The following is a 288,358-nucleotide window of genomic DNA, read 5'->3' on the forward strand; positions in this document are numbered from 1 at the left end:
TGGACCATTGATAAAGGAAGGGAAAAGAGTTTTTTTTTATCCAGACATAAGTTACGATCTTCTGAAGAGGCGGAAGGAATTTAATCCAGTGAAAAAATCTTTATGGGAAAAGGGCTATAAATTTTTATTGAGCTACCCAGCAAAATTGAAAATTTTCCTGGATAACGGAGAAAGAAGATTTTTCGTTGACTACCGGAAAGCGGAGAAATTTATACAAGAATTACCTGATGTCCACGAAGAGAAGTAAAGAATTACAGAAATGAAATGGACTAATGATGAAGATTGAAACAAGGTTGGACTTGACGGACATTTATAAGAAAAAAAATAGTCGAGGAGTATTAATTGGGAGTAGAGACATTAATTATTTGCTTTTTTTTCTTCACTAATATATTTTCTTTTTTTTTGTGGGGGGAGCTGGAGGAGCTCCTGATCGATGGCTGCGAGTTTCACGTGTACAATCATGGCGATTGCCATGACCCGTAAAATGGGGGGGGGGGGTAATGTTGTGTTCTTTTTATTCGCAACATTAGTGGGGGGTATTTTTTTTCTTATATATTAGTTATCTTTCTTCTATTTTTCTTCTTTTTTGCCTGGATGGTTGGGGAGAGACTCATAGCAACATGGAGAATTTTAAAGAGTTCCCAAGGTATTATAAATGATTAATTTACTTAATTTTTTAAGTTTTAATGTTAATGGAATTAATGGACCTGTGAAAAGAAAAAGAGTTTTAACATATATTAAGAAAATGAAAGGAGATATAGCTTTTTTTTACAAGAAACACATTTAACAGAAACAGAACATAAGAAATTAAAGAGAGATTGGATTGGAAATGTCATTGCAGCTTCATTTAATTCAAAATCGAGAGGAGTTGCAATTTTGGTTAATAAATCTTTACCAATTAAAATACAAAATGTAATAATTGATTCTGTGGGAAGATATGTGATTATACATTGTCAAATTTTTTCAGAATTATGGACTTTTATGAACATTTATGCACCAAATGAAAATGATGCAAAATTCATACAAGAAGTTTTTTTGAACTTGGCTGATGCACATGATAAAATATTAATAGGTGGAGATTTTAATTTTTGTTTAGATCCAATTTTGGATAGGTCAACTAAAGTTGCTACAAAATCAAAAGTAATAAAACTAACTTTATCATGAATGAAAGATTTAAACCTGATTGATATATGGAGAAAAATTAATCCAAGAGAAAGAGTTTATTCATTTTATTCAAATAGACATAAAACTTACTCAAGGATTGATATTTTTTTATTATCAAAAAATATTCAAGATAGAGTGAAAAGTGTGGGATATAAAGCAAGAATACTGTCAGATCATTCCCCCTTGATAATGACAATGATAATGATGGATAAGGAGGAATCGATCTATAGATGGAGATTTAATTCAATTTAATTAAAACGTCAAGATTTTTGTGATTTTATGAAAAAACAAATTCAATTTTTTTTGGATACAACTTTACATTCAGTTGAGGATAAAATTGTATTATGGGAAGTGATGAAAGCATATTTAAAGGGTCAGCTTATAAGTTATACATCTAAAATTAAGAAGGAATATACAGCAGAAATAGATCAATTGGAAAAAGATATAAAGTTAGAAAAAGAATTTCAAAGATATATGACAGAAGAAAAACAAAGACAACTTGTTAATAAAAAACTACAATATAATACACTCCAGACATATCGTACAGAAAAAGTAATTATGAGAACTAAACAGAAATATTACGAATTAGGTGAAAGATCACATAAAATTCTTGCTTGGCAGTTGAAAACAGAACAGGCTTCTAAAACAATAAATGCAATTAGAACAAGTGTAAATAAGGTTACTTATAAACCTTTAGAAATTAATGAAACTTTAAAATTTTTTTATACTGAACTATATCAATCAGAATCACAAAATAAGATTGCTGAGATAGATAAATTTTTATCACAAATAACCCTTCCAAAATTAAATTTGGAAGAACAGAAATGATTAGATATGCCCTTTACATTAAAAGAGGTTGAAGAAGCTTTAGGATCACTTCAGAGTAATAAATCCCCAGGAGAAGATGGTTTTCCTCCTGAATTTTATAAAAAATTTGAAGATTTATTAATTCCTCCTTTTATGGAATTAATATACCAAGTGGAAAAAATGCATAAACTCCCACAATCTTTTTTAACAGCGATCATAACTGTATTGCCAAAAAAAGATAGAGATCCTTTAAAACCAACATCATATAGGCCTATTTCTTTGTTGAATACAGATTATAAAATACTAGCAAAAATTTTATCTAATAGAATATCTAAATATTTACCAACATTAATACATATGGATCAAACAGGTTTTATTAAAAACAATCAATGGATAATATAACCCGGTTACTTAGTATAATTCGTTTGGCACAAAAAAGAGAGGAAATGAGTGTGGCAGTTGCTTTGGATGCAGAAAAAGCATTTGATAGATTGGAATGGGATTTTTTATTTAAGGTGTTGGAAAAATATGAGTTAGGAAAATCTTTTATTCAATGGATTAAAACTTTAAATACTAATCCTCAAGCTAAAGTAGTTACAAATGGTCAGATTTCAACACCATTTTGTTTAACGAGGTCAACTAGACAAGGCTGCCCATTATCACCTGCTTTATTTGTATTGGCAATAGAACCATTAGCTGAATTAATTAGAACAGATCCAGACATTGGGAGCTTTAGAGTTAATCAAGAAGAATATAAGATTAATTTATTTGCTGATGATGTTTTGATTTATTTAACAAACCCATTGCAATCTTTGCAAAGATTATCTTTTAGATTGGAAGAATATGGGAAAGTATCAGGGTATAAAGTAAATTGGGATAAAAGTGAAATTTTACCCCTTACCAAAGGAAATTATAATCAATGTCGATTAGAAACTCAATTTCAATGGTCAATAAATGGGATAAAATATTTAGGTATTAGAGTTGATAATGATGTAAAAAATTTATATAAACAAAATTATTTGCTATTATTAAAAAAAATAAAAGAGGATCTTGATAAATGGATGATGTTACCAATAACATTAATAGGTAGAGTTAATGTTGTAAAAATGAATATATTTCCTAGATTGCAATATTTATTCCAAACTTTACCAATACAATTGCCTCAGAAGTTTTTTCAAGAACTGAATAAATATGTAAGGAAATTTCTTTGGAAAGGAAAGATGTCAAGAATATCATTGGAAAAATTGACATGTAAATTTGATTTAGGAGGGTTACAACTTCCAAATTTTAAGAATTATTATAAAGCAAATCAGCTTAGATTTATTGTGTCTTTTTTTGATGAAGAAAAACCGGCATGGATTAGAATAGAATTAGATAAGATAGGAGAAAACATACCAGAAGATTTTATATATAAATGGGAATACAAATGGATAAGGGAAAAAAAAGAATCTCCTATATTAAGACACTTGATTAATTTATGGAATAAGGTAAATATGGACGATGAGATAAAGAAATCTTTATTAGCAAAAAGAACTTTAATTCAAAATAGGCTTATTTCTTTTATAATGGATAATAAACTTTTACATAATTGGTTCCAAAAGGGGATTAAATATATAGGTGATTGTTTTGAAGGAGGTATATTGATGTCGTTTGATCAATTAAAAAATAAATATAAAATATCAAATAACACTCTTTTCTGTTATTTTCAATTAAAAGCTTATTTACGAGAAAGGCTGGGTCAAACAATGTTGATGCCAAAACCTAGTGAAATAGAAATATTAATTCAGAAAGGAAAAGTTAAAAAATTTACATCTTGTATGTATAATTTGATTCAAAAACAGACAATTAAATCAGGAATTCATAAATCAAGACAAAAATGGGAATCTGATTTGAATGTTAAAATTGATGGAAAAAACTGGTCAAGATTATGTTCTGATAGTATGAGAAATACAATAAATGTTCGACTTAGATTAACACAATATAATTTTTTACATCAATTATATATAACACCACAGAAAATAAATAGATTAAATTCAAATATGTTTGACCAATGTTTCTGATGTAATCAAGAAATTGGTACTTTTTTACATTCTACTTGGTCTTGTTTTAAAATTCAACCATTTTGGATAAATCTAAGACTTTTATTGGAACAAATTACTGGAGTACAACTCCCACATAGTCCAGTATTATTTTTATTAGGAGATATTGAAGGGACCATACCGAAACTTAAATTGAATAAGTATCAGAAAAAAATTATAAAAATTGCATTGGCAGTAGCCAAAAAAGTTATTGCAGTTACTTGGAAATCTGATTTATATTTAACTATGGATCGTTGGAATAATGAAATACATAGTTGTATTCCACTTGAAAGAATTACATACAATCTAAGAAATGAATATGATATATATTTGAAAATTTGGTTCCCATACTTACAAAAGATAGGATTAAATACATAGGTCCTTTGAAGATAAAATTATAAAGTAATTGGGGAAAGTAAAAATAAATATTAAAATTATTTTGAACTCCATGGAGCATGTGGGGATCCTCCGATATCCAGGCAATCTTTCTCTTCTTTCCTTTTTTTCTTTCTTTAGACAAGGGTTAAGGGGGGGGGAGGGTTAAGGGGAAGGGGGAGGGTTAAGGGGAAGGGGGAGGGTTAATATTATTTTTCTTACTATTTTATTATCACATTTATTCTTTGTAATTTTCTAAAATTTAATAAATAAATAATTTTTTTAAAAAAAGAAAGAAAGAAAAACAGAGGGCTATGGGTAAGCCTAGGTAGTTCTAAGGTAAGGACATGTTCGGCACAGCTTTGTGGGTCAAAGGGCCTGTATTGTGCTGTAGGTTTTCTATGTTTCTAAATCTGTTTCAACATTCTATCATATTATCCCTCTCAACCCCATTCTCTTGCCTTCTCTCTAACCTTTGATGCCCTGACTAATCAAGAACTTACCAACCTCCACTTTAAATATACCCAATTGACTTAGTTTCCACATCCATCTGTGGCAATGAATTCCACAGATTCACCACCCTATTCTGAGGCTGTGCCCTCTGGCTCCAAATTTCCCCTCTATAGGACACATCCTCTCCTCATCCACTCTATCTAGGCCTTTCAGTATTTGTTAGGTTTCAATGAGATTCCCCCTCATTTTTCCTAAACTCCACCAAGCACAGGCCCAGAGCCATCAAACACTCCTCATACATTAACCCTTTCATTCCCAGGATCATTCTCCTGAACTTCCACTAGACCTTTGCCAATGCCAGCACATTTTCTAAGATAAAGGGACCCAAAATTGATCAGAGTACCGACAGTGTGGTCTGGCCAATGCCTTATAAAGCCACAACATTATATTGTTATTAATTATCGTTAATATTTTCTGTGGAAAAATAGCGGACTGTTCTTGTAAGAATGCCCTGATTCAGGCATTTTGTAGGCATTAATAAACTCAGGGGTACCAGGGACTGACTTTGTTAATGAATGGGGTTATTGCAGGAAATAGGTGCTAAAGTAGAAATTCAGTCATGAATAGTGGAGAGAGTACAAGAGCCAAAATGGCTTTCTCCAGTTTTGTAGTTCTTATGTTCATCTTGAATCCACAGAAGCTCAAGGTAAGTTGTTCTGGTAAGATTACCAGAATCAGATTTATTATCACTAAGATACCCTCAGTGGTCACTTTATTAGGAATCTTGAATACTAATAAAGTGGCTATTCAGTGTATGTCCGTGGTCTTCTGTTGCTGTAGCTTCAAGGTTCAACATGTTGTGCATTCAGAGATGCTCTTCTGCACACCACTGTTGGTTAGTTGAGATACTGTCACCTTTCTGTCAGCTTGAATCAATCCAGTCATTCTCCTCTGAGCTCTCTGATTAACAGGCTGTTTACACCCTCAGAACTATCACTCACTGGATATTTTTTGTTTCTCACATCATTCTCTGTAAACTTCCAACCTTTTATGTCCCATTGACCCCTACCGTGGACCCCATGTTGGGAACCCCTGCCAGAGAGACCATGTACGTGAAAACCCCAGGAGATCAGCTGTTCTGAGATCCTCAAATCAGCTCATCTGGAATCAACAATCATTCCACAATCAAAGTCACTTAAATCGCAAACAAGAGAAAATCTGCAGATGCTGGAAATCCAAGCAACACACACAAAATGCTGGAGGAACTCAGCAGGCCAGGCAGCATCTACAGAAAAGAGTACAGTCGATGTTTTGGGCCGAGACCCTTCAGCAAGACTGGAGATAAAAGGATGAGGAGTCAGAGTTAGAAGGACACTTCTATCTTATGTGTGCTATGTGTGCCTTGTGCTGTGTGTGACTGTTGGTACTGTGTGTTTTGCATCTTGGCCCCAGAGTAACGCTGTTTTGTTTGGTTGTATTCGTGGGTATTCATGTATAGATGAATTAAACTTGAACTTGAACTCCATGGCCTGATTGTTGCAGGACAATAATTAATAAATAAGCAAATGATACTGAGAAAATAAGCCCTTTAACGTCAGTCTTCAGGTTGTAGAATCAGTTGAGTGTTAAGACAAGTGAAGTTATCCACACTGGTTCAGGAGCCTGATTATTGAAGGGCAATAACTATTGCAGAACTTGGACTTGAACCTGAACTAGACCAGAGTGCTAATCTGTGCCAACACAAGCACAGCATTTAGAGTGCACTGGTGTTCTTAAAGCTGAGATTTCAATCTGGTACAAGTGTTATGACTGACTAACCAGAAGCTGTGACTGGGAATATTGAGGTCTTCTGTAGATCTGCTTGTCGGCGTGCTCAGTGGTGTAGAGAGCTTCTCCTGTGACGGACTGGGCTGTATCTACCACTCATTGTCGGCTTTTCCAAAATAGTTTTAATTTCTTTTATATATTTTTTTCTGTTTAGATGAATTAAGATCTAACATTACTAATGGTTAATAGTTCTTGTATGTCAGAGATACAATAAATATGGTCATTAATACACTTGACAATTAAGGCAACCGAAGATTCAGATTTTAGCCAGATTTATTTATCACATGTAAATCGAAGACTACAGTGAAAAGCGTCATTTGTGTGAACAACCAACACAACCTGAGGATGTGCTGGGGGCGGTCACACATTCTGGAGCCAACGTAACATGAACACAATGTTTGGCAGTGTGGTGAACTACATATACCTGTCTGGACATGCCCCCTGCTGACTGCTCCTGTGGCTCCTCCCACAGACCCCGGTATAAAGGCGATTGAGGCCTGAGCCCGGCTCTCATTCTCCAGGATGTAGTATGGTGGTCAACTACTGCTTGTTCTTTCTTCCAGTCAATAAAAGCCGATATCTCGACTTCATGTCTCGGAGAGAGTTATTGATGGTGCATCAGGCAGAACAACACAGAACACAACAGACAACAAAACTACAAAAGCAAAACAAACCCCATTCCTCCTACACACACACACACACACACACACACACACACCCCCCCCCCCCACCACCCTTCCCTTCAAATCCTGGACAGGCCTCTTGCCTCCAGATATGGAGATAAAGGCTCTATTGACTGTTGGGGTTTATTTTGGTCTCACACATGTAAAAGGGTTTGCTGCCTTGTTAAACCTCTGCAAGATTACATCATTGTTTGCATATGGGTTAAGGTAGAAGCTTTCATGCACCTCACCGTGCGTGAATGGTGATCTACTCTCCACAAGCTTCAAGCCAAGACTTCTGCTTTTATTTGGGTTGAGAGGAGGTAGAAACTGGAATTAGAAAGCATTACATAATGGTATTTATAAAAGCAAGCATTTGCTGTTGAAATTACACCAGATGCATTGTCTGTGCCTAGCACTATTTGGGCTTCTGGCAGCAAGTGACACACCATCCTGACCTCACCTTGGACAAGAGTTTTGCAAGTGGAACTCCCAAATGAGAGTTAGCAACAGAGTTGTGCACTTCATGGAGTAGCTCTTCCATTACAGTGGCTTCAATAACAGTTGGACTCAAGTGTGGCCTATTGTGTTTTGCCTCGTTCCATGTTGTCACACACAATGTCAGACCCAATTTCCCCTCGAGATCGATAAAGTATGCCTGTCTGTCTGTATTAGCCAATCTACAGTTTGCCAGTGCTACAGCAGGGGCTAATGCTGCCTGCTCATGTTTGTAGACAATTAGATTCACCAAGAACCTGTGGCTGCAATATGTTGAGTTAACTGTTTATGGATGAGCCAGACTGACGACAGTACAGATGTCCAAATTATCCGAGATGCAAGAATTACATCTCAAGAGACCCAGCTCGTCCCAGACCTAGATCTGTCTTTTGCCTAAAGAAACAAACAAGAAAATCCCTAATCCAAAATGTGGAGGAGTCAACCAAGTTGAAGTAAAAGGTGAGCTTTCCCTTGAATGACACTCGGTAGTCATCCTCTACCTATTAAAGTGGTCACTGACTATATGCTTGTGGTCTTCTGCTGCTGTGGCCCATACCCATGGTCAAGAGGTTCAGTTGTTGTTCAGACCAAACAACAACTGAACCTCTTGACCATGTCTGCATGCTTTTGTGCATTGAGTTGTTGCCATGTGATTGACTGATTAGGTATCGCATTAATAGGCGTACAGGTGTACCCAATAAAATGGCCGCTGAGTGTGTCTTTCCAGCCAATGAGAACCATGCCAGATGATTCCACTATTGAGTCTGATTCTTCATTCACCCAAAAACTGCCTACATCTGAATCGCCACATGTCCAACAAAGGTTTATACAGAACTGAAACACCATTGCTTCTATATATTAAACATCATCCCAAGGAAAACCTTTTGGACACAGCTAAAACAACATGAAAAATAAATTGTTCAATTTCACGTGATCGGTGAATGTACTTTGAGTGTGGTTTCCCCCAGAGCATTGCCATGCTAATGAAAATGTCAAATATTCCCCTTGCGAGTTTGGTGATTCCAGCAAATTATTCCCACAATTTCTTTCAGTCACAACTTATGTCCAGAGGTTTACATTATGACATTAAAACATTCAGATTGACAATTTGTTTCAGGTATGCCAGGAACTTTACAAGAGTTCTGTTGTTTTTGGTCACTGGCTGTATTCCCCGGTTTAACCTTGTTATTCCTTGTCCTAGGACTTCCCTTCTCCTGTCCGTTCAGCCAGTTACACGGTACCTCCAGAGGAACTTCAACGCTCAAGCTTTTGGCAGGCGGTTCCTGAGGAATTCCGTGATTACACATTTGAAGGACTGCTTCGGAATCGCTTGCTACTTGAGAACTTCCAGGAGTACCTCAAAGAGAACCTAGCGGGGTAAGTGGCCAGGGCTCTTTCCATGATGAAGAGACACCCACAAAGGAAGGCTGCACAATGTAATATTTTCTATGTGGGTTTCAGAATTTTGTGCTAACCACCCTTTCACATAGAGGAAACATAACTTTAGCTAATCTGGAACATCGTTGTACAAGATCAAGACATCTTCCTGCTCATCCTGATGCAAATCCCATCTGCCCAGTGAATCACATGCAAACTACTTGAGAAGTTGCATAGAACAGTATAGCACCGTATAAGCCCTGTAGACCACAATTCTGTGCCAACCTTTTAACCTGCTCTCAGATCACCACTTGGGAAAAGCCATGGCATATAAGCGTGCCGAGTAAAGCTGATCAATTGTACGTCAAAGAGCAGGGCAGTCAGTGCCTGTAGGTGCAAGTGAGGGGATGTCACGTCAGAGCACCGGTCAGCTGGGATGGGGAGGAATCAGAACCTTCAAGGTTAAGCGAAGGCCTCAGGTCATCGACAAGTTGTGACCAGGACAGAGTTGGTGGAAGTGATTGAGGACATCTACAAGAGGCAGTGGCTCAGGGAGGCAATATCCATCATCACGGACAACTACTATCCACACCATACCCTCTTCTCGATGCTGCCATCAAGCAGGTAATACAGGATCCTGAAGACCTCATTTTTCAACAACAGCTTCTTTGCCACTCACTCCAGGTTCTCGAATTGACTAACCCTAACACTACCTCAGACTATATTTCTTTTCTCTCTAAACTTGCACTAGTGCCATTCTCTGTATTTGTCATGCAAGCTATGTATAATTTATGTTAATATTAACTTCTGTTTGCCATGCTTGTAATGGACTAAACTATTGCTGCAAAAAGCTAATGGTCTTGGAATGTGTACTTGCTGTATTTATCTGTATGGCAATGGCAAACTTGAGGTCTGATGAGGGAGGAGGCTGTAGGATTTGGGACCAGTGAGGGAACTGTTGTGAGGGTACATGAGGCAGCTGTGACATCGAAATCTGTGGCCAGAGTTTGACCCAAACATCAGCTCCTGTTGCTGACTGTTCATTTACTACCCCCTGACATCTAACTGTCCCTTAACCCTAACCAGAACACTAAATCTCCACTTTGTCTCCAAAACCATCGCTACACATTTCCGAGTGTTTCAATGTGCACGTGATAAGTAGACGTGAATCTTGACACTATGATTATAACTGAAATGCTACTCTGTTATAAATACATTAGTAGCACTTTTTAATTTATTTTGATGTATTTACTGTATAATATCTATTATTAATTCTGATATAGTTTGTATTAACACAGTGCCGCTGACAAAAGTTAGAACATTTAAAAAAGGTGGCACAGTAGTGTAGAGGTTAGCGCAATCACTTTACAACGCCAGTGGTCACTGATCGGGCTCAAATTCCTGCCACTATCTGTAAGGATAGCACGTTCTACCTGTGACCATGTGGATTTCCTCCAGGTTCTCCAGTTTCCTCCCACATTCCAAAGATGCACAGGTTATGGTTGGCGAGGGGCAATCTATGTGGGCGACACTTGCAGGCTGCCCCCAGCACCATCCTCATTGATTTCATTTGATGCAAACTATACATTTCGATGTACGTGTGACAAACACAGCTAATCTTTAATCTTTCCTTTCCCACAGCATAGATCTCAATTGCTGGTTGGACATTGAGAAATATAGAAAGATACCCAAAGATGAGAAGGAAAATAAAGCTAACAAGTCCAAAGAGATTATCAAAAAATATCTGAATCATAAGTATTTCTTTGGACCGAGCAGTCCAGCAACAAAATCACAACAGGAGGAGGTAATGGTCTGAATATTTAATGCAAAGTTGAGTCTTCGTTTTGTGGTTTAGCATAGCTGAAAAGGGCAGCCTTCCCTCGTTGCCAAAGTTAGGATTTAAATTTAAGATTTTCTAACTTCCTCGACAGGTTCAAGGTAAATTTGTTATTAGTAAATACCAGTAAAAACCTGAATCAAGATATACCTCTCCCTTTCTCCCTCCCCACTTCTGAAAATCAAAGGTGGTGAAGCAATCAAAAATTAACATTTGAATGGTAGACACAAAGAAATTATTTCCTTTAAAATAATCTGGGCTAAACGTCAAATGACCTTTTTGGGACCTACATTAACAGTTTTCTGATAGAAAAGGTGTCAAAGGATGAAAAAAAATTGAAGATAAAATCAGCAATGAATGATAGAATTGGCTTGAATCATTAAATACAAGACCATAAGATATACGGTACTGTGCAAAAGTCTTAGGCACCATAGATTTTTTTTATATATGGAATGTCCTCCATAGAGTCCTGATCTCAACATCATTGAGGCTGTCTGGGATTACCTGGAGAGACAGAAGCAAGTGAGACAGCCAGAGTCTGCAGAACTGTGGCAAGTTCTCCAAGATGCTTGCAACAACCTACCAGCCAATTTTGTTCTAAAACAGCACGATATGTACCTAAGAGAATTGATGCAGTTTTAAAGGCACAGGCTGGTCACAACAGATATTGATTTGATTTAGGTTATTTTTCCTGTTCACTGCTCTTTACACCATTTTTTTTATTTCGAAGTTTTTCATTTAATTATTTTTGAAAGCATCTTCGCTTTACAGAATATTTTTATATGTGCTGAAGACCTCTACAAATTTCATTACACATGTGGTAATAATAAACCTGAATCAAGAACATAGCAGTTTCTACTTTAAGTATACCCAGTGTCTTGGCTGTCACAGATGTCTGTGGCAATGAATTCCACAGGTTCAGCACCCTCTGGCTAAAGAATCTTGTTTACATAAAATTATTTGCTTACTTAGTAGCAGTTTGAAGGATACACTTGCACATTTTCCTGCTTTAGAACAGAATCTTACCAAATGAATACACTATGATATATAACGATGAGTTAATTAAAATTATTCATTTATGGAAGCATTAAGAGGCAACTCATCTTTACTAAACAACTTTGAATAATTTATTGTATTTAAAGTGTTAGGGATGTAAATGGAGGGATAAATACACAGTTGACTCTTTCAATTTTAACATAAGAAATTCAAACACCAAACTGCCATAAATTCTGCCCCTTCCTTTCGATTCCCGATGAGGTGTCTCGGCTCAAAATGTCAACTGTTTATTCCTCTCCATAGATGCTGTTGAGTTGCTCCAGAATTCTGAGTGTGTTGCTCTGGATTTCCAGCATCTACAGAATCTCTGGTGCTTATAAATTTGTTTTTGTTTTCTAGGTGGTGATGCTGGCCGGAGGACGAGACAAGTTGCTACATGATCAGTTGTCTTTACTGGTTGGGACTGAGCTACAAAATTATGCAAAGGCACGCTTGGAAAGAAAGTGGCTGCCCAAATTCTTGGCTTCACCGGAGTTCCTTGAGAAGAACCACAAACAGGTACAGTAATCCTGGCTTGACCTTCTTCTTAAAGCAGGCTGTATCGAATGTAGAGCATTTGTAAACCTTTGCCAAACATGCAAATTAAACCTTTGTCATATTTGGCATGCATCACTTGCAACGATAAAGCATTATTGGAAGAACATTGTTGGAAGAAAAATTAATTATATAGGTGATCAGTTAACCAAAAAAAGTCGCGTGAACTATATGTGAGTTTGTAAAGTAAATTATTTATCTATCATGTGTACATCAAAACGTACAGTGAAAAGCATTGTTTGTATCAGCAACGAACAAAGTTCAGGGATATGCTGCAGGTAGCCATTAAGTTTCGCTGTGCTTCTGGTGCCACTTAGCATGCCAACAACTTCCTAACCCGTACCTCTTCGGAATGTGGGTGAAAACTGGAGCACGCGGAGGAAACCCACATGTTGATGGAGAGAATATACAAACTCCTTACAGGCTGCAGTGAAATTGACTCCAGGTCAGATTCAGATTCACTTATTTATCACATGTACATCGAAACATACAGTGAAATGCATCATCTGTGTTAACAACCAACACAACCTTCAAAGTCAAAGTAACATCCTTAGTAAAATCCTAAGGATATGCTGGGGGCAGCCCGGAAACATTACCACATATCCTATCGCCAACATAGCATCTTCTAAGATGGCGGTGTGTCCGTTTCAACAGGATCCTACCACTAAATGCATCTTTACTTTCCCACCCGCTTTCTGCAGAGATCACTCCTTCCATGATTTCCTCGTCCCTCCTGGCTGTCAGGTCAGCAAGAGCTGTTCTTTCCCGCACCATCAGGAAGGCAGAATGGGATTATTCACGACCATTTCTGTGACACCAGCGACACGAGATGCATGTAGCAAGGCATTCAGACAATGACAGAGTACAAATCCACCAGCGTGTCAACAATCATGACGCTTCTCTTCCTGATATGCTGAATGTCTTTTAGCTCAGTTTGACGCACAGAACGATGTGCTGGCAAGAAAGCTCACCCCCCCCCCTTCCCCCAAGGAGAAGGCATTCTGTCTCTCCACAGCTGATGTGAGAAAGACTCTAACCAGTGTCAACCCATGTAAAGCCACGGGACCTGATAGCATACCTGGTCAGTTAACTATGTATCCCAGTTATGAGGTTCTGATTGACATCTTCAACGTCTCTCTGAAACAGTCCACTATCATCCCAGATAGAAGAGAGCGACATTAACCTTTGTTAATGACAACCGTCCAGTGACACTGACCTCAACCATAATGAACTGCTTTGAGTGGCTGATTATAGATTGCATTAAATCCCATCTTCCTGCTAGATTGGACCCTTTCCAGTTTGCTTATCACTCAAATCGGTCCACTGATGATGCCATAACCTCTACACTCCACTCCATCCTGTCCCACCTGGAAAATGGCGTCTTATGTGCCAAGATATTGTTTATCAACTTTACCTCAGTGTTTAGTACAATCATCCCTCAGAAGCTGATTAAATTGAATTTCGGTTTGTTGTCATTTAGAAACCACAACTGCAATGCAGTTAAAAAATGAAGCAACGTTCCTCCAGAATGATATCACAAAAGCACACGACAAAACAGACTACACCAGAAGAAAATCCACATAACGTTTGGCAATCCCCAAATCCAGAGTTCAGAGAGGCTGCTGCATATTATTATCATGCTACCATTTTAGTGTGTTCCCCGGAAAGGAGCTCCAAAGCCACCAGACAAAACAAGACTACCCAGACACATCAAGTCAGGAGACCAACTCTACCACCCAACAAACCAAAAACTAAAGCTACAAGACCTACACAAAACCACATAGTTACAACAGTGCAAACAATACCATAATTGATTTAAAAAAAACAGATCATGGGCACAATAAAAATAGTCCAAAGATGTTAAACGATTGTAAGTTTGAGAGAAACCACCACACAGATTCCACAAGTCCTCAGGGTCCCGATAGACTCTTCATCCCACGCTGGTGACAGAAGGGAATACCCCAGCTATGGACTTCCATGGCGCCGCCGGACTCAGCCTCGCAGATGCAGCACACAATGAAAGCTCTGTCAAACTCAGCCTCACAGACGCAGCACACAGTGAAAGCATCCCGACCGCAGCGGACTCTGAGTCCATCGAACCTCCAAGCCTCCGACCATCCCCTCCGGCACAGCTTCTCTGAGCACCATCCTCTGCCAAGTGCACTACGATGCCCCCGCCAACGGCCATCGGCAATGCAACCCCGAGGACTGGGGGGCCTGTTCTTCCCAGCAGAGACCCAGACCTCACAACAGCAGCAGCAACAACAAAGAAGGCCTTCTTGGAGATTTCCAGATGTTCCTCCATGCTCCCAAGTCCATTTTTCATCAGATTAGGATTGCGCACGGCACCCCGCTTGACAAATAACAGATATCAACTCCGGAGAGGCCGCTGCAAACTGCATCGAGCTACCACCTTGAAGGAACAGCTGGTCACTCCTCACTGTACAGAAACAACTCCTCTGTGGAGAGGACAAGCTGTTGGGTAAACTGTCCTTGTTGGGTCTCAACACTTCTTTCTGTAACTGGATCGTAAACTTCTTGGCAGAATGGCCACAGTCAGTCCATGTTGGCAGAAACATTTGTAACTCCATTACAATGAGCAGCTGTGCCCTCAGGGCTGGGTGCTCAGCCCATTGCTGTTCACGATGCTGACACATGACTGTACTGCTAGATCCAGCACAAACTGAATCATCGAGTTCGCAAATGACGCAACAGTGTTTGGCCTCATCAACAACGATGAGGAGACAGCATCCAGAGAAGAGCTAGGGTAGCTGGTACAATGGTGTGAAGCACACCAACTTGAGTCTCACTGTGGACAAGACTAAAGAGATAATTGCAGACTTCAGGAAGGTGCAGGCTGGTCACTCCTCACTGTACAGAAACGGCTCCTCTGTGGAGAGAGTTAGGAGCTACGAGTTTATGGCAGTGTACATAATGGATAATCTTAACTGATCCCTCAACACCACCTCTTTAGTCAAGAAAGCACTGCAACGTTTCCACTTCCCGTGGAGATTGAGGCAAGCGAGGCTCCCTGCTCCACCATTCTAACCAATTTGTACAGGAGCACTATTGAGAGTGTCCTGACTGGCTGCATCACTGGTACCGGGATTGCAAAGCATCAAACCACAAGACCCTACAAAGGATTGTGAGGACTGCTGAGGGGGATTAACAGAGTCCCTATTCCACTCATCTAAGATACTTACCAGGAATGCTGCATATGCATTGCAAATGATCTCTCTCATCTGCTCAACAGTGTCTTTGACCCCCTACCATCTGACAGGAGGTACCATAGCATTAGGACAAGCACTGTTAGGATGCAAAACAGCTTCTTCCCCTAGGCTGTGAGATGACTGAACTCCCTGCCACCACATAGGTCTCACCACAAATGAAGCACCAGTAGTGTTATACTGTTTACTTCTTTACACGTGACGCAAATGTACTTTATTATTTGTGGCAATGTTATTTTATGTGTTGTGTGTGAGTTATACATACTGTGTTGTGCACCTTGGTTTGGAAGAAAGTTGTTTTGTTTGGCAATATCCATGTATGGTGCCTATAAGAAGTATTCAACCCCCTTGGAATTTCTCATGTTTTATTGTTTTACAACATTGAATCACAGGGGATTTAATTCAGATTTTTTTGACACTGATCAACAGACAAGACTCTTTTGCTTCAAAGTGAAAACAAATCTCTAAAAACTGGTCTAAATTTATTACAATTATTAAACACAAAATAATTGATCGCATAATTACTCACCCCCTTCAAATCAGTATTTAATAGATGCACCTTTGGTACCGATTACAGCCTTGAGTCTGTGTGGATAGATCTCTATCAGCTTTGCACATCAGGACACTGAAATTTTTCCCCATTCTTCTCTACAAAACTGCTCAAGTTCTGTCAGATTGCATGGGGATCATGAGTGAACAGCCCTTTTCAAGTCCAGTCACAAATTCTCAATCAAGTTGAGGTCTGGACTGTGACATGGCCACTCCAGGACATTAACTGTTGTTGTTTTTATGCTATTCCTGTGTAGCTTTGGCTTTATGCTTGGGGTCATTGTCTTGCTGGAAAACAAATCTTCTCCAAAGTCTCTTGCAGACTGTATCAGGTTTCCTTCCAGGATTTCCCTGTATTTTGCTGCATTCATTTTACCCTGTACCTTCCCAAGCCTTCCAGGGCCTGCTGCAGTGAAGCATCCCCACAGCATGATGCAGCCACCGTCATGCTTCATGGTAGGGATGGGTGTTTTCATGATTTGTGGTGTTATGCCAAGCATAGGGTTCAGTCAGATGGCTGAAAAGCTCACTTTTGGTCTCATCAGACCATAGAACCTTCTTTCAGTTGATGTCAGAGTCTCCCACTTGCCTTTTGCAAACTCTAGCCAAGATTTCATGAGAGTTTTTTTCAACAATGTCTTTCTCTTTGCCTCTCTGACTGTTATAGCACCTGGCTAACAGTTGTCTGCACAGCCTTTCCCATCTCAAATTTCTACAGAGCTTGTAACGCCCCCAGAGTTGACATGGGTCTCTTAGTGGCCTCCCTTGCCAGTCCCCTTCTAGCACAGTCACTCAGGTTTTGAGGACGGCCTGCTCTAGGCAGATTTACAGTTGTGCCATCTTCTTTCCATTTCTTGATGATTGACTTAACTGTATTCCAAAGGACATTCAGTGACTTGGACTTGTTCTTGTACCTATCTCCTGACTTCTGCTTTTCAATAATCTTTTTGTGGAATTGCTTGGAGTGTTCTTTTGTCTTCATGGTATAGTTTTTGCCAGGATACTGACTCACCAGCAGTTGGACTCTCCAGATACAGGTGTCTTTTTACTACAATCAATTTAAACACCTTGACTGCACACAGGTGATCTCCATTTAACTAATTATGTGATTTCTGAAACCAGTTGGCTGCACTAGTGATGAATAAGTGTGTCATATTAAAGGGGGTGAATACTTATGCAATCAATTATTTTGTGTTTTATATTTGTAATTAATTTAGATCACTTTGTAGAGATCTGCTTTCACTTTAACACGAAAGAGTCTTTTTTTTGGTAATCAGTGCCAAAAAAGCCAAATTAAATCCACTGTGATTCAATGTTGTAAAACAATAAAACATGGGATGAATGTTTTTTATAGGCACTATAATTACAATAGACTTAACATGAACTTGAACTTGATAGCATGCCCGCCATGCTTGGCAGAACAACACAGAACACAACAAAGCACAACATCCCAAGCAACAAAACAACAAGTACAAAGCAAGCCGCTTTCCTCCCTCCCACCCACCCACACACACATGGACAGCCCTCCAACCCTGGGCCTCTAGTCTCCAGTCTCCAACCTTTGGCCATCAAGCATTGCCTTCTGGACTTCCAATTGACTTTTGAGCTCCGACCTTCACTATCGTCTCCTCCCCACGGGACTAGCCGATGCTGGGGCACTGAACTCCAGTACAGCTGACTTACCAGCCCTCACATCTTCTGCTCACATGGACATCCGATGGAGGTATCGAACATAGACATGAAACTTTCAAATGTAAACAGCAAGTGCTGAAAATACTAAGCAGATCAGGCATTTCCCTATGGAGAAAGCAGAATTAACATTCATGTTAATTACTTTTCATTAGAATTCATACGCTAGAAAGACACTGACCTGAAATGTTAACTCACCTGCTTTCCCCACAGATGCTGGTTAAACATCACAATTTTTATTTCAGATATGTAGCATCACGATTTAATTTTTAAAATAACTGTTAAATTTACAATTGAGTAAGGAAAATCATATGTCTACTGTAGAAACTGTGCTTAGCAGTTAGCACAACGCTTTACAGCACCAGCAATCACTGACCACAGTTGAATTCTGCCACCGTCTGTCAGAAGTTTGTACATTCTCCCCGTGACCACGTGGGGTTGCTCCAGGTGCTTCTGTTTTCTCCTATATTCCAAAGACTTACAAGTTAGGGTTAGTAAATTGTGGTGATTCTATGTTGGTGCCAGTAGATTAGCAACACTTGCAGGCTGCCCCAGCACAATCCTTGCTGATTTAATTTGATTCAAACAATGCATTTCATTGTATGTTTCCATGCACAGGTGACAAATAAAGATAATCCTCCTTTAATATTTAAGTGGGATTGCACTGAAAAATAAAAGAGAAAATGGGTTTACATACAGAGGCATTTGGGTAAAACATTCAGCAAAGCATTCAGTAAGGAAAATACCTAGCTCTTATACCTGTGGCCAAAGTTGATTTTCCTCCCATAATGAATAAAGAAGAAGGTAAGTGATGTAAATACTTCATTGGGCCGGGCTGTACTAGGTGTATCAAATGTCGTATAGAGCTTCTGATTTACATTGTGGAATTCTAGCTGGATATTGGGGATAGGAACCTTGCTGATATTCATTGGGGCTAAGATTTTAATGCATATGTTATAATTTTATATGGAGAGTGAATTGTGATTGGTTCATTGATACAGTGGAGGTTAGTACTTCAAGTCAAGTCACTTTATTGTCATTTCGACCATAACTGCTGGTACAGTGCATAGTAAAAATGAGACAACGTTTTTCAGGACCATGGTGTTACATGACACAGTACAAAAACCAGACTGAACTACATAAAAAACAACACAGAGAAAAAAAAACCACACAACTACACTAGTCTACAGACCTACTCAGGACTGCATAAAGTGCACAAAACAGTGCAGGCATTACAATAAATAATAAACAGGACAATAGGGCAAGGTGTCAGTCCAGGCTCTGGGTATTAAGGAGTCTGATAGCTTGGGGGAAGAAACTGTTACATGGTCTGGCCGTGAGAGCCCAAATGCTTTGGTGCCTTTTCCCAGATGGCAGGAGGGAGAAGAGATTGTGTGAGGAGTGTGTGGGGTCCTTCATAATACTGTTTGCTTTGCGGATGCAGCGTGTAGTGTAAATGTCCGTGATAGCGGGAAGAGAATGATGATCTTCTCAGCTGACCTCACTATCCACTGCAGGGTCTTACGATCCAAGATGGTGCAATTTCCGAACCAGGCAGTGATGCAGCTGCTCAGGATGCTCTCAATACAACCCCTGTAGAATGTGATGAGGATGGGGGTGGGAGATGGACTTTCCTCCGCCTTTGCAGAAAGTAGAGACGCTGCTGGGCTTTCTTTGCTATGGAGCTGGTGTTGAGGGACCAAGTGAGATTCTCCGCCAGGTGAACACCAAGAAATTTGGTGCTCTTAACGATCTCTACCGAGGAGCCGTCGATGTTCAGCGGGGAGTGGTCGCTTGAATTGTAAGTGAGAAATTTGGAGGATTATCTTTCATGGCACATGTGATTGGATTAAGAAATGCACTTTGAGTCATGGAATTATAGAGCATGGAATGAGGCTTTTTGGCTTTACGTGCTGCCTTTCTAAGCTAGTCATTTTCTTTCTGTGAAGCAAGGGCAACAGCCACTTACGTAACTCTTTCAAAGAGCTGGTATAGACACTCTGGGCTGTATGTCCTCCTACTGTGACTACTCCAAGTGAAGTTCAAGTTTATTGTCATTTCAACCATATACATGTATACCGCCAAACAAAGCAACTTTCCTCCAGACCAAGGTGCACAACACAGTACACATTCCTCACACACAACACGTAGAGTAACATTAACACAAATAAATTAACAAATACTAGGTGTATTTATGAACTCTCTTCTCTCTGCTGCCATCAGGTAGAAGGGACAAGTGCCTCATACCTCACGCCACCGGGTTCAAGAGCAGTTACTACCCCTCAACCATCAGGCTCTTGAATAGAAGGGGGTAACTATGCTCACTTGCCCATCATTGAAATGTTCCCACAACCAATGATCTCACAATGATCTCATGTTCTCATTATTTTTTCCACAGTTTGTTCTCTTCTACACTCTGGTTGATCTTTCATTGATCCTGTATTGATTTGTTGAGTATGTCCACAGGAAAATGAATCCCAGGGTTGTACATGGTGAAACAGATGTACTTTGATACTGTAATAGAATTTACTTTGAACTTTGACACGAGTCAAAAAGTAAACAATAAAATGCTACGAGCGCTTCATACATGATGAGACCTGGGTGGTGCAGGGAGTTCAGTTGTCTCACGGCCGAAGGGAAGAAGCTGTTTCCCATTCTAACAGTCCTTGTCCTAATGCTATGGTACCTGCTGCCTGATGGTAGAGGGCAAAGAGATAGCTGGATGGGAGGGATTATTGACAATGCAAAGGGCCCTGTGTATGGTCATGCACTTTGGTAGAAGGAATAAAGTCATAGACTATTTTCTAAACGGGGAGAGAATTTGGAAATTAGAGGTGCAAAGGGACTTGAGAGTTCTAATGTAAGGTGTCCTTGTAGGTTGAGTTAGTAGTAAAGAAGGCAAATGCAATGTTAGCATTCATTTCAAGAGGACTAGAATACAAAAGCAAGGCTGTAATGCTGCAGTGTTAGTCAGATTGTGTTTGGAATATTGTGAACCGTTTTGGGCCCCATATCTGAGGAAGGATGAGCTGGTGATGGAGAGAGTCCAGAGAAGGCTTACAAGAATTGATCCTGAGGTGGAAAGGGTTAACGTATGAGGAATTTTTGATGGTTCTCACTAAGTTTGAGGGGAAAATCTCACTGCAACTTATTGAATATTGAAAGGCCTAGAATAAGTGGACGTGGAGGGGATGTTTCCAGGAGTGGGAGAGTAGAGGGCCAGAGGACACAGCATCAGAAGGATGTCCCTTCAGAACAGAGATGAGGAAAAACTTCTTCAGCCAGAGGGTGGTGAATCTGTGGAATCCATTGCCACAGACAAATGTGGAGGTCAAGTTATTGGGTAAATTTAAAAGCAAAGGTTGATAGGTTCTTGATTAGTTACAACATCAAAGTTTATGGGGAAAAGGCAGGAGAATGGGGTTGAAAGGGAATAAAAAATCCACCATGACCAGATGGGCTGAATGGCCTAACTCTGATCCTGTCTTATGTGCTAAAAACAGTGTAAATAGGGTTTAGAAAAAAATGCATCTAATCTTTTTTAAGATTGTGTTGTAAATACATACCCTGAAGTTTTATTTTTGGTGTCTAAACTATAGATACAGATGGAAGATGTCGTAGAGGACCAGATGTTAATCAAAAGTAAGAAGAAACGGGAATTAATGAAGGTGAGCTCTTGTACCTGAAATGCAATATGTGGTACATCATGTGAGTCATCGTTATACCTGCATCATCAAAGTGCAATCTTTGGAAATGGAGAGAATTGGAGACATGGAAAGAAGTCATTGAGGAGAATAGAATGCTGGAGGAACTCTGCAGGTCAGATAGCAAATAATGGAGAGGAATAAACAGACAATGCTTTGGGCTGAAATGGTCTCAACAATCGTTGACTGCTTATTTCTCCCCATTTTGTGTGTGTTGCTTCTGGAATTCCAGCATCTGCAGAATCTCTTGTGTTTATGAGAGGAATAGAAGTTTTTTGTTTGCAAAATGATCTAACTTTTTTCATGAATGTTGACACTAGAAGTGCTTTTTGAGAATTAGCTGACATAATTGTGAGCAGTTGTGGGCACCTCATCTAAGAAAAGATGTGCTGGCATTGAAGAGGGTCTAGAGAAAGTTTGCAAGAGTGATTCTGGGAATGAAAGAGTTAATGTTTGAGGAGTGTTTGATGGCTCTGCACCTGTACTAACTGGAATTTAGAAGGCTGGTGGGGGGGGGGGGGGAATCTCATTGAAACCTATAGAATATTATAAGGCCTGGGTAGTGTGGATGTGGAGAGTATGTTTCCTATAGTGTCTAGGACCAGAGGGCACACCTCAGAATACAAGCACTTCCCATTAGAACAGAGGTAAGAAGGATTTCTTTAGCAAGAAAGTGGTGAAGCTGTGAAAACCAAGCTAATATGTATATTTAAAGTGGAGGTTGATCGGTTCTTGATTAGTCAGAGTGTCAAAGATTACAGGGTGAAGGCAGGAGAATGGAGTTGTGAGGTAATAATGGCAGATCAGACTCGATGGGGTGAATGGCCTAATTCTACTCCTACGTCTTATTGTCTTATAAACAATGACCACTTGATTCCCACAGCGCATAACCAGCAAATGGACCACCTCATCAAGAGAAATCATTGCATTCCGTAAAGCATTGTTAAACCCAGTGACGGCTCTACAATTTCAGAAGTTCGTGTCAACAAAAGGAGAGCTGATGGAGAATAATGTGGTGTTTTGGCTTGAGGTTCAAAAGTACAAGGTAAATTAAACAGAAGATCATGAAGTCAGATTGAAATGGTTAAGTAAGAATAACTACTTTCAAATGAGTCAGATATTAATTTTGAACCACAGTGAGAACATTGTTATTTAACTCATTTGGGATGTAGTGTTATGACTGTGATCTAAATCACCAGAGAGATAATGAAATTGGTGATGAAAGGTTTTTATTCACCACAACAAGCAGGTATTTTTCCTGGAGATCTGTCAGTTGCGCCTTGCAAACTCAAACTACATCACATGTTTATACCTTTAAGGTCAAAGGAAACAACAGGTGATTCAGTACATTTTCAGTTGTTACAATGACATCGTTTACTTCCATGTTATTGCGTTGTTATTGCGTAATTCTTTCAATTACCTATCTACAATGGGAAATACCTCTGAATGTTCAAACAGCTTTGCTGGGACAAAGTAATTCAGACAGATGGTCTAAAAGCTTCTGGGGACAGAAATCCCAGAGACCCAAAATTAATGTCAGGTCTGACCGAGCACACAACTATCCCAGCTATTGGACTTCCGGTGTGGCGCAGTTACAACCAGCAGCATAATCAGTAAGGGCTCCCAGATGGTCTTATTTCCCCCTAAATAAGAAACGGTTATTTAATTAGAAAAGTGGGTCTTGTAGCATGAAAGGGGGAAACGAGAAAGACAAGAGGAAAACCGCAACAAAACCGGAAGACAAATGATAAAATACCGACCGACGGTGAGGACAATAACGTCGGCGCTAGCAACTAAGCTGAACATGAGGATATGGAGGCTGTTCATGTGAACATTGAGGCTGAAATACAGGTGCTTCGCCCGGACATGAAAAAAGAACTGAGTGATTCCGTGGGTTTTCTAAAGAAGGAACTGGAGGATTTCAGAGAAGAAATTAACCAGAAGTTGAATGCTATTGTTGGTGATTTAAAAGAAATAATGGGCAGAGTTGAAGAGATGAAGCAAAGGGTGACAGAAGTGGAGGAATGGAAGGCCGAGGCCGGGGAGGTTCTTTCCCGTGAACTATCCCACCTATTGATTGATATATGTGACCACGTGATGAGCCAAGTAACAATATTAATCTTGACTGCCAACCTCCTTAACTCAGTCACAATGGTGCAAAATAACTCAGGCCATGATGCCTGATTTGATGCAGAACAATTAACATAACCCCACTGATTTACATTTGGATGATGTATAAGAGAATGTCTCATGGTCACTTCACTTTGCAAACCGTATCTCTTGAGCAGCCAACATCCAGATTTGGGCCAGCAGCCTGTGCTTTGTAGACAATACTGTTTGCAAAGGTCTTCTTGAAACTTCGAACTGATGATTGGTTACGATTTACATTAAGATTGGTTCTTGCTTGATTTAATTTAAGTTTTAAGTTCAAGTTTATTGTCATTCACCCATATATCTGTATACTGCCAAAAGAAGCAACATTCCTCTGGACCAAGGTGCATAACACAGTACATATAACTCATACACTTAACATATTACCACCAATAAATTAACAAATAATAAAGTGAATTTATGAATCAAGTAAAAAAGTAAACTGCATAATGCTACTGGCACCATGCATGATGAGATCTGAGTGGCAGCAGGGAGTTCAGTAGTCTTACAGCCTGGGGGTGGAAACTATTTCCCATCCTATTAGTTCTTGTCTTAATACTATGGTCTCTCCTGTCTAATGGTAGATGGTCAAAGAGATTTTTAGAAGGATGGTAGGGATCATTGACAATGCTAAGGGCCCTGTGTATGCAGCACTCCTGATAAATACCTTGGGTGGGTGGATGATTATCTCTACAGTCCTCACCATCATCTGGAGGGATGTCCGGTCAGGTGACTGGTAATTCCCATACCAGACGGTGATGCAACTGATCAGATGCAGAGCTCTCGATGGTGCTCCTGTAAAAATTGGTTTGAATTGGGAGGGGGGTGGAGGGAAGAGCCTCATTCATCTCAATCTCCTCAGGAAGTGGAGATGCCGCTGTGCTTTCTTGATCAAAGAGGAGGTGTTGAGGGGACCAGGTGAGATTGTTGGTTATGAGCACGCCCAGGAGCTTGATGCTCCTAACTCTCTCCACGGAAGATCTGTGTACATGCAGTGAGAGTGGTCAGCCTGCACCTTCCTAAAGTCTACAATCATCTCTTTGGTCTTGTCCACGTGGAGACTCAAGTTGTAGTGCTTGCCGCTCTGCCTCCTCTGTACGCCATCTCATCCTCGCTGTTGCATCATCAGTGAACTTGATTCGGTTTGTACTGGATCCAGCAGGGCAGTCGTGCATCGGCAGTGTGAACAGCAGTGGGCTGAGCACGCAGCCCTACAGCGCTCAGCGTGATGGAGCTAGAGGTGTTTCTGCAACACAGAGTGACTGTGGTCTTTCTGTCAAGGAGTCCAGGATTCAGTTCCAGAGAGAAGTGTTGAGACCCAAACAGGGCAGCTTATCCACCAGCTTCTGCGGTAAGATCATATTAAACGCTGAACTGAAGCCGATAAACTGCATCCTGGCATATGAGGCACTGTTTTTGAGGTGGACCAGATGGAGTGAAGTGCAGAGGCTAGGTCATCAACAGTGGACTGATTTGAATGATAAGCAAACCGGAAAGGGTCCAATCCTGCAGGAAGATGGGATTTAATGTGATCCATAACCAGCCGCTCAAAGCACTTCATTACAGTTGAGTCAGTGCCACTGGGCGATAGTCATTGACGCAGGTTACTGGTGCCCTCTTGGGCACTGGGATGACGGTGGCCACTTTCAGGCCTGAGAGGTCAGTAGACTGTGCCAGAGAGATGTTGAAGTTGTCTGTTAGAACCTCTGTTAACTGGGCTCAATCCCTCAGCTCCCGACCAAGTACACTATCAGGCCCCGCAGCTGTACATAGGTTGACCCTGGCTAGGGTCTCCCTGATGTCAGCTGTGGCCAGACAGACTGCCTACTCCAGGGGGGGAAAGGGGGGCCTCCCTCACCAGTACAGCATTCAGTGCATCAAACCGAGCATAAAGCACATTCAGCCTATCAGGAAGAAAAGTGACACTCTCGTTGACTCACAGGATGGACCTACAGTCTGTTATAGTCTGAATTCCCTGCCATATGTGCCTCATGTGTCTGGTGTCACAGGAACAGCTGTATATTTTCTGTGAACCCTTTTGCCTTCCCGATCGTGCGGGAAAGCGCCGCTCTTGATCTGAGAGCTGTCTTGTCCTCTGATCCGAAGGCAGCATCCCGTTCTCTCGACCGTGGCCGGACCTCTGCTGTCAGCCATGGCTTCTGATTTGCCCTCACAGAGATGTGCTTGATAATGGTGATGTCGTCAATGAATTTATCTGCTATATTCACATCATTCCATAAGTCTGGAATAATCCCTGACACTGGGAATTCATCCTTTATGCCCATCCATGGGTTTTCCTTGAGAAGGTTTTGCTGAGCTATCTTGCTGAGTCTGTGCAACACATGTGCAAAAGATAGTCCTACATTTTGGGTTGAACATTTTGGTATTGTGACCAACAACAAAAAAAAAGGACGAGTGACACCATCGAGGACATTTTCAAAAAGCAATGCCTCAAAAAGGTGACTTCCACCGTTAAGAATTCCCGCCACCCAGAACACACCCTCTTCTCTTTACCACTATCAGGGAGTGGGTACAGGAGCCTGAAGACAAGCACTCAATATTTTAGAAATTGCTTCTGCCCCTCCGCCATCAGATTTCCGAATGGACAATAAACCCATGAACATTACCTCACTAAATATCTCTGATGGGCAAAAGAGAAAACCACAAACATACACTAATTTAGGTATTGCACTGTAGGGCTGTCACAAAACAACAAACTTACGACATGTCAGTAATAATAAACCTGATTCTGAGGTAAATGCTTGGACTCTTGTTCCAAAGGTCAAAGTCTGGCACCTCGGGGCGGGGGTGGGGGCAGGGGTGGTGTGTGTGTGTGTGTGTGTGTGTGTGTGTGTGTGTGTGTGTGTGTGTGTGTGTGTGTGTGTGTGTGTGTGTGTGTGTGTGTGTGTGTGTGTGTGTGTGTGTGTGTGTTTTTGGAGACTTCTGCTTCTTAAACAGGACAAAGAGAACTCGAGCCTTTACTCTGCTTATTTTCTCAGGACCTGTGTCATTCTCACGCTAGCGAGGAAATGATTCAGAATAAGATCTGGGTCATCATTAATTGCTTCATCAGCTCCAGCATTCCACCGGCTGTGCAGATTGACATCCCGTTAGAGTACGCACAGAAGATTATTAGCCACAGGCAAGAGCAGGGTCCGTACATCTTCAGAGAAGCACAGGTACGTAAGGTGAGGGAGGCCAGTGCATTTTGTGTGCATTATCAATAGTTTCCCTGGGACAAGATGATGGGAAAGCTGGACAATTAGTAAACTGCATAATTTTTGGTCAGTCTCCTCAACTACTAATCACTAATGCAGTAATACACTACATTTTTTGTGTGGAGGGTCAAATTTATAACCCAAGACAGCTTATACTATCTCGAGCTTCATTTTCTTGCAGGCAATTACAAGAAATATAAAAAATACAGTAGAATGTATAATTTTCAAAAGTTTCACTGAATTTTTTAAATTTCCTTTTTATACCTGGAAGAAAATGAATTCAGGGTGGTAGATGGTGACATATATGCACTTTCATAATAAATTTACTTTCACTTTGACTCCATGAGATTCTTAGGAATAAAATGTTCTAATTCAGCAGTAAGTAACCAGGTACTAGTAGAAAAATAGAAAATACTGGGAAGGCTCAGCAGGTCGGGCAGCATCTGTGGAAGGAGAAACATTCAATATTTTGATTCTGTGACCTTCCGTCAGAACCAAGAAAGAGAGGGTGTAGGTTAATTCAGCTTGCCGGGCAGATCCCATCACCTTACCAATAACAAATTGTTATACATACCAAGAATTTTAATGTGCTGGTGATGTCACTATTTTGATTCATCCTGTGTCAAACATTCTCTTTTGTTCTGCATATCCCTCTCCTACTGAAAACTAACTCACTTTGATGGACACTTGTGGGGTGGTTCCCTGAGCAGTCTGTCCATACCAGTTGGCAGAATGCCTCATCACCAGGCACCAAGACCTTGCTTGGCTGCAGAATCAGAATCAGGTTTATTATCACCGGCACGTGTCGTGAAATTTGTTAACTTAGTGAGAGGCAGTGAGAGGGACCCTCCCACTAAGTTACTTCCTGCATGCCAGGAGTATCATTCCCATCATGCTATAGGACTATAGTGGGGATGAGAATTTAGCTCACCTCTTTGAGGACTGTGAGTTTGCAAAAGAGGGTGTGGAAAAGGATGAGAGGACCTGATTCACGTTTCATCCCGAGCAGCGGCATGACAGAGGACTCTCTGATCTATGGGCTTGTCCCAGGGACGCACGGAAAAGTCAAAGACACCCTTAGATCTGCCGGCGCATCAAGATGTCCATGGAGGAATGCTGCCAACTGGCACATCCCAGGAATACGTGAAGAGGGACTCACTGGAGTTCAGTGGGGAATACCACATTATAGGGTTCTTCCACTACTGGACGTGGAGGGGCCGGGTTGAGTGAGGAAGCCCCTCAATTACTGTAATAGTATACCACCCCTGGGGCCACATGAATGGCAACAGTCCTATCCATTTTAACAAATGTAATAGAACACGACATAACACATTGTCTATGAATGCAAGAATGAAAGGTATTGTACGGTTTATTCCTGTAATTTAAAAAATAATGAATAAAGTTTTAAAAAGCCTTAACTCGCTTTCCCACCTCTGACAAAGCTCAGACTGAAAACGTTGACTGTTTCCCTGATGCTGCCTGAGTTTTCCAGCACTTCCGGTTTTTATTTTAGCTTCCCAGCATCTGCAGTTTCTTTGATTTTCACTTTACTGATCAGCAGATACAGAGAACCGCAACATGTTCAGATACACATCTTACAATCTCACTGCTCCACTCCCTGATTCAGATTCAGATTGATTTATCACAGGTACATGGAAACATAGAGTGAAATGTGTCATTCGTGTGAACAACCAACACAATCTGAGGATGTGCTGGGGGCAGCCCACAAGTGGCACCAACAAAGCAGGGCCATGATGTTCGGCAGAACACATAAAGCAACGTAACAACAGCAAAACAATCTCCACTCCTCCCTCCCAATGCACATACATAGTCTTCTAATCTCAGGGTAGGCTGCCTTCGGCCTCCAGTCCCCAGCAGGCTCATGATTCATGGACACTGGGCCTTCAGCTTCCCCAGCGGACTCACAGAGATTCACAGACTCGTGATTCTGGCCTTGGGCCTCAATTTCTAGACTTTCGATCAACCTTTGGGCTTCAGTCATCGATATTGACCCAGGACTTTCAGATTTTGGATGTTGTATTTTAGATGTATTGCTTTTTTTCTCTGTGACATTCTGTTCACTGGAAAGTTTCACTGGTTTCAAGGTGTTCAGTTGATAATATAGTATTTTAAAGTGTGCATTTAAGTCATTTGTCTGGGAGTACGAACAGCACAAAACTAATGAGGTTTTATTCCATAGATGGCAGTTTTTAATGTTCTATTCCAACTGTGGCCAGCGTTCTCTGAGTTCAGAAAGAGACTTAATATTGATGCCACCCTGTCTGTTATGAAGAGAAAAGAACTGAGTGAACAGGATAAACAGAAAGGACTTCCAATGGACGAGAGCTCAGCTGAGAAGATGGAGGTAATTTTAAGTACAGGAAGTGGGTTCATTCTGGGTCCGATGCCAAGATCTTTAGTCTCGGACTGACTCTAAACCTCTCCTGTCACATCTGAGTAGTGACAGGAGAGGAGGTGGGCAGCCAACCCACACCCAGAGTATTCAAAGTTCATTTAATAAGCCAATTCCAACACTGTTTTTCCTGATGAAACAGAATTCCTATTTTGCTCCAGTAAATACTAGCAAGCTTATTGAATTGTTATGAAGATTAGATAGTTGTCTCTGAGGTCCTGGGCAACACCACCCCTCAAATTATTAAAAAGAAATGTCTTTGTCAAATGTTGCTATGCACAAGCTGTCATATTTCCTAATATACAAACCAACTAGCCCCCTCTTGTCACAAACTGTAAAATCACTACAAGTGCACTATATGAATATGAGGCTTACTTATTTCAAGAAGAAAATGAGTTTATGCAGTATCATTATAAGCAAATGGCACTAAGGGTGTTCTATTTCACCCTAGCTACCAGGTTCCTGAGTCTCGTGGAACCTAGCGTCTACGGCAGTTTAACGGGGGCACGACTGCGCAAGCGCGTGTAAGTCAGACCGTGAGGCAGCGGGAGTATTTAAAGAGAACAGTAGATGGAGTGGGTGACGTTGTAGCGGGCGATGGAGTAGAAGGGGACAGAGTAGGAAGGCTTTGTCTCAAGAGGCTGAGGACGAGCTTCACTCCAAATGAGGTAAGGCTGGGCAAGTTCCTTTCAAAGGAGAAAGTTTCAAAAGTTGAGGCAAGTATTGGGTAGGTCATGGCAGCTGAGATCGGCCCCATGGTTTGTTCATCCTGCAGCATGTGGGAAATCAGGGATACTTCCAGTGTCCCTGACGACTATGTGTGCAGGAAGTGTGTCCAACTGCAGCTTCTGGCAGACCGCATTGAGCTTCTGGAGCTGTGATTGGATTCATACTGGAGCATCCGCGATGCTGGGAAAGTCGTGAATAGCACATTCAGTGAGTTGGCCACACCGCAGGTAAAGGCTACATTGGCAGAAAGGGAAGGGGTGGCCACTAGACAGCGTAGCAGTAGGCAGGTAGTGCAGGAGTCCTCTGAGGTCATCTCCCGCCTAAACAGATATACCGCTTTGGATACTGTTGGGGGAGATGTCTCATCAGGGGAAGGCAGCAGCAGCCGATTTCATGACACCATGGGTGGCTCTGTGGCACAGGAGGGAAGGAAAAGGAGTGGGAGAGCTATAGTGATAGGGGATTCGATTGTAAGGGGAATAGATAGGCGTTTCTGTGTCCGCAAACGAGACTCCAGGATGGTATGTTGCTTCCCTGGTGCAAGGGTCAATGATGTCTCTGAGCGGCTGCAGGACATTCTGGAATGGGAGGGTGAACAGCCAGTAGTCGTGGTGCACATTGGTACCGACGATATAGGTAAAAAATGGGATGAAGTCCTACAAGGTGAATTTAGGGAGTTAGGAGATAAACTAAAAAGTAGGACCACAAAGGTAATAATCACTGGATTACTACCAGTGCCACGTGCTAGTCAGAGTAGAAATAGGAGTATATTTCAGATGAATACGTGGCTTGAAAAATGGTGCAAGGGGGAGGGATTCAAATTTCTGGGGCATTGGAACCAGTTCTGGGGGAGGTGGGACCGGTATAAACAGGACGGTCTGCACCTGGGCTGGACTGGAACCAATGTCCTAGGGGAAGCGTTTGCTACTGCTGTTCAGGAGGCTTTAAACTAATGTGGCAGGGGGATGGGAACAAGTGCAGAGAGACAGAGGGGTGTAAAATGAGGGTAGAAGCAAAAAGTAGTAAGGTGAAAAGTAAAAGTGGCAGGCAGGCAAATCCAGGGCAAAAAGCAAAAAGGGCCACTTTTCAACATAATTGTATAAGGGCTAAGAGTGTTGTAAAGACAAGCCTGAAGTCTTTGTGTGTCAATGCGAGGAGCATTCGTAACAAGGTGGATGAATTGAATGTGCAGATAGTTATTAACGAATATGACATAGTTGGGATCACAGAGACATGGCTCCAGGGTGACCAAGGATGAGAGCTCAACATCCAGGGATATTCAATATTCAGGAGGGATAGACAGGAAAGAAAAGGAGGTGGGGTAGCATTGCTGGTTAGAGAGGAGATTAACGCAATAGAAAGGAAGGACATTAGCCTGGAGGATGTGGAATCGATATGCGTAGAGCTGCATAACACTAAGGGGCAGAAAACACTGGTGGGAGTTGTGTACAGGCCACCTAACAGTAGTAGTGAGGTTGGGGATGGCAATTGTTACGATCCCCGTAACTGGGTCACTTACCAGCAAAGATAGAGAGGTCCGCTGAAGTCTGATGGTACTATTTTTAAACGTTTTTATTTATAAAGGGGCACAAAAGTAAGGTTAATACAAACATTCAGATAATATACGTCGTCAAAACTCAATCTAAAGCGTGGATATAGTAATAATCAACAATAAGAAGTGGCTCTATCATTTTGTCTAGGGGTAAAAATATTGTCCGATGGAAATATAAAAGTCTCGCCAGTTCATACAGGCTTTTAGCCGTTTGGGAACCGCTGGGTTTTCACTGGTTGGAGAGAGAGAATTTTGGTGAGAAAATAAACTTGCCAGCCTTTTGGACTCAAATCGTTGAATTGGAAACGTGGGTTCCCCGTTGTCAGTTCGAAGTCCCTTTCGGGGTTATCAGCCACTCGGTTCCCAAACTAGGGGAACCGAATCACACGTGGCTCCCGAACAGCTTCCCGTCATCACGGGAGTGATGAGCAATGGTGTCTCCTTCTGGTGCGTCGCTGGGGTACTGCCTCCTGCAGTCCCCTTTTTATCTTGACTTGCAGAGTTGTAGATGTCAATCAAGGTAGGGTGATACAATCCCCACCCCACATTGCCCGAGGGTGTCCATGTAGCCATGATAGCTGGCACGTAGTATAGAGTCGCTATCCACACAGGTGTCTCTAAGAACAATGGTCAAAACCCGTTGCATTGTCTCTCATTTCCTGAGTCCAAGGCCCGAATTAATAGCGATCTGGTGATTCTCAGGAAGGAGGGGGCTGGTATCATAACACCTCCCCTCTAAAAAAAATGTTTTTTTACCAGCGGTTAAAAACAGATTCGTACAGAGTCTTACAGGATTTTTGAATCTAACACAATACACAAGCTTTTCTTTTCACTACAGAGCTATACAGTTATACATTTAATTCAGCATCTAAATAGGTAACGATTACAGTGGCACTTCCTTTAATATTTTTCCCCTCTTGTACCTGACTAAAGGCTGGTAGCATCAGATTTCAACTTAACAGGCAGGTTCCAAGGGGGTTGTCTTTGTTATTCACATGCTTTGTCAAAATCGCGTACAGCCAGTTTTCCTATTTAAAAATGGCGCCCCCATTAACCGTCACCTTTTTTCCGGTGAGTTTCTACGGGAGGAACTCGAGTAGTTTGGCGGGGCAAACTCCCGTCCGCCTCATTCATAGGAGTTATCTTATCAACACCGGGTCCCAAACCTAGTTCATTTCCACCCAATTCTTTAGTTTTAAGCAAGTTGCTATTTTTCTCTTCAGGACCCTTCATGCTATTAGTTTCCAATTTAAGATCTGCAAGCGATCCCGCTTTGTTCAGACAGCATGTCAAATGCTGCCTTTTCACACCACACCCTTGAATAACAATAGCGTGTGGGGCCCCGGCAGCTCCCGGCTTACTCTGTAAGCGAGTTGCAGGGTTTTAAATTTTTTCATTCGATTTGGGAACTACAAACTTTCCATTCCCTTCAATAATAATATTTATCCCCCCATGGTCGAGTTCCACTTTAAAGTTCACCACCCCTTCGTGTACAAACACCTGGGAACCCTCACTTCCCCCAATTACCAGGGTTAACCCTGTCTTCACTGAACCCAGTCTATCTGACCCAAAAGGATGGCCGTCTCGTTCAGCTGAATCAGATACCTCAGACCTTTTCTGAGCTCCGTGACTAGGTTCGGGACCACGTGCATCCCCGTCTTGGACACTTTCAAACGGGACATTGACCTCTTCCAGGCTTTCAATACCCGTACCTTTTTCAAATTCCAAATTCCCTTGTTCCTCCCAGCTACTCTCTGGGCAACTCCCTTCCGGAGTAAACTCAACCCCATGGGCTGAAACAACCTCATCTGCCAACCCAGCAGACCTTTCCAAGGTAGTGGCATCCTTTTCATCTTGGACTGTCCTCATCTCATTATCGGGAACACCTTTATAACTCTCAACTTCTTCAAACAGGGCTGCCACCCCAGACAGATCATCCATGTCCAACTCTGGACCTTTTAACAGCTTTATCTGTTTCTCATCTTTATTTCCTACCTCTAGGATCTTTCTCTTCGCTAAGGGATGATCTATCTCCTCTCCCTTACCCCCTTTCACTTTACTATTCTTCGTCTTTCCACCCTCTAAACCCTCGTGGCACAGGGTCGGTAAAGACGTCTTGGCCAAATCAAAACTGGCCAATTTTAAACTGCTCCCGTTCTCAGCTGCCGCTCTCGACAGGCTGCGAGTGACCGTGCATGGGGTATAGCTCGGGGACGCTAGGGGCGGGGCCTCAACACGCACCAGTCGGCGGGTCATAGTCATGGCTGACCAAACCTTACCCCCTGCTAAATCATTCCCAAGAAGGACGTCCACGTTGGTTCTCAGGAATTCTGATGGCACCCCTATTTCAACTGATCTATACACCAGCTCACAATCCAAAATGACCCTACGTAAGGACACCATTTCTGTCCATTTTCCTATTCCTCTCAGGGCTACCTCTCCCGTCTGAGGTCCGAATTTTAACACGTTACCGCTAATCCGCCCCCGTGTCTCTCCAAATCCGTACGGGAATTGGTGGGTCCCCTTCCCTCAAAGACACGGTTCCGTGTAACAGATAAATCTCAGACCCCTCGCGCACTCTGCCTACCCGGCACCCTCTTGCCGATTTTCTGATTACCACTGCACACCCGATAGGGACCGCTGCTTTCCCTTTTTCTGGCTCCTTTCTCGGAGCAAAGCACCTGGATGCAATATGTCCCCCCCCTTCCACAATTAAAACAGGTCAAGCCCGGAAATCTCGGGCCGCCTGGCCTTTCCCCCTCAACCTTACCACTAGCTCCCGGCGGGACCTCTGCCTCAGCCAGCGGACTTTCTCGATCGTTCCCACGGTCTCTCGGGGTACTTTTATTTGAGGGAAACTTTGTCTTGTGGGTTAGGGCATATTCATCTGCGAACCTAGCAATTTCTGAGATGGACTTATTCGGCTTCTCATTCAAATACATCCGGATCTCCTCCGGAACACACCCTTTAAATTCCTCAATCAAAAATAACTCCCTGATACGCCCATAATCCTCATCCACCTGTTCCGCGGTGCACCAACGGTCCAAGAGCACACCCTTCTCATGGGCTAGCTCGGTATACGTTTGATTCCACCCTTTCCGTAAATTTCTGAACCTTTGTCTATGGGCTTCAGGTACTAGCTCGTAACTCCGGGGAATGGCCTCCTTTACTTTGGCATAATTCTCCGCTTCCCCCTCCTCCATGGACAACGCCGCAGATGCTCGTTGTGCCTTCCCTTTTAACACACACTTTGTAACAACGCCACCCACTGCTCTTTGGGCCACTTCTGATTCATTGCCACCTTTTCAAAAATCAAGAAATAACTATCAACATCCGTCTCCTCGAACGGAGGTACTAACATCAACTCCCGACTAACATTAAACCGTTCCTCTCGGTCTGACCCTTGATCTCTTCGCTCTTGCCTTAACTTCTCCATCTCCAAGTCATGTTTCCTCTGTTTCTCTGCCTCCTCATACTCTCTCTCCCTCTCTTTTTCAGCTGCCTCCAGCTGTTTTAACTGAATTTCATGCTCTCTTTGCCTCTCGGTTCGGTCCTGCTCTTTTTTCACCTCTAACCCCTTTAGTTGGAGCTCATGCTCCCGTTTCACCTCTAATTCCTTTAGCTGGAACGCCTGCTCCCTTTCTCTCTCAGCCCTTTCTTTCTCCTTCTCAGCTGCTTCCAGCTGCTTTACTTTAAATTCATGTTCCAACCTTAATTTCTCCAACTCTAACTGATCCGTCCCACTCGCTAGTACCTTTTCAGGGATATTTTCCAAATCCTCAGCTGCAAACACCTTCTTCCCAATGTAATACTGAGTTATGACCCTTCGCACTTCCTGCTTTTTCATTGATGACCTCACCTCTGTGAGGCTTAACCCCTTCGCCAAATTTACCAAGTCTGATTTGGTGGCCGTCTCTAGTGCCCCCAGAGTTGGGTCTTTCATAAATTCCTCCACGTCCATCTTTGCTGGTTTCCCGTCTGGCTACCCGCGTACCAGATCCAAATTTTGACTTACAATCCCGATTCACTGGCCTCCCAATTTGGTGTCAAATCCTGAGACGAGAACCCCAAGTTGTTACGATCCCCGTAACTGGGTCACTTACCAGCAAAGATAGAGAGGTCTGCTGAAGTCTGATGGTACTATTTTTAAACGTTTTTATTTATAAAGGGGCACAAAAATTAAGGTTAATACAAACATTCAGATAATATACGTCGTCAATACTCAATCTAAAGTGCGGGTATAGTAATAATCAACAATAAGAAGTGGCTCTATCATTTTGTCTAGGGGTAAAAATATTGTCCGATGGAAATATAAAAGTCTCGCCAGTTCATACAGGCTTTTTGCCATTTGGGAACCGCTGGGTTTTCACTGGTTGGAGAGAGAAAGAATTTTGGTGAGAAAATAAACTTGCCAGCCTTTTGGACTCAAATCGTTGAATTGGAAACGTGGGTTCCCCGTTGTCAGTTCGAAGTCCCTTTCGGGGTTATCAGCCACTCGTTCCCCAAACTAGGGGAACCGAATCACACGTGGCTCCCGAACAGCTTCCCGTCATCACGGGAGCGATGAGCGATGGTGTCTCCTTCTGGTGCGTCGCTGGGGTACTGCCTCCTGCAGTCCCCTTTTTATCTTGACTTGCAGAGTTGTAGATGTCAATCAAGGTAGGGTGATACAATCCCCACCCCACAGTGCCCGAGGGTGTCCATGTAGCCATGATAGCTGGCACGTAGTATAGAGTCGCTATCCACACAGGTGTCTCTAAGAACAATGGTCAAAACCCGTTGCATTGTCTCTCATTTCCTGAGTCCAAGGCCCGAATTAATAGCGATCTGGCGATTCTCAGGAAGGAGGGGGCTGGTATCATAACACAATAAAGTAACAGTAGTTATAATGGGTGGCTTCAATCTACATATAGATTGGGTGAACCAAATTGGTAAGGGTGCTGAGGAAGAGGATTTCTTGGAATGTATGCGGGATGGTTTTCTGAACCAACATGTCGAGGAACCAACTAGAGAGCAGGTCATTCTAGATTGGGTATTGAGCAATGAGGAAGGGTTAGTTAGCAATCTTGTCGTGCGAGGCCCCTTGGGTAAGAGTGACCATAATATGGTGGAATTCTTCATTAAGATGGAGAGTGACATAGATAATTCAGAAACAAAGCTTCTGAACTTAAAGAAGGGTAACTTTGAAGGTATGAGATGTGAATTAGCTAAGATAGACTGGCAAATGATACTTAAAGGGTTGATGGTGGATATGCAATGGCAAGCATTTAAAGATCGCATAGATGAACTACAACAATTGTTCATCCCAGTTTGGCAAAAGAATAAACCAGGGAAGGTAGTGCACCCGTGGCTGACAAGGGAAATTAGGGATAGTATCAAGTCCAAAGAAGAAACATAGATTAGCAAAAAAAAGCGGCACACCTGAGGACTGGGAGAAATTCAGAGACCAGTAGAGGAGGACAAAGGGCTTAATTAGGAAAGGGAAAAAAGATTATGAGAGAAAGCTGGCAGGGAACATAAAAACTGACTGTAAAAGCTTTTATAGATATGTGAAAAGAAAAAGATTGGTTAAGACAAATGTAGGTCCTTTACAGTCAGAAACAGGTGAATTGATCATAGGGAACAAAGACATGGCAGACCAATTGAATAACTACTTTGGTTCTGTCTTCACTAAGGAGGACATAAATAATCTTCCGGAAATAGTAAGGGACCAAGGGTCTAGTGAGATAGAGGAACTGAGGGAAATACATGTTAGTAAGGAAGTGGTGTTAGGTAAATTGAAGGGATTAAAGGCAGATAAATCCCCAGGGCCAGATGGTCTGCATCCCAGAGTGCTTAAGGAAGTAGCCCATGAAATAGTGGATGCATTAGTGATAATTTTTCAAAACTCCTTAGATTCCGGATTAGTTCCTGAGGATTGGAGGGTGGCTAATGTAACCCCACTTTTTAAAAAAGGAGGGAGAGAAAAACCGGGGAATTATAGACCGGTGAGTCTGACATCAGTGGTGGGGAAAATGCTAGAGTCGGTTATCAAAGATGTGATAACAGCACATTTGGAAAGAGGTGAAATCATCGAACAAAGTCAGCATGGATTTGTGAAAGGAAAATCATGTCTGACGAATCTTATAGAATTTTTTGAAGATGTAACTAGTAGAGTGGATAGGAGAGAGCCAGTGGATGTGGTATATTTAGATTTTCAAAAGGCTTTTGACAAGGTCCCACACAGGAGATTAGTGTGCAAACTTAAAGCACATGGTATTGGGGGTATGGTATTGATGTGGATAGAGAATTGGTTGGCAGACAGGAAGCAAAGAGTGGGAGTAAACGGGACCTTTTCAGAATGGCAGGCAGTGACTAGTGGGGTACCGCAAGGCTCAGTGCTGGGACCCCAGTTGTTTACAATATATATTAATGATTTAGACGAGGGAATTAAATGCAGCATTTCCAAGTTTGCGGATGACACGAAGCTGGGCGGCGGTGTTAGCTGTGAGGAGGATGCTAAGAGGATGCAGGGTGACTTGGATAGGTTAGGTGAGTGGGCAAATTCATGGCAGATGCAGTTTAATGTGGATAAATGTGAGGTTATCCACTTTGGTTGCAAGAACAGGAAAACAGATTATTATCTGAATGGTGGCCGATTAGGAAAAGGAGAGGTGCAACGAGACCTGGGTGTCACTGTACACCAGTCATTGAAGGTGGGCATGCAGGTACAGCAGGCGGTGAAAAAGGCAAATGGTATGTTGGCATTCATAGCAAAAGGATTTGAGTACAGGAGCAGGGAGGTTCTACTGCAGTTGTACAAGGCCTTGGTGAGACCGCACCTAGAATATTGTGTGCAGTTTTGGTCCCCTAATCTGAGGAAAGACATTCTTGCCATAGAGGGAGTACAAAGAAGGTTCACCAGATTGATTTCTGGGATGGCAGGACTTTCATATGAAGAAAGACTGGATTGACTAGGCTTATACTCACTAGAATTTAGAAGATTGAGGGGGGATCTTATTGAAACGTATAAAATTCTAAAGGGATTGGACAGGCTAGATGCAGGAAGATTGTTTCCGATGTTGGGGAAGTCCAGAACGAGGGGTCACAGTTTAAGGATAAAGGGGAAGCCTTTTAGGACCGAGTAGAGGAAAAACTTCTTCACACAGAGAGTGGTGAATCTGTGGAATTCTCTGCCACAGGAAACAGTTGAGGCCGGTTCATTGGCTATATTTAAGAGGAAGTTAGATATGGCCCTTGTGGCTAAAGGGATCGGGGGTATGGAGAGAAAGCAGGTACAGGGTTCTGAGTTGGATGATCAGCCATGATCATACTGAATGGCGGTGCAGGCTCAAAGGGCTGAATGGCCTACTCCTGCACCTAGTTTCTATGTTTCTATGTTAAAGGAAGGTGAGGGATATTGAATGGAAGAGTTATGCCCTCTTCCAGCACTTTGGGTCAAGAAAAGCTGTAATGTTTTCTCCCAGACCACCAAATCTTCAACCATCAAGCTCTCGAACCAAAGGGGATAACTTCACACAACTTCACTTGCCCCATTATTGAAATGTTCCCTCGACCAATGGACTTGCTTTCAAGCACTATTCATCTCGCATTCTTGATATTTCTTGCTTATTTATTTATTATTATTTCTTCTTTTGTATTTACACAGTTTGTTGTCTTCTGCACTCTGAATGCCCTCGTTGGGCTATCTTTCCTTTATTCTGTTATGGTTATTATTCTATAGATTTATTAAGTATATCCACAAGAAAAAGAATCTCAGGGTTGTATATGGTGACATATATGTACTTTGATAATAAATTTACTTTGAATTTTGAACATTGAAGTTCCTTCACTGCCCATCCTTGGACATCTTCCTCTCCTACCCCATTCACTCAATCTAAAACTTCCAATGCAGAATAGACTTTCTGGGATCTAAACCCAAATCCCAGTCCTGGGGTTGGGAAACAGATAATCCCCTGGGATACCACCACCTTTTGCCACTATGGAGACCAGGAGTTCCCAGCCTGGGGTTCACGAACTATATTTCTAACAGCACAAGTCCACAATTTGTGAAGGTTGCTTCCTCACCTCCCAACAAAGTAAGGATTGATGACCTCAGGATTTCTAAGAAATTGACCAACTTAATAGACCTACTACAATCCCTATTCCTCTGTTACTTCCCACACCCTTGCTAACCCAGCCACAGGCTCCCTATCAAGCCACCTTATAACATAATGGAATAATTTTCCAGGACAAAGCTGACAATTGGAACATACAGTCATGCCAACCCTTCCTTCCTACATAACGCTTCAGTTTTGTATTCATCCATATGGCTATCCAAGAGTTTCTTAAATATCCCTAATGTACCTGCCTTTTCCACCAAACCTGGCATGTACTGACCACTCTCCGTGTAAAAAACTTACCTCTGACATCCTCCATGATTTCCTTTAATTACTTTAAAATGATGCCCCCCTCACGTTAGCCATTTCTCCCCTGAGAAAAAAAGTCTCTGGCTGGCTACTTGATCTATGCCTCTTTTCATTTTGTATAGTACTGAGTAAAAGTCTTAGGCTCATATTTATAGCTAGGGTGCCTAAGAATTTTGCACACAGCAATATAGTAATTTCATGCATTGCACTCTACTGCTGCTGTTATTAAAAGGCAAATTTCATGGCATATGTGAGTGAAGATAGATCTGATTCTGATATGGGTCTCTATTGTGGACTGAGAGTGGGAAGGGGGCAGGGAGAGGGGAACCATGGTTGGGAAAAGGGGAAGGGAGAGGGGAGGGAGGGGAAGTACCGGAGGGACTTTCTACAATGATCTATAACCCAATTGTTTGGAACCAAATGACGTTGTGTGATGTCTCAAGGCTGGGTGTGTCCGCACCAGCACGACCCACTGGCCCCTGGCACTCCTCTGCCAACTGTCCCACACCCCTCCTACGGTGCTCCAACCTCATCATTCCCACCAGATTTACAAACTCACTCTCCACTTCACGTTAACAATTACAGTACTGTGCAAAAGTCTTAGGCACCCTAGCTACAGTATGTACCTAAGAATTTGCAGAGTGCAGTATATCTCTATCAGGTCACTACTCACCCTCCTTCACCCCAAGGAGAAAAGTCCTAGCCTGATCAACCTATAGTGTTGTTATTTCTCACTGGTTTCTGTAAAAATTGCCTCATTGGTGATGACACTGGTATTTCATTTTGCAGTCTGGCCGGGATGTGAGAAGTGCGGACATCGGTCACCCACGTTACCTGGGGATCAGCAGCCGGTCCAGTGGAAGCCAGCACTCTGTAAAAACTGGAAGTGGAAAATTTAAAAGGGACCACAGGATCATAAAGTCCGAGAGTGAAATAGAAAATGAACAGGTCAGACATCTTTGTACAGAGCAACAAAATTAACATGCTTACTGGGAAGTGGGAATAGGGCATCATTTGTGGAAAAACCCAGTTATGTAATGGCGTCATTATAAGATTTCAGGTTTGCATTCAGTGGCCACTTTATCAAGTTCACCTGCACACCTGCTCATTAATGCAAATATCTAATCAGCCAATCATGTGGCAGCAATTCAATGCATAAAAGCATGCAGACATGGTCAAGAGGTTCAGTTGTTGTTCAGACCAAATCTCAGAATGGGGAAGAAATGTGATCTAAGTGACTTCGACCGTGGAAAGAGTTTTGGTACCAGTTGGGGTGGTTTGAGTATCTGAGAAACGGCTGATCCGGCGGTTTTCATGAACTCCAGTCTCTGGAGTTTACAGAGGACAGTGCAAAAAATGAAAAACGTCCAGTGAGCAGCAGTTCTGTGAGCAAACATCTTGTAAATGAGAAAGGTCAATGGAGAATAGCCGGACTGGTTAAGGCTGACAAGAAGGACATGGTGCCCAGATATCCTCAGTGATGTCACATACCTAGACTTCAGAGCTCGGGTTATATAATGATATAATTTCATTGGCTTGAAACTTACCGAGTGATAGAAAGCTTCAGCAAGCAATCCGAATACATGTCCTGGCAATGCATGGAGGGAGGAGGTGGGTTTGGATGAGATTAGAGGCTGCAGATTGCAACAGGGAGAAGAGGGAGGGAAGGGAGCTCTTCTGTTCGATCCAGACCACAAGTGATCCTGCGAGAGAGCCTGGTCTAGAATTTGGAGTTTGCTGCTACAGGTACACCATGCACTCATGTGGAAGGGTTCCAGCAATCTTTCCATTGTGGGTCTGCCTCTACAACATTCAGCCATGTCTGCAGTTGAGATTTTTCACTCTACCAAGAATGAAAATGTTACGCCTGGGACAGGAGCTGCATCAGCTGGGGAAGAGAAAGGGTCAATGGCCCTAGCCTGAGAGGGGTCTGGTTTTTGAGGGTGTTGACAGGTTGTTGGTGGGCAGGGGCAAAAGGAGATTAGGGTCTTCTCTGGAACTCTCAGGCGATCATAAGTTCAGAAAATAGGAATGATATGGCCTCAGGAGGGATGGATAGGTCAAGGGTCTTGGGAGTAAGGATAGCAGCTAAGTATCTGATCATAAGACATAAGACATCGGAGCAGAATTAGCCATTCAATCATGGCTAACTTATTTTCCCTCTCAATCCCATTCTCCAGCCATCTGTCCATTATTTTTGACACCTTTACTAATCAAGAACCAATCAACCTCTGCTTTAAATATATCCAATGACTTGACCTCCACAGCAGGCTGGACAATAAATTGCATAGATTCACCACCCTCTGGCTGAAGAAATGGCTCCTCATGTCTGTTCTAAATGGACATCCCTCTGAATTGAGCCTGTGCCCTCCAGTCTGAGACTCCCCCACTGTAGGAAGCAATCCTCTGCACATTCACTCTATCTAGGCCTTTCAATATTCAATAGGTTTCAATGAGATCCTCTCTCATTCCGGGATAAGCACAGCACTATCAAACCTCACTGACCATTGTCACTTCCGGGATAACCATACCTGGATAGTGCAGTCTGATATAGAAACTGCACCAGGCACATGTGTGACTACAACAAAAATTGAAAAAGGTAAACAGAACTTGGATCCACAGCACCCACTACATCATCATGTGCCTGTTTCCAACCGCCTAAAATCGAAGAAAAGCTTTGCTACAGTGGAGGAACTACCGCACGGAACATCCCCCCAAGCATACAGGATTGACTTCTGGCAACAAACAGAAGCCAGAACCCCACCAAACAATACAGTGCAAGACCCCACAGAAATGTTGCCAGACGGGGCACTGCTCGACAGACGGAAATGGTGCACTCTCAACAGAGCGAGAGTGGGAGTTTGTAGGACGGGAGACAATATGGTGAAGTGGGGTTTAAAGACCAGCGAATCCTGTGAGTGTGGTGAAAGGGTGCAGAACATTGAACACGTTCTGCTCGACTGCCCACTCTCACCTGATTTAGCTGACACTGACCTGCTCAACGTCAACCAAACAACACTAGAGTGGCTGGCTGGCTGGTGTGACAAGCTGTGATGATGACTACTTGAACCTCAATGACAAACAAAACAACCTGGAAATGTTTGTAATTGCACCTCACTTTGTCTAAGGTTTAATTTTGAACAAAGAGCATTGAAATAATCAGTACCATAAATTCTTACTTCCTGCCTCCTAATCTCCCAGAGAAGGCTGCTTTCAGTTCAGTTACTTAAACCTTGGGAATACTGGCCAGCAATCTTTACATCTGCCTACCTCTTGGCCCACTCTGAGAGTCTGATTTACTTATGTTACTAACTTTTTCCACCTGTCCAAGATGTTTTAACATTGAACATAGAATAGTACGGTACAGTACAGGCCCTTCAGCCCACAATGTTGTGCTGACCCTTAAACCCTGCCTCCCATCTAACCCCCCACCTTAATTTCCTCCATATACCTGTCTTGTAGTCTCTTAAATTTCACTTAGTGTATCTGCCTCCACTACTGACTCAGGCAGTGCATTCCACTCACCAACCACTCTCTGAGTAAAAATCTTTCCTCTAATATCCCCTTGAACTTCCCACCCCTTACCTTTAAGCCATGTCCTCTTGTATTGAACAGTGGTGCTCTGGGGAAGAGGTGCTGGCTGTCCACTCTATCTATTCCTCTTAATATCTTGCATTCCTCTATCATGTCTCCTCTCATACTCCTTCTGTCCAAAGAGTAAAGCCCTAGCTCCCTTAATCTCTGATTATAATGCATACTCTCTAAACCAGGCATCATCTCTTCTGTACCCTTTCCAATGCTTACACATCCTTCCTATAGTGAGGCGACCAGAACTGGACACAGTACTCCAAGTGTGGCCTATCCAGAGTTTTATAGAGCTGCATCCCTTGACTTATGAAAGTGAACACCCCATAAGCTTTCTTAACTACCTTATTTAACTGTGAGGCAACTTTCAGGGATCTGTGGACATGTACCCCGAGATCCCTCTGCTCCGCCACACTACCAAGTATCCTGCCATTTACTTTGTACCCTGCCTTGGAGTTTGTCCTTCCAAAGTGTACCACCTCACACTTCTCCAGGTTGAACTCCATCTGCCACGTCTCAGCCCACTTCTGCATCCTATTCGTGTCTCTCTGCAATCTTCGACAATCCTCTACACTATCTACAACACCACCAACCTTTGTGTCATCTGCAAACTTGCCAACCCACCCTTCTGCCCCCACATCCACGTCGTTAATAAAAATCACGAAAAGTAGAGGTCTCAGAACAGATCCCTGTGGGACTCCACTAGTCACAACCCTCCAATCCGAATGTACTCCCTCCATCACAACCCTCTGCTTTCTGCAGGCAAGCCAATTCTGAATCCACCTGGCCAAACTTCCCAGGATCCCATGCCTTCTGACTTTCTGAATAAGCCTACTGTGTGGAACCTTAACAAATGCCTTACTAAAATCCATGTAGATCACATCCACTGCACTACCCTCATCTATATACCTGGTCACTTCCTCAAAGAACTTTATCAGGCTTGTTAGACACGATCTACCCTTCACAAAGCCATGCTGACTGTCCCTGATCAGACCATGATTCTCTAAATGCCCATAGATCCTATTCTAAGAATCTTTTCCAACAGCTTTCCCACCACAGACGTAAGGCTCACTGGTCTATAATTACCTGGACTATCCCTACTACCTTTTTTGAACAAGGGGACAATATTTGCCTCCCTCCAATCCTCCACGCAGACCATCATGATAATGGCAGGAGGTGCGTAAATGGAGGGATGGAAACAGTCTATCCCTATTTGAAGGTTCTTAAGACCCCACTATGACCCCATCCAGCTCTCCAGCCTGAGGAGAGTTAATATTGAAACCAGTGTGTCAGTTTGAGGACATTTCATCCGAGGTTAGAAACCTAAGAGATTTTTTAAAATAAGGAAACAGTAGATTGAGGATGAGGTTGGTGACAAGATGGATGACAAGAATCAGAATCTTAGAGTGTAAGGGTCATATAACAGTACAACAGTACAACAGTACAACCCTAATCTGCCTAGTCCCTTTGACCTGCACCTGGACCATAGCCCACCATAACCCTCCCATCCATATATACACATACAAATTTCTCTTAACTATTTAATTTGAACCCAGATCCACTACTTCCACAGGCCACTTGATCCACACTCACACCACCCTCTGAGGGAATAAGTTCCCCCTCATGTTCCCATTTCACCGTTAACCCATGACCTCTATTTCCAGTTTCACTCAACCTAACATAAGTGGAAAAAACCTGCTTACATTTATCCTATCTACACTCCTGATAATTTTGTATACCCCTATTAAATCTCCTCTCATTCTCCTATGCTCTAGGGAATAAAGTCCTAACCTGTTCGACTTTTCCCGATAACTCAGGTCCTCAAGTCCTGGCAACATCCTTGTAAAATTCCTCTGCACTCTTTCAATCTTATTGACATCTTTCCTGTTGGTAGTTGACCAATTAGGCCTGCAATACTACAAACAATACTCCAAATTAGGCCTCATCAATGTCTTATACAACTTCAATGTAACATCCCAACTCCTGTATTCAGTACTTTTATTTATGAAGGCCAATGTGCCAAAATGTTTCTTTAAGGTGCTACCTAGCTGTGATGACACTTTCAAGGAATTATGCATCTGTATTCCCAGATCCCTCAGTTCTACCACACTGTTCAGTGTCCTACTGCTGACACTGTTAAGTCCTACCCTGGTTTGTCCTCCCAAAGTGCAACACTTCACACTTGTCTTCATTACATTCAATCTGCCATTTTTCAGCCCATTTTTTCAGCTGGTTCAGATCCCACTGCAAGCCATGATTGTCTTCCTGGCTGTTCACTACACCCTCAGTCACCCTATAAGGCACTGACTGCTAAGACCTCACTTGAAGTACTGTGTGCAGTTTTGGGCTCTTTATTTAAGAAAGGATGTGCTGACATTGGAGAGGGTTCAGAGAAGATTCACCAGAATGATTCCGGGAATGAGAGGGTTAACATATGAGGAACATTTGACCACTCTTGGACTGTACTCCTTGGAGTTTAGAAGAATGAGGGGGGGGGGGGGAGAACCTCATAGAAACATTTTGAATATTGAAGGGCATGGACAGAATGGATGTGGCAAAGTTGTTTCCCATGGTGGGGGAGTCTAGTACAAGAGGGCATGACTTAAGGATTGAAGGGCGCCCTTTCAGAACAGAGATGCGAAGAAATTTTTTTAGCCAGAGGGTGGTGAATCTGTGGAATTTGTTGCCACGGGTGGCAGTGGAGGCCAAGTCATTGGGTGTATTTAAGGTGGAGATTGATAGGTATCTGAGTAGCCAGGGCATCAAAGGTTATGGTGAGAAGGTGGGGGAGTGGGACTAAATGGGAGAATGGATCAGCTCATGATAAAATGGCAGAGCAGACTCGATGGGCCAAATGGCAGACTTCTGCTCCTTTGTCTTATGGTCAATCTTGATGTCAGTCGCAAATTTGCTGATCCAGTTTACTACAATATCATTTAGATCATTGATATAGATGACAACCAACAACAGACCCAGCACCGATCCCTGCGGCACACCACTAGTCACAGGCCTCCAGTCAGAGAGGCAACCACTCTTTGACTTGTCCCACAAAGCCAATGTCTAATCCAATTTGCTACCACATCCTGAACGCCAAGTGACTGAACTTTCTTGACCAACCCTCCATGCGGGACCTTATCAAAGATCTTGATGAAGTGCCTGCAAACAACATCCATTGGCTAGCCTTCAACTTTCCTGGTAATTTCCCCTAAAAGCTCTATAAGATTGGTTAGCTATGACCTAACAAACACAAAACCATGCTGACTATCCTTAATCAGTCCATGTCTATCCAAATATTCATATATCTGGTCCCTTAGAATATCTTCCAGTTACGGCACTTACATCAAGCTCTCCAGCCTACAATTTCCCAGCTTATTCTTAGAGCCTTTCTTAAATAATGGAACAACATTAGCTATCCTCCGGTCCTCTGGCATCTGACCCATGACTAAGAATGTATTAAATATTTCTGCTAGGCCCTACAATTTCTGTACTAGGTTCCCACAGGGTCCAAGGAAACACCTTGTCAGGCTCTGGGGATTTCTGACTCCTCTGAAATTTGTACATGGTCTATGACATCACTGCGGTTTTGCCTCATTTCTATAGATACAGATGCAAAAAAATCCATTTAAGATCTTCCCCATCTCTTTTGGCTCCATGCATAGATGACCACTCTGATCTTCCAGAGGACCAGTTTTGTCCCTTACTATCCTTTTGCTTTTAATATCTGTGGCAGCCCTTGGGATTCTCCTTCACTTTATCTGCTAAAGCAACCTGATGTCTTCTTTTCGCTCTCTTTATTTCCTTCTTAAGTGTTCTCTTGCATTTCTTATACTCATTGAGTACCTCATTTGCTCCTTCTGAGATATGCACCTTATGAGGCTTAACCAGGGCCTCAATATCTCTTGAAAGCCAAGGTTCCATATTCTTCCCTTTTATTGTGACAGGCACACACAAGCTTTGTACTTTCAACATTTCATTTTTGAAGGCTTCCCACTTAGCAAGTACACCTTTGCCGGAAAGCAGCCTGTCCCAATCCACACTTCTCAGATCCTTTCTGAGACCATCAAAATTGGCCTGTCTCTAATTTATAATCTCAACCTGACAGCCAAACCTATCCTTCTCCATAAGTATCTTGAAACTAATGGCATTATGATGCAAAGTTTTCCTCTTACACAAACTTCTATCATCTGCCTTGTCTCATTGCCTAATAGAATATCTAGTATCACTCTCTCTCTTGTTGGAATCTCTGTAAATTGATGACAGAAACCTTCATGAACACATTTGATGAATTCAATCCCCTCCAGCCCTGTTACAGTATGGGAATCTCAGTTAATATGTGGAAAGTTAAAATCACCTGCAATCACAACCTTATGTCTCTTGCAACAGGCTGTGATCTCTCTATAAATTTGCTCCTCTGAATCCCACTGACTGTTGGGTGGTCTAGAAAACAATCATATTAACGTGATCATCCCTTTCTTCTTCCTCAGTTCCACCCATATGGCCTCAGTAGACAAGCTCTTCAGCCTGTCTTGTCTGAGCATTGCTGTGTCATTTTCCCTGACTAGTAATGCCACCCCTCCCCTATAATCACTCCCACTCTAAAACAATGGAACCCTGGAACATTGAGCTGCCAGTCCTGCCCCTCCTGTAACTAATTCTCACTCATGGCTACAATGTCATAACTCCACATGCTGATCCATGCCCTAAACTCATCCACCTTTCCTACAATACACCCTGCATTGAAATATACGCAACTCAAAGTATTAGTTCCACCTATCAACCTCTGCTTTAAATGTACCCAATGACTTGGCCTCCACAGCTATCTGTGGCAATGAATTAGACAGATTCACCACCCTCTGGCTAAAGTAATTTCTCTCATCTAAAGGGGATATCCTTGTATTCTGAGGCTATGCCCTCTGGTCCTAGACTCCCTCATTATAGGAAACATCCTCTCCATGTCAATGCAATGAGAATTGTACAATATATAAAAATAAATTGTGCAAAAAGAGAGCAAAAATAGTGAGGTAATATTCATGGCTTCATTGTCCATTCAGAAATCTGATAGTGGAGGGGAAAAAGCTCATTCTAAAACATTGAGTGTGCGCCTTCAGGCTCCTGTACCTCCTCCCTGATGGTAGTAATGAGAAGAGGGCATGTGGATTTAAATGACAAGAGGGAGCATTACGGGACATGAAATAAAAGATGTGATTGGAGAATATGATGTAGGAGAAGCATTTCGTACATGTTGATAGAAAAGAATGCTTATTCTAAGCAATTGGTGTTGAACTGAGACTAAAAGTGTCTAAATGAAAATGAGTGATGTAATGTTTACTTGTGGCCTGCAATAATTTTCATGGAGAATCTTTTGTGAAGCCTGATTTGGGACTCAATGGGAGTGTATGATGCCTGAAGTTTTACTTCTAGGTCCTCACTAAGGCATTGACTCATATTGACATGCACACTTGGTGTCCAGTGGATGCAGCACTGGCCTGGATACCATCGTTTTTATGCATGTCATTACGTAGGATGGGGGAGTGAGCTGGAACCTGGCTGCACTGAGCTTTAAGAGGCACAACTATAAGTGTGAGTTAGAGTCAGGCCAGATTTGAAGGAAATTACATCCTCAGATTTGAGCCAAGCTATGCCTGGTTGTCCCTTCCATATACAAATGTTTAAAATCATCACTCTTTGACTTCATCCTTGTTGGATCAAATCTGCAGTGCACTAAGCCTTCTACACATCTGAAATTAGCAGAGGCAAAGTCTCCAACTAAAATCAGAATTAATTTGTTGTCTACCAGCTTGATGTGTTGTGTGATGAATTTCCAGGCCAAGGTTTAATTCCATAAGATGGCACTGAATTTGACTGTAGAATCATTACAGTGTGAGAGGAGGCAATACTACCCATTGAGTCCAAAATCAACTGACCACATTAATATTGCATTTTACAACTATCAGTTTGAAATGTACTAGTAGTTATATTGTTAAACACAGATTCCATTTTATTTATCACAAGTTATTTCTTTTTAACAAGGTGATGATGTCAGATGGAGAAGCATTGAACAGCAAAGGTGCTAGATTCTCTGGACAGGTGCAGTACTTGGGGAGATATCTGAGCATTTGAGAAAGATAGACCAGATGTAAGAGACAAAGCAGAACACCAATAACAATAGTTCAGAGGTGAAGAACAGATGAGATCCAATGGGAGCATCTCAGTCCTGAGAATTAAATGCTCATCAGAAGCTGTTGTAACTAATAATTTCTCATAATGCAAAGAACTGGAAATAATTATGTTTATTTATTAAAAAGTCTGAAAATTTACAGACTTTAAGAGTTAGGTTGTCAAGTTTTGTAGTGCTTAAGTACTGAACTTAAAGATTAAGTTGAAAATCGGTTACCATAAGGCATAGAGGCAGAATTAGGCCATTTGTCCCATCAAATCTGCTCCATCATTCCTTTTACCTCTTCCACCTATCACCTCCCTGCTTCTTTGTTCATCCCCTTCCCCACCTCCCACGTTCTCCCTCACCTATTATCCCTCTGAACCCCATTCTATTGTCTTGTCCCCATAACCTTTTGTGCCCTTACTAATTGATTTATGCAAGGAGATGAAGATGTGAACTTTCATCTATTTCCTTATGTTGGTGAATGAGGCAATTTGGCCCATCATTGCCAATGCTGTCCCTCAGAGCAACCCTATCAATCCCATCCCCCACTTTTGCCCTGTGACACATTCTTTCCCACTCTCCAGTCAACTGCTCCTTAATTTCACCACCCATACATAAAGGTCATATTTACCATAACCAGTCAACCTATCAATATATCTTCAACTGGGTCGTACCCCTCTCTGCTTTCCACTCAGATTGCTCTCTGTGGAACACCCTTGTCCATTCATCTCTCCTCGCTGATCTATCTCCTGGCACTTATCCCTGCAAGTGGGACAAGTGCTACACCTCCTCCTACACCTCCTCCCTCACCACCATTCAAGGCCGCAAACAGCCCTTCCAGGTGAGGCGACACTTCATCTGTAAGTTTATTGTGGTGATCTACTGCATCTGGTGCTCCCAGTGCAGGCTCCTGTACATTGGTAAGACATGACATAAATTGGAGGACTGCTTCCTCGAGCACCTTCTCTCTGTCCAGAATTTCCTGGTAGCCACCCATTTCAATTCAACATCCCACTCCCAGTCCGAAATGTCGGTCCATGGGTTCCTTTTCTGTCACAATGAGGCCACTCTCAAGTTGGAAGAGCAACATTTCATATTCTGTCTGGATAGCCTCCATCCTGATGACAGGAATATCATTTTCTCCAGTTTCCAGTGATTTCTCCCCCTCCCCTTCCTCTCCTTTTCCATTCTCCATTCTGGCTCCCCTCTTACCCTTTGCCTCTCCTTACCTGCCTATCACTTTCCTCCTTCCTCTTCTCCTATACTCCACTCTCTTATCCTATCAGATTCCTTTTACCTCTTCCACCTATCACCTCCCTGCTTCTTTGTTCATCCCCTCACCCACCTCCCACGTTCTCCCTCACCTGGTTCACCTGCCACCTGCCAATTTGTAATCCTTTCTCTCACCCACCTTCTTATTCTGGCCTCTTCCCCCTTCATTTACAGTCCTGATGAAGGGTCTTGGCCTGAAACATCGACTGTTTATTCCTTTCTATAGATGCTACCTGACCTGCTGAGTTCATCCACCATTTTGTGTGTGTTGCTCTGGATTTCTAATATCTGCAGAACCTCTTGTGCCCAAAATTCCTCTCTAGTGATTAAATATGGCTTGCCTTTTCCAGCAGTCAAGTTAAGATCAATTAAACTGGTCTGAATTTAAGATTTATACAAGCTTGATTCATTGTAAAAGTATTCAGATTTTTTAACTTAGCTCTTTATAGTCTAAGTATGCTCTTTGTCTTACAATAGATCAATCACTTTAAAAAAAATTCTCCTATGTAGGAAATCTCAAAGCAAGTTGTATCTAAGTTTCTAAACATTGCATCCATGTAAAATAAAAATCACACCATAAACATGAGTAAATTCAAAGCTTATTCTTAGAAATATCTGTGTGACAACGTAATTACACGCAAGTGAAATTAGTTTTTCTTAGAGTCAGGTAAAATGGCAAGAACTCTCAAACAGCTTTGGAATTTTCTGCATCATTACATGCCATGCCGTATAACGTGGGCAATCATGGTTTATCCATGACTATGACTGTTCTTGGCAAATTGTCCTACAGAAGTGGTTTGTCATTGGCTTCTTCTGGGCAGTGTCTTTACAAGATGGGTGACCCCAATCATTATCAATACTCTTCAGAGATTGTCTGCCTAGTGTCAGTGGTCCCATAACCAGGACTTGTGATATGCACCATCTGCTCCCATGGCTTTACGTGACCCTGATCAGGGGGTTAAGCGGGTGCCTACACCTTGCCCGAGGGTGACCTGCAGACTAGCGGAGGGAAAGAGCGCCTTACACCTCCTTTGGTAGAGATGTACTTCCACCCCACCACCCAATTTCTGCATATGAGTATTCTTTAACATGATTGGCTATTGAGCCAGCTTGATGACATCACAGCCACTGGGTGTATAAATCCCACTGATTAGCTGGCAGACGTCAGCAGGTTTTGGAAAAATGCAAGTTGTCACCTCAGAATTGTTAGATCATTTTAGGCACTATTTCCTGAACCATACTGAGAGGCTTCTGAATCAAATTCTGGGCCAATAATCTCCAAGAAAATGCATGAACAGTTAAAAAAATCAGTCACTAAACTACTTTTTCTTTAAATTTTCTCTACAGGTTCAAAGTCATGGCCAAAAGGTAAGAAGTTACAGAAAAATATTCTTATTACCTGCTTGGTTTTCTGATAATATCTGGACCATGCGTAATGGCTACCAGGTTTAGGAATAAGTATTTGCTTCATTCATCCTGATCCAGCATGGATAACTTCACTTACTTCAACTCTGAACTGATTCCACAAGCTATGGACTCAGTTTCAAGGATTCTCAACTCATGTTGTCTGTATTATTTATTTATTCATTATTATTTGCATTTGCAGTTTCTCTTCTTTGGCACATTGGTTCCTTGTCAGACTTAATGTGCAGTTTTTCATCGATTCTACTGTATTTCTTTGTACTACTGTGACTGTCTGCAAGAAAATGAATCTCAGGGTAGTATATGGTGATGTATACATACTTTGATAGTAAATTTACTTTGAAGTTTAACCAATAGCATTTAAAATCTGTCTTCCCACCTTGCTACTTGCAAGGACTTTATTCCATTCACCCTGTTTGTCCAGCTGCTCTATATTCCCTCTGATTTTGTTAGTTTCCACATTCGTGCTTCTGAGATGCCTCAACTCTAGTTTCCTCTCCACTAGATCACCTCATTATGTTTCTTCCTCTGTCGATGCTGCTTGGCTTGCTGAATATTTCCTCTATTCGACTTTTGATACAGATTTTCAGCAAAAGACCAATATATGAAATATAAAGAATTTCCACTTAGTTGCTGATGCCTGTTCCACCATTCAACAAGATCATGGTTGTTCTTTTATTTCAAGATCACTTTCCTGCACTAGCCCCATATCCCTTAATTCCATTAGTGTTTAAAAATCTATCCATCTCTATCTTGAAGATACTTAGTGACTGAGCCTCCACCTTCCTCTTGTGTAGAGAATTCCCAAGACTCCTTACCTGGGTGAAAACATAATTTCTTGTCTCTGGCCTGATTTGCTGACACCCTACCTTGAAACTGTGTCTTATGGTCCTAGACACTCTGAGCCGGGGAGTCACTAGCTCTACCCTGGCCCTGTCAAGTTCCTTAAAAATCATTGCACCTATCAAGGTCACTGTTCATTCTACTAAACTCTTGGGAGCTTCAGCCTAGTACATTTTACCTGTCCTTAAATGACAAACATGCTATTCCACTAATTAATCAACATGAATCTTTTGCAAATGTTGCATTATGGCATAAGCATTGATTTCTCTAACTTCTGGTCATTTTTCCCACTCTCATTCTCTCTTTTTCCATTCCCCATTCTGGCTCCCCTCTTACCCTTTCTCATCTCCAACACTTCCCTCAAGTGTCCCTCCTCCTTCCTTTTCTTCCACAGTTCACTCTCCTCTCCTATCAGATTCCTTCTTCTCCAGCACTTTACCTTTTCCCTCTTCATTTCCCATCTTCTCACTCCATCCTCCTCCCCCACCCATCCATTCTTCCCCCCCCCCCCCGATCTCACCTACCATCTAGCTTGTGCTCCCCACCCACCCCACCTTCTTATTCTGGCTTCTACCCCTTCCTTTCCAGTCCTGATGAAGGGTTTTGGGCTAAAATGTCGACTGTTTATTTTTCTATATAGATGCTAAGTTCCTCCACCATTTTGTGTTTGTTAATGCTTTGCTTCTCTAGTTTATATTTTACAGTTCCAGTGATTTTTTTCTTGTTTTTTTTTGCTCTCCCTTTCCTCTGTCTTCACTTACCTTCTTTATTTATCCATTCCAAACAGAACAACTGCAGTTAACAAGCCTCTATCACCCTTTTTCTGCTGATGCCCTCACCACAGGTGTCAGGTGTCCATTCTGGCTCTGCACTCCATCAGAAACAGGCTTCCTATCACTAACATATGTTGTGAAATGAGTTGTTCTGCAACAACAGTACAGTCCAATGCATAAAATATAGTATAACTTTCAAGACTCAAGGTAGTTTATTGTCATTCTTCAGTACACTAGAGTAAAGGAGAACAAAGTGGTTGTTACTCCAGATCTGATGAGCATAATAAAACACCAATAAGCATAAAGAATACAATTTAAAAAAAACACATTAGGTATAAATGTAAAAGCAACCCTATAAAAACAATGTACAAGTAACTGTTTGAACGAGGGTGGATTAGACCGTTCTATGTACACTGGTTGCGGGAGTATTTGAGCATAAAGTGGCTCTGACAAAGTGACCAAGTGACTCTTGGCGTGAGGAACAGGTTCTCTGATTAAAGAAGCTTGTTGGCAATTGATACTTAATTGCTCTTTAAAAAAAGGTCCCACACCACTCGGTTCAGGAGCAGTTATTTACAGTATTATCATACAACCATCAGGCTCCATAACCAGTGTGGATAACTTTTCTCAACTCAATGCTGAACTGATTCTACAACCTACAGACTCACTTTCAAGGTCTCTATAACTCACATTCTCAGTATTCCATGCATAATTCTGGAGAAACTCAGCAGGTCAGGGAGCACCTTGGACTCCCTTACTGATCAAGAACCTAACAACCTCTGCTTTAAATATACCCAATGACATGTCCTCCACAGCTGTCTGTGGCAATGAATTTCACAGATTCACCACCCTCTGGCGAAAGAAATTTCTCATTATTTCTGTTCTAAAAGGACATCCTTTTAGTCTGAGGCTGTGCCCTCTGGTCCTAGACGCTCCTATTATATCGGAAACGTTCTCTCCATGTCCACTCTATCAAGTCCTTCCAATATTCAGGCTTTCAATGAGACCCCCCTCCCCCATTCTTCTAAACTCCAGTGAATACAAGCCCAGTGCCATCAAACACTCCTTATACATTAACCCTTTAATTCCCATGAACCTCCTCAGGACACTCCCCAATACCACCACATCCATCCTTAGATAAGAGGCCCAAAACTGCTCACAATACTCTAAGTGCAGTCTGGTCAATGCCTTATAAAACCTTAGCAATACATCCTTGCTTTTGTATTCTAGTCCTCTCAAAATGAATGCCAACATTGCATTTGCCTTCCTCACCACTGACTCAACCTGGATGTTAACCTTTAGGGAATCCTGCACAAGCACTCCCAAGTTCCTTTGTACCTCTGATTTCTGAATTCTCTCCCTATTTAGAATATTGTCTATGCCTTTATTCTTGCTACCGTACACTTCCCTACACCACATTTCATCAATAATGATGGTCGAACAGTAGAAAAGAAAGGTTGCTCCTTAAAAGTAAGCCAATGTAAAATCTTTTACTTTATCCTCTGCAGTTTTCCTGGTCTTTGTCTAAATACGTGGAGGCACTGGATAGGGAGAAGGCACTGATTTTAAGACAAGAGGCTATGCAGCAAGAACCTATATCTACATTTACAAATGCAGGTAAACTTTAAAATTCATCAGTCTTAGGATTGAGAATTCTGCCTGTGCCCTGTATTAAATCTCTCAGTCTCTCAATCTCTCCCTTTCCCTTCATCACTACATTGATTCTCCCCTCCCTCTCCCCTGAAGTAGTGTAGCACTACCCATACTTAACCAGAAAATTGCAACTTCAAAGCCCATCCCTAGACAGAAAGTTTGCTGATAATCCTTTTCAATGGAAAGTAATGATAAATATATTTGCTAATGGCCAAATACATCAGGTTACATATATGCGGCCTGCAATATTGCATCTTCTTAATGCATAAGACCATCAGACATAGGAACAGAATCAGGCATTCTATCCATCTAGTCTGCACTGCCATTCCACCATGGCTGATTTATTATGCATCTCAACCCCATTCGCCTGCATTCTCGCTGTAACCTTTGATACCCTTACTAATGAATACCCTTATCAATCTCCACTTTAAATATACCTAATTACTTGGTCTCCACAGCAGTCTGTGGCAATGAATTCCACAGATTCACCACCCTCTAACTAATGAAATTCTTCCTTATCTCTGTTCTAAGGGACATCCGTCTATTCTGAGGCTGAGCTTTCTGGTCCTAGATTGTCAGTTAATAGTCTTGAGTGACATTTTTGAGTTCTGGGTCATCAAACTATGTGAGAGAGTCTTCAGTAATAATTTATCTTGTAGCGCTAGCCTACTTTCCCCTACAGGTACTTTATAGGAAGTTAACTTTTTTTTTCACAGGCTCTTCAAAATACCATACGGCACCAAACAACTTAAGTGAATAATCTAAATATTCAAAACTGTTTTATTACCACTAGCGAGTCCAAAATGAACTTGCCCAGTATTGAGTATTGCAAACTAGATTTTGGATGGCTTGCACAAGAGTTTGTTGAGATGGAAAAAAAACACTTTTGGTCATTCACCTTCATTCTTGGAAGGAAGGAATGGAATTCATGCCATTGGAATGGATTTTAAATATCAAAATCATAAGCGAAAGAGTTTCTGCAGATGCTAAAGATCCAGAGTAACAAACACAAAATGCTGGAGGATCTCAGCAGGTCAGGTAGTAACTATGGAGAGGAACAATTCAGGCTTAGATCTTTCATATCAGGCCCTGATGAAGGGTCTTGGCCTGAAACATTGACTATTTATTCCCCTCCATAGATGCTAGAACCTGTTGAGTTCCTCCTGCATTTTGTGCATGTTAATCTGAATGTCAAAGCCATCCCTGAGACCTTTCATATCAGGTCCTGATGAAGGATCTCAGCTCAAAACTTTAACCATTTATTCCCTTCCATAGATGCTGCCTGATGTGCAGAGTTCCTCCAGTATTTTGTTTGTGTTACTCTGAATATCAAAGTTGTCTCTTTGAAGAATGCAGAAAGAGTAGACTTTGCAATAACTATATTAAACTGCAGTGATGAGGCTTTTTCCAGTAATTATTTGATATATTCTGAAATATCTTACATCTCAGTATAGACATAGAATCTCTAGTGTAAATGACATGGACGTGCTAGATTAGATGAATATTGTAAGGAATTCTGACTCCTGCCACAAATGTAATATTGCCTCAAACTTTAACGGCTCCTCTGGCCCAAAATGTTGTAGCTCTATAAAACCCTGGTTAGACCACACTTGTATTGTGTTCAGTTCTAGCTGCCTCATTTTAGAAAGTATGTAGAAGCCTCAGAGAGAGTGCAGAGGAGATTCACCAGGATGCCTCCTGGATTAGACAGCATGGTTTATGATGATAGATTAAGAGAGCAACTAGGCACGAGGCTTGGTCCTCCACCTGCATCACTGCTGCTCTGTTCAGTGGGGGGGGGGGGGGGAAATTGGGAGAAGCATGTGATTGGCTAGAGAGAGAAGGAGGAAACAATCACCGTAAGGTGGGGTATCATGGAGGCAGTGTATAGGGGAATTCCACTGCATCAGAGTAAGGTTGCTAACATAATCGTTATGGACAACTCTTTAGGCATCCATGGCTCAGTAGGATATTAGGAGCAGTTAACTACTACAAATCTTAACAGAGGTCTGTTTGTAGGAGAACACTTATGTCTGATATCATGACTGTGGAGTAGACCACCATACGGTGCAGTACCTGGTTCGATTTTGCCGGAGTCTGTAAGGAGTCTGTGCATTCTCCCCATGTTCCTGTTGGTTTCCTCCAGGTGCTCCGGTTTCCTCCTACTTCCCAAAGATGCACGGGTTAGTAGGATAATTGATCACGACTGTAAATGGGTGGCGCAGTCTCGTTGGCTGGAAGGGCCTGTTACCGTGCTACATCTTTAAATACCGTAGATTCCGGATTTTAAGCCGCTACTTTTTTCCCACATTTTGAACAGCTTTGAACTTTGCGGCCAATAATCCGAAGCGGCTAATGCATGGTTTTTTTCATGCCGCCTCGTAAACATTTTGCCTCATAACAGTAGACCAATAAAATTGATGAGTAGTTCACAGAGGTCCAATGAAATTGTACGATAAATCAAGCGCACTTTCACAATTAAATTATTGTAAATCAGTCATTTGTACTCACCCTCATCAACATGGAAAACACTCGAAGCATTGTGCTGCCTACTTAGTTTAAACCATATTTGTTTTCTGTACTACATCACGGGATGCTATGACGTCACACCCGGTTTCGCGGTGTCTTGTGGGAAAATGCCAGTTTGCGATGAAACGGGACGGAGGGAGGGAGCGCATTACGCGAGCGGCTTTGGATCTGAGCGAAAACGCTGCTTTTAAGTTAAAGGTGATCAATAACTTTTCCTGGTAGGCTGCAATATATATATTTTTTTACCAGTCGTTAGGAGATATTGGAATGTTGTTCAGTAAAGAAGTATACGCAACGTATATTTAAAAGTAGCCACGTACGGGCACGGTTCGAAAAAAAGCATTTGCAATATGTATTTGTTTATGTTACCATATGGATTTAATTAAAAGTTAAAAAAATCCTCACGTGTAATATCTTTCTGTGTAAATATCTCATATTACAACATGGGACACCTGCGGCCGAAAATCCGGTGCGGCCTAAAATCCGGTGCGGCCTAAAATCCGATGCGGCCTTTACAATTAAAAAAATGATTTTATTTCTAAAATTAGAGCCAGCGGCTTTTAATCAGGTGCGCTCTGTAGTCCGGAATCTACGGTAAATAAAATCACACTGAAACTTGGAAACACTGTCCGCAGTCCACGTGTGCAATAGGCTAGCATAAATATCTTCAAAGCACACATTTCTCTGTGCATGATGCAGTAAATAAAATAAATGTAGCCTTTCTGAGAGCCACACGTTACAAAATTGTAGAACAGTGACAAAAGAAAAATTTCCATGCTGTTGTGTTTGTGGGAACTATGTCATAGGCACCTTACATATATATTATATGTGGCCTCCCATACATAAGGGTATGAATGGTTACGGGCAGAATGGGATTGGGAGAAAATAGATCAGCCATGATGGAATAGCAGAACAGGTTAGATGGCCTAATTCTCCTTCTATGTCTTATGGTTTTATGGTCTTAAAATGTGATTTGCTTTAGTCCTGGGACACTAGCTACCAAGGCAGCTGTAGCTGAAGACCTGAAAGTGCCCCACTGCTAATTTTAGGCCATTGTCACTTTGTTCATGCCAATTCAGATCTTTTCATGGCAGTATATTCTCTAATATACTATGTGCAGCATCATCAGTTGTCTAACAGCAGCTTTGGAATTATTCTAGAAAATAAAGTTGTAGTTCTTTCAATTGATTAATTACAGGCTACACGTCAACCCACTGGAACAGGCTTGTCACAAACAAGAGAAAATCTGCAGATGCTGGAAATCTGAGCAACACACACAAAATGCTGGAGGAACTCAGTAGGCCAGGCAGCACCTATGGAAAAGAGTACAGTGGGCATTTCGGGCCAAAGCGTCGACTGTACTCTTCCATAGATGCTGCTGGGCCTGCTGAGTTCCTACAGCATTTTGTGTGTTTTGTGTTGGAACAGTCTTGTGGTGGGCTGGGGTAAAAACAGTGCGAGGTGGGGTATCATTGACACAATAACCGGTGGGGAATGGGGGGGGGGGGTTTAACAGACATGATTGTGGTCAGTGGATGTCAATGTCAATATCAAGTAGTGAAAGTTGAGGTAACTGTAACCTTTTCTATTGCAGGAAACTAAACCCATCCAAAGCTGGCTAACTACTGAAAATAAACTTAACCAGACTTGATGGAAGAGATATCCTCCAAGTTGGAATTTCCTTTTCAATTCCTTAAATTACAGTAATCTCTTCAAATCCTTATTTATTTGCTTATTTATTTCCAGTAGGTAATTTCCTATTTAAAACAAGTGACAATGAGGAACAGCCACATGTTGGCGCGTGACCAAGTGGTTAAGGCTTTGGGCTATTGATCTGAAGGTCATTAGTTCGAGCCTCAGTCGAGGCAGCGTGTGTGTCCTTGAGCAAGGCACTTAACCACACACTGCTCCTGCACATTTATAGCCAGTGGCAGTGGTTGGTGCAGTATGGACAAGACAAGAGAGAATGATTTGGATGTGTTGTACCCATTTTTTCAGTGCAGAAGAGTTCCAGGCTTTAGCAAATCCATATAGGGATTAGTAGTGGCAAAGGGAACATCCTTGACAAAATCTAGTGGTTTTGATTTCACTTAGACCATTTAGATTCAGATTTATTTATCACACGTCCATCGATACAAACAGTGAAATGTGTTGTTTATGTTAATAGCTTACACACCTAAGGATCTGCGGGGGGCAGCCCACAAGTGTCACCACAGGGTCCGGTGCCAACATAGCATGCCCACAATGCTTGGCAGAACAACACCGAACACAACAAAATAGAGTATACAAGCAATGAAGCAAAACAAGCCCCGTACCTCCCTCACACATACAGAGCTCTCTAACTTCACTCCCCAGTGGACTCGTGGATACTTAGGCACTGGGCCTTCAACTTCCCTAGCTGACTTGCAGAAATTCGCAGAGTTGGGGCTCCGGCCATTGGGCCTCAACTTCTGCATTCTAATTCTCCTTCAGGCTCAATATGGATATCTGATTAAACTTCATGTTTTGAATTTTTGTATCATCTCACAGCACATCAGATCTGCAGTTATCAAGTCCATTAGGGTTCAGTACCTTTGGGCCTGTAGTTATCCCCATATGCATTAGTAGCTTTGCACCTTTAGTTCCCTCCCTCCATGTCAGTATCTAAGGACCTGTAGTTCCCTCTGCCAACCAGAACAGGCAAAAAAAAATCTCTGGCACCTCTACTTTCTAAGGAGTTTAAGGAGGTTCAGCTTGTCATGAAACAGCCCAACAAACTTCTACACATGCACTGTTGAGAATTTCCTTACTAGCCACATCATGGCTTGGTGTGGCAATTCAGAATCCGATTCATTGTTGCTGACATTTGTGCCAAAGGTTATGCCCGGATAAACTGATCCCTTCTGCCTGCGTGTGATCATGCCCCTCCATTCCTTGCACACTTGTGGGCCTATCTAGGAGCCTCTTAAACACATCAATTCAACCTTAAGACAAAAGAACAAAATAAGGCCATTTAGCCCCTCGAGTCTGCTCTGCTCTTCTATCATGGCTGATTGATTATCCCTCTCAACATTATTAACCTGCCTTCTCCCATTAACCTTTGACACCCTTTCTAATCAAGAACCTATCAACATCCACTTTAAATATATTTAGTGACTTGGCCTCCACTGCCATCTGTGGCAATGAATTCCACAGATTCACCATGCTCTAGCTAAAGAAATTCCTCTTCACCTCTGTTCTAAAGGGACATCCTTCAATTCTGAGGCTGTTCCCTCTGGTCCTAGACTCCCCCACTGTAGGAGACATCATCACCATATCCATTCTATCTAGGCCTTTCAATATACAATAGATTTCACTGAGATTCACCCCCCTCCCCGATTTTTCTAAACTCCAATGAGTACAGGCCCAGAGCCATCAAACGCTTCTCATACATTAACCCTACTGTTCCTGGGATAATTGTTGTGAACCTCCTCTGGACCCTATCCAATGGCAGAAACTGCTCACATAACCCCAGGTGCAGCCAGACCAATACCCAAGTCAATTATTGACGAGGGGCACTCTAATCAAGGATCAAATTGTCCCAAAGCAGCAATTACTTACAATTCTGATATACTGGAACACACATTTAGGTTACAAGCTCTGTAATACTTGCAATTAGCTGCTACTTCCCACTCAAATGTAACAGTGCTTTTTACAATTTACATTTTAGGATCCAAATATTCCCAAGGATTTTTCTGCATCTACAAGGCCCTATGATGGAATATTGTCTCCTTGTCTGGAATATCAGCATTTATTGCCCATTCCTGCTTGGGAAGCTGCTTTACTGAACCACTGCTGCCGCTCTGGTGAAGCTGTGCTGGGTAGGGAGGTCCAAGGTGAATTGAAGGACCAAAAGCACATTTTCAGGTCTGGATGCTGGAGGGGAACAGATAGGTGATGTTGTTCCTAGGTACACAGTACATTTATGCCTCTTTGATGTAGTTGTTGTGGGTTTGGAGCAGCCTTGGTGAGTAACTGCAGTTTGTAGAAGGTGCACATGTTACCAACAGATTGTTTTATCCTTGGATGATGTCAGATTTGCCAGTTGATGGCACTGCAGTGTTCCACACAAGATGTGACTCATAGAGGCATAGAGTAGTAAAGCACAGAAACAGACCCTTAGCCCACCTAGTTTATGCCAAACTGTTATTCTGCCTAATCCCATCAACCCACACCTGGACCATAACCCTCCATACCCCTCCCGTTCATATGCTTACCCAAACTTCACTTAAATGGTGCAATTGACCCCCTCGCCTCAATCCACCACTTCTGCTGGAAGCTCGTTCCACACTCACACCACCCTCTGAGTGAAGTTCCCCCTCAGGTTCCTCTTAAATATTTCACCTTTCACCCTTAACCTATGACCGCTAGTTCTAGTTTCGTCCAACCTGAAGGAAGAAAGTCTGCTTGTATTTATCTGACCTTTACCCCTCATAATTTTGTACACCTCTATCAAATCTCCCTTCATTCTCCCATGCTTCAGGGAATAGAGCCCTAATCTATTCAACCTTTCACTGTAACTCAGGTCTTGGCAACATCCTTGCAAATTTTCCTTGACTCTTTCAATCTTACTGATATCTTACCTGTAGGGAGGTGACCAGAACTGCACACAACACTCCAAATTTGGACTCACCATTGTCTTATACAACTTCAACAATACATCCCTAACTATGTGTAATGCTTCTACATTCAAGCAGAGGCAAGCTGATCACAGACAGCTCTACTTCATTAGGAATTTGAGGAGATTTGGTGTGTCACCAAAGAGTCTAGCAAATTTCTACAGGTGTGCTGTGGAGATCATTCTAACTGGTGTATCAACATGTGATATAGAGGCACCAATGCACAGGGTTGTGAAAGGTGTTGTAGATTCAGAGAAATCTATCATGGGCACAACCCTCTGCATCATTAAGAACATCTTGAATAGGCTGTGCCTCAAGGCAGTAGTACCCATCACTTAAGGACCCTCAGCTGGGTTACACACATTTATTACTGTCAATAAGGAGGTGGTACAGGAGCCTGAAGATTCACATTCAATCATTCCATCATACTCCTGGCTTAGTGCCTTGTAGACGATAAAAGTTTCTCAGGAATTCAGTGGATGAATTGTAGGATTCCCAGCCTCTGATCTGCCCTTGTAGATATTAGTACTTCTCTGGCTGTGCTTTTGGTGACCACAGGATACTGATGATGGGGATTTAATTTTGGTAGTGCCTTTGAGTGTCAAGGGTATGTGTTAAGACTCTTTCTTGATGTAGCTTTCATTGCCTGATACATAGATAATTTATTGATCCCAAGTGAAATTACAGTGACACAGTAGCATTACAAGTGTATAGTTTTGTGATATGAATGTTACTTGCCGTTATTCCCTGTGAGAATGCAGTGACAGAGAATAAACTTGCCATAAGACCTTAGGACCATAAGATATAGGAACAGAATTAAGCCATTTGGCCTATTGAGTTTGCTCCGTCATTCCATCATAGCTGATTTATTATCCCTCTTAACCACATTCTCCTGCCTTCTCCCCGTAAACTTTGATACCCTTAACTAATCGTGAACCTATCAAACTGCATTTTAAATAAACCCAATGACTTGGCTTTCACAGCTGGCAATGAATTCCCCATAGATTCCCCACTCTCTAGTTAAAGCAATTCCTTTTCATCTTGTGTTCTGAGGTTGTGCCCTCTGGTCCAAGACTCCCCAACAATTGGAAACATCCTCTCCACATCATTTCTATCTAGGCTTTTCAATATCCGATAGGTTTCAATGAGAGGACCCTCATTCTTCTAAATTCTAGTATGTACAGGCGCAGAGCCATCAAAACGCTCCTCAAACCTTAATCCTTTCATTCCCGGAATAATTCTTGTGAACCTCCTCTGGACTCTTTCAGCATATTTAATAGAATGCGGTGTAAAATGCTTTTAGGTATCAACATAACTCTCGGCTATTAGTCAATCTTTTTAGAAGTTGGTAAGGGAAAAAAGGAAGTGATGGGTAAAATCTGATGAAAGAAAAATAAATCAGGCAGAAGCAACTTCTTATTGTAGCAAGCATCTGAAGCTGTAACTGGAATGCCCGTCTTTTCCACAGCAGTGATTGAAGCAGCCATTCTAGAGTAGCAGAAGCACAGTTCCCTGTTTAAACTACACATCTGTGTGGATGTACTGAAAACAGCCTGTGCTGAATAAAAGTGTTAGAACCGTGAATTACTGCTCCTGCTCTACCCACACAGTCACCAGAACTTTCAATGCCACCAGAGGGCACAATGTGAATAAAATTTGTCAGACCACAATGCTTTTATAATGGAATATTTAAACATTAAAGATCTGCAGTTAGAGGGAGGGGTTGAGAGGGAGCCCACTTAATTAACTATAGTTTGAACTTGGAGCTTGTTACTTCTATGAATGTTGATCCTCTAACTTACATTTATTTTGAGGGAAGCCTCACAATGAAATCTGCAATTTTTATTTTTTACTGGTTTTACTGGGGAAGGGGCATGGGGAGGTAACATGGTAGCATAGCTATTGGTGCAATGCTGTAAGATCGGGGTTTGATTCTCATCCCAAACTGTAAGGAGTTTGTATGTTTTCCCTGGGGCCACGTGGGTTGCCCACAGGTGCACTAGATTCCTGCTACACAGTACAGATAAGTTTTGGGCATGTTGTGTTGGTGATGGAAGAATGGCAACATTTGTGGGCTGCCAGGCGCAACCCTTGCTGATTTGATCTGTCACAAACATCACATTTTGTTGTATGTTTCTATATTCATGTGATAAATAAAACTAATCTTTACTCTTTCTTTACTGTTTTATCTCTGGTGCATAATTATTCACTTACAAAGTTAATAGTCAGTTGTTCCATTAACCACACTGGGCACCAAGGAGAGGCTAACATCTGATATGGGCATATTGTGATATTTACCAGGATTTTTAAAGTGGTTGTTAGAAATTCAGTTTTTAGAAGTTGCTGTGTATTTAATATTTCAGTAATATTTTAATATATTGTTTGATTAAGCATTCTTTGTTGTTTACATAATTGATTACGGGTTATATGTAAAAGTACGTGAACGGCACACGGCATTATGCCACCACATCGTATATGCGCACCTCACTAAAGTAAAACGAAGTAGACATGCATCTCTTGGTTCTGTGTTTTTCTTTCGATTAGTTTCTGGCATTACAAAACATAACAGTGGTGATGAGTAAGTTTTAAAACAAACCCGAGACTACTACCTACCTGTTGAAGTGCAATGAGACATTTGAGCTTTAAAAAAAGCACAGCATGCTTTCTTCTCTAGAGGAGAGAAATGGTTGAGTAAAAAAAAATGCAATTGAATTGCAGACAGGAATGAAAGTGAACATGAATGATAATGTAAGGTCTGAACAGAGACCTACAAACTGTGTTACCATTATGGCAGGGGCTCACATACACCAGACCAATACAGGTTTAAAGACAAAACTTGCAGAAAATGCAAAAAATAGGACACGTACAAAGAGCATGTCAGGCAGACAAGAATCAATGCATAGGGAAGAGAAAGAGATAAAAAGTCAAGTTGCAGTTTCAGAAAGACCACTAATCTGTATGCTGTTGAAGAAAAATCTGATAATGATGAGAGTGACACAGGACTGGAAGCCTTGAGATTTATAAGGTGAAAACTAACAGGAGACAATCAATACAGCTTACACCAGTAGTGAACAAGAACCAAAATGCATTATCATACATTTCCCAACAAACTGTACTTTTTACTCTACTTGTGAAGCGGCCATTGAATTTTTCTCTTACTAGCAATGACAAATGCTGACCAGCAGGGGGAATTATCCCCAGACCGATGATTAAAATATGCAATCATAAATCACAAGGTCAGAAAAATAAAGTTGTGCTTAAACATTTGAGGGTTTCTATGCAGAAGGGAAACAGTTCAGGACCCTCATCCCTTAGACACAATTTAGTTAAAATTTACATCAAGGCCCCATGAGTTATTCAAGTTTGATATCTGAAGACAGGGTACTGTTTAGACCATAAGATCATAAGATAAAGGAGCAGAATAGGCCATTTGGTTCATTGAGTCTGCTCCATTATGGCTGATCCATTCTCTTTCAGCCCCAGTCTCTTGCCTTCTCCCATATCTCTTCATGTCCTGACTAATCAACCTCTTCCTTAAATATAGATAGATAGATAGATAGATACTTTATTCATCCCCATGGGGAAATTCAACTTTTTTTCCAATGTCCCATACACTTGTTGTAGCAAAACTAATTACATACAATACTTAACTCAGTAAAAAATATGATATGCATCTAAATCACTATCTCAAAAAGCATTAATAATAGCTTTTAAAAAGTTCTTAAGTCCTGGCGGTAGAATTGTAAAGCCTAATGGCATTGGGGAGTATTGACCTCTTCATCCTGTCTGAGGAGCATTGCATCGATAGTAACCTGTCGCTGAAACTGCTTCTCTGTCTCTGGATGGTGCTATGTAGAGGATGTTCAGAGTTATCCATAATTGACCGTAGCCTACTCAGCGCCCTTCGCTCAGCTACCGATGTTAAACTCTCCAGTACTTTGCCCACGACAGAGCCCGCCTTCCTTACCAGCTTATTAAGACGTGAGGCGTCCCTCTTCTTAATGCTTCCTCCCCAACACGCCACCACAAAGAAGAGGGCGCTCTCCACAACTGACCTATAGAACATCTTCAGCATCTCACTACAGACATTGAATGATGCCAACCTTCTTAGGAAGTACAGTCGACTCTGTGCCTTCCTGCACAAGGCATCTGTGTTGGCAGTCCAGTCTAGCTTCTCGTCTAACTGTACTCCCAGATACTTGTAGGTCTTAACCTGCTCCACACATTCTCCATTAATGATCACTGGCTCCATATGAGGCCTAGATCTCCTAAAGTCCACCACCATCTCCTTGGTCTTGGTGATATTGAGACGCAGGTAGTTTGAGTTGCACCATATCACAAAGTCCTGTATCAGTTTCCTATACTCCTCCTCCTGTCCATTCCTGACACACCCCACTATGGCCGTGTCATCAGCGAACTTCTGCACATGGCAGGACTCCGAGTTATATTGGAAGTCTGATGTGTACAGGGTGAACAGGACCGGAGAGAGTACGGTTCCCTGCGGCGCTCCTGTGCTGCTGACCACCGTGTCAGACCTACAGTCTCCCAACCGCACATACTGAGGTCTATCTGTCAAGTAGTCCACTATCCAATCCACCATTCATATACCAGATGACTTGGCATCCACCGCTACCTGTGGCAATGAGTTCCACAGATTCACCATGCTATGGCTAAAATAAATCCTCCTCATCTCCGTTCTAAATGGATGACCCCCTATTGTGAGGCTGTGTCCTCTGGTCTTAGACTCACCCACCAAAGGAAACATCTTCCTCACATCCACTCTATAGAGGCCTTTCAACATTCAATTGGTTTCAATGAAATCCCTTTGCATTCTTCTAAATCCTAGTGAGCAAAGGCTCCTAATACAATAAGCCTTTCATTTCCAAAATCATTTTCTTGGACTTCCTTTGAATCTTCAATACCAGCACATCCTTCCTTAGATAAGTGGTCCAAAACTGTTCCCAATACTCCAGATGAAGCCTTATAAAGCCTTAACATTACATTCTTGCTTTTATATTCCAATCCTCTCGAAATGAATGCTAACATCGCATTTCCCTTCCTCACCACAACCCACTTGCAAATCAACCTTTAAGGAAACCTGCTCGAGGACTTCCAAGTCTCTTTGCACATCAGATTTTTGAATTTTCTCTCCATTTAGAAAATAGTCTATGCTTTTATTTCTTCTGCCAAATTGCATGATCATACACTTACCAACACTGTATTCCATTGACCATTTCTTTGCCCATTTTCCTAGACTGTCTAAGTCCTTTTGTAGCCTCTCTCTTTCCTTGACACTGCCAGCCCCTCCACCTTTCTTCATATCATCTGCAAACTTGGCCACAAAGCCATTGATTCCTTCATCCAAACCATTAACATATACCATAAAAAGAATCAGTAACCTTCTGAAAAGAACCTGAGGAACCACTAGTTGCCAAGAACCAACCAGAAGAGATACTCTTTATCCCTACTCTTTGCCCCCTGCCAATCAGCCACTGCTTTATCCATGCTAGAATATTTCTTGTAATACAATAGGCTCATAGGTTGTTAAGAAGCCTCATGTGTGCACCTGTCAAAGGCCTTCTGAAAATCCAAGTACACAACATCCACCGATACTCCTTTGTCTATCCTACTTTTTATTTCTTCAAAGAACTCCAACAGATTAGTCAGGCAAGATTTTCCCTTAAGGAAAGCATGCTGACTTTGGCCTACTTTATCTTGTGTCTCCAAGTACCCTAAAACCATATCCTTAACAATCAACGTCAACATCTTCCCAACCAACCACTGAGGTTAGATTAACTGGCCCTAAAATTTCCTTTCTTCGGCCTCCCACACTTCTTGATGAATGGAGTGACATGTGCAATCTTCCAGTCCTCGCAACCATGCCAGAATCTATTGATTCTTGAAATATCATTACTAATACCACCACAATCTCTTCAGCCATCTCTTTGAGATCAGGGGTGTAGGTCATTTGGTCCAGGTGACTTATCTAACTTCAGACCTTTCAGTTTCCCAAGCATTTTCTCCCTTGTAATCGCAACTTCACTCACTTCTGCCCTCGAAACTCTCAAACTTTTGGCATATTGCTAGTGTCTTCCACAGTAAAGACTGATGTAAAATACTTATTCAGTTCATCCATCATTTTCTTGTCCCCAATTATTACCTCTCCAGCATTATTTTCCAGCAGTCTGATATCTATTCTCACCTCTCTTTTACACTTTACATATCTGAAGAAACTTTTGGTATTCCCTTTAATACTACTGGCATTTATGTTGGTCTTGACTTCTCTTGTTAGCCATGGTTGCATCCATCATCCTGCCTTTAGAATACTTCTTCTTTGGGATGTATCTATCCTGTATCTTTTGCCTTCCAAATTGTTCCCAGAAACTCCAGCCATTGCTGCTCTGCCATCATCCCTGCTAGTGTTCCGCTCCAATCAATTTTGGCCAGCTCCTCTCTCATGCCTCTGTATTTCTCTCTACTCCACTGTAGTACTGATACATCTGACTTTAGCTTCTTCTTCTCAAATTGCAGGGTGAATCCTCTCATATTATGATCATTGCCTCCTAAAGGTTCCTTTACTTTAAACTCTCTGATCATTGCACAACAGCTGATCGAGAATAACTGATCTCTTAGTGGGCTCAACCACAAGCTGCTCTAAAAGGCCATTCTTGGGCATTCTACAAATTCTCCCTCTTGGGATTCAGCATCAACCTGATTTTCCCAATCTACCTGCATATTGAAATCCCCCATGACTTTGCCTTTTCTATCTCCCATTGTAATTTGTAGACCACAACTTTGCTGCTGTTTGGAGTTCTGTATATAACTCCCATCAGAGTCTTGCAGTTTCTTAGCTCTACCCACCACAATTCTATAGTTCCTGAATCTATGTCACCTCTTTCTAATGATTTTATTTTATTTTTTACCAACAGAGCTCTGCCTATCTGTCAGCCCTTTCAATACAATGTGTATCCTTGGACATTAAGTTCCCAGCTATAATCTTTCCGCCATGATCCAGTGATGCTCACAATATCATACACCCCTATCTGTAACTGTGCTACAAGTTCACTTACCTTGTTCTGTATACAGTACTGCATGCCGCCCTTACCCTGATGACCATTTTTGTGTGTGGCTCCATCAGGGTGTGTGTGGAACCTAAATACGTGGGCACCAAGTACCACTACATACCGAGGTTTTTTGTTGATTTCGATGAGTTGTAGAGACCTTGAAAGAGCCCCCTTCAGCATCAGGTCTGATTACGTGAAGGTGCTGGGAATCTGGTTCCGGAGGTCCAGGACATACAACAGGAATTAGCTGGAGAGGGCTGTGAAGGTAACACAGAAATTGGGTCTGTAGGGAGGACACTCCCTATTGATAACTGGGAAGAACCTGGTCATCAGGTGTGAGGTGCTCTCAGAGCTGCTTGTCCTGCTACTCCACTTTGGAAATCACCCGAGCTGTCTTCAGGTTTATCTGGGATCCAAGCTGGAGTGGGTCAGACAGGGAAAAATGCACAAGACCCTGGACAGCGGGATCAAAAGCTTACCCAATGTAACTCTCACCTTGTTGAACACCTCTATCTGCAACCTTGATAAGGTTGTGTGTGGAAGTGGTACCAAGTACCACTTCTGGCCCTGGAGTTGCCAAGGATGGGTCTGTCCTTGTTGCTGTGCAACATCCCAGTCAGCTGGATGGCATCACATCACAAATACTTTTGTTGAAAAGTTCTTCCGGACCAACACCTTTGACCACAAGCCCATCAGGCAGTGGTCAGTGCAGAGCGTTCTGTGGGCACTGCAGAAGGACTCAATGGACACAGTGGAGTGGTCTCCCAAGAAGACTGTCCAGACCATCTGGTGGAACGCCTCATCACCAGGCCTCACTAATAGCCTGGCTGGGGTGAGAGGGGCCCTCCCAGTCAGATCATGCCTGGAAAATCATCCCCACAACCCATGCCTGTGTGATGACTGTAGTGAGGAAGAGACAGTAGCTCACCTCTGTGTGTGTGTTATTGTGGACTCCCTGACCTAAGGGCTACTCCCAGGGAGGCACACGGAGCCGAACATCAAGTGCTGCTGGCGGGTCATCATCTTGCTGAAAGACACTTTTTGGTCTGCTCGAATGGTCTGCCAGTACATCGAGATGTCGGTGCAGGAACGCTGTGGACTGGTACAGCCAAACTGCAGGAGTATGTGCTGAGGGATGCACTGAAACTTGGTGCAGCCACCGCAGAAGGACTCAGTGGGGGAGGACCACATGGTTCTTTGCTGCTGGACAGGGAGGTGCCTGGTTGGGCGAGGAAGCTCAATTATTGTCGTAGTGTACCACCCTTGAGAGCCACAAGTGCTATTTGTGTGTAATAGGACGGTGCTGACAGCATCCACTCTGAACATAAAGGATGAATGCAGTTGTGTAGTGGTTAGCACAACGCTACAATTTCCACCACTGCCTGTTGGGGAGTTTGTATGCTTTTTCCCTGTGACCAAGCAGGTTGCCTCCCTGTGCTCTGGTTTCCTCCCACAGTCCAAAGAAATGCCAGTTGTACAGCTAACTGGTCATAGTAGATTGTCCCATAATGAGACTAGGGTTAAATCAGGGGATGGCTGGGTGGCACAGCTCGAAGGGCCTATTCCGTGCTGTATTTCAATAAATAAATTAATAACGTCTGACATTGGCTTTGATAGGATGCAGGTTCCAGCCAAAAACGACAATTCCCTCCCCTCCCCTCCCCAGCCGAGCTATTACCACGTGGTCAAGGGCGGGATTTCTGACGTTGAAGTGTCAGTAAGGAATCCGAACCAATGGGCGGAGTCTGAGACGGGGTGATTGGCAGCGTGAGGCGGTGTCCCAGGAGCGGAAGCGATCGCGTGGTGAGCGGAAGTTGGTCTCAGTCGGCAGCGGGTGTCTTGTTTCCGTGTGAGAAGGACGGAGGGGGGTGAGTTTTGGCGCTGGGGCTGGCGCTGGGGCTCGGGGCTTGGGGGCGGCTTCTCGGGCCTCATGCGGCGGCGGCCGCCAGGAGAATGCTGCGCCCGTCAGCCTAATATCATAGTGTCTGTGGGTTCCGGATCGGCGCCGGTAACCTTGGAGCCTGCGGCCAGGGTCAGGGCGGCTGGAAGAGGAAGTAACGGCGGGGCCCCGAACTGAAGAGCTTGTGGGATTGACTGGGCAGGGAATAACCCTGGAGGTGGGGAATCACTGTGTGGGAGAGTGGAGAGGGGGCTGTCTGGGGTATTAACCCATTTTGCTGTTAATGTTAAATTTATTCCGATTTTAGGGCCCGTGTTAAGGTTAATTCTGTCTTTTCTTCCAGGTAAACCATGTCTTCTGTGATTGCCAAGCCTGCCATGCGAGGCCTGCTGGCCAAACGCCTGCGATTTCATTTAGCTATAGCGGTTACTCTAGCTTTCTCCGTAGCTGGCGCCTTCAGGGTAATGCATATTGATGATCTCTGTTACTCCTCACCCCACACCCTTCTTACAGAAACTAACACCATAAAATAGTGGATGTGTCACATACAAAATTGAGATTATTGTCATATGCACAGAGTAAATTAATTACTTAAACACAAAATACTCTGCAGATGCTGGGGTCAAAGCAACACGCACAACACGCTGGAGGAACTCAGCGGGTCGGGCAGCATCCGTGGAAACGAATAGTCAACGTTTCAGGCCGGCCTGCTGAGTTCCTCCAGTGTGTTGCTTTAAATGAATTACTTGCTGCAACAGAGGAGCATAATATCAGGTACATTCACAAAAAATATAAAACATACCCAATACATTGAATAATACAGATCTAACTCCAACAGAAACATCAGGTAATGGGAACACAAAATGGTGGAGGAACTCAGCAGGTCAGGCAGCCTCAGAATAGAGTGGTGTCCATTTGGAACAGAAATGAGGCATTTCTTTAGCCTGAGAATGATGAATCTGTGGAATTCACTGTCACAGATGGCTGTGGAGGCCAGTTTTTGGGTATATTTAAAGCAAAGGTTGATAGGTCTTCATGTATCAAAGGTTATGGGGAGAATGCAGGGAAATGGACTTGAGATGGAAAATAAGTCAGCCATGGTCAAATGGTGGAGCAGAGTTGATGGGCTGGATTTCCTAATTCTGCTCCTATGTATGTTTTATGGAGAGGAATAAGCCATTCATCAGGAATAGAGAGGAAAGGGGAAGACAGAATAAAGTGAGGGTAGAAGGTTTATGAGCTAATGGTAACGGCTTTTTTGTCTACTTTTTCTAAACCTGCCATAATCTTAAAGAATACTTGCTTTACAAAAGAAATAGCAGGAGGGTCTGTCAGATCCTTAAGCCTGCTCCACCATTTATTAATCTTATGGTAGATTATCCTTGGCTCCATTTTGCAGCACTATTCCCCTAATCTGTGATTTTCTCAATGTGTGGAAATTTATTCATTGTATGTATGTAATTACTGAGCCCCCACAGTCTGATGGTAGATGGTAAAATTTGAATTCTCTAATGATCCAGTGTTTTTAATTGAAATATCCAAGTGCTTACTTAAGTTCACCAGTTTTTTTTCCGCTAAAGCCCCATCTAGACCAGATGTTATGCTGATCAGTTTGTAGTTACTAGGAATGCCCTTAAAAATCTCTGGCACTTTTCCCACTTCTTGAGAGAAAACAAAAATGTGGGAAGGATTGGAAGGTCAGAGCATGTTCTGCTTTCTCTATCCTCACTTCACATTCTGAGATGCAATCCGCTTGGTCCTTGTGGTATTTAGTCTTATTATAGCTAACCTGACCAGTACTGATGAAGGGTTCTGCTGAAAACGTGACTGTTTATTCCTCTTCATGGATGCTCCCTTACCTGCAGAGTTCCTCCACCATTTTGTTTGTTGCTCAAGGTTTCCACCATCTGCTGAATCTGTTAATGACATAACTACCATTAATTTTACCTCAGTCCACTACCTCTACCCTCCTCTAATATTTTGTCAGCATCTTCCTTAAGAAATACAAAAAGGATTTATTGACTTTGTTCCAAGTAGCTCTTGCATTCTGTTCTTCAGGTACCAACCACATGTTTGTAAAAGATTCTAGTTTTTGTAATTGATTTACTGGGAAAAGATGAGAAGGCTGTAGTTCTGATAACTTTAGATACCTTGATTGCATGTAAAGAGTTTTAAGACACTTCAAGTTGTGAATTGATGTTTTCAGTGGCAAGACTAATAACCAGATTAACTGATCAACAACAGTTAAGGAGACTGCAACAAATATTCAGGCAAACTTAACTAAGCAACAACATGTGCCAAAAGCAATTCCAATAATCAAATAGCAACTAAAGTTCTCGTGGAAAAAGGAATAACGTAGTTCCACAAAGATGTAGGTTCAGTGCGACAAATAATTTCAATCTTTTATTCTCTCAACTTCAAACTTTTGAGATTGAGTTTGTTCAAAATATTCTGAAGGCATTAGTGTCTGTTGTTGCTGTCCAGATTTCAGTAATGGTACAATAAAAGAAGAAAACATTTTATCCTGTTAACAAATTTGGATAACTGCTTTCCATAACGCAATTAGTGACAACCCAAAATACTATTTGGTGAAGATGCTTCTGGTACATCCGATCTAATTTATGGCTTCATTTCAATTTTTTTCTTTGCTTGTATAATCTCTTTTCAAATTTGTATCTTAGAAAATTAGGTAACTCGTCATGATGACAATTTTGTAAAAAAGCAAGGAGAAGTTGTATTTATTTTAGAGATACAGTATGGAACAGGCTCTCTGTCTCACTCTGCCGCACCATCCAGCAACCCACCTAGTTAACACTCACCTGATCACAAGACAGTAGCTGGTATGTCATTTGACTGTGTGAAGTAACCAGAGCACCCAAAGAAACCCATGCATTCGTGGAAGAACATTAACTCCTTACAGAGCAGTGGAATTGAAATCTGGAGCACCCTGCGCTGTAATAGTGTGCTAACCTCTGTGCTACTGTGGCACCAAGATGCATTAATCACTGCACTGGTTTTTGTGCTAAAAGACCGAGACCAATTGGTTAAATTCAACAATATGTGTACAGTATCACTCTGAAATTTACTTATAGGTACATATACTCATTAATGTAGATACCTATCAGCCAATCATGTAGCCTACAAGTGTAACCCTCAGGTTCGGCCAGCACGTGTTCTAGGGGAAGACAGCTGGCCCTGCCAAACTAGGAATCTCGTTTGTGTGAATGCTGCGTGATGTGTTGCCTGTTACAAATCCGCACTGCAAAATAACAGACATTACACCATATGCAATTAAATGATTGAACTTTATAAATCTTAATCTGAATATTAGGGTTAGTAAAGAAAATAAAAAGGGCCCATTTTAAGGAAAAAGTCAAAAGTGCATGTTGAAGCTCACTGATGTGGCCATTCAGCAACCATCGGCCTCCTCCAAGCGTCACTAACCTTCAGACTCTCACTCACAGTCTACTCCGTCCAGTGGTCTACTAGCTGTCTCCACACGCGTCTTCCTCCTCTCGCTGACAAAAGACCGTGAAAATCTCTCTTCCAGACCCACAAGAAAGAACAACATCCCCCTCATTGGTAGCCCCACATTCCAAAGCCCCGTTATCTCCAGCCATAACCCAAACATTGCTGCTACAGAGAAACCATTACACTAGCAGTGAGACTTTACAGTGTTACACAAGCATGCAGACATGATCATGGGGTTCAGTCATTGTTCAGACCAAACATCAGAATGGGGGGGGGGGGGGGAAATGATCCAAGTGATGTTTCAGTGGAATGATTGTTGATGCCAGACACGGGGTGGTGTGGGTATCTCAAACTGCTGATGATCTGGAAATTTCACACTCAGTCTTGAGGTTACGGAGAATGGTGTGGAAAAATAACAACAAAAACAGTGAGTAAAAACACAAAATGCTGGCAGAACTCAGCAGGCCAGACAGCATCTATGGGAGGAGATAGTGACGACGTTTCGGGCCGAAACCCTTCATCAGGAGTGAAGTAACATGGGATGGTCGAGGGGGGATAAGAAGTGGGGGGAGGGATGAAGTAGAGAGCTGGGAAGTGATGGGCTGGGGGAAGGTGGAGAATTATGGGAAATAAAAGAGAAAGAAAGGTAGGGCTGGGGGGAGATTATAGTGAGGGAGGGGAAAAAAGAGTGAAAGAGAACCAGACTAAAATTATAGATAAGGATGGGGTAAGGGGGGGGGGGGGCAGGGGTATCAACGGAGGTCTGTGAGTTGAATGTTCATGCCGGCAGCAAGGAGGCTACCTAGGCGGGAGATAAGGTATTGCTCCATCGACCTGAGTGTGGCCTCATCTTGACGGTAGAGGAGGCCATGGACAGACATATCGGAGTGGGAGTGGTCTGTGGAATTGAAGTGTGTGGCCACAGGGAGATCCCGCCACTGCTGGAGGACTGAGCGCCGGTGTTCGGCGAAACGGTCTCCCAGTCTGCGGTGGGTCTCCCCAATGTATAAATGGCCACATCGAGAGCACCGGATACAGTATATCACCCCAGTTGACTCGCAGGTGAAGTGGTGCCTCACCTGAAAGGACTGTCTGGTGCCTGGGATGGTGGTGAGGGAAGAAGTTTGGGGGCAGGTGTAGCACTTCTTCAGTTTGCAGGGATAAGTGCCTGGAGGGAGGTCAGTTGGGGGAGGGATGAATGGCCAAGGGAGTTGCATAGGGAGCGATCCCTGTGGAAAGCCGAGAGTGGAGGGGAGGGGAAGATGTGGCTGGTGGTGGAATCCCGTAGGAGGTGGCGGAAACAAAAACAGTGAGCATCAGTTCTGTTGGCAAAAATGCCTGTTAATGAGAGGTCAGAGGAAAGTGGCCAGACTGGTTTAAGCTGACAGGTAGGTGACAGTAACTCAGATGACCAGGCCTTGCAACAGTGGTGTGCAAAAGAGCATCTCTGAATGCACAAAATGTCAAAACTTGGAAGTGGTTGGGCTACAGCAACAGCAGACCACATTACACTCACTGGTCACTTTATAGGGCACAGGGAGTATCTAATAAAGCGGCCATTGTGTGTGTATTTCTAAATCGGCAAAATGATAACAATGTAACCTTGTCCTGTTTCTTAAACCTTCAGCAATTCGTGGGCGAGTCCAGGAAGAAAGCGTACGCTGATTTCTACAAGAAATACGACGCTACGCAGGAGTTTGAAGCTATGAGGGAAGCTGGTATATTTCAAAGTGTGCAACCAAAGAAATCGAAGTAAATTTTTGCAAAGGTAACATTTCGTACAGGTTCACCTGCTTCAAAAGCTTTTGTAACAAATTTGCAAGTGGGGCATTTTTACTGCAGACATTTTTGGCTTTGATATCTTGAGAGAAGGGTGTAACAAGATTCAAGGTTAAATGGAAAAAGGTTTAGGAACTTGGATATTATATTTTAAATGATGTTTGGTCTTTGGCATGTATCAAGAAGGTATGTGTAGAGATTTTCATAAGTCATTAAATGCAGTTTTTTGCTCCATGGCTTGTGATGAAGTAGAATGTGTTGTCACAATTCTTCCCTTAGCCAGTTTTAATGTCAAATTGCAGAAAAGTTCTGAAACTTGAGTCCTTGAACTGCCTATGTATGAAGTGTAAGCAAAATGATTAATTGAAAGCAATAATTGCTATGGCGGGCCAATCAACATGGCCTGATATTAAACAAAATATACATCAAAATTGATGCTGTAAATACTACTTTGGGTATTTCGGGAGAAAGTTAGTGGCTCAATGAAGTATTTTCACCAGTGCCAGCAAATATTGGAAAAAGTAAGCTTTTTTGAATTGCAGAAAAGGATTTGGGTAGAATGTCTGATACAGTGCCTATGAAAAGTATTCACCCCCCCCACAAAGCAGTTTTCATGTTTTATTGCATTGAATCACAGTGGGTATATTTCTGGACGCTGGTCAACAGAAAACTCGTGTCAAAGTAAAAACAAATTTCTACAAATTGGTCTAAATTTATTGCTATTATTAAACAAAATAATTGATTGCATAATTACTGATCATCTTCAATTTGGTATTTAGTAGATGCGTCTGGCAGCAATTACAGCCTTTGAGTCTGTGGACAGGTCTCTATCAGCTTTGCACATCTGGATGTCAACATGTAACTGTTACCTGCTCAGTTGAGGAAAAACACTAGAGACACAAAATTACCTCTGAAACGGTTTTTATTCAGAGAGGAGTTCGCAGCCCCACACACTTCGGGCGTAAGGTAGCCAACTCCCAATTTGTCGGTTTACAAAGGTCATACTTATACCCAAAAGCAGGGTACTACATTCGCAAATATTGTTACCGATTCAAATTCATCAATTGATTGGCTATTGCATAGCTAAGCATGCAAAATACTCAGAATTTAGCAAAGGTTAAAGTGTAATACCTAGAATTAATACTGACGTACTTCAGGACACTTGAAATAGGTATCCTTAAAATATTTTGCCAAGCACATTGTCTTGTGGTTGTAGGTTCCCTTTTCCTTGTGGTCTCCACGTATGACCTGACCTTATTTTAGCTACCTCTCCTTACTTCCCCAATGACGTACCTCTCTCTTGTCCTGTCTACATATTTTGCTACACTTACCCCTCGCCCATCCCCTCTACACGTACCCCTTACCCTCTTCACATTCTCATGGGCACTGCAACTTTTCCCCATTCTTCTTTACAAAACTGCTCAAGCTCTGATAGATTGCATGGGGATTGTAAGTGAACAGCCCATTTCAAGTCCAGCTACAAATTCTCAATTGGATTGAGGTCTGGACTCCAACTTGGCCATTCCGGGCCATGATCTTTATTGTTTTTAAGCCATTCCTGTGTAGCTTTGGCTTTATGCTTGGGGTCATTGTCTTGCTGGAAAACAAATCTTCTCCTACGTCGCAGTTCCCTTGCAGACTGCATCAGGTTTTCCTCCAGGATTTCCCTGTATTTTGCTGTATTCATTTTCCTCCCTACCTTCCTAAGCCTTTCAGGGCCTGCTGCAGTGAAGCATCCCCACAGCATGATGCAGCCACCGTCATGCTTCATGGTAGGGATGGTGTTGTTAACCTGCTCAGTTGAGGAAAAACACCAGAGACACGAAATTACCTCTGAAACAGTTTTTATTCAGAGGAGAGTTCGCAGCCACACGCACTTCGGGCATAAGGCAGCCAACTCCCAATTTGTCGGTTCACAGAGGTCATACTTATACCCAAAAGCAGGGCACTACATTTGCAAATATGGTTACCGATTCAAATTCATCGATTGATTGGCTATTGCTTAGCTAAGCATGCAAAATACTCAGAATTTAGCAAAGGTTTAAGTGTAATACCTAGAATTAATACTGACGTACTTCAGGACACTTGAAATAGGTATCCTTAAAATATTTTGCCAAGCACATTGTCTTGTGGTTGTAGGTTCCCTTTTCCTTGTGGTCTCCACGTATGACCTGGCACCTTATTTTAGCTACCTCTCCTTACTTCCCCAATGACATACCTCTCTCTTGTCCTGTCTACATATTTTGCTACACTTACCCCTCGCCCACCCCCTCTACACGTACCCCTTACCCTCTTCACATTCTCATGGGCACTGCAACTTTTCCCCATTCTTCTTTACAAAACTGCTCAAGCTCTGATAGATTGCATGGGGATTGTAAGTGAACAGCCCATTTCAAGTCCAGCTACAAATTCTCAATTGGATTGAGGTCTGGACTCCAACTTGGCCATTCCGGGCCATGATCTTTATTGTTTTTAAGCCATTCCTGTGTAGCTTTGGCTTTATGCTTGGGGTCATTGTCTTGCTGGAAAACAAATCTTCTCCTACGTCGCAGTTCCCTTGCAGACTGCATCAGGTTTTCCTCCAGGATTTCCCTGTATTTTGCTGTATTCATTTTCCTCCCTACCTTCCTAAGCCTTTCAGGGCCTGCTGCAGTGAAGCATCCCCACAGCATGATGCAGCCACCGTCATGCTTCATGGTAGGGATGGTGTTGTTAACCTGCTCAGTTGAGGAAAAACACCAGAGACACGAAATTACCTCTGAAACAGTTTTTATTCAGAGGAGAGTTCGCAGCCACACGCACTTCGGGCATAAGGCAGCCAACTCCCAATTTGTCGGTTCACAGAGGTCATACTTATACCCAAAAGCAGGGCACTACATTTGCAAATATGGTTACCGATTCAGATTCATCGATTGATTGGCTATTGCATAGCTAAGCACGCGAAATACTCGGAATAAGTATAGACGCAAGCAAAATACTTGGAATAGGTATGGGCGCAAGCAAAACACTGGAAATAGTTATATAGCTCAGATACTTAGCCAGACACATTGTCTTGTGGTAAGCAAGATTCCTTTTCTTTGTGGTTGCCTCATCCATCTGGTACTCTATTTTAGTTACCTGTTCCCTGTCGTCCTACACTTCCCCAATCACATACTCTGTCCCCAGTCCTGTACACGTACTTTGCTACACTTACCCTCGTCCCCCTCTTTCTACACGTACCCCTCACCCTCTCCACATTCTCAGTGTGTTTTTCATGTATGGTGCTTGGTCTGATGGCCAAAAAGCTCAATTTTGGTTTCATCAGACCATAGAACATTCTTCCAGCTGACTTCAGAGTTTCCCACATGCCTTCTGGCAAACTCTAACCGAGATTTCATGTGAGTTTTTCTTTTCTACAGTGGCTTTCTCTTTGCCACTCTCCTATAAAATTGTGTCTGGTGAAGCACCCAGGCAACAGTTGCTGTATGCACAGTCTCTCCCATCTCAGCCACTGAAACTTGCAACTCCTCCAGAGTTGTCATAGGTCCCTTAGTGGCCTCCCTTACTAGTCCCCTTCTTTCACAGTCACTCAGTTTTTGAAGACAGCCTAGTCTATGCAGATTTACAGTTGTGCCATATTCTTCCCATTTCTTGATGAACTTAACTGTACTCCAAGGGATTTCAGTGATTCGGAAATTTTCTTGTATCCGTCTCCTGACTTGTCCTTTCAATAACCTTTTTGCGGAATTGCTTGGACTGTTCTTTTGTCTTGGTGTGGTTTTTGCCAGGATACTGATTCACCAGTAATTGAACCTCCCAGTTACAGCTTTATTTGTACTACAGCGAATTGAAACACCTTGACTACACACAGTGATCTCTATTTAACTAATTATGTGACTTCTAAAACCAATTGGCTGCACCAGTGATGTAGTGAGTCATATTAAATGTGCTGAATACTTATGCAATCATTTTGTATATTATATTTGTAATTTAGATCACTTTGCAGATGTCTGTTTTCACTTTGACACTGATCAACAGAAAAAATACTTTGTCAAAAGGCAAATTAAATCCACTGTGATTCAATGTTGTAAAACAATAAAACATGAAAACTCGGGGATGAATGCTTTTTATAGGCAATGTAGCTCAATACAGCTTCAAATTGTTGCTTGTTGGGATTGATATTGTTTTGCTAGAATTGGTTTGGCACAGGGCACCAGGGACACGGGGTAAGCAATATTGCGCTGGCATTGCAGCCAACTGTCAAACAATCTGACTGAAAAATTCAGTGCCAGGTCTGAATAGGGTGCAATTTTGAAAAGGTGAAGTCAACATAAAGTCAAAAGCAGAAAGGATTCTAGAACTCTTCACCAAAACATCAGCATTTCTATTACAGGTATAACTATACCACTTCCAGTAGTGATTTAGCAGAATCTTGGGGACAATTAGCTGTAGCTATTAAATGATGTCATCACTGATGCTCAATTTCAATAATTAAACAGATTGAGGAAAAAAGTTAAACTTTTTGGAAAATAAAACTTAACCTGAGGGAATGTCTTTGTATTAGTAATATGTGGAGTTGCTGGGCTATAAAAAAGATGAAAAATACCGTAAGACGTAATAGCAGAATTAGTCGCATCAAGTCTGTTCTGCCTTTCCATCATGGTTGATTTATTATCCCTCTCAAACCCATTCCTCTACCTTCTGCCTGTAGCCTTTGACACCCTTACCAATGAAGGACCTATCAACCTCTGCTTTAAATATTTGTCCTCACCTTTCACTACTCATTGGGTTTCAATGAGATTCTCTTCCCCTTTCCCCCACCACTTGTAAACTCCAGCGAGTACAGGCCCAGAGCCATCAAACACTCCAAATGCATTAACCCTTTCATTCCTGGGATCATTCTTGTGAAGCTGCTCTGGAGCTTCTCAAATGCCAGGCCATCTTTTTGCTAAGGGGCTCAAAACTGCTCATGATACTCCAAGTGCAGTCTGACCAATGCTTTATAAACCCTCAGCATTACACCCTTGTGTTTTTAGTCCTCTCAAAATGAATACTGATATTTCATTTGGCTTCCTTAACTACTGACTCCACCTGCACATTAACCATTCGGGAATTCTGCACCAGCTCTCCCAAGCCTGTTGCATCTGTTTTCTGAATTTTCTACCCATTTAGTAGTCTACACCCTTACTCCTTCTACAAAAGGTACATTTGCAATTTTGCTTGTTTCCATGAGCATTCTAATGTACCCACTAACCTTAGATGGTTTTTGGTTGGAGATTAAAATCAGAGCTGGAGCAGTGCCAATAGAACCAACTAAGAGTCCCCAAACCTACTCTTTTTGTTTTCTGTGAATGTCTACTTTATATCCACTGAACAAGTGCCAGTGGCTTATGACATTATATGAGGAGCCATCATTCACAATGTTGTATTTGTGATACTGAGCATGTGGTACACCTGACAACCTTTTCAATTACACATCCACTTGACCATTGTTTCAGGATATATTTTTTCACTGCTGTTAGACACCATTTTTCTTAGCAGCTTTATTACCATACATTTGAAGAGCCATGTACATATTTCCTTTTTGCCTTTCCTTCTTTGTAACGTGTAAAACATCCTCCAAACATAGCATGAGTTGAACATTTAAATAATTTGCTTTTTCTTTCTAAAGTGAATAATCTCACATTTTCCTACATTTTACTCCCATTTTCCAACTAATGGAAGTTATAAATATTTGAGTCTCTGGTGTTAATCTTAATGATATCAAAGGTTTATGAGGAGAAGGCAGGGAAATGGATTAAGAGGGATAATAGCAGATGGAATAGATTCAATGGGCTGAATGGTCTAATACTGCTCTTGTGTCTTGTGATCTTTACAATAGAAGGGGCTAATTCAAGGTGGAGTTGTCACTAGCTTTCAGTCTCACCTTTTTGGCATTGTAATATGATAAAGCAGCTGCAGCAAATATTTTTGTATTTTCAGTGTAATGTTAATGATAATTCACAAATTGATCAGTTGAGCAAGTTTTATGATTTGCAAGGAACAGTGAACTGTGCAGTGCTTCCCTTTATAGGTGACAAGATAGGGATTCAATTATTTGCTGCTACTAAGAGTCATCCCAATTCCAAACTAAATTTTGAGTTCAGAAACAAAGGTCAAACTTGGATCATTAATTTATTAGAAAACATAACTGTAAACTTTGTATTGATTATCAGTGGTTATTAGTTTTTTCATTCTCAAATAGTTCTAAATTTAACTTGTTGTACAGTGTGAGTTCATACAAATTTAATTCCGCAATGAACAGCTTCCCTTTTTAGGTAGATGTTGATTTTGATGCCTCTAAAATTGTGCTAATATAAATTTCTTACTCTTTTGAAACAGGCACTTTGACGGGATTATCCTCTATTCACTGAGAAAAGATGATGAAGATACAATTTGTGTATTTTCCATACTTGAAGATGTATCAATAAAATGTATTAACTTCCTTGTTGACCCTTAAAACTGAGAATTTTCTTTGAGTCCAATAATTCATTACATTTATTTTGGTAAAACTTTATTGGGGCAGGGGACAGAAATATTAGTTTCATACCATTCTGAGTATTAGTGATGACTGATCTTTTTATAAGAAATGAATGCATGGGGAAAAACATACGTGATCTAGAATGCATATTAGCATATCCACCAGTTAGGCAAATCAGTTTTTTAAAGAAATCTAGACTTTTTCCCAGGGTGGAAATGGCTAGTAGGAGGGGGCATAATTTTAAGTGATTGGAGAAACATATAGGGGAGATGTCAGTGACATTTTTTAACAGTATTTACACAGTGGTGGGTGTGTGGAACAAGGGTGGTGGTGGAGGCAGATGTATGAGGAACATGTAAGATACTCAATTGGGCACGTGGATGATTTAAAAAAAACTGAAGGGCTATGTGGGAGGGAAGGGTTAGATTGATCTTTGGCACAACATCGTGGGCTGAAAGGTCTATACTGAATAGGTTAAAACTAGTTTCTGATGTAATCAAGACCTACCTTTATAGTGAATAATATTCCCTAAGAGTTGACCCACAGGATTCTATATGCTTGCTTCAGTGGTTAGTAAGTTGATGGAGAAGTTCCTGAGGCACTACTTATGAATGTTTGGTGAGGCATAATATGATTAGGAATAATCAGCATGGCTTTGTCAAAGGCAGGTCGTGCCTTACGAGCCTGATTGAATTTTTTGAGAATGTGACTAGACACATTGTTGAAGGTAGAGCTGTAGATGTCGTGTATATGCATTTAGGCAAGGCATTTGACAGGATACCCATGCAAGGCTTATTAAGAAAATAAGGAGGCATGGGATCCAAGGGGACAGTGCTTTGTGGATCCAGAACTGGCTTGCCCACAGAAGGCAGAGAGTGGTTGTAGATGGGTCATATTCTGCATGGGGTCGGGTGACCAATAGTGTGCTTCAGGGATCTGGTCTGGGGCCCTTCCTCTGTGATTTTTATAAATGACCTGCGTGAGGAAGTTGAGGGATTAGTTACTAAATTTGCTTATGACACATGTTGTGGGTAGTGTGGAGGGCTGTTAGAGGTTACAGCGGTACATTGATAGGATGCAAAACTGGGCTGAGAAGTGGCAGATGGAGTTCAACCCAGATAAGTGTAACGTGGTTCATTTTGGTAGGTATAATATGATGGCAGAATATAGTATTAATGGTAAGACTTGGCAGTGTGGAGGATCAGAGGGATCTTGGGGTCCGAGTCCATAGGACACTCAAAGCTGCTGTGCAGGTTAACTCCGATTAAGAAGGCATACAGTGCATTGGCCTTCATAAATCATGGGATTGAGTTTAAGAGCTGAGTGGTAATGTTGCAGCTATATTGGACCCTGGTCAGACCCAACTTAGAGTACTGTGCTCAATTCTGGTCGCCTCACTACAGGAGGGATGTGGAAACCATAGAAAGGGTGCAGAGCAGATTTACAAGGATGTTTCCTGGATTGGGGAGCATTCCTTATGAGAATAGGCTGAATGAACTCGGCCTTTTCTCCTTGGAGTGACGGAGGAGGAGAGGTGACCTAATAGAGGTGTACAAGATAATGAGAGGCATTGAACCTGTGGATAGTCAGAGGCTTTTTCCCAGGACTGAAATGGATAACATGAGGGGGCATATTTTTAAGGTGCTTGGAAGTAGGTACAGAGGAGATGTCGGGGGTAAGTTTTTTATGCAGAGAGTGGTGAGTGTGTGGAATGGGCTGCCAGCAGTAGAGGTGGAAACGATAGGGTCTGTTAAGAGACTCCTGGATGGGTACACGGGGCTTAAAAAACTAGAGGGCTGTGGGTAAGCCTAGATAGTTCTAAGGTAAGGACATGTTCAGCACACCTTTTGGGCCGAAGAGCCTGTATTGTGTTTTCTATATTTCTATAATCCAAATTTAAAATATTTTAGCTTTTGCATTATTCAGTAAACAAAAGTTGATCAAGGAAAAAAAACTAACTATTCCCAAAATCTCTTGGTTGTGAGGTGACTCGTGCTTTGAAACTGCGTCTTATTTAAATGAAAAAATGCTTCAACAGAATTAAACTAATTCAAGTAATTTAAATTGTGTAGCCTTTATCATTTTATTGGAGTTGACATACTCCAACTTCATTGCTCCACTCTTACCCCTCCTATCAGATTCCTCCTTATTTCATACCTTGTCCTTTACCTTTTCCACCTATCACATGCCAAGTTGTACACTTTCCTCTCCCTGCGCCACTTTATTTTGCTGCCCTCCCCCTTCTTTTCCAGCCCTAATGAAGGGTCTTGGCCTGAAACACTGTGCTGTTATACCCCCTCCATAGATGCTGCCTTACTCCTAGGAGTTGTGGGGAGGTGAGGGATTGATGTTTGGTGGCAGCCCAGAGTTTCCTGATATATCAGGACTGCTGGGTGTCATCACCGATTAACTGGACTCTGAACACTTGTCTTTGTTTGTCAAACACACTTATGCACAAGGAGAACAGCATAGCTCCTGTTGCCACAATGTTTAAATGTTTGAACAAATAAATTATCTTTTTACATAGAAATTGATTTGAATACAGATTTTGACCAATTGGAAACCTGGATGTTCTAATTCCTTTGCATAATCAATCACCAATCACACTAAGGTACTGTGTTAATAGCAATGTTAAAGGCCAATCTTATTTAAGAATTAGTAAAATAACTGACCAATAGTAAGTGTCGCCCTAGAATCCTTCATTTGCATCTTGAATTTAGGAGGAATATATAGAGTGGACAGCTAGCACTTCTTCCCCATGACACCACTGCTCAATACAAGAGGACATGGCTTTAAGGTAAGGTAAGGGGAGGGAAGTTCAAGGGGGATATTAGAGGAAGGTTTTTTTACTCGGAGAGTGGTTGGTGCGTGGAATGCACTGCCTGAGTCAGTGGTGGAGGCAGATACACTAGTGAAATTTAAGAGACTACTAGATAGGTACATGGAGGAATTTAAGGTGGGGGGTTATATGGGAGGCAGGGTTTAAGGGTCGGTGCAACATTATGGGTTGAAGGGCATGTACTGTGCCGTACTATTCTATGTTCTTTGTAATTTGTTATGCCACGAGTTGCAAGTCCCCATCTGTGTAGAGGGAAGTTGCTCTTCCAAGTCCTTTCTTGCCTGGGCTGACTGCACACCATCTATAAACTATCCTTGCCTGGATATTACCTTAACCCTCGCCTTGCTGTAACTTTCACACTGGCATCTTAGGAATCTCCAGCATGTGTTTTGGGTTGATGACAATATGGTTATCTGAAATAAAGAAATAAGTGGTGCTGGAAGCTCAGCACCTCAGTGAAAGATGCTCCTTGGCTGGAAACTTGTTGGTCTTCCAGCATATTGAGATGTCTGTGGAGGAATGCTGCCAGCTGGCACGTTCCAGGCTGCAGGGGTATGTGTTGAAGGGTGCACTGAAGCTGGATCCAGCCAGTGTAAAGACTTTTGTGGGCAAGTGCCACAGTATAAGCTTTTCAGCGAAGGGTTTCATGCAGCACACAAGACCGAAGAGTAGACGTTCCTGATGACTCCAGACTTGATGGGGAGACTTCCCCAGCCATTAATCAGAGCAGTTGGATCCAATTTCTGGTTCTCTCCCTAAAACCCAGTTTGGAGAGCATGGCCACCATGTATATGTGTGATATCTTGTTGATGGCCTTCTGGTCTAAGCTGACCGGGTAGGCATCCATACGACTGTTCTCCACCCCTACTGGCCAGTCATGAACAAGGGTCACAGCCTGAAATGCCGGCTGTTTATTCCCCTTAAAACACATAAATAGGTTTTGGGGGTGGAATAAGAAATTGCATCAAACTGCTCTACACAGATATCTGGAGTTCAGTTCAGATTAATGGACGGGAAAGTTTCTCCATCAAGTCTGGAGTTAGGCAGGGATGTCCTCGCTCCCATCTTGCAATGAATCCTTTGCTGAAGAGCCTACACTGGTCTGCTGAGCCTCCAGCATTTTGTGTGTGTTGCACAAAATACTATTAGTTTTTCTTAGCTGGACACACATTTTGTGCTGCTTTTGCATTCATTAGGTAAAGACATAAAGAACCTTGTATTCTTCGATATTCCTCTTCCCCTCCACGCTAATAAAATTAGAATCAGCATTCTTGTATAAATTCACTTTCAGAGCACATTAATTTCAATTCTAAATTTCCTGAGTTTCTGATAGACCAGATTGCCTAAAGAAGCTGACATTAAATAATCAGATTAAACTGAGGGCGGTTAACTCAAGTCTACACTGACTAGCCTTTCCCTAGCAGTTAGGCAGCCAAATCTAATCTTAAACTCCTCTCAACTACACACAGACTTTTTATCTTTAATGTTGTTATTTTTAGTCTACATTAACGTTATAGTGTTACACAGCATGGAAAGAGGCTCTCAGCCAGCTGTATCTGCTGGTTATCAAGTGTCAATCTACTTTCATCCCATTGAGCAGATCACGGCTCTTAGCCTTCGAAGTCTTAATGTTTCAAGTATTCATGCAAATACTTATTAAGTGTGGAGAGTGGACCACTTCGGTTGTGAGTATCAGAGTTCAAACACCTAACCATTGCTAGTTAGGTGAAGGCTCTAGAGTTTGATTTATCATGAGATTATTTATCATTAAACATAGATGCTGAAAATCTGCAGGAAACGAAGGAAATAGCTAACTCAGGCATTTGTGGTCAGAGAACGGCAGTTAATATTTCCGTATAATGATCTTACATAAAATCAGCACTTGGTGATGCAATAGTCAGCAAAATTAGGTTTGGTGAGGGATTTATATTTCTCAGAACATCAACTGCTTTTCATCAGGGTAACAAAGGAATCTTTTCTACCTACTTGAGAAGGAAGAGAGGACTTCACTCTGATGAAAGGTAACTTCTGGATTTCAGCAACTGAAATTTCGATTGTTTATCTCCATATTCCTTGTTAGAGAATGCCTCTTTTGACATGCTAGTGTTACTCTTAAAGTTGATGTCCAAAATATTACTGTGATATTTTTTATGCTGATAGCTGATTTTGATTGTCTGTCTAAGGTGCCATACCTTACAAATTCACTGAAGAGTGAAAATTTGAATAAAAGTGACCATGGCAGAAAGGAAAGGATAATGGCTGATGGGTGATTTTGTGGCTTGATAGCCATTACCAGTAGGTGTAGATTTTATTATTTTTCCAGCCCAACGAGCCCAATTACAGCCATGCAACCAATTAACCTATCTTCATAAGACATTCCCTCTAGTCTAGTTAGCATTCTAGTAAATCTCCTCTGCACCTGCTCTAAAGTTTCCACATCCTTCCTATAACGAGGCGACTATTATGAAACACTGTAAACTGTGAGGCTTGAAGATTAGATTAGGCTAGGTAGTTCTTATTTTGACTACTGCAAACAAGAGGACAGAAGGACTCCCATAATATAAACTTTTTGATTTGATCTTGAGAAACCTCATTTCATTCTCCAAATATTCCTCCTAACACTTTTTAATACTTTCTTCCTCTATATTAATATGTGGACCCAGATGATTGCACAAAAATTCCAGATTTCATTAGGTTGTGTTGAGGAAGCAGAGTGTCTGCAGAAGGACTTAGATGATTAAGGGAATGGGCAAACGAGTGGCAGATGGAATACAATGTAGGGAAGTGCAGGGTCATGCACTTTGGCAGGAAGAATAAAGGGTTGGATTACTTTGTAAATCAGAAAATTCAAAAATCGGAGGTGCAGAGCAACTTGGGAATCGTCGTGCAGACTTCTCTAAAGGTTAACTTGCAGGTTGAGCCAGTGGTAAGAAATGCAAATGCATTGTTAGCATTCATTTCAAGAGGACTAGAATACAAAAGCAACAATGTAATGCTGAGGCTTTATAAGGCATTGGCCAGAATGCACTTGAATTATCGTGAGCAGTTTTGGGACCCCTCTCTAAGAAAGGATGTGCTGGCGTTGGAGAGAGTCCATCAGAGATTCATAAGAATGATTCCAAGAATGAAAGAGTTAACATATGTGGAGCATTTGATGGCTCTGTGCCTGTCCTCACTGGAGAGGAGAGACCTCATTGAAACCTGTTGAATATTGAAAGGTCTGGATAGAGTGGATATGAAGAGGACGTTTCCTATAGTTGGTGAGTCTAGGAACAGAGGGCACAGTCTCAGAATTGAGGAACGTCCTTTTAGAACAGATTAAGAAAAAGTTCTTTACCCGGAGGGTGGTGAATATGTGGAATTCTTTGCCACAGTTTGCTGTGCCAGTCAAATCATTAAGTTTATTTAAGGCAGTGGTTGATAGATTCTTGATTAATTAGGCTGTCAAAGGTTACAGGGAGAAATCAGGAGAATGGCGTTGAGAGAGATAATAAATCAGCCATGATGGGGTGGTGAAGCAGACTCGATGGGCTGAATGGCCTAATTATACTCCTAGGTCTTATGGTCTTAATGTACATTAAACTGGCTATTTGCCTTGATTGATAACTTTAAGATCTAATTCTCACAGTGTAACCAAACTTCATTGGAACAAAGATTCCTGATGAAAGTCTTGTCCCAAAATGTCAACTGTTGATTCCCCTCTATAGATGATGCCTGACAAAACCGAGTTCTTCCAGCATTTTGTGTGTCCTTCATTTATTTTACTTATTTAGAGATAGAGGCCTTTGTTGGTCAGGGTCGTCCATGTATGTCACGTTGTAGTTGTTTAGATACACAAGCCAGGGCAGTACGATATGGAGAGCAAGCTGTTGCCTATGTAGCAAGCTCTCCCTCTCCATGCATCTGATGAAACCAAAGGGACCGATACAGTTTGGCACCAGCAGCATTGCAGGAGTTGCCAGTCAGCGTTGAACCCAGTGTAGGACTGCCTTAGTGAATCCTGCTCCTGATTTTTCCCTCAGGGTTTACTCCCAAAGCCCTCCTCGTGACTGGATATAGCCGCAAGGCAGCAGAGGTTTGAGAAGTTTTCCTTCTCTGCGATGAGATGCCAACCATGGCTGATGAGCCCCATCTGCCTAAAGTGACTGGTCTTAAGGTGCCAGTAGCCCTCCTTTGCCCATTCTCCTGTCAGTAGAGAGTTTGTGCTGGGTTTAGTAGCTAAACCACATGTGAAGGCCAAGCGCTGGACTTGGTTGTCAGAGGCTATTTGCAGTGCACGCCTTTGGGAGCATTTAATAGAGAGTGGGAGCTTATATAGAGATACAGTGCAGAATAAGCCCTTCCGGTCCTTCGAACTGTACCACCCAGCAACTCCTGATTTAACCCTAGCCTAATCACAGGAGAATTTACAATGATCAATTAATCTAAATATTGGTACTTCTTTGGACTCTGGGATGGAACCGGTGCACCCAGAGAGAACCCATGTATTTCACGGAGAGAATGTACAAACTCCTTGCAGGGGATGCCAGGACTGGACTCTGAACTTTGACACCATGAGCTATAATAGCATCACACTAACTGTTTCACTACCGTGGAGCCCTAAAAGTAGTTACAGCTTAATGGAAGTCTCTTTGCTTTGAGCTCATACCATCTAGCCGTTCCCCTTTTAATACCAAGCTCCAAAGTAAATTTATTATTAAAGTATGTACTGCCCACTTTCTTATGGGCATTCACAGCAAAATAAAGAAATGCGATAGAATCAATGAAATGCTACACACAAAGACTGACAAACAACCAATGTGCATACAAAGACACTGTGCAAATACAAGAATAGTAATAATAGATAAATAAATAATACTGAGAACAAGAGTTGTAGTTTCCTTGAAATGTAGGTAATTCATAGAGTCATAGAGCATTACTGGATTGTTCTTGGCAATTTTTTCTACAGAACTGGTTTGTCATTGCCTTATTCTGGGCATTGTCTTTACAAGACAGGTGACCCCAGCCATTATCAATACTCTTCAGAGATTGTCGATTTCCTTCAGCCCAATCAGTCCATGCCAATTATGGTCCAGACTGTGGTGCCCACCCAGCTAATCCCAATTTCCAGCATTTGGCCGATATTCCTGTAAACCACTACCCTGTATGTATCCATCCTGGTGCTTCTTAAATTATACTATTCTACCTGCCTTAATTGTTAGTGATGAAATGGAAGAATTTAAATCATAAGTGATGACCAAATCCCCTTGCTTATTATTCACTAAAATCTATATAGATTTACCAGCTTGCTGCCTGGATTGAGTTTGAAGGTGGCGGGTGGAGACATGTCTTCACGTTGCTTCCCTCCGCTAGCCTGCAGGTTGCCCTTGGGCAAGATGTAGCACCTGCTTAGCCACCACCAACCCCGCCGTCAGGATCATGTGAAGCCATGGGGTTAGGTGGTGATGGTCGTATGAGCAACTGGTGCAGATCACAAACCCCGGTTATGTGACCACTGATGCCAGCCAGACAATCTCTGAAGAGTATTGATAATGGCTGGGGTCACCTGTCTTGTAAAGACAATGCCCAGAATAAGGCAATGACAAACCAGTTCTGTAGAAAAAAATTGCCAAGAACAGTCATGGTCGAGACCGTGATCACCCATGTCATACAGCAGGCACATAATGATGATGCCTGGGTTGGACAGCGTGGTTTATGATGACAGGTTGAGTGAGCCAGGGCAATGGAGTATGAGAGGTGGCTTGATAGAGGCAATAAGATGATAAGAGGCAGAAATGGCTAATATGGGGGGAGGAGACATAATTTTAAAGTGATTGGAGGGAAGTTTGGGGGGAGATGTCAAACGTAAGTTTTTTTAAACAGAGTGTGGAGGATGCCTGGTGATGGTAGAGGCAGATGCATAAAAGGGTATTTAAGAAACTCTTAGGCACATGAATGGTGGAAAAATGGAGAGGTACATAGGAGGAAAGGGTTAGATAGATTTTAGAGTCAGGTAAAAATCGGCACAACATTGTGGTCCAAAGGACCTGTACTGTGCTGTGGTGCTCTATGTTCTAAAAAGGTTATTGTATAATACATCCTGTATCTTACAGAGTTCTGAAGTTGGCATGGCAAAGATTTAAAAAAAAAGGTTAATGACTTAAAAGTACAGTAATGCTTTGGAATAATAATGGCAACCCCACAGCATTCCCCGGAGGATCGTCTTGAAGGCTTCGTTTCTTATTCAGATGTATTCAGGTGCATCTTTAGTCAAATGATGTTCTGTCATTTTTGAGTACAGTAGTTATATTTTAGCTGACGAGTAACAACCTAACATCCCCCACCTTCCTTTTCCAAAACAAATACCCAAGGTGCACAATGAATTATTAAATAATGGAATAATTCTGGCTTCTACCCCCTTTCTTTCCAGACCTGATGAATGGCCTTGGCCCAAACATTGACTGTTTATTCCTCTCCATTGATGCTGCCTGACATTCTGAGTTCAGCCAACGTTTTATATGTATTGCTCTGGATTTCCAGCATCTGCAGAATCTCGTGTTTATAATGGAGTAAATGTTTTGTTGGAATTTCATTTTCAGTATAATAAATTTTAAGATAAGGTCAAGGAGATGGGATTTAGCTTAGGTCCTAGCCTTTATAAAGCAATCTTGAAGTGTTTTGACAAAAGAATTCCCCACAGCACAAAAGAGACGCATTCCTCATGTGTATTGGAGATGCATTTGCTTTGAGACTTCCCCTGAGCTACAGCCATTATAAGGTTGTAAATTGTCAGTGATTATCACCCTACAACTATCAGGCACCTGTATCGGTGTGGATAACTTCACTCAAAACAGCTCCAAATTGATTCCATAAACTATAGACTCACTTTCAAGCACTTCACAACTCTTGCTCTCAGTATTATTTATTTTTATTTGCAGTTTGACTTAGTTTGTACTTCAGTTGTTTGTCAGTATTTGTGTGTAGTTTTCAATGATTCCATTGTATTTCTTTGTTATACTAATCTCTGAATAGTATATGATGATAGACACTTACTTACCGCCTGTTGCGCCGTTGGCATTTAGAGCAGCAATGAAGGTCCTCTTTCTCTGGCGGTGTTCAAGACTTCCTTGGTTATGTCAATAGTTTTCTCTTGATTTTCACTACTGTCAGTCATGCAAGTCCCGTGTGGACTCTCAGGAATACCATTGCACACAGATGTAGAAGGATTCTTCACTGCTATTTCCGTAACTATTTTGTTTGACCAGTCAGGGTCGTTAGCTCTGAGCTGAACCTCCCCCCTCCCCCCCGAAATCTGGAGGACCGGCGGACCACTCTTAGTCTAGCCTCTACCCATTGACCTGTTTAGCATAGGTGACCTTACCAAGAACCAAAGTGCAAAACCCTGACTCTAACCAGCATAGCTCTCTGGGTCATTGAGGCATGCAAGCCTCCAAACCACGACGAGGTCGTGGTTGTCTTGGAGGATGGTGACATATATGGACTTCGATAAATTTATTTCGAATGTATATAAAAAATGGGACAATGGTTGAACTTCTAGTGAGAGTAATACAGTTTTGAGGATATTTGCAGCTAAAGATTCCACAATCTGGGAAGTCTTGCTTCATTTCCATTATATAAAATGTCTACTTTTTGGAGGGCAGTGACTAAATCATAGTACATTTCCTAGCAGGAGTACCTACTTGTGCTCAGTGGCATACAGTATCTCTGCAACTCCTTGTTTGTATTTCTGTCCTTCTCTGGAAGATGAAGTGAACTTTTCATGCTTCAGATTGGATAGAGATTTTATTGATTGGGTGGTAAATATACCCACAGTGGCCACTTTATTAGGTACACGTGTACACCTGCTTGTTAACACACATCAATCACGTGGCAGTAACTCAATGCATAAAAGCACAGTCAAGAGGTTCAATTGTTATTCAAACCAAACATCAAATCAGGAAGAAATATGATCCAAGTGACTATGACAATGGGATGACTGTTGGTGCCAAACAGGATGTTTTGAGTATCTCAGAAACTGCTGATCTCCTGGTAATTTCATGCACAACAGTCTCTAGAGTTTACAAAAAATGCTGCAAGAAACACAAAACATCCAGGAAGTGGCAGCTCTGTGGGTGATAGAGAGAGCTCAGAGGAGTACGAATAGACTGGTTCAAGCTGGTAGGAAGGCCACAATTACTCAGATAACCATGAATTATGTCATTGGTGCGCAGAATATCATCTCTGAAAGCACAACATGTCAAACCTCGAAGTGGATGGACTACAGCAGCAGAAGACCACCCTGGGTTCCACTCCTGTACCTAATAAAGCGGCCACCTAGTGAATAATAAATACATGTAAGTTAGAAAAATGTCCTCTTTAAGTTAATGCAGAAAGTTAATTCACTTTCTGCATGTCAAAAGTTAATCAGCAAAGTCGTGCTCTTCACCTCTTCAGCAAGTTTCACCACACATTCAAAAGCGTATAATGCCAAATACAGGATGATTTTAGTAAATTTTAAAATTAAGACCAAATAAAAGTTTTCTGAACTTTATTCATTAAAAAAATGCCAAACGCATATTCCAACTTAACAAAAATGAATTCTTACATCCGTAAGTGGTATTTGACAGTCAACTTGTAACAGTAATCTTTTAATGAAAGATTTAATTAGGTTACTTATTGGCATTCTATTAACAAACTTAGTGTGAAAAAAAAATCAGACTTAACAACCAAAGAAATAGGCAAAGGTTTTTTGTAAATTTAATAAGTGGCTGTCTGTTCCCAGAACCACCAGCAGTTAAACAGTCTCACCACAAATGCTCTTGCCTCATGAAAATGAACATCACAATTTTACAAATTTTAAATTAATATTCATTTGCTCAAGTATGTAATGGGCAGTGGTAATTGCAATCTTTTATTCTTAGATTAATGTAATTCACATTGCAGCAGGTATATAACTATCTTTATCAGAGAGAAAAGAATGGAAGTTATGGAACAGATCCATTTGTTGAAAGTGCTTGAATAGGGATTATAGAAACATGATTGTCAACCAAATTTTTGGTCTTTATCCAGTATTAATCCGGTATACAACCATTTGAGTAATATGAAAACCTTAATTCAACATATTCTACTGAAACCTAATCCAGAGGCACATTAATTTGATGGAATAACTTTCTCTTTTAAAGTTCAAAGTTCATTTTATTATCAAAGTACATATTATATGACACCATATACAACCCTGGATAATTTTTTTCATGAGTCCTAACAAATCCATTAAAATTTGTAAAGTAAACCTGGGTTTTATATTCCAATGCTTGGTGCAATGATGAAACACATGGAACAAGTATGCACAATATCTCATTGAATATTGAAAGACCTGGATAGAGTGGACGTGGAGATGATGTTTTCTGTAGAGGGAGAAGTCTAAGACCAGAGGTCAGAGCCTCAGAATAGAAAACCAGAGATGAGGAGGAATCATCAAGGATGTCCGCAGATGCTGTAAACCCAAAACAACACATACAGAATGCCGCAAGAACTTCTTCAGTCCTGAAGAAGGGTCACACCCGAAATGTTGACTGTTTATTCTTTTCCATAGACGCAGCCTGACCTGAGTTCCTCCAGCTTTCTGTGTGTGTTGCTTGAGATGAGGAGAAATTTCTTTAACCAGAGGCTGGTGAATCTGTGGAAGTCATTGCGACAGGTGGCTGTGGAGGCCAAGTCATTGAGTTTACTTAAAGTGGAGGTTGATAGGTTCTTGATTAATCAGGGCTTCAAAGGTTACGGGGAGAAGATCAAATTCTGCTCCTACAGTATGTCTTATGTGCACATAAGCCACAATGTACCTTAGTTCTTCACCATCAACAGTCCCTTTTTTTTTGAAGACTAATATCTATGATCTTTATATTTAAGTGCGGTTAGCAAATTGACGTTTAGATCTGCATTTCAAGTTTGTTGTAAAAGGTACAATTTATCCTCTTCTTTCCCACTTGCATAGGTTTCTTTTTTTATCTAACCTCTTTTTAGATGCTGACCTGGAGCATGGGGTGCTTGATGATGCATGCTACTGCCACAAGAGAGGAAATACAGAAGTCTTAGGTCCCACACCAGTAGGTTCAGGAACAGATACCACTGTTTAACCATCAGGCTCCCGAACCAACATGCGTAACTTCACTCACCTCAACTCTGAATTGATTTCAGAAGATATGGACTCACTTTCAAGGGCACTACAACTCATTTTCTCAATTATTTGTTTAGTTTTTTTTGCACAGTTTGTCTTTTGCATATAGATTGCCAATCTTTGTGTGTAGTTTTTCATCGATTATGTTGTATTTTCTTTGTTTTACTGTGAATGTCAGCAAGAAAATGAATCTCAGGGTAGTACATGGTGACATCTACGTACTTCGATAATAAATTCACTTTGAATTTTGACTCGGATCTGTTTACCATCACAAGAAATATTCTGCTGTCTCACCTAAGACCAGGAGAGGCAGCTGACTACTAGAGAGAAAATCCTATACCAACCCGCTTCTGGTTTTACTCCACATTTATAGCACTGACAAGTCACTGGTTGCCAAACAGGATTAAGGATCCTGACCAGTTCTCCATTTAGTTTAAGAACTTTAAAATAATAATTTTCAACCAGAGGGTGGTGAATTACTGGAATTCATTATTAGAGACAGCTGTGGGAGGCCAAGTCAGTGGGTATATTTAAAGAGGAGGTTGATAGGTTCTTGATTAGTAAAGGCGTCAAAGGTTACAGTGAGAAGGCAGAAGAATGGGGTTGAGATGGAATGGTGGAACAGACACGATGGGCTGAATGGCTTAATTCTGCCCCATGTCTTATGATGGTCACCTTGTCTTGGTAGAGAGGCTTCTGAGTTCCTGAGATCCCGAGAGCGATGCTGACTGGAGTTCAGCCATCTGGCACTAAGCTCCTAGTAACGGCTACTGCAGATAGGTGTTATGAGGTGGCTAATTTAAGGGAGGCAACGATGGGCGGTTTTAAAAAAAAAACAACTGGTCCCCATTTCAATAAAGCAATTCATTCAAAACCAATGTATTAGTAGCTTCACATCAAGTTTGGGACATAGCATAATTAACCATTGCAAACAGATAAAAATCACAAGTTTTGCATTTAGCTGGAGATGCAATGTAGAAGTCAGAAGCCTGTGGTTAATTTGAGCTACTGCAAATTAAAATAAATTAGATGCAAAGAGATGAGAGTAAATTAGACTGGAGGTTTTCTTTAATAGAAGAAACACATTCTATTATCTTTTGAAGGAAGTGCTTTTTATTTGTAGCTGCCAACTGGCTTAGCTGGTTCTATCACCACTATGCAAAGGCAGTTAACAGCCCTCCAGATTACTAATCTGGTCTGCACTGCAATTCTTAGTTTACAGAAGCATTTTATAAAATATGTACTGCACTGACTTTAGGTTCTTCTCTCACAAGGCACAGTTTGGACTACAAATAACACCACAGTTTAAACATCCGGCTTGAGGATGTGTATATGTTCCTGTAGAAACAAAGTGGGTACTCAGGTACAGATTTGTGGGGATCTTGTCGGCTTCCTACAGTAATTTTATTCCGCCGGTCATTAAGTATATTTAAAAAAAGTGGTTGAAAGGTCCTTGATTAGTGACGGAGTCGAGGGTTATGGGGAGACAGCAGGAGAATGGGGTTGAGAGGGAAAATAAATCAGACATGATGGAATGGCGGAGCAGACTTGATGGGCTGTGTGGCCTAAATCTGCACTTTTGTCTATGGTCTTGAGGTTTTATAAGAGACAATAAATCCTGGATAATCAACATGGTTGGATTTAAAGCGCCCTTAAACCTCCTTTTGTTTGGAAAGATTGGCTAAAGATCCATCTTAATGTGAATCTTAAATATCAACAACTTACACTAGTCTACTCCTAGCTACTGCAACATTAGCAGTGCACTTCCTATTAAAGCTATGATAGGGACCCAAAAGAGCATGTGCTATAGCAATTCATAAACACAAGAGATTCTGCAGTTGCTGCAAATCCTATGGCAACAGTTTGTTATATCTGAACTGCTCATTTGTGGACATTGCACATCTATAGTGGTATTATTGGATTTTACCTAAGTAATTATCAAACATGAAGTTACAAAATGGTCACAGTTTGCTTTCCATTCTTCGTTCACATTGTTCCTATGACGTTACAGATACTGGAGCTACGGTGTAAAATTAATCACTTAAAAATGGTCACTTGAGGGGACTTGATTTCATTTTAAACCAACATGCATGCATTTAAGAAAAGCTTTAAATCTTGTGTTCAGACGATAAAGTGGCAATATTTGTAATTAAGAGGAACTGCAATAAGTTTTGATCTTACTTGACCTAAAAGCGACATCTGCGCAACTTTTAAACCAGTTACCTTCTAAATATAAAAACTGCCCAATATGACAAAGTAAAATACAGTACTCTTCATTAGATTATCCAATTCTTAATCAAGGAAGTGGAAGAAGATTGATATGACTGTGAACAATGTAAATCTACTCATAATGTGAACTCTTTTACTTTTGTGACAAATTCAGTGTGAACTTAAAGCTACTGAGTAAATTCTTATCCATCTCCTAATTATTTGGTGAGTCAAAGCCATCATCTAAAACATTAGACTGCAGAGATCTGTTAATGTTTAGTTGTTAACCACATGTGCCTTTGCACCTGAACCTTGGATACTGCGGTCAGAAGACCAAACTGCAGGGAATCTTTGATATCCACCAATTTGTATTAACAACCAGAAATCTTCCCCGCAATGGCAGATACCAGGGATTCCACCAAAACTACCTACATCTAAAAAACAAAATGTAATTTATGTGATCGTTCAAAGTTCGTTGGGCCCAGATGGTCTCCGTAAAAGTACTGGTCTATCTTGGAAGGCAAGTACACCACTTGCTTTTAATTTCCAACATTTTTCACTGATGTTCAAATGTCACATACACTTAATCAATTTGAAATCCTGATGGGAATTCAAATATGTTAATCTGTTTTCTTTTCTACCATGCTTTTTTCTTCCAGTTCTTCATCTTTGAGTGCTTCTAAACTTTCTTTAGTTACATCATCCTTTTCATCTTCATTGCCATTTTCCTCCTTTTCTCCGTCATGGGGTTCTGCATCTCCCTGTTCAATGGCTTCATTCTGGAGGAGTTCTCCTTCTTCAGGTTCATATTCCCCATCTGCCGTCCAGATTCCGTAACACATGATGCTAATAACTCCCAGAGGCAGACCGAAGAGAAAGCAGCCGAGGAGGGGCGAGGCCTTAAACACTGACTGATTAAGCACAAAAGGACACAGTGTCAGGATTTTTTCTATGTGAAGAAGATAGAAAAAACATGGCAAAGAATGTTGTTATCTAGCAAACTTTCTTAAAGTTATAACTGTACGAGAGATTAAAGAACCAGTTTTACCATAAGACACTGGAGCAGAATTAGGCCATTTGGACCATCAAGCCTGCTCTGCCATCCCCTCCCAGCCCCATTCTCCAGCCTTCTCCCTGAAACATTTCTACTTCTGCTTTAAATATACCCAATGACCAGAGCAATCTGTGGCAATGAATTCCACAGATTCACCACTCTTTTGCTGAAGAAATTTCTCCCCATCTCTGTTCTAAAGGGATGTCCTTGTATTCTAATGCTATGTCCTCTGGTCTTCGACTCCCCGACTATCACAGTATCATATCGAGACTGTCCTACTAATGACACAAATTAACATTCACCATGATAATGACTCTAGAAGCGTCAGAGAAACAAATGGAGGTTTCAGCATCAGATGGGCTAATTCAGGGGTAAAGCAGGGAACAGAGGTGGACACCCTGCATGTTGTCTGTGTGTGCCTCGGACAGGCAAGACTTACAAGACAGATGTACGAGGTTTGTGCAAGATGGAGAAAATGGGTGTCCTCAGGTTCTGTGTGGAAAAAGTAATTTAATATTAATGAATAATGCAGCTGAAGAGAACCACCTGCATGTTGAAGTGGTGTGGGCAAGTCAAAATGTTGGGAGCGAGAAGAGAAATCATTTCAGAAAAATCCTAGACAAGTAAAAATAAAACCAATGAGAGGCCCCAAAGTGAAACAATGGAGAAAACTGGAGAAAAATGTTGAAAGTGGAAAAGGTATAATTGGCCATCGCTGAGAGATCGAGCCGAGAAATTAAATTATTAAATTCACACTCACCAGACAGAAAATTTTAACGGTACTTATAAAGTAAATTTGTTTATTTTATGCAGGGAATTTCACAAAGTTGGTTGCAGATAGGGTTGTAAAGAGAGCTTTTAGCACATTTGACTTCATTAATCAAAGTATAGGAGTTCAGATGTTACGCTGAAGTTGTATAAGACATTGCTGAGGCCTAGTTTGGAGTATACAGTTCTGGTCACCTACCCATGAGAAAGATATCAATAAGATTGAACAGGTTAGAACTTTATTCCCTGGAGCATAGGAGAATGAGAGAACATTTGATAGAAGGATACAAAATTATGAGGGGGTATAGATAGGGTAAACGCATAAAGGCATTTTCCCCTGAGGTTGGATGAGACTAGAACTAGAGGTCATGCCTTTAGGATGAAAGGTGAGATGTTTAAGGGGAACATGAAGGGAACTTCTTCACTCAGAAGGTGAGAGTATGGAATGAGCTGCCATCAGCAGTGAAGGGTGTGGGTTCAGTTTCAATGTTTAAGACAAATTCTGGTCGGTACATGGATGTGTTGGGTATAGAAGGCTATGGTCTGGGTGCGGATCGATGGGACTAGGCAGAATAACAGATTGGCACAGACCAGGATGGGTCAAAATGCTTGTTTCTCTGTTGTAGTGTTCTATGACGCTCTCTGACATACAACAAAATTAAGCAGCTTGAGGGGAAAAGGAAGCTGAAGAGGGAGAGTTTGTTGGTTCTACATGGGAGAACAAGATATAACCAGTGACACCTGGATAGTTTGGAATACTTTAAGTGCAGACAAGGCTTTAAGGGCATGATAACCTGGAGAGGAGAGAGGGATAAAAATGAAACTATAGGAACCTACAAAGCAAGGAAAAAGTTGGATGCAGTTTGGAAGCTTGACAGTAAAGTAGAAATTTTTCAAATGGTCTATCTTGAATTGCAATGGCACCCAAACATTTGCTTTGTAAGATCTTAACCCAATGAGCTGTAAATATATGCAATGCTCAATGAGTCCTTTAGTTTTATTTCTAGCTAATAATAATAATTCTAGATTATGAAACAAAATGTGCCAATACTTACTAATATAGTGGACTTCCCATCATATAACAGTCTTCTAATACGATGATACAAACTGTCTCCTCCCTGTGCCTGAATATCAAGTGAAGGAATGAATGGATTTACTGTTGAACAGGAAGTGAAAATGCAAAAGAAACTAACTCAAAACTACACTTAAGAGCTGGAAACCATCAAGAATTTTAACAACAAATTTCTAAATGTACTCGATAATCGAATCTACACAGAGTAATGGCATTTAGAGCTTGCAGGAATGAAGTGATATTTGTTTTGTGGGGCAACTGTACCATTTTTGCTTCTCTAAATAGCTGAATTATCAAATGGGGAGTAGCTCCTGTGCACTTATTATTTAGCTGTATTATTACAACCAATTAGATTTACTTCTCTCTTTTTCCATTCCCCATTCTGGCTCTCCTTTCCTCACCTGCCCATCGCCTCTCTCTGGTGCCCCTCCTCCCCCTTCTCCCGTGGTCCATTCTCATCCCCTAACCAATTCCTTCTTCTTCAGCCCTTTACTTTTATCCACCTACCACCTTCCCACTTCTCACTTCATTACCCCTCGCCCCTCACCTGGTCTCACCGATCACTTGTAGCATGTACACCTTCTCCACCCCCTACTTTCTTATTCTAACTTCTTCCCCAGTTCTGATGAAGGGACTTGGCCTGAAACATCATCTGTTTATTACTCTCCATAAAGGCTGCCTGATTGCTGAATTCCTCCAGCATCTGCAGAACCTCTTGAATTTAAGATTTACTTATGAAACTGGGACAATTTTCTGATGTCCTTCTCCAAGAAAACGGTTACAATTTGAATTTTCATAAGGTAGTTTTTCTTATCATTCTCAGTATTTAGATGCTCCTGTTACCAAATAATAATCTTACACAAATTCTCTTCAATAATCTGCAATGGTTAATAAATCTGTGGTTCAGTGGAATCAGGACGTGGGAGAGGGAAAACATCATAACAAAAATAAAATTAGACTTTTGTTAAGAATGCCAACTATTGAAAAACTTACTTCTGCTGATCCTTCCATGATCTTATTAATAAACTTGATTAGGTCCTCAGTGCTCCCAATTGGTGTTTCTGATAAAAAGTATTGTTGGTTTGAGGTGTTTAAAACAACCATGGAAGGAACGACAACCTCACTGAAAGAAAAACAAAGGAATTTCAAGCAAACAGGGATAATGCAAAGCAATGATCTCAAAAATCGGCTCAGCATTTCTATTCAGGGTATTGTTAAATGATATTCAGTATAACTAGCAATAAACATATATGAATAATATATAGTTCAACTTGGTGGTAATAATTATAGTGATCAGAGCCCTCCCAAGCATTGAGCACATCTACATGAAACGCTGTTGTAGGAAAGCAGCATCCATCATCAGAGATCGCCAGCAGCCAGGGCGCGCTCTCTTCTCACTGCTGCCATCAGGTGGAAGAGACAAGAGTCTCAGGACTTGCACCGCCGGTTTCAAGAACAGTTACTGTACAGGTCAGCAGCAGTTATTTAAAAAGGGAGCTTTGAGGGCATTAGTCCATTGTAAGTGGCTTATAGTGGCGTCAATAGATCTCTATGAACTAAATAAAAATACAAAGGGGATAAGCGCAGCGGCCATTGTCAGCAGTAAAATCGACAGGCTTTGGCTCAAAGGAGGCTTCGGTTCTGTGTAAAGTGTCTGTTAAGATTTCCTTTTTGGTTTTTTTCCCCTCTCTTACTGTACCATTTAAAGGGCTGTGGTGTGCTCTTCGTGCTGGATGTTGGAGAACTCGGAGACCCAGAGTCTCCTGGGGAACTACATCAGCGTGAAGTGCATCCGGCTGCAGCTCCTTGAAGACCGTGTTAGGGATCTGGAGCAGCAAATGGATGGCTTTCTGCTTGAACGGGAGAGTGAGGATATAATTGATCAAAATTGCAAGGAAGTAGTCACCTTGAAGTTGCAGGAGGTGAGTAACTAGGCGATTGTCAGAAGAATTGGAAATAGGCAGTTAGAGCAGAGCATCCCTGTGGCCATTCCCCTCAAAAACAAGTATACTGGATACTTTTGTTGGGGGATGACTACCCAGGAGAACGCCACGGCGACCAGGTTACAGGCACTGACCATGAGTTTGTGGTGCAGAAGGGAAAGAGAGAGAAGAAGGGAATGGTAGTGATAGGGGACTTGATAGTGAGGGGATCAGACAGATGATTCTGTGAATGTGAATGGGACACCCAGCTGATATGTTGCCTCCCAGGTGCCAGTGTCAGGGATTTCTCAGATCACATCCACAACATTTTGGAGAGGGAGGGGGAGCAGCCAGATGTCTTGGTAGATATTAGTACCAATGACATAGGCAGGAAAAGCAATGAGGTCCTGGAAAGAGAATTTAGAGAGCTAGGTAGAAAGCTGAGAAGCAGAACCTCGCTGGTAGTAATTTCCGGATTGCTGCCTGTGCCACGTGCCAGTGAGGGTAGAGACAGGATGATTTGGTAGATAAATGCGTGGTTGAAAAGTTGGTGCAGGGGACAGGGCTTCAGGTTCTTGGATAATTGGGATTTCTTCTAGGGAGGTATGACTTGTTCAGAAGTGACGGGTTGCACCTAAACCTGAGGGGGGCCAATATTCTCCCAGACAGGTTTGTTAGAGCTGTTGGGGAGGGTTTAAACTAATTTGGCAGGGGGGTGGGAATCGGAGTGAAAGGACTCAGGATATGACGGATGGTAGAAAAGTAAAGATAGCATGCAGTCAGACTGTCAGGAAGGGCAGGCGATGGGACTTAGTTGCAGCCAACAGGCTGAGTGTCAAATTGTTAGGGATGCAGAATCAGAAAGGATAGCAAGTATGATACTCGAGGTGTTTTATCTAAATGTGCATTGTATAAGAAATAAGGTGGATGATCTTGTGGCAATATTACGGACTGCCAGGTATGATGTTGTGACCATCACTGAATTATAGCTGAAGGATGGGTGTAGTTGGGAGCTGAATGTCCAAGGTTACACGTTGTATCCGAGGGATAGGAAGGTAGGCAGAGGGGTTGGTTTGGCTCTACTGGTAACGAATGGCATCAAATCAGTAGAAAGATGTGACACAGGATTGGAAGATGTTGAATCCTTGTGGGTTGAGTTAAGAAACTGCATGCGTAAAAGGACATTGATAGCAGTTACACACATACAGGCCTCCCAACAATGGCTGGGAGGTGGACCACAGGTTACAACAGGAAATAAAAGAGGCGAGTCAAAAGGGCAATGTTATGGTAGTCATGGGAGATTTTAACATGCAGGTCAGTTGGGAAGATCAGGTTGGTAACGGATCTCGAGAGTGAGTTTGTTGAATGCCTATGAGATGGCTTTTTAGAGCAGTTTGTCGTTGAGCCTACTAGGGGATCAGCTATACTGAATTGGGTGTTATGTAATGAACCGAAGGTGAATAGGGAGCTTAAGGTAAAAGAACCCTTAGGAACCAGTATGACTGAGTTCAACTTAAAATTTGACATGAAGAAAGTAAAGTCTGATGTAGCAGTGTTTCAGTGGAGTAAGGGAAATTACAGCGGTATGAGAGAGGAGATGGCAAAGTAAATTGGAAGGAGTTGCTGGCAGGGATGTCAGCAGAGCAGCAATGGTGTGCACTTATGAGAAAAATGAGGAAGGTGCAGGACACATGTATTCCAAAAATGAAGAAATACTCAAATGGTAAAATAGTACAACCATGGCTGACAAGGGAAGTCAAAGCTATTGTAAAAGCAAAAGAAAGGGCATACAACAAAACAAAAATTAGTGGGAAGACAGAGGATTGGGAAGTTTTAAAAAAAATTTACAGAGAGCAACTAAAAAAATCATTAGAAGGGAAAAGATGAAATGTGAAATCAAGCTAGCAAATAATATCAAAGTGAATAGTAAAAGTTTTTTCAAGTATGTTAAAAATCAAAGAGAAATGAGAATGGATATAGGACCACTATAAAATGTGGGTGGAGAAATAATAACAGGAGACAGGGGGATGGCTGATGAACTAAATGATTATTTTGCATCAGTCTTCACTGTGGAAGACACTAGCAGTATGCCTGATGTTGTAGTGTGTGAAGGAAGATAAGTGGATGCAGTTACTGTTACAGAAGGGAAGATGCACAAAAAGCTGAAAGACCTAAAGATACACAAGTCATCCGGACCAGAGGAACTGCACCCTAGGGTTCTGAAAGAGGTAGCGTTAGAGATTGTGGTGGCATTAGAAATGATCTTTCAAAAATCACTGGACTCTGGCATTGTGCAAATGTCACTCCACTCTTTAAGAAAGGAGGAAAGCAGCAGAAAGGAAATTATAGACCAGTTAGCCTGACCTCAGTGGTTGGGAAGATGTTAGAGTCAATTGTTAAGGACGAGGTGATGGAGTATGTGGGGATACAGGACAAGATAGTACAAAGTCAGCACGGTTTCTTTTAGAGAAAATCCTGCCTGACGAACCTGTTGGAATTCGTTGAGGAGATTACAAGTAGGATAGATAAAGGAGATGCAGTGGATGTTGTATATTTGGACTTTCAGAAGGCCTTTGACAAAGTACCACACAAGAGGCTGCTTAACAAGTTAAGAGCCCATGGTATTACAGGAAAATTATTAACATGGTTAGAGCATCGGCTGTTTGGTAGGAGGCAGCGAGTGGGGATTAAAGGATCCTTTTCTGGTTGGCTGCCAGTGATTAGTGGGGTTGGTGTTGGGACTGATTCTTTTTATACTGTATGTAAATGATTTAGATGATGGAATAAATGGCTTTGTTGCCACATTTGCAGATGATACAAAGATTGGTGGAGGGACAGGTAGTGTTGAGGAAACAGATAGGATGCAGAAGGACTTAGACAGATTAGGAGAATGGGCAAGAAAGTGGCAAATGAAATACAATGTTGGAAATTGCACGATTATGCACTTTGCTAGTAGAAATAAATGTGCAGCCTATTTTCTAAATGGGAGAAAATTCAAGAATCTGAGATGCAGAGGAACTTGGGAGTCCTTGTGCAGAACACCCTGAAGGTTAACTTGCAGGTTGGGTTGGTGGTGAGAAAGGCAAATGCCATGTTAGCATTCATTTCAAGAGGTCTAGAATACAAGAGCAAGGATGTGTTGCTGAGGCTTTATAAGGCACTGGTGAGGCCTCACCTTGAGTATTGTGAACGATTTTCAGCCCCTCATCTTAAAAAAGATGTGCTGGCATTGGAAAGGGTCCAGAGGGGGTTCACAAGGATGATTCCAGGAATGAAAGGGGTTATCATATGAGGAACATTTGATGGCTCTGGGTCTGTACTCGCTGGAATTCAGAAGGATTGGGGGGGGGAGGGGGATCTCACTAAAACCTTTCGAATGTTGAATGGCCTAGACAGAGCAGATGTGGAAAGGAAGTTTCCCATGGTGGAAGAGTCTAGAACAAGAGGGCACAGCTTCAGGATAGAGGGGCACCCTTTCAAAACAGATGCAGAGAGATTTCTTTAGACAAAGAGTGGTGAATTTGTTGCCAGATGCATCTGTGGAGGCCAGATCCTTGGGTGTATTTACAGCAGAGATTGATAGGTTCTTGATTGGACCTGGCATCAAAGGTTATGGGGAGAAGGCAGGGAAATGGGGTTGCGGAGGAGATTTTACTATGTCTTATGGTCTGTCTGTCTTACTAGCCGTCAACTATCAGGCTCCTCAATAAGATGGTCATAACTACACTTTACTTGCCCCATCATTGAAATGTTTCCATAACCAATGATCTCACTTTCAAGGACTTTATCTCATTATTTATTGTTATTTATTTATATTTGCATGTGCATAGTTTGTTATCTTTTGCACTCTGGTAAAATTTTCATTGATCCTGTTACAGTTAATATTCTATAGATATGCTATACATTCCCACAAGAAAATGAATTTCAGGGTTGCATGTGGGGACATATATATGTACTTAGATAATAAAATTTACACATTTGGATAGCATTCCATATTAAAAATAGACTAGTTCTTGCTAAAGCCAGATTTTAAATGAGCATGGGAAAGAAGAAGACAAACAGGTACAAAATGGAGCATTTCACTTTGCTTTAATGTACATGTGACAAAGCTAATCTAATCATTCCAAAGTGGTCCAAGTTAGATTCCTACACACATCACTGAGGGCAATCTTTGTAAATTTTACAGAACTGTTGTGGAAATTGAAGTTATGAACAAAACAAAGCAAACTAATCTAAATAAAGGTAATTAAAAACATTTCAGTAATGAACCAAATCAACTGAGGTAGGGAGGTCCAAGTTGACATGTTATTAACCTGACCAGTATGAAAGTGAAGATGCTATTCCTAATGCTGGCATTTTTGGGGTATGGAGTGTAGAGTTCAACGTAAATTTATTATCAAACTACGCTTATGTCAGCATATACTATCTTGAGAATCATTTTCTTGCAGCAAATGACAGTAGAACAGAGAAATACAACAGATTCAATAAAAAAAAAACTACACACAAAGCCACAAGCAACCAATGAGCTAACTAAACAGCACAAATAAATAAATAATATGGAGAACATGAGTTATAGAGTCCTTGGAAGTGAATCTATAGGTTATGGAATCAGTTTCTAAGGTGGATTTAGGAAGAAAACCCATTATTATTGTTCCCCGATTGCTGCCCAGTGATACTACTAAATACGTACAGTATATACATGCGAGGGCAGGGCCTGATTACACAATTGCAAAATAACCTACTGACACTAAAATTTAATTTGACTTTGTTAATGAAGCAGTTAAATACTCTTCAAGAGGGGAGATTCAGACAGTATTCTCAGTGTAAATTTGCAACATGAACTTCATGTAGACTCTCTTAAGATTCAACAATAGTTTCTATTCCACAGGTCATCACAACATATGCACATTAGAAGCTATTCCTCTTTATAGTAGGATTATAACATCTTCCACAAATATAAACCCTTCCAAAATATAAATTATTGGAAACTTTTAAAAAACATTTTTTTTTTCTCAGTAGCTTATTCACAATGCATAACCAGTCCCTGCATATAAACCACACCCCCACTCATCCCCAAAATAGCTGTGGTATTTTAAACTCATCTAAAGAGAAACACTTGATACCTTCATTCCTCTCTCGTTGTCACTCATTGTTCTCATAATCTCTAGCTTTAGTATTCTATTTTTCTCAGCCTCTGGTTTCTTGCACTATTTCTTTGGTAATTTCTCTGTCTGCATTTCTGTCTTTATAGTCAAAGAGCCACTTTCTTTCTCTCTCCCTCTCACTCTGTAAAGTCTTCCCTTCCTCCATATATGGATTGATCCCAGCTGCAACAAAGCCAAGGATTGAAAGGTGAACTACTTGTAATTTTATTCACGTTAAACAAAATTATAATTCCCTTTCTCTTCAAGAGCTTGACAACAAGACTTGGAAGTACTGGTACATCATGTACTGATCACAATGAGTACATTTTTAAAAAACGATTCACTCAAGTTACGACTACAAAGTCTCAGACAATAATCAACAATAAATTTCAGATACAGCAATTCTGTTGAAAACACAAATTTAAAACGTGCAACTATGTGAAAAATGTCCTCACATTTTAAAACTTCACAAGTATAACTTTGAGATGTTTAAAAAAAAACACTTACTCCATAATGACACTGTTGATGTAATCAGCTCCATCCACATACCCAAACTGGAAATCCCTGTTAATACATTTCAGTTAAATGTTTAATGGAAATAGATTTAGAGATACCTCATTATATTTCAAAAAATGTTTCTTATTTTAGCAGTGAGGGTGATGTAGGTGAGTTTTCTCCAATGGAGACAAACTGATAGGGAGTTGTACTGTCAAAGGGAAAACTGTCTTCTAGTTAAAGTAATTAAGGCCTTGCCTGCTCATACACTATTCATTTAATTGGCATGGTAGCATAGTGGTTAGCGTAATACTTCACAGCAACATCGATTAGAAGATTGGTGTTCAATTCCTGCTGTTGTGTGTAAGGAGTTTATACATTTTCCCAGTGAATGTGTGGGTTTCCTCTGGATGCCAAAAAAAAACTTTGACATGCTGTCATTGATATAATGCAGGAAAGCAAGCAGAAATTTTACAAGAAATTTTATCCCACAATGTGCAATAAACAATGTGATAATTGTCCGTATATTAATTAGGGCCAATCTTTGACCAGAACTCCAAGGCAATCACTCTGTATCTCTTCATAATTATTTCCAAGAAAAATCTTTTGTATCTATCCAAGTGCTGGGTTTAACACATAAACCAAAACAGTTGTGAATAGTTGTAGGGAAGGCAGACATGCATGCTGTGAGTTTTCTAGTGCTTCAGTATTTACACCATATTATAATCTTATTGCACTTTGTCTAACTAATCTACAAGGTTTCTCAAGGTTGTCAAAGCCGGCACCGTAGTTGGGACAAGCTCCCACTACATATTAAGCGCTCTCAATGGTGTACATCTTTAAATAGCCTCTGACAACCAGGTCCAGCTCCTGGCCTTTACGTGTGGCTCAGCTAATAAGCCCAACAAAACCATTTCTACAGAGAGGGAAGGGGTAAAGACAGGTTACTAGCACCTCAAAACCAGTCACTTCGGGCAGATGGGGCTTGTCAGCCGTGGTTGGCAGTGCATCTAGAAAAAGGAAAACTTTAATCTCAAACCCCTGCAGCCTTGCAGCTATACCCTCTATGGGGAAGGCTTCAGAGTAAACTCAGATGGGAAATCTGGAGCTGGAGTCCTTAAGGCAGTCCTACGTTGAGTTGAAAGCTGACAGGCAACTCCTGCGACACTGCTGGTGCCAAATTCTATTGGTGTCTGCATTCCTTTGGATTCATCAGCTGCATGCAGAGGGGGAGCCTGCTGCACGGGCAACAACTCGCTGTCCATATTGTACTGCCCTGACTTGTGTACTGGCTTGAGTACAAACTTCAGCTTGGATGCAACATCCATGGCTGACCCTGGCCAACAGGCCACAAAGATTGTATTAAATGCATGTCAGTATAGAGAAACCATAAGACAAGCCTACCTCAGTCAGTATTATTGCTTACTTGCTCAATTTTTTAAAAAACCAGATTCAAAGAGATTGATGACAGCACAACCGAAAATCTCTGTAGTCCGAATGAATGAGGAATAATTATAGGTAATCTCCAGAGGAAATGGAGTTCAGTGCCAGGATTTTTAAATAGAAACAAACACGTGTATACTACCACCATGAAGTGAAATTAATATTTCATTAGGTTTCAGTGTTAATTGAATCAGAATTATCCAACATATTCAGCTTTTCATGCCAATTATTTGAAAGTGCTACCCCCTCAAATACTCTCTCCAAAACTCACTTGACTTCCATTTCCAAGAATATATACTATTCTCCTTTGAAAGTCAGTAATAGATTTTTCATGTCATTCATTCCAGAATACCTGTCACCATATAAAAAGCTTTTGGTTTTTCTGTGCCATTTATTTTAAAATTGCGATCACTGGCTACAAGTTATTTGGAATACAATAATTTTCTCCTCATGAACTTGCATCAAAATTCTTTATAAATCTGAATTCTCCATTTAGTACTTTGCATTCCAAAGAATAACCCTATTTTCTCCCCTCTAAGCATATAACTGAAGTCCTTTCAGGATAACTTGCAAGGTTAAGTCAGTAATAAGGACAGCAAATGCAACTTTAGCATTTACTTCAAGAGTACTAGAATATAAAAGCCAGGATGTAATGCTGAGGTTTTATAAGGCATTGGTCAAACTTACTTAAGAAAGTATGTACTGGCATTGGAGAGGGTCCAGAGGAGATTCAGGAGAATGATCCGAGGAATGAAAGGGTTAATATAAGAGGAGATTTTGATGGCTCTGGACCTGTACTTATTGGAGTTTAGGTGATCTCACTGAAACCTATTGAATATTGAAAGGCCAAAATAACGTGAATAAGGAGAAGGAGCTTCCTATGATGGGGGAATCTAAAATCAGAGGGCATAGCCTCAATATACAAGACTTCATTTCAGAACAGAGATGAGGAGGAATTTCTTCTGCCAGAGGGTGTTGAAACTGTTGCCACAGATGGCTGTGGAGGTCAAGTCATTAGATCTATTTAAAGTGGAGGTTGGTAGGATCTTGTTCAGTAAGGGTGTAAATAGTTACGGGGAGAAGGCAGGAGAATGGAATTGAAGGGGAGAATGAATCAGCCATGATGGAATATCAGAGCATACTCGATGGGCCAAATGGTTTAATTCTGCTCCAATGACTTATTGTCTTACATTGCTTATGTCACCACTCATTCTGCTTCCCAAAATACATCAGTTTATATTTGCTATATTAAATTTCACCCGGCATTTGATTCAGTATTTCCACTCTCAAGCTTGGTGTCCTTTTCAGTTTTCTACATATGCAAGCGTTTAGCAACCAACCTGTGAAACTGCTCCCTGTAACCAGTAGCAACATCATGGGTAATGTCCTTTAGGCTGGAAAACAAGAAAACAATGAAAATGAGTTGCCTATTTCACAGTAACGGCTGGTGTACTGCAGTTTGTTCTGCATTGCATATCACAGGTAAAATGACTTGAACAGTTAAGTTCTAGTTCAAGTAAACTTATTATCAGAGTACATGCACGTCACCACATACAATCCTGAGATTCTTCTGCGGGCATACTTAGCAACAGTTAACAGTAACTGTAAACAGGACCACAAACTGCAAATGCAGATAAAAATAAATAATGAGCATGAAATAACACGGTGGTGCAAGTGCTGAGGCATTTATGCCTTCTACCTGGCAGAAGCGAGAAAAGAGCATGACCTGGGTGGTAAGGATCTTTGATGATGGATGTTGCTCTTCTATGTATATATGTAGGTATGCTCAATGGTTGGGAGTGTTTTACCTGTGACGTACTGGCCAGAATCCACTAGCTTTTGTAGGATTTTCTGCTCAAAGGCATTGCAATGCAGCCAATCAGCACACGCAGCTATAGAAATTTGCCAAGGTTTTTGGTGATGTGCCATATCTCTGCAGACTCCTGCGAAAGTAGAGGCACTGCTGTGCTTTCTTCTCAGGTCCCCTGACATCATGACACCCAGGTGTTTAAAATTACTGACTCTCTCCACCTCTGATCCTTCGATGAGTACTGGTTAATGGACCCCTGGTTTCCCTCTACTGAAGTCTACAATCAGTCCCTTGGTCCTATTGACATTGAGTGAGAGATTGCTGTTATTACACCACTCAGCCAAATTTTCCATCTCCTTTTTGTAAGCTGATTCATCACTACCTTTGATACAACCCACAACAGTGGTGTCATTAGCAAACTTTCATACGGTGTTGGAGTTAGCCTTCACAGTCATAGGTGTAAAGCGAGTAGAGTAGAGGGCCAAGCACACATCTCTATGATGCTCCTGTGCTGATGGAGACTGTGGAGGAGATGTTTTTGCCCATCTGAACTGACTAGGGTGTACAAGAAAGGAAATCCAGGATCCAATTGGACAAGGAGGTATTGAGACCCAGGTCTTGGAGTTTACTGATTAGTAACCTAGAACAGTTAACTGGAATATGCAGAATTTTATATAAATTATCAAACTAGAAGGGGCTTCTTTGAGGAATAACTGGATTAATTACATGTACAATACTCGAGCCAAGTTTGATGTTCTTGCAAGGGGTTATTCCCTTAATGGACTGTACGTGACTTTGTTTAACATGGAGAGGCTGATGCCACTACATAGTCCTTGACAGTTCAAGGTCAGGGTCCAGTGGCATAGAATGCAAGTTGACTGGAGACCATTCCCTGCTGCAGCCTTCCTCTACCTTCACTGCCGTTGTGATGTGCCATCATCTTCCAAGGTTAAATACTTGGTCGGACTGTTCTTTGTCTGGAAGCTCCTCCTTGACCTTACCACTATGGGTGACCCTACCAGGAGATAAGCTCCATATAGCATTGCTCTCAGGAACTCACAATCTTCTCCACCAGGACAAGGTGATGTTTCTCCGAGAAGATATGTTCTATATATGAACAGGTAAGAAGGCAGCAGATGCACAAGATAGGAAATGGTATGTGTCAGCAACATATATATATGGAAGAGCAGTAAGATATATGGGGAGTTCATTTATGGATTAGCTTTATTTGTCACATGTAACATTGAAACATTGAAAGAGATAGTGAAATGCATAGTTTTGCATCAACAACCAACACGGTCCAAGGATCGTGCTCGGTGAAGCTGGCCAGTGTTGTCATGGGCCCACAGCTCACTAACCCAAACTGTATGCCTTTGGACTGTGGGAGGAAAATGCAGCACCTGGAGAAAGCCGACGCAGTCACGGGGAAAATGTATAAACTCCTTAGAGACCAAGGTGGAATTGAACCCTGAACAGTGATCACTGGCGCTGTAAAGCTTTTGTGTACTACACTACCATGCCATTTCTCCCCACCCCCAATTAATAGCATCTCTGTGTTATTTAGGATATGAGGATACTACTGAGATAGAAAGATGTGGGCTAACATTTTAAATCTGAGTCTGCGAATGACTAGATATCAATGCTGGTCACTGCATACAGAAGGAAAGTACAGTATACAGGGAAGATTTGGATGAGCTTAAGCTTAGAGAGAGTGAATAGTTGGAGGCTGACTAGAAGAACATTAAAACAATAGATATGAAGGTGACAAGCTCACATTGTTGAATTTTACTGTGGCGGCAATGTCTGTGTGAATCTTTAGCATATCATATCAAAGGATCACTCCTGGGACCAACACTTAAGTGCCATCACAAAGGTGGCATGGCAGCACCTCTACTTTCTTGCATAGATTCGGTATGTCAGTTAAAACTTTGACAAACTTCTGTAGATGCACAGTGGAGATACCCCATCACCGGCTGGCATGAAAACACCAATGCCCAGTCTACAAAAAATGGTGGATACAGCTCAGCCCACCACAGGCAAAGCTCTCCCCATCACTGACCACATTTACATGGAGTGCTGCCATAAGAAAGCAGCATCCATCATCAAGGACCCCCATCATCCGGGCCACGCTCTCGTCTCTACTACCATGGGGGGGGGCAGAGGTCCGACACACCAGGTACAGGAAGCTATTGCCCCACAACCATCAGACTCCTGAATCGGCACAGATAACTTTACCCACCTCAACTCTGAACTGATTAGACAACCCACAGACTCTTCCAATTATTTTACAACTCATGCTCTCAGTATTATTTATTTACTATTTTTTATTCTTTGCATGGTTTGTATTTTTTTGCACACTGGTTGTTTGGCAGTCTTAGTTTATGTATAGTACTTAATAAATTATTTTGTATTTCTTTATCTTCCTGTAAATTCCTGCAAGAAAATGAATCTCAACCTAGTATATGATGACAAATACATAGATAATAAATTTACTTTGACTTTGAAATTACTAAGCTCTAAACAGTGTAGGTCAGTCCATGAGCATGCAAGGGAGTCTGATGGAGTCAGTAGTAAGGGTACAGAGTACACTGAACAGGAATTTAAATGAGGAAAGAATCACAAAATGAGTCAAAGGACAACATTCCTGTGTGTGTAGAGAATTACCATGAGTGTGCAGACTGTTCTCTGACAGCAGCAGAGGTGTGATTCATGGAAAGTGATAGCTCTTTTAGAGAACTTGGGACCACCCCCTCCATTCTTGCCCCTCCCCAGCATAAGCACAGCCTTGTTCAGATCCTGCAGAAGTCACTCTGTGGAAAAGAATGATGCTGGACATTACTTTGGCATCTGGAACAGGGCTCAAAGACCTGGCACCTTCATCAACTTTGGTATATAATGTAACAAAGGGAAGCATTTATTAATTTAATACTATACTTTTCACAACAAGCTTCTTATATAATGATGGACGGTCAATAACCTTAAATTCCTGGGTGTCACTATCTTAAGAGAATAAGAGGTCCTGGACCCATCATATCAATATTATTGCGAAGAAAGTATCACAGTGCCTCTACTTCCTCAGGAGTCTACGGAGGTTCAGCATGTCATCGAAAACCTTGGCAAACTTTTATAAATGTAGTGGGAAGTGGGCTGACTAGCTGATTACAGCCTGATATGGGAATATTTTGAGTGGAAAATCCTACGAAAGGTAATGGATTCTGCACAGTACCTCATGGGTAAAACCCTTCCAACCATTGAGTTCATCTATATGAAATGCTGTAATAGAAAAGCAGCATATGTCATCAAAGATCCTCACCACCCAGGGCCATGGTCTTTTCTTACTGCTGCCATCAGGTAGAAGGTACAAGAGCTTCAGGACTTGCACGACCAGGTTCAAAAACAGTTACTACCCCTCAGCTATCAGACTCTTGAACAAAAGGGGATAGCTACACTCATTTAAGGCCTCTGCTATATTGTTATTTCATGCTGATTATTTACGGCTATTTTTATATGTATCTGCATTTGCGCATTTGTTTACAATTTACAGTTGCTGATGCTTGCTGTTTAGTTACTGTTCTATGCTCGCAGAAAGAACCTCAGGGTTGTATATGGTGACATGTATGTACTCTGATAATAAATTTTACTTTGAACGCTGTCCTTTGACTCATCTTGCGACTCTTTCCTCATTTAAATTTCTGTTCAGTGTACTCTGTACCCTTACTACTGACTCCATCAGTCTCCCTTGCCGAGGTCAAGGACTGACCAGTACTGGTTAGAGGTTAGCGATTTCAAAGTCAAAGTAAATTTACTATCTAAGTAAGTATACGTCGTCATACACAATCCTGAAATTCATTTTCTTACAGCAATTTACAGGAACATAAAAATTGCGATAGAATTTGTGAATAACTGTACATAAACAGCCAATGTGCCAAAACAATTAAGAGGAATAGACAGAGTGGACAGCCAGCGCCTCTTCCCCAGGGCACCACTGCTCAGTACAAGAGGACATGGCTTTAACGTAAGGGGAGAGAAGTTCAAGGGGGATATTAGAGGAAGGTTTTTCACTCAGAGTGGTTGGTGTGGGGAATGCACTGCCTGAGTCAGTGGTGGAGGCAGATACACCAGTGAAGTTTAAGAGACTACTAGACAGGTATATGGAGGAATTTATATGGGAGGCAGGGTTTGAGGGTTGGCACAACATTGTGGGCCGAAGGGCCTGTAATGTGCTGTACTATTCTATGTTCTAATGTTCCATTGCTAAGTTGCTGAGGCAGCCTAGTGTCCTTAAACCTGACTGATATAAACACAAGAGATTCTGAAGATGCTGGGAATCTAGAGGCAGAATGGGGAATGGAAAAATAGAGGGGGAATAACCGGAAATCAAAGAAATTCATGCTCATGCCATCATATTGGAGGCTACTCAGACGGAACATGAGGGGTTGCTCCTCCAGTCTAAGAGTGGCCTCATCGTGGACAGTAGAGGAGGTCATGGACCAATGTGTCGCAATGGAATTAAAATGGTTGGCCATCAGGAAATCCTGTTTGTTGTGGATGGAGCAAAGATGCTCAACAAAACCAACTCCTAGTGTACGTCGGGTCTCATTGATGCAGATGGGGCTGTACTGGGAACACCAAAGACCGTAGAAAGCATTCCAGTTGATACATCAAATGACTAATCCCCCCATACCCTCTTAACGCAGTAAGTTCTATCCCACTATTTCCATTAATATTCAGGGTCAAGTAATTTTATTCACCATATATTAGCATATGTTAAGAATTTGTTATGTATTGGTGCATCAAAAAACAATAATATTCAACAATAAAAAAGAATAAATAATTATATAAAAATACATTTAGGGATTAAAATACAGATATGGAATAAAATGTGCATAAATACAAGCATGTATTTACAATGTAAATAATGTAAATACATTATTAAAAGTAGTTTCAAGAGTTTACAGAGCAGTGTAGTGACTGAGGCAATAGATGGGGGGCGTTGGAAACGGAGTGGTTAACTAGTATGGTTGATCAGATTAACTGCCTGGGAGAAGAAACTTTTAAAATGGCATGAAGTGTTTTGTTTTTATTTAATTCACTCATTAATTGATGCTTAATTAATATTTAATGCTTACATTGATAAATTCTGATTTGATAAATAAAGACATTTTTACGCTCTAATTACTTTTAAACAAAGTACAGTATGTCTAGAAGCAGTTAGAATGTTAATTCCCAATTCTTTTAAAGTTTATAACCGTTGTGGAAGGTCAAAAAATCATACCTAGCATGTTCGTCAGATGAATTCTTGCCATCGATCACAGCAACCACCACAAGTTTTCCTGAAGAAATCATGCAGTCATTATTTCACAGGGTTCTCTTGAACCAAAACTATTTGCATCAAATGATTTAACTATCAAATCACCTCAATTCAATGCATTACACCCATAGCATGAGAAAAACTTTTTTTTAGACCTGTGTGGTCTCAGTCAACGTGTGGATTACTTTATGGCCAACACTGACTTTGTCATTGAATACAGTTTTTTGTTGCTGTCTACTGATCTTGTTCAATTCTTTGTGACACCCCAAATTTCTTTCAAATGACTGCCTTCTTTCTCATTTAATTTTCTAAAGTCATCACTATTTTTCTTGATTCTTTTATAATTACTGTTTAACCATAAATATTTCTCTGACTATTTTCTACTACTTGAGTCCATCAAAAAGGTCCTATGATTTATAAAACCCACTCAACTATAATTTAGGTCACTATAAGTCAATTTTAAACAGTTGTATTAATAAATTACCTCAACCAATGCTGGTCAATCCATTTCTATTTTTAAATATTGCTCAACTTTGCAGAAAGCAGTCATGGGATAGACAAAAAAAAAGCATTTTGCAGATTATTTCTTCCCCTCCCCAATCAGATTTCTGAATGGACTATGATCCAATTGATGAACACTACCTCACTGTTTTTAGCTCTATTTTTGTCCTACTTATTTAATTTAAATATATAATAACAACAAACAACAAATTTTCCAACATATGCCAGTGATAATAAAATTGATTTGAATTCCAAGATGTCCTATAAATTTGGATGTGACAGTAACTTTAACCAGGTATAAACACACATGAACAAGGTATTCACTGGATGTGTTACAATGCTCATAATACAAAGTCTTGATTTCATTCCATTTAAGAGTTAAACTGTCCCAAAATGGATATTTTCAAAATATCACACAACCTGTTCAAAGAAAATAATATTTCACCAATTCTTGTGTTTTGAGCTTTTAGCTTACTTCCCTTCTATTGCTAAGGCAACTTGACACTACTTATTTAAGAGATTAGGAGATGAACAAGAGAGGTAGTGAGATTTTGCTACCTCACAACAATTCATCATAGCTGTGTGATGTTTCCCTACAGAAAAGGACCTAAGAATTCAGGGTTGTTAAAGACCTTACTTCCCATTGCATACAGTCAGTGGCCACCTTTTCAGGTACACCTGTACACCTGCTTGTCAACGCAAATATCTAATCTGCAACTCAATGCATAACAGCATGCAGACATGGCCAGAGGTTCACTTGTTGTTCAGATCACACATCAGAATGGGAAGAAATGTTATATAAGTGGCTCTGACCGTGGAATGATTGTTGGTGCCAGATGGACTGGCTTGATTATCCAGAAACTGTTGATCTCCTGGGATTTTCACAAACAGTCTCTAGGGTTTACACAGAATGGTGCGAGAAACAAAAAAACATCCAGAGAGCAGCAGTTTGTGGGTGAAAATGCCTTGTTCAAGGGGTCAGAGAATAATTGGAAGAATGGATCAAACTGACAGGAAGGTGACAGTAACACAAATAACCAGGTGTCACAACAGTGGTGACCAGAAAAGCTTCTCTGAATGCATAGCATGTCAAACCTATAAGTGGGTGGGCTCCAGCAGCAGAAGACCATAACGTACACTCAGTGGCCACTGAGTGTATTTAGTTTCCTCAAAGCACTTGTCATTTTTAACCAAGGTGAACCACTTACATTAATGCTCTAATACTTCTCTCATTTGTTAACTTAGTCCAGCTGTCAGTTTCTATGCAACTTGTACCTCACACTCCAGGTATCAGAAAATTATAGTACGAGCTTAACAAATATAAACCTAGCAGCAAATCAAATATAAATATTGCAATTTTATCCAGAACCATTTCAAATTTAAAAAAATGTTTAAAATATTTTACTATTAAAAGTCCGATACAAAGAAATGAAATGAGAGCGTACCTGTATCTGCAAGTTCATACAAAGTGAAAGCATCAATGTAAAGATATCCCAAGAATCTTTCCTTATTCACCCATGAAGACAAGTCTCCATCTTCATATTCTGAGGGGAGAAAAGTTGAATTGAATGGTCAGTTTTGACAATGAACTCAAGTCATCACAATTACAACTTAAAACAAAAGCTGAGAATAAGTTAAACATTATTTCCTTAATCAAAGATATTGAGTCTGCATGAAATACTACCTACTCCCAATGCTTGGTGCCCTGTTTGGTGACGAGATGAGGGTAGAATATAAAGATTTAGGTGAGCAAGGGGGACGTAAGAAAATTGGAATGGAAAAGGCCTATTAGCCTTTCACATATGGCACACAATACTCTTTATCACAGATATTAATTTGGCAATTTTAATAGCTTTGTAAATTCTTTCTCAATATTTAGGAAGTCTGTGTCTTTTTCCATAACCAAACTCAAAGATTAATAGTAAAAATAGTAAAATATCTTATTTCTTTGAAAAAAAAGTTGTGCTCATCAGCAGAGTTGGCAAATATTCTCATTACTAAGTTAAAGAAAAAGAAAACTATGGTTCTGTTTGAACTCTATGCTGATCTCAGCTGGAATAGCTCTTCAGCCTCAGCTGTTTAGACACGAGAAGGAAAAATAATATCAGTGTTCCAAGTGTCCAAATGTTAGGAAATAGCTGGGATATTGAGTGCATTTGGTTCAGTTGCAATACTCCATTGTCAAATACACCTAGAAGACCAGAGGTGGTGAACTTTCTGGAGAGTGTGTGTCCAAACGGAGATAATTTTCTAAAAAAATTTCCCACTTGCCATGGTAATTTTGTGCAGAGAATATCATTGATGAATGAATTAGTAACAATAAATATATACTTTTAAAAGGGAAAACTGAGGTGTTATAGTCATAGAGTACTACAGCACACAAGCATACCCCAGTCTGTGCCAAACCATTAATCTACCTAGTTCCATCGACCTGCACCTGAACCATAGCCCTCCAAACCTCGGCCCATCCACAAACCTATACAAATTTCTCTTAAGTGTTGAGATTGTCCTCACATCTACCACTTGTGCTGGTAGCTCGTTCCACACTCTCACTACCCTCTGAGTTATCCCTCATGTTCCCTTTAAACATTTCATCTTTCAACCTTAAACCATGACCTCTAGCTGTAGTTTCACCCAACCTCAGTGAAAAAAGCCTTCTTGCATTTACATTAGCTCTACTGCTCATAATTTTGTTTTAGCTTTATCAAATCTCCCCTCAGTCTTCTTTGTCCAAGGGAATAAAGTCCCAACCTATTCAACCTTTCCCTAGAACTCAGGACCTTAAGCCAACTTCTTTATAACTCAGGTCCTCAAGATCACAACCTTATAAAATTTCTGTGCACTCTTTCAATCATACTTAATCTTTCTTGTAGGTAAGTGATGAATGAATTAGTAACAATAAATACGTACTGGATACAATACTCCAAATTTGCCCTCAGCAATGTCTTGCTCAATTTGAACATAACATCCCAACTCCTGTACTCAGTACATTGATTCCCGAAGGCCAATGTGCCAAAAACTTTCTTTACCACCCCATTTACCTGAGTTGCCACTTTCAAGGAATTATGGAACTGTATTCCCAGATCCCTCTGTTCTACCACACTCCTCAGTGCCCTACTGCTCACTGTGTCAGACCTACCCTGGTTGATCCTCCCAAAGTGCAACACCTTACACTTGTCTGCATTAAATCCCACATCTGCCATTTCAGCCCATTTTTCCAGCTGGATCAGGTCCCGCTGCAAGCTTTGATAGACCTCCTCTTTGCCCACTACACCCCAATCTTAGTGTCAACTGCAAATCTGCTGATTCCGTTTACCACATTATCATTCAGGTAATTGATAAAGATGACAACCACGGATCCAGCATACAAGTTCCAGGCCTACTGTCAGAGACGCAACCATCGACAACCACTCTCTGGCTTCTTCTGTGAAGCAATTGTCTAATCCAATTTACTCTCATCTTGAATACAAAGTGACTGAACCTTCTTAAGTGTCCTCTTGCACTTCTTATTCTCCTTGAGTCCCTCATTTGTTCCAGCCTTTCTATACCTGCTATGCACCTCATTTTTCAAAAACTGAGGCTCCATAAACCTGTTATTCTTGCCTTTTATTCTGACAGGAACATACAAACTCAGTACTCTCAAAATTTCACTCTTGAAGGACTCCCACGAACCAAGTACACATTTGCCAGAAGACAACCTGTCCCAATCCAAACATGGTAGATCCTTTCTGATACCATCAAAATTGGCCATTCTCCAATTCCGAATCTCAACTCAAGGACCAGACCCATCCTTTTCCATAATTACCTTGAAACTAATGGCATTATGATCTCTAGATGCAAAGTCTTTCCTTGCATAAACTTCTATCACCTGCCCTGTCTCATTCCCTAATAGGAGATCTGTATCACATTCTCTACTAGGGACTTCTATGTACCGATTAAGTAAACTTTTCTGAACACATTCTCACAAACTCTTTTACAATATGGGAGTCCCAGTCAATATGTGGAAAGTTAAAATCACTTATATCAGTCCTGTTGCTTATTTATGTGTATTCATTGTTTATTATGAATAAAAGTAAAACAGAGATTGAAATAAATGAAGCATTTTAGAAAACCTGCTCAAAATTATTAATGTTAAATTTAAAAAACCTTGAAAAACATCATTTCCAAATAGTATTGTTATACCTTATTTATAACAGAAGAAATGTAAATATGGAATTATAAACTCTGATAAAAGATCAAGGAAAGGAAAACACACTCACTCTCAGTCAGAAAATTGCTACTGCATAATGATGATAAATATTTTATATCCAGCTTGTATATGGTTGTTTGGAGAACTATATGTGTAGCATTAGTTTCATCAGGAAGTCTACTCCTATAATTAGACGATTAAGTTCACCATTGAAAACAATGCCTTTCATGAACATGTTAATGAAAATACTGTCAATATTGCCACTGCAAGATTTTTCAGTTAAAAGTTAAAAGCTTTCAGAGTTTCAGAACCTCGTTGTCTGGATTTTTAATAGTTTGATCTAGTAAATAACCTATCGTTTTCAACATTTTCTAGTTCAGCTCCTAAAAAACTTCGCCCAATCATAAATCTGATAGTGAAAGGGAAGTTCTTGAAATGTTGAGTGTGTGTCTTCAGCCTTCTGTGCCTTCCCTTAGACAGAAATAATGAGAAGAGAGCATGTCCTGGGTGATGTAGGTCCTTAATAATGAACGCCACCATTTTGAGGCATTGCCTTTTGCAGGCGCCCTCGATGGTGGGGAGGCACATGTCCATGATGAAGTTGGCTGAACTTATAACCTGCTGCAGCTTTTTTCAATCCTTTGCAGTGGCCCTTCCATACTAGTCAGTGATGTAACCAGTCAGAGTGCTCTCCATGGTATCCCTGTAGACATTTGCTAGAGTCTTTGGTGACATACCAAATCTTCTCAAACTCCTAATGAAATACAGCCACTGGTATGCCTTCTTCATGACTGCATCAATGTGTTGGGCCCAGGATAGATATTCAGATGCACTAACGGCGCTTGAAAAAAAACTTAAGGGTCACAGGAATGGACAAGATAAAGTTTTTGTCTTTGTAGGGGAGTCTAGAATAAGGGATGAAACTTTAAAATTACAACTAGGCAATCAACAAAAATTAAATACTTACACACACCAAGGGTGACAGAAGAATGGTACTTTTGTACAAACAAAGCAGTGGATAATGTCAATTAATATTTATATTAAATCAACAGGTTATTGCTATCCAAAGATATTGAGGGAATTACTGAATACAAGTTAGCGAGTAAAGTTAGACCAACAATGATCACTGAATGACACTCTCCTGTTTCTATTGTTCCAAAAATAAACCCAAACTTTATCAGTTTATCTAGGTCATGACTTATACAAAACAGGCCTACTAAGCTGTTCAATAACAAAAAGGCACCTCTTAATACTTGGTTTTGTAAATTTGAATTTGCACAGCTCATACTTTACATGTTCAAGTATACACAGACCAACAAAAATTTCTCTTTCAGTTTTACGGAAGTCTGCGCTCCTCATGGATGAAGCTCATTGGCCAGTACATGCACAGAACTGGAAAGGAAGTACCGTAGTTCATGTCAACAGAGTAAGACCAGCCAACGTACTAAAATAAAACTGTCGGGTTGAGTCAACTCCCGATTGGTGAAGTGGGATAAAAAAGTAGTCTCAACAGATTTAATCAGGTAGGTAGTTCCATAATTAGCTTTTGGAAGATATTACTTCAAATATTTTATGGGAAGACTGAAGGCCCAAAAGGCAGTGGGTGTGAATTAAGGTTTTTGTAGTCAAATGCCTGATGTCTGATTCGTGCCAAATACATTAACCAGGCTGGTAGTGAAGGTACTATTGACTGAACTGCCTTTGGTTGTGGGGATGGGCGAAAAGAAAAATTCTAGGGAAAAATGCAAAGCAAATTTGCTATTACAGATATGTGAATATGGAATAAAGACATGATCAGTTGCAGCACACACAAAATTCTGCAGGAACACAGCAGGTCAGGCAGCATCTATGGAGAGGAATAAACAGTCAATGTTTTGGGCTGAGACACTTCATCAGGACTGGAAAGGAAGAGGGAAAAGGTTGTGACGTAATGTTCCCTAGGTGTTGCTGGCATGATATAAGAAATGAATGTTCCTTAAAGACAAGAGATTCTGGAGAGCTGATTCAAATCAGACAAAATAAAATGTAAATATTTTAAAACTGAAGTTAAGTTGTAAAAGCAGTCTGATTCTCCTCCACTGGGTAAGAGGGGAAATACTGTTGGATTAATTATCTGTGGACTCCTTCATTTGATCAGAAATTTTATAAAGTAGGGGCGGAGGGTTGGTTGTCCTTTTCAGAGAATTCAAAGGGTGTGTAGGTGGGGTGTGGTGGGCAGGGGAAGGAAGACTGGCTGCAGGTATGTGAATGTTAAATTTGAAATCCTGCACAATTGGAAACCATCATAGGTAAGTAGGGACAGTCAATTAGGACTCAATGGAGGAAAGGACCAGTATCTGAATACACCAAGATTTGCAGAGTAAAGTAGCAGTAGGGTGTCTAGGCAGGGCTGGAATACGTGTCTAGCAATGACAAGGTTGTGAACAAGCATTTCAGGAGCAGACGTACTAAGGCAGGAAACTACCCATTAAGATGGTGACTGAGAGAATAGAAAGGTAAACCATCAGCAGGATTTGAGAATGACAAATGTTGCAACCCAAGATGGATTTCTAGAGAGTAAACTACAGCTTGTGTCTAAATCTTTAAGTGAACCATATTTATCATAATTATCGAATTGCAGGTTTATTATGTATGCAATCTTTTCCATTGATCACATCTTATGCTGAAAGAAATTTATCTCATTGTAGAATTGACCAAAATTATAATTTCAAAAATGACTTTGAATTGCAAAATCTACATCTGGACCTAAAAAGAACATCTTCCAAATGACAAAAAGCTGCAAACTGTGGGGGACCAAAACAACTTGAGGTATGTTTATGTATTAATAAAATGTCCAAGCAGGTACAAAAACCCAAAAGGTGGTGAAATTCTGGATGATATTTCTAGTAAGAGTCAGAAGCCTTGCTATAAACTAAAAATTTAAAAAAATAGCAGATGCTGAAAATCTTAAATAGAAAACTGGAAGCAACTCTCAGGTCGGCAACATTTGTGGAAAGAGAAATTAATGTTTCAGAATAAACTAGAAAAGAGAAGAAAATAAGTTTGTTTTAAAGTGGAGAGGGTGGAGGAGGATTGGATATCTATGTCAATGTAGAGTTGACCAAAAATAGGAACATGTCTGAATGGGGGGAGCTAAAGTCACCATGGGAATAAAATAATGTGCAGTGTTTATCATTCCCACAAATTGATACTAATAAAGACAATTTTTGCTAACTACATGTTTTTTTTTCAGCTCTAACTCCTCTGTCAACAAAAGCAAACATTGAAAATAACCACGGACAAATAATAAAATTTGCCTTTCAGCTGGTTCAGCACAACACTGGTTCAGCCAGTGGCCTGTTCTGTGCTATTCTCCTCTATGCAATAAACAGCTTTAAGAAACAAAAGCTTTCACTTAAATCTTTAAAATGATTTAATACTTAAATTGCTGTCACTTTGAAATAAATGCATTAAATTAACCTCAAATGCATTTTGAAACTTCTCTTGCTGAACTTGAACAATTTAGCATGAGCCATCAAATCACAAACTACAAATTAAATTCTGTCATTTCTAAACAAACCAGTGAAAAGTACTACCTCATTTACAAATAAAATTTATTAATATTTTTAGATTTTCTTCTGTTCTTCAAATTTAGGCTGAGTTATATATCATTCATTTCTGAAAGTCCGTGATTCTATTTAGTTCTACGTGGCACTTCCATTTCTGAGACAAATTTTGGTATCAAAATGAAATTGAGGTTAATGATGCTTCATGCATTACAAGCACAAGTATCCTTTAGGTAACATGATAAATGGTAATGACACTTACCTCTTACTTTTGCTGCACAATCATCATCTTACACTTTCCTCAACTTTGTGGCCCAAGTTTAGTAAAGGAGTCTATATTAGTTGCCTTGCTGCAGGCAAGTTTTGGCCCTTTATCTAAGAAAAATATATGCTGGCATTGGAGAGGGCCCACTTGAGGATCACGAGAATGAAAGGATTAGTATATGAGGAGTGTTAATGGATCTAGGCACGTACTCCCCAGAGTTTAGAAGAATGAGGGTGGATCTCTTTGAAACCTACCAAATATTGAAGTGGATGTGGAGAGGATGTTTTCTATAGTAGGGGAGTCTAAGACCAGTGGGTACAGCCTCAGAATAGAGGGGCGTCCCTTTGGAACAGAGATGAGGAGAAATTTCTTTAGCCCAAAGATGGTGAATCTGTGGAATTTATTGCACAGACAGCTGTGGAAGCCAGGTCATTGGGTATATTTAAAGTGGAGGTTGATAGGTTTTTAATTAGTAATAGTGTCAAAGATTATATGGAGAAGGCAGGAGCAATGTGTTAAGAGGGTTGATAAATTAGCAATGATGGAGCAGGCTCGATGGGCTAAATTATCTAATTCTGCTCTTGTGTCTTATGGTCTAACCCATGAATATATGCTATTTCTATTAAGAATCTGTAACGAGCACATTTGTGCAACATAAGATTCAAAGGATGCTAACATATTGGTTATCTCTGATTGTAATCCAGAAATGATTTCATTTGATCCCACTTTTCGTTGGCCAGATAATTCTAAACACTGATGTTTTACAGGCACAGGTATTCCCACTGGTTCACTTCATGGCTCAATCACACAACACGGATCATCTTTCTATCACAGTGCATGAAGACGATGTGGAAAGTTCCATGTTTGTTGTCCGGGTAACTTGTTGCAATCACATGCTGCTACAATATTGGTTAGAAAAATCGTATTTTGATAATACTCAAATCAAACAAATCCAAGCTAAGCTTTCAACCACAAATGACAGTATCCAATTTGTACTGAAAGTTTTGTGTCGGTCATCTTCATTGCAAAACTGCGACTACTGGACGCCCTTTGTAATTGGACTCATGTTGGATGCAACGTCAGGAGGCTATCAGCTGCCTTCCAGAACCACATGGAATGGGGATGTTAGGCAGCTACTGAAAGACAAGGCCATTCTATTGACCAAGTAGCATTTCTTGTATTATGCAAGGAAATCAACTGCTCATCTCTGTTGTACTCCAAAGATATTTCTTGTGGATATTTACCAGGCCTGATTACAAAGGTACTACATGGAAAATTATTTAAATCAAGGATCAACAGAACATTTTGGGAATGGGGTGGAGGAGTTGATGGAGAAAATGTCTCGAACCCCGACCCGCCCTCATCAACGTCTTCTCACAATTATAACCTTAGTCTGTTTCACACTTGGATGCGCCCAACACTAAACAAGAGGGAGTTCTAAGAATTTCTTCTCTTATTACTGATTACATATGGTACTTACTGAAAGTTACCCGAGAGGCTGCAAAATATTAGCTACATTAAGCATCTCTTCTTTCACTACTGATATATTTAATCTGCAGTATACACTCAGTGGTCACTATTTATGCACACCTTAACACCTGCTCATTAATGCAAATATCTAATCAGCCAATTGAATGCTGTGATGACTATTCGCTTGGTTTTTTGCAAAGCTCGTTTTCTAAACACAGCAGCTGCCACTTGTCAAGGCCAAACAATTGTTTAGTTTCTGGTCGTAAACGGGAGCCAGTCTTTAGTTCTAACTATGTAAATGGCAATCATTAATCAACTTGAAGTTAAAAGCACAGCTTTGCAAACAATGTCTGTTTATAGCACAGACTTGCTGGTTCCTGGCATCCTGTCTTGCTGCTCAAAGAGGTGCATTATAAGACACTGGGTTTTTTTAATTTGGCTTGTATCACAACAGACAAGCTAACAGGGATTCTTACATATGGATAATATCATTTAGAATATCAAATGACTATGTGTTTATAGTTGGGAGTTATATGTACTCAGAGGTTAGTTCCTAGCAAATGTTGTAAAGTTATGTCTCCAACAAACTTTTAGACTGCTTGTTTAAAAAAGGGTATCTGCGGAAATATCATACATGTTTGAAGTCACCTAAGTGCCAGAATAAGTTCCCCTGGCTTCGGTTTGTGTGACGGATGATTCGTTCATCTGCAGTCTTTTCAGTTTATAGAAATTATACTTGTGTTTTGGCAATCCTTTATGCTTTTGAAATGCTTTGTGTTTTAGAAATGGTTTGTAATTTGGAAATGTGTAAAATAGAAACTCTCTGTGAGTTTTAAATGTATTTTGAGAATGTTGTTTGGACTTAAACGTGTTTTGAGAATGTTGTTTGGATTTAAATGTGTACACTGAAAATAAATAAACTGTGTTTTAAACTACTCTGTTAGCTGGAAGTATCTTCTCCTTGGTAGGAAGAGAGGACCCATTGCTTGAGTAGTGGGTATTGGCAGCTAAGCTTGGACATGGAGAATAACTGGGTAAGTAAACTAGTCTTTGATGATTGGGTAGTTACAGTATAATCTTCCTTTAGTAAGAGTATTTGCAGCTATTTATATCGGATAGGACTTAGTCTTCGCTTGAGTTTAGAACTTTGCAGTCAGCAAATCCAATACCATCACAGTGGCAACAACTCAATGCATAAAAGCATGCAGTCATGGTTAATGGTTGTTGTTCAGACCAAACTTCAGAATGGGAAGAAAAGTTATCTAAGTGACTTTGACCATGGAATGTTTATTGGTGCCAGATGGAATGGTCTGAGTATATCAGAAAATGCTAATCTCCTGGGATTTTCACACACAAGAGTAATGTGGACAAAAATGCCTTGTTAATGAGAGAGTACAAGAGGAGAATGGCCAGACTGGTTCAAGCTGACAGGAAGGTGACCATAACACAAATAACCACATATTTGCAACAGTGGTGTGCAGAAAATCATAGAAACATAGAAAACCTACAGTACAATACAGGCCCTTCGACCCACAAAGCTGTGCCAAACATGTCCTTACAGAAATTACCTAGGGTTACCCATAGCCCTCTATTATTCTGAGCTCCAAGCACCTGTCCAGGATTCTCTTAAAAGACCGTATCGTATCCGCCCCCACAACCGTCACCGGCAGCCCATTCCACGCACTCACCACTCACTGCGTAAAAAAAACTTACCCTTGACATCTCCTCTGTACCTACTTCCAAGCACCTTAAAACTGTGTCCTCTCGTGCTAGCTATTACAGCCCTGGGAAAAAGCCTCTGATTATCCACACGATCAATGCCTCTCATCATCTTATACACCTCTATCAGGTCACTTCTCATCCTCTGTCGTTCCAAGGAAAAAAGGCCAAATTCACTCAACCTACTCTCATAAGGCATGCTCCTCAATCCAGGCAACATCCTTGTAAATCTCCTCTGCACCCTATCTATGGTTTCTACATCCTTCCTGTAGTGAGGCAACCAGAACTGAGCACAGTACTCCAAGTGGGGTCTGACCAGGGTCCTATATAGCAGCAACATTACCTCTTGGTTCCTAAACTCAATCCCACAATTGGTGAAGGCCACTGCGCTGTATGCTTTCTTAACCACAGAGTCAACCTGCGCAGCAGCTTTGAGTGTCCTATGGACTCGACCCCAAGATTCCTCTGATCTTCCACAGTGCCAAGAGTCTTACCATTAATACTATATTCTGCCATCATATTTGACCTACCAATATGAACCACCTCACAATTATCTGGGTTGAACTCCATCTGCCACTTCTCAGTCCAGTTTTGCATCCTATCAATGTCCCGCTGCAACCTCTGACAGCCCTCCACACTATCCACAATACTCCCAACCCTTGTGCCATCAGCAAGTTTACTAACCCATCCCTCCACTTCTTCATCCTGGTCATTTATAAAAATCACGAAGAGTAGGGATCCCAGAACAGATCCCTGAGGCACACCACTGGTCACCGACCTCTATGCAGAATATGACCCATTTACAACCACTCTTTTCCTTCTGTGGGCAAGCCAGTTCTGGATCCACAAAGCAATGTCCCCTTGGATCCCATGCCTCCTTACATTGCATGGGATACCTTGTCAGATGCCTTGCTGAAATCCATATACACTACAGCTATGGTTTTACCTTCATCAATGTGTTTAGTCACATCCTCAAAAAATTCAATCAGTCTTGTAAGGCACAACCTGCCCTTCACAAAGCCATGTTGACTATTCCTAATCATATTATGCCTCTCTAAATGTTCATAAATCCTGCCTCTCAGGATCTTCTCCAGCAACTTACCAACCACTGAAGTAAGACTCACTGGTCATGTTGTAATGGACAACACATTGAACATATTGGGATACAACAACAGAAGACTATGAACATACACTCAGTGGCCACTTTATTAGATACCTGCTGTACCTAATAAAATGTCCACTGAATGTATAGTAAACCTACCACAAGAAATAAGAGTACTTGTTCTTCCATTCAATAAGGTCACTGTTTAACTATGTCAACTCTACGTTCCTAACCTTAATATATTCCTATATTACTTTGAGTAATCTTAATTGTGATGAAGACACAGTAACTGAACATCCATAAAAATGCCCAACCATGCAAATGCATAGGTATTCCATATCTTGGTCCTAAATGGTTAATCTCTTATCCCAAAGCCATGACACTCCAGTTCTTCGCTCTCAAATCAAAAGATACTCTTCTCTATAGCTTCCCTATTAAAACCTTCAAAGTAATATGTTTCAATTAAGATTATCTTTCATTCCTTTATGAATGTATTCTACGTGCTGTATCACATTCAAAAACTCAACTCAAACTCAGACTATCCTTAAGTGAGGAAACGAAAATTATACAGTATTCAAATTATAACCTCACAAAAATCCAATGTAATTATTCTAGTCCTGCAGTAGGCACCATCATATCCTTTTAACTTCTTTATTGCTTGCTATACTTGCAGATCAACTTGGTAAAACCTTCATTCAAGGAACCCTCTCAAATCCCTCTGAAAACATCTGCCTCATTGCTTATTTTCTCCATCTGGCATTATCTTGTCACAACACTAGGATTTATTCCAGAATATCCCTCATTGACTCAATAGGAAATGTAAATAACTGATGTTCAAGCATGGAGCTCTGCAGCTTTCCAATAGCTATACATGCCACTCATTTATTTTTGTCTGTTAAACTATTCTTAAATACTAAATAGATTTCTTAAGCTTCATGTCTTTTTTTCATGAAACCCTGTTGACTGCCCAAGTGAAGTGTTCATACATTCTGTTCCAATATCTTATGTCTAAGACCATAAGACATAGGAATAGAACAGGCCATTTTGCCTATTGAGAGTGCTCTGCCATTCAATCATGGTTGATTATCCTTGTCAACCTTTTTCCTCTGTTTTCTCCCTGTAACCTTTGATGCCCTTACAAATCAAGAACCTATCAACCTCTGTTTTAAATATACCCAATTTCTTGGCCTCCAATGCCATCTGTGGCAAAATATTCCACCAATTCACCAACTTCCATTTAAATAAAATCTGTTCTAAAGGAACATTCTTCTATTCTGAGGCTGGGACCTCTGGAACTAGACTCCCCACAATTTGAAACATCCTCTCAACTTCTACTCTAATTAACATTTGCTTACCCCTATTGCAAAGGTTCCAAAGGAGGAGCATTGGCCCAAGTATTAGTTCTATTATGGTCTCCACAGAAGTTGCCAGACTTGTTGAATATTTCTAACATTTTCTGTGCTTTTTGACATTGGGAGTAAGAAAAATGTAAGCACTATTTTTGAATTGCATATGCCAAGATGTCAGTCAAACTGGGCTACTATTCCCTACTTTGTTTAACCCTTCTTTCAGTAGGTTTATACTTGTTACTTTTCAACTAGGAAGTCCATTCTAGAATCTAGAGAACTCTGTAATGTCAAAATCAATGTACTCATTATATTTACCACCACATTTCAACTCACAACAATATTAAAACCATAAAACATAGGAACAGAATTTGGCTATTTGGTCCACTGAGTGTATAAGTGTTACAGTAACCACTAAAGAATCAGCACCTGAGTTTTGCTTTGCTGCTCTTCTGATTCAAAGTCCAAAAAATTACATACAATTTACAGCACTGAATGAACAGAGCCAATGTAAAATCTTTGAAGGAATTCAGAGAGACTTGTAAATGTTTTTGGATATGGAGCTCAGCATGTTTATTTGATGGTGATGTTCTTCTGGAGCATCGCTTTACAAAATGATGCTATCACTGGTTTGTAGAGTAAATAGTTTTCATTAGAAGGGAAGAAATTGTACTAAATTTGTTCAATAAATATAAGGAATAAACTTGAGTGGCACAATAGTACAACTACTAAAGCAACTGCCTCACAGCACTTCTGGTCTGTCTGTGTAGAGTCTGCGTATTCTCTGAGTGTTCATGTGTATTCTAGTGTTCCAGTTTCCTCCTACTTCCAAAAGTCATCCAGGCTGGAGAATTGACCTTCAACCATCATCCTCTACTTACTACTCTGAATCCACCTGGCTAGCTCCCCCTGAAACCCCTGTAACCTTATCTTCCAGATCAGCCTGTCAAAGGTCTTACTGAAGTCCATATAGACAATGTCCACTGCCCTACCTTCATCCATCCCCTTAGTTACTTCTTCAAAAAACTCCAAAAGATTTGTCTAACATGATCTCCCACACACAAAACCATAGTGACTATTCCTTACAAGGCTTTGACTATCCAATGGATGGCAGATCTTGTCACGCAGAATTCCCTTCAGTAACTTCCCTACTACTGAAGCCCGGCCTTACCATTGCACACTTAAGGTCTGTGGGTGCAATTGGTTAGGCCCTAGGGATTCACCCACCTTAATGTGCTTCAAGGCAGTGAGTACCTCTTTCCTCAGAATATGCAAATGTCTCAAGTCTTTTCTAATTATTACTTGGCCCACTTCACTCCATAAGAGGAGATCTGGTATTGTCCTGACGAAGGGTCTCGACAGCGCTTCTCCCTATAGATGCTGCCTGGCCTGTTGTGTTCCACCAGCATTTTGTGTGTGTTGTTGTTTGAATTTCCAGCATCTGCAGATTTCCTCGTGTTTGTTCCTTTCTGAGTAGGTTCTACTATATCATTTTGTGAGGAACCTGTCTTGAATGTACCGCACAAATTCCACCCCCTCCAGGTCCTTTGCGCTCTGGGTCACTCAGTTAACACCAGAAAAATTGAAATCTCCCAGTGCTCCATTTCCCTCTTATATTCCAAAGGCATGTCGTCAGGGTTAGTAAGTTATGGGCTTGTTATAACGGGAAGCGTGGTGACACTTGTGAGCTGTCCAGCACAACTCTCACTGATTTGATGCAAATGATGCACTTAACTGTAGGTTCGATGTATGCATGACAAAGCTGGTCTTTCACCTTTGGCAGTATCTATGTGCAGTTTCTCAACACAAATGCTCAAGTTCCTACTAAATATCGGAGAGGATGTCAAATATATAGCATCTGTGTGTGTGTTACTTTGGAATTCCAGCATCTGCAGAACCTCATGTTTGTGAGCAGTAATGGTCTTTTTTCTATTGTAGAATTCCATAATAAAGATAAAGGCTAACTTAAATCAAGACCAAACACTGTAAATGGAGAACAAAAATAAAAAACATTAAAATATATCATTTCAATGTTAAATAAAATACAAACTCTACTTTAAATAAGTAATTAACTCAAATCCAGTTTTGAGGCAAATTAAAGTGTCTTCACACAATGGGCAGTATTTAGTAAGAATATTTGCAGTGGATTTTCACTCACTTCTTCTCTAACTTGCTTTTTCCAAAAGAATCAGAGTAATTGAATAACAAATATTTTCCACAGTTTTCCTTGCAACAAGCAGGTGTATGGCAATACAATGCTACAGAAATATGTGAAGCTACAGCAAGATCAAGACTGAATTTAGAGAAAAGAGGCACCATCCAAGCCAATTCTAGTATTTACTGATCTCATACCACTTCTATCACTCTGCTGGTACCACAAAATAAAAAACAAACCAGAAAAGACAGCAGGGAAATTGATCTGTGCACCCGGCCCTATACAACACCATAAAAACATAAGAGCAGAATTAAGCTATTTAGGCAATTAAATTTGTTACACATGCCATCATGTTGATTTATTAACTCTCTGAACCCCATTCTCCTATCTTCACCCATAACCTTTGACACCCTTACTAATCAAGAACCTATCAATCACCACTTTAAGTATATCCAATGACTTGGTCTCAACAATGTGTTATGCCTGCAGCCCCCTCCTTTGTGAGAATCGCAAGATCACTATTGGGTTGGGTCAGGGGACCCAGGAAATGAGAGAGAGACGTGCAGAATGCCTCGTTCCCCGGCGATGTAAAGCCACGGGACATGGCCATTGTTTCTTGGAGACAGATTTGTGGATTGAGATGCTATGCTACGTGAACGCCCTCAGGCAAAAGTGGGCTGGGTGAGAAAGAGATTGCATCACCCCAACCTGATTGACATCTACAACCCTGCGAGTCAGGATAAAAGAGGGTCTGTAGGAACAGCCCTCAGACGCACCAGAAGAAACGCTAGCGATCCCGTAATAGCGGGAAGCCATTTGAAGGAGGCCATGTGCGTTCAGTTCCGTTGCTTGGGACTGGTGGCTGGAACCACGGAAAACGGCTTTTAGCTAGCAACGGGGAAATCAACTCCCCCGACTCAAAGGATTGGCATCATAAAAGACCTGGGCAAGTTTAAAACCATCTCTCTTAAACCCAAAGAGCTGCAGCTTGAATGAACTACAGTGACTTTTATATTTCCATCGGACAATACATTATCCCCTAGACAACGATAGAGCTATTTCTTATTGATTATTATTATACCCGCACTTTTAGATTTAGTATTGACGAAGTATATTATCTGTATGTTGGCATTGATATTATTTTGTGTCTTTTTATCAATAAATACTGTTAAAAAAATAGTACCATCAGCCTTCAATGGACCTCTCTATCTTTGCTGGTAAGTGACCCAGTTACGGGGTATGTAACAAATGTCTCTGGCAATGAATTCAACAGATTCACCACCATCTGGCTAAAGAAATTCCTCCCCATCTCTGTTCATAAATAGCAAGCAGATGGCCAGCTGAGTTAGAAGGGGAAGGAAAACCAGGATGTGGTACCAAACTGGACATGGGCTTGGCATTACTGCAGCTTTTGCCTCTTATTCTGAAGTTACCATACAATATCGCAACAGAGTCACCACTGAGGAAGTGAACATGTGATTTCAAAGATAATTATTTGATTTTCAGAAGCCCAATACAATTTTCGTATTTGTATATTTAATACTTCAGTAATATTTGATTAATGTTGTAAATACATTGCTTGATTAAACATTCTTTGTTGTTTACATAATTCATTACTGGTTACATGTAAAAGTATGTGAATGGCATATGTCATTAAGGCACCATGTCATATGTACACGCCTCTCTAAAGTAAAATGAAGTACAGGTGGCCCCCGCTTTTCGAACGTTCGCTTTACAACTCACTGTTACGAAAGACTTACATTAGTACCTGTTTTCGCTAACTAAAGAGGATTTTCACTTTTACAAAAAAAACCACCTGCTTTATACATGTGTTTATCCTGAGAAAGATTACAATGACCGTGAAGCCTTATGTGGGCAGTTGTTTACGCATGTGTGTACGTGCGTATGCATGTATGTGCTGATTTTTTCCTCCAAATCGATTTTGGCTCGCTGCCTTCCCAAGTTTGATAAGTGAAACTACACCGTACCTACAATATTTCTACTTTATATAGGGTGTAAATTTATCATATCATTCCTGCTTTTACTATATGGTAGTGTTATTTTAGGTTTTATGTGTTATTTGCTTTGATTTGGTAGGTTATTTTTTGGGGTCTGGGAATTCCCAAAAATTTTTCCCATATAAATTAATGGTAATAGCTTCTTCGCTTTATGACATTTCAGATTATAAACGGCTTCATAGGAACACTCTACTTTTGGATTGTGGGGGAAACCTGTAGATGTGTTTTTTTGGGCTCCCACGTTTTTCTTTCAATTAGTTTCTGGAGTTACAAAATATAAAAGTGGTGAAGAGTACGTTTTAAAATGAACCAGAGATGACTACCTACCTGTTGAAGTACAACACTTTTTTTTTTGCAAGGGGACAGAGACAGTTGAGTAAGAAGAAAAGCAGAAAATGGACCAAATTTTCAGGTTCATAAACAGTGAGTACCAGGTGATGATGATGATAATAATAATAATAATAATAATAATAATAATAATAATAATAATAATAATAAAAAGGCAGAAATGACGCTACATTGGAAATATAGACTTGTTTGGTTGCACAACAGATAACAGGATCATGTATATTGAATTAATTGAACGGTATTGTTAAGCAAATGCAATAGCCAATGAAAAGCAAGTGTCAGTTTTGCAAAGTGTAATAGCGAGAAAAACATACAGATTGCTGCTTCGTTTGACCGCCCCAAATAAACCAGCTGGAATGAGATTTACAGATATTGTGAAAATAATGCAGGAACAGTTAGAACCAAAGTGAAAGTCCATTTCAGCTTATTTAGCTGATTTGAAGAGATTGTGCATTGTCAGTTTAGTAATGATGCACTGAGGGATTGTTTAATTTGTGGAATCTTACTGGAAAGCATTCAAATATGGCTCCAACATTGTGGAGCCGTAAGTGGTTGAGACAACTCTAACTTGACTGGAGATCCATCTACCATTTGCATGCTACATCTACTGCAATAGAGTTAACCGAAACCGCAATAAGAAAGATACTGGATAATACCACAGTAGTGTTCAAGGATGGCATTGGAAAACTCAACCATACCAAGGGTAAAATAGGTTAAATGAAAATGCCACACCCAAGTTTCATAAAGCCTGTCAGGTTCCTTATACAAAGTAGTCCGTGACAAAGTAGTCAGTGAGCTCGATTGTATGGAGGTTGAAGAAATTGTTTCCAAGGTTGAGTGGAGACAATGCCAGTGGTCCCAGTAACCAAGAAGAATGAGTCTGTTAGGATTTGTGATGATTTTAAGGTCACCATCAGTAATGGAAGTAGATCGAAATCACTCTACCCAGGATAGACGATATCTTTGCAAAACTTTCTGGAGGAAAATACTTCAGCAAAGTGGTCTTAGCTGAGGCCTATCTACAGATAGAGAGGGAAGAAAGTCAAAATGTTTCTCACCATAAACACTCACAAAGGCTTTATCGCTATAATAGGCTTATTTTTTGGAGTAGCATCTGTGCATGCACTCTGGCAGAAAGCTATGGACCAGGTTCTGCTAGGCTAGTCAGTGTAACCTGGATGACATCATTGTTACCAGTGAGGATGACGAGTAACATCTCCAAAATCTCAAGACAGTATTCAAAAGGGTAGAAGATTATGAGCTCAGAGCACAATGTGACAACTGTGAATTCTTCAAAGTAAACATTGCTTAGTGTGGTCACACCACTGATGAACAAAGATTACACAACTGCACTGAGAACTAATTATCAAGGAAACCAGAAACCAATGAACCAGTCCTCATCGGAGGATCAGAATTGGCAAGGGTCAGCAACTTTAAATTCATTGGTGTTATTATTTTGGAGGACCTGTCCTGGGCCCAGCATGCAAGTGCAATTACGATGAAAGCGTGGCAGCTTCAGAAGATTCGGCAGGAAATCTAAAACTTTGACAAACTTCCATAGATGTGCAGTGGAAAGTGTATTAATTGGTTGCATCACAGCCTGGTATGGAAGCCCTTGAATGGAAAATCCTACAGAAAGCAGTGGATATGGTCCAGTCCTTCATGGCAGGGGTCACCAACTTCTTTTGCACCGCGAGCCGGCTTAATATTGACAATATTCTTGCGGACCGGCCAACCGGGGGTGGGGGGGGGGGGGTGTTAATCATGACTGGAATATAGGTGTTAAGTCAACTATGAGTCACTTTTAAGTGGCTAATATACTCAATTTTGTTTCTAAAAGGGTTTATCTAACAAATTTGATATTAAACACACAGCGCATATTTTCCTCGTATGAACATATAAAATCATTGCAACACACCAGTAAGAGGACAAGGTAAGGGCCGGAAGTCCCCGTACCGGGGCCGCGGCGGTCGCAGTCCAGAGAAAGCGATCGACCGAGCGAGGATGGCGACAGAGAGCACGCCTGCCCCCCCACCCCCTGTAGGTAGGTAGAATCTATCAGCCGACAAAAGTTTGACTCGAGGGATGACTTTCAGTAGATTGCAATGAGGAAGCTGCTCTGCTACTTACAAAACCCTGAGCCTGAATTAGGTCATCTGCGAATATTTTAGCACCAGGTTCACCACGAACATTTGGTGTGCTCAACAGGTTTAGAGGCGGCGTCCATCTGTCCGCGCTCCAGGCAGTAGCAATGGTACTTCTCGCCGGCCGCGTCAGGCGGCCGGTTACTGGAGGCCAAACAGTGAACACTGGCGCGAGGGTATCACTGTGTTTAGGCGACTGATGACCTCACGTGCGTTCAAGTTCAACAGTGGGTGTGACAGGGAATAAGGAAGGGAGCAGCTGACTCATATCGTTTCCTCGTGGCCCGGTAGCACATACTTTGCGGCCCGGTAGTTGGGACCACTGCTTTACGGATAAAGCCCTCCCCACCATTGAGCACTTCTATGCGAAACATTGCTGCAGGAAAGCAGCGTCCATCATCAGGGACCCCCAACATCTAAGTCTACTCTCTTCTCACTGCTTCCATCAGGAAGAAGGTACAGCAGCCTCAGTATTCATACCAACAGGTTTAGGGACAGTTATTACCCCTCAGCCATCATGCTCTTGGACCAAAGGGGATAACTTTACTCAACTTCACTTTATCATTGAAGACTTCCCACAACTCATGGGACTCGTGTTCAAGGACTCTTCATCTCATGTTAGAAACATAGAAAACCTACAGCACAATACAGGACCTTCAGCCCACAAAGTTGTGCCGAACATAACCCTACCTAAGAAATTACTAGGTTTGCCTATAGCTCTCTATTTTACTAAGCTCCACGTACTTATCTTAAAGCCTCTTAAAAGACCCTATCATATCCGCCTCCAGCACCATTTCTGGCAGCGGTGTTCTTGATATTTATTGTTTATTTATTAATTATTATTATTTATTTCTTTTGTATTTACACAGTTTGTGTCTTTTGCACACACCAGTTGAATACCAAGTTGATGTGGTCTTTCATTGATTCTATTACGGTTATTATTCTATTATGGATTTATTGAGTATGCCCACAAGAAAATGAATCTCAGGGCTGTATATGGTGACATATACATAGTTTGATATTAAATTTACTTTGAACTTGGGCATGAAACTGTTGTCGAACAGTTTCTATCGCCTGTCACATGTATATGTGTGGCCGTTAAGATACTATACCATGCTTACAGTGAACAGTTTTTAAATAGCATCAGTTTTGTGTGGCTGTGTTATGTTATCCAATGGATGCAGACTCAAAAAGGAGTGATTTTTTGTAATTTTGTTTTTACTTTGACGTTAAGAAATTTCAGACCCCTGTCAAGATGCCACGTAAAGATTTGACACTAGCCAAAACTATTACCTAAATGGACCAAATTAAAAGCCAGTGGAGTGCTGAAATCTACAATTGCACATCAGTAAGATAAACTGTGAGAAGAATGGGCATAGCAGGAGGGGAATTCGGAACATCCCAAAAACAAAAGTGGGGAAGTAAGGATGCAGATGTTGAAAAGGCCCCCAAACAATGGTTTCCATTGTAGCTGGATGAGAAGTGCATCACAGTGAACTAAAGTTAAAAAACAAGTCAAGGAGGTAGCTAAAAAGCTGGATCATGAGGATTTTAAAGCAACTGACAATTGATTTTCTCAATGGAAGTGTAGGCATGACATTAAATTCAAGAAAACACAGAAAAAGATGGCACAGAAAATCGAAATCTATAAAACTCCCCGACTTCCTTCAAAAATTTTGTGCAGATGGTATCTACAATGCCAATGAAACAGGATTTTTTTTAAAATCATGTCATGCTGGATGGTTCCCTTTGCTACAAACAGGCAACACTATCTGTTTCTAAGAAAGCAATGGATCGCATAACAGTGTTCCAAAATGTCAGGAATAGGTAAGAAGAAACTTTTATCCATTATCTGCACTAAGTGCCTGCACTGATTTTGTTCATTTGTTGTCAATCAAGAGAACATGGCAGCATACACTGAATGAATTTCTCTGTCGATTACTATTAGGAAATAATAGTTTTATAGTACTGGGGTAGTATTGGTAGTGTTTTAATTTGTTCTGTATTTCATTGATATACATAATTTGTTACTCAGTTAAATACTAGATTGACTTTTTAAAAATATCTTTTTAACTATTTCCATGAAACTTCAGCTAACTGGGGCAGCCACTTAATTGGGCTAAATTCTACTGGTTCTGATGTGTCCCAATTAACTGGAATCCACTGTAATAACATAGGATCACTTGGACTGAATTTTGTTTTAGAAAGTATTGGTGTGATAGGTTACAAGGAAATGTTTGGTGACGCAAATGAGCTGCTACCAGAAAATCACGTGAGGATTTCAAGCCTAATGAAATGACAACCTTTGAATAAAAGCCAAAAGCAGAGTAACCAAGCATAAACGAGTATTTCTCTATATGACACTGTTTTGCACATATTTGGATTGGAACCTCCCTCCAGTTCAAGTACAATGAAAGAGTGTGAACGACAGGAAAATGAAACTATCCATAACAACAAATAAAGAGCATGGATACAATGTTGATTCTCAACTTTCCTTTACATGAAGCTACTGTAACACAAACAATAATTTGGAGAAGGAAACTCCTAGCCCATGATTTCTGTCCATTTTAAATTCAGACCAAAAATTTAAGAGGAAGCAAAACACAGCAGATTTTCCACACATACACAGAAAGTTCAAAGTACGTGTAAGATATGCAACCTTGAGATTCATTTTCTTGCAGGCACCCACAGGAAAATAAAGAAATGCATGAGAAACCACGCATAAAAAAATCAAAGAAACATCCAATGTGTGAAGAGGACAAATCATGAAAATAATTTTAGAAAGTAAACAAATACACTGAATACATGAGCTGCAGAGTTGCTGAAGTCAAGTTTGGTGAACAAGTGCTTAAAAAATAAGCCTCATAAAAAACATTCTGCATTGGAATTGACAATGCTGGCATTTACCTGCTGAACAGAGCCTACTCCCATTTGGATAAGCAGGGCAGCATTGTAAGGATTGTGTTTTTTGATTTCTCAAGTGCCTTCAATACTATACAGCCTTCGTTGCCGGGGGGGGGGGGGGGGGGGATTTCGTTCAATGCAGACTGGCACTTCCATTGTATCTTGGATAATGGACTACCTGGCTGGCAGACTGCAGTTTGTACGGCTTCAGAGCTGTGTGTCAGACATGGGTATAAGCAGTACTGGAGCCCCACAGGGGACTGTATTGGCTCTCTTCCTGTTTACCCTGTATATATTGACTATAAATACAACATCTGCCGAAATTCTCTGATGACTTGGCGATAGCTGGGTGTATAAAGGGAGGATGGGAGGATGAATACAGGACCCTGGTGGAGGATTTTGTCAAATGGTGCAAGCTGAATCATCTGCAGCTCAATATTAGTAAAACAAAGGAGATGGTGATGGAATTTTAGAAGACTAAGCCTGCTCTGCTCCCTGTTACTACAAATGGTGAGGACTTACAAGTATCTGGGGGTACACCTGAATGACAGACCTGAGTGGAGCACCAACACTGAGGCTGTGTACAAGAAGGGTCAGAGACTCCACTTCTTCCTGAGGAGACTGTGGTCCTTCGGAACATGCAGGTCTCCCCCTCCCATGTTCTACTATTGTTGTTCCCAGTACAATCTTCAATGTGTTGTTGTGCTAGGGCAATGGCATTAACACAGGTGATGTCAACAAGCTCAATAAACTGATAAGAAAGGCTGGTTCTCTTATAGGGGTGAAACTGGACACACTGGAGGCCGTGGTAGAACAAAGGTCCCTACAAAAAGTCCTGGCAATTTTGGATAATATTTCTCACTCTCTGCATGCTACCCTGGCTGAACAGAGGAGCACTTATAGTAATAGAGTAAGACAACTGTGCTGCTCCAAAGAGCGCTCGCTATATGAGGTGATTCTTACCCTTGGCCATTAGGCTCTTTAATGAGTCAACATATAGCTGGAAAAGTGATGACCCCCTCCTGTTACACGGTTTTTGGTAACGCTATGTTTTATTCTTTCTGCTTCTCTTCTAATATTTATATTTGTGCACTTGTAATGCTACGGTGACACTGTAACTTCCTTTGCGATGAAGAAAGTATGAATCTATCTCTATCTATCTAAGTTATACAAACAGAAACTTAAAATATTTCAGAATCTAATTTGAAGTTAAGTGTAAATTACCTGGACAATTTTGAGGGACAAGGTTCTTGTGAATAATGCATGACTTTCACTTTCGATTTGTAATAAAATGAAACCAAGCTGATGTAACAGGATTTCCCCTAGACTCTCAGAGAAATATAAAAGCTCCAATACATCTGAAATAGTGACAGTTCAACTGCAGAGAAGAAATGTGGTTCCACATCCTTCTGCTTCTTTCCTAGTAAGTTTTCCCTTTCAAGTACAATATTCTCTTATAATTTGGTTGTCACAGATTGTTGCAAGTAAAATATTTAACTTTTAAGTGTTAACTTATTTGTGGTTACTTTGTTTTGAGGATAAAAATCTGAGCAACTCATTTACCCTAAACCTGCTTTGTCATTCAGAAAATCTATGATCATCTTACTCAGCACCACCTTCTTGCCCTAACCCTGCATTGCTCTATTGCCTTAATATTTAAAAATCTGTTGTCCTATCATGAATATAAACAGTAATTGAGCCCCTATAGCCCTTTTGGGTAAATTATTATTTTTAGATGTTGCCTGGATTGGAGAACATGCCTTATGAATATGGGTTGAGTGAACTTGATCTTTTCTCCTTCGAGTGACAGAGGATGAGAGGTGACCTGGTAGAGGTGCATAAGATGATGAGAGGCATTGATCATGTCAAGAGCGAGAGGCTTTTTCCCAGAGCAGAAATGGCTAATATGAGGGGCTTAGTTATAAGGTGCTTGGAAGTAGGTACAGAGGGAATGTCAAGGTAAGTTTTTCTAACAGAGAGTGGTGGATGCATGGACTACACTGCCAGCGATGTGGTGGTGGTGGTGGATACAATAGGGTCTTTTAAGAGACTCTTAGGTACATGGAGCTTAGAGAAATCGAGAGCTATGTGGTAGGGTAACTCAAGGCAGTTTCTAGAATAGGTTACATGGTTGGCACAACATTGTGGGCCAAAGGGCCTGTAATGTGCTGTAGACTTCTATGTTTTATGTTCTGTGTTTTAGATCAGTAGTTTCTTGTTAGTTATGAGTCTTATTTTTAGCTAATATACACTCAATGGACATTTTATTAGGTACTTTCTATACCTGGTAAAGTGGCCACTTAATGTACATTCAAGTTCTTCTGCTGCTGTCGCCCACTCACTTTAAGGCTTGATGTGTTGTGTGTTCAGACATGCTCTTCTGCACACCACTGTTGTAATGCATGGGCATTCTCCTCTGACCTCTCTAATTAATAAGCATTTTGGCCCACAGAACTGCCACTCACTGGATTTTTTTTTGCGTTTTGCACCATTCTCTGTAAATTCTAAACAGAGTTTTACATGAAAATCCCAAGAGATCAGGAGTTTCTGAGATACTCAAACCACCCCACCTGGCACCAACAATCATTCCATGGTCAGTCACTTAGATCACATTTCTTGCCCATTCTGATGTTTGGTTTGAACAACAATTGAGCGTCTTGACCATGTCTGCATGCTTTTATGCAAAGAGTTGCTGCCATATGATTGGGTGATTAGTAATTTGCATGAATGAGGTATACAGGTGTATCTAATAAAGTGGCTACTGTGTGTAATTTCTCATGTGTGAAACTACATCCATGACTTTGTGTATTACAGAAACTGTGATATGGACTATTTGAGGAATGTAACCTTCCTTTGATTCAGGACCTGTTTGTATCTGAAACAGAATATGCAAGAGATATTCAGTAGGTCAGATTGCATCTCAAGAGTCTGGTAATTTTTCCTAGTTCTGTTGAGGCCAGGGTATTGATGATGGGAAACCAAGGATAGGGCAGAGAAAAACAGAGTGACACAGAAGGTGTTGGTGCTAGCTACGTCAGGATGGTGAAGGCTTGTTAACTACAGCAGACGTGACTGAAAGCAAGGTAAACGGAAACGATCAACAAAAGGAGAGAGTGAAAGAAAACACCGGAACTTAAAAATGCAAACTAAATTTATTATTGGAGTCTGTATATGTCACCACATACCACCTTGAGTCCTTTTCTTGCAGGCATTTACAGGAAATTCAAGATATACAATAGAATTTATGAGAAAACTATAAAGACTGTTAACAAACAACCAATGTGCAGAAAAAGATAAGTTGCGCAAATAAAAAAAACTAAGAACATGAATTGCAGAGCACTTGAAAGTGAGTCCACAGGATGTCATATCAGTTCAGGATTGATGTGAATGCTAGTTTGGGAGCCTGATGGTTCAGGGGTAATAACTGTTCCTGAACCTGGTGGTGTGGAACCTAAGGTTCCTGCCCAATGGTGGTAGCACAAAGAGAGATTTGGGGGGGGGGGGGGGGGGGGTTCCTTAACCATATAACCATATAACAATTACAGCATGGAAACAGGCCATCTCAGCCCTTCTAGTCCGTGCCGAACGCTTACTCTCATCTCCATAACCCTCCATTCCTTTCCTGTCCATATACCTATCCAATTTTACTCTAAATGACAATATCGAACCTGCCTCTACCACTTCTACTGGAAGCTCGTTCCACACAGCTACCACTCTCTGAGTAAAGAAGTTCCCCCTCGTGTTACCCCTGAACTTTTGCCCCGTAACTCTCAACTCATGTCCTCTTGTTTGAATCTCCCCTACTCTCAATGGAAAAAGCCTATCGATGTCAACTTTATCTATCCCCCTCATAATTTTAAATACCTCTATCAACTCACCCCTCAACCTTCTAGACCTAACTTGTTCAACCTTTCTCTGTAACTTAGGTGCTGAAACCCAGGTAACGTTCTAGTAAATCTCCTCTGTACTCTCTCTATTTTGTTGACGTCTTTCCTATAATTCAGTGACCAGAACTGAATTCCAAATTTGGAAATACTCCAAATTTGGCCTCACCAATACCTTGTACAATTTTAACATTACATCCCAACTCCTATACTCAATGCTTTGATTTATAAAGGCCAGCATACCAAAAGCTTTCTTCACCACCGTATCCACATGAGGTTCCACCTTCAGGGAACTATGCACCATTATTCCTAGATCACTCTGTTCTACTGCATTCCTCAATGCCCTACCATTTACCATGTATGTCCTATTTTGATTAGTCCTACCAAAATGTAGCACCTCAAACTTATCAGCATTAAACTCCATCTGCCATCTTTTAGCCCACTCTTCTAACTGGCCTAAATCTCTCTGCAAGCTTTGAAAATCTACTTCAGTATCCACAACACCACCTATCTCAGTATCATCTGCATACTTACTAACCCAATTTACCACCCCATCATCCAGATCATTAATGTATATGACAAACAACATTGGACCCAGTACAGATCCCTGAGACACACTACTAGTCACCAGCCTCCAACCTGACAAACAGTTATCCACCACTACTCTCTGGCATCTCCCATCCAGCCACTGTTGAATCCATTTTACTACTTCAATATTAATACCTAACGATTGAACCTTCCTAACTAACCTTCCGTGCGGAACCTTGTCAAAGGCCTTACTGAAGTCCATATAGACAACATCCACTGCTTTACCCTTGTCAATTTTTCTAGTAACCTCTTCAAAAAATTCAGTAAGATTTATCAAACATGACCTTCCACACACAAATCCATGTTGACTTTTCCTAATCAGACCCTGTCTATCCTGATAATTATATATACAATCTCTAAGAATACTTAACATTAATTTATCCACCACTGACGTCAAACTGTAATTACTAGGTTTACTTTTAGAACCTTTTTTAAACAATGGAACCACATGAGCAATACGCCAATCCTCCGGCACCATCCCCGTTTCTAATGACATTTGAAATATTTCTGTCAGAGCCCCTGCTATTTCTACACCAACTTCCCTCAACGTCCTGGGGAATATCCTGTCAGGACCCGAAGACTTATCCACTTTTATATTCTTTAAAGGCGCCAGTACTTCCTCTTCTTTAATCATCATAACCTCCCTACTTGTTTACCTTACACAATTCAATATCCTTCTCCTTAGTGAATACCGAAGAAAAGAAATTGTTCAAAATCTCCCCCATCTCTTTTGGCTCCACACATAGCTGTCCACTCTGATTCTCTAAGGGACCAATTTTATCCCTCACTATACTTTTGCTATTAATAACTGTAGAAACCCTTTGGATTTATTTTCACCTTACTTGCCAAAGCAACCTCATATCTTCTTTTAGCTTTTCTAATTTCTTTCTTAGGATTCTTTTTACATTCTTTATATTCCTCAAGCACCTCATTTACTCCACACTGCCTATATTTATTGTAGATCTCTCTCTTCTTCCGAACCGAGTTTCCAATATCCCTTGAAAACCATGGCTCTCTCAAACTTTTAACCTTTCCTTTCAACCTAACAGGAACATAAAGATTCTGTACCCTCAAAATTTCACCTTTAAACGACCTCCATTTTTCTATTACATCCTTCCCATAAAACAAATTGTCCTAATCCAAACCTTCTAAATCTTTTCGCATCTCCTCAAAGTTAGCCCTTCTCCAATCAAAAATCTCAACTCTTGGTCCAGACCTATCCTTCTCCGTAATTATATTGAAACTAATGGCATTGTGATCACTGGACCCGAAGTGCTCCCCAACACATACCCTGACCTATCTCATTCCCTAACAGGAGATCCAACACTGCCCCTTCTTTAGTTGGTACCTCTATGTATTGCTGCAAAAAACTATCTTGCACACATTTTACAAACTCCAAACCATCCAGCCCTTTTTAACAGAATGGGCTTCTCAGTCTATATGTAGAAAATTAAAATCTCCCACAATCACAACCTTGTGATTACTACAAATATCTGCTGTCTCCTTACAAATTTGCTGCTCCAATTCTCGCTCCCCATTAGGTGGTCTATAATACACCCCTATGTGTTATTACACCTGTTACTATTCCTCAATTCCACCCAAATAGCCTCCCTAGACCAGACCTCTAATCTATCTTGCCAAAGCACTGCTGTAATATTTTCTCTGACAAGCAATGCAACACCCCCCCCCCCCCCGGTCCCTCCGATTCTATCACACCTGAAGGAATGAAATCCAGGAATACTTAGTTGCCAATCACACCCCTCCTGCAACCACGTTTCACTAATAGCTACATCATCATATTTCCAGGTACCAATCCATGCTCTAAGCTCATCCACCTTTCTTACAATGCTCCTAGCATTAAAATAAATGCATTTAAGATATTCTCCACCTCTTACTCTCTGTTTATTCCTAACGGTGCAAACAACTTTACTATCTTCTTTTTCTTCCTTCTCCACTACATCTTCAGTCTGAGCGCTCCCCTTCTCTATCACCTGCCTATTCTCCCTCACACGCTGTTTACAAGCTTTCTCTATTTGTGAACTAACCTCCTCTCTCCTAGTCTCTTCAAGGGAGGCAAACTACCATCTGGGTCACCTGACTGCATCCACAGAGTCGTCTATCTGACCCCTATTACTACTATTGAGTCTCCTATTACTACTGCCCTCCTCTTCCTTTCCCTACCCTTCTGAGCCACAGGGCCAGACTCTGTGCCGGAGACACGACCATTGCCACTTCCCCCAGGTAGGCTGTGCCCCCCAACAGTACTCAAACAGGAGTACTTATTATTAAGGGGTACAGCCACAGGGGTACTCTCTAGTACCTGACTCTTCCCCTTCCCTCTCCTAACTGTGACCCACTTGTCTGCCTCCCGTGGTCCCGGTGTGACCACCTGCCTGTAACTCCTCTCTATCAACTCCTCACTCTCCCCGACCAGACGAAGGTCATCGAGCTGCAGTTCCAGTTCCCTAACATGGTCCCTTAGGAGCTGCAGCTCGGCGCACCTGGCACAGATATGGATGTCCAGGAGGCTAGGAGACTCCAAGACCTCCCACATCCGACACAGAGAACAACAAGCTGCCCTCACACTCATAATTCCCACCTTCCTCAAATAACAGGAAAACTGAAAACTAAACCTACCTTGCCTCGCCCGTTTCCGCCTAAGCCTGTTCAGCCAAAGCCCTTAAGCCTTCACTCTGCTCCCGGCTCAATCTGCTGCCCGCAAACGACACTGCCCGCTGTATAAGGCTGTGCTCCTTTTAAGTCTTCCGCGCTTCACTGCCCGATATCACGCACCTCCCTTAACCCCGATGAGAAGAAAAAATCAAAATGGCTCCCGCAGCACTCCCGTTCCGATTCTCAGACTTCCTTCTCCAAATTCAGTGATGGATGCGGCTTTTCGTTTGCACAGCTTGACTCAGGGTATATATGTACTTTGATAGCAAGTTTCCATTGCACTTTAAGCGTTATGTAGCAGGCAAGTAAAAGTGCAGGTATTGTAGCTCCTGAGGTTGTGTGTGAAGATGACTGTCTTTTTGGAAGCCTGTCATGGCAGGAATGATACTTCTGGTGATGGCAAAAATAGTGTGTGATCCACTGAATGTGAAGAATGACTCTACCCTTGAAGTGAGTGGATAGAAAGGAAGTGAGAGAAGAGATGTTGGAATAAATGCATTTAAGAGTCCTTTCAATTATAGGAGAAGTCATAGACAAGAAACACTGCTGAACAAACAGCGTTAAAGAAACTTCAAAAATGTAATGGATTCCTCACAAAAAACAAGGTGAGAGGTGAGGTTCAGTCAAGATAGCTGCAGGAAACTGTGGTTATCCACAACCTTGAGATTGATGGTGTACAGTTCTAGATAGATAGATAGATAGATAGATAGATTGATAGATAGATAGATAGATAGATACTTTATTCATCCCCATGGGGAAATTCAACTTTTTTTCCAATGTCCCATACACTTGTTGTATCAAAACTAATTACATACAATACTTAACTCAGTAAAAAATATGATATGCATCTAAATCACTATCTCAAAAAGCATTAATAATAGCTTTTAAAAAGTTCTTAAGTCCTGGTGGTTGAATTGTAAAGCCTAATGGCATTGGGGAGTATTGACCTCTTCATCCTGTCTGAGGAGCATTGCATCGATAGTAACCTGTCACTGAAACTGCTTCTCTGTCTCTGGATGGTGCTATGTAGAGGATGTTCAGAGTTTTCCATAATTGACCGTAGCCTACTCAGCGCCCTTCGCTGAGGACAGATTATAGGACAGATGTCAACAAAATAGAGAGAGTACAGAGAAGATTTACTAGAATGTTACCTGGGTTTCAGCACCTAGGTTACAGGGAAAGGTTGAACAAGTTAGGTCTTTATTCTTTGGAGCGTAGAAGGTTGAGGGGGGGACTTGATTGGGGTATTTAAAATAATGAGGGGGATAGATCGAGTTGACGTGGATAGGCTTTCTTTTTCCACTGAGAGTGGGAAGATTCAAACAAGAGGACATGATTTGAGAGTTAGGGGGCAAAAGTTTAAGGGTAACACGAGGGGGAATTTCTTTACTCAGAGAGTGGTAGCTGTGTGGAACAAGCTTCCAGTAGAAGTGGTAGAGGCAGGTTTGGTATTGTTATTTAAAGTAAAATTGGATAGGTATATGGACAGGAAAGGAATGGAGGGTTATGGCTGAATGCGGGCCAGTGGGACTAGGTGAGAGTAAGCATCGGCACGGACTAGAAGGGCCGAGATGGCCTGTTTCCATGCTGTAATTGTTATATGGTTATATTATATTGCCTTGAGATTATTATTTTTATAAAGTGAAAATGAGATGGAGGTAAAGATGTCAATAAAAGTGATTCCAGGTGATTCCAGGCTGCAAAAATGACGGAATTTTCACGTTTGGTATGTGAGCTGGAAGATGAATCAATACAATCAATGCACTGGGAAAAAAAGACAATAGAATACTGAAGCAAGATCTTTATCTGTATTCCATTAAGGGGAAAAAAAGAGTTTTGACATACACTTTTGGTTTAAAGGAAGCCTGTAGAGTTCAAAGAGAAGTTGTTTAATCTTAGAATGAGTTCAGACAAGCAAAGGAGGGTGAAAGAATGTTGATTAGATTCCTGCTTGAGGAAGTAGCAAAGGGTCTTCAGGTCATGATGTGGAGATGCAGTGGCATTGGTCAGCCATGACAAAAGTAAACACATTCACTGCAGGACACCAGAAACTACTAAAAATGGTACAGGGCATCAGAAGTGTTATAGATGGAAGTGGGAAGAGACTGGACAAGGTAAGGTAGTCAAGTTATGAAGTTCTCAGAAACAAAAAGCAGATTGAAACAAGATGTTAGGGTAGTTTTACTTCTGTATTTTGGGGATGAGGTAGAAGTGAGTTGTGCCTGGTCATGAGACCATAAGACTATGATGTAAAAGGTCAGTGACAATGTGGGAAACATTGAACCAGAAAATGTACGGAATAGTGTAAGGTGCTATTGTTGGTGACAATTTGAAGACAATACATACTGATGCTAGAGAAACCAAATGCAAATAACTATTTTGTCTCCAAGGGTGGCCCATTAGCTTCCTGTCATCTGTCCCTTTAAGTCTCCATACCGCTGCCAGTTCTGTCATTGGTATTCAAAGCACAATACATAGTTGAAGATTGGTAAAGAATGGCCTAATTCTGCTCCTATGTCTTACTTTGTCCAGTCTCTTCCCACTTCAATCTATGTCATTGAATTCATTGAATTCAACAACCTTGGATGATCAGCCATTCTAATCTGCGTCAGAAATAGCCAATTCTGATGAAAGACTATCTATCCATACACTTACTCATTCCCCACCAATCCCCAAGATGCTGCTTGAATATTCCAGATTATTTTAATTCCAATAATTGCAGCCATTTATCTAATTTTTCACATTTTTGCTTCCTTCCCCAATTTCATATATCAATTACCATTTGCGTTTCTTCCAAATAATTCAGTTGCAATCTAGAGAAAATTTAGATTTTCTAATATAGTTATTCACAATTTGTTATGTACAATTTATTATAAATGTCTTTAAGAACCTGAATCTCAAGCTAGTAATGGTGATATATATGCACTTTGATAACAAAATTATTTCAAATTTTTGAAAAATAATTTGAGAATAGTATATTTAACTAATTTAGAAACAGAGACAAGTAACTTCAATTGCCTTTAAATACCTATGCCTATAAAACAATTCTTGTTTTTGTAGCTGGAAATGGTGCAACAGTCCATGTTCAGTATCTATCAGATACAAAGCCACTGAGCAAAAACTGACTTTACAAGTGTCCTGCTATGATCAAGCTATAATTGACATCTTAAAGATGAAGAAGTATAATCTGCCCAACGGCATTGAAAAAGATGTGACTATGGTTAGCAACAACATCGATCTCTCTGTTGAGTTTAATGTCTCACACAACTCACTGGATGTCATTGAACTTTACAAAGGTGAAATTATAAAGCAAACTCTAGAAGTTATGTCAAACCACGGATACAAGTTTAAGTGCAACTACCTCTTCAAGAAGCAGTACTCCATACTGGCGTATGCAAAAAACACTGAAGAATGCCTGAAGAGATTAATGACTAAATGGTAGATCAACTGAAAATACTGATTGCAACAAGGAACATTTTTAAACTCATTGAGATCAATGCTTCACGAGATCTCTTCAGGAAAATGGATGGACTCTACTGTTGACAATTCCTCATACCTATCCTCCTTTACAATTATGACCTTTTGTCATGAGGAACCCCACAGTTAACTATTTTATAATCTGTTACTTATGTTTCCCAATTTAGAATATAATGGGAAGGAGATATCGATAGATTGATTATAGAGTAGGCTAGAAGCAGAGATCAAATGTATAGCAAGAGACTTTTCCCCAGGCCAGGTATGGCTAATAAGACAGTGCATCATTTTTAGGTGATTAGAGGTAAGTAGGGAAGGGAAGAGACACAGGTATGCTTTTTTTTTAAAAAAACACAGAGATTAGTGGGTGAGTGGAACACCATGCCAGGAGTGGTGATAGAGGCAAATACATTAGAAACATTTAAGAAACTCTTATACAGGCACATGGATGATAGAAAACTAGAGGAATGTGGGAGGGAAGTGTTAGATTGATCTTAGAGCAGGTTAAAAAGGTTATGGGACGAAAGGCCTGTCCAGTGCTGCAATGTTCTAAGTTCTACGACAGTATTTTGATACCAATATTAAAATCAATGTTTAAAATATACCAGAAAATTCAACTGAAATTGTTATAAAGTTATCTCTTTTTTATTTTTAGTGAAGCAACAGATTTCAAGAAATTTAAATTATCTCATGTTTCTGTTTACATAAATAATTCAGTTAAAATTTTGATATCCTGATTTATAGATACAATTTTCTCAGGTTATATTACTCTAAAACTTAATATTCAAGTTTATAATGATTACCAGAAGATCCTTTATTTTAGTATTGTTAATGGATGTTTAGTTCACAATACTAGATTAAAATAGCCCATTTCCAAGATAGTTCCTTAAAATTATTGGTCTAGAAAGATAGCTTGAATATCTTTGAACTTGTACTACAAGGTGCATCATTAATTTGGTTTGTGCAGTTCATACAAAATTATGCTTGTTATGTGATGCACAAAATAATCTTGTCTTCATTTTCTGGCTTTTCGTTACTTCATTCATCCAGTGGCTCTGCTTCACTAGGATGTTGAGGAGATTTGGTATGTCAAAGACTGTTGCAAATTTCTACACATGTATGGTGGAGAGCATTCTGACTGGTTGATCATCGCTTGGAATATAGAGGCTCCAAAATGCAAGATCAAAAGAGGCAGCAGATAGTTGCGGATTCAGCCAGCTCCACCGTGGCACAATCTTCTCCACTATTGAGGACTTATTCCAGAAGTGGTGCTTCAAGAAGGTAGCATCCTTCATTAAGGACCCTCACCATCTTGGACATACCCACTTTTCATTACTATCAATGGGAAGGAGGTGAAGGAGCATGAAGACCCACACTCAAAAGTTTTAAGGAAAGCATCTTCCTCTCTGCCATCAGATTTCTGAACAGTCCATGAGCATTAACTTGTTATTCCTCTTTTGTACTATTTAGTTATTTTTGGAACTTACAGTAACTTGTATGTTTTGCACTTTATTGCTGTCATAAAACAATTAACTCTATTTGCACCATGAATTAATTTACTTTGTGATAGGAGTTCTGTGCATTCAGAAATCTTGATTGAGAGTGCTATACTGTCATTATTAACCTCTGTCCTTTCCTAACACAGCCTCATTATTTTAAAGTCAAAATTGCTCTCTTTAATAATAATAAGTAATTTATTGATCCCAAGTGGGAAATACTTTTGCTACAGCAGCAACATTTAAAAACACACTTAGCAGTGTGCAGACTTAACTAGTAATAAAACATAGAGTAATAATATACACAATAATGTACTAATGTGCAATAATAATGTACGAAAAAAAGCAGAGACTATTGTACTATGACATGTGTTCTCCTGTCACACAGAGATGAACTGCTGTATATGCTTATTGCATTTGGAAGGAAAGATTTTCTGTAACGATCCTTGCAACAGCGGATACTTTATACTACCTAAAAGACTCACCACATATAGTTTATACGAGTTTAAAGACAGCAAGAACTCCCCACTATTCTTGATTTATGGCCAAATCACTTCACAGAAAATTCAGATATTCACACTACAGTACAACTTTTAAGTACCTACAAAAATATGCACTTTGTTCCTTGAAATCAAAATGTTAATGTATTAAGCTATAATTAGTCCTCAGCAATAACTTGCCACAATTTTATGTATGTGAATAATAATTTCTTTAAATTATAACTTCATAAGTTTATTGTTATTTATCTGTATGTAACTTTAATTACTTTATTATTGAAACTTTGTACAATCGAATATGATACTTTTAGCTTTAACTTCTTAGCAATTGGTATAATATTTAAAATGTTAATTAAAATTTGAACTCTTTGCTTTCTGATGGAGTATTCCTGAGATTTTTTTAAAAAATGTGTTTGAATGCTAGTATGTTAACATCATAGCTACAAGATGCCATGTATAGAAATTTCCCGTGCTGAATAATGTGATGACATGACAGAGGTGGAGCTTATCACCAACAACGATGAGGCAGCCCACAGAGAGGAGGTGGAAGGACTCGAACTGGGTGCCAGTCGAACAACCTCTTACTTAATGTCAACAAGAACTTACACCACTCACACCCTGCTTTACATTGGTAAAGCAATGGAAACTGCAAGCAGTTTCAAATTCCTGGGAGTGCACGTCACACACGACCTCTCTTAGTCCCAGAACACATCCCACACAGTCAATAAAGCTCACCTATTCCTCTGCTGAAGAGAACTAGACTTTACACATCCATACCCATGGCATTCTATCACTGCGCAGTAGAGAGCATCCTAACAAGCTGCACCCATTTGGTACAGAAGCTGCTCTGCGGCAGACGGGAAGACTCCACAACTGCTTGTCAGAACTGCCCAGTGCATCACTGACACCAGCCTACCCACCATCAAGCACATATATACCAAAAAGTCAGTAAAATCGTGACGGATCCCACACACCCTGCTCATGGACTGTTTCTCCCACTCCCATCGGGGAGGAGGCTATATAGTATCCACACCAGGAACACCAAAACCAGTTATTTTCCCCAAGCAATAAAACTGATCTACATCTACACCCACTAACTCCACCATTATTTTATTATTTCCCATCAATCACCTTGTGTATAGCCTAGTGTCACTTTATAGACAATTAATCTATGTATTTAAGCCATCTTATGTATTTATATAGAAACACAGAAAACCTATAGCACATTACAGGCCTCTCAGCCCACAATGTTGTGCCGACCATGTAATCTACTGTAGAAACTGCCTAGAATTTATTGTGTTTTTTTATTATTATAGTGTTCCTTATTTTTGTCTTTTATTTTTGCGCTGCATCGGATCTGGAGCAACAATTACTTTGTTCTCCTTTGTCACACTGTGGGTTTTGGAAAGGATCCCGCGCCCTTCTGAAGGTGTGGACTTTAAAAAATGGACGGCAGGCCTCAATAACACATTCAGTGCAAAGGTATTTATGGTGAGCCAGAGGTGAAAAACTTAGGACAAGTTCAAAAATATTTACAGTGCAAAAATGGCAAAATAACAAAAAGAGAAAATGCAAATATACACCATCACACCTTTAGGACTACAGTTCCAAAACATCAGTCTGAAGTAATAGACCATAAGAGATAGGAGCAGAATTAGGCCATCTGGCCATAGAGTCTGCCTTAAATACACCCAACAACCTGGCCTCCACAGCTGCATGTGGCAACAAATTCCACAAATTCACCATCCTTTGGCTAAAGTAATTTCTCTGCATCTCTGTTTTGGAAGGATACCCCTCTATTCTGAGGCTGTTCCGCCATGGGAAACATCCTTTCCACATCTACCCTGTCTAGGCCTTTCAACTTCCAGAAGATTTCAGTAAGATTCCCCCTCATCCTTCTGAATTCCAGTGAGAACAGACCCAGAGCCATCAAACGTTCCTCATATGATAACCTTTTCGTTCCTGGAATCATCCTTGTGAACCTCCTCTGGACCCTCTCCAATGCCAGCACATCTTTTCGAAGATGAGAGGCCCAAAAGTGTTCAAGGTGAGGCCTCACCAGTGCATTATAAAGCTTCAGCATCACATCCTACACAATGTCCATATCAGTACACTTTCCTCACATTCATGTGCCTATCTAAGCATCTCTTAAAATTCCCTAGGTACCTTACTCTATTACCACCCATTCCAGTGCATTCCAGGTACTCACTATACTCTGTTTTTTTTAAAGAAAACTTGTTGCCCTACACATCCCCCTCTCACCTTAAATGCATGCCCTCTGGTATCAGATATTTCAGCCAAGGGAAAAAGATACTGTCTGTCTACTCTATCTATGCATCTCTTAATCTTGTAAACCTCTATCAGATCTTTACTCAGCCTCTGCAGCTCCAGAGAAATTGTCTACCGTATCTTTCTCAAATATGATCATACATTCATTGGCCACTTTATTAGGTACAGAAGTCAAAACCATGTGTGGTCTTCTGCTGCAGGTGCCCATCCACATCAAGTTTCAACATGTGTGCATTCAGAGGTGCTCTTCTGCACACTGCATGGTTATTTGAGTTACTGTCACCTTCTTGTCAGCTTGCACAAGTCTGGCCATTCTCCTTTAACCTCTCTCATTAACAAGACAATTTTGCCCATAAAACATCCCATGAGATTGAGACAGCTCTCCCACCCGAAACCCCGGTTTGTGTGGATGCTGTGTAATTTGCTACCCTGTTACAACTCAATGCTAAAAAATAACAGACATAAGATTGCTTAAGACTGAAATAATTATTTTTGAATCATACTTAACTGAAGGGCTAGTAAAGAAAAGAAAAAAACCCAAAAAGGGCCCATTATATTTAAAGAGTCAAATGTGCATAAGTTGGAGCTCATCTTGAACTTCTCTGTCACTTACACACTGGGCCCTCACTCTGCCTGAAAACACACACCACCTTCTGAACATCACTCGCAATCCTTCTCGAACAAACGGGTCTCCCACCAGGTCATATCCTACGACCAGTTCTCCCCATGGTCTTCCCTCTTCATCTCCTGTCAAAAAAAACCGATCCAAGACCCTCACCAAAAAACCTTCCCCCAGTTTCACCATCCTAATTGGATGGCGCACATTCCTCATCATCCCTTATAATCCAAACCCAAATAGGCTGCAAGCAGAACAGACTGCTCTTAACAGAACTGCTAAATGAAATACCTACAGCATAACACTAAAGATGTGAACCATGGCATTACACAACCTTTGCACAGAATTCACTAGTAAATGCATAAGTTTCAGCCAAAACTACTGGCATTCACATAACTTAAAATCTAGAGGTTTAATCCTATCTTGCAGTTTTGTCCCACATGTAACTTTGAACTGGATCCTCCCTACCACCCTCTGCCCTCTCCTTAATAATTCTTGAGAAGAAGCACTGTGTATCTAATTGTACTATATGTTGCTCTGCTTGGGTGACATGAATGCAGATTAACAAATATTCACCCCCAAAAGTTCCTGTTTGTTTCTGTTTAAAGAAAGACTTGGAGTTTGAGAGGCAAACAATTTGGAAGACTCAGGCCGGGCATAACCTCTCTTTTCTGCTCTATTCCTATCTCAATGCAGAGGTGCCCAGTTTATTTTACAAACCTAATCAACACAGTGGCACAGAGCCAAAACAAGATTCGACACTGCCAAATAACTTTTGGTGTAGAAGTTGAGGAAAGTACAGAACTAAATCATGTATTAGATGAATATTGGCCTAGAATTTACAGTCAAAAATCAGTGGATCTGACCTTGGAGAGAGCTATCCATGAAGATATAACAATAAAGATTCAAGATTGTTTAATGTCATTTGCTGCACAAGGATGTGACAGAGCAAGTCATAGCTAACAAGGAAATTCAGTTATGTTCCTCAACTCTCAGTAGATGCAATTGAAACCCTGCTCGTCTCCTTGGCTGCATAAGTCTGGGAAAGACGCACTCTAGTCCTGTCAAACAGCCATTTACAGGATGTAGTTTGTTTCTTGTACCTTCTTTGTATACTTTAGAGATTGTTGTGTGTGAAAATTCCAGAAGATCAGCAGTAACGTGTGAGTACAGGAGTACCTAATAAAATGGACACTAAGTATACACTGCTTTATTATTTTTGATGTTGAGCTGAGAAACCAATTGGTTAGGCTGTGTAGGATGTGAATTCGTAAACTGCTTTGTTAGGTGAAGTAACTTTCATTTACATAATATGCAAAATAATGAGCTTATCCTATTTCTTGGCATTCATGGACCAACAGCAGAAATCTCAGGAGGGAAAAAACCCTCAGGTCAGGTAGCATTTACATAATATGACACAGACAGCATTTCAGTTCTACAATGCACCATTAAAACTGCTGAGCACCTGGTACCAAGGAGGGAAATTTATTTTTTGGTATTTTTTGGTAACATTGATGGATGTTACCTAATTGCATTTTGATGACAGTTTACGTTTGTGCAGTGCCATTCATCAAGTAAATTGCTGAAGATATTTCACAGCAATATTGCATAAAATACGATGCTGATTTAGATTCATTTATCATCTGTACATTAAAATGTAGAGCGAAATGTGCCATTTGCATTAACAACACACACAAAGATATGCTAAAGGCAGCCCGCAGGAATCACCACATATTCTGGCACCAACGCAATGACTGGCAGAACCATAAAGAGCACAACAAAAGAACATCAGTGAAACAAGACCTATTCCTCCATCCCTTCAGCACAGCCATCCATGCACATAAAGTCCTCTAACCTCATGACAGGCCGAATTCTTCGACCTCCAGTAGACTTGTAGTTTTGCAGGCACTGAGCCCTGACTTCCCAGTGATCTCGCAGACCCAAGCTCAGACCATCAACTTCTGAACTTCTGATTGACCTTCAGGCTTTGATTCCAAATCAGATGGAAAACTTAGGACATGTGGTGTTAGAGTTTTAAAAGTATAGGGAGGTGGCGAGGCTCTTGGAGAGAGATCCAGAACTTGGAATCTAACCACCAAGATGACAACACAAACCCAAAATTGGAGAAATACTGCCTCCAAGGAAAATTGATAACAAGTTTATTAACTGATAGGAGACCATAAAATAGAACATAAAACAATATAGCACAGGAATAGGCCCTTTGGCCCACAATGTCATACTAAACTGATTAAATTAGTAATCAAATGGCTAATTAAACTAATCTCTCTGCCTACTTGAATGTGCAGCATTGTTGAACCTATTGTACAAGTAGCTATTAGGCAGCACGGATCAAACCAAGCAACGAAGAAGGGATGCTTCAATAGGATATTTAAAACAATCAGCAAAACAGGGTACTTTCAGCAGACTGGAATTCACAACAAAGTTTGAATTTGTTGCACATTTCCCTAAGTCTTTTGTGTAAGTTCAGCATTGGAAATAACACTGACATTGTTCTCCACAGTGCTTCTGAATCTATCATATATAGTAGTTTCAAAAATAAGAAAGGGCATGGTGATTTCAGTTTTTTTCCCCCTCAAGACATCTGTATGTGATTATTACAAGAACAGGTAACTCAACACTTCACAATGAACAAGCAAATGAACCAAGGAATACACACTAACTTTACGTCAAGCTTTTTCCAAAGATTTTTGAAATTGCAAGCAGGGCGAACAAAATAAGCCAGCATTACTTTTGATGAATACCACTAGATAAGGAGACATCCAGATCAGGTATTCTGAATATGCTAGATTGACTTGTAAGTTAGTTTCTCTTGGAGACTGGAAGTTGATGTATTTTAATTATATGGAACTTTTTAAACTGGTACCAAAACTAAGCAATTCTGGCATACAATAGTAAAAGCAAAAGCAATACACCAAAGAGAATTAAAGAATTCATACCACTTATGAACTGAACCTACTCAAAAGACTTATTGGAAATGCGCAACAAATTCAATCAGTATAGATTCACCGCTGAAAATAAATCTAAAAGTGCAATACCAAAACCATTCCAATCATGTTATTTACAGGAGTTCAGAAGCAATTGCAAAGTGTCACACTATTCTTAACACTCGTAATTTCATTAAAGTAATGGACTTTGGTGCTTCACTGTCTGAAAGTACTAAGAAAAACGTAACAAAGCCTAATTTCACTTATTTGCTTTACTTGCATCTTCTGCGTGGTCTTTTCCATAAAAATGGCATTCACACAGCTTTGAAGTAAAAACAAACCACCCCTTCTTTACTCACCATCATACATGTAGTAGGTTCCATCTTTGAACACCAACACAGCGGGAAGCTCCTGAACAGTGATATCCTGGTGGAAAAGTATCACAGTAAACTCAGAAGGGTTTGAATATTCTGTAGTGAAGTAATAGCACTTCTACAAACCTACAGTAAGAGCCCTTTTTAAAAGGGAGGGAAGTAGACAATGAATTTTGTGAAAACAAAAAACCCAAAGATTTTTAGGAGCAATTCTGATAGATGTATGTCACCTTTTTGGGTGGTGGGCATTTAGCAAGGATGCTCTCAACCTAGTTAACCTTGCAGAACCTTCCTCACTGGGGAAGGTTGCAACTCAGCTGGGGGCTGATGTTTAAACTAGGACAATGCTCTATAAAAATCATGATGCAACAGACTGGCATGGGAATCTTCACATAAACATACATGACCATAAGCACAATCCCTGGGAATGTTCCATTTCTCTAGCAAGGCAGAGCCACTAGAGAAGTTGGCACAATGGTATAAGGCACAAGTAGCCCTGACAGTCTCTAGTATTGACTTTGAAGTCCAGAATCAGGAAAAGACTCCTAAAAATGCCAGAAGTAACAGTAGGCCCAAGAAGGAGTCCTAAGAGATTGGAAAAGAAAAGGTATAGAATGAGAGTAAACTGATGGCAAGCAAGAACAAATTATGAAAGACTAGTGAAGGCAAAAAAGTCCTTTATAAATAGGGATGGAATGACTAATAATGCTGAACAAGCAAACAGCATAGAAATTCTTTGTGTCCATCTTCACAGACATAAAAAACCTTCTAGAAGTACAAGACCCAAAAGGTTTTGTGAGAATAAGAAACAAACAGAAAGGAGTATTTGTATTTTACTAGAGATACAGTCCTAGAGATAAACTAGATACAAGGGGGAAGGGGAACCAGAGTGTAGGAACAGATGTATGGGAGAAGGAAGAAAAAGATAGTAAAGTTGTTTGCACCGTTAGAGATAAACAGAGAGGAAGAGGTGGAGAATTTCTTAAATGCATTTATTTTAATGCAGGGAACATTGTAAGAAAGGTGGATGAGCTTAGAGCATGGATTGATACCTGGAAATATGATGTTGTAGCTATTAGTGAAACATGGTTGCAGGAGGGGTGTGATTGGCAACTAAATATTCCTGGATTTCGTTGCTTCAGGTGTGATAGAATCGGAGGGACAAGAGGGGGAGCTTGTCAGAGAAAATATTACAGCAGTGCTCTGGCAGGATAGATTACAGGGCTCGTCTAGGGAGACTATTTGGGTGGAGTTGAGGAATGGGAAAGGTGTAGTAACACTTATAGGGGTGTATTATAGACCACCTAATGGGGAACGAGAATAGCAGAAATTTGTAGAAAGCACAGGGTTGTGATTGTGGGAGATTTTAATTTTCCACACATAGACTGGGAAGCCCATTCTGTAAAAGGGCTGGATGGTTTGGAGTTTGTAAAATGTGTGCAGGATGGTTTTCTGCAGCAATATTTAGAGATACCAACTAGATAAGGGGCAGTGTTGGATTTCCTGTTAGGGAATGAGATAGGTCAGGTGACAGAGGTATGTATTGGGAAGCACCGGGTCCACTGATCAAAATGCCATTAGATTCAATATAATTATGGAGAAGGATAGGACTGGACCCAGGGTTGAGATTTTTGATTGCAGAAAGGCTAACTTTGAGGAGATGCGAAAGGATTTAGAAGGAGTGGATTGGGGCAATTTGTTTTATGGGAAGGATGTAATAGAGAAATGGAGGTCATTTAAAGGTGAAATTTTGAGGGTACAGAATCTTTATGTTCCTGTTAGGTTGAAAGGAAAGGTTAAAAGTTTGAGAGAGCCATGGTTTTCAAGGGATATTGGAAACTTGGTTCGGAAAAAGAGAGATATCTACAATACATATAGGCAACACGGAGTAAATGAGGTCCTCGAGGAATATAAAGAATGTAAAAAGAATCTTAAGAAAGAAATTAGAAAAGCTAAAAGAAGATACGAGGTTGCTTTTGCAAGTAAGGTGAAAATAAATCCAAAGGGTTTCTACAGTTATTAATAGCAAAAGGATAGTGAGGGATAAAATTGGTCCCTTAGAGAATCAGAGTGGACAGCTATATGTGGAGCCAAAAGAGATGGGGGAGATTTTGAACAATTTCTTTTCTTCGGTATTCACTAAGGGGAAGGATATTGAATTGAGAAACGCGAGGGAAACAAGTAGGAAAGTTATGGAAACTATGACGATTAAAGAGGAGGAAGTACTGGCGCTGTTAAGGAATATAAAAGTGGATAAATCTCCGGGTCCTGACAGGATGTTCCCTAGGACCATGAGGGAAGTTAGTGCAGAAATAGCAGAAATATTTCAAATGTCATTAGAAACGGGGATGGTGCCAGAGGACTGGCGTATTGCTCATGTTGTTCCATTGTTTAAAAAGGGTTCTAAGAGTAAACCTAGCAATTATAGGCCTGTAGGTTTGACGTTAGTGATGGGTAAATTAATGGAAAGTATTCTTAGAGATGGTATATATAATTATCAGGATAGACAGGGTCTGATTAGGAACAATCAACATGGATATGTGCATGGAAGGTCATGTTTGACAAATCTTATTGAATTTTTTTGAAGAGGTTACTAGGAAAGTTGACGAGGGTAAAGCAGTGGATGTTGTCTATATGGACTTCAGTAAGGCCTTTGACAAGGTTCCGCATGGAAGGTTTGTTAGGAAGGTTTAATCGTTAGGTATTAATATTGAAGTAGTAAAATGGATTCAACAGTGGCTGGATGGGAGATGCCAAAGAGTAGTGGTGGATAACTGTTTGTCAGGTTGAAGGCTGGTGACTAGTGGTGTGCCTCAGGGACCTGTACTGGGTCCAATGTTGTTTGTCATATACATTAATGCATCATCTTTCAAAATACTTCAGACTCTAGAATCACTCTTTAGCCTGAAAGGTAATAAATGCAAGTCTACTACTTAAGAGGGGAGGGAAAGAGTGAAAATGGGCCTCTATCAAACTATTACTGAACATCAAAGGGGGAGAAAATGCTGGAGTCTACACTTAGTGGCAACATTATTAGGTATAGCTGCTCATTAATGCAACTATCTAATCAGCCAATCAAGAGGCAACAACTCAATGCATAAAAGCATGCTGACCACCAGGGTCAAGAACAGTTACTACCCTGCGACTTTCAAGCTCTTGAACAAAAGGGGATGACAGCACTCATCTACTGAGACATTCCCACAACCAATGATGTCACTTAAAGGACTCTTTATATCTTGTTATTTCATGCTGTTATTTATTGCTATTTATTTATATTTGCATTTGCACAGTTCGTTGCCTTCTATGCTCCTGCTCTTTCATTGATCCTGTTTACAGTTACTGTTCCATAGATTTTCTGAGTATGCCCACAGGAAAAAGAATCTCAGGGTTGTATGTGGTGACATGTATGTACTCTGATAATAAAAATTTTATTTTGAACTTTGTTGTTCAGTCCAAACATCAGAATGGGGAAGAAATAAGATTTAAGTGATTTTAACTGTGGAATGATGGTTGATGCCAGACGGGGTGGTTTGAGTATCTCAGAAACCGCTGATCTCCTGGGATTTTCATGCACAATAGTCTCTAGAGTTTACAGAGAATGCTGCAAAACACAAAATAGTAAATGGGATTTTTGTGGGTGAAAATGCCTTGTTAATCAGAGAGGTCAGACTGGTGCAGGCTAACAGGAAGGCAACAGTAACTCAAATACTAAGGAATTACAACAGTGGTGTGCAAAAGAGCAACTCTGAATGCACAACACATTGAACCTTGAAGTGGATGGGCTAAAGCAGCAGAATACCACACCAAGTTCCACTCCTGTACCTAATGAAGTGGTCACTGAGTGTATAATGAAATATGTGAAAACAAAACATATTGAAAAGAATAATGGGATTATGCAGTTAGGATAGACTTTTGAAAATAAGTTTGACAATCCATTGAATTTTTCTTGGAAATGGGGGGGGGGGGGGGTTTACTCCCAGTAAAACAGATAAAGAGACACACAGAAAATATGGTATATTCAGGTTTTAGATGGCTTTCAATAAGGTCCAGTAAAGGACATTGGTCAGCAAAGTTGAAGTACATGGAACTAGGGCAATACACTGGCAAAGACCTAGAACTGGTTAACAAAAAGCAAATATTGCAAATAATAAACACAGGAGATTCTACAAATGTGAGAAATCTTGAGCGACACAAAATGCTGGAAATCCTTCAGCAATGCACACAAAATGCTGGAGGAACTCAGCAATTCATTAAGAATCTAAAGAGGGGAATAAACTGTTGACATTTTGGGCCAAGATCCATCACCTGGACCTGATGAAGTGTCTTAGCCCGAAATGCCCACTATTTATTCCCCTCCATAAATAAAGCACATAAATGGGTCTCTCTCATTTTTGCAGACTGTAACCAATGAGGCAACACAAAATTGGTTCACAAATTGTCTTAACTATCTGGCTGACGGAACTAAACACAATTATTTCTGAGTTTGTTGATTATATAAAGCTAGGTGGGGCTGTGAGTAGGCAGAAGGATGTGAAGAGGCTCCATTGACATAGACTAGCTGAGTGAGTGGGTGATAAACGAACATCTGGAATATTATCTGGAAAAATGTGAAATCATCCACTTTAATTTGCAAAACACCATTTTCCCCCATCTGGTGACAAATTGAGATAAACTGACGTTCAGTGGGACAGGTGTCCTGTACACAAGTCACTAAGGTAACTGGTAGGAGCAGCAAGCAATTAGAAAAGCAAATGGTACATGGCCTCGAGGTCTTGCGGAGACTGCACATGGAGTATCGTGTACAATTTTGGACTCCCTACCTAAGGAAAGATATAAAAGGGAATGCATTGAAGATTCTCAGGACTGAATTTTGGAGTTGGCGAGTTTTCAGAGATTGAATAGACAAAGTTCTCGGAGAACAAGTAGACAGCACTGATGTTCAGAAAAATTGAGATGATCTCACCAAAATTGACAATATTCTTCCAAGACTCAACAGGATGGTGGTAGGAATGATGTTTCCCCTGGCTGAGTAGTCAAGAGCCATGGGGCTGAGTTTCAGAGTAAGAATTGAAACAAGGGAAATTTTCTACATCCAGTGAATGAGGAATTCACAGTCAGAGAGCTGTGGAGGCACAGTCATTCAAAACAAGTTTGATAGATTTTGGATAAGAAAATCAAAGGATAAGGGGATGGGGCCAAGGTCGAAGATGAGCCAGAAACCTAATGAATGGTTGAGCAGGCTTAAAAAGCCAAATGGCCTAAAAAGTTCAAAATAAATTTATTATCAAAGTACGTATATGTCACTATATATAACCCTGAGATTCATTTTCTTGCGTGCATACTCAGTAAATCCGAGACACATAATAGAATCCATGAAAGACTACACACAACAGAGTGGACAAAAAAAATCAATGTGCAAAAGACAAAACTGTGTGAATACAAAAGAAAAAAAATTATCTCCCATCAGGTTCAACCCCCAGATGGTGGGGTTTCCTAGTGATGGATGCTGCTTTCCTGCAACAACGCTCTGTGTAGATGTGCTCAATGATGGGAGGGCTTCACCCATGATGGACTGGGCTGTGTCTACTACTCTTGGTAGGATTTTCTGTTCAAGACATTGGTGTTTCCATACCAGGCTGCGATGTAACCAGTCAGTATACTCTCCACTTCTATAGAAGTTTATCAAAGTTTTAGATGTCATGCCAAATCTTCACAAACTTCTAAGTAGAGGTGCTGCCTTGCTTTCTTTGTACTTGCACTTAGGTGCTGTCCCAGCACAGGTCCTCTGGAGTGATAACACGGAGGAATTCAAATTTGCTGACCCTCTCCACTTCTGATCCCTTGCTGAGGACTGGCTCATGGACCTCTGGTTTTCCCCTCCTGAAGTCAATAATCAGCTCATTGGTCTTGCTGAATTCGACTGCGATTGTTGTTGTGGCACATTGAGTGAGAGCAACATAAGACATAGGAGCAGAATTAGGGCATTCAGCCCAGTTAATCTGCTCCGCCATTCCATCAAGGCTGATTTATTATCCCTTTGAACCCCATTCTCCTATCTTAACCCCATTAGCTTTCTCACCCTAAGTAATCACCTGTTCTTGATTTGTTTGTTATGCCAAACACATGAAGGAAAGCTTCTCCTGATTATCACCTATCACTTCCTTTCAGCTGATGTATCAATGCATTTCAACAGCTCAGTGTTGAAAAACACTTGGAAGATATTGTGGTAGTGGTACATAGCAAGTATTTTGGGTGGTGAACTTCATTGTTCATCATCAAATTGGTTTGGAAGAATCTTAAACCAACAGAAGAGATAGACCTATTTGCCCTCATCCTCACCAGGTTATTCATGGCAGAATCTATCCAGGATAACATCAGTAGAAATGAATACTATTCAGATCTGCAGAGGTGGTCTGTCCTAACATCAAAGACGTCTTTCGTTATGTTGCATGGCTTCCAACTGTGTAAATTGGGACAGACTCATTGTAGTTCAGGCAACTCAGAACTGGGTATTAGTGAGCCAACAACAGGAACAATGTTCAGCATGGCAGTTGGTATTCTCATGCTACAGGATATCTCTCACTTTACTGTCTCCATCATGCATGACACAGAGCTAAATAATCTAACAAAGAGATCCAGTCAAAGTTCTGCAGAGTTTCCAAATTTACTGGAATAGAATGGTGGATAATTAAAATCATTAACAGGAAAAGCCAGTTCCAAAACTCCTGCATCTTCAGTGACAGCAGGGCCCAGGGTGCAAGTGCTAAAGGCTTGGCTGAAGCAGCTACAACTAGGTTCAACCATGCCAATGAACTAACAGAGAACATAGAGCATTACAGATTTTTTAGCCCACGATGTTGTGCAAACCTTCTAACCTACTCTAAGATCAATCTAACCCTTCCCTCCTACATAGCTCTCCATTTTTCTATCATCCATGTGCCTGCTAAGAGTTTCTTAAATGCTCCTAATGTATCTGCTCCAACATCACCACTCTCCATATAATATACTTATCCCTGAAATCCACCCCCCATATTCCCCCCCGTCACCTTAAAATCATGCCCCTATGTATTAGCCATTCCCGCTCTGGAGAAAAAAAGTCTCTCTGTCTATCTACTTAATCTATTCTTCTTATTATAACAGAGCTTTCTTCAGGAATTCATGCCATCAAGTCACCTAGTCTTTAGCTATTTGGATTCACCCCATGTTATCAAGAAGTGGCCAATCAGTACTGGATATGACAAAAAATATGGGTCCTAATAACTCTCCAGCTGTAGCACCGTAGACCTGTGGTCCTGAACTAGTTGAACCTCCGGCTAAGCTGTTGTAGTGAAGTTACAACTATGGACATTATTCAACCATGTAGAAGACTGGCATAGTAGGCCCTGTTCATGAAATGAAATCCAATCCAATTTTGCTTGGAGTCCTAATGAAGGGTCTTGGCATAAATTGTCCACTGTTCATTCCTTTCCATGCGTATTGCCTGGCTTGCTGATTTCCTCCAGCATTTCGTGTTTGTTCCAATTTTGCTAATAACCATCCAGACTATTTTCACTCAACAGCAATGTGACAGTGATGTCATTAACACGGGCAACAAAATGGCATTCACTAACTAATAGTCTGCTTAGCAATGTCCTGTTTGGGTTTCAGCAGGATGATTAGGCTCTATATCTAATCACCCTCTTGAAATCCAAACTAGGTGTTGCTAAGCACAGTATTGGTGAATGATTCAAACATGGACCAAAGTGCTGAAGTACAGTGAGAAAGGATTTGATCACGTATGGCATGAAGAAGCTCTGGTTACTATCCTACAACCATCAGGCTCCTGAACTAGCACAGAAAACTTGACTCAACTGAACTCTTAACTGATTCCACAACCTATGGATTCAATTTCAAGAACTCTACAACTCATGTTCTTAGTGAGTTTGTTTGTTTGGCTATTTTAGTTAAATTAGGTTTTATTTTATTTATTTTTCTATTTATTTTACAATTTTGTTATTATCTATCTCACTATGTGCTCCCTTGCTTGCTTGTCTTCTTTTGGAGATTGTCAGTCTTTGTAGTTTTTCATTAATTCCATTTTTTTTTGTTTTACTGTGAATACCTGCAAGAAAATGAATCTCAGAGCAGTATATGGTGACACACATACTTCAATAATAAATTTACTGTTAACTTTAATAAAAGTGAAATCAATGAGCAGCATAAGAAAAACACACTAGTCCTTGAAATAAGAAAGAGGACTGCGATTGTTCAAGTTCCACTATCCAAGCCCCTGGGCACCAATGGAGGAGAAGTTTAGGGCAGAGTCCAAGATCCAAACACCTTCAGTTTCTTCAATAATGACTGTCTTTCCATCACAAAGTCTTAAGAGGGCATGTTCACAGATGTTTGCACAAACATACAATTCTCTTCAGTAAATTAAGAGAACATCACTGCCATGCAAAAGGAAAGCAACATCCATGGTTGAGAGCAACACACAAAAAATGCTGAAGGAACTCAGCAGGCCAGGCAGCATCCATGGAAAAAAGTACAGTCAACGTTTCGGGCCTCCAGCATTTTGTTGATCATGCTTGGATTTCTAGCATCTGCAGATTTTCTCTTGTTCGTGATTCATAGCTGAGAAGTAGCATTTGTATCATAGAATTATCAAGCAAAGATCATCTCCAGCAGAGGGACAGTAACTATCTCTTTTATAAAGTCCTCACTGTCAGCATCTGAGAAGAATGGGGCATGGGATGGGAAGAAACAAAACTAATCGCCTCTCCATAACTAAAAACTAATTACTTGTCACCAGCAATAACAATTATTAACAGTCAAAGTATTCAATCTGCCATACTGAGAAATCCATACAAATATTTAAAGTTTCTGGAGAGGGAGGGCACCAGATATACGTTAGGAATACCCAAATTTAGGTAACTGAAATACACTGCAATATTATGTCTAAAGCCCAGCTTCTCCAAATGTCTACAATATTCATTAGATCAGAGTAAGAATTGCACCTTCCAGTAACTGGTTTGCATTTGTTTGGTCCTCCTAATTCATGTACCAACTAGCTGTAAAAGGTCAATTTAAATTCAGCCTCATGCATCTATCACACCACCAGCAGACCTGTTTACCTCGCCATTAAACATAGGCATGACAGTCATATGTAGAAAATACAACAGTTAAATGCATGATCAGAAGTCTAATTTTTAAGATTTCGTTTCAGATTTTTTTCTATTTTTTCCAGAATCAGATTATAACAGATAACTGAGTGAATTATTCATTTATAAAATATTAAAATATGCCTTTGTATATTTGTAAATTAAAAGTGCAAGAGACTTTTTCCCCCAGGGAGAAAATGGCAAATACAAAGGGGCATAATTTTAAGGCGACTGGAAGAATATGGGGGGGGGGGGGGGAGATAAATTAGGCACATTTAGGAAATTCTTAGCTAGGCACATGGATGAAAGAAATATCAAGTCTATGTAGGAGGGAAGGATTAGGTTAATCTAAGAGTAGGTTAAAAGGTCAGCACAATATTGTTGGCTGACGGGCCTGTATTGTTCATTAGTGATCTATATTCTTAAATTATTGGTTTAAGGGGGTAAGAAAACCAGCAAGAACATATTAAATTCTTCCCTAAATATCATTCTGCATAGTCTAAAACAAGCTCAGGCAAATCAACCAAGAGGGTGTGTCTGTTAAGAAGTGACTATTAGCCACAAAACCTGTCAATGCATTCTTGATCTATGCTAATGCACAATACAGCACTAACATCATAAAACTGTACAGCACAAAAACAGGTCTTTGGCCCATCACAACAGTACAGAGCATCAAATACCAATCCACATCTATCCCACTTGTTCCTATTGTAATCTCATCAATCCCCTCCCTTAACATCAGTATTTCTCCTGTAACCCACTTATGCTAGGGGCAATTTAAAGTAGTCAATTAACTGTTTTGAAGAGCAATGCGAGGAAATTAAAACTGGAATAGCCACATCAGGATTAGAACCAGAGTGGTTACTTCGAAGACATTTTTGTTAAAAATCAAAGTTTCATTGTTCTATGTGCTGTTTCCATGGTTATGAAACCAGCCATGGTTAAGGATGTAATGCTGAGGCTTTATAAGGCATTAGTCAGACTGGGGTATTGTGAGCACTTTTAGGCCTATTATCTGAGAAAGGATCTGCTGGCATTGTAGAGGGTCCAGAGGTGGTTCATGAGAATGATCCCAGGAATGAAAGGGTTAACAGATGAGGAGCATTTGGTGGCTCTGGTCCCATATTCACTGGAGTTTAGAATAATGAGGGGAGATTTCATTGAAACCTATTGAATATTTAAAGACCTAGATGGAGTGGACATGAAGAAGATGATACTTATAGGGGGAAGAGGGCACAGATTCAGAATAGAAGGATGTCCTTTAAACAGAGATGAGGAGGAATTTCTTTAGCCAGAGGGTGGTGAATCTGCGGAATTCATTGTCACTGACGGTTGCAGAGACCAAATCATTGGGTATATTTAAAGTGGAAATTAATAGGTTCTGATCAGTAAGGGTGTCAAAGATAATGGGGCGAAGGCAGGAGAATAGGGCTGAGACGGATAATAAATCAGTCCTGATGGAATGGTGGTGCAGACTTAAGGAACTGAATGGCCTAATGTCTTATTGTTATGAAAAAAAAACAAGGACTATGCTAAAGTGTGAAATAGTTAAGCAAGAGGTCTGATCATGAAACACCAGGCCCTTGAGAAAAATGGTGTCCTTGTATGACTTAAGCATCCAACAGTAATGGTCAGAAGTAACCAGTCACACACTCCCCCTGTATCTGATTGTAAATGGAAGGTGATAGGGTTGGCACAAAGATGGCAGAAATGGATTGGACTTGGACCAGACTGTCAATACAGAACAAAACCACAGGATGAGAACAGAAAGGAGCACAATGGGCGCATCTGGTCCATATGGAATACCTGGTCGAGTACAGAAGACCTGTGCTGATCAACTGGCTGGAGTGTTCACTGACATCTTTAACCCCTCACTTGAAGTACCTACCTGCTTCAAGCAGCCTTCAATTATACCAGTGCCTAAGAATAATGGGGTAATCTGCCTCGATGTGTATAGTCTGGTTGCACTTGCATCCACTATGATGAAGTGTTTTGAGAGGTTGGTGATAAAATGCATCAACTCCTGTCTGAGAAGCGACTTGGATCCATTCCAATTTGCCTACCGGCACAACAGGTCACAGCAGATGCCATTGCATTGGCTCTTCACTCAACCCTGGAACATTTGGACAGCAAAGATGCAGACATCAGGATGCTCTTTATCAACTACAGCTCGCAGTCAGTACTATCTTCCCCTCAAAACTAATCAATAAGCTTCAAGGCCTTGGCCTCAACAGATCCTTGTGTAATTGGATCTTTGATTTCCGCACTCACTGACCCTAGTAAGTTCAGGATTGGCAACAACATCTCCATAAACTCCATCGGCACAGTAGAACACAAGGCTTTGGATTTAGCACCCTGTTTTACTCACTTTACACTTATGACTTCACATGCCATATTTAAGTTTACTGACGACACCACAGTCAACGGCCGAATCAAAGGTAGTGATGAATCAGAATATAGGAGGGAGACTGAAAATTGTTATTGCCCCAATAACAACCTCTCTCTCAATGTCAGCAAGACCAGGGAGCTGATTATGGACTTCAAAAGCAGGAAATTGGAAGCTTATAAGCCAGTTATCATTGGGGTTCAGAGGTGGCAAGGGTCAGCAACATTTAATTCCTCGGTGTTATAATTTCAGCGGACCTGACCTGAACCCAGCACTTAAATGCAATTAGGAAGAAAGCATGACGAAACCTCTACTCCCTCAGGAGTGTGCGGAGATTCGGATTGACATCTAAAACCGAACGACTTCCATAGATGTGTGGTGGAGAGTATATTGACTGGTTCATCACAGGAAAAACCCTCCTCACCACTGAGCACATCTATAGGGAGTGTTGTCATAGGGGATCAGCATTCATCATTAGGGTCTGTCACCATTCAGGTCACACTCTCTTCTTGCTGATGCTATCAGGAAGGAGGTAGAGGAGCCTCAGGACTCTCGCCACCTGGTTCAGGAACTCCTATTATCCCTCAATCATCAGGCTCCTGAACCAGTGGGGATAACTTCATTCAACTTCATGTGCTCCATCACTGAACTGAATGGACATACAGACCTCCAAACCGTAGTAAGCTTGTGGTCTACAATTTACAATGGGAGATAGAAAATGCATGCCAAAAGGGCAATGTTACAATAGTCATGGGGGATTTAAATATGCAGGTAGATTGGAAAAATCTGATTGGAGCAGGATTCCGAGAGGGGGAATTTCTAGAATGCCTATGAGATGGCTTTTTAGAGCAGCTCATGGTTGAGCCTCTAGAGGATCAGCTATTCTGAATTGGGTATTGTACAATCAACCCGGAATTGATTAGAGAGCTTAAGGTAAAAAGAACCCTTAAAAGAAAGTGATCACAATATGGTGTGTGCTGGGACAGCAGGCTGAGGGTAGCAGACACCAACAGAATTAACAAACTCATTTGTAAGGCCAGTGATGTTGTGGGGGTGGAAACGGACTCTCTGTCGGTGGTGTCTGAAAAGAGGACGCTGTCCAAGTTGCATGCCATCTTGGACAATGTCTCCCATCCACTCCATAATGTACTGGTTAGGCACAGGAGTACATTCAGCCAGAGACTCATTCCACCGAGATGCAACACTGAGCGTCATAGGAAGTCATTCCTGCCTGTGGCCATCAAACTTTACAACTCCTCCCTCAGATTGTCAGACACCCTGAGCCAATAGGCTGGTCCTGGACTTAATTCCCCTTGGCATAATTTACCTATTATTATTTAATTATTTATGGTTTTATATTGCTATATTGTCTACACTATTCTTGGTTGGTGCGACTGTAACGAAACCCAATTTCCCTCGGGATCAATAAAATATGTCTGTCTGTCAAATTCACCTTGAATTTTGAAAAGAAGCTAAAGTTAGATGTATCAGTATTACCAGGGGTGGAGCACACCTGGCACATCTTTAAGAAAAAAGCCAAACTAAACAAGCTAATTAATTAGGTGCCGCCCAGGGTGATTTGAATATCTCAGAAACTGCTAATCTCCTGGGATTTTTACGCACAACAGACTCTGGAGTTTACAAAGAATGATGCCAAAAACAAAAAAACATCCAGCGAGTGGATTTAACAAAATGTTTCACTCACAGTAACAGCCACTCGCTGGATTTTAGTTTTTTGTTTTTGGCACCATTCTTTGTAAACTCCAGAGTCTGTTGTACACAAAAATCCCCGGAGATCAGCAGTTTGAGATACTCAAATCACCCTGGGCGGCACCTAATTAATTAGCTTGTTTAGTTCAGCTTTTTTCTTAAAGATGTGCAGAGTGTGCTCTGGCTAGCACTGCACCCTTGAGTATTACAGTTGAGTAAAGGGAATTACAGAGGCATGAGAGAAGAGTTAGCCAGAAGTGATTGGAAAAGACACTGGAAGGGATGACAGCAGAAAAGCAACGGCTGTTATTTCTGGAAGCAATTCAGAAAACACAGGATATATACATCCCAAAGAGGAAGAAGTATTCTAAAGGAAAGATGACACCACTGTGGCTAACAAGAGAAGTCGAAGCCAACATAAAAGCCAAAGGGAGGGCATATAATAGAGCAAAAAATTAGTGGGAAGTTAGAGGTTTGGGAAGCTTTTAAAAACTAAAACTAAAATAGTCATTAAGGAGGTTAAGATGGAATATAAAAGTAGGCTAGCCGATAATATTAAAGAGGATACCAAAAGTTTCTTCAGATACATAAAATGAAAAAGAGGCGAGAGTGGATATTGTACCATTGGAAAACTATGCTGGAGAGGTAGTAATGGGGACAAGGAAATGGTGGTCAAACTGAATAAGTATTTTGCATCAGTTTTCACTGTGGAAGACACTAGCAGTATGGTGGAAGTTCCAGGTGTCATCAGGGATCATGAAGTGTATGAAGTTACCATTATTAGGAGATGGTTCTTGGGAATCTGAAAGGTCTGAAGGTAGATAAGTCACCTGGACCAGATGGTGTACACCCCAGTGTTCTGAAAGATGTGGTAAAGAGATTGTGGGGGTATTAGTAATGATCTTTCAAGAATCACTAGATTCTGTAAAGGTTCTGGAAGATCCCCCATGAGAGACTCATCCAGAAAGTCATGAGGCATGGGATCAGTGGAACCTTGGCTGTTTGGACAAAAAAATTGGCTTACAGAAAGAAAGCAGAGGGTAGTAGTGGAAGGAAAGTATCCTGCCTGGAGGTCGGTGACTAGTGGAGTGCTGCAAGGATCTGTCCTGGACCCCTGCTCTTTGTGATTTTTATAAATGACCTGGATGAAGAGGCAGAAGGATGGGTGAGTAAGTTTGTGGATGACATGAAGATTGGAGGAGTTGTGGATGGAGCTGTAGGTTGTCGAAGGTTACAAGAGGATACAGACAGGATGCAGAGTTGGGCAGAAAAGTGGCAGATGGAGTTGAATCCGGACAAGTGTGAGGTGATGCATTTTGGAAGGACAAACCAGAAGGCTGCGTACAGGGTTAATGGTTGGTAACTTAAGAGTGTGGATGAAGAGGGACCTTGGGGTTCAAATCCATACATCCCTCAAGGTCGCTGCACAGGTTGATAGGATAGTTAAGAAGGCCTATGGGATGCTAGGCTTCATTAATTGGGGGATTGAGTTCAACAGTAGAGAGGTCATGTTGCAACTCTACAAATCTCTGGTGAGACCACACTTAAGAGTATTGTGTTCAGTTCTGGTCACCTCATTATAGAAAGGATGTGGAAGCTATGGAGAGGGTGCAGAGGAGATTTACCAGGATGTTGCCTGGATTGGAAAACAAGTCTGGGACTTTTCTCTTTGGAGCGTAGAAGGATGAGAGGGGACTTGATAGAGGTCTACAAGATTATGAGAGGCACAGATAGGGTGGATAGCCAGTACCTGTTTCTCAGGGTACGAATAGCAAACACCAGAGGGCATATGTACAAAGTTAAAGGAGGGAAGTTTAAGGGAGACATCAGGGGTAAGTTGTTTGTTTTTTTTAAAACACAGAGGGTTGTGGGTGCCTGGAATGACTTGCCAGGGATGGTGGTGGAGGCTAAAACATTAGGGGTATTTAAGAGCCTCTTGGACAGGCACATGGATGAAAGAAAAATAGAGGGTTACAGGGTAGTGTCGGTTTAGTACTTTTTTTTTAAAGGAATATAGGGGTTGGCACATCATTGAGGGCTGAAGGGCCTGTACTGTGCTGTAGTATTCAAGGTTTAGGTCTAGGTTCCGGAAGACTGGAAAATTGCAGTTTTTTTTAAGATAAAAGAGAGAGAGGCAGAAGAAAGGAAATTATAGGCCAGTTAGTCTGACCTCAGTGGTGGGAAGGTGTTGGAGTTGACTGTTAAGGATGTTGTTTTGGAGTACTCAGAGGCATATGATAGCATGGTTTCCTCACTGAAAATCTTGCCTGACAGATCTGTTGGAAATCTTTGAAGAAATAGCAAACAGGACAGGCAAAGGAGAATCAGTTGATGTTTTGTACTTGGATTTTCAGAAAGCCTTTGACAAGGGGCCACACATGAGGCCACCTATTAAGCTACGAGCCTATTGTATTACAGGAAAAGATTCTAGCATGGATAAAGTAGTGGCTGATTGGCAAGAGGCAGAGTGGGAATAAAGGGAGCCTTTTCTGGTTGGCTGCCGGCAAAGGTCTGTGTTGGGACCAATTCTTTTTATGTTATTTTATGTCAATTATTTGAATGATGGAATTAATGGCTTTGTTGCAAAGTTTGTAGACGATATGAAGATAGGTGGAGGGGCAGGTAGTTTTGATGAAATAGAGAGGCTACAGAAGGACTTAGAAAAAATGAAAGGTTCGACTGTTTTCTAATACAAAAAAATACAAAAGAAAACTGAGGCACAAAGGGACTTGGGAGTCTTTGTGAAGGATTCCCTAAAAGGTCAATTTGCAGGTTGTGTCTATGGTGAGGAAAGCAACTGCGATGTTAGCATTCAAGAGGACTAGAATACAAAAGAAAGGATGTAATGTTGAGGCTTTATAAAGCACTTGTGAGGCTTCACTTAGAGTATTGTGAGCAGGGTTGGACCCCTCATCTTAAAAAGGATATGCTGAAACAGCGGAGGGTTCAAAGAAGGCTCCTAAAAATTATTTCGTGATTGAATGGTTTGTCATATGAAGAGCATTTGATGGCTTGGGGCCTGTATTCACCAGAATTCAAAAAATGAATGGTGACCTTATTGAAACCTATCAAATGGTGAAAGGCCTTGAAAGAGTGGATATGGAGAGGATGTTTTTTTATGGTGAGAAAGTCTTAGACCAGATGACAGAACCTCAGAATAGAGGGGCATTGTTTTAGAACTGAGATGAGGAGGAATTTCTTTAGCCAGAGAGTGGTGAATATGTGGAATTCTTTGCGATAGGCAGCTGTGGAGGCCAAGTCTTTAAATATATTTAAGGTAGAGATTGATAGATTCTTGATTAGTCAGGGCATGAGGGGATAGGGGAGAAGGCAGGAGATTGGGGCTGAGGTGAAATAGATCAGCCATGATGAAATGCCAGAGCAGGCTTAATGGACCAAATAGCCTAATTCTGCTTCAATGTCTTGTATCTTTCTAGGGCAGTTCATCTCACGTTCCCAATACTTAATGCTTATTTATTTATTATTTCTTTTTTCTTTTGTCTTTGCACAGATTGTTGTTGTTTGCTCATTGATCGTTTGTCTGCCCTGTTGGGTGCAATCTTTCATTGATTCTATTATGGAGAATGTCCACAAGAAAACAAATCTCAAAGTTGTATATGGTGACATATGTGTACTTTGGTAAGAAATTTACTTCGAAGTTTTGAAATTTGAAGTACTTCCGCATTTCCTGCAATGCTGGAATTCAGAGTTAAAACACTGCTGATGTTGGAAATATGAAACGAATGAGGATGCTGGAAATTCCCGACAGGTTAGAAACACCTACATTAGATGTTGATCAACTTGCATCAAATTTACATAGCTAATCTAGCTAGTTGTGACATAAACAGGAAAGGCTGGTTATGTAACAATGTTGAATTTGAGCCATTCGTTCACTATGTGCCATTTTGTATGATGTGGGTGATCATGTTCTTTCCATGACCCTGTCTGTTCCTGACAATTTTTTCTACAGAATCAGTTAGCCACTGCCTTCTTTAGGCAGTGTCTTTACAAGACAGGTGACCACAGCCATTATCAATACTCTTCAGAGATTTCTACTTGGCATCAGTGATCGCATAACCAGGCCATGTGATATGCACCAGCTGCTTGTACAAACATCTCAACCTGCTCCCATGGCTTCACATGACTCTGATCAGGGGGTCTAAGCAGGTGCTACACCTTGCTGAGGGTGACCTGCAGGCTAGCAGAGGGAAAGATCACCTTACACCTCCTTTGGTAGAGAGGTATCTCCTTCCCACCACCATTAGATGAGATATCTCCACCCCACCGCCCTTAGATGAGGAAGTGGAAGAGTGTGTTAGTAAGTTTGCAGATGACACAAAAGTTGCTGGTAGTGTGGATAGTGTAGAAGGTACAGATAGGATGAAGAACTTGGCTGAGAAGTGGCAGATGGGAGTTAAATCCAGTAAAGTATGAAGTAATTCACTTTGGAAGGTCGAACCTGAAGGCAGGATACAAGGTTAATGGCAGCAGTCTTAATAGTGTGGAGGAACGGAGGGATCTTGGGGTTCACGTTAATAGATCGCTAAAAGATGCCATGCAAGTTGATGGTGTGGTTAAGAAGGTATATGGTATGTTGTCCTTCATTAGTTAGGGAATTGTGTTCAAGAGTCACAAAGTAACCTTACAACTCTATACCACGCTTGGAGCATCGGGTTCAGAGGAGATTTACTAGGATGATGACTGGATTAGAAAGCATATCTTTTGAGGATAGGTTGAGCAGCTAGGGCTTTTCTCCTTGGAGGGGAGGAGGATGAGAGCTGAATTGACAGAGGTGTACAAGATAAGAGACATAGATAGATAGAGGTATTTAAAATTATGAGGGGCATAGATAGAGTTGACGTGGATAGGCTTTTTCCATTGAGAGTAGGGGAGATTCAAACAAGAGGACATGAGTTGAGAGTTAAGGGGCAAAGTTTAGGGGTAACACGAGGGGGAACTTCTTTACTCAGAGAGTGGTAGCTGTGTGGAACCAGCTTCCAGTAGAAGTGGTAGAGGCAGGTTTGATTTTGTCACTTAAAAAAAATTGGAAGGTATATGGACAGGAAAGGAATGGAGGGTTATGGGCTGAGTGCAGGTAGCTGGCACTAGGTGAGAGTAAGCATTCGGCACGGACTAGAAGGGCCGAGATGGCCTGTTTCCGTGCTGTAATTGTTATATGGTTATATAGATTGAGTGGAAAGCAAGATACATTTTCCCAGGCCAGAAATAGTTAATAAAAGGGGGCATAACTTTAAGGTGCTGGGAGGAAAGTATAGAAGGGGGATGTCAGAAGCAAGTTTTTTTTAAATATATAGAGTGGTGGGTGCATGGAATGTGCTGTCAGGCATGGTGGTGGAGGCAGATACATTAGGCACATTTAAGAGAATCTTAAGACACATAATTAGATGGATGAAAGAAAAACTGAGGGCTACTGAATGTAGGAGGGAGGTGTCAGATTGATTTTCGAGTAGGTTATCATGTTGTCACAACATCATGGGCCAAAGAGACTGTACTGTGCTGTAGTGTTTTCCATTGCCTTAACTCATCATTGTGTTAAATTTGAGTTAACTAAAATGAAAGGTAAGCTCATGACTTAGGACTAAAGTTATTTTAGCTTTTTTTTGCTGTCCTTGTCTATAATGTCACTGATAAAAGTGCCTATATTTTTTTATATAACAAGTCACCATTCACCAAAAAGATCAACTTTGATATCACTATTTACTTTGATTTTTTTCCCCCCCAAGAACTTCCACAAGTAGCTATAATGTAAGGTATGGATTGGGCCAGACTTGGTAAATCAATATTTAAGCACCCAAATTATACATCCCAAGCTCCCTGAAGTATCTTGAACTTGCATTGCAGGAAACTTATTTCTTCCACAGTGGTCAGATTTCAATTCATTCATGCAATTCTCTTTAAGTGTTAATGTAGTGGTAATGAAATAATAAATAATGTATATAAAGAATTAAACGCAACATGAATAATTCTATGACTCAAACATGAAAGGTGAGAAACTTTAAGAATAAAAACTGTTCACCTGTAGAATAATTGAAACCATTTTAAGAAGGGAAAAAGGGCCATAATGATGCTGATATGAAGTCCTTCTAGCTATCTCCCACATAATGGCATTTATACCACGGAACAATTATCACTGGGCTTCCTCATATAATTTGAGAAGTTTACCTGCGGCAAAGCATCCTCTGAAGCAGAAAAGAAGTAGGTGTACACAATCATTTCTGAGGCCACTTCAAAGAACTTCTCCTGAAGGGAGCAGAATGCCAAATGATTAACAACAGTTCTCCATTTCCCCTTTCCATTAAACAAAAAAAAAAGCTTAGCAATTTCATAAAAATAATTAACATGTTTTCCCAGATTTACTCATCGTTTATTGATTACAATTGTTAAATACATTCATGATTCAGAGACATAGGTCCACCAGCATTCCTCAGTGCAAATGCTGGCAAGTTTCTGGAATTGTGTGCGTACACAGTGATGAATTAACAGGGCAAGACTGGTAGCTGGCATCAAGTAGCAGAGAGATACTTGCTGAGAGTTCCAGTACTTAAGGGTAGCACAATAGTGTAGCAGTTAGTACAATCATTTTAAGGCAGCCTTACTATTTAATTCAATGATGCAATGTAATGTTAAAACACTAGAGGAACTGATTAACATTCTGCTACGTTAACACAATGAACCATACAAGTCTACAGCATGAAGCCATTTAGCCCAGAATGTTGGTATTAGCTTTACTGGAACAGCTGAAAGTGATGTAAACTGTTTCCCCCCATTTTTTTTTTGCATTGCTTCAATGGTTTGTATCTCAGCAAGTTCTTGCTACAACATAGTTTCCATACTGCAAACAAATATATTTAAAACAATATCGTTTGAATTCTTCCTTTAGCAAATGGTCAACCTTTCCCCACTCCCACCGTAACACCTCTGCACTGACTTAGTATTTGAGGAATGCCTTTCACCAATCTATTACCAAAATCTTATTTTCCATTAATAAATCTCCACTTGGTCTTCTCTACTCCAATGAAAATCGTTCCAGTGAATTTCATTGAACCATTATTTCTTACATCCAACAATCAATCTGGTAAACTTGCATGATGCTTTTGTTCCTTTAACAAATTGATCTGTTTTATAGTTATTGTTATCCATTCTTCCCATTTAAAAGCCGAAGATCCTTTTATCATTTTTCAATGTCTAAATTTGTTAGCACTGACCTTTGGGTTCATTCATTCCAATTCCATTCAGCAATACCAATTTATCCAAACCCTGGTTTGGACGTGCTCCTTAACAACAGTATCTCATTGCCAATTTTATCAAAACTTCTGTACTTGTGAACTTTTAGCTTTTTATCAAATGAAATTAACTTGAACATTTCTAAGAAGCACATCAATTTTATATCATGATTTTGAATTCTAAGAGCATGCAACAAGACCAGACTCACTGTCCTAAAATTACTCAGCTTACAGGACCGGAAGTGTTATAATTGAATGTATGAGGGATATAGAATATAGTAGATGATGTTGTAGCACAGTTTGAGATTGGCAGGTATGACACGCAGCACCCGCAAAGCTAACAGTATTGTGAAGGACCCCATGCACCCCCCACACAAACTCTTCTCCCTCCTGCCATCTGGCATAAGGTACCGAAGCATTCGGACACTCATAATCAGACTGTGTAACAGTTTCTTCCCCCAAGCCATCGGACTCCTCAATACTCAGAGTCTAGACTGACATCTATATCATTTATTATTATATTGTAGTTTGTCCTCTACTGTGCCTATTGTCTTGTTTATTAATTATTGTACTGCCCTGCACTGTTTTGTGCACTTTATGTAGTCCCGTGCAGTTCTGTAGTCTAGTGCAGTTTTGTATGTGTAGCCTTGTGCTGTCTCACATAGTCTAGCGTAGTTTTGCATTGTTTCATATAGCACCAGGGTCCTGGAGGAACACTGTTTCGTTTTTACCGTGTACTGTACCAGCAGCTTATGGTCGAAATGACAATAAACTTGACACAGTACAAGAGAGAGAGAGAGAAGATAAAGTCAGATGTATCAGTATTGTAGTGGAGTAAAGGGAATTACAGAGGCATCAGAGAGAAGCTATCCACAATTGATTGGAAGGGGACACTAGCAGAGGAAAGAATAACCAAAAGATTGTTCAGATATATAAAGAGTATCGAACTACTAGAAAATTACGCTGGAGAGATAGTACTAAGGAACAAAGAAATGGTGGTTGAACTCAGTAAGTATTTTGCATCAATCTTCACGTGGCAGGCACTAGCAGTATGCCAGTAATTTGAGAGTGTCCATGGGCCTAAGAGAGCATAGTAAGCCCAATTTCACTGGTTGGGAAGATGTTGGAGTCTATTAAGGATGAGGTCTCAGGGTACTTGAGGTACATGATAAAATAGGCCACCAAAGTCAGCATGGTTCTCTCAAGGGAAAATCTTGCCTGACGAATCTGTTGGAATTCTTTGAAGCAATAACAAATAAGATAGTCAAAGGAGAATCAGTGGATGTTGCAAACTTGGATTTTCAGAAGGCCTTTGACAAGGTACCACACAGGAAGCTGCTCACAAGTTAAGAGTCCAAGTTATTACAGGCAAGTTACTAGCATGGATAGAGCATTGGCTGATTGGCAGGAGGCAAAGAGTGCAACCTTTTCTGGTTGGCTGCCAGTGACTAGTGGTATTCCGCAGGGGTTGATGTTGGGATTGCATCTTTTTATGTTATATGTCAATAATTTGGATGATGGAATTGATGTCTTTGTGGCTACATCACAAAGATAGGTTGGTGGGGCAGGTAGTGTTCAGGAAGTAGGGAGGCTGAAAAACTGAGACAATTCAGGAGAATGGGCAAAGTTGTGGCAAATGGAGTATAGTGTCGGGACGTGTATGGTCATGCACTTTGGTAAAAGGAACAAAAATGCAGACTATTTTCTAAATGGACAGAAAATTCAAAACCCCAAGGTACAAAGGGACTTGGAAGTCCTCGTGCAGGATTCCCTAAATGTTAACTTGCAGGTTGAGTTGGCGGTGAGGGAGGCAAATACAATTTTAGCATTCATTTCAAGAGGACTAGAACATAAAAGTGAGAATGTAATGCTGAGGCTTTATAAGGCACCGGTGGGCCTCTCTTGGAGAATTGTGAGCTGTTTTGGGCCCCTTATCTAAGGGAGGAGGTGCTGACATTGTAGAGGATTACTGGGAATGTACTTGCTGGAATTTAGAAGAATAGGGGTGGAATCTCATTGAATCCATTGAATGTTGAAAGGCGTAAATAGAGTGCATGTGGAGAGGATGTTTCCTATAGAGGGGGAAGTCTAGGATCAGAGGGCTCAATCATAGAGGGATGTCCGTTTAGAATTTAAATGAGGAGGAACTTCTTCAGCAAAAGGGTGATGAATCTGTAGAATTTGTTGCCACAGGTGGCTATGGATGCCAGGTCATTGGGTGTATTTAAGGTGGAGATTGATTAAGTTCTTGATTTGTCAGGGTATGAATGGTTACAGGGATAGGCAGGAGAATGGGGTTGAGAGAGAAAATGGATCAGCCATGATGAAATGGCAGAGCAGACTCAATGGGCCAAATGGCCTAATTCTGCTCCTTTTTTATGGTCTTATGGTAACCTTTGATGCCTTGACTAATCAAGAACCTATCAAACTCCACCTTAAATATAATCAATGACCTGGCCTCCACAGCCATCTGTGGCACTGAATTCCACAGATTCACCACCCTCTGGCTAAAAGAAATTCCTCCACATCTCTGTTCTACATAGATGTCCCTCTATTCTCAGGCTGTGCCCTCTGGTCCTAGACTCACCTACTTAGGATGCATCCTCCCCATATTCACTGTATCCAGACCTTTCAATATTCGATTGGTTGCAATGAGATACCCCCTCATTCTTCTAAACTCCAGCGAGTACAGACTTAGAGCCATCAAACGCTCCTTATACGTTCTCTTTCATTCTTGGACTCATTCTCATGAACCTCCTCTGGACCTTCTCCAATACCAACACCTCTTTTAGATAAGGAACATAAAATTGCTCACAATACTCCATGTAGTATGACCAATGTCTTGTAGAACCTCAGTATCATATCCTTGCTCTTAATATTCTAGTCCTCTCGAAATTAATGCTAACGTTGCATTTGCCTTCCTTACCACCAACTCAATCTGCAAGTTAACTTTTAGGGAATCTTGCACAAAGTCTCCCAAGTCCCTTTGCACCTCTGACTTGAATTTTCTCCCTGTTTAGTAAATATTGAATGCATTTATTCCTTCTACCAAAGTGCATGACCATACACCTACCAATGCTATATTCCATCTGCCACTTCTTTTTTCATTCTCCCAATCTGACTAAGTCCTTTTGCAGACTCCTTGCTTCTTCAACACTATCTGCCCCTCCACCCGTCTTTGTATTGTATGCAAACTTGGCCACAAAGCCATCAAATCCGTCATCCCAACCATTGATTTATAATGTGAAAAGTATCCCAATACAGAGCTCTGCAGAAAACCACTAGTCACCAGCAGCTGATCAGAAAAGGCCACCTTTATTCCCACCTCTTCCCTCATGCCAGTCAACCAATCTTCTACCTATGCTAGTATTTTTCCTGTAATAGCATGGCTCTTGTTAAGCAAATTCATGGAGCCATCTTGTCAAAGGCCTTATGAAAATCCAAGTAAACAGCATCAACTGACTCTCCTATGTCTATCCTGCCTGTTATTTCCTCAAATAATCCCAACAGATTTGTCAGACAAGATTTTCCCTTAAGGAAACCATGCTGGTTCAGGTGACTCTGGCCTACTTTATCATGCACTTCCAAGTACCCCAAAACCTCATCTTTAAAAAAGAACTCCAACATATTCCCAGCCACTAAAATCAGGCTAACTGGCCTAAAATTTCCTTTCTTCTGCCCCCTCCCTTCTTAAAGAGTGGAGTGACATTTGCAATTTTCCAGTCCTCCAGAATCTTTCCAGAATCTAGTGATTCCAAGATCATTACTAATACTTCCACAATCTCCACAGCCACCTCTTAAAGAAACCTGTAGTCTATCTGGTTCAGGTAACTAATCTACCTTCATACCTTTCAGCTTCTCAAGCATCTTGTTCTTAGAAATAGCAACTGTGCTCACTTCTCCCCACTGAAACAGCAAGGTTTGATATTCTCTTGAGCAGCACGATGTCCATGAGACAAGAGACACTTGAATCCTCTCAATCACACGGGATGGAAATCTTTGATTTCTCTGGATTGGTCAGTGTAAACAGGATAGATCTTGAGCAAAAGTTCTATTTACATTTATATTCCTCAAAGTTTCTAAAGTTATTGCAGGCAACTGGGAAAATGTGATCAAAGCAGCTCTATGTTTAAAATAAATACTATTTTCATACCTTCAGTGGAGATTCACCTCCAACATAAACATAGAAAACCGGATGCCTCTTTTGCCAATGGTCAAAAAGTTGAGGAGTGGTAAGTGATCTCACCAGCGGCCTATTAATAAAATGAATGAAAAATGAATCAAAATAATAACTTATCAAAGTTCAAGTAAACATTTATTGCTGGTTCCATGTGCCCCACTTACATGCGAATGACTTGGGTGCACAATAAATTAAACTCTGCAACCTTTCCTGATGCAGCCACTGTTCGTATGACTTACATTTCCTTGGTTCTATTTAACAACCACCAAAAACATGTCTATTATAAAGGACAGATCCACAAATGTAACACATAGATTCAATTAGATTATATGTAAAACTAAAATACAGTGAAACTTCATTACTTAGGCAAGCTTGGAATAGAGTCGACTACTGGAAGTTAATCCAATTAACACTAACACTTTTTTTTGGATGTTAGTAGTATATTTTCCAGTCAACCTAGAAAGTTTCACAAGGGAATGCAGGAACAGGGACCTTGGCATGAGAGGGAGGGTGGAAATTAATACCTAGTGAGCCAGATGCCAAAACACAGGGACTTCTGAACAAGTAGATAGAGTATTATTTGAGCATTGCTGCAAATTAAGTGGATTCAGATTGAAAGATCCGGCAGAAATTAGGCATGGACACTCGCCTCCCCAGCATTGAGGACATCTTCAAAAGCCAATGCCTCAAAAAGGCAGCATCCATTATTAAGAACCCCCCACTAGTCAGGATATACCCTCTTTTCATAACTACCATTAGGCAAGAGGTATAGGAGCAAGTAGATTCACAGCCAACATTTTAGGAACAGCTTTTTCTCCTCCACCTTCAGATTTCTGAAAGGATAATGTACTGATGAACATTACCTCACTATATTTGCTTACTTATTTAATGTTTTATATATTTTTTATTGTGGTTTATAGTATATTTTATAAATTGCACTGTACTGCTGCAAAATGTTTTATGATATATGTCAGTGATAATAAATCTGATTCTGAATGATATACCTAGGAAAGTGCCATACCTTTACAAACATCCACCCTTCACTGAACTACCTCCATTCACTTTCCATTCAATCTCAAGGACTGTTGGGTCTGAAGACTCATCATCTGACCCAAATTCTGATTTGCTTTGAAACAGCTTTGGCCTGTTCTCAAATTTCAGATCAAAATGTTCAAATTAGGATGACGAAATGAGGAATGTTTAACTCTTTTTCATAGCCTTGTATGTGATCTCCATTCATTAAATACAGCTGACACAGATACTTCAGCTTCAAATTCTCCTGCTTCTTCTGATTTGCATGATCTTTACATCCACCCCAGGGGAGTTATGGGGGGAAATGGGCACCTGATGTGGCATCCAAAAGATTTGGCTTTTGATAAAGCAGCACTCACTAAAATTTGTAGCAGAATACAACATAGATTTTTGTCCTCATTTCTCTGGGTGGGACAAAAGGCCAAAATGCTTCCAACTCAACTGACCCAAGATTTTAAAAGAAAACTGGTCATTTTACTCACCCTGATACCCTGTTAGCAAATTCAATTATATCTTCTTTTGTACGAGGTCCTCTGTAATTATAGGCAAGATCTCCCTTTAATCTGTCAATACAAAAGACACATCCTGATCAAATGCAAATGCCACAGCTTATCAGGCATCACCCCTTGATGCAGGTGAGTGACTTCAAACGACAAAATCTAGATGAATTCAGAAGTACATGGTTACCAATAATATATACTGAACTCATTCTTTTCATTAGATCTGTACTGCTATTAGGTTATAATAAAATAGATTCATTGTCTTACTTCTCCAACTCAAGTCATACCATGGTACACCATGCAAGATGCAAAAGATACACCATGCAAGATACTCATGACCTTCTGCTTCTTTCTAATATTGCTCTGAATGATTTAATTTGCTCAAAGTTAGAGTATGGCGCAGGAAAGGCTTTTAACCTAACCAAAGATCAATCTATCCCTTTTCTCTCACACAGCCTTCCATTTTGCTTTCAGCTATCTGCCTATCTAAGAGTCTCTTAAATGTTCCTAACGTATCTGCCTTCACCACCACTTGTAGCAGCACATTCTATGCAGCTACCATTCTGTGTAAAAAAAATCTGCCTCTAACATCCCACTATACTTTCCTCCAATTACCTTAAAGATACGTCCCTTGTATGAGCCACTTTCGTCCTGGGAAAAAGTCTTGGGCTGTCCATTCGATCAATATTTCTTATCATCTTGTACACCTCTATCAAGTTACATCTCAGGTTCTTTCTCTCTGAAGAGAAAAACCCTACCTCATTCAACTGATCTTTATGTTTTTGAATCCAAGTTTCATCCTGGTAAATCATCTTCATAACTGTGAAGGTTCAAAGTAACTTTATTGTCTAAATGCTTATATGTCACCAGATACTACCTTGCCATTCATTTTCTTGCAGGCATTCACAGTAGAAGAAATACCATAGAATCAACGAAAAACTAAACACAAGGACTGATAAACAACTAATGTGCAAGACAATTTGTGCAAATACAGAAAAAGAAGTAAAAATAACAATAAATAAATAACTACATAATACCAAGTCCTTCTGATAAATTATCCACAACTTGTATCCATATCATTTTGAAACTGAACTAAAAGTTGAGTCACTGATGCTCTCATATTAAAATTGTTGCTGGCTTCAACGTATAAGCAAGATTAAAAATGGATTGAACCAAGCTTATAACGTATTACACATTAAAAATAAAGTAGGCAATCTTTAGTCCATCATCAAACTTCTCACGAGTGCTTCATTGTACATGAGAATTTATTGAAACATGTACTCATTAAAAACACGCATTCAAGAAAAGGTAACACTAGATAATTTAATTACTCTCCCCCCCCCCCCCCACTTCACTTGTGGGAAATTATGAACTGATCATGATTCTGGAGCAACAGACAATGTTGCTCAGTGAACTCAGTGCGTCAAGTAGCATCTGTGGGCGAAAAGGAAAGGAACTGTTGATGTTTTGGGTTGGCATTGCATGTATGGAGGCCAGAAGTGTGACCATGTACACTGGTCATGTGTACCTTTGATAAAGTTTGGCACAAATAATTAAAAAATGAACCCACAACAATCAAAGCTAATCTCACAGTACAGCATGGGCCAGAGACGCAGAGTATGGAAAACACATGTATTCTCTGTATAGCAGACGTGATAAGCAGTGCTCTTTAACACCTGCATCAAGCCTCATATTTTCCACTCTATTTAATGAAACAATAAAATTGTATGTCTAGGTTTGCCCAATAGTGGCATAGTAAGTCATGGAAGAAATGGGAGCAGTTACAAAAAGGCCACAGACAATTTAAATAACTAGGCAAATAGAGTTTAAAAAAAATGTAAAATATGAAGTCATCCACTGACAATTAACAAAAGAAACCTGTGAAACAGTAAAATAAGTTTAGGGTCTAGATATACAAATGAACAGGCAAGCAACACACAGCTTCACAAAAAGTCAATAAAAAGGTAATTAATCTCAGCCTTGTTGACCTTTAATAAAAACGTGAACAAATGGTTGTGTAATTGCTTTCTATATCCCACTAACATCTGCAATAATGGCAAATTTAACAAGAACTATGCCGTTTGGAGAAGAAGTTAATGCTGATTAGCTGGATTGATGTATAAAACCTATAGTTGGGGTCTCTCTTAAAAAGAAGAACCTTAGCTTATGTAAAATTAAATCTGAATAGAATATACTTTATAGCCGCAGGAATCTTCTACATGCAACTCAGTCAATTTCCAATTCAAATCAATTCATAATGGAAGCCTTCAACAATATTCTGTCACACCAAAGGCACAATACAATAACAAACATACAACAATTCTTAACTTACAATTTGATAGTTGGATAACCTCGGACACCAAATTCAGAGGCAATACCTGGGGGGAAAGTTTAGAATAGGCTTAAAAATTATATTTCTAAATATATGTATTAGTTTACATGAGTTAATCTTTATTCAACAATACAACAGCACTACTCAGCTTGGAATTGATTGGAATGGTGCTTCACTCAATAGATATTTTATTATTAGGTCCAGTTAGGTCCAGGAGTGGAACCTGGAGTCCACCCATTTCAAGTTTCAACAGGTTGTGCATTCAGAAATGCTCTTCTGCACACCACTGTTGTAATGTGCGGTTATTTGAGTTACTGTTGCTTTTCTGTCAGCTTGAACCAGTCTGGAAATTCTTCTCTGACATTTCTCATTAACAAGGCTTTTTCACCCACAGAACTGCCACTCACTGAATGTTTTTTGTTTTTCACACCATTCTCTGTAAACGCTAGAGACTGTTGTGTGTGAAAATCTCAGGAGATCAGCAGGTTCTGAGATACTCCAACCACCATGTTTATTTACTGAGATACAGCATGGGATAGGCCCTCCAGCCTTTCGAACTGCACTGCACAACAACTCCTATCTTAACCCAGCCTAATCAAGGGAAAATTTACAATGTCCATTTAACCACCTACACTGCTTTGGACTGTGGGAGGAAACCCACATCTGGAACTAAAAGTCATTCCGCAGTCAAAGTCACTTAGATCACATTTCTTCCCCATTCTGATATTTGATCTGAACAACTGAATCTTAAGAGACTTTTATGCATTGAGTTGCTGCCACATGATAGGCTGATTAGATATTTGCATTAACAAATAGGTAGTTGCCAGTGAGTGTATTTTCAAGTAAGTTATTTTAATGCAACCAAAAGAAAACACATGAAGAAACTTCAATGCTTATGCCATACTCTGAGCTACAATTCCAGCGAGGTTCATCAAACCATAAAGATGGTGGCTGATGCAATCTGTTATTGGTTATTGTTTCTTATTGATCTAAATACAGCGAGTTGGTCGCTATCTTTCTAAATCTGTTAAGTGCTAATGGCAGTCAAATGCAAATCAAAAGCTTTCACCAAAATCAAGGACAGAATGTCAGCATCACTTAGGCAGTAAATGATTTTTTTCTGCTTTTTTGGAGAAATTGACTATTTCTGAAGAGGTGCATATTGTCTGCCTACACGTTAAGCTTTCCTTGTGTGACATCAGTCTTTGTTACATCGTAAAACTTTCGTGGATTTGGTGCTATCATTAGAAAACTGTAGATTTGAACAACTAATTTGAAACTAAACTTTCAAATCTAATACCATAGTTAATAATGCATTGAACAGCAAATGTCTTTCACAAAACCCATGGTAGATGCTGAGGCTGTAATGTATGTTTTTATTGCACCATGAATTAAAAACCATATTCAAACTGCAGAGAACATCCTGCAGAGTGGGTGCAAGCTTCTAAAAAAAAATGAGTGGGGCCTGTCAGGACTTTCAGCAGTCGTGAGATCATTTGTCCAATTGATAAGAGCCGTAATAAAGAAGCTTGTTTGATAGGATCCAGAGAGGTGGTTACACATAAGCTACAGGACACAGGCAACAGGGTGACTCTCAGGATAGAGAAAGGGGATAGGCAGGCTACACCTTGTGGGCGTTCCCTTTAATAAAAAGTATAATGTTTTAGGTAATGTTTCCAGGGGAGGGGTGATTTAGCAAAAGGAAAATCACAACAGTTAGGTCTGGCACCAAATCTGGCTCTGTACTCAGAAGAAGGGTGGGGTGAAGAGAGCCCAGCAGTAGTCATAGGGGATTGATTGGTTAGGGGGACAGACACGAAGTTCTGTAGACGAGACAGAGATTCCTGATTGATAATGTTGCCTCCCAGGTGCAAGGGTCATTGACATCTTGTACTGAGCCCATAACATCCTTTAAGTGGAAAGGTAAACAGCTAGATAACACTGGCAGAAAAGGTGATGAAATCTTGGAGAATAAGTTCAGGGAGTTAGGGGCTAAGGTTTAACATGTGGCAAAGGAGATGGTGCAGAAGGGAGAGCTGCAGGTTTTTAAATCATTGGGCTCTCTTCCAAAGGAGACCTGTACAAATGGGATGGTGTACACCTGAACTGAAGGGGGGGCCAATATTCCAGGAGGAAGACCATAAGATATAGGAGCAGAATTAGGCCATTTGGCCCAATGAGGCTCCTCCACCATTTCCTCATGGCTGATCCAATTTTCCTCTCCTAACTCCTGCCTTTTCCCCATATCCCTTCATGCCCTGACCACTCAAGAATGTATCAGCCTCTGCCTTAAATATACAGTGCCCATAAAAGTACTCACACCACCGCCCCCCTTTGAAATTTTCATCTTTTATAGTTTTACAACATTGAATCACGGTGGAATTAATTCAGCTTTTTTGACACTGATCAACAGAAAAAGACTCTTTCGTATCAAAGTAATCTAAATGAATTACAAATATAAAACTCATTACATAAGTGTTCATCCCCTTTAATATGACACCCCAAATCATCACTGGTGCAGCCAATTGGTTTTAGAAGTCACATAATTAGTTAAATGGAAATCTGTGTTCAGGCAAGGTGTTTCAATTGATTACAGTAAAAATACACCTGTATTTGCAAGGTCCAACTGCTGGTGAGTCAATATCCTGGCAAAAACTACACCATGAAGACAAAAGAATGCTCCAAGCAACTCTGCAAAACGGTTATTGAAAAGCACAGGTCAGGAGATGGATACAAGAAAATTTCCAAGTCACTGAGTCCCTTGGAGTATAGTTAAGTCAATCATCAAAAAATGGAAAGAATATGGTTGTAAAACTGCCTACAGCAGGCAGTCCTCAAAAAGTGAGTGACCGTGCGAGAAGGGGACTAGTGAGGGAAGCCATCAATATACTTACGACAACTCTGAAGGGGTTATAAGCTTCAATGACTGAGATGGGAGAGACTGGGCATACAATAACTGTTGCCCAGGTGCTTCACCAATCACAGGTTTATGGAAGGGTGGCAAAGAGAAAGCCATTGTTGAAAAAACTCAAATGAAATCTTGGCTAGGGTTTACCAAAAGGCATGTGGGAGAGTCTGAAGTCAGCTGGAAGATGTTTCTATGCTCTGATGAAACCAGAATTGAGCTTTTCAGCCATCAGAATAAATCCTATGTTTCGACTTAAAGCAGACACTGCACATCATAAACACCCATCCCTACTGTGAAGCATGGTGGTGGCTGCATCATGCTGTGGGGATGCTCCATTGCAGCAGGCCCTGGAAGGCTTGAGAAGGTAGAGGGTAAAATGAATCCAGCAAAATACAGAGAAATCCTGGAGGAAAACCTGATGCAGTCTGCAAGAGAACTGCAACTAGGGAGAAGTTTTGTTTTCCAGCAAGAGAATAACCCCAAGTGTAAAGCCAAAGCTACACAGGAATGGCCTAAAAACAACTAAGTTAATGTCCTGGAGAGGCCAAGTCAGAGTTCAAACCTCAATCCAACTGAGATTTTGTGACTGGACTTAAAAAGGGTTGTTCACTCACGATCACCATGCAATCTGACAGAGCTTGAACAATTTTGTAAAGAAGAATGGGGAAAAGTTGCAGTGTCCAGATGTGCAAAGCTGATAGAGACCTATCCACAGACTTAAGGCTGTAATTGATACCAAAGGTGCATCTACTAAATACCGACATGAAGGGAGTGAATACTTAAGCAATCAATTATTTTGTGTTTTATATTTCTAATTAATTTAGATCACTTTGTAGAGATCTGTTTTCGCTTTGACATGAAAGAGTCTTTTTCTGTTGATCAGTGTCAAAGAAAGCCAAATTAAATCCACTGTGATTCAATGTTGTAAACAATAAAACATGAAAACTTCCAAAGGGGGTGAATTCTTTTTATAGACACTGTAAAAAAGACTTGGCCTCCACAGCTGCCTGTGGCAAAGAATTCCACAGATACACCACTGTCTGGCTAAAGAAATTCCTCCTCATCTCCATTCTAAAAGGATGCCCCTCTATTCTGAGGCTGTGTCCTCTGGTCTTAGACTCTGCCACCATAGGAAACATCTTCTCCACATCCATTCTATCAAGGCCTTTCATCATTTGATAAATTTCAATGAGGTCACCCCTCATTCTTCTAAATTCTAGTGAATACAAGCCCAGAGACATCAAACACTTTTCATATGACAAACCATTCAATCCTGAAATAATTCTCTTGAATCTCCTTTGAACCCTTTCCAGTTTCAGCAAATCCTATCTAAGATAAGGGGCCTAAACAAGCTCACAATACCCCAAGTGAGGCCTGACCAGTGCTTTGTAAAGTCTCAACATTACATTCTTGCTTTTATATTCTAGTCCTCTTGAAATAAATGCTAACATCACATTTGCCTTCCTCACCACAGACTCAACACAGACATCACATTTGCCTTCCTCATCACAGACTGTAAATTAACCTTTCAGGAATCCAGCACAAGGACTCCCAAGTCCCTTTGCACTTCCGCTTTTTGTATTTTCTCTCCATTTAGAAAATATGTAACCTTTTATTTCCTCTACCAAGGTGCATGACATTTCCCGACACTGTATTTCATCTGCCATTTATTTGTCCATTCTCCTCATCTGTCTAAATCCTTCTGTAGCTTCTCTACTTCCTCAAAACTATCTGCCTCTCCACCTATCTCTGTCTGCAAACTTTGCAGCAAAACCATCAATTCCGTCATCCAAATAAGTAACATATAATGTAAAAAGAACAGAGGGCTATGGTTCAAATGTGAGTCGATGGGACTTGGCAAAAAACAGATCAGCACGGACTAGATGAGCCAAATGGCCTATTTCTGTCCTGTAAGTGTTCTATGAGTATAGCAATTTTCCATACTTATTTAGAAAACAATTGCAGCTTTTTTATTCCCCTTAGCTTCAATATTTTCTATTTTATTCTAACATTTTGTTCACAAAAAAAAACACTAAAATACCCTTCCATCCACCCAGCACCCATGTTCAGCCCAGTTTTTCTTCCAGGGGACTGTGTCATATTTTCATATATGCGAAAGTAAGACAGACTTTTGATCAGACCATGTTAGTAGATATTAATAGGTAGTCTCCACAAATGGTTGACATAAGACCAGAATTAGTTTAACTAATAAACTTCAATTTCCCCCTTGAGAAGGATGTGAAACTTACAAGAAGTAACCAAGACTTTTAGTGCATTTAGTGGACAAAGTCACTGAACACTTCACTAATTGTAAGCAAACAGAACTGTAACACGAGAATACTGTTAACCCAGTATGAAAACACATACTTTACAGAAATTTGGAAACAGTACATTTCTACTGGCTAAAAAGGGCAACTGTGCATAACAGTCAGTTGATTAACCTAAAGATAAATCGAATAAAATGCATTGCAGTGTCTAAAAAATTGCAATGCTTAAACAGAATTTAAATGTTGTGAATACTATAATACAAATCAAAATATGGTTCAAATTCTATTGATATGGAACTCACTCAAATCTTTATTCAAATATGGCACAAATGCCTCCAGAAACTCAAGAGAGCAGACATGCAAGCAACACACACAAAATGATAGTGGAACGCAGCAGGCCAGGCAGCATCTATAGGAAGAAGTACAGTTGACGTTTCGGGCCAAGAGCTCTCGTCAGTTTGAATTTCCAGCATCTGAAGATTTCCTCATGTTAGAGTTGACATGCATCTTTTTTTTCATCCAAAAGGTTAATGGCATGTCATTTAAAAAAAATTGAAAGCTTGCCTGGGGTACTTTTATAAACACGAAATTTTCTGCAGATGGAAATCCAGAGTAACATACACAAAGTGTGGAGGAACAGTGCAGGTCAGGCAGCATCCATGGGGGGAATAAATTTCAGGTGGAACTCCTCATCAGGACTGGAAGGGAAGGGGGAAGAAGCCAGAATAAGGTGGTGGGGGGGACGGAAAGAGGAAAAAGAACAAGCTAGAGGTGATGGGGGAATCAGGTGGGGGGGGGAGTTAATGTGTGAGTGGGTAAGAGGGTGGGTTTGAATTTAGGTGGTAATAGGAGAGATAAGGGCTGAAGAAGGAATTTGATAGGAGAGGAGAGTGGACCATAGGAGAAAGGGAAGGAAGAGAGGCACCAGAGGATGTTCAGTAACATGTCAACTACTCTCTTTCAGTCTATATTGCTCTTTTTGTTTCTTAACTTCCTGCCCATTCACAACATCACAGATCTCCTCTTTCCGACTCTCCTTACCCCAACCTTAGTTTTAAACTTGTTATCTGTACTTTTCCCCAATTCTAATGAAAGGCAAATCTAAATTGTTAACCGCTTCTCTCCAAAGATGCTGCCCTGAACATTTTCAGCTTAATTTTACATTTCCAAGAACTGGCACATTTTTTTTATCGAAAAGAATTGAATTGGTTTTGTTCAATATTATCTGGAAATGAATATTATACAAGTTTGTCTCTAAAGCTCCCATGTTATCATACAACAAAAAGTTAAACTATTTTTAAATTATAATATGAAACCAACTACCACAGATTCTCAGGGAATTCTTTTGTGAAGGGACTTTAGTAATTGTAACATAATGGAACTCTTGTTTGAGCCCCTCTGGTTCCATAGACAGTCACATTCATTATTTTTTTCTAACAGATGTGGACCAATTATTCAATGCAAAACTCAAAAGCATTGTTCACCTGCATAAATTGTTGCATCCATCTTCCCAACTTTCACAGGAGACCCTATGGAATGCATTTCAGCAGCTACCTCATCCCATATTGGTTCCAATTTCTTGCAGTGGCCGCACCAAGGTGCATAGAACTGAAATAAAAACAAAGCAAAGGTTAGTAGCCAATTCCACTCAGTTATTTAATTCACCTTGGACTTTGTGGGAAGTTGCAGAAGTCCTTGTGGAGATATCCATTTAAGATGGCCAGCTTTAAGTTCCTTGGTATACACATCACTGAGGTTCACTTGGTCCATGCATACTGGCTGTGGTGAAAAAAGCACGACAGCGTCTCTTTCACCTCAGACGGTTGAAGAAGTTCGGCATGAGTCCCCAGATCCTAAGGACTTTCCACAGGGGCACAACTGAGAGTATCCCGACTGTTGTATCACTGCCTGGTGTGGGAACTGTATTTCCCTCAATCGCAGGACTCTGCAGAGAATGGTGCAGACAGTCAGTGCATCTGTGGATGTGAACTTCCTACTATTCAGAACATTTACAGGGACAGGTGCATAAAAAGGCCCACAGGATCATTGGGGATCTGAATCACCCCAACCACAAACTGTTCCAGCTGCTACCAACTGGGAAATGGTACCGCAGCATTAAAGCCAGGACGAACAAGCTCTGGGACTGCTTCTTCCACCAGGCCATCAGACCGATTAATTCATACTGACACAATTGTATTTCTAAGCTATATTGACTGTTCTGTTATATATCTCACTGTACATACTACTTATTCCAAATTACTATGATTTGCACATTGCACATTCAGACGGAGACATAACGTAAAGATTTTTACTCCTCATGTACGTGAAGGTTGTAAGAAATAAAAGTCAATTCAATTCATTTCATCATTAATCACAGGTGAAGGCCCTGAAGACTGTAAGGTGTCTAATATTTACAAAAAGCAGCAAGGCCAAGCCAGAGAACTATAGGCCAGTCTACCTGATATTAGTAGTGGGGAAGTTACTGGAGGAAATTCTGAGGGAGAGGATCTACAGGATAGACAGAGTCTGAGTACAAGGAGTCAGCATGGCTTTGTGTATGAGAAGTTATGCTTAACAAATATTTTAGTTTTTTGAAGAAATTACCGAAAATGCCAGTGCATGTTGTCTCTTCGGACATTAGCAAGGCCTTCAATGAGGTCCTGCATGGTAGGCTGGTCTGGAAGGTTCAGTCCATGGAATCCAGGAAGAGCTAGTTTGCTGGCTAGTCAGGTGGGAGAGTTCCTCCAGCATTTTGTGCCTTTTCCCTCTTTCACCTTATTGCCTTGCCTGCCTATTGCCTCCCTCTGGTGCTCCTCCCCCTTTTCTTGCTTCCATGGCCTTCTCTCCTCTCCGATTGGATTACCTCTTCTCCACCCCTGCATCTCTTTCACCAAACAACTTCCCAGCTTTTCACTGCACCCCTCCCCCTCCCGGTTTCACCTATGACCTCGTGTTTCTCTCTCCCCTTTCCCCACCTTTTAACACTACTCCTCCTCTTTTTTCCTCCAGTCCTGCTGAAGGGTCTCAGCCTGAAACGCCAACTGTACTCTTTTCCATAGATGCTGCCTGGACTGCTGAGTTGCCCCAGCACTTTGTGTGCCTTGATAGTCATTGAAGCAGGTTATCCTGTTCTTGTAGGGCACTGGTATGATTGAAGCAGGTGGGTACCTCAGACTACCGGAGTGACAGGTTGAAGATGTTCATAAACATTGCAACTGCTCAATTAGCACAGGTCTTCAGATTTTGGCCAGGTAGGCCATCTGGGCCAAAAGCCTTCTGTGGATTCACTCTCGTTGAGGATTACCTCATTTCGGCCTCAGAGACGAGGATCACAGAGTACAGTAGTTAACCCTGCTGCCACACAGCTCCATAGACTGAGGCTTGATTCCAACTTTAAGTGCTGACTTCGTGGAGCCTGTGTGCTTTGATTGTGACCACGTGGGTTTCCCCCAGGTACTCCAGTTTATGGCTACTGTAAATTGTCTGTGGAGTAGGGAAGATAGCAGAAGCATTACAGTGAGTTTGAGAGCTGATAGGGATGAGATGAATCTGACAGGTGGATGGATTAAAGTTTTCACTTTGGTAAATAAGTTTAAAGATCAATAAATTGTGGACAGGTTACGCTGGTGCCGAAAACTTGTCAGCACACCCTTGGGTATGTTGGTAATTAATGCAAATCACATATGTCACTGTATGTCTTGACATACCCTTGATAAATAAACTTGAATCTTGAGTTGAATATTCAGAGGACCTAGATGCAAATCCCAAAGTTAAGATGAAGCTGTGCCAAGCAATGAAACAATTAGGAAGGCAAATAGCATTGTGTTGCCCTTAAGGCATTTATTTGACTTTATTACATTTCTGGTTTAAATAATTTGATTGCAACTATTTCTAGTTAAAGTTAAAGATAAAGTTCATTGTCTGTGATGTATCGTGGCATGTGATGACGTCACCCCCCGGTTTCGCCCCGTCTTGCGGGTAAGTTGCGGTTTGGAGTAGGTGGAAAGGTGGGGGCCATGATCGTGAAGAGCTCTGTGTCTACCCACAGAGAAACGTTATAGAAGCAATGCCTTTTCACTGTACATTAATGTGAAAGAGTGAACAGTAAACGGTTAATCTTACTGCGACTCTGTCTTCATTGACTCCGATTTAACTTGGTGTTTAGTCAAGAGTTTCAACACACTGCACGAGAACACTACAAGCATTCTTACTGCAGAGGGCCAGAAAGGCACTGGAATAGGATTAAACATTTGCAATGATTAAATTCCTTTTGTCTCTCTTTCAAGATATCCCAAAATGCTGTTTAAGAAGTGATGTACTGAGCTGTTACATTACATAGAGCAGCTGACTTACCCTGGTAATTTTGATTAAGGGATAAATATTGGCTAGAACAGCTGGGACAGGTCACATTCTCTTCCCAGAGACAGAGATTACAAGTATGTGTTTTATATATATCCAGCAGACCTCAGAATAGTCAGTACTGCTTAGATTTTTGTTTTAAGTTTCTGGAGAGGAATTTAAAGTCCACAGTCTCCAGGGCACTACAAATTCAGTTACAGCAAGTAGTCAAGGGCATCTCTTGATCCTTTAGCCAAGGATAAATCTACACAATCTGGATGGGATGCAACAGTGACTCATTAGTTTGTTTATTGATCAAGCTATCCTATAGGGAGGAATTGCAAAGAATGTGTATTCATTTTCAGGATTTCAGGGCAATTAGGAGGTGATATCATCAAGTTGCAATGATAAAAAATAATTCTTACAGTCTTAAGCTAGGGAGCCATATACTCAAGATGACGAGGTCATATTTCTACCCTGAAGGTGATCAGAAATGAGAATTTGTCACAACAGAGAACTGCAGATGCTCAGTCATTGAAAGAATGTCAGGAAAAAGTACTAGGAAACTATCATGGGAAAACAGTACAGGTGTCAGCCACAAACTGACTGAATGGTGTGTCAAATTGTTTTTCTCTGCAATTTGACAACTTAAAGTGACATTGTCAACAATCATTTGGTCAAATCAGAGTTACCAAAGCATAATTCAGAATGTAGAAAGTTGCAATATGCTATGGAAGTTGTGGCAAGACAAGGGTTAAGGTAATGACCAGACAAAGACAGTTTACAGATGGTGTGCAGTCAGCCCAGGCAAGAAAGATCTTTTAAGAAAAGTCTTTGAAGAGCACAGCTTCCCTTTCCATAGCAGGGGACCAGAGCCATTTGGCACACCAAGACAAAATATGGATGTAATCAAAGGATGCAAGCTACACACCAGCTAGGGGATAATTAATAACTTCAAAGTATCATTAGTTATTAGCTTGTAGCTTCTATTGACTTTTAAGACAAGTATTGCGAATGAAGATTGATCTTGCAAATAAAGAATCTGAACATATACAGTTCACCAAATGGTCAATATCTGTAACTGCTAGTTAATTCTGTATGAAAATGGAATTTCTCCGTTCAGACTTCAGAATAGTGTGGTGACAGAGCCCATGTTGTTCTCCTTGTGTACAAGTAAATAAAGTGTGATTGAGGAATGAGTGTGAATCTTCAGAGTCCAGTTAATCAGCACCGACAACACCATTCAGAGAAAAACTAAATTGCTCCTTGCGAGAGAGTTAACAAGTATTTGTGCCAATTTTGTGATGCATTTCAAACTACCTCCATTTATCTACTAACTAAAACATTACATTAGAATGCTTTTCAACTATTCATTTTATTGTGGCTTCCAACAGTCAGGCCATTTTATTCAGGCCCTGATAATAGCAAATGACAGTTTGATTTAAAAACAAAGAATACAAGCATAAATCCAGATACACATGTCAGAATCAAAAATAGCAAGCACTTAGATATTAAGAATTGATCAGGGAAAAGCCCGCATGGGTTTGTTAAAGGAAATTGGCTTTAAACAACTTGTCAATATTTGGTAACTTGGATAGACTGGTGCAGCTGGGATTGATTTCCTTGCAAAAGAGTACATTGTAAGTGGATCTAAAACCACATACTGCATTTACATAATATGTATTAAATCCACGCATTTATGACCACATTGGATCTAGGCAGAGTACAGAAAAACTGATCCCGACAAGAGGCAGAAGAGTTAGAACCAGAAAATGAAATTAATTGACTAATAAAAACAAACGGGATGAGGGTTTTTGTTTAACAAGAGTATGAGTAATTAGATTCTTAAGCATATTACCACAGGAGTGGTGTTCAAAAGGGAACCAAGTAAGTACTTGAAAGGAAACAAATTGCAGAACTATGGAGCAGTTGTGCTGTGGGGTAAGGGGCAGAGAAGGTAGGAAGTGGTTAGAAATGCGACTAATTGGCTTTCTCCCAAATGGATCAATGTACTTGCTTCACATGCTGAATGGTCTCCTGTGTTGTAAACTTTGATATAATAAAACCCAATACTACAAACTAATTAAAATAACCCAAAAAGTACACAAGTTCATTTATCTAATGAAAAGGCATGCTGCTATGTTCCAAAACCAGGTCTTAAACAACAATTCTCTCACTAGCATAGAGCCAGCATAAGTAATTAGATTTATTTATCACATGTACATCAAAATATAGAGTGAAATGTGACCTTTGCGTCAAGAATGTGTTGAAGGCAGCCCTCAAGTGTCACCATGCTTCAGGCGCCAACACAGCATGCCCACAACTTACTAACCCTACTCCATATGTCTTTGGAATGTGGGTGGAAATCGGAGCGCTCTATGCGGGGTATAAATTGAGTGGAGAGTGGGAAACCTTTCTCTATAACAGAGATACGTGAAACCACAGAGCACAGATTGAAGTACTACAGAGGATTTGAAGAATTCTTCTCCATCAAGAGGGAAGTTGCAATTTAGAACACACTGGCTAAGAAAACAGTGGAAGCAAAGGCTCTCAGAACATTTAAAATGTACCTGGATGAGCACTTGAATTGTCAAGGGACAAAAGACTACAGAGCAAGTGGTAACATAAGAGATTGTTTGGATGGGTAGTTGATAGCTAGCATGGGCGTGATGGGTCAAAGGGCCTGTTTTTGTATTGCATGTACACTCATAATTTGTCAGTACTCAGGTCTCTCTTCCGAAACAACAAACATCAGTTTGTAGCAGGGATGTGAATATCCTAGCCTCATATTGGTGTAATAATAAGCAAAGACCAATTTGTTTATTGATGATCCCATGATGAAGCACTTAGTTAATGGCCCTTTCCAGAGAGTACAGCAAGTAGCTTTGCCCTTCTAGCTCAATAATCTTGTCTACATAAAATAGCAAATAGTACACAGCATCAATGTGAGTATGGAGGTGTCACCTGCATAAACAAGTGAACATTAACTGAAAAACAAGCTGTTCTTAATCTCTAAAGATCACTGTCAAGCGCAGTGTTATTTTTGGTGGTAGAGACAGTCAATTAGCTGTAGTGGAAAATTAACTGACAGCATAACATGGTTTGCAATTAATTTCATAATTTAAAATTAGAAATAAGTTCATACTTACATCTACCAACCAAGTGTCATCTTCTCTATTTTCTTTAAACCTGCAATAAATCACCATGGTGTCACCAATGCAGAATTTCAACACAGATTGTATTCAAGCCAAAACTTATTGTAATTAAAAATGTTCCTGTCTTTGATATTAACTATGAATGTTAAATAACTTATAATTGATTACCTTCAGAGTAAATTCACATTTATTTCTGAAATACACAATTTTTTTTAAATAGGCAAGCTGCACATAGCAAGACTTGTACTTGGTCCCACAGTAACTGGGCCAAATTGTGTTTTAACTGGCAGTTCCATTAAGGACCACCAGAGGCATCCTGTGTGCTTGTCACTGACACACACACACACCATCCCGCTTCCTACTCTACTGAGTCTAGCACTAGCATATTTACATTCTGAACTGAGGGATCAGCTGCACTTTGCATCTGACCCTTTTGTGTTCAATCAGCCATAGGCAGAGTAAATAATACAAACTCATTCGTTGAGTTCATTGATCTTGATTAGAAAGAGCTGACCTTAATTTAGGAAAATGTATGTTATTTTATTTTATAATTGTGTGATTTGTTCAGCCTTTAAAGCTTAACTGTTTGGATAGTTTCAAGTCTTAGACCTCTCTCCATGCATTTCCATGTGTCCAGCCAGAGTCCACATTTTCTGAGAATCTTGCAGCTGGTTAAGAACTCTTACTGCTTACAATGGGGATTCAATCCTTCCAGATGAGGGAATAAAGGAGGAGCCATGCTGCCTAGTTAAAGCAAAACACAAACCTTAACTGTGCTGTGTTGATGTTTGTTTGGAAAAAAATTAATAATTCACTTTAATGTTAGCAAGATTTCAAAACTTGAAATGTCTCTTAGCGTTCCAGCCATGGCTACAAACACAGCTTCAAAAAAACCTTTTTTGGAGATTTTAGGAGCAAGGTAACAGTGCTTCATTTTTAAAACTTGCAGTAATTTCTACGCCAAGCACTGAACTGTTGCCGCAAAATAACAAATTCCACACCATTTGTCAATGAGAAAACCATTGATTCACCATGAGCCTCAAGAGTCATTCAGACCTGCCACTAGACCAGCACAGAGGGCCAAGCAGACACTGCAGGTGACCTTTTGGAGCAGCCTCCATTCCTCCATTCCCATTTATTTTAAATTACAAAAAGACATCAAGTATGTTATTTTAATTCTACAGGTTCCTGGTCCTCTTGGAAAATTGTGTGTAACAACCCAGACAGAACCATTACGGCAGAGGCAGCAGCAATTCTGCAACAATACTGGCTGGTCCCGTTTTCCTGCCTTCAAACAATTTTCCCATTTTCAAACCATTTTCCTTTCAGCACCTACTTAATTCCCCACTGATAGCCATGACTCACTCTTTCCACTCCCTTTTTAGACAATGGGCTCTAAATCATAACTGCAATTCTGCTGCCTCTCTTCACTTTACATCTTTTGTTCTAAGGCAAGACACACAAAATGCTGGAGGAACTTAGCAGGTCCAGGCAGCATCTATGCAAATGAATAAACAGTCAACGTTTCAGGCTGTGACCCTTCATCGGGACTGGAAAACAGAGATGAGAAGTCAGAGCAAGAAGATGGGGGGGGGGGGGGGGGGGAAGGAGGAGATGAACAAGTACAAGGTAGTAAGTGATAGGTGAAACCATGAGAGGGGGAAGGGTGAAGTAAAGAGCTGGGAAGTTGATTGGTGAAAGAGATAAAGGGCTGTAGGCGGGAGGGAATCTAACAGGAGAGGAAAGACCATGAAAGAGAGGAAGGGGGAGAAGTACCAGAGGGAAGTGGTGGGTAGACAAGCAGATAAGGTGAGAGTTGGTAACAGGAATGGTGAGGGCGAGGGGCAACTACCAGGAGTTCAAGAGCTAAGAGGTAATGTTACGGCTATATAGCACCCTGGTCAGACCCCACTTGGAAGTGCTGTGCTCAGTTCTGGTCACCTCACTATAGGAAGGATGTGGAAACTATAGAAAGGGTGCAGAGGAGATTTACAAGGATGTTGCCTGGATTGGGGAGCATGCCTTATGAGAATAGGTTGAGTGAACTCAGCCTTTTCTCCTTGGAGCGACGTAGGATGAGAGATAACCTGATAGAGGTGTGTAAGACGATGAGAGGCATTGATTGTGTGGCTTTTTTTCCAGGGCTGGAATGGCTAACACGAGAGGACACTGTTTTAAGGTGCCTGGAAGGAGGTACAGAGTAGATGTCATGGGTAAGTTTTTTTAAAATTTTTTAATTTTTTTTTTTACGCAGAGTGGTGAGTGCGTGGAATGGGTGCAGGCGACAGGTGATGGAGGTGGATACAACAGGGTCTTTTAAGAGGATCCTGGATAGGTACATGGAGCTTAGAAAAATGGAGGGCTCTGGGTAACCGGAGGTAATTTCTAAAGTAAGTACATGTTCGGCACAGCATTGTGGGCCGAAGGGCCTGTATTGTACTGTAGGTTTTCTATGTTTCTAAATCAATGTTCACGTTATCAGGTTGGAGGCTACCCAGATGGAATATAAGGTGTTGCTCCTCCAACCTAAGTGTGGCCTCATTGCAGCAGTAGAGGAGACAATGGACTAACATGGCAGAATGGAAATGGGAAGTGGAATTAAAATGGGTGGCCTCTGGGAGATCCCGCTTTTTCTGGTAGGCAGAGTGTAGGTGCTTCGCAAAACAGCTTCCCAATCTACGTTGGGTCTCACCAATATACAGGCGGCCACACCAGGAGCACCAAATACAGTAGATAGATGACTCCAAAAGATCCAGAGGAGAAATGTTGCTGACATGTGGAAATGGACTGACATGTGGGAATGGGAATGGGAAGTGGAAGTGAAATGAGTGGCTATCGGGAGATCCCACTTTTTCTGCTGGGCCTCCGTAGGTGGTCGGAGAAGCAGACTCCCAATCTTTTGTTCTAAATTTTCTATCAACAGTTCCTGGTACTTGAATCAACAGCTAATATAGCCAACTTTGTATTTACTCTGTCTAAATGAGCCATGATCTTGTACATTTCAGTCATAACAAGTTCACTTACTTTTAAACCCAATTTTCTTATCTGTAATATTTAATTTTGTTGTTTTCTTCTCAAATCTAAACACAAAAGACTTGCAAGAATTATTTTCAGGATGAGGAATTCCAACCACAAAATCCATCTGGATTTGTTTTAGATGGAACAGAAAGGGCTAAGTAGCGTTAATCACAAACAATAGAGAAAAACTACATATGCAGGAGATCCAAAGGGGCACACACAAAATGCTGGAGGAACTCAGTAGGTCAGGCAGCTTCTATGGAAAAGAGTAGACATGTCCGGCCGAGACCCTTCATCAGGACTGGAAAAAAAAAGATGAGAAATCTGAGTACAGTTGGCCCTCCCTATCCACGAGGGATTGGTTCTGGGACTCTTCGCGGATACTCAAGTCTTTTATTCAACCTGTCTCCATGCAGTGGACCTTAGGACCCAGCGGAACCCCAGTCCTTATTTAACCTGTCTCAGTGCGGTGGACATTAGGACCCGGCGGTAGATATCTGAATCCGCAGTGTTTCTGTTCACGAAAATAATCACGATCATGATGAAAATAAAGTGGAAATAATAAAGCGATTGGAAAGATGTGAAACGCCATCGGTCATTGGAAAAGCGTTAGGCTACGTCAGTCAATGATCGGAACAATTTTAAAGGATAAAGTGAGAAAGGCTCTGCCCCAATGAAAGCTACAATTATTACTAAGCAACGCACTGGTTTAATTATTGGGTTCTGGGGTTTTGGGTTTTTGATTCTCCACATCAACCTGACACGGTGGAGAAAGCACTCTGGAGTGATCTGTCACTTCCATTCCTGAGCCCGGCGCTGAAACATACGTTCTCAAGCACTTTATATGCATAGAAAGGTAAAATATATCCTATATACTAAGACAAACGTTTGACTGACACTAAATAATACCGGATGTACCTGTTCCAACTTACTTAGTAACAGAACTTACAATTTTTTCCGATCCCAATCCATGATAACCCACGCCCATCCTCCCATATACTTTAAATCATCTCTAGATTACTTATAATACCTAATACAATGTAAATGCTATGTAAAATATTCGTTATACTGCATTGTTTAGGGAATAATGACAAGAAAAAAAGTCTGTACACGCTCGAACAACAAGTGCTGGGAGAGCACCTCCGGGTTTTCGCGCTTCGTGGTTGGTTGAATTCGCGCATGCAGAATTCACGGATAAGGAGAGCCAACTGTACAAAGGTGAGGGAGGGGAGGAAGAAATACAAGGTGATAGGTGAAATCGGGAGGGGTAAGGGGTGAAGTAAAGAGCTGGGAAGTCGATTGGTGAAAGAGATAAAGGGCTGGAGGAGAGGGAATCTGACAGGAGAGGACAGAAGGCCATGGAAGAAAGAGAAGGGAGAGGACTACCAGGTGATGGTCAGGTAGGGAGAGAAGGTGAGAAGGAATTGGGAGTGGTGGGGGAGGTGGGTGCCAATTACCGAAAGTTCGAGAAATCAATGTTAATGCCATCAAGTTGGAGGCTACCAAAACGGACTATAAAGTGTTGCTCCTCCAACCTAGGTGTGGCCTCATCGCAGCTGTAGAGGAGGCCATGGACTGACATGTCAGAATGGAAATGGGAAGTGGAATTAAAATGGGTGGCCTCTGGGAGATCCCGCTTTTTCTGGCGGGCAGGGTGTAGGTGCTTGGCAAAATGGCCTCCCAATCTACGTTGAGTCTCACCAATATACAGAGGCCACACCAGGAGCAACAAATACAGTAGATGACCCCAAAAGTCTTGGAGATGGAAGTGTCGCCTCACCTGGAAGGACTGTTTAGGGGCCCTGAATGGTAGTGAGGGAGGAGGTGGAGGGGCAGGTATAGCACTTGTTCCGCTTGCAATGATAAGTGCCAGGAGGGCTATCAGTGGGGAGGGACGAAAGGACAAGGAAGTCGCATGGGGAGAGATCCTTGCGGAAAGCAGAAAGTGAAGGAGGAGGGAAAGATGTATTTGGTGGTGGGTTCCCGTTGGAGATGGCAGAAGTTATGGAGAATTATGTGCTGGATGCAGTAGCTGGTGGGGTGGTAGGTGAGGAACCCTATCCCTGGTGGGCTGGCAGGAGGATGGGGTGAGGGGAGACGTGCGCAAAATGGAAGAGACGCAGTTGAAGGCAGCGTTGATGGTGGAGGAAGGGAAACCCCTTTCTTTGAAGGGGGACATCTCCTTAGTTCTGGAATGAAAAGCATTATCCTGACAGCAGATGTGGCGGAGATGGAGGAATTGAGAAAATGGCCCTGTACCTCCTTCACTACCATTCAGGGCCCCAAACAGTCCTTCCAGATGAGGCAACACTTCACCTCTGAATCTGTTGGGGTCATCTACTGTATCTGGTACTCCGAGAGTGGCCTCCTGTATATTGGTGAGACCCGACATAGATTAGGAGGCTGCTTTACCAAGTACCTATGCTCTGTCCGCCTGAAAAAGCAGCATCTCCCAGAAGCCACCCATCTTAATTCCACTTCCCATTCCAATTCTGACATGTCAGTCCACAGTTTCCTCTACTGCTGCAATGAGGCCACATTCAGGTTGGAGGAGCAACACCTTATATTCCATCTGGGTAGTCTCCAATCTGATGGCATGAACATTGATTTCTCAAACTTCTGGTATTGGACTACCCACCCCACCTTCACTATTCGTATTTCCCTCTCTCACCTTATCAACTTATTTGACCATCACCTCCTGCTGGTGCTCCTACCCCTCTCTTTCTTCCATGGCCTTCTGTCCTCTCCTATCAGATTCCCTCTCCTCCAGTCCTGTACCTCTTTCATCAATCAACTTCCCAGCCCTTTATTTCACCCCTGGCCCTCTCCCGATCTCACCTATCACCTACTATCTTCCTACTATCTTCTACTTCTTCCTCTCCACCCCCCCCCCCCCCACCTCCTTATTTTGACATCTCATCTTTTTTCTCCAGTCCTGATGAAGGATCTCGGCCCAAAATGTTGACTGTTTACTCTTTTCCATAGATGGTCCCTGGCTTGCTGAGTTCCTCCAGTATTTTGTGTGTCTTGGTTGAGTAGCATTAATGCAAACTATGAACTGACTCAATAGCAAAGCACACCTACAGCATATAAACTAAATGGAGGCACAAGAGTCTGCAGATGCTGAAATCTAAAGCAATGGGTCAGGCAGCAGTGGAAAGAAACGGACAGTCAACATTTCAGACCAAAACCTTTAATCCCGATTGAAAGATAAAGGAGGATATCTGATGGCGGGGAGGGGGTGAAAAATGCTCCATGAACCCATGAACACTACGTCACCATTATTGCATTACTTATTTTTATATATATTTATCAGTGTAATTTATAGTATATTTTGTGTATTGGACTGTATTACAACCCCAATACTCTCATGGTAATGCACCACCTACCAAATTTCAGCCATGTACAATTGCCAAAGGTTCTGCAACTCATATGGTAATCTGTGCTGTCACATTTTGACATCACCTGTACTTAACGATCCAGGCTGACCTCAAATCTAAGCATATCCCAATGTTAAAATTCTCATCTATCTGGTACTTCTAAATTCAACTTTAAGTTTGCTCCTCCCTATCATGGCAGCCTGTTATCTCAGTGCTTTTTTGACAAAAAGTTCAACTTTTGTTTCAACTGTCCACAGAACATTGTCCCAGAAGTGTTGTGGAACATCCAGGTGGTCTTTTGCAAACCTGAGATGAACAGCAAAGTTTTTTTTTGGAGAGCAGTGGTTTGCTCCATGATGTCCTTCCATGAACACCATTCTTGTTCAGTGTTTTTCTTATAGTGGACACATGAACAGAGACTCTAGCAAGTTCTAGAGATTTCAGCAGGTTCTTTGCTATTACCCTTGGGTTCTTTTTCACCTCCTTCAGTACTCATTGATTGGAACACCTGACTCCCAGTATCTTTTGTAGAAGGCATTACCCCAGAGGTTCACATACTTCTTTCAACCTAGTCTGTGATTGTTTAAATGGTACTCAATATTGACAAGAAGTTTAATTATTTGTGTGTTAATAGTTTAGACAGATTGTCTATTACTATGACTTGGATGAAGATCAGTTCTCCTTTTATGAGTAATTAATAGAGAAAACCAGGTATCTGCAAAGAGCTCACAAACTTTTTCTTGCAGCTCTACTTTAAACATGATAGATATAGATGCCAAGGAATTAATGTGTAATGTTTTAATGGTTTATATATAATCAAGCTGAATCATGGACTTCCATAGTAGGTACCTGAAAGCCCTGGAACCAAAGAGCCTTATGAAAGATTTTGCAGATCAGTTGGAAGGGCAGATGCACTAACATCAGTGTCCTGGAGGAGGCCAACATGAACAGTCTCTCCACCACGATAAAGCAAGACCAACTCCAATGGATGGGTCATGTCATTTGGATGCCTAACTCACACCTCCCCAAACAGATCCTTTATTCCCAATTAAAGGATGGTCAGCGAGCCCCTTGTGGGCAAACAAAACTCTTCAAATATCAGAATCAGCTTGAAGTGATTCAACATTACATCAAAAAACTGGGAAGACATCGCACTCAGTAGATACACCTGGAGGAAATGTGCTCAAGAGGGAACTGCGCTACACAAGAACAACCTCCGCTGTGCAGTAGAGAACAGCAACTGCAAAAGAGGACTGAACAACCATCAACCACAGCCACCACTTACTCATGTCTACACTGCACCAGAACATGTGGATCCTGGATCAGCGTCTACAGCCACCTAAGGACCTACCAACAGAGAACCCCTGAGGAGAACATCATACTTAACTGGAGTGATCACACTATTACTATATATAACCACATTGAGCTGAAATCATTTTTCCATATAAACAAATGTTATGTTTAAAGAAAGCAGTAAGATAGTTTAAAAAAGGAAGCTAAAACTTTTAAGAGTAACACACATAATATTGGAGGAACTCAGCAGGTCAGGCAGCATCTATGGAGATGAATAAAAAGACAACATTCAGGCTGAGACCATTCTTTATTCCTTGCCATAGATGGTGACTGACCTGCTGGACTCCTCCAGCATTTTGTGTGTTACTCTGGATTTCCATCATCTGCAAAATCTTTTGTGTGGCTAAAACCTTTTGTTTCAGAAGATTTTAGAAAACAAACATTGGCAAATGTGGCACCCGCTCATTACTTTGTTTGTGTTTAAAAAAAGTCAGAAACCCAAACATTAAAAGCAGCAAAAATTATACTTAAAAAAAGGATTTTAACAGCCTTTATCATCCTCTCTCAGCTTGCACCTCTTTAATCATACAGTTTCTCTTGGTCTTCACTCTACAGAAAATGTTTCCTTTGGATTTTTCCTAGCCATCACCTGTCCATACAATTTACTTCTAACTCTTCTTAGTTCTGAAAGAAGGTCACTGACACAAAATACTAACTCCATTTTTATCTTGTCTGATGCTGTCTGACCTATTTCACCAGTTTTGTTTTACTTTCTGAAGAACACTTCCTGTTTTGCGTCATTGTTTCATTTAAAAATTATATTTATATGTTAGTATGCAACTTCCATTCAAGAATGGACATGAAAACAAACACCTCACAGCAAGTTTATAAATAACATTGGTTAAATCGCATATCAGGTTATCCATTATCTGAAATAAATACTTGTAACACATGGGATATGAAGGACCAATGAGAAGTCTGAATCTCACATAGCAAGCCCTTACTCGCTAAACCCTTTGCTTTCATGATTATAATGCATACAGGATATCCTAAATCAACACTGATTCTTTTTTCCTTACTTCAGCGTCTGAACTAATAATTGTACTGCTGGTTATTTACACTGGAGAACCTAACAATGATGAACAAATTCTTTCTTTTATTGTATACTTAGCTCTATTCTTTTAAAAATGTTTTGATCATGGACGCTGATTAGGGGATTGGAGGTGGAGAGTGTCAGTGGTTTAAAATTCCTTGGCACAATAATATTAGAGGATCTGTCCCGGGACTAGCACACATGTGTTATCACAAACAAGACAAGGCTTCTATTGATGAACAGTGGAGAATATCCTACACAAGTGAGATCACAAGAGAGTCTGGAGATGCTAGAGATCTGGAACAACACACACAAAACACTGGAGTAACTCGGCAGGTCAGGCAGCATCATTGGAGGGAAGTGAACCATTGACATTTCAGGCTGAGACCCTTCATAAGGCCAGAGAATGAAGGGAGCAGAAGCCAGAATAAAAAGGGAAGATGGGGACAATGCACAAGGAGGCAAGTAGTAGAGGTTGGTGGGAGAAAAGGTTGATATGAGAAACTGAAAGGTACTGGCAGATAAATCCAGGTTTGTGGGAGAAGAGGTTGATGTGAGAAACTAAGGGATGATAGGTGGAAGAGACAAAGGGTTTGAAAATCTGATAGAAGATGGCAGTAGACTTAGTCCACTACAACAGCCAGGATCTCCAAGTGGCCAGTCATTTTATTTCTGCTTCCTATTCCCACACTGACATGCCTGTCCACAGCCTCCTCTACTGCCACATTGAGGCCAGGCAAACGTTGGAGGAGCAACACCTCATATTGTGTCTTGGTAGTTTCCAGCCAGATGACATCAACATAATTTTCCCAACTTCTGCTAACCACTCCCTTTAGTTCCAAACTCCCAACCATCATTTCCCATGTCCCTCTGGCCCCCAGGCAAACATTGGAGGAGCAACACCTCATATTGTGTCTTGGTAGTTTCCAGCCCGATGACATCAACATAATTTTCCCAACTTCTGCTAACCACTCCCTTTAGTTCCAAACTCCCAACCATCATTTCCCATGTCCCTCTGGCCCCCTTAACCCTCATATTTCCCCTCCCCCACCCTCACAACCTGCCTATCTCTTTCACCTTCCTCCCTCTGGTCTCTCATCTCTCCTTTATTCCATTCTACTGTTCTCTCCTTGTAGACTCTTTCTTCTTCAGCTCTTTGCCTCTTCCACCTACCAGCTTCTCAAATGGACACACAACATTTCCTCATTGGTCATGAAGGCACAGCAGCTTCTATATTTCCTGAGGAGATTCAGGCATGCAAGGCTCCCCACCCACATCCTAACAACTTTCTACAGGAGACCACTGAGAGTGTCCTGTCAGGTTGCATCCTTGTGTGGTATGAGAGCTGCAAGGCATCAGACCGCTAGACCCTACAGAGGACAAAAGAACTGCCAAGAGATCACCGGTGTCTCTCCGCAACCACCCCCGCCATTTGTGACATATACTGGAAGCGTTCTAGGCGAAGGGCCTGAAGTATTGTTGAGGATCCCTACCATCCACCCACTACTGTCAGGAAGGAGGTACAGGAGCATCAAGACTACAGCTGCCAAACTGGGTAACAGCTTCTTCTCACAGGCTGTGAGAGTAATGAATACACTACCACCATGAAGGTTGTGTCCTTAGGACCACGAGCTGTTTACTGTACTGTTTACCTGTGCTGTGCACTACATGCATTTTGAATTATATTTTATTAACTTATTCATGGTAATATTTTGTTTTATGTTGTGTGTCTAATACATGTTTTGTTGGTGTACCATCATCTAGAGGACCATTGCTTCATTTGGGTGTATGTAGGTAGTCAGATGACACTAACTTGAACTTAACCCTCCCCTACTTTCTTGCCTTCCCTCCTCAGCTGGATTCACCTAACAACTGCCAGTTTGTGCTGCCCCCCACCCACTTTTTAAAGAAAATTCTGGCTTCTGTTCTCTTCCTTTCTGCCCACAATGGAGGGTCTCAGCCTGAAACATCGACTGTTCACTTCCCTTCATAGATGCTGCCTGAACTGTCGAGTTCCTCCAGCGTTTTGCATTAGTTGATCAGGACAGAATGGAGATGGATGATAAGCAATATAAAGGGGATATGTAAAAAGATAGAATTGGCGATAGATGAACTGAGAGGGGGTGAAGGATGATGTGCAGATGGATCCATTCTCTCACAGATGCTGCCAGAATTGGTTGCTCTAGATTCCAGCATCTGCTCTCGTGTCTAATATTTTAAGTACATATTGTCCAACAAAATAACTTTTAAAATGTTCCTCAACATGGACATGTATTCCTTAATGACAATACCAGGTTTATGCTTGAATAACGTGAAACAGATCGCTTACTTCCAGTAAAGACACAACATAAACTTCTGTGATGTGAACACTATAGCAACCATGCTTAAACTATTAATACAAGGGTCATACCAACTACAAGACTAAACAGTTGGAACTTAGCACATTCAAATAGCATCTTTATTTTACGGGAAGATATTTCAAATAAAACATGCATACACTGCCTAAAATCATTAGCAAAATCAATAGCATAATCACTAACATACAGTGTACCAAAGACAACCTGTAGCTTGTAAAGTTTGTTTTAGATATAATAGCCAAATATTTAAAATACCATTCTTGTATATAAATATGAATTACAGAAACATATCTATGCATTAATATGCTAATTGTTGCCTGTATTCCTAATAAACAGGCATAAACAATTAAATGAACATTACATTCATTATAGAATGCTGACTTGACTACATCAGTTCTACAGAATTTGGTCCTACAAACTCAAATAGGTTAACTTTTTCAAATAACGTGTATTTAGGTTGACATGAAAGTAACTTAGATACCATTTAAGATAAAAGGAATGAGCTCAAAGTTGATTACTTTAGAGTCATCTGCCTTGACCTAAGTGATAGGAATTTTTAGCTCCCTAAGGAATATTATTTGCAGAATGTTTTCCAACGTTAAGGCCTCGTTATGAATTACATTTAGCTTTAGGAAAAATACCCATAATGCTTCTTTAACACTTTACAGCATCATTTTTATTCATTTGACTGTTGGCCAATCCTGCACTCCTCCCAACCCCCTTCCAAAAGAAATAACGTTCCTGGAATTAATTGACATTCAATAAAATGCACAGATTGCACTTTTGACAAATGCATATGGGGATGACTGATTTGCAACCTGTCATCTAGGAATTTACACAGTTTTATACCCGATTCGACAGAGCTGTGACAGATAACGTTACTGACAACTTACGAGTCATCCAAATCTATAGCAAAGGAAGACACCGCAGCGGTCCGGAAGACTGTAACTGCAACAGAAAAGAAACGAAAATAAACTGTAATCAAAGGCACTGAGTAAACCGATGAATTGCTTTGTTTGTGCCCTTTTCTCCCTTTGATGCCTGATGGCACTTCATGATTCGGGAAGCACAGAATAGTCGTTAGCGCTCACTCACCTCCACACATCAGTAGGACAAGTCGCGCTGCCACTGCCATCTTGCCGGTGGGACTGAGCCTCGGTCTACCGCGCAGGCGCACTCACACCACTGCTCCTCGCTGTCATAGAGACGCGGCCTATTACGGAGGCTTAAACATCCAGTAGATGGTTAATTTTTTAAAAATAAATTCTAAAACCTATCATAGTTTAAAATATATACATATATATTTAAACACTCACGTTTTAGCGTGCTAGAAATTGCTTTAAAATATTTAGTCTGAAAGAGTCAAGAAACTTGGAGCTGCTTCTTAAATATGTGGAAACTTTGCCTTTGAAGATTGTTTAATATAATTTCCAGTACACACGTGTAAAGGAGAACGAAATAATTGTCATTCCGGCTCCGAAGCAGCACAAAAATAACAATAAGGTAAAGAGCACAATAATAATAAAAAAGCAAAATAAATACAAATAAACAAGGTAGCTTATATACACAGATTGATTGTCCGTAAAGTGATGCTAGGCACTGGTGTGTCTGTCCTTAAGGTGAAAAACAGGAAATTATAAAGTAGTGGTGGTTGGGGATGGGTTAATGGGTTGATCAATCTTACTGCTTTGGGAAAATAATAAAGGTCCTGGCATAGATGCTACAAAGCTTCCTCTCTGATGGATTGGGACAAACAGTCCATGAGCTGCATGGGTGGGATCCTCATGATGTTACTGGCTCTTCTGTAGCACCTTTCTGTATATATGTCCTTGATGGCGGGTGGGTTTGTGCCAATGATGCATTGCACATTTTTGACTCAAGCTTCCAATCTGGACATCGGAAGTTTGAAGAGGAGAGGACTTAATCAGGTCCATTGTGATGCACCATCAATAACTCACGCCGAGACTTAGGAAGTGAGATATCGGCTTTTATTGACTGAAGAACAACACTACATCCTGGGAAATGAGGGAGAGCAGCAGGCCACAGTCGCCTTTATACAGGGGTCTGTGGGAGGAGCCACAGGGGCAGTCAGCAGGGTCTTGGGAGGAGCCACAGGAGCAGTCAGACAGGTATATCTAGTTCACCACATTCACCCCCCCTTTGTTTAAAAAAAAATTCCCAAGCATATTTACAGGTTAAGTCGATCAGGTGGTCGAATCGTTCGCAGCGATCTACGTAGCTCCGGCTGCAATTGCACAGGAGCCGGAGGTGATGACAGCACAGGTGCCAGAGGTGGTGTGTGCTCCGGAGGCGGAGAGTGGGTTAATTCTGTCCCAACAGGAGGTGTCAGGGATCCCTCGCGTGTGAGCGAGGTCCCTGGAACAGACGCATACGGAGTCTGTGTGGGGCACGGTGCGCGCGGAGTCACCTCGGGTACAGGGTGCATAGTTACCGTGGAGTGCTCGGGGTAGTGGTCTGCTGCTCCGGCGGGCGCCAGGTCGCGGACAGAGACCGTGTCCTCCCGCCCATCAGGCAAGACCACGTAGGCATACTGGGGATTAGCATGCAGGAGGTGAACCTTCTCGACCAGTGGTGAGTACTTATTACTCCTCGCATGTTTACGCAGCAGCACTGGCCCCGGGGACGTCAGCCAAACTGGCAGGGTGGTCCCAGTGACAGACTTCCTGGGAAAAGAGAATAAGCATTCGTGAGGGGTGGCATTAGTGGACGTACACAACAGGGAGCGGATAGAGTGGAGTGCCTCAGGGAGGACCTCCTGCCATCGGGAGACCGGCAACCCTTGTGACTTAAGGGCTAAAAGTATGGCCTTCCACACTGTGGCATTCTCCCTCTCCACCTGGCCATTCCCCCGGGGATTATAACTCGTGGTGCGACTAGTAGCTATGCCCCTAGCAAGCAGGAACCGGCGCAACTCGTCACTCATAAAGGAGGACCCTCTATCACTGTGGACATAGCAGGGATATCCGAACAGAGTGAAGAGCTGGCGCAGGCCTTTTATGGCCGACGTGGTAGTAGTGTCGGGGCAGGGAACGGCAAAGGGGAATCGCGAGTACTCGTCAATAATACTGAGAAAGTAGACATTGCGGTCGTTGGAGGGAAGGGGGCCCTTAAAGTCAATACTCAGTCGCTCAAAAGGGCGGGTGGCCTTGACAAGCTGCGCAGTGTCAGGACGGTAGAAGTGCGGTTTGCACTCAGCGCAGATCTAGCAGTCCCTGGTCATCGTCCTGATGTCCTCCAGGGAGTACGGCAGGTTCCGGGCTTTAATGAAATGATAAAACCGGGTGACCCCCGGGTGGCAAAGTTGGACATGAAGGGCATACAGCTGGTCGAGCTGGGCACTAGCACACGGTCCCTGGGATAGGGCATCAGACGGTTCATTGAGCCTGCCAGGCCGGTACAGGATATCGTAAGTATAGGTGGAGAGTTCTATTCTCCATCGCAAAATTTTATCATTTTTGATTTTGCCCCGCTGTTGGCTGCTGAACATGAACGCAACCGAGCGCTGGTCGGTCAGCAAGGTGAACATTCTGCCGGCGAGATAGTGCCTCCAGTGCCGAATAGCTTCCACTATGGCTTGGGCTTCTTTCTCCACCGTGGAGTGCCGAAGTTCAGAGCCTTGAAGGGTACGAGAAAAAAACGCCACTGGCCTGCCTTCCTGATTGAGGGTAGCAGCCAGCGCGACGTCAGAGGCGTCACTCTCTACTTGGAAGGGAATGGTCTCGTCTACCGCATGCATCGTTGCTTTGGCAATGTCCCCTTTAATGCAGCTGAAGGCCGCGCGGGCCTCGGCAGAGAGGGGAAAGGTGGTAGACTTGACCAGGGGGCGGGCTTTGTCCGCGTAATGGGGAACCCATTGGGCGTAATAGGAAAAAAAACCCAGGCACCGCCGGAGGGCCTTGAGAGTAGTGGGAAGAGGGAGTTCTAACAGGGGGCGCATACGGTCGGGGTCAGGGCCAATGACCCCGTTCTCCACGACATACCCAAGGATAGCGAGTCGTGTGGTTCTGAACACACACTTGTCCTTGTTATAAGTGAGGTCCAAAGCATTGGCCACCTGGAAAAAACGTTGGAGGTTGGCGTCATGGTCCGACCAGTCGCGACCACAGATGGTGATGTTATCTAGATAGGGAAATGTGGCCGTCAGTTTGTACTGGTCCACCATCCGGTCCATCTCCCTCTGGAAGACTGAGACCCCATTTGTGACACCAAATGGGACGCGCAGAAAGTGATAGAGCCTGCCACCCGCCTCGAAGGCGGTGTAAGGGCGGTCCTCTGGGCGGATGGGGAGCTGGTGATAAGCGGATTTCAGATCAATTGTCGAGTACACCTTGTACTGAGCTATCTGGTTGACCATATCCGCGATGCGGGGTAGGGGGTACGCGTCAAGCTGCGTGAATCTATTGATGGTCTGGCTGTAGTCCACAACCATCCTATTTTTCTGCCCAGTCCGAACAACGACCACCTGGGACCGCCATGGGCTTGTGCTTGGCTCAATGATCCCCTCCCTGAGCAGCCGCTGCACCTCCGAATGAATAAAGGCCCTGTCCCCCGCACTGTACCTCCTACTTTTAGTTGCCACAGGTTTACAGTCGGGGGTCAGGTTGGTGAACAGCGATGGGGGAGGGATCTTGAGGGTGGAGAGGTTGCAGCACAGCTATCGGCATGGTGCTGGGCGGGATGTGTGGTTCGGTGTGTATGTGTGTGTGGTAACGGAGTATATGGCGAAGTCCCACCAAACTGAGGATTCCTGACAGTGAGCGGTGGGAGAGGCCCGTCATATGCCATGGTCACACTTTCGAGATGGCTCTGGAAGTCCAGCCCCAATAGCACAGGTGCGCACAGCCAAGGCATGACCAGGAACGCAAAGTTCCGATATTCTGTGCCCTGCACCACCAATGTCGCTACACAACCCACCCGGATGTCCGTGGAATGCGACCCTGAAGCCAAGGTGATCTTCTGACGGACCGGCCGTGTCACGAGTCCGCAGCGTTTCACTGTGGCCGGGTCAATAAAACTCTCAGTGCTGCCCGTGTCAAACAGGCAGCTAGTCCTGTGCCCCTCCACCAGGATGTCCATCATCGACCTTGCGAGCTGGTGCGGAGCGCTTTGATCGAGGGTCACGGAAGCCAGCGTTGAACGGGGCGTGTCAGGGGCGGGGCCTGGTGACGCCGGCAAAGTTGGCCGCTCACATCCGGGCATGCAAGATGGCGAGGCGGGGGCGGGGCCTGGTGACGCCGGCAAAGATGGTTGTCCACATCCGGTCATGCAAAATGGCGGCCCCCAGGTCTCAGACGCAGCGCTGCTCGACCCCGGGCGCGGTTTAGACTTACATACTTTGGCGAAATGGCCCTTCTTCCCACAGCTGGAACAAGTCGCTTCGCGCGCCGGGCAGCTGTTTCTGGCATGTTTCAGAAGCCCACAAAAGTAACAGAGTTTCATACCTGGCGAATTCGTGGGGTTTGAGATACCGCGACTGGCAGCGGCATTGGCGAATTCGCTCGGAACCGGGGAATCGCGCGGCTGGACCTCTTCGGCGTACAGCTGCGCAGCCTCTATCGAATCGGCCGTCTCTATCGCGGAGCGTAAGGTAAGATCAGCTTTTTCCAGCAGCCGCTGGCGGATACACACTGACCGGACCCCAGTCACAAAAGCGTCTCAGACCAAGAGTTCCTTATGCTGTTCTGCTGTGAGCGCTTGGCAGTCACAAGCCCGCGCGAGTGCCTGTAGTTCGCGGAGAAATTCAGCAGTCGACTCCGTAGGCCGCTGTTTTCGTGTTGCCAAGCGGTGCCGTGCATAAACTGGATTTACTGGCCGCAGGTACTGTCTTTGGAGGGCGGCAAGCGCCTTCTCGTAGGTGGATATGTCCCTGATGAACGAATAAACTTTTGGGGCGACCCTCGAGAAGAGAAGTTTGTGCCGAACAGCCGAGTCGGTGGCACGAACCTCCTCTAAGTACGATTGGAAGCACACCAGCCAGTGTTCAAAGGCAAGAGCTGCTCCAGGGTCTTGGGGGTCCAAGTCTAGGCGTTCTGGGCGTAAAGCGGTTTCCATGTTGTAACTTTCAGTCAATAAAATTGATGCACCATCAATAACTCACGCCGAGACTTAGGAAGTGAGATATCGGCTTTTATTGACTGAAGAACAACACTACATCCTGGGAAATGAGGGAGAGCAGCAGGCCACAGTCGCCTTTATACAGGGGTCTGTGGGAGGAGCCACAGGGGCAGTCAGCAGGGTCTTGGGAGGAGCCACAGGAGCAGTCAGACAGGTATATCTAGTTCACCACACATTGCCTGAGGATAAAAGGCAGCTGCAGCAGCATAATAGATCTTTGACAGCGACCAATCAACATCTGGGATTGATCGGTCAGAGCAAGTTAAAGGAAGGCGGGGTAAGTGCAGCGGCTGTCATCTTAGTAGTGATCGTGAGGCTTTAGCTCTTAGAGCCTTCCTCAAAGAGAGGCTTCAGATGAAGCAAAGGAAAGAAAAGCTCAAATTTTTTTCATTCTCTTTATATCTGCTCAGCTAGGGACAGTAGTGATGACAGGCAAGACCCCTGCAGGGTGTGGGAAGGCAAGGAGACCTCCAGTGTCCCTGATGACTACAAACCACATAATGGAGTTGGAGCTAGAACTGAGTGAACTCTGGATCATTCAGATCAGAGTTCTGGATCATTCACAATCATCCCTCAGAAACTGATTGGAATGTTGAGCCTACTGGGCCTGAATACCTCCCTTTGCAACTGGATACCAGACTTCCTGACTGGGAGACCTCAGTCAGTCCGGATCAGAGGCAGCATCTCCAACACCATCACACTTAGCACGGGGGCCCCCAGGGTTGTGTGCTCAGTCCACTGCTGTTCACTCTGCTGACCCACAACTGTGCTGCAACACACAGCTCGAACCCCATCATCAAGTTCACCGATGACATGACCGTGGTGGGTCTCATCAGCAAGAGCAACAAGTCAGCTTACTGAGAGGAGGTGCAGCGGCTAACGGACTGGAGCAGAGCCAACAACCTGTCTCTGAATGTGAACAAAACAAAAGAGATGGTTGTTGACTTCAGGAGGGCACAGAGTGACCACTCTCCACTGAACATCGACGGCTCCTCGGCAGAGGTTGTTAAGAGCACCAAATTTCTTGGTGTTTACCTGGCTGAGAATCTCACCTGGTCCCTCAACACCAGCTCCATAGCAAAGAAAGCCCAGCAGCGTCTCTACTTTCTGCGAAGGCTGAGGAAAGTCCATCTCCCACCCGCCATCCTCATCACATTCTACAGGGGCTGTATTGAGAGCATCCTGAGCGGCTGCATCACTGCCTGGTTCGGAAATTGCACCATCTCGGATCGCAAGACCCTGCAGCGGATAGTGAGGTCAGCTGCAAAGATCATCGAAGTCTCTCTTCCTGCCATTACAGACATTTACACTACACGCTGCATCCGCAAAGCAAGCAGTATTATGAAGAACCCCATGCACCCCTCATACAAACTCCTCTCCTTCCTGCCATCTGGGAAAAGGCACCAAAGCATTCGGGCTCTCACGACCAGACTATGTAACAGTTTCTTCCCCCAAGCCATCAGACTCCTCAATACCCAGAGACTGAACTGACACCAAGAGTGTAGTTCTTTTCTGTGTTGTTTTTACGTAGTTCAGTGTAGTTTTTGTACTGTTTCATGTAGCACCACGGTCCTGAAAAAAGTTGTCTGGTTTTTACTGTGTACTGTACCAGCAGTTATGGTTGAAATGACAATAAAAAGTGACTTGACTTGACTTGATTTGACTTGAGGACAAAGGGGTGATAGATAGGACATATAGAGAGGTACCAGTGGTGTGTCTCAGGAATCTGTTCTGGAACCCCTACTCTTCGTGATTTTTATAAATGACCTGGATGAGGAACTGGAGGGATGGGTTAGTAAGTTTGCTGATGACACAAAGGTTGGGGGTGTTGTGGATAGTGTGAAGGGCTGTCAGAGGTTACAGCAGGACATTGATAGGATGCAAAACTGGGCTGAGAAGTGGCAGATAGAGTTCAAACCAGATTAGTGTGAAGTGGTTCATTTTGGTAGGTCAAATATGATGGCAGAATATAGCACTAATGGCAAGACTCTTGGCAGTGTGGAGGATCAGAGGGATCTTGGGGTCCGAGTCCATAGGATGCTCAAAGCTGCAGGTTGACTCTGTGGTTATGAAGGCATATAGAGCATTGGCCTTCATCAATTGTGGAATTGAACTTAGGAGCCGAGAGGTAATGTTGTAGCTATATGGGACCCTGGTCAGACCCCACTTTGAGTACTGTGCTCATTTCTGGTCACCTCACTACAGGAAGGATGTGGAAACCATAGAAAGGGTGCAGAGGAGATTTACAAGGATGTTGCCTGGATTGGGGAGCATGCCTTATGAGAATAGGTTGAGTGAACTCAGCCTTTTTTCCTTGGAGTGACGGAGGATGAGAGGTGACTTGATAGAGGTGTACAAGATGATGAGAGGCATTGATCGTGTGGATAATCAGAGGCTTTTTCCCAGGGCTGAAATGGCTAACATGAGAGGGCACAGTTTTAAGGTGCTTGGAAAAAGGTACAGAGGAGATGTTAGAGGTAAGTCTTTACGCAAAGAATGGTGAGTGCGTGAAATGGGCTGCTGGCAGCGGTGGTGGAGGTGGAAACGATAGGGTCTTTTAAGAGACTCCTGGATGGCTACATGGAGCTTAGAAAAATAGAGGGCTATGGGTAAGCCTAGGTAGTTCTAAGATAAGGACATGTTTGGTACAGCTTTGTGGGCCGAAGGGCCTGTATTGTGCTTTAGGTTTTCTGTGTTTCTATGTAATTGCACCCAAGGTGCAGGACACAGGAAACTGGGTGACAGTCAGGAAGGGGAAAGGGGTTAAGAAGCCAGTGCAGAGTATCCCTGTGACAATCCCCCTCAACAACAGGTATATTTCTTTGGATACTGTCAGGGAGGAATGACCTAACAGTGGTTGGGTCTCAGGCACGGAGTCTACCCCTGAGACTCGGTGGGGGGAGGGGGGAAGTAGAGGCATGCTGTGGTGATAGGGGATTCCTTAGGGGAATGGACAGAAGGTTCTGTGGGTGAGAACGAAATTCCCGGATGGTATGTTGCCTCCGACTGCCAGGGTCTGGGATATTTCCGATCGAGTCCTCAGCATTCTTAAGTGGGGGGGTGAATAGCCAGAAGTCGTGGTCCATGTAGGTACCAATGACATGGATAGGATGAGTGACGAGGTTCTGCACAGGGAGTTCAGGGAATTAAGTGCTAAGTTAAAGGGCTGGGCCTCCAGTGTTGTGATCTCAGGATTACTACCTGTGCCACATGCTGGTGAGGCTAGACCTAGGAAGATTATACAGTTTAATATGTGGCTAAGGAGTTGTTGTAGGAGGGAAGGCACAAGATTTTGAAATCACTGGGCTCTCTCCCTGGGAAGGTGGGACCTGTACAGAAGGGACAATTTACACTTGAACTGGAAGGGGACTAGCGAGAAGGCTTGTTAATGCTGCACAGTGGAATAGAGTTGCAGGGGGATGGGAACCAGAGTGCCAGAACAGTTAGTGGAGAGATTGTGGAGGCAGATGCCAGTAAGAATTCAAAGCTAGGAATCCAAAGGTTAAGCATGATGTGACTAGTGTCCTGAACTGCGTATACTTCAATGCATGAAGTATCATAGGAAAGGTGGATGATAGTGCTGAAGATGAGGGTAGCTGGTTTACAGACAGAGGCAATGTGTAGTGAGGAGAGGCAGCATCCGTTGAAAGGAGCAGTCAACGTTTCAGGCCGAGACCCTTCGTCAGGACTGAAGAAGGAGGGGACAGGGGCCCTATAAAGAGGTGGGGGGAGGGGGAAGGTGCAGGTGAAAAACCAATCAGAGGAAAGATCAAGGGGTGGGGGAGGGGAAGTAGGGAGGGGATAGGCTGGAGAGGTGAAGAAGGAATGTAAGGGGAAAGTACTATGGGTAGTAGAAGAAGGCAGAATCATGACAGAGGTGACAGGCAGCTAGAAGAGGAGGCAGAGTGAAAGTGTGATGGGGGAAGGGAGAGGGAGGGAATTACTGGAAGTTGGAGAATTCGATGTTCATACCAAGGGGCTGGAGACTACCCAGACGGTATATGAAGTGTTGCTCCTCCAACCTGAGTTTGGCCTCATCATGGCAGCAGAGGAGGCCATGTATGGACATATCCGAATGGGAACGTGAAGGAGAGTTGAAGTGGGTGGCAACCGGGAGATCCCCATAACTACCTTGATTATACCTCTTCCCATCCTGCCAAATGTAAAAATGCTATTCCCTATTCCTAGTTCCTCCGTCTTTGCCGCATCTGCTCCCAGGATGAGGCTTTCTGTTCCAGGACATCTCAAATGTCCTCTTTCTTTAAGAATCGTGGTTTCCCTTCTGTCGTCATCAATGATGCCCTCACCCGCATCTCCTCCATTTCTCCCACATCGGCCCTCACCCCATCCTCCTGTCACCACAACAGGGACCGTGTTCCCCTTGTCCTCATCTACCACCCCACCAGCCTCTGCATCAAGCATATTATCCTCCGCAACTTCCGCCACCTTCAACAGGACCCCACCACTAAGTACATCTTTTCCTCTCTACCCCCCTCTGCTTTTTGCAGGGATCGTTCCCTCTGCGACTGCCAGGTCCACATGTTCCTCCCCACAGATCTCCCACCTGGTTCTTATCCCTGCAAGCATAAGTGCTACACCTGTCCCTACACCTCCTCTCTTACCACCATTCAGGGCCCCAAACAGTCCTTCCAGGTGAGGCAACACTTCACTTGTGAGTCTGTTGGGGTAATCTATTGCATCCGGTGCTCCCAGTGCGGCCTCCTCTACATCAGCGAGACCCGACGCAGATTGGGGGACCGCTTTGTCGAGCACCTCGGCTCCATCCACCACAACGGACAGGATCTCCCGGTTACCACTCACTTCAACTCTCCTTCACATTCCCATTTGGATTTGTCCATACATGGCCTCCTCTGCTGCCATGATGAGGCCAAACTCAGGTTGGAGGAGCAATACCTCATATACCGTCTGGGTAGTCTCCAACCCCTTGGTATGAACGTTGAATTCTCCAACTTCTGGTAATTCCCTCTCCCTCCCTTTCCCTATCACACTTTCACGCTGCCTCCTCTTCCAGCTGCCTATTACCTCTCTCATGATTCTGCCTTCTTCTACTACCCATAGTGCTTTCCCTTTACATTCCTTCTTCATCTGTCCGGTCTATCCCCTCCCAGCTTCCCCTACCCCACCCCTTGATCTTTCCTCTGATTGGTTTTTCACCTGCACCTTCCCCCTCCCCCCACCTTCTTTATAGGGCTCCTGCCCCCTCCTTCTTCAGTCCTGACGAAGGGTCTCGGCCCGAAATGTTGACTGCTCATTTCAACAGATGCTGCCCGACCTGCTGAGTTCATCCAGCTTGTTTGTACATGTTGATTTGACCACAGCATCTGCAGTGTACTTTGTGTTTTGTAGTGAGGAGAGGCTGTTGATAGTGCAAAATTGCAGCCAATAGGATGAGTTGCAACATAAAAAATGGACAGAATTGAAAAGAGTGAAGGACTGAAGGTGTATCTGAATGTGTGCAGTCTGCAGAATAAGGTAGATGAACTTGCAGCACATTTGCAGATTGACAGGTATGATATTGTAGGCATCACTGAATCATGACTGAAAGATTATACCTGGGAGCTTAATGTCCATTGTAAAGAAAGGATAGGCAGGAAGATAGAGGGAGTGGCATTGCTCTGTTGGTAAAAAATGAAATCAAATCATTAGAGGTGACATAGTGTTGGAAGGTGTTGAATCATTCTCATGCCTAAAGAACTGCAAGGGTAAAAAGACCCTGATGGGAGTTGTATACAGACCCTCAAACAGTAGTAAGGATGTGGCCTACAAATTACAATGGGAGATAGAAAATGCATGCCCAAAGGGCAATGTTACAATAGTCACAGAAGAATTCACTATCCAGGTAGATTGGAAAAATCAGGTTGGTGCTGAATTACAGGAGGAGGAATTGCCTACAAGACGGCTTTTTAGAGCAGCTTGTGATTGAGCCCACTAGAGGATCAGCTATTCTGGATTGCATGTTGTGCAATTAGTCAGAATTGATTGGAGACCGTAAGGTAAAAGAACCTTTAAGGGAAAGTGATCGCACTTATGATTGAATTCACCTTGAATTTTGAGAAGAAGCTAAAGTCAGAAATATCAGTATTACAGTGGAATAAAGGAAATAACAGAGGCATGAGAGAGGAGTTGGCCAGAATTGACTGGAAAAGAACACTGGCAGGGATGACGGCAGAGTGGCAATGGCTGGAATTTCTGGAAGCAAATTGGAAGGCACAGGATATATACATTCCAAAGAGGAAGAAGTATTCTAAAGGAAAGATGACACAACATGACTAACAAGAGAAGGCAAAGCCAACATAAAAGCCAAAGAAAGGGCATATAATAGAGCAAAAAGTAGAACATAACATAGAACATAGAAATCTAAAGCACATTACAGCCCCTACAGCCCATTGTGTTTGCTGACCACGTAACCTGCCCTAGAAACTGTCTAGAATTTCCATACTGCTTAGCCCTCTATTTTTCTAAACTCCACGTACCTAAGAGTCTCTTAAAAGACCATATTGTATTCGCCTCTACCACTGTCGCTGACAATGCATTCTATGCACCCACCACTCTCTGTGTGAAAAACCTACCTCTGACATCCCCCCTGTAACTACTTCCAAGCACCTTAAAATTATGTCCCCTTGTGTTAGTTTTTTCAGCCCTGGGAAAAAGCCTCTGCCCATCCACACGATCAATGCCTCTCATCATGTTATACGCTTCTATCAGGTCACCTCTCAACCTACATCGCTCCAAAGAGAAAAGGCCAAGTTGACTCAACCAATGCTCATAAGGCATACTCTCCAATCCAGGCAACATCCTTGTAAATCTCCTCTGTACCCTTTCTATGGTTTCCACATCCTTTCTGTGATAAGGTGACCAGAACTGGACACAGTACTCCAAGTAGGGTCTAACTAAGGTCTTATATAGCTGGAACATTACCTCATGGCTCTTGAACTCAATCCCGTGGTTGATGAAGGCCAACACACCATATGCCTTTTTAACAACACTGTCAACTTGTGCAACAACTCTGTGTCAGATGGACATGGATCCCAAGGTCTCCCTTGACACTGAGCGTATATGACAAACTTGTAAGGAAAATGCATGAATTATTAAACAAAAACAGTTAAACAAATCATTTTTCCAAATGCTTATGAATGGCATATTAAAGACTCCTTCTCACTTGCCTCTCATGTCTTCGGGATGTTCAATGAGTGTCAGCTGATAGACTGCCTGAAAGTATGTGACGTGTAATCTACAATTTACAGCATTATGAACCTTTCTGTCTGACGCAAAAGGTATTTGAGAAGAGATGAGATGGTCTAGGACCTGGACCTTACTTGAGAGCCAAACTTCAGATGAAGACATTGGACAAATCTGGGAACTTTGCTGGTATAGGTAGCACTCCTTCTTCTGGTGTTGTGCTGAGGGAGCACCTTATTGTTGGAGGTGCTTTCTTTCAGATCACACATTAGCTGTGTTTCTCAGTGATTATTAGATGGCACTGCCGAAAGAGAGCTGTGGCCTGGAAAATACTTTTCATTTGTTGAACGGGATATGAAAAGAGTTACAGAAGTGCAAATTTGTGTGTTTGTTTCGAGCTGACAGTATTTTCTTTTGGAAGATCTTCTGTTATTTTAAATATGAAAATATGGTTACTTTAGGAGACTTCCTTGAAATAATCCAGACAGCAGTGCATTCCACACTTACAGAACAAAATTGGCTCACTTCGGTGTCTTTCCCTGAACCCAAAAAATCCAAAGGCAGGAATGGACTTGCTTGCATGAGAGTGTTTAATTTGCTTATTTTAAACAAGCAAATTTTATTTTGAAGTATTTGAATGACATTGAGTATATTATTGAGGTCAAACCTTGGAAATTAAAACTGATTATTGACCACACCTAAACAGAGCTTGCCTTTTTAAACCTTTGGTTGATAATGATCTTAATCAGGATTTAAAATAGTTTCTAATTTCTGATTGCAAATTAAAAGATGAATATTTGTCTTGCGGCTATGGCAGAGAGTGACCCTGGAGGTCCTTAGGATGACTTTCAATTATGACAGACTATGGAACTTCCTCAAGTACCTCACTCAGATGATAAATCAATACTACTCTGTGCTGAACAATCCTGGAAAGAAACACTATGATAAAAAAAGTGAAAAGATGTATTCTGTGTGCTACATTTCAGTGCCCATCTCCATGTGTGGCTTGGTAGCTTCACCACTGACCTAGCTGGCTGTGTCCAGAAAGCTGCTGAATGAAATAAAATGTAAAGAATTAAAATGGACCTTAGGCACCATTACACCTGCTGAGATGTATCTGCTCATCTCAGCAATGATAGAGTTGACCACTGCACAATTATTATGGAGTCACAGTCAGCTGGAATTTGAGGACTGTGTGTGTGTGTGTGTGTGTGTGTGTGTGTGTGTGTGTGTGTGTGTGTGTGTGTGTGTGTGTGTGTGTGTGTGTGTGTGTGTGTGTGTGTGTGTGTGTGTGTGTGTGTGTGTGTGTGTGTGTGTGTGGGTGGGATTTTGTGAGTGAGGGGCTTGTTTGCTGTTGTTGTTTTGTTGATTGTGTTCTGTGCTGTTCTGTGGAACATTCTTTGCATGCTGTGGTGGCAACACTTGTGGGCTGCCACAGCCCATCTATATGTTGTGTTGGATGTTAATGCATGTGGCACATTTCACTATATGTTCCGATGTGCATGTGGTAAGTAAATCTGAATATAAATCTGTTATACTCTCTGGTATGCTGTATCATACTGCCATCATGCTTGAAAGAATAGAGTCAAAACAGATCAAGGAGTCTAAACCGAATACTTGCGAGGCACAACAGAACTGTTTGCCTCCATGGTCTGTAATTTAGTGCTGCAGAAAGGCCCTCACACCATCATTACACTGTTATGAAGGTGGAGCAACTCTGAGGGGCCGAAGGGTACAAAGTCGCCCCCTCCTTTTTGAGAATCGCAAGATCGCTATTATTTCGTGTCTGAGGCCCAGGAAATGAGAGAGAGACACACAGAATACACAACCAGGTGGAATGTCTCCTGACATAAGCGGAACGAAACCACTGATTACTGCCATTGTCTCTTGGAGAAGGAATTGTGTACTGAGTACTGTACTATTCATTGAAACCCCTCAGGGGACAACCAGAGTGGTCTGGTTGAGGGATTGCATCATCCCAACCTGATTGACATCTGAGACCCTGTGAGTGAGGATAAAAGAGGGGTCTGGGGAACACCCCTTTAGACGCACCAGGAGAAACACTAGAAATCTAGTGACAGCGTTTTATAGCGAAAGCCGGTGGGAGCTCGTGTGCGTCCTCCCTTGCCTGGGTGGCGGGCTCATCACGGAAGACTGGTTTAGCTAAAGGAGAGGTCACACTTGAACGGCCACGACAACGAGACACCTGACGGATCAAAATCATAAAGGAAAGTCGGCAAGTTTTTCTCTATCTCTCTCTCCAACAATTGCAACATAGCGACAACCAAACGACGGCAGCCTATGTGAACTGCAGCGAACTTTATATTTCCATCGGACAATACATTATCCCCTAGACAACGATAGAGCTTATTTCTTATTAGATAGATAGATAGATAGATAGATACTTTATTCATCCCCATGGGGAAATTCAACATTTTTTCCAATGTCCCATACACTTGTTGTAGCAAAAACTCATTACATACAATACTTAACTCAGTAATAATATGATATGCATCTAAATCACTAACTCAAAAAGCATTAATAATAGCTTTAAAAAAAGTTCTTAAGTCCTGGCAGTTGAATTGTAAAGCCTAATGGCATTGGGGAGTATTGACCTCTTCATCCTGTCTGAGGAGCATTGCATCGACAGTAACCTGTCGCTGAAACTGCTTCTCTGTCTCTGGATGGTGCTATGTAGAGGATGTTCAGGGTTTTCCATAATTGACCGTAGCCTACTCAGCGCCCTTCGCTCAGCTACCGATGTTAAACTCTCCAGTACTTTGCCCGCACTTTTAGGTTTAGTATTGATGACGTATATTATCTGTATATTTGCATTGATATTATTTTTGTGTATTTTTGCTAATAAATACTGTTACAAATAGTATCATCAGACTTCAACGGATGTCTCTATCTTTGCTGGTAAGTAACCCAGTTACGGAGTTCGTCACAACTTGGGGGCTCGTCCGGGATTTGATACCAAATTGGAGGGCCAGTAAATCGGGCTTTTAAGTCCAAACTTGGATTTGGTTGTGCGGGTAACCAGACGGGAAACCAGCAAAGATGGACATAGATGAATTTATAAAAAACCCAACTCCGGAGGCGCTAGAGGCTGCCACAAAGCCGGACTTGATAAATATTGCGAAAGGACTAAATCTCGCAGAGGTGAGGTTGTCAATGAAAAAGTGGGAGGTGCGGAGGGCCATAACTCAGTATTATATGGAAGAATGTGTTTTCGGCTGAGGTATTGGAAAATATCCCTGAAAAGGTACCAGCTAGTGGGACGGCTCAGTTAGAGTTGGAAAAATTAAGGTTGGAGCATGAAATTAAGTTAAAACTCAAGGAAAGAGCCAAAAAGGAGGGGGAGTATGAGGAAAAGGAGAAACAGAGGCAACATGAGCTGGACCTGGAGAAGTTAAGGAAAGAACGAAGAGCTCAAAGGCCAGACCGAGAGGAGAGATTTAATGTTAGTAGGGAGTTTAGGTTAGTACCTCCGTTCGAGGAGACGGATGTTGATAGTTATTTCTTGCATTTTGAAAAGGTGGCAGTGAGTCAGAAGTGGCCCAGAGATCAGTGGGTGGCGCTGTTACAAAGTGTGTTAAAAGGGAAGGCACAACGAGCATATGTGGCGTTGTCTGTGGAGGAGGAGGAGTATGAGAATTATGAGGAAATAAAAGAGGCAATTCTTCGGGCCTACGAATTGGTACCTGAGACCCATAGACAAAAGTTCAGAAATTTAAAGGAAGTGTGGAATCAGACGTATGCAGAGTTTGCCTATGAAAAGGGTGTGCTCTTGGATCGTTGGTGTGCAGCAGAAATGGTGGAAGAAGATTTTCGGCATTTAAGGGAGTTAATTCTGATTGAGGAATTTAAAGGTTGTGTTTTGGATGATATCCGGATGTATTTGAACGAGAAGCCGAATAAGTCCATATCCGAATTTGCTAGGTTCGCAGATGAATATGCCCTAACCCACAAGACAAAGTTTTCCTTGAATAAGAGTTACCAGAGAGACCGTGGGAACGGTAGAGAAAGCCCGCCAGCTGAGGCAGAGGTCCCGCCGGGAGCTAGTGGTAAAAATAAGGAGGAAGAAAGGCAAGATGGCAGGAGGGGTCCTGGCTTGACCTGTTTTAATTGTGGAAAGGTGGGTCATATTGCATCTAAGTGCTTTGCTCTGAGGAAGGAGACAGGAAAAGGGAAAGCAGCAGTCCCTACAGGATGTATTGTGTTGATCAGTAAATTGACGAGAAAGCCCCAGGTAGATAGAATACGAGAGGGGCGTGAGAAATTTATTTCAGAAGGGACCGTGTCGGTGAAAGAGGGAGAAACACCAGTTCCAGTGTGGATCTGGAGAGACACTGGAGCTGAGCAGTCATTGATTCTCAGTAAGGTTCTAGATTTTGGTCCTGAGACAGGAGAGGTAACTTTGAGAGGCATAGGAAAAGAGACAGAAGCTGTGCCTTTGCATAGGATCATTATAAATTGTGAGCTGGTATCTGGACCAGTTGAAATAGGGGTGCGATCAGAATTTCTGAGAACTGACGTAGACGTCCTTCTGATAACGATTTAGCTGGTGGTGAAGTTTGGTCGGCCATGGAGCTGACGAGCCAGCCTGTAAGTGTTGAGGACCCGCCCCTAGTTTCCAAGATCTATCCCGCATGCGCGACCACTCGCAGCATGTCGAGAAAGGCAGCTGAGAAAGAGACCAGTTTAATTCAGGCCAGTATCAATTTGGCTGAGACGTTTTTACCGACCCTGTACCAAGAGGGGTTAGAGGGTGGTAAAACGGAGAATAGGGAGGTGAAAGAGAGTAAGGGAGAGGAGGTAGACCTATCCTTAGCCAGGAAGAAATTTATAGAGGCACAGAGTAAAAATGAGAAACAGATAAGGCTGTTAGAGGGTCCAGGGTTGGACATGGATGATCTGTCTGGCTTGACAGAACTGTTTGAAGAAGTTGAAAATTTTAAAGGTGTTCCGGATAATGAAATGAGGGCAGTCCTAGATGAAAAGGATGCCATTACCTTGAAGGAGTCTGCTGGGTTGGCAGATGAGGTTGTTTCAGCCCGCAGGGTTGAGTTTACTCCGGAAGGGAGTTGCCCAGAGAGTAACTGGGAGGATCAGGGGAACTTAGAATTTGAAAAGGGGACGGGTATTGAAAGCCTGGAAGAGGCAGATGTCCCGTTTGAGTGTGTTCAAGATGTGGATGCGCGTGGTACTGAACCTAGTAATGAAACTCAGGAAAAGTCTGAGGTATTTGATTCAGTTAAAAAGGAATGCAGTCCTTGTGGGTCAGATGGACTTGGTTCAGTGAAGAAAGGGTTAACCTTGGTACTAGTGGGAAGAGAGAATTCCCAGTTGTTTGTGTTCGAAGGTGTGTTAAAAGTTAGTGAGGAGATAAAAGGTGGTGATGTGGATATTATTATTGAAGGGAAAGGACAAAGTGTAGTTCCTAAATTGAATGAAGAAAATTTAAAGTCTGGATTGGTGTCAGAAGCAGTAACCAGGCTGAAGGGACAATGGCTTATTAACACAGTGCCTGCGAATCAATTACAGTTTGATTTGGAATGTAAAGGTGCCCCACGTGCTAATGTTATTCAAGGGTTTGCTGTGAAGAGGCAGAATTTGAAATGTTGTTTGGACAAAGAGGGATCGTTTGCAGATTTTAAACTGAAAACTAATAGAATGAAGGGTCCTGAAGATAAAACTAACGACTTGCTTAAAGATAAAGAATTGTGTGGACGTTCAGAAAATGGGCTACGTTTGGAAAACATTGTTGATAAAATAACTCCTATGAAAGGAGCATGCAAAAGTCTATTCCACACTGGTATGCAAGCTAACCATGTGGGAGTTAACTGGAAAAGGGGCGAGGGTTGACGGGATGCCACTTTAATTAACAGGATCCGATTTTAAGGGATTTCGACAAAGTACGTAAATAATAAAGACAACACCATGGAAGATTGACTGTTAAGTTTGAAAGTAAAATAAAGATTAGTATTTGCATGAACTTTTGTAATATACACGTAAGCTAGGATCACAACTCTTTAATTTTGTTTGCTGAAGAAAAGGAATAAAAATAAGTGGTTATTAAATTGGAGTCTGATGCTACAAGAATTTATTAAGGTCCAAGATATTAAGATATTAAAGGAAGTAACAATGTAATCACTGACTGTTTATCTAGATGCTGAATTGAATGTATAACTGTATTACTCGGTAGTGGAAAAAAACCCCCTTTTGTATTGTGTTAGATTCTGAAATTCTGTAAGACTCTGTATTAGTTAATTTTTACCTGTGGCAAAAATCCTTAGAAGGATGGGGGTGTTATGAAGGTGGAGCAACTCTGAGGGGCCGAAGGGTACAAAGTCGCCCCCTCCTTTTTGAGAATCGCAAGATCGCTATTATTTCGGGTCTGAGACCCAGGAAATGAGAGAGAGACACACAGAATACACAACCAGGTGGAATGTCTCCTGACATTAGCGGAACGGAACCACTGATTACTGCCATTGTCTCTTGGAGAAGGAATTATGTATTGAGTACTGTACTATTCATTGAAACCCCTTGGGGACAACCAGAGTGGTCTGGTTGAGGGATTGCAGCATCCCAACCTGATTGACATCTGAGACCCCGTGAGTGAGGATAAAAGAGGGGTCTGGGAAACACCCCTCAGACACACCAAGAGAAACGCTAGAAATCTAGTGACAGCATTTTATAGCCAAAGCCGGTGGGAGCACGTGTGTGTCCTCCCTTGCCTGGGTGGCGGGCTCATCACGGAAGAACGGTTTAGCTAAAGGAGAGGTCACACTTGAACGGCCACGACAACGAGACGCCTGAAGGATCAAAATCATAAAGGAAAGTTGGCAAGTTTTTCTCTATCTCTCTCTCTCCAACAATTGCAACCCAGCGACAACCAAACGACGGCAGCCTGTGTGAACTGCAGCGAACTTTATATTTCCATTGGACAATACATTATCCCCTAGACAACGATAGAGCTTATTTCTTATTGATTATTATTATACCCACACTTTTAGGTTTAGTATTGATGACGTATATTATCTGTATATTTGCATTGATATTATTTTTGTGTATTTTTGCTAATAAATACTGTTACAAATAGTATCATCAGACTTCAACGGATGTCTCTATCTTTGCTGGTAAGTAACCCAGTTACGGGGTTCAAACAACACTAAAACTACTGGCCCCATGCTCTTGTATCTCATAAAGTGGCCACTGATTGCATGCCCATGATCTGCTGCTGTAGCCCAACCACTTCAAGGTTCACCATGTGCATTCAAAGATGCTCTTGTAACACTTGGTTACTTAAGTTACTGTTGCCTTCCTGTCAACTTGAACCAGTCTGGCCATTCTCCTTTCTCCTTTTTCATTAACAAGGCATTTTCATCCACAGAACTGCCGCTCATAGGATTTTTCTTTTTTGCACCATTCTCTGTAAACTCTAGAGAATGGTGAGCCTGAAACTCCCAGGAGATCAGCAGGTTCTGAGATACTCAAACCCTTCCGTGTGGCACCAACAATCATTCCATGATCAAAGTCACTTAGACTACATTTCTTTCCCCTTCTGATGTTTGGTCTGAACAACAACTGTACCTCTCAACCATGTCTGCATACTTGTACGCATTGAGTAGCTGCCACGTGATTGAATGATTAGTAATTTGCATTAACGAGTAGGTGTACAGGTATACCTAATAAAGTAGTTGCTGAGTGTATAAAGAGATATGGAGCTTAGAAAAATAGAGGGCTATGCGGTAGGGAAATCCGAAGCAGTTTCTAGAGCAGGTTACATGGTCAGCACAACATTATGGGCTGAAGGGCCTGTAATGTGCTGTAGATTTCTATGTTATTTGTTTTTATATTGGCCATCTCTTAACACCTAAAAGTATTCACTATTATCCTTTCACCCTTCATCCTTCTCCCTCCCTTATTCCCTCCCTGTTCGTAAATTCAAATTCCTGTCTTTTGCTGTCTGTTTCTGTTACTGAACTAATATAGAAGTCTGGCCATATATCTAGAAACAGGAGTATGAATTCCATCATCATCTGGGGAATTCAATTTCAATCGATGGAATAAACCTGGAATAAAAAGCATCAGTAAAGGGTAATTTAAATCCAAAAACTGGTAATGCCCATTTTACTTAACTACTTAGTAAATGAATTGAGATTATCTTGAGGTTTACTTAAAAGCTGGTTGTCACTTAACAATCCTGTAGTCATTAATGTTTAATCGGTGTTTAATACTTCAACCAACATCCTCTTCTAACAGTGATCAGCTACTTGGGAAGTAAAAATGGGGAAGATGTCACTTACATATGATATTCTTGTTGCACAGTGAGGTTTAATCTGGCTGCGCTGAATTTAAAGATCTCTTTGTGGACCAGTTCAGTGTGCTATTTGCTTGTGTTTGTTGTTTGGATGATTTGCTTTTCTCTCTCTCTCTCTGCACATTGGGTGCTTGTCAATCTCTTTTAATGGGTTCTTTTGAGTTTCTTTGTTTTGTGGCTGCCTGTAAGGAGATGAATCTCCAGGTTGTATAATGTATACATACTTCAATAGTAAAAGTACTTTGAACATTGATAATCAGAAAGTTTACTTTTGTTCTCATCGTCACTTGTTACTGGAGCTGTGAAGACTGCATCTGGAAAAACTTTAGAAGTCTCTTAATATTTGAGCAGTAATTATTTTGAAAATTTGCAAAGAGCCCTATCTTAAAAATGTAAGTGCTTCATTATACCGCCTTATAAAGCACATCTAGAGAAAGGGACTACTTGATTAAGATATATTGCTACTCCATCCTAATTGGTAGTTTATAGGAGTCACCAAACAAAGTGATGGCTTGGTCATGATTGCCATACTAGATCAAGGTGTGGACGAGGAATGGGATAAGGACAGGCTAAACAGAACAAGCTATCTCAGGAGATGAACTAGAGAAGGGAATGAGGAAGTAGTGGTGTCCTTCACCACCCAGTCTCATGGTACGGAGTACATGTCCTTCACTAGGCTTACAAAACTGTCCCTGCACTAATCTGATTTGTGGAGAAAAAGGAAGTGTTGTTTGATAGCAGTAGTAGTAGTAGTAGTGTGATGCCTGTGCATGGCTTTGTTTAACATGTGGAGGCTGATGCCCAGGCAGGCACCACATGCCCCTTGACAGATCAGGGTCAGGATCCAGTTGCACGGAGTGCAAGACGACTGGGATCTCTTCACTGCTGCAGCTTTCCACCACCTTCACTGCCATTGTGATGTGTCATCTTCTTCCAGCAGCTCCACCATTGAAATCTTGGCTGGATTGTTCTTTGTCTGGAACCTCCCCGTTTGACCTTACCACCCTTGATGATCCTGCCAGGAGCCAATCACCACATGGTAACAGTCTCATGATCTCAGGAACTCACCAGCCTCTCCATCAGGACAAGGTGACTACCATAATATCATAAGATATGGGAGCAGAATTTGGCCATTCAACCCATCAAGTCTGATCTGCCATTCCAAAATGGCTGATTTATTATTCCTCTCAACCACATTTGCCTGCCTTCTCCCTGTAGCATTTGATGCCCTTACTAATCAAGAAACTATCAATCTCTGCTTTAAGTATACCAAATGACTTGGCCTCCACAGCCATCTGTGGCAATGAATTCCAACACCCCAGGTTACTTTCTGAAATCTAGTGCTATACTGGTTACCTCCCACATCCCAAATATTTGCTGGCTGATAGCATAATTAACAAGATTAACTTGGTTGCTGTTGGTGTAAAAGAGTATTAATGAGCACGTGGAAGAGAATTGGTTATGGGGAAAAAGTGAAGGAATAGGATTCTGAGAGCTGTTATGGACTCAATGGACCAAACAGCCTCCTACATTGTAAAGAAATATAATATAAAGCATAACTTTGCATTCAAGAACCTGAACAAGGAAGGAAAGTTAGCAACTTTTGGTTTTCATTGAAGCACATCAATATTTTCAAACAAAAATAATTTTACAAACAAGTAATTTTACTCTGAAGAGCTTGTATGGGTAAAGTTAATGAAATAAGATTAAGTAATGCAGTCTCAGAGAACTGAATGCTCTATTCCTTCTACATTCCAAGTTCAGAGGGAGGACAATACATAAGCTCAAAGATGAAGTTACAACAAAGCTATACTTCTGATGCTTCCCACTCATGGAATTAAATAGCCTATCAATAAACTTCTTCACATCAAATGCTGGAAAATCAAACTTTCTTAAAAGTTGATGATCACTCTCCAATTTATATTTTTAACTAGCCACTCAATAACCATTGTGCCTGGTTCAACACTGAGCTGATATTCCAGTCAGTGTTGCCATTTGAAATTCATGGGATATTCAAAACCACCTGACAAATGTCTCTTGCAGACAGTCAATCTGCATTGTTCTGTAATTTAAATATCTATTTTGATTTATATCACCTCTAACATATGACATCCTCCAAGTGGACCACAACCTTGTCATAGGGTTTGGAGGCTTACGTGCCTCAGTGACCCAGAGAGCTATGTTGGTTGGAGTCACGACCTTCTGCTTTGGACTTTGATAGGATCAGCCATGTCAAACAGGTCAAAGGGTAGAGGCCAGAGTAAAAGTAGTCCACCAGTCTTCCAGTTTCGGTGCTAACACTCCATACTGGTCAAAAAAATTTGTTATGGAAACAGCAATGAAGAATCCTTCTATATCTGTGTGTGATGGTATGGGCAGACCAAGATGGAGGACCTTCATTGATGCCCTAAACACCAACGGCATAACGGGCAATAAATAAATAAAAGTAAACATAACTGCCCCATTGTATCATGCATTTATTCATCACTGCACCCTCCCCACCATTGAGCATATCTACATGGAGTGCTGCCTTAGGAAAGCAGTGTCCATCATCAAGGATCCGCACCATCCGTGCCATACTCTCTTCTTGTTACTACCATCAGGCAGGAGATACAGGAGCCTTAGGTCCCACACCATCTAGTTCTGGAATAGTTATTACCCTACAAACATCAGGCTCCTGAACCTTTGATGCATCGTGGGCAAAGTGGCAATCAGGACGGGGGCAGTGCTCGCCCTGAGAGATGTGGGAAGTCAGAGAACCTTGCAGCCTTCCTGACGACTACATCTGTGGGAAGTGCACCCAGGTGCAGCTCTGAAAAATCAGGTCAGAGTCCCATTCTACCAGATTCAGGAACAGTTATTATCTTACAACCTTCAGGCCCCTGAATCGGTGTGGATAACTTCACTCACCACAACTATGTATTGAATCCAAAACCTACGGGCACACTTTCAAGGACTTAACAGCTCATGTGCTCAGTATTATTTATTTATGAATTTATTTATTTTTGTTTGCACACTTTGTCTTCTTTTGCATATTGGTTGTCAGCCTTTCAAACTCCATAGAGAACGGGTCCTGGAGCAGCAGTCTGCAGATGACTGTGCTCTTGTGGCCCACACTCCGGAGGATCTTCAGACTGTCTTTGCTGTGGTGGTGAGAGCATACAGCAGGATGGGGCTGACTGTCAATACCACAAAGACAGAAGTGGTTTGCCAGTGGAGTAATAGTGACCCACCCACCCTACCTGCCTTCACTGTTGGTGATGAAAAGCTGTCAGTAGCACTATCTTTCAAATATCTGGGGAACATTCTCTCTGAGGCCAGCAGCATTGACAATAACATCCAGAGCTGCATTAAACAGGCATCAGCTGCCTTTGGGAGACTTCGGCGTAGAGCCTTTCAGAACAGGAGCCTTCGTCCCTCCACAAAGGTCGCTGTATACCAAGCAGTCTGTGTCACCACCCTCCTTTATGGCTGTGAAGCTTGGGTAACCTACAGCCGTCACACCTACAGTCCTTGGAGCGCTTCCACGTAAGCTGCCTTCAGCGCATCCTGGGAATTACTTGGTGTGAGCCGGTGCCTCACACTGAAATACTTGTAAAGACCAACTGCAGAAGTATTGAGGCCATGATCACCCAGCGTTAGTTGCAGTGGCTGGGGCACGTGATAAGGATGCCCCCATGTCGGCTACCCTGCAGAGTGTTATATGGCCAGCTACATCATGGTCGACGTTCAGCTGGAGGGCCGAAGAAGCTCTATAAGGATCAGATGAAGAATGCTTCAAGCAAGTGCAAGATCAGACCCAAGGACCTGGGGGATGTTGCTGCTGACCGTAACACCTGGCGACAGCTGTGTAGGGATGGGGTTAGTATTCTGGAGATGGAAAGAACAACCAGAAGACAGCAGAAGAGAGCCAGGAGAAATGCAGCCATGGTTGCCATCACTACCACCACCACTACCACATATACACGTCCCACCTGCAATAGATCTTGTGGGTCCAGGATAGGACTGTATAGTCATCAAAGATCTCACTGTTAAAGGAGTGGACGTTGTCATCGGATTCCGATGGACAACCGAAGAAGTTGTTTTTCATTGATTCTATTGTATTTCTTTGTTTTCCTATAAATGCCTGCAAGAAAATGTCTCTGAGGATAATATCTGGTGACATATATGTTCTTTGTAATAAAACTATTCTGAACTTCAACGTTTTCATTTGGTGACTGAATCCATACAACTCCATAAACCATGAATTAATGACTAACTCAGACCTTACATTTGAAATGCATTATAACCGAGGTTAATAAAATGTCACTAAATTTCCTGACATTCAAGACCTAACTTCTGCAACTACCATGCACATATTATTACCCAGTGAATAATCAGGCTACCAGTAATTGTGGTGATATATACAGCTATAGCACTCTCTGACCCTTAGTCTTATTGGGCCTTGCAACGAGATCAGAAAAAAATGAATTACGCTTTAGATGACAAAAATCACCAGAGGCTGCTTTTGACTATTGAATCATTGCAGTTTGAATTAAATGGCAAGATCTATAAATAACAGTGGCAAATCTATACTTGTACGCTTAAATAGTCTGAGCTAGGCAGCATATGCAGATGTAATATCTATTGTCTTAGCATTCATGTATATGTGGTAATCTGTCCAAATGAACTACCTAATATTTTCATCATTATGATTTCCTCTGAGTTGTGTTCAGGGTTGATACCAATCTGGAAAGCCTTTTCCCAGAATGTTGTTAGCCTTTACGTTTATATCTAAAAGCTGTACTCCAAACGTATTAGTACATGTGAAAGTGTGGCCTTTAGTGGTTTTTATTTTATGTTTACTTGCCCTGTATCCTAAGATTGCTTTGACTATCACCATTTCATGTCATTTGTATGTTGCTTGTGCATGGTAAATGAAATATTGCTTCTAATTATTTAAGGACCTAAGCACCAAGAGAACATACAGATTTTATGGTCTCTTCAGTCTTTCCCAACAGTCAATTTGATCATGATTAATTTTGATCTTTGACCTATTTTTTGCTTTTTTGTCCATTCAATACCCCTTGATTTTCCAGCAGTCTAAAAATCAATTTCATCGCTAAACATAGGAGATTGGTGGGTAAAATCAGAGCTCATGGCATTGGGGGGAAGATATTGACATGGATAGAAAACTGGTTGGCAGATAGAAAGCAAAGGGTAGCAGTGAATGGGTGTTTCTCGGAATGGCAGGTGGTGACTAATGGGGTGCCACAGGGTTCGGTATTGGGACCTCAGCTGTTTACGATTTACATCAACGATTTAGATGAAGGCATTGAGAATAACATCAGCAAGTTTGCTGATGATACTAAGCTGGGTGGCACTGTGACATGTGATGAGGATGTTAGGAGAATTCAGGGTGACTTGGATAGGCTGGGTGAGTGGGCAGATACTTGGCAGATGGCGTTTAATGTGAATAAGTGTGAGGTTATCCACTTTGGGAGTAAGAACAGGAAGGCAGGTTATTATCTGAATGGTGTAGAGTTAGGTAAGGGAGAAATACAAAGAGATCTAGGAGTCCTTGTTCATCAGTCACTGAAGGTGAATGAGCAAGTGCAGCAGGCAGTGAAGAAGGCTAATGGAATGTTGGCCTTTATTACAAAGAGAATTGAGTACAAGAGCAAGGAAATCCTTTTGCATTTGTACAGGGCCCTGGTGAGACCACACCTGGAGTATTGTGTACAGTTTTGGTCTCCAGGATTAAGGAAGGACATCCTGGCTGTAGAGGAAGTGCAGCGTAGATTCACGAGGTTAATTCCTGGGATGTCCGGACTGTCTTACGCAGAGAGGTTAGAGAGACTGGGCTTGTACACGCTGGAATTGAGATTGAGAGGGGATCTGATTGCAACATATAAGATTATTAAGGGATTGGACAAGATAGAGGCAGGAAATATGTTCCAGATGCTGGGAGAGTCCAGTACCAGAGGGCATGGTTTAAGAATAAGGGGTAGGTCATTTAGGACAGAATTAAGGAAAAACTTCTTCTCCCAGAGAGTTGTGGGGGTGTGGAATGCACTGCCTCAGAAGGCAGTGGAGGCCAATTCTCTGGATGCTTTCAAGAAGGAGCTAGATAGGTATCTTATGGATAGGGGAATCAAGGGATATGGGGACAAGGCAGGAGCCGGGTATTGATAGTAGATGATCAGCCATGATCTGAGAATGGCGGTGCAGGTTCAAAGGGCCAAATTGCACCTATTGTCTATTGTCTATAATGGATCATAGTCCTCTGGGATAGGAAATTCTCATGATACACAGCTTTTTGAGAGGAAAAAAAATCCTCTACATCTTTATTTTTAAATAATTGGCACCATGCTCTAAGTCTAAGGATGATTGCTGTGTGGTGTGAATGAGCTGGATTGAAGTGGTGGAGCCCGGGTCCAAGACTGGGGAACAAGCCAATGTTGGAGGCAATACGAAATGACAGAAAGAGATGAGGCAGAGTTGAGGTACCAGGGGTCAGGCTCGAGAGAGAGGAACAAGTTGAGGTTTGACCAATTTAAGCACTCAAGAGGAACCAATATACACACCAGGAGATTTACTAGTGCTCGTCAGGAGTGTTTAAACTAGAGCGTCAGAGGGATGGGAATTATGTTGGCAACAGGTGGTAGGGATGAGGGCAAGAAAGATGGTATGACAAGTAAGAACGAATGGAAGGACAGCAAGGGGCCTCCTTGTCTTCTGAAAAGTATTAAGGTGGATAGGTCTCCAGAGTCTGATGGCATTTATCCCAGAATATTGAAAGAAGCAAGTGATCTGGGGCTTTAACAAAGATCTCTGTGCCCTCACTAGCAACAGCTGAGGTCCCAGAAGAATGGAAGATGGTAAATGTTGTCCCTTTGGTCAAGAAAGGAAGTAGAGATAATCCAGGTAATTATAGGCCAGTGAGGCTCATGGTAGTGGTCAAATCAAGTCAAGTCAAGTCACTTTTATTGTCATTTTGACCATAACTGCTGGTACAGTAAAAATGAGATAATGTCGGGAAGCTATTGGAGAGAATATGAAAGGATAGGACTTATGAGCATTTGGAAAGGCATGGCCTGCTTAGGGACAGTCAGCATGGCTTTCTGCAGGGCTGGACATGTCTTACAAACTTGATTGAGTTTTTTGAGGAGGTGACAAAGAAGTTTAACGAGGGTAAGGTAATGAATGTTATCTACATGTCATTTGGTAAGATTCCTCAACGTATGTTGATTCAGAAGATAAAGATTTATGGGATCCAGACTGAATAAGCACTTTGGATTCAGAAATGGCTTGCCACAGAAGACAGAGTAGCGGTAGAAGGCTGTTATTCTGGCTAGAGGTCCATGATCAATGGTGTTCCACAAGGGTCAATGTTGAGATGCCTATTGTTTGTGAGATATTTCAGTAAGTTGATGAAGATGTAGATTGATGAGTTAGCAAGTTTGCAGGTATTACCAAGATTGGTGGAATTATGGACAGTGTAAAGGACTATAAAACAATCCTGTGGGATATAGACCAATTACAGACATGGGCAGAGAAGTGGCAGACCAAGTTTAATCTGGGGAAGTATGAGATGTTGCACTTTGGTAGGTAACTCGAAAGGAGAAAGTATACAGTTAATGGTCAATCCCTTAAAAGCATTGAGGTACAGTGGAATCTTGGGATCCAGCTCATTGAAAATGGCTAGGCACTGAAGGTGGATAAGGTGGTAAAGATGGTGTATGGATTGCTTGTCTTCATTGGTAAGGGTTTTGATTAAAAGAGCTAGGAAGCAATGCTACAGCAACATAATACTTTAGTCAGACCACACTTGGACCATTGTGTACATTCTGGTTGACCATTATTAGAAGGATATGGAGACAATGAAGAGGACACTGAAGAGTTTCACCAGGATACTGTCTGGATTAGAGGATATGAGCTATAAGGAAAGGATGGATAAATTTTGGGTTGTTCTTCATAGAGTATCAAATGCTAAAGAGGGACCTAATAGAGGTTTTTAAAATTATGAGAGGTATAGGTAGTGTAGACAATCAGAATCTATCTGTCAAACATGAGAGAACATGCTTTTAAGGTGTGTGGTGTGGGAGTTTAAAGTCGACGTGAGGAGTATGACTTTTTTTGTTCAAAGAGTAGTTGATGCTTGGAACAGCTTACCAGGGATAGCAGGGGAATCAGGTTATGTTTAAAAGCCTTTTAGATGGACACATGAAAATGTAGGGAATGGAGGGATGTGGATGATGCACATGAGGAGAGCAGTTGGCATACATTGGCATCAAGACAAGCACAAGTCCTGGACTGAGTGGCCTGTCCAGTGCTGTGCCATTGTATGGTAAGGCTGAGGGAGTGTTGGCTGGAGTGTTCATTTCTAGTTTGTTTTACTGAATACAAGAATGCACTTCAAAAGGACGCAGTTTTATTCGTAACAAAAAAACCCACTAGCAACCCATGTACACCCAAGTCTTGAGTAACACTGAGAAAATGGAATAAACACCTCACTATTATTCCCATCCCCATTTAGGATATCCTCCTGAAGGCACCTGGAGTAGCAAGCTCAACACGTGAAGTTATGGCAGAGAAATAATGTAAATGTCTATATTTATATATTCTGAAAAGCAATTACTAACCTGTATAAAGGCTCTTGAACTGTCATTGATCAGGAGAGAAACTAAAATTGTTCTCATGTTTTTCCTTTCAAGACAATTCTTGAGATCAGTCTTACCTAACTGAAGTTAACTCCATCTGAGTAGATGTGCAAAGCTAATAATGCATATTTTGTGCACTCAGTTTTGCATATTAGACCTTTTATTAAACAGAATACCAGCTTATTGCAAAAGCTGTCTGGATCAGGAACAGTTATGTCAGGAAATTGACTTTATGCACATTTGGGACATGTGGCAGGATGCTGAGTATTATTTCTGATAAGTCCCTACTAATCCACATGCATATTAGCTATCCTGCACTGGCCACTTTTTAATCTCTTATTGCTGCTGCTTCATATATTTATATGACTGTTTATTTTATTCTAATAGTGCCAGTAACATTATATTGTCTTAGATAAACATTCACCCTGCACTTTGCATCAACCTGTCAATCTTCAGGCCATTATGATATGAATGTATGTGCTGAACTGTAACTATGCAGTGTGTGGGCTATATGTACTATGCTTTGCACTTTGGCCCCAGAGGAATGATGTTTCGTTTGGCTACGTACGTATCTATGGTTGAATGACAATAAACTTCATCTTGAACTTGAAAAGGCTACTCAGAATTCTGTAATATTATTTATTATAATGATTAATAATTTAGTAGTCTTGCATTCAGTAAGCATTTCTTGACTGACAAGCTTAATTCCCGTGTCTATTTTGACATGGATTCTTTTAGGGTAGAACTTTAAAATAATCTCTTTCCAATGATAATATTTTTAAATTGAACATGAACAAATCTTTGTGGTCTCATCTAAATTCTGTTTTCAAATTCCATCCATAGCCAGCTTTCCTTCATATAGAATGTACACTCAGTGAGCACTTTATTAGGTACATCCTGTAGCCACAGATGGTATTCTGCTGTAGTCCATCCACTTCAAAGATCAACATGTTGTGCATTCAGAGATGCTCTTCTACACACCACTGTTGTAACACATGGGTGTCTGAGTTACTGTCACCCTCCTGTCAACTTGACCCAGTCTGACCATTCTCCTCTGACAGAAAGGCATTTTTGCCCACAGAACTGCCACCCACAGGATGTTTTAAAAAAAATTTTCACACCATTCTCTGTAAACTTTAGAGACTGAGGTGCATGAAATCCCAGGAGACCAGCAGTTTCTGGCACCAACAATCCATGATCAAAGTCACTTAGATCACATCTCTTCACTATTCTGATGTTTGGTCTGAACAACAACTGAACCTCTTGAGCATGTCTGCATGCTTTTATGCATTGAATCACTGCCACAAGATTAGTTATTTGCATTAACGAGCAGGTGAACCTAATAAAATAGCCACTGAGTATATATTAGAAATGAATTAACTACTCAATTGAGGCTTTCTAAATATTGATTTCACACGTCAATAATTAATTCAAGTGTTCTTCACAGGCTACCAAATCATCAGTTAATCTGGTGAATGGTCCTGAAGTAAATTATAAGAGTTAAATTTATGATGTAAATTTACTTTTTACTTCATTACAGGAGAGAGAAGTTGGTATTTTATTGAGATTGCTATATACATTAATAAATATACGCTGTAAATAAATTATACCTTACTGAACTGTAGCGCCCAATGTCCCATTTACTTTCCACTTTGATTCTCTCATTTTCATAGTTTTCACAATCATCCTTGATTCATATTAATTTCAAATTTCAAATTAGGATTTATTCCATTGCTGCTACAGATGTCCCTTCACTTGCTCCTTCTCTCTCCAAAATAAGTGAAACATATCAAACCCAAGGGACATAATAGGGTTTTCAGCTGGTGGGACAATCTTTAACAAAGGGCATGACCACAAGGGGTCACTTAAAGCAAGTGTGTAGGAATTTCTTCTTGCAGGGGGTGGTAAATTTCCAGAATCTTCATGCCGTAGGGCTTTTGGAGGTTAGTTAATTGTGAGTTTTAAAGAGAGGGGATACAATAATGGTACTGTGGCGCTTACAGCGAGAGGAAGTTTAAAGGAAGCGAGTAGGGGCAGTCAGCAAATTTTGGCTCCACAGTCCTGAGGAGACATTGGATTGAGTTAAGGGATAATACCGGGGGGTGGGCATGACCTGGCAGAGGAAAACCACAGTGGTCATGTTTGTGGCACTGAGTCTGGCTCTATGGCTCAGAAAGGAAGGGAGGAGAAGAGGTGAGATATAGTGACAGGGTAGCAGAAAAGAAGTTCTGTGGATGAGAATGAGATCCCTGGATGATTTGTTACCTCCTGGCTGCCAGGGCCAGGGATGTCTTGGATTGAGTCCCGAGCATTTTTAAGTGGGATAGTGAGCAGCCAGAGGTCGTGGTCCATGTTGGCACCAATGGCATGGGTAGGATTGGTGACTAGGTCCTGCAAAGTGAGTTCAGAGAGTCTGTTGCTAAATTAAAGGGCAGGATCTCCAGGGTTGTGATTTGAGCATTGCTACATGTGCCATGTACTAGTGAGGCCAGAAACAGGAAGACCATATAGTTTAACAAATGGCTGAGGAGTTGGTGCAGGAGGAAGGACTTTAGTCTTTCAGATTATTGGGCTCTCTTCCAGGGAAGGTGGAACTTGAACAGAAAAGGCAGTTTGCACCTGAACTGGAGGAGGACTAATATCCTAGCGGGATAGTTTGCTGGTGGTGCACAGGGTGGGTGGGGCGGCTTAAACTAGACTTGGAGTGGGATGGAAACCAGAGCACCAGAACAGATAGTGGAGGGGTTGTGGAGACAGATGTTGTTAAGTCTACATACAAAGTCAGGTATCACATGGTGAGACTAATGTTCTGAGTTGAGTAGAGTATGTTGACTTTTCTTCATTCAGAAGAATAAGAGAGGATTTTGTTGACATCTATATAAGTTTGAAGGATAGACACAACATAGGCCCTAGGATGGGTTTTAATACTCAGAAGTCTTGTATTTTCTGTTTAAGGCAGAGGTGAGGAAATACTTCTTCACCAAGATAGCTTAGGTTGCTCATTAATTCAGGACAGAGATTGCTAAATAAAGCAAATTTTTGATAATCCACTATACGATAATTTGGAAATCCCAGTAGTTTAGCACGCGAATCACTAGGTAATGTTTGCCGTAATTCCCTTCCACACACTGGTGCCAGGGTTCCTGAACTCTCCCAAACACAACTGCATAATGGGGCTCCTGCACTTCCTTCCCACTCCCAGGCCCCTTGTGTCTGCACTCCTTTTCTGCTCTTCCTTCAAACCTTGTTCATGCATTCCTTCCAACTCAATGAGGCCCCAGTTCCAGTGTTCTCTTCCCACTCAATACAGCCCTAGTTCCCCTGTGCTGGTTCACTGAAAATGTATTATAATACCATCTTTAAAACAAAGTCAATTTAAAATGTGTTAAGGTATTAATTGAAGTAACAACCAGTGGTTGAGAAAATCTGCTAATCCAGCTCCTTTCAAAGTGCACCAGATTACCTGAAGTTTACTACATTTAGATGTGATGGGAATCAGTGGTGATAGTGGAAGAAGATTTGTGGTGATAGAAGATAAGTCATGATTTTATGGAAGAGCAGTCTCAAAAGAGTGAATAGTTCCTTCTTATGTACTTCATCTAATTTTGATTATGAAACATTTTGTACAAAGATATATTGGCACCTATACTCAGTGGCCAATTTAGTAGATACCTCCTGTACCTAATGAAGTGGTCAATGAGTATAGATTTGTGGTCTTCTACTGCTGTAGACCATCCATTTCAAGATTCAATGTGATGCGTGTTAAGAGATGCTCTTCTGCACACCACTGTTGTGATGAATGGTTTTTTGAATTACTGTCGCTTTCCTGTCAGCTTGAACTAGTCTGGCCATTCTCTGACCTCACACATTAACAAGTTATTTTTTCCACAGCACTGGATGTTTTTTTGTTTCTTGCACCATTCTCTGTGAACCCTAGTGACCGTCATGCCTAAAAATCCCAGGAGGTCAGCAGTTTCTGAGATATTCAAATCCCCCCAATCTGGCACCAACAATCATGTCTGCATGCTTTTATGCATAGAGTTGCTGCCATATGATGGTCTGATTGAATATTTGCATTAACAAGCAGGTGTACAGGTGTACCTAATAAAGTGGTCACTGAGTGTAGATAATGTCTCAGACATTATTATCTTGTCTCTTTATTCTTGTTGGCTTGTCAAAAAAGTAGAATCACATTTATTGATGTTATTTCACATAGCAGGTTCTCAAACATCCCATGAAAATATTTCTTTTAACATAAATATTTATGAAACTGCAGTACATTAGAGGTTTTGTTCATGTATAAACCCTGCTCATGGACTGTTTGTCCCATTCCCATCAGGGAAGAGGCTATGCAGCATACAAGCCAGAACCATCAGACTTAAGAAACAGTTCCCCCAGGCTGTCAGGCTGATTGACACTTCCCATATTAACCCACCTCACCACTACTACTTTATCATTTCCTGTCAGAGTCACCTTATGTACAGATACTCCTGTACCTAGCATCACTTTATGTGCATACAATCAATCTATGGACAGTGTATAAGCTAATCTTATGTATTGATATTTATTGTATTTTTATTGTGTTCTTTATGCTTATTTTGATTTCTTTGGATCCTGAGTAACAAGCAGTTAGTTCTCCTTTACATTTGTGTACAGCTAAATAACAATAAACTTGAATCTTGTATTTAATAATTAGATTTGTGCTCTATATTGTACTATAGATTATTTACATAATAATTTATAGGGTCACTGTGCATCCTGATTGTGCATCAGTCGGGCTCAATCTAGTTTGAGCAAAAGTAGTTTTTTTTTACCTATAAATGCCAGGAGCTTGTTAATCTTAGAAAGGGTTGAAAGAAGTCATGAATACCCACGATCAACTTTGCATCTTCAAGGAGTGAATGAATCCTTGGTCTAAAGAGGTTTTTGCATATGGCATTAACAGCTGGTTAATAGAATGAATATAATTGTCCTGTATTTTCAAAGAGGAATTGGAATTTGGCATTAGTTTTATATATGATGAAGAAGCTACGAGATTTAAAACTCATCTTTAAGACAGAGCTGACATGAAATGTGAGCACCTGTCTACAGTTGCATCCTTGCTCTCAACTGTAAATCAGCTTTATGTTGAGGCCTTCTGAATGTTGGAGGGATTTTGAGATTGGAAAGTTCAGTGTTGGCCAAGGTCACGACAATAGCCAAACAATGTAAGAAATAATCAATTATGCAACCTTTGTAACTTGTAAAAATGTTTCCTGAAATGGCTCTGAGAGGAAGATGAAAGGTGCATCACTTCCTCGAAGGTATGAACGACTTTCAATGTATGTTTCTCAGTGGAACATCACGCCATGAATTCTCTGACATACTTATGCCTTGTACTGATAGAGTTCAAGTTTACACCAATAATTCTTCAGTGACAGAGTTCATGATCTCTTCTGAGCTGCAGTGGAGAAGGCTAGAGTATTTGCATTCCTAGCCAGCATATAATTAGCATTCTCTGATTCATTGCTTCTTCCTCTTCGGATCATACTTTTGTCTTTTTACCGTTTTAATGTTATTGTACGGTATTTAATTTTGTTCCTTTTTCTACCCTTTAAAATGTTGGTCTTGCATAATTTCTGCTCAGCCCAGTTCAGTTAGTAACTTTGTTAAACATGTTTCATTGTTCTGCTTTTACTTAAGTCAGCAAAAATATTATGCACTCAGTCAGCACCTACATTAATAAACCATTACATCAGCCTGATATTGCAGCCTTCTCCTGGAAACGGAGGAAGGGACGATCAGAGGTTCTTCAAAGCTTCCACTCTGATTTTGTTGATGCCAAGAGACTGAAGTGTCTGCAAGTATCTATAGATATGCAAACAGGTAGTAAAGTGGGAAGAAATCAGAGAAACTCTTGAGCCTGAATAAAGAGCAGAAATTACACTTTTTAAAAGTTTTTTTTATCAATGTTATATAAAGACATCTGAATTCTGTGCAGATGAGGCACACAGCACATTCCATAAAAATATTTACTACCACACTGTAGTTTTCTTTTTGATACTATACATTCAGAGGCACTAAAAAAGCATTCAAAGGTATACAAAATACAGTAACTTCTCGATATAGAGAAAAGAAAAGAATTGTTTCAGAATGGTTAAAATAGTGTCTTCATGGACTGCAGTGCTTAAAATGTTCCGGTTAAATTTGGCCAGAATTTGCAGAATGCAAGAGGTTCACAATCTTTGGTCATTTGCATGGTGCTGCATCAAAAACGGTGCAAGTGATTGATAAACTTTGAATTGTAGACAAATCAGATAGATTTACTTTGAAAAAATCTGTGGTTGTGTTATTCTACTGGCATGCTAATAATTTACTTTAAGTGATGCACTTGAGTAATATTTAGAGTGCCTGTTACTGCTTAGATAGGCTTTAGGAAATTGTGCATGAAATATAAAATAAAAGTTAAGTTTATTGAAGCTGTAGTTAAAAAGAGCCTGCCATTAGCCAACAGGGGGCACTTTTATACTGTGTTTAGTAAAGCTCATACAGACAGATGAGACAAGGCTTGAAAGTATACAATGTGAATGAGATTCAGGTTTGTTATCACTGACGTATGGTGATAACGGTGAGTGGTAATGGCACTGAGCAATGTAGTAAAACAGAGGGATCCGGGAATACAGGTCCATAATTCCTTGAAAATGTCGTCACAGGTAGATAGGGTCGTAAAGAAAGTTTTTGGCACATTGGCCTTTATAAATCAAAGTATTGAGTACAGGAGTAGTGATGTTGCATTGAAGTCATATAAGAGGCCTAATTTGCAGTATTGCGTGCAGTTTTGATCACCTAACTACAGAAAAGATGTAAATAAGATTGAAAGAGTGCAGAGAAAATTTATGTATGATGTTATGACTTGAGGACCTGAGTTACAGTCTAGGGAGAAGTTGAATAGGTTCAGATTTTATTCCATAGAGCTTAAAAGAATGAGGGAAGATTTGATAGAAGTATATACATATAAATATATATATATAAATTTTTAATATATATATAAATTAATTAAGTAGTGCCAAAAGAAGGCAAAAATAGTGAGGTAGTGTTCATGGACCATTCAGAAAACTGATAGCAAAGTGGCAGAAGCTGTTCTTAAAACATTGTGTGTGTGTATTAGGGCTCCTATACCACCTCTCTGATGGTAATAATTAGATAAGGGCATGTCCTGGGTGGTGGGGGTCCTCAAAGGATGCCACCTTTTGCAGATGTCCTCAATAGTGCCGGGGGTGGGTTGGTGGGGAGGCTAGTTCCCATGATGGAGCTAGCCTCTGCAGGTTCTTCCGGTCCTGTGCGCCTCCATACTAAGCAATAAATCTGTAGAAATTTTCCATAGGTTTTAGTGACATACCAAATTTGTATGCGGTGTGCTACGTGTATATAAAATGATGTTGTTTGGCTGTTGTTCCGGGTAATGAATGGGTTCCATTTTTCTAGACGTCTGTAAGTTGATTTTATTCGTAAATTGGAAAATAAACCAAAGTGCGCCGTATTTTAATGACTGTCATCAAATGCACATAATAGCACGTAAAAAGTGCTGCCAGTAGGAAGGAGGTACAGGAACCTCATTCATTCACCTTAACAGTAAACTGATTCTACAGCCTAAAGACTCACTTTCAAGGACTCTACAACTCATGCTTATAACATTATCTATCTATCTACCTGACCTTCTATTGCAAATTTGTGTGTAGCTTTTCATAAATTCTATTTTATTTCTTTATTTTTGTGTGAATGCCTGTAAGAAAATGAATCTCAAGGTAGTATGTGGTGACATATTTGTATTTTGACAATAAATTTGCTGTGACTTTAACAGGTGACCTTATGGAGGTGTATAAAATCCTGAGGGGTATAGAGAGGGTGAATGCACAAGTTTTTATTCCAGGGAAAAGGAAATAAAAACAAGAGGGCATAGGATTAAACTGAAAGGTGAGAGATTTAAAAGAGAGGGTAAACTTCTTCACCAGAAGGTGGTGTGTGAATAGAATGAACTGCCAGGGAAGTGGTTGAGGCAGGTAAAACAGCAACATTTAAAAATACATTTACTTAGAAAAATATATGGTCAGGAGGGGTTTAGAGTGATAATGGCCAAACACACACAAATGAGACTGATTTGGTGGGCACTGTGATAGGCATAGATAAGTTGGGCCAAGGGGCTTGTTTCCATGAAGTAATACATTTACCTTGAACTTTGAGAAAGCTGATAAGAAACAGCAATTATGGAGAGGGAGAGAGGGGGGGGGGGAGAGAGGGGGGGAGAGAGGGAGAGAGAGAGAAAGATTGTTCTGCTGTTCACAGCATGAAACCTGTGTCTATTCATTGGACTTTTGAATTTAATAAAATAATATTATCAGAGCTTGTTTGTGCATAGGGGTTGTCCATCAGTCAGAGACAGCATTTTTAGTGTACTGGTTACCAAATTTTTAAATAATTTTCACAATTGTATCTTAAATTCTTGAAATCGAAGAGTTAAAGGCAAACATTATATTGAGCTCTGCTGCACTATTGGAGACGGTAAAGACAATTACATTTAGTAACATGGCATGTTTGTGCAGCAGATTGATGTTACAGTTTTCTAGTCTCTTTTTTAAATTAAGTGCCTGCCAAAGGGTTTCAGCCCAAAACATAGACTGTGCTTTTTTCCATAGATGCTGCCTGACCTTCTGAGTTCCTCCAGCACTTTGTGTGTGTTGCCTAATCATATTTAGATTAGAAACAAGAGAGTGAGCATAGATGTTTGTTTGTCTATTTAGAGATACACCGTGGAACAGACCCTTCTGGCCCGATGATGTGCACCACCTAGCAAACACATATTTAACAATAACCTAATCACAAGACAATTTACAATGTCCAATTGCCCTACCAACCTGTTTGTCTTTGGACTGTGGGAGGAAACCGGAGCAGCTGGAGGGAACTCACACAGTCATGGGGAAAATGTACAAAGTCCTTACAGATGGCACCAGAACTGAACTCTGAACTCCGAAACCCCAAACTGTAGTAGTGTTGCACCAACTGCTATGCTACTGTGGCACCCATGATAGTACAGGAGATATCAGATGTGATTCTAGAGAGGAAAACAGGAACTGCTGGAGGACTTCAGTAGGTTAAACAGCATCTGTAGAGGCAAAGGGTTGGGTCATTTTGGGTTGAAATCCTCCATCAGGACCTAAACCTGATTCAAGGATTATTGACCATTCTTTTGCCTCTGCAGATGTTTCTTGACCTATTGAATTTCTCCAGTTTATTTTTTGAGCATTGATGATTCCCACTAGACAGAAAGAAAAAAAAACCCGTGGTACACACAGACATTTTCTATTGGTGATTATCAAAAGCCCATGGCTCTTGGGAATATCACCAGTTTGTGATTAGTTACTATGCTTGAGGAAGAAATCTGTAGAAAATTAATCAAGATTCAAAATTATTTGTCATGTGTTGATTGAAATGTATAGTGAAATGTGTTGTTTGTGTTAACAGCCAAAACACCTCAGGATGTGCTGAGGGCAGCCCACAAGAGTTGCTGCACATTCTGACCCTAAATGTTCAGCAGAACACAGAATAAAACAAGCACGAAACACTACCAGCAAAAGCAAGTCCCGTTCCTCCATCCCACCCACACACAGACATCAGTGAGATTCATAACTAGTAAAACCACCAGATAAAATAATTGTGAATTAGACCAATATGTAATTTAAACCTTCAGCATGACATTTGTATTGTAATCTTAGAATTCAGCTGTTATAAGGAATATAGTATTCCTGCAACTACGCACTTGAATTACCTATGGTGCAATGAAGAAGCTGTGCCAAAAGGACAGAGCAAAAACCCACATCACAGCTGCATGACTCAGTGGGATGAAATTCAGCCATTCTGCATTCATTCCCCACCTTATCTGAAAACATCAAGATGTCAGTCAACTACTTCTCCGCAGAGGTTAGATGTGGGTAACCTAACCTATCGAGAGCTATTGAATTGTCCACCATGCTACTAACGTTACACCCCCATCATGTTGCAGTCTAGTTACACATGCCATAAGCAGGGTACAGAAAGGGATTGTGGAAACAGAGCAAGTAACAACTTATGGCTTTTCTTCTCCTTCCTTGTTAACCGCCTATAATCCAAGATGTAAGAAAACTGGATAAAAGAAGCAAGAAAAGTTAAATATATGTTGAAAACATGATCTGTTTCCTTCAATTATATCAAAGGTTATTTATTTCACAGTGCTTTTTGTTTATATGTACTTAATACACATCAAGTACAATTTTACCCATAAAATACAGCTGATCTATTAACATTTTGCTGACATTTTTGGGGCCTATGCTTTTTTTGGCCTTGCTTTAAGTTAATTTCTCCCAAGAGTATACCAAGACAAGTACTGAGGTGAATATTTGGTTGGGGGAAACTATCTGTAAACCGTGGCCTCTTGAAGTTCATTTGTTCACAGGTTTTGGCTTACAGCATCAGAACATGTTTCCAAGGGAGAATAATGTTTACAAAGAAAACAGAACTTAAAGTATTCTGTCTTTCAGCTTTGATTGACAGTCATTGGTACTGTAGACATGAAAGCCATTCCACTCATCATTTTAAAGCATAACACCGTAAGGCAGGAGCACAATTAGGCCATTTGGCCCATTGAGCCTGCACTGCCATTCCATAATGCCTGATATATTATCCCAATCAAACCCATTCTCCTGCCTTCTCCATATAACATCTGTTGCCCTTACTAATCAAGAACATGTCAAACTGTCCACAGATTCACCACCCTCTGGGTCAGTTGTATAATCAAACCCATCAGTTATGCTGAGATTCTATGGGGCAAAGCATTAATCACAGATGAGGGAGGAGGAAAATACAAGTAATGCTGGGGAGCACCCTCCATCTTCCTGCCTGCCTGGTAATAATTAAAGATGGATCCTTTGAAAAGAATTCATTGACTTTTCATTGGCGTTCACAGGTTGCTTAGCAGTTAGCGCAAAGTTTTACAGAGCACCAGCTGTAACATCGAGGTTTAATCCCCGCTGCTACTTGTAAGGAGTTTGTAAGTTCTCCACATGTGGCAGGACTTTCGTCTGGGTCCTCCCATTCCCTCTCACATCCCAAAGAGGTTCAGGGTTAGGGTTTGTAAGTCGTAGCCACGCTTTGTTGGCAGCAGAAGAATGGGGACACTTGCAGCTGCCCCTCTCCCCCCAGCACGTCACCAATGCAAATGACAAATTTCACTGCAACACACACAAAATGCTGGAGGAACTCAGTAGCCCAGGCACAGCATCTATGGAAAAGAGAACAGTCAACATCTCGAACCGAGACAATTTGTCAGGACTGGAGAGAAAAGATGAGGAGTCCGAGTAAGAAGGTTGGGGGAAAGGTTGAAGAAACACAAGGTGACAGGTTGGGGGAGGGTAAGGGATGAAGTAAGGAGCTGGGAAGTTGATTGGTGAAGGAGATACATGGCTGAAGAAGGGGAATTCTGATAGAGGACAAAAGGGTACTGCACAGATACAGGAGACGCTTCCCGCACAAGTCCGGCGAAGAGCTTTAAAAACCCAGATTCTATAAAAGAGTGGTACTGTCTAGCGGGGCAGTCATCATGGGAGTGGTCTAAGTCAGAGCGGTAAGGCTTTTGCTCAACAGGGCTTCAGCGAGAACAGGTGGAGACAAGGTAAGTCGGTAAGCTCATTCCCTATTTCTGATTTCTTCTTTCTTATTTAACTCTTGAGAGAATAGGGGGTGTGTCCACAGGGCCAGTGTTCTGGTCTGGGTGTCAGGTGTGGGATTTCCAGGGGGACTACCACCCTCCCCAGTGGCCACACCCGCACCAGGTGCATCGAGATGCAGCTCCTTACAGACTGTGTTGAAGAACTGGAGCTGCAGGTCACTGATCTTTGGGTTGTCAGGGAAAGTGAAGAGGTGATGGACAGGAGCTACAGGAAGGTAGTCAACCCAAGACCACAGGAGACAGATAAATGATAGACTGCCAGGAGAGGGAAGGAAGAAAGTCAGATAGTGGAGAGCACCCCTGTGGAAGTCCCCTTCAACAATAAGTACTCCATTTTAGTACTGTTAGTGGTGGGGGGGGGGGGTGTACCTGCCTGGAGTAAGAGCTGTGCCTCTGGAACTGAGTCTGGCCCTAGTAAAAGCTAGTGGGAAGATAGAGGATTGGGAAGCTTTTAAAAACTTGCAGAAGGAAACTAAGAAGGTCATTAGGAAGGAAAAGATGAATTATAGAAGGAAGCTGGCAACTAATATCAAAGAAGATATTTTAAGCTTTTTTAAAGCTTTTTTAAGTAAAAGAGAGTTGAGGGTAGATGTAGGACCAATACAAAATGACGCCGGAGATATTGTAATGAGAGATACAGAGATGGCAGAGGAACTGAATGCATATTTTGCATCAGTCTTCACAGTGGAAGACACCTGCAGTACAACCGATATTCAAGAGTGTCAGGGGAGTGAAGTATGTGCAGTGAAAATTACGAGTGAGAAGGTGCTCAGGAAGCTTAATGGTCTGAGGGTGGATAAATCTCCTGGACCTGATGGAATGCACCCTCGGGTTCTGAAGGAAGTAGCTGGAGAGATTGCGGAGGCATTAACAATGAGCTTCCAAGAATCGCGATTCTGGCATTGCACCAGATGACTGGAAAATTGCAAATGTTACTCTGCTATTTAAGAAGGGTGGGAGGCAGCAGAAAGGAAACTATAGACCTGTTAGTCTGACATCAGTGGTTGGAAGTTGTTGGAATCAATTGTTAGGAATGAGATTATGGAATACCTGGAGGCACATGACAAGATAGGCCAAAGCCAGCATGATTTCCTGAAAGAAAAATCCTGCCTGACTAACCACCTCATTTTTTGAGGAAATTACAAGCAGGGTAGACAAAGGAAATGCAGTAGATGTGGTGTACTTGGATTTTCAGAAGGCCTTTAAGAAGGTGCTGCACATGAGGCTACTTAGCAAGTTAAGAGCCCATGGAATCACAGGGAAGTTACTAGCCTGGGTAGAGCATTGCTGATCAGCAGAAAACAAGAGAGTGGGAATAAAAGGATCCTATTCTAGCTGGCTGCCAGTTACCAGTGAAGTTCCACAGGGATCGGTGTTGGGATCGCTGTTTTTTACGAAGCATGTCAATGATTTGGATTATGGGATTAATGGATTTGTGACTAAATTTGCTGGTAATACAAAGATAGGTGGAGGAGTGGGTAGTGTTGAGGAAACAGAGAGCCTGCAGAGAGACTTAGATACTTCAGGTGAATGGGCAAAGAAGTGGCAAATGAAATACAATGTTGGAAAGTGTATGGTCGTGCATAAGAACATAAGAAATAGGAGCAGGAGTAGGCCATCCGGCCCATCGAGCCTGCCCCGCCATTCAATAAGATCATGGCTGATCTGCCTGTAAACTCAGCTCCATCTACCTGCCTTTTCCCCATAATCCTTAATTTCCTTACTATGTAGAAATCTATATAACTGTATCTTAAATATATTTAGTGAAGAAGCCTCAACTGCTTCCCTGGGCAGAGAATTCCACAGATTCACCACTCTCTGGGAAAAACAGTTTCTCCTCATCTCCATCCTAAATCTTTTGCTCTGAATCTTGAGGCAATGTCCTCTAGTTCTAGTCTCACTTACCAACTTTCCTACTTCTATCTTATCTATCCCTTTCAAAATTTTGTATGTTTCTGTAAGATCCCCTCTCATTCTTCTGAATTCCAGAGAGTATAGTCCCAGGCGACTCAATCGCTCCTCAAAGGTTAACCCTTTCATCCCTGGAATCGACCTGGTGAGCCTCCTCTGCACTGCCTCCAAAGCCAGTATGCACTTTGGTGGAAGAAATAAATGGGCAGACTAATATTTACATAGGGAGAGAATTCAAAATACAGAGATGCAAAGGGACCTGGGAGTCCTTGTGCAGGATATCCTAAACGTTAACCTCCAGGCTGAGTCTGTGGTGAAGAAGGTGAATGCAATGCTGGCATTCGTTTCTGGAGGTACAGAATATAAGAGCAGGGATGTGATATTGAGGCTTTATAAGGTACTTGTGACACCACACTTGGAGTATTGTGTGCAGTTTTGGCTCCTTATTTTAGAAAGTATATAGTGACATTGGAGAGGGTTCTGAGAAGATTCACAAGAATGATTCCAGGAATGAAAGGGTTACCATATGAGGAACATCTGGCAGCTCTTGGGCTGTATTCTCTGGAGTTCAGGAGAATGAAAGAGGGATCTCATAGAAACACTCTGAATGTTAAAAGGCCTGAACAAATTAGATATGGCAAAGTTATTTCACATAGTAGGGGATTCTATGACAAGAGGGCATGACGTCAGGATTGAAGGATGTCCATTTAGAACAGAGATGCGGAGAAATTACTTTAGTCAGAGGGTGTTAAATCTGTGGAATTTGTTGCCATGAGCGGCTGTGGAGGCCAAGACATTGGGTGTATTTAAGGCAGAGGTAGATAGGTTCTTGATTAGCCAGGGCATCAAAGGGTATAGGGAGAAGGCAGGGTAGTGGAGATGACTGGAAGAATTGGATCAGCCCATGATTGAATGGTGGAGCAGACTTGATGGGCCGAATGGCTTACTTCTGCTCCTATATCTTATGGTAGTGGTCACTAACCTTTTCAAGCCCAAGATCCCCTACCTCAGCCTTAGTGAAAGGCAAGATCGACGCCAAATCGATTAGTTACACGTGTGCACACTGGGCAGAAAAGACTGGAAGTAAAACCCCACAACCCGGAAGTAGAAATAATATATGTACACCAGGGGTCACCACCCTTTTTTGCACCACAGACCGGTTTAATATCGACAATATTCTTGCAGACCGGCCAATGGGACAGGGGGTGGGGTGTTAAACATGACCAGAATACAGCGATACTTGAACCTGGTTCCTTATGTCTAGTCTATTCCGCAATTTAGTTTACATGGCTCTCAGCACTTAGCTTCTGTCCCACTTGCTCATGTTTTTTCCGCTGAAAAAACTCAGTGGGTTTGTCTTTAAGTGCAGGGTGCTTGGACTCATGGTACCAAAGCAGTTTTGAGGGCTTCATTGCCTCATTAGACAGACTCCGGGCCCGAACTCCAGCCTCTGCCCGCCCGCCTTGGCCAGGTGCGGCTGGTCGTGGGTGGGGTGAGAAGACAAAGTAAGGTCCGGATGTCCCCGTCATGGGGCCGCAGCGGTCACAGTCCGGAGAGAGCGACCGACCGACCGAGGAGTGCATTAGGACGCGTGCCCGCCATCCCCCATAGGACCTATTAGCCAACAAAAGTTTGTCTCGAGGGATGACTTTCAGTAGATTGCACTGTAGCTACTTTCACTGTAGCTGCTCTGTTACTTATGAAACTCTGAGCCCAAATTAGGTTGTCTGCGAATATTTTAGCACCGGGTTCCCCACAAATATTTGGTGTGCTAAACAGGTTTAGAGGCGGTGCCCATCTGTCTGCCCTCCAGGCCGGTAGCAACAGCACTTCTCGCCGGCCGCGCGAGGTGGCCGGTTACCCGAGGCCAACCAGTGATCCCTGGCGTGAGGGTGTCTCTGTGTTTAGGTGACTGATGACCATGTGTGCGTAATGACCTCGCGTGCGTTCAAGTTCAACAGTGGGCGTGACAGGGATTGAGGAAAGGTGCAGCTGACTCGTATCGTTTCCTCGCGGCCCGGTGGTTGGGGACCACTGAAGTACACTGTATAACCATATAACCATATATAACCATATAACAATCACAGCACGGAAACAGGCCATTCCGGCCCTCCTAGTCCGTGCCGAACTCTTAATCTCACCTAGTCCCACCTACCCGCACTCAGCCCATAACCCTCCACTCCTTTCCTATCCATATACCTATCCAATTTTACCTTAAATGACACAACTGAACTGGCCTCTACTACTTCTACAGGAAGCTCATTCCACACAGCTATCACTCTCTGAGTAAAGAAATACCCCCTCGTGTTTCCCTTAAACTTTTGCCCCCTAACTCTCAAATCATGTCCTCTCGTTTGAATCTCCCCTACTCTCAATGGAAACAGCCTATTCACGTCAACTCTATCTATCCCTCTCAACATTTTAAATACCTCGATCAAATCCCCCCTCAACCTTCTACGCTCCAATGAATAGAGACCTAACTTGTTCAACCTTTCTCTGTAACTTAAGTGCTGAAACCCAGGTAACATCCTAGTAAATCGTCTCTGCACTCTCTCTAATTTATTGATATCTTTCCTATAATTCGGTGACCAGAACTGTACACAATATTCCAAATTTGGCCTTACCAATGCCTTGTACAATTTTATGTGCGTGGTATAGTGCGTGGCAGGGGAGCTACATGCATGCGCACTGGGCAGAAAGAATGGAACTAAAATCCCGCAACCCAGAAACAATTTCTCAACAGTATTTGCGTATTTATTTTTCTTTTTTTTTGGGATCGACTGGGAAAGTCTCAAAGATCGACAGGTCGATCGCAACCAATGGGTTGGTGATAAGTACTGGTGTTATGTAAAGGGAATAAGTGAGTGGGAAGTTGGATTTGGGAAGACTTTAAAATCCAACAATATCAAACAAAAAAGCTATAAGAAGGGAAAAGATGAAATATGAGGGCAAACTAGCCAATAATATAAAGTAGGATATATAATGTTTTTTTTCAGTTATATAAAGTGTAAAAGGAAGGTGAGAGTTGATATTGGACCACTGGAAAATGATGCTGGTGAGGTAGTTATGGGGGACAAAGAAGTGGCTTTGAACTTAATGGGTACTTTGCATCAGTCTTCACTGTGGAAGACACTAGGAGTGTGCCAGAAGCCTGTGACCGTCAGGGAGCAGGAGTGAATGCCATTGCTTTTACAAAGGGAAAAGTGTTAGGCAAACTCAAAGGTCTTAAGGTGGATAAGTCACCTGGACCAGATGGATTACATCCCAGAGTTTGCTGAAGAGATAACGGGTGCATTGGTCATGATCTTTCAAGAGTCACTTGATTCTGGCATGGTCCTGGAGGACGGGAAGATTGCAAATGTCACTCCACTCTTTAAGGACTGAGAGAGGCAAAAGGAAGGAAATTTTAGGCCAGTTAGCCGAACCTCAGTGGTTGGGAAAGAGTTGAAGTCTATTATTAAGGGAGCGGTTTCGGGGTACTTGGAGACTAATGATAAAATAAGTCAAAGCTGCATGGTTTCTGTAACAGGAAATCTTGCCCAACGAATCTGTTAGAGTTCTTTGAGGAAGTAACAAGTAGGGTGGACCAAGGAGAGGCAATGGATGTTATTCGACCTTTGACAAGGTGCCACATATGAGGCGGTTTAACAAGATAAAATCCTATGGCGTTACAGGAAAGATACTGGAATGGCTGATAGGCAGGAGGCAGTGAGTGGGAATAAAAGGGGCCTTTACTGGTTGGCTGCAACCAGTGTTGTTCTTCAGTATTAGGACTGCTGCTTTTCATATTGTTTGTCAGTGATTTGGATAGTGGAATTGATGGCTTTGTGGCAAAGTTTGCGGATGATACAAAGATAGGTGGAGGGGTAGGTAGTACTGAGGAAGCAATGCGATTGCAACAGAACTTAGACAAATTGGCATAATGAGCAAGAAAGTGGCAGATGGAATACAGAGTTGGGAAATGTATGATTATGTATTTTGGTAAAAGGTTCAATAGTGCAGACTATTATCTAAATGTGGAGAAGGTTCAGATATCAGAGGTACAGAAGGACTTAGGAGTCCTCATGCAAGACTCCCAGAAGGTTAATTTACTGGTTAAGTCTGTGGTAAAGAAGGCAAATGGAATGTTGGCAGTTATTTCAAGGGGAATAGAATGTAAAAGCAAGGAGATAATACTGACCCTTTATAAAACACTAGTCAGGCCACACTTGGAGTGTTGTCAACAGTTTTGGGCCCTATATCTGAGAAAGGATGTGTTGTCATTGGAGAGAGTCCAGAGGAGATTCACGAGGATGATTCTGGGAATGAAAGGGTTAACATATGAGGAGCGTTTGGCATCTTTGGGTTTGTACTCACTGGAATTTAGAAGAGTGAGGGCGGATCTCATTGAAACCTACCGAACATTGAAAGAACTAGATAGGGTGGATGTGGAGAGGATGTTTCCTATGGTGGGGGTATCCAGAACTAGAGGGCGCTGCCTCAAAATTGAGGGGCAACCTTTTGGAAAAGAGGTAAGGAGGAATTCTTTTAGCTAGAGAGTAGTGAATCTGTGGAATGCTCTGTCGCAGACTGTGGTGGAGGCCAAGTCCATGGGTATATTTAAAGTGGAAGTTGATCATTTCCTGATCAGTCAGGGCATCAAAGAATATGACGAGAAGGCAGGTGTATGGAGTTGAGTGGGATCCGGGATCAGCCATGATGGAATGGCAGAGCAGACTTGATGGGCCAAATGGCCTATCTATGCTCTGATGTCTTATGGTCTAAGGTTATGGAAGAAAGAAAAGGGGGAGGAGCAGCAGATGGTGGCAAGAGTTTTATTGCTTTGTGTTAAAACACTTTTAGCAGCTCAATGGCATAAAGAATACACTAAGCATCCAATTTGCAAATCACATTTTCCGGTCTTTTTATGCCAACTATCAACACATGAATGTGACATTCTGTATAATTAGAAGTTTTCTATTTTATTATTCCTCCTCAAGTGTGGAGTGTAATAAATTGGTAGAACTTTGAGCTTTCATGCAGATGCAGAATTCCTTTTGAATATTTCAAGTTAGGGTTATATTTTTATGACCTTAAATATTACTAGCCAAGAAGCACCTATTGAAAATTGTGAAGAGCATTAGCTTTAACTTCATTAGATAATTAAGTGGTCTGGTTATCCAGAATAATTGTATTTCTATAGAGCCTTGGGCAAAACACATGAAATGTTGAAAAGTAATTCACAGGTGCATTATAAAACAATGTTTGATTTGCTGCCATTTAAGAAAGAAGTAAATTTAGTCAAAACTGTAGGTTATAATGAACATAGGAGGTACATAGAAACACACAAAATGCTGGAGGAACTCAGTAGGTCAGGCTGCATCTATGGGTTGGGCGGGGTGGAATGAACAGTCAGCATTTCAGGTCAAGGCCCTTTATCAAGTTCTGATGAAGAGTCTTGACCTGAAAAGTTGACTGTTTACTCCCCTCCATTGATGTTGCCTGGCCTACCGAGTTCCTCCAAAATTTTATTAGTATTGCTCTGGATTCCTGGCATCAGCAGAATGTCTTGCGCTTATAGGAGGTTGAAAAGTTTAAAAAGGGAACCCTAGAGTTAAGCACTGGGTAGATGAAGGGATAGCTATCAATAGATGCTGGATTAAAGTTGAAGATACTGAAGGAGCTAGAACTGGAGGAGTACAGAGACATCAGAGGGTTATGGAATTAGTGAGATAGGAAGGTGTGAGGTCACAGATTTGTCCTAGCCACTTTAGTTTCAGATTTGTTGGATCTGGAGATGTGATCCACAGGCTCTTTGGAAGTCAAGAATGAGGCATTAAACTTGGTTTTATTAGATACTATAAGAACAAAGGATGAAGAAAAGTCAATAATTAAGAACAAAGAAAACCCAAAAAACAAAGAACAAAGAAGTAGTGTCATCTTATACAAGCTAGACAGATATAGCACATTCCAGTGACTATGAAATAGTCAGTATCTACTATACTGAGAATCTCTCAGGGCCGCTCTGGCAGGTATATGTTTCCAGGTGCTCTCTTGATTCTCCCCTCTCTGTCAGATGTTCCCATACCATACAACTGTCTATTTCTGTATAACTCAGCACTTCAGTCTCAAGTATGTATGTCAATTTTCTCAGGAATTTCACCCTCTTATCTCCAAATAATACAGCTTTTATCTGACATCTGACTCTGCCCCACAAATTCCCTTGCAATTTTTTTGCTTTCCTGCTTTCATTCTCTTTCCTGTCTGGCAACTCCACTTTTAATGAAAAATAATATCTAAAAATTATCAGACTTCCGCTGAAGCTTTAGTGACCATAAATTGAAAAGAAGGAAAATTTTGTGTCTCAGAAAGCACACCAATATTCATTTTGAGGCACAGGCAGACTTCCTTGGATACAGTTGTTGGTATACTACATCCATATGCAATCTAAATTCTTGTCCATGAACAAATGAGTACTTAATCAATACTGTTTCTATCTTGCAGGATGCCTTTATTATGAATGCCAGAGAGACTGGTTCTCACACTGTGGTATTTGTAAATATATATCTTTTGTTTAATCTGCACTATTTTTGTTATGCACCCAAATGCACAAAAACCCTTGAGCTGTCTTTTTAGCATCTGATAAAATAATTATCAAGCAGCTATCCTGTTGAGTTTCCAAGCTGTATTTCCAAGTCACATTGCTATTCTGGAAGGATATTTAGCTTGGGGGAATATAAATTGCTTTCTGTGCTGACTCCCATTTCCTCACTGTCCATTATTATACACATCTTGGCAAAGTAGGTGTTTCTTTAGAGAAATGATTTAACAGAGGAAAGTTACTTATTTGTTTATTTCAACTTTTAGAAGCAAAAGGGGTCCTAAGTTGTAATCGTTGGCATAAGGCTATCTTGGCACTGCAAGGTTCCATATGGCTACTTGCTAAAGGCTGAACACTAAAGCATCTGTTTCTGATTACACTTCCTGGATCTGTTACATACCAACAACGAGGAAACAGAGAAAATTCTTGTAACTCTCTAGCTTTGTACCGTCACTGAGGGTGTAATATGACTTTGGAGGAGATGCAGTACAGGTGGTTTTATATCTACTGACAACTCCATATTCTTTTCCATAAAAATCCAATAACTGAGATATCATACAGGGTAGCAGATGGGTTGGTAGCAATTTTCACCCTTACTAAAAGGTTGACCCAGACAGACTCTATTTGAAATATTCAAAACAGTCTACATGTGACAGATATTACTTTGTAATTTCATGTTGCATTTGCTTTTGTTGGTTTTCATTTAGATATAATGTTAGAATAACAAAACTTCTATTAATATTTTTATCTCTTATGTAATTGTAATAGTTATAAGTTATTGTGCAGTTGCCAAGAACTTGTTTCTCATAGTAATAAGACTTTAATCACTTGCATCAGAATGTCTAGGTTCAGATATGAATATGCTACGTGTCCATGGGTGGCAGGGCAGAGATATGTCTTTACCAAAGGAGGTGTAAGGTGCTCCTTCCCTCCGCAAGCCTACAGGCCACCTTTGGGAAAGGAGTAACACCTGCTTAATTCCCCTGATCAGGGTCATGTGAAGCCATGGGAGCAGCTGGTGGCTGGTTGTATGAGCAGTAGGTACACATCACAAGTCCTGGTTATGTGACCAATGATGTCAGGCAGACAGTCTCTGAAGAGTATTGATAGTGGCTGAGGTTGCCTGTCTTGTAAAGATACTGCTCAGAAGAAGGCAATGGCAAACCACTTCCGCAGAAAAATCTGTCAAGAACAATCATGGTCAAAATCATGATCGCCCACATCATAAAAGCATGGCACATAATGATGATGATGATAGGTTTATAGATTAAAAGGTGGAAATCTATGAATTGATATTGCATTCAATTCTAATTTATTTGGTAGAGAAACTAGTGATTCAACTGGTGACATTTCTTGAGGTTCCCGCAAGGTTTACAAGTCTTCCCCTGAGTTAGTATAGCTGCAAGGCAGCAGAGGTTTGAAATCAGAGTTTTTCTTCTCCTAGATGAGCAGCCAACCATGGCTGATGAGCCCCATCTACCCGAAGCGACTGGTTTTAAGGCACTAGTAACCATTTTTGCCCCTTCTCCAGTGAGAAGAAATGGTTTTGCAGGGCTTCGTAGCTAAGCCACATATGAAGACCAGGAGTTGGAGTTGGTTGTCAGAGGCTATTTGAGGCACACACCATTGGTAGCATTTAATAGGTATTGGGAGCAATTAATAGGTAGTGGGAGCTTATCCCCACTACCTCTCCTGGCTATAATGAGGTAGCTGCAAGGAAATCAATAATTCAGCAATTGAAAAACTTCTGCTCAAAGTCGGAATGAGAATTCCTCAGTGCATTTCACCCAAACTGGCTCGTAAGAATATTTTTGAAGGAGAAACTAAGTCAACTTTACAGGTAAAATTTAGTTCTGATGAAGGGTATTGACCTGTAACATTTCTCTCGTTCAGATCTGCTATTTCCAGCATTTTACTTGTTTCAGATTTATAGCTACTGTATTTCTTTGACATTCAAGAATGTCGGTCATTGGTCCAGTTTGGGATAAATAAATCAAAGTAGACAAAAACATTGCTTGGAAAAGCCAGAACCTAACTGAACCTCAGAGCATTATGCACAAGCTGTGAGAAAATTGACTCCAGGATAAGCAGTTTGTAGAGAGGAACACATAACTGGGTATGTGGCACAGAAAAGAATGGTTCCATTTTGTGACATATTAAGACCATTGCAGAGACGAAGAGGAATTTTCCTTTTGGGAACAAGTCCATCTGAATCAGGGTAGAACTAAGCTTCTATTTCTAATTGTCAGGAAAGATTTTCCATTGAGGAAACCATAGTAACTATGGCCTATGTTATCATGTGCCTCCAAGTACCGAGAGCTCATCCTTAATAATCAAATCCAACACCTTCCCAACCACTGAAGTCAGACTAACTGACCCATAATTTCCTTTCCTTTTCCTCTCCCCTTCTTGAAGAATGGAGTAACAGCTGAAATTTTCCAGTCTTTTGCAACCATTGAAGAATCTTGTGATTCTTGAAAGATCATTACTAACTCTTCCATGATCTCTTCAGCTTTGGAATGTACACCATCTGGTCCAGGTGACTTATCTACATTCAAACCTTTCGGTTTCCCATGAACCTTCCCTCTAGTTATGGTAATTTCACATGCTTCATGACTCCTGACACCTGGAACTTCCACCAATTGCTGTCTTCCACTGTGAAGACTGATGCTGAATATTTATTCAGTTTGTCCACTGTTTCCTTGTCCCTCATTGCTACCTCTCCAGCATCTTTTTCCCGCAGTCCAATATCCACTTTAGTCTTTCTTTTACACTTTATATATCTGAAGTAACTTTTGGTACCCTCTTTAATATTATTGGCTAGCTTACTTTCATATTCCATCTTTACCTTCTCAATAACTTTTTTTAGTTACCTTCTGTTGCTTTTTTAAAAGTTTCCTAATCCTCTTTCCCACTAATTTTTGCTCTATTATATGCCCTCTCTTTGGCTTTTAAGTTGCCTTTGATTTTTCTTGTAGCCCAGTTGTGTCATCTTTCCTTTGGAATATTTCTTTCTCTTTGGGATGTGTATATCTTGTGCTTTCTGAACTGCTTCCAGCAATTCCAACCATTGCTGTTCTATCATCATCCCTGCCAGTGTTCTTTTCCAATCAATTCTGGCCAACTCCTTTCTCAAGTGTCTATAATTCCCTTTACTCCAATGAAATACAGATACATCTTACTTTAGCTTCTCCTGGGATGGAACAGTTCAGTTATGAAGAGAGACTGTAGAGGCTTGGTCTGTGCTCCATTCAACAGAGGAGTTTAAGAAGATATGATAGGGGTATATAAAATTATAAGGGGTATACACTCAGTGGCCATTTCATTAAGTCCCTCTTGTACCCAATTGGCCACAGCTTATATTTTATTTTATTTAGTGAAACAGCATGGAGTAGGCTCTTCCAGCCCTTTGAGCCTTGCCACAGCAGCAACCCCCAACAAACCTGATCCACCCTAACCTAATCACGGGACAATTAGCCTACCCAGTACATCTCTAGACTAAGGGAGGAAAACAGAAGACCTGGAGAAACCCCACACACTCCATGGGAAGGGTGAACCAAGTCTCCTTACAGAATAATGCCGGAATTGAACTCCCAACTCCAGAGCGTAGTAGTGTCGCACTAACCTCTATACCATCATGCCAACTACAGAATGCCCTGAGCTGTAACAGCATCGTGCTAACCTCTATGCTACTGTGACACCTGTATGTTCACGGTATTCTGCTGCTGTTGCCCATCAACTTCAAGGTTCGATGTGCTGTGCATTCAGAGATGCTCTTCTGCACATTATTGTTGTAATACTTGGTTATTTGAGTTACTGTCACCTTCCTCACAGCTTGAACCAGCCTGGCCATTCTCCTCTGACCTCTCTCATTAACAAGCCACGTTCACCCAGAGAACTGTCACTTACTGAATACTTTTTGCTTTTCACACCACTCTCTGTAAATTCTAGAGACTGCTGTGCATGAAAATCCCGGGAGACCAGCAGTTTCTGAGATAGTCAAACCACCCCATCTAGTAGCAACAATCATTTCACAGTCATGGTCACTTAGATCATATTTCTTCCCCATTCTCATGTTTGATCTGAACACCAACTGAATCTCTTGACCACGTCTGCATGCTTTTATGCATTGAGTTGCTAATTAGATATTTGCATTAACAAGCATATGTAGAGGTGTATCTAATAACGAGCATTTGAATTGCTTAAACCTGGAAAGCTATGGGCCAAGGGCTGGGAAGTAGGATTAATACAGTGGGTGTCCAGCGGTCAGCGTGGAGGAGTTGAGCCAAAGGACCCGTTTCCATGTTGTACGATTCTACTTTCTGAAACATTGAAGAGTGAAAGAAGAGCCAGTGTGGGGAGAGACTCAAGTAAAGAAGGTTAAATGATAAAGGTTAACTGTATTTGTCACATGTGCCTGTACACTGCAAGATACATTGTTAATGTCAAATCAAATAAATATGGATTGTACTGAGCAGTTCTCAAGTGTTATCAATGGCTCTCTGAGCCATTGAACTTTACAACACAGAAGTAGGCCTTTTGGCCCATCTAGTCCATGCTGAACTATTAATCTGAATAGTCCCATCAGCTTGCACCTGGTCCATAGTACTCCATTATCCTACCATCCATGTAACTATCCAAAGTTTTGAAATCAAATCTGTATCCACCACCTTCACTAACAGTTCATTCCACGCATTCAGCCCTCTGAGCAAAGAAGTTCCCTCTTATGTTCCCCTTAAACATTTCACTTTTCACCCTTGACCAATGACCTCTTGTTCTAGTCACACCCAACCATAGTGGAAAAAGCTTACTTGCATTTACCCCATCTATACCCTTTGTAATTTTGTATACCTCTATCAAACCTCCCCTCATTCTTCTACACTCTAGAGAATAAAGTGCTAACCTATTCAATCATTCCCTATAACACAGGTCCTCAAGTCCAGGCAACATCCTTGTAGATTTTCTTTGCACTCTTTCAAATTTATTGAAATCTTTCTTGTAAGTAGGTGACCAGAACCATACACGAAACTCCAAATTATGCTTCACCAACATTTCATGCAACTTCAACATAACATCCCAATTTCTGTCCTCATACTTTGATTTCTGAACACCAATGTCCCAAAAGGTCCCTTTATGACCCTATCTACCTGTGATGCCACTTTCAAGGAATTATGGGTCTGTATTCCCAGATTCCTCTATCTACCATACTTCTGAGTGCCGTACCACTCACTGTGTATGTCCTACCTAGTTTGTCCTCCCAAAATGAAACACCCCACACTTGTCTTCATTAAATTCCATCTGCCATCTTCCAGCCCATTTTTTAGTTGGTCAAGATCCCACCTCAAGCTTCGATAGCTTTCCTTACTGTCCTCTACATCCAAAGATTTGCTGATCCAGTTTACAAAAATATCATCTAGATTGTTGATGTAGATGACAACCAGCAACAGACACAGTACCAATCCCTGCAGCACAGCTCTAGTCACAGGCTACCAGTCAGGGAGGCAACCATTTGCTACACTCTGGCTTCTCCCATGAAGCCAATGTCTCATCCAATTTACTACCTTATCCTGAATGCCAAGTGACTGAACCTTCTGACCAACCTCCCGTCTGGAACCTCATCAAAAGCCTTTGTAAATTCATGTAGACAACATCCACTGCCCTGCCTTCATCAACTCTCCTGGTAACTTCCTTGAAAAACTCTGTAAGATTGGTTAGACATGACTTACCGCACACAAAGCCATGTTGATTATCTCTAATCAGTCCCCGTCTATCTAAATACTTGTTTATTTACACCCTTAGAATACTTTCAATAACATACCCTCTACTGATGTCAGGCTTACTGGCTTATTTTTAGAGCCCTTCTTAAATAATGGTACAACATTACCTATACCCCAGCCCTCCAGCACCTCACCTGTTGCTCAGGATATTTTAAATATTTCTGCTTGAGCCCCTGACTTTTTCTGCACTCTCGTCTCACAAGGTCCAAGGGAACATCTTGTCAGGCCACGGGGATTTGTCCACTCTAAGTTGCCTGAAGACAGCAAACACATTCTCCTCTGTAATCTGCAGACCTTCTACTGGGTCCATAGCTTCAATGGTGTTTTGCGTCACTTCTATAGACTCGGTGTCTACTTCTGTAAATACAGAGGTAAACAATCCATTTAAGATCTGCCCTTCTCTTTTGGCTCCATGCATAGATGACCACTCTGATCTTTAAAAGGACCAATAATCTCCTTTGCTGTCTTTTAACTCTTAATACATCTGTAGAAGCCCTTGGGATTCTCCTTCGCCTTGTCTGCCAAAGCAATCTCATGCCTTCTTACGGTGGCATAATTTCATGCCCACAACTTACTGACCTTAACTGTATGTCTTTGGAATGTGGGAGGAATCCAGAGCACCCCAAGGAAACCCACAAGGCACGGGGAGAACATACAAACTCCTTACAGACAGTAGCGGGAATCAAGCCCTGATCTTATAGCTGGTGCTGTCAAGCGATTGAGCTAACTTTCTACAGGGGCGCAATTGAGAGCATCCTAACTGGCTGCATTACTGCTTGGTATGGAAACCGTACCTCCCTTAATCGCAGGACTCTGCAGAGAGTGGTGCAGACAGCCCAGTGCATCTGTAGTTGTGAACTTCTGTCAGGACACTGGAGGAGGGATCCAATCGCAGACCCAGTACTGTGCACACAGTGATATTAATTGAGTAACAAATCCCAAGGCAAACAAAGTCAGCATCAAAGTTCAGGCAGAGATCAAAACATCCACAGAAATCCAGAATCAGGAAACAGGCAGAGTCGATATCCAGACGGACAGAGTACAGATACGAATGCTGGAAAGGCTCAGGAAAGTTCATTGGCACAATCTGGCAACAAACAGGTGAAAACACAGGACTGAAATACACTGAGCAATATGATAGGTGGAACACAGTGAGACACAGGTGGTGGCAATACAGGTAATAATGAGAAACAGATGAGTGACGGAGTATTCAGTAATGCAGGGGCTGGAGTAGAGCAGGAGCGGGGACAGGAGCACACGGCAATACAAAACCACAGACTGACAGCTGGGGGGAAAGCACACAAAAAGACAGAGTTCAACTGGAGGTGCTGACAGCTTCCCGTGATTCAGGACATTTACAAGGACAGGTGTGTAAAAAGGGCCATTAGAGAACCGAGTCACCTCAGCCACAATTCCAGCTGCTGCCTTCTGGGAAATGGTACCGCAACAAAAAAGCGAGGACCAACACTTCTTCCGCCAGGCCATCAGACTCACTAACTCATGCTGATTTGAGTGTACTCTATATTACATTGACTGCTCTATTTACTACAAATTATTATAAATTACCATGACTGTACATTGCACATTTAGAAGGAGACATAATATAAAGATTTTTACTCCTCATGTATGTGAAGGATATAAGAATTAAAGTCAATTCAATTCAATAACCATTATGCTACTCTTCTGTGCAATTTAATAACATAGACCGCAAGCTCGGTGTAATGGTTTCAGTGGACAAATGTGGAGGGTATAGAGAATCACAACCATTCACCAAACAGCAGGGTGTCTCAATTCAACAACACAAGGCTTTGTCAAAACTGCATTGCTGTGTAATCGCCAACAATATGGTTGTGATGGTAAGAGTCTTGCTCATGAGTGAACAAAGATTCCAAAAGGAACTTTGAAAAGTGTTGGTGATTGCAGACTTCCTCTTAGCCAAGAGGATATTGGTGAATGATTCTTTTAGGAGGAAAAAGTTACAGATACACTCGTTCCTAACCTATTCACTGTGTGCATTAGAGACTTAGAGACTGCTCAGACTGCAGGTCATTAGTAAACAGCATTGGGCCCATGGAAAATTCTAAGAAACTAAATTTGGCAGTATTTTACTGTGGAAAGATCGGTTTTTAAAGTAAGTGAACAAAAAAAAAAAATCGGTTACTGAAAGGCCAGAACACAGCTAGCTTTAATTTGGGGGCCATAATAAAGGGGGCATTATTTTAAGATGTCTGGAGGAAAGTATTGAGGGGAAGTCAGAGGTAATTTTTTTTACAAGGAGAGTGGTGAGTGTGTGAAATGCTCTGCCAGGGGTGGTGGTAGAGGCAGATACATTTAAGAAACTCTTAGGTAGGCACACGCATGATAGAAACATGGAAGTCTATGTAGGAGGGAAGGGTTAGATTGATTTTACAGTAGGTTAAAAGGTCGGCACAACTTCGTGGGCTGAAGGGCCTGTACAATGCTGTAATGTTCTGTGTTCTCATTTCTAAAGGATACTGTGTTCCAGGCTCAGCGGTAAGGGATGATCAGCCAGAAGTGTGAATAACTGAAATGAAAAAAAATCATATTTAATCAATTCATCTTTAAGGCTGAGAAGATATGTTTCTTGCAAAAGAAAATGAAAACTATCCTTTCACTGAAGGAAAGGAAATATTGTATTGATATAATTAACTTTCTATCCCGATTTCTGAATTTTATCACACATTTCCTTGTGTGCTCTGAAAATATTCTGGTGCTGGGATTATTTGTGAAAGGAAAGATTTACACATTAACTTGAAGTAAGCTCTGAACCTCTGATACCTGGTTGGAGCTGATGTGGAGGGGCCAGAGCACAGGATCAGAAAAAGCTGCAGAAGATTACAAACTCAACCAACCCCATCATGGCCACAAGCTTCCCCAGCATTGAGGACAGCTTCACCAAGTGATGCCCCAAAAAGGCGGTATCCATCATTAAGGACCCCTCCTCCCAGGAATTACCCTGTTCTCATTACTACCGTCGGAGAGAATGTACAGGATCCTGAAGACACCCTCAACATTTTAGGGACAGCTTCTCCCCATCCACAATCAGATTTCTGAACAGACAAAGAAATAACCCATGAACACTACCTCGCCATTTTTGTTTTCATTTTGCAATACCTATTTAATTTAATTATATGTAGATACTTCTTATTGTAATTTATAGTGTTTTTTCATTAATATTTATTTACTTATTTTGTTTGTTTGTTGATATTTGCACAGTTTATCTTCTTTTAGAATATTGGTTGTTTGTCAGTCTTTGTGTACAGTTCTGCATTGATTCTATTGTATTTCTTTGTTTTACTCTGAATGAATGCCTGCAAGAATATGAATCTCAGAGTTGTATTTGTTGATATATATGTCCTTCAATATTAAATTTACTTTGAACTTTGTTTAACTATGTATAAGAATGCTACTGTGATGGAAGTAAAGATTCTTTCATATTTCTATGGTACATCGGGAATAAAGAAGAAGAAATGGGCACACAATCAGTGCTCCAGATTTGGGTTTGAAGAAGCCTTTACTGATTGAGTAGCAGTGTGAATTAGAATCCACTTGCTGTTTCAGATATTAAGTCGTGTTACTTACTTCTGGGCTTCAGTTAGTCTTTGCCAGTGAAGTTTCCAGCCAGCTCAGACAGGAAATCAGTGATCAAAATTATATAGATCCGACACAAGCCATTAATATCAACAGTATGGCTTAATCAGAAACCCTTTCCATAGTAACATTGTCCTATAACTAGGAGACAAAACCCAAGGTTTACTGTAGATCCCAAAAGGGGTCTTGTTTTATTGGGCTTATGAGGAAAGTAAGAGACAATATTTCAATTAACCCCATTACACTCCCCTCCTTTGTCAGGTTTAAAAAAGATTGTGGCTTCTCAATCATGTACAGTAGATAACACCTCTAGGATGAGAAATGTGCAAGTAATTAAAAAAATTTAAAAAGTCAATTACAAATCTCTATAATTAATGCAAAGAGGCCTGATAGATTGCTGAGCAGGGCAATGGGCTGGTAAGCTGGCTAAAACTCCCTCTTAGAGTTCATGTAATAAAGATTTTCAGGGATTCTTTGCAAATACCAGCAAATTGTCAGTTCAAATGATCTCAGCTTGATTGCTGTGAAGGCAACAATAATGGGAGCAACTTTGGGATTTCGGGCTTAAACTACACGTTTACACAATTCCCAAGTAATGGCAGCAAACATCCCCAGTTTCATCATCAAAATTCTTTCCCATGTGTTATTTGTCCTGCACTGTCATTAATTGACACACCTTTGAATTGAACAGATTGCTTCTTCAATTCTATCCATTTTGATTGGCTTGTTTCTTTTAAAGTCTCTGTTCAGCCAGAACAATATTACAGGCAAGAGGCTTTTAACAGTCTTTATTAATACATAAAAAACATTGGAGGAACTCAGCAAGACTGGCAGCATCTATGAAAAGGAATAAACAGTCAACATTTCAGACTAAGGCCCTTTGTCAAAACTGGAAAGAAAGGGAGAAAAAGTTGGAATAAGAAGGTGGGAGAGGAGAATGAGTAGAAGCTATAAGATGACAGGTGGGCAAGTGAGGGGGAAGGTAGGTGGGTCAGGGAGGGCCATTAAGTGAGAAGCTGGGAGGTGATAGGTGGAAAAGGTGAAGGACTGAAGAACAAGGAATCTGATAGGAGAGTGGACTATGGGAGAAAGGGAAGGCAGAGGGGCACCAGGAGGAGGTGATAGGCAGTTGAGGAGTAGGGTTAAGAGGTAAGAGGGAAGTCAGAGTGGGGAATAGAAGAAGAGGGAAGGGGGAGTGGGAAAATTACTGATAGTTAGAAAAATTGATGTTCATGCTATCAGGTTGGGGCTACCCAGATATGAGGTGTTGTCCAGCCAACCTGAGAGTTATTGTGATTGTATCAGAAAATTTTGAAGCGTTACCTACCATATTTTCCTGTTGGTAAAAATATGCAAAAAATAGCTGCCATGGTGTTTACTTAGTTTAGTATTGATATCACAAAATATTCTTGTGCACATTTAAAAATATACATAATTGTATGTTCATTTTCTTTTGGAATAAACTTCATAGAAATCTTTACTTCATGTTCATGGTGCAATTTAGTTCACATAAATAGCAGCAGATTGATAATATAATTGGGCCCTATATTTAGTAAGTTAACTGGGGACAATATTTTTAATTGCCTTGGTGAAAAATATTTCGTTTGATAGCAATTGACTTTTGGATTGTAATTTAATCCAGGTCAGAATTACGAGGTTGTTCTGCAATAGTTACTGGGAGCAGTGAGGAATCAAAGATGTTTCAACTTCAAGCTTTCTATTGAACAGGGATGTCTGGCTTTTATAGTATATAAAAAAAACTAAATAGAACTGATTAAAGTCTGTCACGGTTAAGCCTAATTAAGGCAATAAAACTCTGGTGCCAATTAATATATCTCGCCTATGCCACAGCTGCATATGAAGTGTTAACAGTGCAACTTTCAGCTAGAAAATTCCTGATCATCTGATAATTGGTGAGACGTTAAGTTCTGTTTCTTTAACTGAAAGTCAAAAATGGGAAATACCTGAGTCTTGATAAAAGGTCTCAGCCTGAAACATTGACTCTTTATTCCTTTCTATAGATGCTGCCTGACCTGCTGAGTTCCTCCAACATTTTGTATGTGTTACTCTAGATCTACAGATTTCCTGAATATCAATAGGCTTAGTGGAAAGTAACAGTAAAGAAAAAAACAGGGAATGTTCAGAGAAACTTAGCAATAAGAAATGGCCATTCAGCCCCTTAAGCCTATTCTACAAATGAGCTAGATCATGACTGATTACATCCAGTCAGTGCTGGTTTAAAATTGTTTTCTTATGTTATTGTGATCTTTGGAATCCATGAGGCAGGTAAAATATCACTGTTGAAACTTCGTATGTTTTTAAAAATACAAACCTCGGCATCAGCAACAAATACATTTATAATAGATTGCTAAAATAGAAGTTAAGCTTAGAGATAGAAGAGGAATTCAACCTTATTTTGAAATAATTTTGCAAAATTAGTGTTTATTATGTTGTATATGTGAACTGGTAAAATAAAACATAATGTTCACTGAGCTTGTGGTAAAACAAAATGTTTCCAGTGAACAACTTTAAAGTATTTCACATACAGTATAGCAGCTTGAACATCACTACGAATGTTATGGTTATGTGTCTGAGCATTGGTATTATCTAATTTACATTTTGACCATGTATCATTACTGCCAGTACAGGTTTGCTAAATGTGCACTCATAGTATGGTGATATGAAAAACACAAGAGATTTTGAAGATCCTGGAAATCTAGAGTAACACACATCAAAATGCTGGAGGAACTATGGGGCAGCATCTATGGATAGGGAATAAAAAACAGTTGACATTTCGTGCTGAGACCTTTCATTAGGACTGGAAAGGAAGGGAGAAGAAGCCAGAATTTGGAAGGAGGGGGAACGAGTACAAGCTGGAAGGTGATAAGTGAAGCCAGGTGAGAGAGAAGGAAGTTGGGTGGATGGTAACATGAAGAGTGTGATTAATTAATTGTTTCAAAGGTAACTACTCATAATTGTAAAACCAGATACCATTCGGTTCATGTTTATGGGTTTGTTAATATAGCAATGGAGAAAATATCACTGTGTATTTGTGTAGACAGTTGGATTTATGTCACGTGCAAAGAGATAGAAATCCAATTATATACAGTATATATAGTAAATAGTTAAATAAAAAATAGCACAATAACAGAATTAATAGAAGTGAAGTAGTGTTCTTGGGTTCAAAGTGCATTTAGGAATCAGATGGCAGAGGGGAAGAAACTATTCCTGAATCTCTGAGTGTGTGCCTTCAGGCTTCTGTACCTCCTTCCTGACAGTAACAATGAGAAGAGGACATGTTTCTGGGTGCCGGGTGTCATTAACAATGGGATCCTTAATTTCTGAGTTACCGCTCCTTGAAGATGTCTTGGATACTATGGATGCTAGTCCCTATGATGGAGTTGACTAATTTAAAAACTTTCTGTAGCTTCTTATAATCCTGTGCAATAGCCACCTACCCATCCCCCCCCCACATAACAGACAGTGATGTCGCCTGTCAGAATGTTCCCTACATCTGAAGAAGTTTTCGAGTGTCTTAGGTGACAAAACAGATCTCCTCAAACTCCTAATGAAATATAGCCACTGTCTTGCCTTCTTTATAGCTGCATCGATATGTTGGGACCAAATTAGATCCTTACAGATCTTGACACCCAAGAACTTGAAATTGCTCACTCTCTTCACTTCCGATCCCTCTATGAAGATTAGTTTGTGTTCCCTCATCCTACCCTTTCTGAGGCCTACAAACAGTTCTTTGGTCTTACTGATGTTTAGTGCCAGATTGGTGTTGCGACACCACTCAGCTAGCTGATGTATCTTGCTTCTGGATGCCCTCTTGTCTCCATCTGAGATTCTGCCAATAATGGTTGTATCATCAACATAGATGGCACTTGAGCCATACCTAACCACACGGTCGTGGTATAGAGAGAGTAGAACAGTGGCCTAAGCACATATAAAGGTCAATGTTGTTCAGAAATTCTTAGACTTTGGATAATATTCTGGTTTGTTAGGGAATATAGGCCACATGTTGCAGTTGCAATCACAGGAAACTATTGTACTCCACTCTGGTATCATGGAATGTATAAATCCTGTTCTCAATATTATTTATTACTTATTTATCATTATTTTTTCTTGCATTTGCACAGTTTGTCTTCTTTTGAATATTTGTTGTTTGTCCACCTTTGTGTGTAGTTTTACATTGATTCTATTGTGTTTCTTTGTTTTACAATGAATGCCCGCAAGAAAACATGAATTCATTGCCATGGACAGCTGTGGAGGCCAAGTCACTGAGTTTATTTAAAGCAGAAGTTGATAGGTTCTTGTTTAGTAAGGGTTTATAAGGTTACAGGGAGAAGGCAGGAGAATGAGGTAGAGAGGGATAATAAATCAGTCATGATGGAATGGTGGAACAGACTCGATGGGCAGAGTGGCCTATTTTGGCTCCTATGTGTTATGGTCTTATGATCTAAAATGGATCTCAGGGCAACATATAATGACATACATACTTTGATAATAAATTTACTTTGAAAGGTTAAAATCTACAGGTGTATCACACATAAATAACGAACTGTGTGCATTAATATTGAACATTGTAAGGCTCGGAACAGATTAACCAGTGACACATTGAATAGGATGCAGCCAGGATTTTAGAAGCTTAATGGCCTGAGGGAAGAAAGTTTCTCATCCTGACCGTTCTTGTTTTTATGCATCATAATCCCCTACATGATGGTAGCAAGTCAAAGAAATGCCGGATGGATGGATGGATGGGTTCTTTAATAATACTATGGCCCTGCATATGCAGTGCTGCTGATAAATGTCCCAGATGGATGGTAAGGAGACCCCTACGATTCTGTCAGCTGTTCTCGTTATCCTTTGTAGAGACTTTGTAGATGCTTGACTGCTCCCATACCAGATGAAGATGAGCTCAAACTGTGTCATCAAATTTCTGGTTGACATAACAGTGGTTGGCCTTGTCAAGAACGGTCATGAGATGGCGTATAGAGAGGAAGTGAAGTGGCTGGTGGATTGGCTCTTACCTCATTACTGAGCATTACAAAATGTCCATGTGATGTGTCTCTCATTGTTTGAACTACTGAAGTTTGTATAAGGTGTAAGCTGTGTATATGTGAGTATTATAGTGATAGCTGGTTATATGTATAGTGTTCAGATTCAGATGGATTTATCACATGTACATCAAAACATACAGTGAAATGTGCCACTTGTATTAACCACCAACACACCCCAGGATGTGGTAGGGGCAGCCCCAAGTGTTGCCACACTTACACCACCAATGTTACATGCCCACTCTGCTCAGCAGCGCAACACCAAACAAGCACCTTTCCTCTCTCCCACCCGTCCACACACATGGACAGTCCTTCAATTCCAGGACTGGCCCCCAGTCTCCTGAACTCGGCCTCCAGACTTCTGATCGACCTTCATGGACCAATCTTCGCTACCGACCCCAGACCAGCCGATGACTGGACCCAGGCTGTAGGCTTGAACTTTGGCCTTGTGTCTCCTGCTTGCACAGACATCTGATCCCAGGGTTCTGGGACAGTCCAACAACCATGGCTGTCCTTCATCAGCCAACCACATCCCTGGCCGTTGAGCGTGGAATGGAGGTGTAGACTCTGCATGTCCTATGACACGCATCCACGTCGCTGGCCTTGAACACAGTGGAGGCCTGACCCCTAACTCCACATCTCTACACCTCAATCTGACCTCTAACTCCCCAATATCACTATCCCTAAACCTAATCTGACCCCCAACATCGCTCTCTGTCCTCCAGAACTATCTCTACAAACTTAAAAAAGCAGCTAAGATCTCAATGGAGACTGCAGCTCAGCACCATCTTGATTTCCTTAGCCAGGTTTAAGTGTTGACAGGTGAAATAGTTTGATGACCTTGACCCTATGAGTGAGGCTGTTCCTGTACTTGGATTAGGTTCTGAGGATATTACTCCACCCACAGGCACTTCACCACATATGTCTGTGATACTTTAGTCTGTGAACAGACTCACTCTCTTTCCTCTGTTCCACCAGCATGTTGCGCTCCAAATTAATGTGGGCTGCACACTTTTCCCGCCTGTCCTGCCATTTATTTATTTGCGTTCCAGGCCTCAGAGTTACTTCCAGCAATGTTTGGAGTCACTGATTGCTTTTCCCTTCGAGGGCTTCAGCCCTTTAGCATGGTTAGCTTCAGCTGTGAGTGGAGCAATTGTAACTACTTGCACTCGGATGGTGTAAAGGTGAAAATTACTGCAATTCATGCTGCTGAAATCCATACAGGAAGTATCCCCATGAAAGCACAAGTCCAGATTCTGATCCTGGCAACATTCCAGATCCCAGCTCTGGCTGAATACTCTACTTGCATTCTGGACCGTAGTCAGTGAAGAAAGTTATCAGAAATTACAGGGGGATCTTGATCAGATAGGAAAGTGGGCTGAAGATTGGCAAATGGCTTTCAATTTGTGTAAGTGCCAAGTGTTACATTTTTGGAAGTCAGAGCAGAGTAGGAACTTTTGTGAATGATTGCACTCTGGGAATGTTGTGGAACAGGGAATTCAAAGGTTCAAAGTAGCCTTATTATCAAAATAGCTTATGTCACCGCATACTACCCTGAGATTAATTTTCTTGCAGGCATTCACTGTAAAACAAAGAAATACAACAGAATCAATGAAAAACTGCACACAATGACCGTCAAACAACCAATGTGCAAAAGAAGACAAACTATGCAAATTATTTAAAAACAAATAATAATAAATACATAACTAAATAAATAATACTGAGAACATGAGTTGTTGAGTCCTTGAAAGTGAGTCCATAGTTTGTATTCAGTAATCAGTTCAGGGTTGAGGTGTGTGAAGTTATCCATGCTGGTTCAGGAGCCTGATGCTTGAAGGGTAATAGTTGTTCCTGAACCTGGTGGTGTGGGACCTAAGCTTCTGTTCTGGGGCATCAGAGTACTCGCCACTGTGCATCCATAGAAGTTTGCCAAAGTTTTAGACGACGTGTTGAATCTGCACAAACTTCTATTAAAGTAGTGGCGTTGCCATGCCTTTATTGAAATGGCATTTACGTGCTGATCCCAGGACAGATCCTCTGCTATGATTAGACCAAGGAGTTTAAAGTTTTATCATTAAAGTGGAAAGCATGCAGAGAAGATTGCCATGATTCGAGATCCTGAGTAATAGGGAGAGGTTGGCAGAATAAGACTTTGCTTCTTCAAAAGTAAGAGACCCAGGTATTGAGGCCCATATCTTGAAGCTTAGTGACTAGTTTCTTAGGAGTTTGCATAGATTCAACGTGTTCAAAGTTCAAAGTAAATTTATTATTTGAAGTACGTATATGTCACCATGTACAACTATGAGATTTGTTTTCTTGTGGGCATACTTAGTAAATCCAAAGAACACAATAGAATCAATGAAAGACCACACCCAACAAGATGGCAAGCAACCAATGTGCAAAAGACAACAAACTGTGCAAATACAAATGAGAAAACAATTAACAGTAACAATGAAGAGTCCTTGAAAGTGAGTCTGTAGGTTGTGATAACAGTTCCCTGATGGGGCAAGTGTAGTTATCCCTTCTGGGTCATTAATTGTTCCTGAACCCGGTGATGTGAGTTCTGATGCTCCTGTACCATCTTCATGATGTCAGCAGTGAGAAGAGAGCATGGCCTGGTTGGTGGGGATCCCTGATAATGGATGCTGCTTTCCTGTGACAGTGCTCCATGTAGATATACTCAATGGTGGGGAAGACTTTACCTATGATAGACGGGGCTTCAGTGACTACTTTTGTAGGATTTTCCGTTCAAAGGCATTGGTGTCTCCATACCAGGCCGTGATGCAACCAATCAATGTACTCTCCACCACACATCTCTGGAAGTCTGTCAAAGTTTTAGATGTCATGCCAATTTTTTGCAAACTTCTAAGGAAGTAGAAATGCTGCTGTGCTTTCTTTCTAATTGCACTTACGTGCTGGGCCCAGGACAGATCCTCTGAAATGATAACACTGAAGAATTTAAAGTTGCTGACCCTCTCCACCTCTGATCACCCAGTGAGGACTGGGTCATGGGCCTCCTGAAGTCAATACTAAGTTCCTTGGTCTTGCTGACATTGAGTTGAGACACCACTCAGCCAGATTTTTAATCTCCCTCCTATATGCTGATTCTGTCAACAACAGTGATGTCATCAGCAAAATTAAATATAGCATTTGAGCTGTGCTTAGCCACACAGTGAAAAGGGTAAAGCAAGTAGAACAGGAGACTACACACACAGCCTTGTGGTGCACCTGTGCTGATGGAGATTGTGGAGGAGATGTTATTGCCATTCCAAATTGGCTGGGTCTGCAACCGGAGAAATCAAGAATCTAATTACACAAGATGGTATTGAGGCCAAGGTCTTGAAGCTCTATTTGATATAGAGCATCCTGATGTTGTCCAGGTGTTCCTAGGTTGAGTGAAGAGCCAATGAAATGGCATCGTTGTGGACCTGTGGTGCCAGTAGTCAAAATCGAGTGGATCCAAGTTGCTTCTCAGGCAGGAGTTGATGTGTTTCATCATCATCCTCTTAAAACACTTCATCACTCTGGATGTAAGTCTTACTGGGTGATAGTCGTTGAGGCAGGTTACCATGTTCTTCTTGGGTACCGGTGTAATTAAAGCCTGCTTGAAGCAGGTGTATTTCTCAGAATGCTGAAGTGGGAGGTTAAAGGTCTCAATGAACACTCCAGAATCTGATCTGCACAGGTTTTTAGTACTTGGCCAGGTACCCCATCTGGGCCGGATGCTTTTCATGGGTTCACCCTCCTGAAGAATGCTCTCATGTCAGCTTCAGAGACTGAATTCACAGGGTAACCAGGGGCTGTGGGAGTCTGTGAAGTTCCTCCATGTCCTGATGTTCAAAGTGAGCACGGAAGGCGTTGAGCTCATCTAGGAGTGGCCTTTTTTTTCACCTATGTCACTCGGTTTTATTTTGTAGGAGATAATTGCGTTCAAGCTCTAACACAGCTGTTGAGTATCCTTCAGTGATTCAAGTTTGGTCCAGAATTTCCACTTCGCACATGAGATGGCTCAGAGATCATACCTGGGCCTCTGGTATTTCACTTGGTCGCAGCACCTGAATGCCTCTGACCTGGCCCTCAGCAGAGTGCAGATATTAAGGTTCATCCAGGTTCCTCTGTTTGGGGAAGACTCTGAAAGTTTTTGAGGGAATGCACTAGTCTACAACTGTTTTTATAAAGTCCATGACCACTGTGGTGTATTCATTCAAGTCCTCCAATGAGTTCTTGAACACGACCCAGTCCACAGACTCGAGGCAACCCTATAACCACTGCTCTGCCTCTCGCAACCACCTCGTTGTTAGTAACTCGGGAACGTTGCAGCAGCATCCATCAACAAGGACCGAGATCACGCTCTCTTTTAACGACTACCCTTGGACAGGATAGCCTTAGCACCTATAACACTAGGTTCAGGAGCAGCTTTTGAATTGACGTGGATAAGCTCACTCAACTTAATGCTGAACTGATTCCACAACCTACAGACTCACTTTCAAGGACTCTACAACTCATGTTCTGATATATACTTTCCTTGCACAGTTTGTCTTCTTTCTCACATTGCTTATATTTTCAGTCTTTATTTATGTCTAATTTACCATAAATTCTATGGCATTTCTTTATTTTCCTGTAAATATCTGAAACAAAATGAATCTCAAGGTAGTATATGGTGGCACTAGAGTATGTACTTTGATAATAAATTTACTGTGATTTTGACCTTTGATTTTAAATTCGAGGGGTGACTTTATCGAGGTGTATGTAATTGTCAGGGGTGCAGATAGAGAGACCACAAAATTATTTTTTCCCAGGGAAGGGGAACTAAAAACAAGATGACATAGGTTTAAACTGAAAGTTGAGAGACTTAAGATGGACGAGGGGCGAACTCCTTCACCAGAAAGTGGTGTGTAAATAGAATGAGATGCTGGAGGAAGTGGTTGAGGCAAGGAAAATAACAACATTTGAAAAAAAATGATGCTATGTTGATAGTTAGAAGGGTTTTGGAAGGATTTGGGTCAAGCATAGGCAAGTGGGACTGACTTTGTGGGCACTATGGTCGGCATAGGCGAGTTGGGCCAAAGGGCCTCATTCCGTGAAATAATACACTACGGCCCATGACCCAAATAGTGAACTAATGAGTGATTCATATGCTGGACTATCAGGATTTCCAAGTAATCAGTGCCAGGTTATTGGAGTTTTATTGGAATTGGGACAAAGTTGTGCAAGCTAAATATTAGCCCTCAACTGCGGTCTTTGGGGAAAGGCTAAGTAGTCAGGGCCAAACTTCCATCTTTCAGTATGAGAGAGTGTGAAATATTTCAGCTCAAGGCTTAATCCTGATACATAACTGTCAAAGTTTTTCTAGCTCTACCTTTTTCTAAATCAACTCATTTTGACATTAAAAAATTCAGTCTTGACCCACAAAGAAAGATGTTGGAGAATTCAAGAAATAAGACGGAAGCATTTTCCATTTCCATTTACTGTATGTGGAACCAACCAAAGGAAACATCTGGCAAATCTAAACTCATTCTCATTTTATGAGATTTCTAGCCCGTCTGTCTTAGCTTTCACTTTTAAGCACACAGTCCCATTCTTGGCTTCACATATAATGTTTGAATCCCAATGAACTACTTGAAAAGTCTTTTTGTACAATTTTAAAAAGAAAAGATAGCTATAATTCCCCATGGAGCCATGAAGAAACTCAAACGCAGGTCTCCTGTCTGCATTCCTTTCTAATGATATGATCTCCTTAATCACCTGCTTCTTCTTCCTTATATACATTTGAACTAAAAGTAATGACTCTGGAGATAACAGAGTAGAAATTATTTAAGTCAAATGTACAGCAGAAAATCATCACAACGGATTTGCTTTAATAGGTTTGGTTTGCAGAAGGTGAAGAAAAATTGATGTTATTCTGAAAGAAAAGTTATCAATAATTCCTTGCAGAGTCATAAAGAAGTTATGCCTGATTTTTCCCCTTCTTCTCCTGCTTATTCACGATTAAAAAATAATGGCTTCGGTAAAAGTGGTGGAAGCACATCTACAAAGAGTGTTACCACAAGAAAGCAGCATACACCATTAAGGACCTCCATGCTCTCTTCTCACTGCTGCAACTGAGAAAGAGATACAGGAGCCTTAGATCCCACACTGCCAGGTTCAGGAACAGTTATCAACATTTAACCATCTGGTTCCTGAACGAGCATGGGTAACTTCACTCACCTCAACACTGAACACAAATTGAGGATTGATTTTCAAGGATTCTATGAGTCATGGTCTCAACATTATTTATTTATTTATTACTATATACACAAGAGATCCTTCAGATACAGGAAATCCAGAGCAACACACACAAAATGCTGGAAGGACTCAGGAGGTCAAGCAGCATCTATGAAAGTGAATGAACAATTAATGTAATATTATTATTTGTTTGTATTATAATTAAGCAGTATTTATTTATTTGTTTATTTAGTTAGTTAGTTTGCACAGTTTGTCTTCTTTTACACATTGGTTCTTTGTCAGTCTTGTGTGTAGTTTTACATTGATTCTATTGCATTTCTTTGTTCTACTGTGAGTGCCTGCAGAAAATAAATCTCAGGGTAGTATATGACACTACATACACTCATTGGCCACTTTATTAGGTACATCTGTACTCCACATTTATGCAAATATCTAATCAGCCAATCATGTGGCAGCAACTCAATGTATAAAAGCATGCAGATATGGTCAAGAGGTTCAGTTGTTGTTCAGACCAAACAGCAGAATGGGGAAAGAATGTGATCAAAGAGATTTTGACTGTGGAATGATTGTTGGTGTCAGATGGGGTGGTTTGAGTATCACAGAAAAAAAACAGTCCCTAGTTCAGAGGAGAATGGATAGACTGGTTCAAACTGACAAGAAGGTGAGAGTAGCACATGTTACAATAGTGTTGTACAGAAGAGCATCTCGGAATGCATAACACATCAAACCTTGAAGTGGATAGGATGTAGCAGCAGAAAGCCATGAGCATACACTCAGTGACCACTTTATTTGGTACAGGAGGTACCTAATAAAGTAACTACAGAGTGAAAAGCTAGTGACAATAATGAGGATCATAAAACTACTGGATTGTATTAAAAACCCATCTGGTTTACTAGTGTTCCTTGTAAAAAGGATCCTAATTTCCTTGCTCAGTCTGGACCACAACTATGTAGTTGACTCTTTAGGCATTACTGACTTGTAAAGTGCAATTGGAGTGGGACTTGTTAGGAACTGCAATGCATATACCCAACAAAATATGCTGTGAGACATTCTAACACTTGGTCATCCAAGAGCCAGGGCTGAATGTCTTTATTTCTTCTAAGTAGTTGTAATAAGGAGAATTAACTTTGAGTAGTTCTGGCATGAAAATAGGTTTTTTTTCTGTCTTTGTGTCGGTTTTACAGTACAAAATCAAAACAGTGCAGGCAGCAAATAAAAATGCAATCACAAATGTCTGTAACAAAAACAGAAGATGCTGGAGTCAGGAATATTAGCTGTTTCTATTTGTACAGATGCTGGTGGGCTTGCTGAGCTTTCTCCTGCGTTTTCTCTTTTTATTTTGGATCTCCAGCATCTGTAGATCTGTTTTGAGTTTCAAATGCCACAAAAGTCTGTAATGTTAATTTTCCACATTGTCTGAGTACAGACTGTACTAGCAGCCAGAAATGCCTTTGCTGCATTGCCAGTTTATTCCCATCCTTCAGGTGTGAACAAAACAAAAGAGATGGTTGTTGACTTCAGGAGGGCATGGAGTGACCACTCCCCGCTGAACATCGACGGCTCCTCGGTAGAGATCGTAAAGAGCACCAAATTCCTTGGTGTTCAGCTGATGGAGAATCTCACCTGGTCCCTCAACACCAGCTCCATAGCAAAGAAAGCCCAGCAGCGTCTCTACTTTTTGCGAAGGCTGAGGAAAGTCCATCTCCCACCCCTGATCCTCATCACATTCTACAGGGGTTGTATTGAGAGCATCCTGAGCAACTGCATCACTGCCTGGTTTGGAAATTGCACCATCTCAGATCGCAAGACCCTGCAGCGGATAGTGAGGTCAGCAGAGAAAATCATCGGGGTCTCTCTCCCTGCCATCACGGACATTTACACTACACACTGCATCCGCAGAGGAAACAGCATTATGAAGGACCCCATGCACCCCTCATACAATCTCTTCTCCCTCCTGCCGTCTGGGAAAAGGTTTCGAAGCATTCGGGCTCTCATGACCAGACTATGTAACAGTTTCTTCCCCCAAGCTATCAGACTCCTCAATACCCGAACCCTGGACTGACACCTCGCCCTACTGTCCTGTTTATTATTTATTGTAATGTCTGCACTGTTTTTGTGCACTTTATGCAGTCCAGTGTAGGTCTGTAGTCTAGTGTAGCTTTCTCTGTGTTTTTTTTTATTACGTAGTTCGGTCTAGTTTTTTGTACTGTGTCATGTAACACCATGGTCCTGAAAAACGTTGTCTCATTTTTACTATGCACTGTACCAGCAGTTATGGTCAAAATGACAATAAAAGTTGACTTGACTTGAAATGGTGATCTCCTGATAAAGAATCATACACTGTCAAAAGTCAAAATTCAAAGTTCAAAGGAAATTTTATTTTCAAAGTACAAATATGTCACGGTATTTTACCCCGAGATTCATTTTCTTGCAGGCATTCACAGTAGAACAAAGAAACACAATAGAATCAAAGAAAATCTACACAGAAAGATTGACAATAACCAATGTGCAAAAGAAGACAATCTGTTCAAACTCTTGCTTGTACAGGATGGCTGTTCAAAATCGATAATTGTGCCATTGAAATGGAAGAGGATTTAAAGGAATAATGCATTTTTGTTTGCAAATGAGATTTTGCTCTTGGAGTGCACCGAATCACATGCCACATGAGAATCCCATCATTCATTGCAAGGTCGGAAGAAGGTCAGGATGTCAGGCAGTATCAGTGGAGGAGAATAAACAGTCAAGTTTCAATGTTTCAGGCTGAGACCCTTCATCAGGACTGGAATAGAATGGGAAAGAAGTCAGAAAAAGATGGTAGGGGGATTGAAAGGAGTATGGGTTGGCAAGCGACAGGTGAAACCAGGTGGGGGGGGGGAAGGTGAGTGGGTGGGGGAGGGGTGATGAAGTAAGAAGCTAGGAGGTGATAGGTGGAAGAGCTAAAGGGTTAAAGAAGAAGGAATCTGATAGGAGTGGACCATGGGAGAAAGGAATGGGGCAGGGGGCACCAGAGGGAGATGATGGGCAGGTGAGGAGAAGGGGAAGGGTAAGAGGGGAGCCAGGATAGGGAATGAAAAAAAGGGCAAAGAGGAAGGGGAGAGAAATTGATGTTCATGCTGTCAGATTAATAACTACCCAGATGGAATGTGAGGTGGGTCCTCCAACCTGAGAATGGCTTCATCATGGCAAAGGGGCCATGGACTGACATGTCAAAATGGAAATGTGAAGCAGAATTAGAGTAGAATTTCTCTCTGCAACTGGAAAGCCATCATTGTTAGTGGATGAGGTTAAAATGAAGACTGTCTAAGTCATGAGTTCTTGCTCTTGGATCCTGATTGTAAGCTCACTATACAAAATAAGAAGGTGGGATGAAGGTAGAAGTAAAGGTCAGAAGAAGAAGGAATCTGATAGGAGATGAGAGTGGACCATCGGAGAAAGAGAAGAAAGATGACCACATGAAGGAAGTGATGGGCAGGTGAGGAGATGGGAAGTGGAAAGCAAGGAGCCACAATGTGGAATGGAAAAAAAGAGAAGGCAGAGGGGGAGAAAATACTGTAAGTTAGAGAAATCAACGTTCATGCCATCAGGTTGGAGGCCACCCAGAGGGAATATGAGATGTTTCTCCTCAAACCTGAGAATGACCTGCTTGAGGCAGTAGAGGAGGCCGTGGACCAGAATGCGGGAAATGGAAGTCACCACGCATGTTACCTCTTCAACCTATTACCTTCCAGCTTCTTTCTTCACCCCTCACCCTTCACCCACCCTCCCCCTCACCCAGTCTCACCTTTCACCTGCCGACTTGTACTCCTTCCTCTCCCCCACTTTCTTATTCTGGCTTCTTCCCCCTTTCTTTCTGGTCCCGGTGAAGAGCCTTGGCCTGAAATGTCAATTATGTCCTCTCCATAAATGCTACAAGACCAGCTGAGTTCCTCCAGCATTTTGGATTGGAGTAATCCATTTTTTTTAGACATTAGTACCTTCCTCATACTGTATCTCCCATTTATATTTATATAACAATAAACTTGCATGCATTGCACTTAATCCTTTTGTCTAGGTTATATATAAAATTAACATAAATAATCAAAGCACCAGCACTATCCCTGAAGGACCCCATTAATTACAGTTAATGTACCTTATCTCCTAACCAATCCTCTGTTCAAATAT

The 288,358-nt window shown here is 41.3% G+C and overlaps 3 protein-coding genes and 1 long non-coding RNA gene across 6 annotated transcripts; 3 read left to right on the forward strand and 1 right to left on the reverse strand.

Moving 5' to 3' along the window:
- Positions 1 to 5,526: 5,526 nt before the first annotated feature.
- On the forward strand, positions 5,527 to 60,200 carry LOC140716058 (regulator of G-protein signaling 22-like). The gene is made up of 12 exons (XM_073029008.1): positions 5,527 to 5,583; positions 9,066 to 9,241; positions 10,883 to 11,045; positions 12,474 to 12,632; positions 21,733 to 21,801; positions 22,721 to 22,882; positions 26,988 to 27,167; positions 29,407 to 29,571; positions 41,098 to 41,256; positions 52,676 to 52,696; positions 55,875 to 55,983; positions 60,143 to 60,200. Exons 1-12 carry the CDS (start codon positions 5,527 to 5,529, stop codon positions 60,148 to 60,150), a joined length of 1,428 nt encoding a protein of 475 aa, XP_072885109.1. The 3' UTR covers positions 60,151 to 60,200.
- An 11,775-nt stretch (positions 60,201 to 71,975) lies between these two features.
- cox6c (cytochrome c oxidase subunit 6C) lies at positions 71,976 to 83,879 on the forward strand. The gene is made up of 4 exons (XM_073051565.1): positions 71,976 to 72,117; positions 72,493 to 72,610; positions 77,248 to 77,388; positions 83,760 to 83,879. Exons 2-3 carry the CDS (start codon positions 72,500 to 72,502, stop codon positions 77,374 to 77,376), a joined length of 240 nt encoding a protein of 79 aa, XP_072907666.1. The 5' UTR covers positions 71,976 to 72,117; positions 72,493 to 72,499; the 3' UTR covers positions 77,377 to 77,388; positions 83,760 to 83,879.
- A 2,784-nt stretch (positions 83,880 to 86,663) lies between these two features.
- Positions 86,664 to 128,984, forward strand: LOC140730750 (uncharacterized). Of its 2 annotated transcripts, none has more exons than XR_012099670.1 (4): positions 86,664 to 86,695; positions 124,142 to 124,330; positions 125,495 to 125,615; positions 127,385 to 128,984. It is a non-coding gene; the product is annotated as an uncharacterized lncRNA (long non-coding RNA). The 2 variants fall into 2 exon arrangements; XR_012099672.1 differs by lacking the exon at positions 86,664 to 86,695 and adding an exon at positions 88,653 to 88,758.
- Positions 94,520 to 214,161, reverse strand: LOC140730741 (protein disulfide-isomerase TMX3-like). Of its 2 annotated transcripts, none has more exons than XM_073051589.1 (16): positions 214,088 to 214,161; positions 213,886 to 213,940; positions 201,846 to 201,885; positions 195,843 to 195,966; positions 189,184 to 189,229; positions 186,834 to 186,914; positions 185,293 to 185,392; positions 180,079 to 180,156; positions 160,645 to 160,711; positions 120,064 to 120,162; positions 118,082 to 118,139; positions 112,337 to 112,390; positions 109,566 to 109,622; positions 102,986 to 103,115; positions 101,976 to 102,044; positions 94,520 to 95,050 (listed from the first exon to the last, which is right to left on the reverse strand). In XM_073051589.1, the coding sequence occupies exons 1-16, from the start codon at positions 214,125 to 214,127 to the stop codon at positions 94,952 to 94,954; spliced, it is 1,197 nt and encodes a 398-aa protein (XP_072907690.1). In that variant the 5' UTR covers positions 214,128 to 214,161; the 3' UTR covers positions 94,520 to 94,951. The 2 variants fall into 2 exon arrangements, with proteins under 2 accessions (XP_072907690.1, XP_072907681.1); XM_073051580.1 differs by lacking the exon at positions 94,520 to 95,050 and adding an exon at positions 95,248 to 100,009 and having other exon boundaries at positions 214,088 to 214,158.
- Positions 214,162 to 288,358: the final 74,197 nt, after the last annotated feature.

This window comes from Hemitrygon akajei, chromosome 1, assembly GCF_048418815.1.
Source record: "Hemitrygon akajei chromosome 1, sHemAka1.3, whole genome shotgun sequence".
NCBI classification, from domain to species: Eukaryota; Metazoa; Chordata; class Chondrichthyes; order Myliobatiformes; family Dasyatidae; genus Hemitrygon; species Hemitrygon akajei.

What these genes read in the sequence shown, in the direction of transcription:
- LOC140730741 (XM_073051580.1), bottom strand. Translation starts at nt 214,127, where the DNA reads ATGGCAGTGGCAGCGCGACTTGTCCTACTGATGTGTGGAG. An exon ending in TTTGCTAACAGGGTATCAGG is followed by an intron (nt 185,393 to 186,833) that starts GTGAGTAAAATG and finishes TTTTATTAATAG; the next exon opens with GCCGCTGGTGAGATCACTTA. An exon ending in GTATGAACTTGCAGATACAG is followed by an intron (nt 118,140 to 120,063) that starts GTACGCTCTCAT and finishes TGATTTCTTCAG; the next exon opens with GAAAACTTGTGGTGGTTGCT.
- LOC140716058 (XM_073029008.1), top strand. Translation starts at nt 5,527, where the DNA reads ATGGCTTTCTCCAGTTTTGTAGTTCTTATGTTCATCTTGAATCCACAG. An exon ending in CTCAAAGAGAACCTAGCGGG is followed by an intron (nt 9,242 to 10,882) that starts GTAAGTGGCCAG and finishes CCTTTCCCACAG; the next exon opens with CATAGATCTCAATTGCTGGT. An exon ending in GCTCAGCTGAGAAGATGGAG is followed by an intron (nt 29,572 to 41,097) that starts GTAATTTTAAGT and finishes TTCATTTTGCAG; the next exon opens with TCTGGCCGGGATGTGAGAAG.
- cox6c (XM_073051565.1), top strand. Translation starts at nt 72,500, where the DNA reads ATGTCTTCTGTGATTGCCAAGCCTGCCATGCGAGGCCTGCTGGCCAAA. An exon ending in CCGTAGCTGGCGCCTTCAGG is followed by an intron (nt 72,611 to 77,247) that starts GTAATGCATATT and finishes TTAAACCTTCAG; the next exon opens with CAATTCGTGGGCGAGTCCAG.